Below are 288358 nucleotides of genomic sequence, written 5' to 3' on the forward strand. Positions count from 1 at the left end.
AGTACTCAGTCCTGTGTGTAATTTTGTTTGCTATGGAAAGGTAAAGTTCTTTGTCCTAACATTGTGTGCTTCACAGGATTTCTTGCAGGGCTGCTTGTGCTAAGCTTTGATTTCTGCCCCTTTTGTTTTGAAACAGCGTGAAAACACAGTATTCTGTGTGTCTTTCAATTTCAAAGCTCATGAAAGAGAAACAGACGAGGCCAATGTTTTCATCAGCTTTGTGTGCGTCTCATTCTACTTTTGACTTTAAAATATTTTGTAAATTAAATTTATTTACAGAAAACGCCCCATCTCGGTTTTGCCTGGTTCGTTAGTGTGTTTTCCAGCGCGAGGTGGGGAGCTGTTGGTCACGGCAGTCGTTCCACGCCGCTGTTTTGTTTTCCGGTGTCGAACAGCTCGGGCTGTTTAAAGGAAGCGCCGGGCGCTGATTGGCGGGCGGGCGAGGGGGCGGGTTGGGACGGGCGCGAGCCGCGGTGGGATTGGCTGAGGAGCGAGGGGGCGGGGCCGGAGGGCGCGGCCCGCGCGGGGATTGGCGGAGCCGTGGATTTGAACGCGCGAGCGGCGGTTGGCGCGGCGCTGTCCGTGCGAGGCCGTTGCCGCGCTCCTGCCCGGCCATGGCCGCGGGCTCTGTCGTCGCGGCGGCGCGGGGCGACCGCAGCCCCGCCAGCAAACCCGCCCGGCGGCGCTGGGCCCTGCGGGGCGGCGAGGAGGACGCGGATGAGGAACCCGCCGTGCTGGTCCTGAGCTACTTCTCCCGGCCGCCCTTCCTCAGCTTTGGCCGCCTGCTGGTGGGCGCCTCCCGCACGCGTCTGCTGGGTATCGACAACCCCAATGAGGATGATGCCGAGGTGGTCATCGACCGCTTTGCGGCCGCTGCCAGGGGCTTCAGCATCGAGCACCGCCGCTTCTTTGTGGAGGTACGGGCCGGGGGCAGGGCGGGAGGGAGCTCCGGGGGGCGAGGGAGGGGCGGCGTGGCTCTGGCGGGGCCCCCGCGGGTCCCTCGGGCTGTGAGACGGCCCCGGCCCCGCTGGGGCGGCCCGTGTGCGGGGCCGTGTCCCGGGCCCCCCGGGCTGGGGGGGCTGTCAGCGCTGCCTCTACAGACACGGGTTTGCGGGGAGGAGAGAGAAATAAAACGGAGTTAACTGTTCTTTGGGAATGTTGTTTTAAAAACAGGCCTGTCAGAAAGTTTCAGGGCATGTTTAGGAAAAAGGCTGAGGGGAAGGAGGTGCCGGTTCACTGTTCTCTTCTGCGCGTTACTCAGTTGACACAACAAGAGAGCAAGGCGTCTTTAAAACAGAGTTAAACATTTAGGATACCTAAGGAAATGCAAACTGTGGGTAGTCCACTCAATGCCAGATTTAAAAGAACAGTTTAGATGAACTAATCTACAATTATCTAGACTGTCCAGAATGTCTGTGAGAGAGGAAGAAACGTTCTGAGCATCTCTTGCAACAATGGGCTTATACAACCAGGGTGAAGTCTCACTGCCAAGTGCTGGAATAATATGTTCCTCTAGGAATTAATGAATTGAAAGCTTCATGACTTCTCTGAAAATTTGGAGTATCTTACGTTTTTTTTCCAAAGAACTTACTTGTATGTCAAATTTGACTAAAAAATAGACATTTTTATTTAGGGTCAGCTGAAGGTACTTAGATCAATCAACCTCTGACTGTTTGTCTCACCATAATTCTCTCAAAATTACTCTAGAGGAATTATTTGGTTAATATAGGCAAAAATTATGTAATTTCTTCTGTTCACCTTAACTTAAACCTCCATATATGTGTTATATTTATTCTTTCTTGTTTTCCATTGTAGTTTGATTCAGAGGTATAGATCTTTTAGTAAGACAACGTTTTTTGATATGAGTTGCCTAAATTTACATGTCAAGGAGGGAAAACTGACATTTAAACATTTAACAATTTTTTATCCTTTCTTGTTGTCATAATATGTGTTACTTCTATATACTGCTCATTGTTGGGTTGATTACTTGATCTTCAATGTTACCTAAGTGTACATAAATGCTAGATACTAAATATTTCTTTTTCTCCGATAGTCAGGACAAAGAATATTCATTCCTGTCACATGGACACCATTAGAAGAAGGAAGAGTCAGAGAACTGGTGACTTTTGTTGTTAATGATGTTGTAAAACATCAAGCTGTGCTCCTTGGTGCTGCTGAGCAGCCCCCAAAGAAAAAGGTGAGTGTGTGTTTATCGTATATTAAGTATGTTGCTTTGGCATCTCTGATGCAAATACTGTTTCTGTTACTAGAAAATTCAATGAAGGAGGACTATAAAGTGATAAATGATGCCGTGGAAATGCCCATTGTCCTCAAGTTTTTTTAGCTGTGTTGGAAAGTAGGACTGATAGACTACAGCTTAAAGAATAAAACTGAAACATGACCAAATAAACAGTTTTCAAGCCTGAAAATAAGGGATTGTGAATATTTTATCAGGGATTCTTTTTATAGTCTTTCTAAACTTTGAATGGGTATGCTAGTAATGTTTAATTTTACATGTAGAACAACTTAGAAGGCAGCACACTAACTTTTATGTATGGATCTCTTTCAGAAGAGTCTTTGGGAGACATTGAAAAAGAAGAACTCTTCAGGAACATCTGCAATAAAAGTTAAGAAGAGTACTTCAGAAATTAAAAATGTTAATAAGACATTTCGAGTTTCTCAGAAGGTGGAGAGACTTAGAAGTCCCCTTCAGTCGTGTGAGAATCAGAACACAGAGCAGAGCAGTATATCCCAAGGAAATGACCCTCCTGCTGGCTCAGAAAATCATCTTCCTCCATCTCCTATTGCACCAGTGCCAGAAGAACACGTCAAGACTGTTCACACGCCACTTGCCCTGAGAAGGTCTACTACGTTTGGGGACATTGCTGCCTCTGCAAGTAGGGAGTTGTTGCCTGAATTAGACACCTGTAACATCAATAACTGTGCTGCTGAGCACGATCAATTGCAACATGAAAGTGTCTCCAGTTCTGCTGGGTTAACACAATTGCCAATTTCAATTGAAGGAGAAGTTCTTAATTTTACTCTCTCACCAGTTTCCACTCCGGAACACTCCGCCTCTGCCCCTGTTTTAAGTACAAGGAGAATTTTAAGTCCAGATGCTTTTGTAAATGACAATTATCAAGTGGATATAGGTGTAATAGAACAGCCTTTTCCAGTTCTGTCACCTGATCAATTTGTGAAGGACAGTTTGTCAGATAAACCATCAAAGACTCCTAAATCTGAAGGGCCTTTTCCAGTTCTGTCACCTGATCAATTTGTGAAGGACGGTTTGTCAGATAAACCATCAAAGACTCCTAAACCTGAAGCAGCATTAATAACGTCCACCACAGAGACTTATGTTGTTAAGAGATTTCTACCCTCAAAATGGAAAAAAGATGGAGGTGTAGAGACAGAAATACATGTTCACATAGAACATAGCTTAAATGAAGTCTTTGAGCTGCATAAGGTAAAATCACAGGCATTTGAATGTGATAAACCCAAGGAAGATCACTGCAATTTTCCTTCTGCACAGGAACATCAGACTGACAATCCTCAAAGAGAGCAAACAAAAAAGCGTCCAATTCTTTCTGCCACCGTCATAAAAAGTAAGGCTGGTGCTACTGAAGAAACAAGAACAGAAACCCGCCAGCCAAAGTCTAAGAAATGCCTTAATAAAGCAATAATGGGATGTGCTAATGTGGTGGCTGGACAGATGGAAGCAGAAACATCTAAACCTCTGCCATTTACAGCTCCCATTTCATCTGAAAATAAGTGTCACAATGACAAGGTAAATTCATCTCATACTGGATCCACTTCATGTCGTAAGAGGAAAAGTGAAACATTTGTAGGAAACAGCAGAGTTACAGCTCCAGTGCATGTGGAAGAAGTGGAAAGAAAAAGAGCTCTTACCTCTGACATGGACAATCAAACACAGATGGCCAGACGACCATCGGCCTTCAAACCCAGTGGAGAGAGAGTAGGGCAGAGGAAGAAAGCTGGTGAGCAGTCTCTCCTTCATTTACCGTTTCCTGAAAGATGCCTTTGATTAGGAAACATGTATAGCAAACTGAACTGTCTAGCAACAGTCAGCAATATTTCATATCTCTGAAATATGGACTTTAGCAATTTGTTGGGTATTGGTGTTTTAAAAAACTGAAAACTAGGTTAGAGTTTTGGTTTATGTAATTGGCTTCAAATTTACTTTATTCCTGTGTAAATTGGTTAATGACAGTGATAGGTAAAATATCTAAAAGCTCTTGAGCAGAGACCTTGTTATGTAAATCAAATTTTCTGGAAACTCACTGCACAAGATTTCTCACATGTACATTTACCATTGTGAATGTTTCTCTCCAATGCTGTTGTCACATATTTTCAAAAGTAGAATCATGAGGGTTGGAAAAGACCTCTTGGAACATTGAGTCCAACCATTGACTTGGCACCACCATATTCCCCACTAAACCATAACCCCAGGTGCCCCATCCACTCACCTTTTCAACACTTTTTGAAATGATGATTCCACCACTTTCCTGGGCAGCCTGTGATAATTCTGAACCACCCTTCCAGTGAAGAAGTTCCTAAGTCTTTTTCATTCTGCCTGCTTTTTACTGTGATTAATTTGTCGTCGGCCTTGTGTAGTTCTCTCTGCCTTATTGCTTGCTGACACTTTGTTGCTTGAAGATCAGAAAATGCTGATGGCTTGCATTTCAGTTTATTTTGGGTTTTCTAATCATTCTAACCCCAAATATGCTCTGGAATGTGAAAGGAATCAGGGTCTGGAACTTCAAGACACATTTAATTTGCAAAATTTACCTACCAGGAAAAATTCATCATGGTTTTCAGACCAAAATAGCACATGCTGCTTGCTTTCTTCAGTTAAGTGATCTATTCTGTGATCTGGATTTGATTTGGGGCTTTCAGTAATGTACTTCAATGTCAGGCTTTTTAAAACAATCTACATAAAGACAATGTGCTGAAAGTATTGATATGCAGCAGGAAAAGGTGTCTTATCTACCAGGTTATTTCTATTAATCCATTAGGATAAATCTAGATGGGCAGGACAAGGGCAGAGTAGAGGGGAACAATCTCCTCCCTTGACCTCTGGCCACCTCTCTTTTGATGCAGCCCAGGATTCAGTTGGCCTTTTGGGCTGTGACTAGACACTTTTGGCTCATGTGCAGCTTTTCATCCAGCAGAACCCGTAAGTCCTCCTCTGCAGGACTGCTCTCTCTGAGTACTTTTCCCAGTCTGTGTCACCTGCACAGCTCAGCTTCATGTCACCTGCAGATGTGCCAAGGGTGTGCTCGATCTCTGTCTCTGTGTCATTGATAAAGTATTAAAGTGCACCAGTCCCAAGGCAGATCCCTGAGGGACAGCATCACCAGCCTTCACTTGGGCCACGGACCACAACTCTGGTGCAATTCCTTATCCACCCAATGGTACACCCTCCAAATCCATATTTCTCCAATGTGGAGATGAGGATGCCATGTGGGTCTGTGTGGAAGCTTTACAGAACTCTAGGTAGATGAAATCAGTTGGTTTCCTGTGTTGACTCTGTTAGCCGCTCCACTACAGAAGGCCACCAGACAGGTCAGGGACAATTTGCCCTTGGTAAAGCCATGCTCACTGTCTTGAATCACCTCCTTGTCTTGTATGTGCTTTAGCATCACTTCCATGGGGATCTGTTCCATGATATTCCCAGGCACAGAAGTGGGGCTCACCAGTCTGTAGTTCCCTGCATCCACACCTTCCTTCTTCCTCTATTTAGATCAATATCTTTTGAATGGTTCATGGGGAATTACTCTAGTTCTGTACTTTAGAAATGATATGAACTTGAATACATTAACTCTCACTGACATTTGCTGTTGATATTTATGTGTTAATGCTTGTAGGTTCTTCACTTCAGAAGGTGTCTAAAGCTACCAAGAGAATTAGTAAACCTGTCCGTGGACTGGCCCAGTCACACCTGACATTTGTGAAACCACTGAAAACAGGTAGGCAGGCTCTTGGTGTTTGATAAAACACTGAACAGAATGTCACAGTTGTACTGCTGGTGTCAGGTAAGACCCGGTTAGAGCTGAGAGGAAATAGAAGATAGTACCTGAAATGAATCAATACCAAGTAGAACAATATATGTAACATTTTGTGATCTGTTTTGACCACTTATAAGAAAATTGGTTGCAACACGTGTGGTGGTTTTATGTTTGCTAAATTTTTTTGTTAACTAGGAGATAGGATTTTGGGAGAAAAAGGCAAAACAGGCTCAACTTAAAAATAAACAGTTTATTAACACACAGTAAGGAAAAGAAAAAATGAAACTTTTAAAATCCTTCTCTTCCCCCCACAAGTGTTCACTTTTTTACAAACAACATAGAGACAAAACTTGTAACATTCAGTCAGTTTCATTATTTAAATATAATCTTTTATCAATTCTTCAGGAGAGGAGTCTTTTGTTTATTGTGGAATTTTTTTTACTGATAACTTAGAAAAGTTTTTTTTGTGGGTTGGAACTTGCACAGAAACAACCACCTGGGGAAAACTTGCTTTTATGTGGTTTTCTTCTATTAGCAGTTTTCTGAGCTGCTTATGGGTTGTGGAACTCAGGTATCTGGGGTATCACTTTTTAAAGATAAGCAACTTCAAAGCAAAGGATTTCTCCTCTCAAGGAACAGAGATGTTTTTTCACTTCTTTCACTGGTGCAGGAGCTTCTAATTTCTTTTTCTCTGTTCAGGCATCTTATGAGACTGTACAATCTATCACAAACACTTGCTTAAAAATCCCCAAATCATTTTTTTAAATGCATTTTTTTTTTATGATTTAAAGGACAATTTACTAATAGAGTTTATTTTCATAGCTCAAACAAAAAAGTCCAGCCAGCAGGCAACTTTTTCATTTTTCTTCTACTTAATCTTTAATCTCATACAAAAGTAACACAACATGGTCAGCTAAAAGGAAATGCTAATTTTTATTCAGATTGACCAGTAAGTGTAAAAGCTACATTACAGTTCTGCTCCCAGCTTACTGATGGCTGTCAGTTAAAATGCCTCTTCCATATCCGATAACATTTTAAGGCAACATCAGAATACCTCAAAAGAGAAAATTTCCTCCCAACAAGATAAAAATTTTGCGGAGTTAGGAATAAGATGGTCTGATCAGAAAAATGCATCTATAAAATGGTTCTTCCTGAATGTAATCCAGTTCAGTTTGGGTTTGTCCCATTGCAAATGGCCTGAGTTCTAGGTATCTTGTCTTACTTCTAGGGCTATAATAACTCAAGCCATGTTTTGTGGCCGAAATTTATTTATTAGTCCCCAGTCTGCACGTCACTGAAGATTTTAACAATAGCTTTTTTGGCTATAGTGCTAAATGGAGTATCAAACACTAATTATTTCCACAATTAAATGTATAATGGCTATCAAACATTTTTGGTTTTTGTTTTGTTTTTTTTTAAAGTCATCCCTAGGCACCCCGTGCCTTTTGCTGCTAAAAACATGTTTTATGATGAACGTTGGAAGGAGAAGCAGCAACGAGGTTTCACCTGGTGGTTAAATTTTGTACTTACCCCAGATGACTTCAATGTAAAAACAAATACCTCACAAGGTAAGAGCATAATAATTTTGTCTTCTTGTTTCCTTAGGCTTTATGTAATATACTTGATTAATAGTAAGGAGTAGTAGAACTCATTTAACAATAAACCTTTTCAGAGTCATGTTGTCATATTTTCCCCCTTCTAGTTAGTGTAGGTGGCTCACTAGCTTATGGCAAGCACAGCACACCCCTGCATGGGGATGGTGCTCTGCAATGAGAATGCACTGGAATGTGTGGCTGTGGCACTCCTCAGTGGGCGGTGAGTGGGGAATCCCCACCTGCTGGAAAGTATTATAGCTGGCACTTTACTAAAAGGATAACCTACTTTTTGCTTTATCTTTAGCTTCATTTGAAAAATCTGAAGCCAAAACCATTAATCTTAAAACTGAATTCCCAGCACTGCTTGCTTATGAAATAAGTATTCTTGTACTTGACAACATATGTATAGTGCAACAGCTGACAAGCTTCCTTAAGGATAAATAATCAGTCAGAATAAAAATAACAAAATGTCAGCTTAAAGAGGGGAAAAAATAAACGAGATGTGGAAAGCTACCTTTATTTGAGATGTAAATGCATGTTTTTTTGTGCTTGTTTAAACAGTAAATGCAGCTGCTCTTATCTTGGGGGATGAGAACCATCACAAAAGGAGCCTTGCCAAGGCGCCCACGAAGGACGAGGCGTCTCTCCGAGCGTACACGGCGCACAGGAAGCTGAACCGGCTGCGGCGCGAGGCGTGCCGCCTCTTCACCTCCGACACCATGGTCAGAGCCATCCGGAGACTCGAGGTGGAGATCGAAACGCGGCGCCTGCTGGTCCGCAGGGACAGGCACCTCTGGAAGGACATAGGTAAGAGGGCTGAAACCTGGAATTCTCTCTTCTTGTAACTAGGAACAAGGGATATTCACACACTGAGTTTGTTTAAGCTAAAATTGGCTGATAGAAGTTTTTGCATTAATATGAAATGTTTGCTGGAGCTAATAAAAGATGCTCTCTTGCAGGAGAAAGGCAGAAAGTCCTTAATTGGCTTTTATCTTACAACCCTTTATGGCTGCGTATAGGTCTGGAGGTAAGTGCACTGTGTATAGTCTCTAGTCTATAATCTTAAGTTTAAAGGACATCTAATAATTTTTTTAGTAGAGGTGGTTTTGGGTTTCTATTTTCTGTCATACTAATTCAGGTAGAGTCAGTTCAATTTAGATGTAGCATGATGATTTTAGTTTGTTACAAAATACTTGCTTTAAAAAAGTGATTACTTTATTAAGAAGGAAAGCATTTAATCAAGGGTAGTGGAAGTTAATTCTGTAACCAATAACACAAAAGCATTTGCCTATCAGTTGCACTTTACTAAACTGGAGAAGAATGTGGTCATCTTAAAAAAGTTCCTGATTGATTTCTCAGACATAGATGATCATACATGTTTTTGAAATGAGATTAGATCATCTGAAATTTCCTTTAGCTTCACCTTTCAGGGACTCACTTGAAAACTTGTTTGATATTTAGAGACCAATTACCATTTATTATCTTAGAAATTCAATAATGTATATTGTTCAAAAAATCACATAGTATTTAAGGTAACTTTTAACACTTCTGCTTTTCCCCCTTCTTTCACATTAGACTGTTTTTGGAGAACTGATAGCTTTGGAGAGTAATAGTGATGTTATGGGTTTAGCAATATTTATCCTTAACCGCTTGCTTTGGAACCCTGACATTGCAGCTGAATACAGACATCCCGTCGTGCCCCACCTCTACCGGGAAGGTAATAACTTTCCAAAATAATTTATTTGTCGCAGTTAATTTTTAAACTTATTTAGAGCTTATTACATTACTTACTGACTTCTATCATTTTAGGTCATGAGGAAGCTTTGTCAAAGTTCACACTGAAAAAATTGCTGCTGTTGGTTTGCTTTCTGGATTGTGCCAAACAGTCCAGAATGATTGACCATGACCCCTGCCTCTTTTGTAAGGATGCAGAGTTCAAGGTGAGAGCTGTGATTTGTTGTCTCCCTCCAGTATTCTCCTAAGACTCAGTGTAGAATTTTTTTATTGTTTTTAATCTGACAAAAGTTCAAGGTATGTGACTTGCTAAAAATATTTTTTAAAAAACCCTGTAATTTTAAGAATTAGACAAGGAAATGTGAAATGTAATTTGGGAGGTACAAGGGATGAAAATTGTATTTTGATTGATAAATGTCAAAGTGTTAAGGTTTTTGTTTTGTTTTGTTTTGTTTTGTTTTTTTAACTTTAGGCTAGCAAAGACCTTTTGCTTGCATTTTCCCGGGACTTCCTGAGTGGTGAAGGTGACCTTTCCCGCCATCTGGGTTTCTTAGGACTACCTGTCAGTCACGTTCAAACTCCACTTGATGAATTCGATTTTGCTGTGACAAACCTGGCTCTGGACTTGCAATGTGGCATTCGTCTTGTGTGCGTTGATACAGAATTCTATTGAAATATTTCTTTTCTTTTGTATAATACTTAATGTGAGCTCATCAGAGGCATTGAATTGTGCAATTACCTTTGTTAGGAGAACACTGGAGCTTCTGACCAAAAACTGGAGCCTTTCAAAACAACTGAGAGTTCCTGCAATAAGTCGGCTACAGAAGATGCATAATGTTGATATTGTTCTCAACCTCCTTAAAGAGCGAGGAGTGCACTTGAAAGATGAAACTGGTAAGGCCTAGAAATCATGGTTATTCTGTGTATCAGATAGCTACCACACACTCTGATCCCTTGTTTTATTTGGTAGGTGCTTCAATTGACTCCAGGGATATTGTGGATAGACACAGGGAACGAACATTAGCACTGTTGTGGAAAATTGTCTTTGCCTTCCAGGTACTATTCAATTGTTTATTTTGTTGGTTTTTGCCAGTTATGAAGGAGTAATAATGAAAATGCCACTCTTTCGGGAATATTTGATGTTTGTGAAAGCCTCCACTAATCAAATTTTAGACTGAAATTATTTGCTTCGTACTTTCAAAGCTCCATGTAAACTTTACTAAACTGCTAATTGTTCCCTAACAATACAGCTTGGATAATGTTTTTACTGTGCTTTTTCTTATGCATTGATTCAAGTTTTTGGAAAAAAAAATGAACTTCTGTGTTTATGCTGTATAGTAGCAGAATTGATACTTAAAAGTAAAACAATGTTGATCTCAAACTGTAGGTAGACTCTTAATAACTGAAAAGGACATTTGGAGGTTACACTGATAGACAATTTTAGAGTGCATATAATTGTCTGAAGCTATAGCTCTTCTACTTCTTCTTCCTTTTATCTGAAACAGTTGATGAAACGTTCTTGAAATAAGAATGAAGATTTCTGACGCATTACTGCAATGCCTCAAAAGTTAGTAGAGGAAGTAAAAATAGTTTTCTTAATACTGTTAAGAGTTAACTTGAGTCAGAGGGTATTTTGAAAATAAGTGTCCAACTGACAAATCCAGTTGGAAGGAACTTAATGTAAGAAAGGCAAAATAAGATAAAAGTTGAGGTGGAATTTCATCATTAAGTGATGAGCCATGTAAGTGCAATTAAGTATATGTAAAGCAAGAATATTAAAGACTTTGGCCACAGAACTATCACTAAAATAGGACAATATAATAAAAATCAAATGTAATTATTTTCTTTCTTTGAATATTCTTACACTATTATATGGTTAACTTCCTTCAGTTAGTTCTTCTGATGCATGTGTCACAGTTGCATTGCTTTTCATTAGAGAAATAACTTGAGTGAGTAGCGGCTTTATCCAAGCCCTGTGGAAGTGCTTGTTCTCCAACCAGCTCAAGTCCTTTTGGAATCCCTTAAAAGAGTAGGATTGGTACATGGGATCAGTGGAACTGCAGGCAGAACTCTGAAATTGTTGATTACTCCTGAAAGCACATTGAAATTACACAGGGAATTTCCTTGTTTCTCCCAGCTATTAACTAATGCAGTAACCCTTTTACACAGAACATTGGAAGGTCACATTTAGGGGTTTTTATCTGCCATCTATGCTGGCAAGTCCTGATTATCTACTACTGATTTGTGTGGCATGTATTGCTAAGAAGTGAGTGTAGATTCTCTTTAAAATGCCATGTCTAAAGCTCTGCATCCAGCAACTGTAATGCAGGACGTGTCAGGCTGTTGACATTTTTTGGTTTTCTTCCTAACAGGTGGATGTTTTTCTGAATGTGGAACATTTAAAAGAAGAAATTGAGTTTTTGAAAAACACATACAAGAGAAAAGCACTATTGGGTGCTGTCAAGACTTTTCCAAATTATTTTAGAGTACAGGAAGACAATAGTAACTTCTCATCTCAGACTTACAGTGAAAATGTGCAACTGCTGATGGCATGGGTTAATGCTGTTTGTAGATTTTACAGTATCAAGGTAAGTAGTTTTGTGTACACTTTTGCAGGTACACCTTGCACTGTTGTAATTCTTTACAGAGCAGAGTTCTTCAAATATGTAGTAGAAGTCAATGGTAATTATTTGTAAATATTTTTCTGGACTTTGTTTAATCTGATTTGAAATAACCACTGTTCTGTTAGTTTAGCTGCACCTCTCTTTTTAAACAAATCTGAGCAAAAAGTTTCCCCTTCCAGGTAGTCTTGTGCATAAAAATGCTTTTTAAAAATTGAACATTTTTTGCTGGAATGGGAATTGTTTGTGGACTTATACAGAGCCTTCATTTTTAAAAGTGTTTGTGCATAGAATTTCCAGTGTTTATAAAAGCTGTGAGAATTAAACTAATGTTTAGGATAAGGTCATTTCATCTCCTCAGAGATGTTTGATTTGGAAGGGATATGTTCGCTCATTCCAAGAAGGGAAACCCTGGTCAGAGACCTGACTCTGGTCAGAATACAGTAGCAGCTGTTAGCCTTTCTGAAGGGTAAAACAGAGCTTTTAGGAGTGATGCAAATTCAGAACTTATTTCTGCATTGAAAACCTAGTGTAAAGGTATCTCTAGAAGTTTATTTGGGATCCTGCTCTAGATAGATTGGTTTCATAATTATTTCCCTTGTAGATTTACTCTATAATGACTGACACCTCTTTGGTTTTCTGGGCTCTCACAGCTTTATGTCACTGTACAGTAAATGTTCAAAGAAGGCACTAGCTACCTGAATTTTTTGTTAAAAAATACTTTGCACTTGGTCACGTTTAAAGGTACAAGAGAGGAAATTCTATATCCAGTTTATACCAATTGACTAGTAACAAAAATTCAAGGAATTTGTATTTTATTTAACAGGTGGAAAACTTCACAGTGTGTTTCTCAGATGGCAGAGTTTTATGTTATTTGATTCATCACTATCACCCCTGTTATGTGCCTTTGGAAGCTGTGTGCCAGCGAACAACTCAAACTGTAGAATGTTCAAGAACTGTTAGAGTGGGGCTAAACTCTTCCTCCTCATCTGAGTCTGACACGTCTCTAAATGTCATGGAAGAAACGTTTGATCAAAGTGAGTTATCTGATGTACAGAAGTTCATGTTAAATCTATTTCTTTGCACAATTTGATTTGACTAACATTTTGTCTTTACAAAGCTGTAGCTCCCTCAGTCCTATACAAGGAACTCTTGGACAATGAAAAGCAAAACTTCCAGCTGATCAATGCTGCAGTTTCTGACCTAGGGGGGATACCAGCAATGATTCATCCTGCAGACATGTCAAATACAATTCCTGATGAGAAGGTAAAATGCCTTTAGAGTTGATATAAACATGTTCTGCCCTCGTGTGAACATGTTCTGCTCTTTTGCACAGCCCTTACCCTGCTGTGTTCTGTGTTTCTGCAGGTTGTTATCACCTACCTGTCATTTCTGTGTTCACGGCTTCTCGATCTTCGCCAAGAAACTCGAGCTGCACGAGTAATTCAGGCTGCTTGGAGGAGCTACAGGCTGAAAAGGGAACTGAAACTCTCTCAGGTACTCTCTTTGCTTGTGCAATAATCATAGCTTCTACATTAAGAGAAAAAGAATATAAATTCAACAGAAAATACAAGTTTGTTGGACTAATATTGGCATTTAAACTAATTAGTGCTATTTCTATCATCAAAATATGTGACCTTGGTGGTGTAATCTACTAAACTCCACTTTTCTTTTAGACTTCTGAGGTAATTACAAGAGTTTAGAGGCTACTGTTTTTTTGTGTGTGCCACTCTTCTCCCAATATTTAATATTTAAACTCTTCTCCCAATATTTCAAATATAAAATAGTTGCACTGCTTCCTTAAAACTAAAGGAGTAGTTAATTCCTAATAATGTCAGTAAGACAAGAGGAGTAATTAAACTTCTGCATGGATTTACTGGTTTTGTTAAGGAGCTAAGCTTCACCAGTCTTTTGAATTGAATTTCATGAGTTCAGATATTCTGAATTTGATTTTCTGGTAGTTCTACCAGATTTAGTGAAGGTTTTAAAACTGTGGCATCTTAAGATTGATAAATGCCACCACTGTCTTGCTGGGTTACATATTGATGTGTTCAAGTGAAATATTCTAAGAATCTGTGGTGTAGAAAGGGACAGAGGTTCTGTTTAGGCTTTTTCATCTCCAGTTTCTTTACTGTATAAAATCTACACAACCTTAACAATGATGACAAAACATTCCCTTTACAACTCTTGAAATAAAGATGCTGGTGGAGGAGCAGGAATCAAAACCAAAACCCTTTAAACACTGTAGGCATTATTTTTATTAATTAATCTTACAGTGTGCGCAAGTGTACTGTAATTTTATGGAATTGCTGTAGATAGTTATTGAAATCAAAAATTTGAGTGAAAATTGTATAGCTGATGTTCAGTGGAAATTTACTCTTTGTAGGAAAGAGACAGAGCTGCTCGGATAATTCAAAAATATGTGATGAACTTCTTGGCTCGCCGACGTGTCCTGAGGAAAGAGAATGCAGCCATTTTCATCCAGAAGCATTGGAGAGGATACTTGGCCAGGATGACTCTCTTCAATCTGAAAAAGGCAAAGCTGGAAGAAGCCAGAAATAAATCTGCTACAGTCATTCAGGTAATACAATCTAAAGCAAGATTACACAGCAAGGAAAACCCCTGAAACTTCTAAGAGCGAGCCTCACTAAAGGTCCATTTGTGCTGCTTGCAGCAATTAATGCTTTCATGAAATGTAATACTTTTTAATTATTTTTCCCCCTCTGCATTTGAGAGGTTTAGTAAGTTTTTCTCTCCAGGGAATGATGGTAATGTGCCATTAAATTAACAATTATTCCTTTTTGGTGAACATTTTGGAGTACCATAAGCATTGGAGTACCATAAGTACCATAAAACACGGGGCCTTAAGCAGTTAATATAAGGACTGGAGAGATTGTGTTGGTTTTCTTCTTTGCAGCTGCTGAACATCACTTAAAAAAGCTTTAAAAAAAATTAAAATTATTCTTCTAGTGTTATGTCACCCGCAGTGGGCACATTCAGAGTGGCAGACATAGCAATGGTAGTTTTGCAGTTAATTCAGTTTTTTAAGATACTTTCACTACCATTACTCAAAGATAAATATTGCACTCCTAAGACTTTTTAGAATGGATATTAAAGAATTGATGATTTATCAGATCGTGTAAAAGGGAATCTGATGTTGCCAGGGCAAAATGGGGCTTTTCACAGAATTTAAAATGCTTAAAAACCATTTTGCTTTTTCTTTTTTTCTTTTTTTTAAATAGACTTCTGGATTTGACTTCCAATGGATTAAGACCCTGAGATGAGCTCAATTGGTTAGAGCATGGTGTCAAAAACACCAAAGTCATGGGTTTGATCCTGGTATGGGCCATGCAGTCAAGTGCAGGACTTGATTTTTGTGGGTCCCTTTAAACTCAGAATACTTTGTGTTCTGACAATTATAGGAATAAGAACTCTTATAAAAGTCTGAAGATGACAGTCCTCATTCGTGCTTAACTCAACATACTATGAAGAAAATACTAATTTTTTTTTTTTTTTTTTACCTGCAGGCTTATTGGAGGAGATACTCTGCAAGGAAAAGATACTTACAGCTGAGACATTGTGTTATTTTTGTACAAGCAAGGATAAGGATGGTGAAGTCTGTTGCTGCATATAAGAGAATTGTTTGGGCTACTGTTACAATTCAGAGACATCTGCGTGCAACTAAGTTGGCAAAAATAGATCAGAAAAGATACGAAATCCTAAAGTCTTCAGCACTTACTATTCAGTGTGCCTTTAGAAGATGGAGAAAATACAAAATTCAACGGAAAATTAAAGCAGCTTTGGTGATTCAGAGTTATTTCCGAAAATGGCAATCTTCAAAACTGGCTAAAAGGAGGAGGGCTGCCCTTGTCATACAGTCTTGGTACAGAATGCACAGAGACCTGAAGCAGTATCTATGTGTTAAGCAAAATGTTATCAAGATTCAGGCTTGGTACAGGTGTCAGCTGGCCAGACGTGTTTACCAGGAGTACAGGGCAAAAATAGTGACAATTCAGCAGTACTACAGAGCTTACAAACTGGGCAAAGCTGAGAGAGAGTCTTATTTGCAAAAGCGTGCTGCAGTAATAGTTCTCCAAGCTGCTTTCAGAGGCATGAAAGCACGAGAACTGTACAGACAAGCAAAAGCAGCACGTGTTATTCAGTCATTGTGGAGAATGAAACGAGAGAAACAAAGATTCCTGCAGTTAAAAAGATCTGTTACTACATTGCAGTCACACCTGAGAAAATACCAACAAGTAAAAAGATACAAAGAGATTAAAAATGCTGCCTGGGTAATTCAAACCCGCTATAGGGCACATGTGGCCACTAAAAAAGCAGCTGCTGCTTTCCAGAGAGTGCGCCTGGCCGCCGTTGTTCTCCAGTCTGCCTACAGGGGGATGCAAGCCAGGAGACAGGCTCGTATCCTGAGATCCGTGATCACAATTCAGTCCAGTTTTCGTGCTTATGTCGCCCGGAAGAGATTTAAAAACTTGAGAGATGCCACAGTGAAGATTCAAGCTTTTGCAAGGATGAGACAAGTCCGTAGGCATTACCGTGCACTCAGGGAAGCAACCACCTACATCCAGCGAAGGTATCGCTCTCGGAGATGTGCTCTTCAATTTAAAGAAGATTATAGGAAATTGAGGAGAGGTTGCCTAAGAATTCAGGCTCTAGTTCGAGGCTATCTTGTCAGGAAACAAATACAGAAGTGGAGGGAAGCTGTAATTTTACTTCAGGCCTGCTACAGAATGAAAAGGGACCGACAACGGTACTTAAGCATCTATAGTGCTGCCATTGTCATTCAACAACGTTATCGTGACTGCAAAAAGACCCAGTGTCACAGGCAGGAGTTCTTGCAAGTTAGAAAAGCAGCTGTGTGCTTACAGGCAGCCTACAGGGGTTATAGAACACGCAAAAAGCTCAAACTTGAATGCAGTGCTGCTATTAAAATTCAGGCTGCTTTTAGAGCTCATGCTGCACGAGTGAAACACAAGGCAATGGTTCAAGCCTCCATTGTGATTCAGAGGTGGTACAGAAATTTTAAGGGTGCTAAGAGGCAAAGACTGAACTTCTTGATGACAAGAGCAGCAGTGCTTTCTTTACAAGCAGCTTTCCGTGGCTGGAAGGTGCGAAAGCAGATTGGAAGACAGCATGTTGCTGCTACTAGGATACAGTCTACCTTCAGAAAATTCATGGCTGTGAAGGAATTCAGGCTTGTGAAGCATGCTGTGCTAACCATCCAAAGGCATTACAGAGCCAAGGTTCTAGGCCAGAGACAACGGCAAGAATACATTCAGCTGCAAAATGCTGCAGTGCGTCTTCAGGCACTATGGAGGGGGAAAGCTGTGAGAAAAATTATTCAGAAGAAACATCATCATGCAACAATTATTCAATCCTATTACAGAATGCATATAAATCAACTAAAATACAAGAAACTAAGGCAAGCCACTTTGGTGATTCAGAAATACTACAGAGCCTACTGTATGAAAAAAACCCAACGTGCAGTATATCTAAAAACCAAGGCAGCTGCGTTAGTCTTACAGTCTGCTTACCGTGGGATGACTGTGAGGCGACAACTGAACAAACTAAACAAAGCTGCTACGACCATACAAGCTGCCTTCAAATCTTACCTGGTCAAGAAGGAATATGAGAGACTTAGATCTGCAGCTATAGCCATTCAAAGGCACCAGAGAATGACTGACTTACAAACCGGGAGGAACATTATCCTTGTGCAGGCCACAGTCAGAGGATACATCCAAAGGAAGAGGTTTCACAGAATGAAAGAAAGTACAATTAAAATTCAGGTACTTCTGAATGAATAGTAGTGGGATTTGGACATTTTGTTTTGCATTTGTAGGTGTTTTGAGGATTTACTGCTCTTGAAAACCACAGTTTTAAAGCTAAAGTAGAATCAGTTTCTGAAGTGTATTACAGGGCAGATGTATAAAGCCTACTACCACAGTACACAGAATTAAGGCTCTTTAAGACAACTGAATTTCACCTCTAAATATTAGTGGCATAATGAATGTTTTCTTTGATGGGAATATGAATGAAAACTGGTGTACTGTATGAGAGGGCACTGGTAGTGGGTATAAAGTGACATAAATGGCAAAAATCACGATTCCTACGTTCTTAAGGACTCATGTTTAGGAAGGTGTGAGTAAATCAATCATGTTAGTCCTCCTAGGTTTACTAATTGGCCCTAGACTAATTGAAGTGCCTAACATTTTGAAGAGGAATTTAAGGAGGGAAATTCCCCCAAATCAAGGAAGAAAGGGAAATAAATAATCTCTCATAATAAATTGTGGCCCTGAAAATCCTGATCTAATGGGTATCCTTCCAACCCAAACCATTCTAGGATTCTTAGGTTGGTTTTACTCTCTTGTTGGAGACCACGTGCTCTGCTTAACCGATAGAAATCAGATGTGCTTTCCTCGCCTCCATGTTTTGGAGGGGTTGGGAGCTGCTTAGTTATTTCCTGAATATTTAACTTATACATTCTGAACAATATAGGGATGGTTACTTTCCTTAAAAGGTAGAAAAAAAGAATTATTTTTGACATTGGAAATACGTTTATTTATATTGTTGTTTTTATAACAAGCCAGAGAGTACAGCTGTACATAGAAGTATGCAAACTTTCCCAGCTGATATGACGCAAGTGGTGAAATATTCCAAGTTTGTCTTTTTCTTTGAAGGCCTCTTTCCGTGGATTTATTCAGAGAAAGAGATACCTTCTGTTCAAGTTTTCTGCTGTGTTAATACAGCAGCACTACAGAGCCCATCGGCTGCGAAATATTGATCAACGTAGATTTCATCAAATGAAAAAAGCTGCCATTACAATTCAGGTAATGATAAAAGTGTTTTTTATTGAGTGTTTGTTTTGGTTTTTTAATCTCTTGTATTTGTTTCTTCACAATATATAGTTATTTTTTGCAGTCTAATATTAAAGAGTGGCATTTGTGGTATTTCCCTGGATATGTTTCACTTGCTTTTGAAAACATCATCTAGTTGTGAAAAATTTAATATTTGTAATATTTTAGAGATAGAAATCCTAAAAATTGTTCTTGTTGATGTGATATTTTTAGTTTTGTTCATTCCATTAACAGTTCTGATTTTTTAATTATTTTTATTTCTCTAATAGGCAGCATACAGAGGTTATAAAGCCAGGCAGTGGGTTAGACAAGTGAGAGCAGCACAAGTCATCCAAGCCTGGTTCCGAGGTCACAAGGCACGAAAGGAATACATGTCTGTGCTCAGAGCTACCCTTGTTATCCAGAGTCACTGCAGAGCCAGACAGCTGCGGGCTCGGTAATACCAAATCTGAGATACATCATTCTACTTTTCGAAGCTTTTATTATGTAATTCTTTTGTGCTGCACTGCACTCTTTAGAACTCTTCAGGTTCTCAGGCTCTGCCCCTGCAGCATCCTTGTAACGTGCATGAGTATAACCTTACTGGTGCAGGTGGGGTTATTCGTTTGCACAAGATTTTCATTGCATTTAATTGTTTTCCTGGCATGGAAACTGTTTCACAAGGTTAAATTGAAGCTCTAGAAAGAGTAGGCCTTGATCTTTTTTTCACTCTTCTGTTTTGCAAGAAAAATATTCTGGATATTGTTAAAATTCCAGCATACAACTTGTAGGTTGAAAAACTGTTTCATTTTAATCCACAATGGAATAGTTTAAGTGGTTTATGTTTACTTTGCTATGAGATCAGCCTGACAGCACATCTCATTCTGAAATATGCCATGCCAATTAGCAGTAGGGGATGCTGTTCAGTGATACAAGGTCCTCCCTCAGCATCCCTGCTTTTTAAACATCTCTGCCTATTCCTGTTGTTATCCTTTTATGGACCCGTTTTATGTCATTCTGTCCGATTCCTTTCAAACTGCTGTGTCCCTCCCCAGCCTCCTTTGGCAGTAAGTTAGGGAAATACCTCCTATGGGAAACCAGAAAGTATCCTCTGTTTAAAATCAGTCTTTCTGCCAGTGTTGCTGGCGATTCCCATTTTCTAGTGTTCCAAGATCTGGTTGAGAACAGCTCTGCTTTCCCAACATTTATCTTAATGATTTCATAAACCATCGCTGTTTTCTTACTTAAAAACATTTCCATGATAGGTTTTTGAAAATGAAGTCCTGTGCCCTTACCATCCAAAGAGCCTGGAGAGCGACCCGTGCTGTGCGAATGCTTCGGCAGCAGTTTCTGGCAACCAGGAGTGCTGCAGTTAAGATTCAGTTGGCATACAGGCAGTACAGGGCCAGGAGACTTCTAAGAGAGGTATGTTTTCACTGGCACTCTGCTGTGCCATGGTTACTTTAAAAGTTTTCAATATGTTTGAGTGATTTTTGTCATCAATGTGCAGAAGCATAGAAAAGGTGGAATGGGAGCAAAAATTGTTCAAGTCAAAGATATTCAATCTTCAAAATATTAAATATCCTTTTTTGCTTTAAGCAACAGGGACAATTGTTGATTTTGAATGGTTCCAATTGTTGGATTACTCCTCTATATACTGATACCAAAATAAAATGCCAAATTTTCTGCTGGCTTTATTGCTTGCAAAAGTTTAAGCCCATATTTTGATCCCATTTAGGTAAGTGAAAAGACCTTCCAAACTGTGAAAGTGCATTTTATATAAACTGCTACTGTATGAGTTTACTTGTATTTCTTATTACATTTTTGTTCTTACGATGGAAAAAACCCCTAGAACTAAAAATAATTGTATATTGATCCTGACATGAATGAACAAAAGTTGACTTATCAGTGCATTCTTTAATACCTTTTTCAGAAGCACCAGGCTGCATGTCTGATCCAAAACGCGTATAGAGGTTTCAAGGCAAGAAGGAAATTTGTTCAACAAAAAGCTGCTGCTGTAATTATCCAAAAACATCTGCGGGCTTGGCAGGAAGGCAGGCTTCAATTTATGAAATACAATAAGACTAGAAGAGCTGTCATTAAACTGCAAGCATTTGTCCAGGGTTATTTAGTCAGGAAAAAGGTTGGTATAATTCAAATTAAAACTTTGCTTTGGATGTAAGCTATCTCTAGAGCTGTTTTACCATTAATTCTGACTGGCAAGGAGAGGAAAACTTGATTACTTGGTGTTAAAATCAAGTTCTTGTTGGCTGCTTTGAGGATTGGGCAGGTCAGAATAGATCAAACAGTCTGAGCCTTTTCTTACAATCCTTTAGAACTGAAGTAGATTTTCGCTGTTGGGTGTTGTTTTAGCTTCTGAGATCTTTGTGGCTTACTGATAATTCTGCACACATAGGCTTGCAATGGAATTGTTCTCTGTTATGTATTGATGATGTTTCTTACAATCACTTCTGTGTTATCATTTCGATTAGAGACCTAGTACTGCAGAGAGGTAGCTTACTTTAGTTCTGAGGTGATTTTCAGTATCTTGTTAGTATAATGTATTATATTAATATAAGATATTAATATAGTAGTATATTGCTGTGGACTATGTTTTTGTGTGGACATCCAGCTACCTCAGAGTATTAAAATTTATGATGTTCCCTGTTTTGTCTTCCTTCTACAGATTGCAGAACAGAAACAAAAGAGACTTCTTTATTTTACGGCAGCTGCACATCATCATATTTCTGCAATTAAAATTCAAAGGGCCTACAGGAGACACCTCACCTTAAAACTTGCACAAACCCAGATCTCTTCTGTTCTTATAATACAGGTTGGTCTGATAAAGGCTGAATGATTTGTGTAACAGTCTAACTTGTTTTCTATGAGCTAAACTGTAGCACTAAGATAATGTAGTTCCTTCACATGTGAAAATAAAGCTAAATTATGGAGACTATGATTTATTAAATAATGCTGCTTATACACAGCTAAGCAAGCTCTGGAGGTTTAAGGATTTTAAAGCTGAGGATGGATGGGAAAGTTTGTTTCCTTCAGACCCTCAAGCTAGCTAAAGAAATCCGAGTGCTGTCTTAGCCTATTTCTTTATATCCTACTGGAGGTAGAAAAGATCAGACACAACAAACTGTAAGATTTGTGAAATGTAGTGCATCTCCTTACATGAACAATCCTTGGGATACTGTGATTTATTTGGTTGGATGCTTCTGATCTGCCAGTGGTATCAGAGGTTAGGTTGCAGCATTTTAATAAAACCAGGTTTTACTTACCTAAAAATAACAAAATCAGGTCTGTATTGCAGCACTACCAGTTGTAAAAATGACTTTCAGCTCTCCAAACTGGCCATTAGCTTGGTTCCAGTATGGGAGACCAGCAGTGGATAAATGGAGAGGCTGAAATAGGATCTCTGAAATAGCTGTTTACTGATCAAGGATGTCATGGCAAATTTTGCCCTACTACTTCTCCATATACACAAATAGGGTATTTCTCCCCGTAAGTTCGATTCTCCCTTTAAGGCAAGAGAGAATGGATGGAAAAAAGGGGTTTTTTGCTCTGACTTGGCACACAGTACCCTGTCTCCCTTCTTTGTTCATAGAGGGGAAGAAACAGAGCTGGGAAATGAGAAGAGTGGAGTGGTGGTTCTCCTTAAAAGCCAGCCAAGAGAAAGAGAACTCCTGGGGCATAGTAATGCTGGACACAAGTATAAATTGGGAGAGTTACATATTTTATCTTTTGGTCAGCCTTGAAGTGGTCAGACAGTTGGTCTGGATGATCATTGTAGGTCCCTTCTAAGTGAAAGACGATTCTATCAGTCCCCTCTACCCTTCTCTCCTCAGAATACTTTCCTAGTGGCTCCTAGTTAAGATTTCATTCTGCAGTCTTGCATTTCAGCTACCCAAGGCCAATCAGAGTCATGGAGGTTACTTGTGACTGGTGATGATTATAGTGCTGAGCATGTGTGAAAACACTCAGTTTTTATCAGGGCTTATTTAGGGTGGGAAAAGGGAACCTAGGGGGAAGGATTTTAAATAAACAGAAAGGTACTTTAATTTTAAACAGAGATGGTTCAGAGGAAAAATGCAACGGAAGAGATTTTTAAGCACTTACCAAAGAGTGGTTTGGTTACAACGTGCGGTTCGGGGCTGGCTGAGCCACAGGAATGAGGCGGCAGCCGTAATCCAGAGAAACGTGCGGAGGTTCCTCGCCTGCAGGCGCAGGAGGAGATTTGCAGTGGGAATAATTAAATTTCAGGTAAACACTTCTTGTAAGAAAATAACAGGTTTGGGTTTGTTTATTTTTATTATCTGCTTTTTTTTCTCATGGGTTTTTGGGGAGAGGAAAGCTCTTTGCTTTGGTTGATGACTTTGTCAGTGAAATTGCAAGCCAAGTCAGCTTTGGTTTAGCCATGAAAGCTGAAGGCAAACAGATCATGAAGGAATACTAAGCAAATAATGATTGAGCTGACTTAGGTGAGAGTGTGTGTGGACCTGAATATGCATGGATTTTTTTGCCTTTTGTCTTGAAAGTCCAGTATTTGAAAGATAAACACTGAGTGTCAATGACTTAAAATTGAATACCTAAGGTCACTCAATACTTTGTCAGACGTGTGTAAAACTGATTTGGAATGGTGACGGAAGTTCTGTTGTCTTGTCTCTCTTTTACAACTTTCTCTCTTTGTGGAATTCCTTTTCTGTAGGCATTGTGGAGGGGATATTCTTGGAGAAAGATGACTGACACAGCAAAAACCAGAGCTTTAAGACGCAGTTTAGAAAAGGCCAATGAAAAGAGCAGAGAAGAAAATAAATTGGGCAACAGAACTGCAATTGCAATTGACTACCTTCTAAAATACAAACATTTCTCCTACATTCTTGCAGCACTAAAGCATCTTGGTCAGTATTTTGTTTTATTATAACTGATGAATTTTTAGAATGATAAGAACTGGATTTTTTCAGCTGAGGAGAGTTCATAATAGTATTTTGGCTTTCTGCATGACTATAAAATGTGAGTATTAGAGGGTATAATGGAGGGTTTTCCAGACTAAAATTAGATTGATTTAAGAACAGTACTTAAATGGTTATGGAGAGAAAGGAAATCCTGTATGATTCCTCTAATTTCCATTCAGTCCTAGTAGTGCTATATCTAATATAAGTTTGTTATCATTTTTACTATGTTCTCTGTGGATCATTTCATCTGCTTAATTTTAAGTCTGGAATACTAAAACTGTTGTTTTAGAAATGCTTACTTAAATCAATAATTGCAATTTTTACTTTGCACTTTTACTTAAAAATACAGAAAATACTGATTTGCAATTATTTTGCTTGTACTTCAGAGTTTTCCTTTTCTCTATTTGTTTTTCTTTAATTGTTTTAGAGGTGGCTACCAGGCTGTCCCCACAGTGTTGTGAAAATATGGCCCAGAGCAAAGCAATGTCCAGTATTTTTGTTCTGATTCGAAGCTGCAACCGGAGTGTTCCATGCATGGATGTGATCAGATACTCAGTTCAGGTTCTACTCAATGTTTCAAAGGTAGCTTGAATATTTTCTTTTGCAGGTTTACAAGCAGGAGGGAGAGCTACATATACATATTGTGAAGTAGTACACACTACTTCATTGTAGTACTTGTTTATCCACAAAATTTCTGAATAAATCTGGAACAACAGAAGTAGTAGTTTTGAATAAAAATAGGTTCTGATTTTTCACTGTTATTTTGAAACCAATTATTTATTTACCTTGTAATAGTTACATGGAGGTTATTGGTGAAAAAATTTTAATGGCCTTAAGGCATTGCGAGATATCACAAATGTTTTTAAATTTCTCTTAAATTATTCTAATTTATTTCTTTATTTTAAATATAAAATCAGTTTCCATGGGTTTGTAAACAAGGGAGGAAGCACAAAAGGCACCTTTTTATAATCTGTTACAATTGTGTAAATACAGAAGCGATTTGTATTGCTTGGATACCAGTTCAGCTACAAATTTACTCAAGGGGAGAATATGGGCATTGCTTTTTCCTCTAACCTCTAAATAGTAACCTGTAAATTAAGGATATTTTAAAGATCTGTCTGTCAAGAAGCTCTCTTTTCTCTTTCTTGTTTAACAGTATGAAAGAACTACTCAAGCAGTTTATGAAGCTGAAAATTCTGTAGATACTTTACTAGACCTACTGCAAATATACAGAAGTAAAGCTGGGGACAAAGTTTCAGAGAAAGGAGGAAGCATTTTCACAAAGACCTGTTGTTTGCTGGCCATCCTCTCAAAGGACTCAAAAAAAGCTTTGGTAAGACCTAAATGTTTTGACATAATTTAAACATTTGATCATTTAATTAAACATACTTTTCTTGCATGTTTTGGTGGTGGTATTTTTTTTCCTCTCCCGTACCTGTTATGGCTGTAATATTAATTTCAACTAAACTGGTTTTAAAAAAATGCATTTCCAAGAGGGTGAACACACTCATATTTTCTTGATTTAAGCTGCTTTTGAACTTGCAGTATTGACTGTGTGCTGTATTCACCTTTCCTCAGGAAATCCGAGGCATGCCAAGGACTGTTTCGTGCATCCAGAAAATCTATCAACTCACAGTTCGGAAACACAGGATGGATGCAGAGAGAATGCTCGTGAGGCAGAAAACAAACACTGCCTTAGGTGGGAGCTCCTCTGTTTCAGTAGTTCCTCGAAGAATAAAAACAGTTTCAAGGTAAGAGCTTAAAAATTAGTCTTCTATTTCTGCTGTGTCATTGAAATATTTTAATGCAAGCCACTGATCTTTTCAAAGGATTAAACCAGACTGGGTCTTGAGGAAAGATAACATGCAAGAAGTTGTGGATCCTCTGCAAGCACTTGTGATGCTGATGGACACACTTGATATTGCCTGCTACTGAAATGTAAATAATGTATAGGAAGATGTATTTGTACAGTATGTAGGTAGTAAATGGATAAATGATTTTGGAAAAAAACAAATAAGTGTTTAACTACCATTGGTAATGTTTGCTGTTAACATTTTGGTGACTTTTTGTACTGCATACAGTTTTAAAACCCTATTTTGTACTATTGTCAACAGCAATTGCACAATAAAATCAATTCACTGGATTATACTGGTGCAGTAATAAATATATTGTTGTGACACAGCTGGGAATATTACAAATAGCATGGGATTCTTCACTCTGATTAGATATTGTAGAGTTCTATTAAAAGCAGTTGTTCGTGGGGGAATAGTAATGTCTGATCTAAAGAAGTGTAGAAAGGGAGGCTTGGGCTGTGGATTTCAAAAACTGGCTGGTTTGGGGGAGCTTGAGTCTAGTTTAGTAATGTCTTGAGGGATCATGTATGGCAGCAAGAAAATATAATTTCCCTATTTTGTAAACATTGCAAGATTGTGATAAAACAACAGGATGTTGTAGGGGTGAATTAGAAATTCTGACCTGACATTTTAAGGGAGGTGATCTGTAAGTCTTTTCTTCCTATCAAGTGAGCAATGCATACAAGCATGCATCTCCTCTACCTGAATGGATTTTATTCATCACAGCATCACAGCATCCCCGTTCATTCTGTTCTCTTCTGCATTCTTAGAATTGCATTTTTTTGACAAAGGCCAAGAACATGCAAACTGTAAAATTATACCCTCTCATTTCCAAATTTAGGCATTATATCTGTAAGGATGCTAAATCAACTGATAGCTATTAGTCAGTGAGGTGACTGTAAATGAGGTGGTTTTTTTGTGGGTGGTGTTTTTTTTTGTTTTGTTTTATTTTTTTTATTTTTTTATTTTTTTTGGTTGGGGATTTTTTTGTTGTTTTTTTTTTGTTGAAGAAAAAACGTGGAATACGCTGTATTCAACACAACTCAGACAGGTAATAATTGTGGCTATGCTGTTCACATAAGAAACTCCAAAATCACAGTTATCAATAGCATTCAACTGCCTGATTTACACAGGGGCTCGTCTGGAGGATGGGGGAATTGTCTATTTCCTCTGATTTCAGCCAAGGTAAATAACAGAATGCCCTTTAAACTTGGGCCTCTGGAGGTTGTGAGGGGAACAGTGATCAGCAAGTTGAAATTGTTCCATAAGCTCATTGCTTGATTTCGCTGTAAAATGATAAATTACAGATGGCAAAGTGTGTCAGATGGAATTCTGACTGTCTAGTGGTAAGGTATTTGGAGAACTAATGTGAATGAAAATAGTGTTTTCAGTGAATTAACTTGTTACAAAATACCATAGACATTACGGCATTTGTTGAATACATTTGAAAATTCAGTTAATTATTTACAATGAAAATTCAGTTAATTATTTACAAAAGTAATACTTAAGAAGCTCTCACAGGTGGTGGAAACTGTAGATGGAGACAGTAATGAAGATGAGATTGAAAAACTGTTTTATCTTCCTGGTTACGGTGTGTTCAGGCAAACTCTTTGCAGAAGGTAAATACACTGAATTCTCTTGTACATTGAATTTAGACTATGCAGCCTTGGTAACTTAGGTGCAATGTCTTTCATCTCTTTACTGAGTAAACACTGCTTTTTAAATTTCAGTACAGTCCTGTTGTGACATGGCTGATGATCACAATTCAGCTGTCGCTGGTTCCTGTCTGAGCCTCCAAACTGTAATATTGAAACGTTCAGACTTCAGTTCAGAAGAAATTTTGTGAGAAATGTCTTTGAGCTGTTTTGAGGCACTTACACAAATTGAATTTTGTACTATTGAAGCACTGTATAATATTGAAGCATCTTGAGCCTTGAAATATTTTCACTTTGTTGCAAAGCAAAATATAGTGGAGGTTAAATGGGACTTGCAGAAGTTAATCTGGGATGGTCCTGCATTTTCTGTCCCTATTTTCAGCACTGATTCCTACTTTTGTTTTTTTTTGGCGGATTTTGCTTATTCTGGTTTTGTTATTTTGGGATTTCTTTAAGTAACCTAATGTCATATTCAGCACTACTCTTTAAAATTGTTTTCTCCTATTACTGGAGATTGGTAGGTTTGTTTTTTTTTTCATTTGGCTTGTGTTTTCTTTACTCTTTTCTTATTTCTTATCTCTTGACTGTTCTTAAATTCCTTTTCTTAAGCAAGTCTAACTCCTCTATTGCCTCCTAGCAGCTTGTCCCACTTTTCTGGTGACATTTTCTGAATCGAGGAGCTGAGGCACTGCTAATCCTGACACTTGTCCCTGAATTACACAGTAGGCTTTGGTGTTATTGTGCAGCAATGGGTTCTCATGCTTCTAGGCAAAATGGAGTAAAATAAAGGAGTCCTGCGTCAGTTTTGCCCAGTTCACCTTAGGAGGTTTTATTCTACAGCTGATATTTTACCCTGTGGGTAAAAGCTGATAAAATTGTAGTATGTCTTTGTTTCAGCAGATCTCAAAGACCCTTCATGCTTGTAAGTATTCAGAATTTTGTTCTTGCTTGAAAGCCTGAATCAGGCAGGCTGATATTAGATAAATACCTATAGGGTTCAATCAAGACGCTCTAGAGTGTCATCTCACTGTACAGTGAATGCAAACCTTTGGTCTCACAAATCGCCTCACGAGTCTGCTGAGAATATTGGCTGGATTTCTGTTGGTTGCAAATGGAATTTGAGGGAAGTAACACAGCTCTAGGCACTGACAGAGACCCCAGGAGCAGATTGTGATTGTTCCTGCACTCCTTACCATCTGCCAGGGTGTGCAGATTTTCTAGAAACTCCTGTTGACCCTGCCATCTCCTGAGAGTCCCAGGCAGTGTGTTCTGTTGCCATTGCCACACCTCACTGCTTTCCCCATGGTGAACTCCTGTGACCCACCTGAGGCAGGAAAGCTGTACCAAAATCAGAACAAAGCTAATTCCTTCCACTTCTGGTTGTACAGATGAACATCTTAACACCTGCCAAGGTGACCACAGCTGTGTCTCATTTCAGATGTGAGATGTGAACCTCCTCCAGAAATTGCTGGTGGTAGAATTAATGGTACTAAAAAGTCCTGGTATAACCCTGGGGAGAGTGCAAAGTATCAGTGCTGGAAAAAATTTCAGATGACTGGGGATTCCACTGTAGTCTGCCAGAATGGGACCTGGACACAGCTGCCAACATGCAAAGGTAATTTCTCCCTCTCTCCATCCTAAAGCTGCCTCCTTGTCATCTGGCACCTCAGAGTCCTCACAGAGCGCAGCTGCCATGGCTCTGGCACACTCAGGACAAGGCCATTTGCCCAGGCCTCTGTTCACATGGGCTGACTTCACCAAGCTGAGTGACCCAGGTGGCTTCACTCAAGAGGGCCAAGTGCCAGCCCTGAGGCAGGACAAGATGAAATCCTGCAGACACCTGCAAGCCCTGAAGCTGTGCTCTGATGGGGTGAGCTGGCACTTGTGAGCCTGAACATTGGAGAGATGAGAAACTCTTGCTCCTGCCACCTGTTTGGATTTCTCTGTGCTTTCCTGCACTTCTCTGAGTAGTGCCAGCATAGTGGGGGTGGTATTTCTGACCAGGCCTTCTCTGCAGTTGAACTTCCTCTCTGACTGGGAAATTTCTCTCAGGACAAGCTCAAACGTGTGGCACACCTCCAGCTATTCAAAGTGGAGAGCTTCTTGTCTTTCCCCTGCAAGAATACCAACATGGTGAGACCCTGGAATACAAATGCCCAAATTTCTACACCTTGAAAGGATCTCCAACAATCACCTGTCTCAATGGGCAGTGGACAAACCCTCCAGTTTGCCTGGGTAGGTTGAAGCATGTGCTGGCTGGCCAAAGGCTGTGTGACTGCTCCTCTTGTCTTCTTCTTCTCACACCCTGAGGGCAGCTCTGGCTGCTGGGGCCACAGTGCTGGCAGGGCACAATGGCACTGAGTCCTGCTTTTGTCCCGCCTGAGTTTTTTCTCCAATTGAGCTTGTGTAGTTCCCTCTGCTGCCAACAAGTCCACAAGGAGGGGAGTTGGCTGGACCCTCCCTGTGGGGGGATCTCCATCACTTGGGCTGAGCTCCTGAGTGCTCAGCCTGGGGCCACAGCTCCAGCCAGCAGGCTGTGAGCCAGGAGGATGGGTCTGCAGGAGGGGCAGTGCTGGGGAAAGCCAGGGCTGCCTCTGTGAAGAGAAGACACATTTAGAGAAGGACTGAGCACAAGGGAAGGAGGGATCCCAGGAAAGGTATGGCGAGGTTCAGTGGTGCCTGGTGTCTTCCCCACCTGTGCTTCATTCTTGCCCTGTGTGACAAGGCTTCTCCCAGGGCCTTTTTCTTCTCCCTGCTAGCTTGGATGTGAATGTGTTTTCTGTTGCAAGTAACAGAGGGACAGAGGACACACTTGGAAGCCTTTTATAAAATGACAAGATTTAGTAGGGTCTAGAGGCAAAACAGTTACGTGCCCTGTGTCTGTGTGAAGTGCTGACACTCTTCTCTTGCCTTTTTAAAGTGGCCTGTACAGCATCAGAAGAAGATATGGACAGAAATAATATTGAAATGAAATGGGTTGCAAAAAGCAAGGTGTATCTCTCATCGGGTGACTACATTGAATTCCGATGTAAACAGGGATATTCGGAAGACACCAGTGCCTCCAGCTTCAGAGTCCAGTGTGTGGAGGGGACATTGAATTACCCACGGTGCTCACTGGGAAGTAAGTCAGCCCCTCTTCAGCTTTGCTGCTCTGTTGTTGCACGTTTAGTGCTGAAGGGAAACAGAGAGCCCCTGCTTTTCCTGGCTGTGGGCCAGGGTGTGGGAGCCTCCTGGAGGCTGCAGGAATGGAGGGTGTTGTGGTTTGAAAGCAAAACGAGTGAGGGGCTCCAAGTCAGAAATACGATTTAATAGGAAAAAAACGTAGAAAGGTAAAAATAAAATAAAATAAATGCAATAACACAAAAGACCACTGACAGAGTCAGAATACAACCTGACCATCTGAGCAGGATGGTGGAAGCAGTCCAGGTGAGTTACTCTTCCTGAAGCAGTGATCCTGTAGAAAGGTCTGGTAGCTCTGGTCCTCTGGAAATCCAGTAGGTAAGGGCTGCTTGCGCTGTTCCAAATCCCAGATTATATCCAGGTGAGAATGCTTGGCTCCTCCCCCTGGGTGGAGCATCTCACAATGTGATGATGAGTGTGAAGTGGGTCCTTGATGGCCCATTAAACAGAGATAACTCCTGGAGGGAGTTACCTGTGAGTCGTGGGCCAGGCGTTGATGGGCCATGAGCAGAAGACAGCCCTACACTAGAGCACTGCCCCGCTTGGTTTCAGCAGTTCATGAAGATGGTGATAGAATAAATACTTTGTGTACATCCTACACTACAACCCAGGACAGAGGGGCAGTGCCCCCAAGAAAACAACAGAGGTTCTGTCCGTTTCTGAAAACACTCAGATGATGAAGCTGAATCTGAATTAATTGTGTCCTGAGCTTTTTGTCATGCATGTGTTGATATTGCTGCTCTTACATTCTCTTTCAAGGGAAACCGTGTGACTACCCAGCTATAGAAAATGGGAAGTTAAGTCTGTCAGAGGAGTACAGCAGAGACTATAACTTTCCAAAAAGATTTGGACAGAGTGTATATTACTACTGCCTCGATGGCTATTCAACCCCTACTGGACGTCCATGGATTCTAATCACCTGTACTGAAAGGGGCTGGTTTCCAGAGCCAAAATGCCACTATATATTCCATTCTGGTTTAATTATCAAAGGTCTGTGCAGCAGAACTTGTTCTGATGGGAAGCAAGACAAAACAGTCTCTGAAAGTCAGACTGCTTTACCTAACCCCTGGAACTGCACCCAGGCTGTCTCTTCCCATCTGCAGAGCACAACCTGTCAGCTGGCAGCACTCTGAAATGATGCTATTGGATTTTGAAGATTGTTTACTCCTGAAAATATTTAGTAGAGTAAGAAATATATAGTAAACCTTCCTCTTCTCTGCCTTCTGGGTAACATGCAAGCATATGCTTTCATCTGCTCCAGAGCTGCACACACAGTTTCTGCTCTATGGAAATAGATTCTCCCTTCTGTGGCTTGGGCACTTTGGCACTTAAGTCTTCATCCTCTCTGAGAAGCATTGCTTGGTCCCTTAGGAAACCTTTTAGAGCTGAAAAGGTGTCACACTTCTGTACTAAGCTGAAATTGATCATGGTCGTAGCAAGAGAACCAGATACACTGACTCAGATTAAAACTTAATTAGACTTAAAATTAATCTGAAGCAGCAAGATGAGGCCTCCTCTCACACATCCTCAGTCATGGCAAAGGTCCTACCTACTGGTAGGGCACAAAAGTGGATGACAAAAGGTTGCTCTTTTCCTTGCTGCCCTCAGTGCAGTGGTGCTCCCTGCAGGAAATGAGTGGAGCCCTGCCTGGAGGAAAGGAGCAGGCACTCAGATAACACAATAGAACATTCCTTCAGCCATCTGCCTGATGTCTGGGCTCTTGGGGACAGGAGGCCTTTGAGCCAGCGTGTTAAGCTGTTGCTAAAATCTCTAGAGCTGGTTTGAGAGGCTGCTCCACTTCCCCAGAGATGATACAATCTCCTGGAGGCAAAGGCTGGGCTTCACTCTGTGCATACCTCAACATTCTAGAGACATGCCAGACCAAACTGATGTGAGAAGCACTGAAGTGAGCCAAGCTGGCTTGTGAACAATCAATCAGAGATTTGTGGTTACTGGGCCACCTCGTATCACCTGATGTAGTGACTTTCCCCTCTGTTCCTGTGGTCCATTAATCACCAGGCTCTGAAACAAAGCACTTTCACTCAGGTTTGCACACGAGTGCCCTTTTGCCATACAAGGCTACAGAAAGGTGCTTGGAGGCCTGTTTGGTAGTAATGCTTCCTAAGGATTCATTTCCCTCACTTCTTGCTGAAAATTTTTCGCTGGTTAAATGTACTTTCCTTCCTTCTTTAGAAAAATGTCCCATCAGTGGGCTGGAAAATGGTTATTTCCTACGCCACAACCGAGAGGATTTTTACAAGGAAGGTGAAACAGTCAGATATGTCTGCCACAGTGACTACCAAGCTCAGCATGAAGAAGTCACGTGCACAGGGAATGGCTGGGCACCTCCTCCAAGATGTACCCGTAAAAGTGAGTGTGTTGGTATTTTGCTGAGGGTTCTATCTAGAACTATTTGTTGTAGCAGTAAAATAAAGGTGTCCTGCATTAGTTTTGCCCAGTTCACCTTAGGAGGTTTTATTTTACAGCTGATATTCTTGTGAACCCTATGGGGAAAAGCTGATAAAACTGTAGTATGTCATTCTTTCAGCAGATCTCAAAAGGCCTTTCATGCTTGTAAGTATTCAGAATTTTGTTCTTGCTTGAAAGCCTGAATCAGGCAGGCTGATATTAGATAAATACCTACAGGGATCAATCAAGACCCTCTAGAGTGTCATCTCACTGTACAGTGAATGCAAACCTTTGGTCTCACAAATCGCCTCACGAGTCTGCTGAGAATGTTGGCTGGATTGCTGTTATTTGCAAATGGAATTGAGGGAAGTAACACAGTTCTAGGCACTGACAGAGACCCCAGGGGCAGATTGTGATTGTTCCTGCACTCCTTACCATCTGCCAGGGTGTTCAGTTTTTCTAGAAACTCCTGTTGACCCTGCCATCTCCTGAGAGTCCCAGGCAGTGTGTTCTGTTGCCATTGCCACACCTCACTGCTTTCCCCATGGTGAACTCCCGTGACCCACCTGAGGCAGGAAAGCTGTACCAAAGTCAGAACAAGGCTAATTCCTTCCACTTCTGGTTGTACAGATGAACATCTTAACACCTGCCAAGGTGACCACAGCTGTGTCTCATTTCAGATGTGAGATGTGAACCTCCTCCAGAAATTGCTGGTGGTAGAATTAATGGTACTAAAAAGTCCTGGTATAACCCTGGGGAGAGTGCAAAGTATCAGTGCTGGAAAAAATTTCAGATGACTGGGGATTCCACTGTAGTCTGCCAGAATGGGACCTGGACACAGCTGCCAACATGCAAAGGTAATTTCTCCCTCTCTCCATCCTAAAGCTGCCTCCTTGTCATCTGGCACCTCAGAGTCCTCACAGAGCACAGCTGCCATGGCTCTGGCACACTCAGGACAAGGCCATTTGCCCAGGCCTCTGTTCACATGGGCTGACTTCACCAAGCTGAGTGACCCAGGTGGCTTCACTCAAGAGGGCCAAGTGCCAGCCCTGAGGCAGGACAAGATGAAATCCTGCAGACACCTGCAAGCCCTGAAGCTGTGCTCTGATGGGGTGAGCTGGCACTTGTGAGCCTGAACATTGGAGAGATGAGAAACTCTTGCTCCTGCCACCTGTTTGGATTTCTCTGTGCTTTCCTGCACTTCTCTGAGTAGTGCCAGCATAGTGGGGGTGGTATTTCTGACCAGGCCTTCTCTGCAGTTGAACTTCCTCTCTGACTGGGAAATTTCTCTCAGGACAAGCTCAAACGTGTGGCACACCTCCAGCTATTCAAAGTGGAGAGCTTCTTGTCTTTCCCCTGCAAGAATACCAACATGGTGAGACCCTGGAATACAAATGCCCAAATTTCTACACCTTGAAAGGATCTCCAACAATCACCTGTCTCAATGGGCAGTGGACAAACCCTCCAGTTTGCCTGGGTAGGTTGAAGCATGTGCTGGCTGGCCAAAGGCTGTGTGACTGCTCCTCTTGTCTTCTTCTTCTCACACCCTGAGGGCAGCTCTGGCTGCTGGGGCCACAGTGCTGGCAGGGCACAATGGCACTGAGTCCTGCTTTTGTCCCGCCTGAGTTTTTTCTCCAATTGAGCTTGTGTAGTTCCCTCTGCTGCCAACAAGTCCACAAGGAGGGGAGTTGGCTGGACCCTCCCTGTGGGGGGATCTCCATCACTTGGGCTGAGCTCCTGAGTGCTCAGCCTGGGGCCACAGCTCCAGCCAGCAGGCTGTGAGCCAGGAGGATGGGTCTGCAGGAGGGGCAGTGCTGGGGAAAGCCAGGGCTGCCTCTGTGAGGAGAAAACAAAATTAGAGAAGGACTGAGCACAAGGGCAGGAGAGATCCCAGGAAAGGTATGGGAGAGTTCAGTGGTGCCTGGTGTCTTCCCCACCTGTGCTTCATTCTTGCCCTGTGTGACAAGGCTTCTCCCAGGGCCTTTTTCTTCTCCCTGCTAGCTTGGATGTGAATGTGTTTTCTGTTGCAAGTAACAGAGGGACAGAGGACATGCTTGGAAGCCTTTTTTGAAATGACGACCTTCAGTAGGGTCTTGGGGCAAAACAGTTACATGCCCTGTGTCTGTGTGAAGTGCTGACACTCTTCTCTTGCCTTTTTAAAGTGGCCTGTACAGCATCAGAAGAAGATATGGACAGAAATAATATTGAACTGAAATGGGTTGCAGAAAGCAAGGTGTACATCTCATCGGGTGACTACATTGAATTCCGATGTAAACAGGGATATTTGGAAGACACCAGTGCCTCCAGCTTCAGAGTCCAGTGTGTGGAGGGGACATTGAATTACCCACGGTGCTCACTGGGAAGTAAGTCAGCCCCTCTTCAGCTTTGCTGCTCTGTTGTCGCACGCTTAGTGCTGAAGGGAAGCAGAGAGCCCCTGCTTTTCCTGGCTGTGGGCCAGGGTGTGGGAGCCTCCTGGAAGCTGCAGGAATGGAGGGGCAGTGCCCCCAAGAAGTCATTGCCCAGCACACCTGCACTGGGGAGATGCTGGGGAAAGGGCGCTCGGGGCACTCTCGGGGTGCCAACAGAGCATCACTTGTCCAGTGTGGGATCTGCAGGCAAATAACAGAAGGGTTTTTTGCAGGGAGCTGTGTCCTGGATAGGGACACCATGGAAAGGAACCATATTCAGTTGCAGTCCTCCAGGCAGTCGAGCCATCACTATGGCTCAGGGGACCCCGTTGTCTTTGAGTGCAAGCCTGGGTACCAACCGGGTGTCCATTTGGAGCAATTCGGAGCAGAGTGCCTGGATGGAGTGATTAAATATCCTAAGTGTGAAGGTAAGTGCTCCCTGCCATAGACATGAGGCAGGGCATGTAGGAGGCAGTTCTGCTGAAATTGCCTGTCCACTGCTCTGAGGAGCGCCTGGGGTCTCTCAGGATTGGTATTCATGCCTTCTCCCTTTTTTTCTCTTCACATAGCAAGGTCACCACTTTGGAACTTGCTTAAAGGAAGAATAGAACAGGCGTGAGGAAGAATGGAGAAGGTTTGAGGAAGCATTAGACAGGTTGGAGGAAGCATGGGACTGGTAGGAGGAATCACAGCTCTTGAAATGAAAGAGTCCACAACCAACCTGGTGATTTGAGCTCAGCTTTTCCTGGTGTTTTGCTGTGCTTTGTTTGCAGCTCAGCCAATGTTCTGTCTTGGAATTTGTTCTTGTTTTCGTGGGATGGGATGGCTGTTTGCATATTATCCACATTAAATCTAGGTTTGTAAATGTATTTACATTTTATGCAGCCAAAGGGTTGGGCTTGCATTTTATCCATGCTGTACTGATCTCTCTGTTATTTTATTAACAACTGTGGCCTGAAAACAGGCTGGCTTTGGTGGCATACTAAAGCAAGAAATAAAGCTGACAGCTAATTTGATTATCAGCACACAACGTGTCTTTGGCCTTGTCTATTCCTACCTTCTTCTTTGTCCACTTGCTTGGAAATGAGCCTGGGCTGAGTGTCCAGAGGGCCTGAGCAGAAAGAGCAAGTAAGTGACGTCTCCTCTGAGCAACTCAAGGAAATCTCTAGGCAGAACCAGCTCTTCTGGGGGTCTCGAGCCAGATCTTGCCTGCATAGGCAAGATGTTGGGGTGCAAGTAGCTGGGATTTCTAGGTGAAGGTGGGAACTAGTTTCTGGTCCAGGTCCTGCATGGGCCAGTCTGTGCCAGCCCCAGCCCCATCTGCCCTTCACAAACAAGGAGAGTCAGTGGCAGCCTGGCTGTGGTAGCCGTGTGCTAATGCACTCCCTGATTCAGAAGGCAGAGAAAAAAGCAAGTACCAGAGTAGAAATCATGCACCTTAGCAGAGCAGACATCAACTTCTTTAGGAAAACAGGAGATGGGACGGCTTGGGAGTTGTAGGAGTCCCAAAAAGCTTCTAGGTCTTGAAGCACAGAATCCTGCAAGTACAGGAGTCTTCAGTTCTCATCTTCAGGAAGAAAAACACATCTCCCTGCACTGGCCTAGCTTGTCAGAGACTTCCCAGAGATCTCTGGAGCCGAAAAGAAACCATGTCCAGGGGATTGAGGCAAACAACAGGCTCCAAGGTGAGCTGTCCATGGCATTGATGTATGGATAATGGTAGAGAAGCTGAAGCTCAGAGTGGCACTTCCAAGGGACAAAAAGGGTCACAGGAAGGTATTCTCTTGCTACACTAGGATGAAAACACTCAGTAAGAAACTTTGATATGTCACTCAACCAGGCAGGTGATTTAGTGGCAGCAGCCCCACATGAAGCTCAAGTATTTAATGCCTTCCTTGCCTCAAAGTTCATCAACAGGATGCTGCCTTCATGTCTGCAGTCCCCTCATCCTGTCCTGTGCTCACAGCCACACAGCCAGTGTTGTGTGTCCATCCAGAGGAAGTGATGGCAGTAAATGAGTTCTACTTCCAGCAGCTCTTCCAGCAAGGGCTTTTTAATCCCTTTCACTGCATTTCCCCCAGTTTGTGCTGGAAGAGGAAGGGTATTGCCGTTATGTAGAGTGTGTAAAGTAGTTCTCTCAACCTTTCTTTTCCACTTCTTGGTTGACTGGGTTTTAACTAAATAAACAGAATTTGTCTATTCCTGAAAGCTTTCATTTCTTCTCCTGTTTTGGTCATTCATGCAACTCTTGCAGAAGCTTTGGAAACCCATACAGAGCATCCTACATGCTATGATTTCACAGACAGTTGACTTTAGATAGAAAGACAGAAGGTACCCTCAGAGGGGCTTTTTTATTAAATCAGAACTAAAATGGATGCAAGGCAAACATTGTCTGTATTCCTGGATTTCTTCATAGCTGTAGTCACACTCGGTCTCAGGCAGAACTTTAGGGTATCAATATTTAAGTGTCTTAGGAAATCATACAAAAGACGTGGATTTTAATATTTTTAAAATAGTTTTAATATTAATAATTAACTTATGGGCAAATTTATATATTTTTAGCTTTTAAGTAGTTTTACAGACCCCTTAAAAACTCCTTTTTATACTTGCTGTTTTCTATTGCCCCTCCAGCTCCGTCCTTTCCAGGCTCCTTACCTGTGAAGGGAGACATGAGTGCTGTTAAGATGTACAGCTCCTTCCTCTGGCTTTTTCCATGTGGATACCTCTCTTGCATCCCTGTGCTGCACTGCTCATCCTCATCCCACAAAGGCCTTTCCCTTCCCTGCCCCTGCAGCTCAGACTCAGCTCTCCTTTCCCAAAGCTGAGTGCAGCCACCTGGAGAACACCAGGCCACCCTAATTCACCTGTTCATAAGAGATCAAGAACACCTACCTACCTTTCCTACAGCCTTTTCTCAAGTCCATACTTGCTTTCCTCTTTCAACACACCTTGGGTATGCCAGCTCTCCTCTCTTACACTGCACTTGAAATAAAGTTGTGCCAGATTCTGCTCCAAAATGGTTCTGTTTACAGTAAAAGCCAACATAATCCCCGTGGTAAAAGTGAACTTGGTTGGCATAGAATGCTTGCAGCAGCACATTGTTTTTCTCCATTTCAGTTTCTGACAAAGTACATGGCTCTAAAAAAAGAGAGATTGATCAGTAGTATTAATAAATTGATTCTTTTTTGCAACAGAGGATTTTGACCAGGCTACACTGAAACTGTAAATTATTTCCTATTGTCTTACTGTACTGCAGGCAAACCATAGTTAAGGAAATAAAAAAAAACCCCACACCAGATGAGCTTAACTTGCTTCTATTAAAACTTTCCTATGTCGCTGAAATTGAGATGTCAAGGTTCTACCTGACAATACTCAATTTATAAATTGTAAGTGTCTGATTTTAGAGAGAATTGGGGTTGTTCACCTGGCACAAAGAAGGGTGCAGGGAGACCTCATTGCACCCTTCCAGAACCTTAGAGGGGCTGATAAGAAAGATGAAGACAGACTTTGCAGTAGGGCCAGGAGCACAGGGGCTTATGGGTATGGTTTTAAACTGAGAGAGGGTAGATGCAGCCTAGACATAAGGAAGACATTACCAGCAGGGAGAGTGGTAAAACACTGCAAGAGTTTTCCCAGTTTTCCCTTTTCCCAGAAAGGCAGTGGTTGCCCCATTGCTGAGAAGATCCCAGGCCAGGCTGGACAGGGCTCTGAGCAGCCCTGCTCCTTGCAGGGGCTTGGACTAGATGGCCCTTACAGGGCCCTACCAGGCTGCTCCTTGAGGCTATGAATTACACAGAGAAAGAACTGCTTCTTTATCTTATTCATCACACCTACCTATACAAACTGGTGGCAAAGTCCATTGTCCTTCAGAGCAGTAGATTCTCTCAGGGCCTTGCAGAAAATGATAGTCAGGGCAAATGTACTGAACTGAAGAGCCACTGTCATACTGGGGCAGTGCTGGGACAGTAAGAGCTCCATTTGCAACAGAGGGTGGAGGGCCACATTTTTCTGTAGCAGCTGCAAGAACAAGAAGAACATTTAAGAATAACAAACAAACAAACTGTCAGCTTGATCATAAATTCAAGGAACATGAAGGTTTTCTTTTTACAGCTCTCTTCCTACAGAGCTTTCATTTTCCTGGGCTTGGAGAAGAGCTTCCCCTGCCTTCTCCAGCCTTGCCCAGCAAAGGAAGCTGTTGCACTTTTCCAAGCTTGGCCATATTCAACAATATTGTTGCCTTGTGCATCTGTATTGTTGAGGCTTAAGCATTGATTATTTACAACAGACTCCAGGTCCACACTAAAAGCAAAGCAAATAATTTCTAAAGATATCTAAGATTGATTAATAAAAAATGCAATAAAAAATATTGCATTACCTTGAATAACACATTTTGGTTATTTCAGTCTGCCATGGTGACACTGTGTCCTCCCAGGATATTGAATGGCAGTGTATTTCAGACACTATAAATCTTGACATGAAAAGCCTTTGTTAAGCAACTTTCCTTTGTTCAGAAGAAAAACCTTTCTTAAACAACTTCACTTTATTAAATTTAAGCATTATGTCTATAAGGATGCTAAATCAACTGATAGCTATTATTCAGGGAGGTGAGTGTAAATGCGGTTCTTTTTTATTTATGGTTTTATTTAAAAAAAGACTCGGAAAAGGCTTGCTGTATTCAACAGAACTCAGACAGGTAATAATTGTGGCTATGCTGTTCACATAAGAAACTCCAAAATCACAGTTATCAATAGCATTCAACTGCCTGATTTACACAGGGGCTCATCTGGAGGATGGGGGAATTGTCTATTTCCTCTGATTTCAGCCAAGGTAAATAATCTGATAACAGAATGCCCTTTAAACTTGGGCCTCTGGAGGTTGTGAGGGGAACAGTGATCAGCAAGTTGAAATTGTTCCATAAGCTCATTGCTTGATTTCGCTGTAAAATGATAAATTACAGATGGCAAAGTGTGTCAAATGGAATCCTGCCTGTCTAGTGGTAAGGTATTTGAAGAACTAATGTAAATGAAAATAGTGTTTTCAGTGAATTAACTTGTTACAAAATACCATCGATATTAAGGCATTTGTTGAATACATCTGAAAATTCAGTTAATTATTTACAAAAGTAATACTTAGGGAGCTCTCACAGGTGGCGGAAACTGTAGATGGAGACAATAATGAAGATGAGATTGAAAAGCTGTTTTATCTTCCTGGTTACGGTGTGTTCAGGCAAACTCTTTGCAGAAGGTAAATACACTGAATTCTCTTGTACATTGAATTTAGACTATGCAGCCTTGGTAACTTAGGTGCAATGTCTTTCATCTCTTTACTGAGTAAACACTGCTTTTTAAATTTCAGTACAGTCCTGTTGTGACATGGCTGATGATCACAATTCAGCTGTCGCTGGTTCCTGTCTGAGCCTCCAAACTGTAATATTGAAATGTTCAGACTTCAGTTCAGAAGAAATTTTGTGAGAAATGTCTTTGAGCTGTTTTGAGGCACTTACACAAATTGAATTTTGTACTATTGAAGCATTGTATATATTGAAGCATCTTGGGCCTTGAAATATTTTCACTTTGTTACAAAGCAAAATAGTGGAGGTTAAATGGGACTTGCAGAAGTTAATCTGGGATGGTCCTGCATTTTCTGTCCCTATTTTCAGCACTGATTCCTACTTTTGGTTTTTGTTTTTCGGTTTTTTGCTTATTCTGGTTTTGTTATTTTGGGGTTTCTTTAAGTAACCTAATGTCATATTCAGCACTACTCTTTAAAAATGTTTTCTCCTATTACTGGGGATTTTTTTGGTTTTGGGGTTTTTTTCATTCGGCTTGTTTTTTCTTTAATCTTCATTTCTTATTTCTTATTTCTTTTCTCTTGACTATTCTTAATTTCCTTTTCTTAAGCAAGTCTAACTCCTCTATTGCCTCCTAGCAGCTTGTCCCACTTTTCTGGTGACATTTTCTGAATCGAGGAGCTGAGGCACTGCTAATCCTGACACTTGTCCCTGAATTACACAGTAGGCTTTGGTGTCTTTGTGCAGCAATGGGTTCTCATGCTTCTAGGCAAAATGGAGTAAAAAAAGGAGTCCTGCATCAGTTTTGCCCAGTTCACCTTTAGAGGTTTTATTCTACAGCTGGTATTCTTGTGAACCCTATGGGCAAAAGCTGATAAAATTGTAGTATGTCATTGTTTCAGCAGGTCTCAAAAGGCCCTTCATGCTTGTAAGTATTCAGAATTTTGTTCTTGGTTGAAAGCCTGAATCAGTCAAGCTGACATTAGATAAAATAATGCAAAAACATTCATATCTGGGCCGGAATTTTTAGTGGGAAATATATTGATCTTTTTTTGCAGATATGCCTTGTGTTTTGCCACAGATAGAGAATGGAAACATTGCCCTGTACTATTACAGTTTCAAAAGTCACTATTTCCCTATGTCTAAAGGAAAAAAGCTGTCCTATTCTTGTATTGTTGGTTACACAACTGAAAGCGGGACTCAAGAGGGAAGAATAACTTGTACAGAAAAAGGATGGTCTCCAGTGCCACAGTGCTACAGTGAGTCAGCTTTATTCATCTCCTCATTGCTTCCAACTGGAACATTTCTGGGCTAGTTTTCCTGGGATATCTAGAAAAAGAAGTTTGCATAACACTAAGGATAAAATCTACAGGGTGCAATCATTTATTTCCAGACTACATTGGTTTATATATGGAATAATTTTGCAATAATACATATTTTAAGGGTATTTACCCATTTATATATTTTTATAAATATATAAAGTTTTCCAGTTTTCATAGTCTGAGAAACCTATTAGTTTTCCCTCAGATGTATGATTTCTTGAGTTTCTCTACCTCTAGATTCCTTGGCTGTATTCCATGTGGTTACTGGTGGTTTGATGCATTGTTTGATGACTGGAGCAGAATTTCTTCAATAGCTTGAGAAAATCAGATTAGATCAGTTGGCTCCAACCCCCTTTTTTTGCTTGCAGGAGAGCAAAAATATTCCATTCTTTCTGACCAAGCTGTCTTCTTTCCTTCAGGAAAATGCACCAAGCCTCTCTTGGAAAATGGCTCTTTTTACAGTACAGAGATGGACTTCAAAATCCATGAGGAATTGCAATACAAATGTAATCCAGGCTACCACACCCCAAGTGGTGCTACTGAAGATACAGTGCAGTGTCAGCCACAAGGATGGTCCTTCCAGCCAAGCTGTACTAAAAAACTCGGTAGTACTCTGCATTTTTCTCCTTTCTAATCTATTGCAGATGTATACAATCCCAGTGTCCTTGCTGCACCTGTAGGGCCAAACTGCCTGTGACAGGCTGTCACTTGAGCACTCCTAAAGCAAGTTCTCAGCTCTGCCTCTGGGGAAAAACTTGTCAGGTTTCACATGCCGCTGGCTTTGTGCGTTTGTAAAGGTATGTAAAACGATACATGTAAAATGACACGTGTAAAATGAATCGGTAGAGGTGAAATCACATTCAAATCAATACACTGCCACACAAACTCGCTGGTCCAAACGACGAGTGAAAAACTCGTCCCAAAACCGCGTTTGTAGTCACTCGTTATTTACCACTACTTTCCCTGGGATATGGCCACTTTTAAGGTGTATCTGAGGGAAACTCTGGCACAGCCGCTGCAGAAGGAGCCGCTGCCATCAGGCCTGTGCTTTATTCCCCGGAGAGCGCCGCCGCCGCGCGCTGCCTCGCCCACGGCCCGGACCGCGCCCCCAGCTGCACCAGTACGTCCTCCCCCCCCTCGGAACTCACCCCTCCTGCGCATAAAAATGGGCAAAGAGCTTTCTTTGGCCGGCCGGTGGAGGGAGCCTTCCCCGGTCGGTTTTCAGCGCTGTGTTCTCTCCCCAGGAATAGCTTGCTCCGCCTTGAGCGAGGTAGCTCACGGAGGTTTCTATCCTGTGAAGAAAAGCTATGAAGAAGGAGATGTAGTTCACTTTTTCTGTGACAAACATTATTCCGTCACCGGGTTTGACTCAGTTCAATGCTATAATTTTGGGTGGTATCCAGACCCTCCAGTGTGTGAAGGTACCTTGTTTTTATAGTTTTACTGTGTCGAATTCTCAGAGAAAAGCTCGCAGCTTCTTTTGAGAAATGCTTTATGAATACAAAATAAAAATACAGGGTTTGCACCAGTTTGTAGACTAAATGTAAATCAAGTGTTAGTCAAAGGGCAGAGAGCCAAGGTAGCAGGAAGGGAGGCAATAGTAATTGGAACTACGTTTCAGTGAACTCTAATTAGATCAGACTAATTAGTCAGTATCAGACTGACACTGTCTCTAACTGTTGCTTCTCCAAGTTGTATCTCAGAGAAGCAGGAACCAACAGTCGCAGGGAAGTTTTTAGACCCTGAATCTCAATAAACTCTGTTCAGAATACATGAAGGTTTAAGCAGGCCTGTTTAATCCTGCCTTGTGGGATGGGGATGTGCCTCTTGAGAGGCGTTAAAAATTAAAGCATCAAAAATAAAATCTGTAACAAGGTCCTCCTTAGCATGTGGTACTTTTTAGAGTTGTACAGCCTCCCCAAACTTTGTTTTGAACAGAATTAATTAATTTGAACAGAATCAATTGTCCTGAGGACAGAAACACATCTTTAGCAATTGCTATCACTTCCCCCATCACTGGGGGATAATAGAGTGTCTCAGTAAAGAAAGTTCCAGAAGAATGAAAGGTGAACCAGTTGAGGTAAAGAACAAAGCAGAAAGCAGCACGAAACAAGCTTTAATACAGCTTAGACTCCAGACCTGTGTTTATTCTCATGAGACAGCAGGAACTTTTCTTGAGTGAGTGCAGAGAACGTGGAGATGCTCAGGAGGATGAAAACAAGGCCTAAATCCACTTTTGAGGATACAGTAATCACAAACTTAATTTAGAGATAGGAAATGGGCTATGATTATTGCTTCTTCTGTAGCATTAGAATTAATAAATGATCTGCTTTAAATATTATATGAATGGAGGGTATGGGAAATCTCTATTTCCTGCAGTCCTATAAAGAACATTTTATTAGGTCTCTGTGGAGAAATTAAAAATTTGTTTATGGCAGTACAATGACATAGTACTTTTATTTTATATTTGTGGAATGCAAAATCACTCGTTTGTTCAGGTCTCCCATTGTATTAAGAAAATTAAGATAATTTTATTAAGGAATTACTTTGGCTTAGCCAAAAAAGCCTTTTGAGTGATAGGCTTGCATTGCATATGGTGAGCTTAATTGTGTATGTGGTTTTGGTAAGAAAGAAAACAATGTGCAGTTTTTTATTTTCAGATGTAAAAAATAAATGTCCTCTACCACCACTCCCTCCTGGCCATATCAGCACAGCCAGAAGAACATACCACAATGGAGACAAAGTTAGTGTACAGTGTACCTTGGGCGGGAGAGGATCTGAGGAAATCCGGTGTGAAGGAGGAAGATGGACATCACCCTCTAACTGTATTGGTGAGTACTTCTGTGAAGGCTGACAATGGAACTGAAATGATTCTTCAACCCATGCCTTAATTTTCTGGAGAGTCTCAGTTTCTGTATTTGCAAAACTGTTATTCTTCCTGTGTTAAAAGGCTTGAGAGACAAAGTGCTGCATATTTTGCAGGCAATCGTGGCTCCCAGATAAAAAAACCAAAAGGATGAGCTAGGGGAATTCAGCTGTGATATCCTCCCTGGAAAACCAGGATTATTATATTTTACAGTGCATCATGTCTGTCTGCTTTAGTACTTTAAAATGAGCTGTTTCTGTGAAAACTGGTTCTGAGTCTCTGCTATGGTTACAGGAACTGTGGATAAACAGGAATCTGGGGCACCACCACCACTCGAGGCAGATGCAGAAATAAGGGCAAGCCAAACACATCACAGTGAAGTTACGAGTATGTGAACATTGCTCTTCTATTTAAAAGGGACTCTCCAATCCAATTCTAGGCATTTTATGACTACTTTTATTCCTTTGCTATAGGACAGTTCCTTAATCTTGAAAATGCTTGTATGGGCTACAGATGTCAATGTGGCCAATAAGTAAAGGGCCATTGTTGCTTATTTCTAAATTACACCAATAAGCCTGCTCTGTATTTGTAATTTTATTTCATACAGATTCATACTTTCAGTCATTTTGTACCCTTTAATAAACATGCAAATTCATGAGTATTTTGTTGTTCCTTTGATTAATACTTCCAATGTGGGTTCCTTTTTTTTTTTTTTTTTTTTTTTTTTTTTTTTTTTTTTAACTACACATAGGTGAAACATTTCAAGTAACAAACAAGACTGTCTATGTCACATAAGAAAACCCTGATCTGTAACTGATCTTGTGTGTAAACCAGCAAGAGTCAAAAGTAGGCACAGATGTAAAGTGTAGAGGGAAATAAAATGCATGTCTGCAATTCAGAAAGGCAAGTGTAGAGTTTCTGAAAATAAAATTTGGAAAAGGAATTATATTGGTTTAGATTCTACTTGTTAGCAATTTTTTTTGCTTAAGTCTAGTATTGGTCTAATACTGTCACCAGTGTTAACAATGTTGTAATCTAATCAAGATCTAACTGCCTCTCTCTCTATCCCATAGCAGAAATGCAGCATGACTGTGCCTCTCCACCTGTGATTAAAAATGGTGGTGTCCTGGGCCCATTATTGGCAAATTACAAAAATGGTTCCTGGGTAGAATATGCTTGTCAGCATTACCACTTTTTGGATGGGCCCAGTACTGTTTACTGTGACCACGGAAACTGGACAGAACAACCCACCTGCTTAGGTGAGTCTTGGAAGTAAAAACAAGGTTTGTCATATCTAATATAAAAAGGGAAGATGGGAAGGAACCTCTAAGTAATCTTTTCATTACCATCTTTTCTCTTTTATGGGAGTTAATAAAGATTCCAGAAATATGAGGATGAACCAAAATTAAATTTTTAGCAGGCTCCTCCTGCTGGGCATCTTCTGGCCTGTTCTTAAAACCACCCAATTAAATAGATTCCTCTGTTTCCTGAGTGAGCTATTCTAGCATACAGTTATTCCTGTTTCCTGGGAGAGTTCTCCAATTTCTTTCCTCCATATTGTCCATTTTGTTAATTTCTTCCTGTCTTTCAATAGATGATTAGAAGGAATGGTGTGGCCATTCCCAAAATGGCTTTTAGATACAATTAACAAAGAATTAGCAATAACTTCTTGGATTTTTGTTTTTAAATTTTAAGGCTTTTCTTTTTTTTAAATTATGTGTCTTTATATCTGTTGTTTCATTCTAGCCTGGACTTTTAAATTTTTCTGTGCTGCTTTTATGTATGCTGCTTAAAACAATGTATTGAACTCCCACTAGAAAATTATCAGGGCAAACAGGAATACAAACAAGAGTTGTTTGTTTATCTTTCCTTCCTTCCTCTAATAAAATAATTCAATTTTGCTAACATCTTTTGTTAAATTGGCTCACCTTTCAGTTTGTAATCTACCATGAAAATGAAAATACACAACCAGTTCAGTTTTAATTGCGTAATTCTAAATGAAGAGAATTTACCTCATCCAGACTGAAAGGTCAGCATTTTTGGATCTGAAAATTCAAATTTAACAAATCCTGTGAAATGATGAAATCTCATTTCCTGTGAGCATTATTTGTCTTGTCAGCATCCAAATAAGCCCATCATTCTTTGCATGTTTTCTGAGATTTCTTTTCAAAGCCTCTTGCATTACAGGCATTGCCACAGTGAGCTGTTCTACAGTTGATGCAGCAACTAAGACATCATCCATATACTTACTGTACTGAGTCCCAAGACACTATAAGTTACTTTTTCACCATTCAGTGTTCCCTAGCTCTGCATTAGTTTTAAGGCTATGTATACAAATATGCATATGTCAAAGTCAGGGAAAGACAAATATAGTAAAATGCACTGTACCACACTGTCCTATCAAGAGGTAATCATACACCAAGTTCTAATTTTGTTCTGATTTTGTTTAACTGCAGTAAATGTTACAATCTACTTGTGTTACTGATTTTCCTTTTGAGGAGGCTGCCTACTAAGTGAGTAAACTGCATATGAAATACCATATGCTCAACCAAAAAGGCAATACAAGGTGCACAAAACAGCAGTTTTGCAACTGTGGATGACTAAAAAACCTAATTTCTGTATGCTCAATGGGAGAAAGCTAAGCTTAAATCAAATTAGTTTATTATCGTATAAAATTTCAAACAGTTAAATATGGGCAACCTGCTATACCTCAACTCACAAGTATCCCATTTATTATTAGTCAAAGGAGAATTCTTTCTTTACTCAGCCTAGTAATACTGTAGGAGGGAGCAAGTCAAGAGGAAGAAAAGCCCTGTCACTTGCTGCTCTTGGAGGCAACCCCATTTGACTCAGATCATGGCCAGCAGTCCTGTCCTTCCTTTTGTGCTTTTCCTTGTCTGTGATGGAGGGCAATGCCAGATCCTGCCCTGCCCCAGGTTCTGCCATACATTTTACACTGTTGGTACCCAGAGCCTTCACATCATGCAGAGCTTTAATTGCCTCCCATTCCTCCCTGCACATAGAGACATCTGCAATGTTTGTCTCTGGAATGTATTAGTGGGGAATAGATTAAGTAAATAAATAAATAGATAAAATAGATCAGTATTACAAAGAAAATTGCTGACTATATAGAATGCCTTGACATAACCTTTTCCAAGTAACCTCGTTGTGCCATACCCCACTCTGTCTTAGCACATATTTATTAATTTGCAATGTAGGTCTCAGCGCTTTGAAGAAGACACAAGTGACCTGTAACAGCTTTCTCAATGAGATCATCCTCTGCAAGATCTAGCACTCTATTCCTTTTCCTTTTTCTAATTCCAAGTTATCAGTTCTAGAGGCTCTCTGCCTGGCTCAGTTGGGCTGGGCTCCCCCATGTTACTGCTCTTAGGTCCGCAGCTGTCTGCCCAAATCACCTCAGGGTCATGCCAGGGTCACCAGAGGACAGAGGAGGTGGGGCTGACACCGAAGAAGGCTTCAAGCATCACTAGTTTTTTACTCTTCAGTACAGCCTTTGATAACCTTTATCTTACAAGCATTCCACTTGTGCACCCTATCTGCCTTTCTGTGATTGTTCAGGTACACCTCAGCATTCCATGTTTCGTTGCCTTCAATACTGTTCACCTTTCCTACACAGTTGTAGCCTACTAGGGCTGAGGCTCGGCCACAGCCCCATTCCCAATCACCACAAACTGTGTGCCTACACCAGTCAGAAAGCATCCATTCCTTTTGCATGGGTTTGGTTTTTGTTTTCACTTTAGACCATATCTTTGCATTTTTTATGCATTGATAGTACTTTGTCTTGCCTGATTCAGACACATTTTAGAACTATTGACTTGAGGTTCTCTTTATTCACTCCTACAAAAGGGAGCTAAGAAATCCATTAAGGTGGCTTTTCATTAAAATACACTTGTATTTCCTAGAACCATGTACTCTTAATGTAACTGATATGGACAGCAACAAGATAACATTGAAATGGAGACGGGAAGAATTAATTTTCCTACATGGCGATCTCATAGAGTTTGAATGTAAACAGGGATATGGTTTTCTTCATACTGCTATTCCATCTCCTGGGAGGACACAGTGTCACCATGGCAGACTGAAATATCCAAAATGTGTTATTCAAGGTAATGCAATATTTTTTTTATTGCATTTTTTATTAATCAATCTTAGTTCTCTTTGGAAATTATTTGCTTTGCTTTTAGTGTGGGCCTGGAGTCTGTTGTAAATAATCAATGCTTAAGCCTCAACAATACAGATGCACAAGGCAACAATATTGTTGAATATGGCCAAGCTTGGAAAAGTGCTACAGCTTCCTTTGCTGGGCAAGGCTGGAGAAGGCAGGGGAAACTCTTCTCCAAGCCCAGGAAAATGAAAGCTCTGTAGGAAGAGAGGTGTAAAAAGAAAACCTTCATGTTCCTTGAATTTATGATCAAGCTGACAGTTTGTTTGTTTGTTATTCTTAAATGTTCTTCTTGTTCTTGCAGCTGCTACAGAAAAATGTGGCCCTCCACCCTCTGTTGCAAATGGAGCTCTTACTCTCCCAGCACTGCCCCAGTATGACAGTGGCTCTTCAGTTCAGTACATTTGCTCTGACTATCATTTTCTGCAAGGCCCTGAGAGAATCTACTGCTCTGAAGGACAATGGACTTTGCCACCAGTTTGTATAGGTAGGTGTGATGAATAAGATAAAGAAGCAGTTCTTTCTCTGTATAATTCATAGCCTCAAGGAGCAGCCTGGTAGGGCCCTGTAAGGGCCATCTAGTCCAAGCCCCTGCAAGGAGCAGGGCTGCTCAGAGCCCTGTCCAGCCTGGCCTGGGATCTTCCCAGCAATGGGGCAACCACTGCCTTTCTGGGAAAAGGGAAAACTGGGAAAACTCTTGCAGTGTTTTACCACTCTCCCTGCTGGTAATGTCTTCCTTATGTCTAGGCTGCATCTACCCTCTCTCAGTTTAAAACCATACCCATAAGCCCCTGTGCTCCTGGCCCTACTGCAAAGTCTGTCTTCATCTTTCTTATCAGCCCCTCTAAGGTTCTGGAAGGGTGCAATGAGGTCTCCCTGCACCCTTCTTTGTGCCAGGTGAACAACCTCAATTCTCTCTAAAATCAGACACAATTGATAAAGTGAGTATTGTCAGGTAGAACCTTGACATCTCAATTTCAGTGACATGGGAAAGTTTTAATAGAAGCAAGTTAAGCTCATCTGGAGTGTTTTTTTTATTTCCTTAACTATGGTTTGCCTGCAGTACAGTAAGACAACAGGAAATAATTTACAGTTTCAGTGTAGCCTGGTCAAAATCCTCTGTTGCAAAAAGAATCAATTTATTAATACTACTGATCAATCTCTCTTTTTTTAGAGCCATGTACTTTGTCAGAAACTGAAATGGAGAAAAACAATGTGCTGCTGCAAGCATTCTATGCCAACCAAGTTCACTTTTACCACGGGGATTATGTTGGCTTTTACTGTAAACAGAACCATTTTGGAGCAGAATCTGGCACAACTTTATTTCAAGTGCAGTGTAAGAGAGGAGAGCTGGCATACCCAAGGTGTGTTGAAAGAGGAAAGCAAGTATGGACTTGAGGAAAGGCTGTAGGAAAGGTAGGTAGGTGTTCTTGATCTCTTATGAACAGGTGAATTAGGGTGGCCTGGTGTTCTCCAGGTGACTGCACTCAGCTTTGGGAAAGGAGAGCTGAGTCTGAGCTGCAGGGGCAGGGAAGGGAAAGGCCTTTGTGGGATGAGGATGAGCAGTGCAGCACAGGGATGCAAGAGGGGCATCCACATGGAAAAAGCCGGAGGAAGGAGCTGTACATCTTAACAGCACTCATGTCTCCCTTCACAGGTAAGGAGCCTGGAAAGGACGGAGCTGGAGGAGCAATAGAAAACAGCAAGTATAAAAAAGAGTTTTTAAGGGATCTGTAAAACTACTTAAAAGCTAAATGTATACAAATTTGCTGAGAAGTTAATTATTATTATTCAAACTATTTTTAAAATATTAAAATCCACATCCTTTGTATGATTTCCTAAGACACTTAAATATTGAAACTCTTAAGGTTCTGCTTGAGAAAAAGTGTGACTATAATATGATGAAATCCGGGAATACAGACAATGTTTGCCTTGCCTCCATTTTAGTTCTGATTTAATAAAAAAGCGCCTCTGAGGGTACCTTCTGTCTTTCTATCTAAAGTCATCTGTCTGTGAAATCATAGCATGTAGGATGCTCTGTACGGGTTTCCAAGGCTTCTGCAAGAGTTGCATGAATGACCAAAACAGGAGAAGAAATGAAAGCTTTCAGGAATAGACAAATTCTGTTTATTTAGTTAAAACCCAGTCAACCAAGAAGTGGAAAAGAAAGGTTGAGAGAAATACTTTACACACTCTACATAACAGCAATACCCTTCTTATTCCAGCACAAACTGGGGGAAATGCAGTGAAAGGGATTAAAAAGCCCTTGCTGGAAGAGCTGCTGGAAGTAGAACTCATTTACTGCCATCACTTCCTCTGGATGGACACACAACACTGGCTGTGTGGCTGTGAGCACAGGACAGGATGATTGAACTGCAGACATGAAGGCAGCATCCTGTTGATGAACTTTGAGGCAAGGAAGGCATTAAATACTTGAGCTTCATGTGGGGCTGCTGCCACTAAATCACCTGCCTGGTTGAGTGACATATCAAAGTGTCTTACTGAGTGTTTTCATCCTAGTGTAGCAAGAGAATACCTTCCTGTGACCCTTTCTGTCCCATGGAAGTGCCACTCTGAGCTTCAGCTTCTCTACCATTATCCATACATCAATGCCATGGACAGCTCACCTTGGAGCCTGTAGTTTGCCTCAGTCCCCTGGACATGGTTTCTTTTCTGCTCCAGAGATCTCTGGGAAGTCTCTGACAAGCTAGGCCAGTGCAGGGAGATGTGTTTTTCTTCCTGAAGATGAGAACTGAAGACTCTTGTGCTTGCAGGATTCTGTGCTTCAAGACCTAGAAGCTTTTTGGGACTCCTACGACTCCCAAGCCGTCCCATCTCCTGTTTTCCTAAAAAAGTTGATGTCTGCTCTGCTAAGGTGCATGATTTCTACTCTGGTACTTGCTTTTTTCTCTGCCTTCTGAATCAGGGAGTGCATTAGCACACGGCTACCACAGCCAGGCTGCCACTGACTCTCCTTGTTTGTGAAGGGCAGGTGGGGCTGGGACTGGCACAGACTGGCCCATGCAGGACCTGGACCAGGAACTAGTTCCCACCTTCACCTAGAAATCCCAGCTACTTGCACGCCAACATCTTGCCTATGTAGGCAAGATCTGGCTCAAGTCCCCCAGAAGAGCTGGTTCTGCCTAGAGATTTCCTTGAGTTGCTCAGAGGAGACTTCACTTACTTGCTCTTTCTGCTCAGGCCCTCTGGACACTCAGCCCAGGCTCATTTCCAAGCAAGTGGACAAAGAAGAAGGTAGGAATAGACAAGGCCAAAGACACGTTGTGTGCTGATAATCAAATTAGCTGTCAGCTTTATTTCTTGTCTCAGCATGCCACCAAAGCCAGCCTGCTTTCAGGCCACAGTTGTTAATAAAATAACAGAGAGATCAGTACAGCATGGATAAAATGCAAGCCCAACCCTTTGGCTGCATAAAATGTAAATACATTTACAAACCTAGATTTAATGTGGATAATATGCAAACAGCCATCCCATCCCACGAAAACAAGAACAAATTCCAAGACAGAACATTGGCTAAGCTGCAAACAAAGCACAGCAAAACACCAGGAAAAGCTGATCTCAAATCACCAGGTTGGTTGCGGACTCTCATTTCCACAGCTGGGCTCCCTCATGCCATTTCAATTTATCCAAACCAAGATGATTCTGTGTAAAGACGAAAAAAAAAAAAAAGGGAGAAGGCATGAATACCAATCCTGACAGACCCCAGTGGCTCCTCAGAGCAGTGGACAGGCAATTTCATCAGAACTGCCTCCTACATGCCCTGCCTCATGTCTATGGCAGGGAGCACTTACCTTCACACTTAGGATATTTAATCACTCCATCCAGGCACTCTGCTCCGAATTGCTCCAAATGGACACCTGGTTGGTACCCAGGCTTGCACTCAAAGACAACGGGGTCCCCTGAGCCATAGTGATGGCTCGACTGCCTGGAGGACTGCAACTGAATATGGTTCCTTTCCATGGTGTCCCTATCCAGGACACAGCTCCCTGCAAAAAACCCTTCTGTTATTTGCCTGCAGATCCCACACTGGACAAGTGATGCTCTGTTGGCACCCCGAGAGTGCCCCGAGTGCCCTTTCCCCAGCATCTCCCCAGTGCAGGTGTGCTGGGCAATGACTTCTTGGGGGCACTGCCCCTCCATTCCTGCAGCTTCCAGGAGGCTCCCACACCCTGGCCCACAGCCAGGAAAAGCAGGGGCTCTCTGCTTCCCTTCAGCACTAAACGTGCAACAACAGAGCAGCAAAGCTGAAGAGGGGCTGACTTACTTCCCAGTGAGCACCGTGGGTAATTCAATGTCCCCTCCACACACTGGACTCTGAAGCTGGAGGCACTGGTGTCTTCCAAATATCCCCGTTTACATCGGAATTCAATGTAGTCACCCGATGTGGAGTACAGCTTGCTTTTTGCAACCCATTTCAGTTCAATATTATTTCTGGCCATATCTTCTTCTGATGCTGTACAGGCCACTTTAAAAAGGCAAGAGAAGAGTGTCAGCACTTCACACAGACACAGGGCATGTAACTGTTTTACCCCTAGAGCTACTGAAGCTCATCATATTAAAAAAGTCTTCCAAGTGTGTTCTCTGTCCCTCTGTTACTTGCAACAGAAAACACATTCACATCCAAGCTAACAGGAAAAAAAAGCCCTGGGAGATGCCTTTGTCACACTGACTGTCATACAGGGCAAGAATGAAGCACAGGTGAGAAAGACACTAGTCACCACTGAACCTCATCATACCTTTCCTGGGATCTCTCCCTCCCTTGTGCTCAGTCCTTCTCTAAATGTGTCTTCTCCTCACAGAGGCAGCCCTGGCTTTCCCCAGCACTGCCCCTCCTGCAGACCCATCCTCCTGGCTCACAGCCTGCTGGCTGGAGCTGTGGCCCCAGGCTGAGCACTCAGGAGCTCAGCCCAAGTGATGGAGATCCCCCCACAGGGAGGGTCCAGCCAACTCCCCTCCTTGTGGACCTGTGGCAGCAGAGGGAACTACACGAGCTGAATTGAGGAAGAAACTCAGGTGGGACAAAAGCAGGACTCAGTGCCATTGTGCCCTGCCAGCCCTGTGGCCCCAGCAGCCAGAGCTGCCCTCCGGGTGTGAGAAGAAGACAAGAGGAGCAGTCACACAGCCTTTGGCCAGCCAGCACATGCTTCAACCTACCCAGGCAAACTGGAGGGTTTGTCCACTGCCCATTGAGACAGGTGATTGTTGGAGATCCTTTCAAGGTGTAGAAATTTGGGCATTTGTATTCCAGGGTCTCACCATGTTGGTATTCTTGCAGGGGAAAGACAAGAAGCTCTCCACTTTGAATAACTGGAGGTGTGCCACATGTTCGAGCTCGGCCTGAGAGAAATTTCCCAGTCAGAGAGGAAGTTCAACTGCAGAGAAGGCCTGGTCAGAAATACCACCCCTACTATGTTGGCACTACTCAGAGAAGTGCAGGAAAGCATAGAGAAATCCAAACAGGTGGCAGGAGCAAGAGTTTCTCATTTCTCCAATGTTCAGGCTCACAAGTGCCAGCTCACCCCATCAGAGCACAGCTTCAGGGCATGCAGGTGTCTGCAGGATTTCATCTTGTCCTGCCTCAGGGCTGGCACTTGTCCCTGTTGAGTGAAGCCACCTGGGTCACTCAGCTTGGTGAAGTCAGCCCATGTGAACAGAGGCCTGGGCAAATGGCCTTGTCCTGAGTGTGCCAGAGCCATGGCAGCTGTGCTCTGTGAGGACACTGAGGTGCCAGATGACAAGGAGGCAGCTTTAGGATGCTCTCACTGACAGGACGATGGATGGAGAGAGGGAGAAATTACCTTTGCATGTTGGCAGCTGTGTCCAGGTCCCATTCTGGCAGACTACAGTGGAATCCCCAGTCATCTGAAATTTTTTCCAGCACTGATACTTTGCACTCTCCCCAGGGTTATACCAGGACTTTTTAGTACCATTAATTCTACCACCAGCAATTTCTGGAGGAGGTTCACATCTCACATCTGAAAAGAGACACAGCTATGGTCACCTTGGCAGGTGTTAAGATGTTCACCTGTACAACCAGAAGTGGAAGGAATTAGCCTTGTTCTGACTTTGGTACAGCTTTCCTGCCTCAGGTGGGTCACAGGAGTTCACCATGGGGAAAGCAGTGAGGTGTGGCAATGGCAACAGAACACACTGCCTGGGACTCTCAGGAGATGGCAGGGTCAATAGGAGTTTCTAGAAAAAGCCGGTGTTTGTGTACTTATGCACAAGAACCACACCAGCCTTGTCTCTCCCTGGAGGACCCTGGCCTTCCTGGAAACCACAGGGGTAGCAGCCAGACTGATTCCCTGCTGAAGTGCAGAGCTCTGGAGGGCTGGCCATGCTGGAAGAGCTTGACAGGCTGTGCTGCTCAGGGCTGGGTAAGCACAGCCAGCCCCATGGGGCTGTGCTCACCCTGCAGCCACAGACTGGGATAGGGGACTCTGGAGCACACAGCTCCTGAATGTTCCTGCCACTTCCATGGCCCCTGCAGGTCTCACATGGTTTAGATCTGGGTCTCCTCTGGGCTCTGCATTGGTTAGAGTGCAGCACTGCAGAAGAAGAGCTGCTTCTCTGTCCTACTGCTGCTTCCATTCAGCTTTGAACACAAGAGAGAAGCCTTTATGTGTCTGTTCACACAGAGTCACTGAAGTGGTGGACACTGGGGAAATACCAACAGCATACAGGATTAAAACAGAGCAGCGCATTTCAGGCCCTGCTGCTTCAAGAACACTTTTGCTATGGATGGAAATATTCCCGGTATTTCTAGAAGCATCAAGTTTAATTCAAGTGCTGTGCAAGGAAGCAATAGCACGTTCTAATTTGGAGTAGCCAAAGGAAAGAAATAAAAAGGGCAAAGTTTTCAGAGTATTCAGGTAGAGAACTGGTTGCCTCTATGCTAACAGGTTAGGGGAAAGCACAGATTCCTACCTCTGCAAACTGGTGCTTTTGACCATTGACCATTTGAACAGAAGACATAATTTGCACCTGTCATCTGAAAATTGCTTTCACACTGATAGTGCACTCTGGCATCAGGCAGATACCTCTCCTGAGGAGTTCCTGCAATGTGTGCATTGGGGATTTCAGGTGCAGCTCCACAGCTGACATCTGGAAAGAGAGAAGTGTGGAGTGAGCGACAGAAGAGTCACACAATATGGCATTCCAAATCTCCTGGGGAGCAAAAGCACTTGAGTAATGCACGTCATTTTCTACAGGTAGAAGAGAAAGTTTTATTCTGATGTATTATATGGTTTATTCTGCAATGCTTCAGCACCCAGGATTGTTTGCCTAAAGTTACTAAAAAGAGAGAAGTCACAGAGATCAGCCAGCTGTGCTGCACAGCATCGTGTGCCATTGGTTTGGAGAGTGGCATGATTTATTTTCTATTTGAAGGTGCCTGACAGCAACTGACATACTTAGTGATGTGAAAAAAAGATCCACCACCCTGCAGTTATCTGCCCCTATGCAGCCAGCATGCATTCCTCCATATTGTCTGCCTGCTTGATTTCAACAGAGCACCAGGATTCAGCTACCAGCTCCAGCCCACAGGGAGATGATTGCTTTGCTGATCTGCCCTGCTTGTTGTTTTCCAGAAGCCAGAAAAATAGGTGTGGTAGCAGCCCATTCAAACTCACCTGTTGGCTCTATTGGCCTGCATGCCCAAGTAAAAATTATCTTAATTCACAACATGAAATGCTCAGAAGGATCATGGATTACTTAGAAGTAGAACCTATACCTTCACACGAGGGTGGTGCTGTCCAATTTCCCTTTCTGCAGACAATTTCAGGGGAACCAACAATCTGGAACCCTGAATTACACTGGTAGTGAATTGTTTCACCAGGCTCATAAGAATTCCTCTTTCTGCCTTCAAATTGAGCATTGGCAACTTTTGGAGCACTTCCACATGGCATTTCTGAAAAGATAACAGAAATCTGATGCTTGTACTGCTGTGATACACATTGAAGAAGTGTACTTTTTCCATCAAGCAGGTGCTTTGGAGAGCTATTTCTAACATCAGCATCGTCATCTGCTGACAGTGGATTATATAATTATAGTTAGTTAATAATTGGATAAAAAGCAGAAGATTAAATAAGTCATTCCCCCAAATATAGAGACTTCAGCGACTGAAATACTTCAAATCTACTTCTAAACTTGTCAGAAAGTTTTATCCAAAGCTTTTGTCCCTTGCTACACTGCTGTGATTTCCATCCCTGAGGCACCACAGCAACTTTTAGTCACCAGTAGACTGTCCTTGGATCAGGAGGATATGCCTGGGACTCGCCTGGCAGAGATATGAACTGAACAAAGACTGCAAGAATATGAAGGAATATTTAAAAACTAAGCTGCATTCAGAAAGTCAGTTTTGCATCCAATCAGGATTGTTCTGAAGACATCCATGATGGAAGACAAGATTCCACAGCAAAATAGGGAGTGGAAAAAGAGGCTAAATTTCATTTCATTGCTATATGCACTTCAAAAAAAGTGATTTTTGCTATTACCCAAGCATGTCGGAGCTGGAGACCATTTTCCCATAGAGCAATTTCTCTCTGTTGGTCCATCTAACATGTATCCAGAATGAGAAACATACTTAAATCTAGCACCAGCCAGATAAATTATTTCCCCTTCTCTTTCAATTTTAAAGTTTGGATTTTCCAGCCTGGGAGCATCAGCACATTCTACAGATGGTGGTGGAAAAACACATGGTGTTTCTGAAAAACACAGACAACACAGATAAACAATAATGCAGGACAGAATCATTAGGTTGGAAGAGACCTCCAAGATCATCAAGTCCAACCCAACCCTAACCTCAACCATAGCCCCAAGTGCCACATCTAGTTTTTTCTTAAACACATCCAGAGATGGTGAATCCACCACCTCCCCAGGTAGACCATTCCAACACTTTTATTACCCTTTTTGTAAAAACCTTTTTCCTAATATCTAGTCTATATTTCCCTTGGCACAGCTTAAGACCATGTCCTCTCATTCTGTCAGTTGCTGCCTGGAGAAAGAGACCAACCCCTACCTGGCTACAGTCATCTTTCAGGGAGTTGTAGTGAGTGACAAGGTCACCTCTGAGTCTCCTTTTCTCCAGGCTAAACAACCCCAGGTCCCTCAGTGGTTCTTCACAGGGTTTGTGTTCCCAGCCCCTCACCAGCCTCGTGGCCTCCTCTGGACGTGCTCAAGGGTCTAAATGTCCTTCCTAAACTGAGGGGCCAGAGCTGGACACAGCACTCAATGTCCATCCTAAACTGAGGGGCCAGAGCTGGACACAGCACTCAATGTCCATCCTAAACTGAGGGGCCAGAGCTGGACACAGCACTCAATGTCCATCCTAAACTGAGGGGCCAGAGCTGGACACAGCACTCAATGTCCATCCTAAACTGAGGGGCCAGAGCTGGACACAGCACTCAAGCACTCAGCCTCACTAGTGCCGAGTACAGGGGAAGAATGACCTCCCTGCTCCTGCTGGCCACACCATTCCTGATCCAGGCCAGGTTCCATCGGCCTTCTGGCCACCAGGGCACACTACTGGCTCATGTTCAGTTGGTAATTGACCAGAACCCCCAGGCCCATTTCTGCCTGGCCACTGTCCAGCCACTCAGTCCCCAGCCTGTAGCACTGAAAGGGGTTATTGTGGCCAAAGTGCAGGACCTGGCATTTGGACTTGGTAAACTTCAACCTACTGGATTCTGCCCATCCATCCAATCCCTCCAGGTCTCTCTGCAGATCCCTCCTACCTTCCAAATTCGTCTGCAGTTGCGCTGCGCATTTTGGGTTCCAAAGCTCTGTTATTCAATTTATAATGATTTGTCCCTACACTCCCATCCCTAAATCCCCTGTAGTTTTACCCTGGTAGTGGGTCTTGTCAATCACCCTGTAGCCCTGCCTAAAAGCCTGGCAAATTCTGGTGGAGATGCTCAGTGATTTGGCAAAGTTCTCAGGCTCCCTCCTTCTTTCATTATTCTGTTAAGTGTCCCTGTTCTGGGTCACGCCCCTCCCACTTGTATTGGTTCTGGATTCTTCCTTACTTGGGAGATGCCTCTGGTACTTAATGGGTAACCTGAAGCCCAGACCTCACTCTTCAGGTGGGTCTCCAGGTAGAATAAAGCCTAGTGAAACCCACGTGAGAGTCCTCCTTCTTCCACGCCATTTACCACATTTCAGCCAGAGGTTCAGACCCACCAAACATAAAAGGTACAGGACTGTACTCCTTGTATGCTGACCACTGAGCAAGCTAGCCAGTAAAGCAGCTCAGGACACCAGCACAGTCTGAAAATTTACTAATTAGAGACTCAATATCCTCATCCATGTCCTCAATAAAAATATTAAAACTAGCCCCAACACAGACCCCTGAGGGACACCACTGGTGACTGCCCCCAGCTGGATGCAGCACTGTTCACCACCAATCTCTGGGCTCAGCCATCCAGCCAGTTCCTAACCCAGCAAAGAGTGCTCCTGTCCAAGCCATGGGCTGCCAGCTTTTCCAGGAATGTGCTGTGGGAGACAGTGTCAAAGGCCTTGCTGGAGTCCAAACAGACAACATCCAATCAATATTACAACTGTAACTAGGTAATAATTAATTTACAGAATACAGGACACTATTTACAGAATACAGGACACTATTGTCTGACACTATGGTCAGACAAAACTGAGACTCCCTTATGCAATATACTAAACAAGAAAATAAGCACACAGCTCTTGAGGGACTACCTGAAAATTGCATACACCATCCCAGATAAGTCTGTGTAAATGAAAAGACTGCAATTGTTTGCACCCTTTTCAGCAGCGTATGTTCTACTGCTTTCCCGCAGTTCCCCATTCATGATAATCTTATGTAAATAACAGCAGCCTCCTGCTCATGATGACTGCAAATTAGTAAGACAGATATTCATAACAAAATGTTGGAAAAGAAACATGCCAGTACTGACCCACACAGTGAGGTGGTGATTGCCATTTCCCTTCTGTACAGGTTATTTCCTTTGTACCGTCAAGATGGAAACCGTCAGGACATGAAAAAGCTGCTTTACTCCCATCCCTGTAGTTCCTTCCTACTGTTGTCTGCTGAGTACCAGGCACCTGGGGTGGAGGTGGGCACACACTCTCCTCAGCTAAGGACACACATTCATGTTACAATAGAACAAAGAAAAAGTGAAGCAGTTCAGCAGAGATTACCACACAAACAACCAAGACAACACTGGTGCTGAATAACTCCAACAGCTATCTCAACCTTCAATCAATACTGGGATTATTTTGTTCTGCTTCAGAGACAGCAGAGCTGCCTTCAGGTGCTCATATGCTTTCAGAGTCACAGAAAAGACAGCTCCAGTTGTCTACACCAAGCTAAGATGGAGTTTCTTGTAGCCCCTCCTTCCTTTCTCATACAGCTGCACAGAAAAAGGGAGAGAACGAGGTAGATCCAGGACAGAGATCTGAGGAGTCTTCCAGAGCTTGATTTCTTGCTTCTAGTGGTTCCAGAAAACTAAGGTAGGGACAGTACTTGCCATACTTCTCCCACCCCCAGGGGAGCACCATTTCCCATAAATCTGGTACGAGTAAAGCGAGGAGTGAGGCAATGGTCATTTCATAACCACATTTTCTACAGACAACATTCTGCTCTGCCATGCATAAAGGCAGCCCTGAAGACATTGACCTGTGGTGTGTGTTACATCTGGGCAGCCTCCTCTGGGTCTGGGCTTTTTCACTGGCCAACTCAGCTTATTCTCATCGTTTTACTAGGAAGCAATTGGAAAGATGGAGGAAAAAAACAGAATAGGAAAATTATGAAGCTTTAGAGGAAATAAAGGAACTTTGACTGGAGCTTGAGCTGTGTGCTCTCTGTTTTGCATCAGGGTAAAGCCCATTTGAAGAACTGTGCTTAAATTAATCATTGCATTTTTCTCACTTCAGAAGAGCCAGTGACAACCATTCCAGTTGTCAGAGCAGAGAGCATGAAGTCTGCCTTACTAAAGTGGTGAATCTCTAAAACTAATTTACTGCTCAAATGATGGCCACAACTACCCTTTAGCATATGATCAAGTAAGCATTTCTATTTCAGCCTAGTGATACAGCAATGCTAAGAATCCTTAACAATGAGCATTTATCGTGGCTACATCAAAAGAAATGGTGCAAATATAAAACCACACCTGGACATGCAATCTCTGGTGTCCATCTCCCAGACACACAAGTTGCCTGTTTAACATTTCTATCAGTTGATGTACATATGTAATTTATAACTTTAGGGAACCCAGTCGTCCTCTTTGCCATGGGATACTGGCCAGAGTGTACCGGCACAACATCCTGTGGAATTACACATTGAGGGAATGCATCTGAAAGAGAATAAAAAGAGCTTAAAAACAGATTTAAATCTGACAATATGCCCTGATGAAGATGTCATCAGTTGTACAGAAGTTCCACATGAATTTGAGGAAGAACTTTCCTGGGTGGGTGCTTGAGCAGGGAGGTTGGACCAGATGACCCACTGTGGTCCCTTCCAACCTCACTCATTCTGTGACTCTGTGAGAAGGCCTAATCCACATAAAAGTGGTTAGGGTGGGATAAGCCTAACACATTGTGGCACAATTAATTACCTAATTAACTAATTGTGACACAATTTATTACTAACTTAATTCCTTTTAAGAATTGACTTTAACCACTGGGCAAGTGTCTATTTCCTTCCCTTTTCAAAGCTGTAGGTGCAGAGTCTTTCCAGAACATGCTTCCATTTAAAAGGAGTAAATTAAACCCACTTGGTTTTGATGCATGGAACTATAGCACCTCTGGTTACATCTGATGGCTGAAGTGCTTCAAATTTTCTATACGACTGTGTTACCCTCACATCTGAAATTTTATGGAAACAGATTACCAGCACAAACAGGTAAAGGCTTCCATTCGCCATGCAGACATTTTATTTTCATCTCCTCAGTATTGTCAGAGCCTGGTTTACATCCACAAGTGACTTCATCCCCATGGGAATACTGGCTCTGCTCTGCCTGATGCAGAACCACATTCGGGATAGAGGAAGGTGATTCACATGGCATTCTGTCTTCTGTTGAAAAGAGCAGAAGTATTCCACAATAATACAGGAATTCCATATCAATTGCTGAAAAAACTTAAATAAAAACAACTCTATTTGCATTTGGTGAATCAAACCTACCCCCACTACTTGCAGCAACTAAATTTCAACCCAGCTGGAGTATGTACTCTTTTTGTCAGTTTGCTAAACTGCTCTCCTCTCTTTTCCTTTCTTTTTCCAAGACTGGTGTCATCCACAGTAGTTTCAGTGGACAGCACTTTCCCAAACGGTTGGTACATAAACCATAAAGAGTAAGGAAATCTTCAATTCGTTCAAGTCACTTAAGTCATTGATTCTCATCAGTCAAAATTATAATTGATCATATAATTGATCATACACCTGCACATTTGTAATGTGCCCTTCAGTTGGAATTATTACAAGAACTGAAACCCATTGTAAGGTCTCATAGAGGACTGCAGAGCTGTCACCTCTCTGTGACAACTGCAGTTCCTGCTTTGGGCCGGCACTGTTGCAGCAGTAGTGCCAGCACAAGGTACTGGCTTGTCATGCAATTTCATCTTTTTATTTTATTACTTTGAACACAGCATTACATCTGCAAATACGTCATTTTACTTGTGAAAATATCTATGAAGCAATAGCCTGCAGGGAATTACAGACTTCTGAGAAGTAAGTAAGAGCTGTGTAGATTACCAGTGCAGGAGGGAGGAGGTGACCACTTTCCATCAATACATTCTATTTCCTTTGATCCAACCAACTTCAATTCACCATTACATTCATACTGCTTTCTGTCCCCATGCTGATACTGTTCCACAGAGCCATCAACAATACTTCCATTGGTAATTTCAGGGGGAGGTCCACAGCCTCTGACATTCACTGAAATAAAGAGACCAAATCTATGCTCTGAATTCAGTACTTTCTCCACAGTTATATGTTAAGTACAACATAAACCAAACTGAATGTATCATTTAAAGTGAAGAAAAATCAGTGGAATGGGTTAAACAGGTCATTGACTTATGCCTTTGAATATCTGGATTTGTGCTGGGCTGGACATCACAAACAGATTCAGGTGACCCAAGGTCACTTTTGTCTCCCACTACCATGCACTGTCAATGCCTGCTCTGAGAAAAGTGGTTGATAAAACCAACCCAGTTTTAAGGGAAAAAAAAAAAAAAAAAAAAGTGTTACAAGAATGGCAACTTCAGTATTCTTAAAAGGAAATTGACAATTCTGCAAGGAATAACCTATGTTCTAAAAATCACCCAGAATAATAATTAAAAAAAGTATATATATATATATATATATATATATATACACACACACACACATACACACACACAAACAGTATATTAAAGGAATTCACTTTTGATGCAGTGAGTGGAACACCTATTAAGGGAACTTTAAATGTTCCTGAGCTAAAGAGCCAAATATATGAAATAGACTTGCTTTTAAATGCAAAAGAAGGTGACCAAAAAGAAGTATGACAGAGTAAGAGTCACCATAGAAGCTGATTGAGTGGGAACAAAGGGAGGGGCCTTTCTTCTTTCAAGCTTTGTGAAAGCTTATGCACCTCTTGACAGGGTTCAGCACAAGAAGCTCTTCTCAGATGCCAGGAACTTGTGTTCTAAGTTAAAAAGAATGCTAAGTACAGAGGTACATATTTTTCTTTCTGCATGAATGTGCTCATCCTACTACATGAAACTAAGAATTTTACAGGAAAATCCTTCACTGAGGTTCTTTTGCTTGGGTCCAGCTCTGTGTCATCTCCAAATCTGTTTTTTCCATTCAATTTTGTGTGATCAGAAAAAAGGAGCACAGGATGCAATATCTGATGCCTATCAATATTAGGCAGTGGCAAAACCTTTGGAATATAGTAAGAGAGGACACTAGTCAAATTCATCATTGCCATACTGCACATTATTTTGAACAATAAAACTTTTTCAAACACAAAAGTAAATAACCTGATTAATATTTTGTGCAAGCCATTTACCAGCTCAGTTTCAGTACTGCAGAAGAATTACCTTGGCACACTGGTGGTGATGGAAACCATCCAAAGTGGTAGCACTGAGCAGAGGCAGATCCCACCCTTATGTAGTTTTTTGCACAGGTAAATTTCACAACAGCTCCACTGTGGTATTTGCCCTCCTTAGGAGAGAAATCTCCATTCCTCAATGACGGCAGCACACATTCGATTTCTATGGAGAAAAAGTATTTTAATGTAGAGTGGACAACCTACAGAAAGTACATGAAATGCTCCTGGTTAGAATAAAACCAAAGGAAGGCTTAAAGAAAAAAGGTTCACAGGGTGAACACAGAGTGACACTGATTAGCAAACACAAAAATATTCACCATGACACTGGGGTGCTGGACTCCATTCTCCATTTTTGCCACACATGGTGGTATCAGTTGGCATGTTATTTGTAGTTTTATACCCCTCCAAACATGAATACTCAATTGTATCTTCAGGCATGAACACGGTTTTGTTTGTGTAGTGAATCAAAATGTCCCCTGGTGGTTTACACGATTCTGTAGAATAAAACAAAGTCAGAAACACTGCCCTTTGCAAGCATCATTCCTGTAGATATATTTCAAACATCACTAATCTGCATTGTCAGAATATTATTGTAGAATATGCAGCATAGTCACATATTATCTATTGCATTCATCTTCCAAAACTTGCCTAGAAGTAATATTTTGGATAAATATTTCTTCCCTAGATCCAATTATTTTCTTCTGCTACATATTATTATCATTATTGTTAATTTAGGTGTCACAGCAAATGGTTTATACTGGTGTTCCCATGGTAAGTGGCGAGTCAGAAAAAAACTACAAGATCCTAGATAAAGGCAACCTAAAAACTGAAAGGAGAAGATAAAAGAGCAGCTAAAGTTGGTCATTATTATGCCCAATATATAACAAGACAAGATTAAGTCACTTACTGTACTACACCTGTGTTCAGGGGAGAAAGGAACTTTGAAATAATGAATCCTATTTGTCTCTAGTTTAGTCACATTTCAATAAAGTTCTTGGCAGAATGCCTCAGTTCAGGGATGCTGCCTCATAAATCGGGAGTAAATTTGGGCAAATGTACCTTGTGTCAGCTAAGAACCACTGAAGAGGTCAGTGATTACCAGTTACTCAGTGCTGAAAAGATCCTTTACATTTTCTATTTCTTGGAGCCTGAGAAGGGTTAATCTCTGGAGGATCTGCCCTCGCAGTCTCCCTCTGCCCAGTAAGAAATCTCGACAAATCAAGGTGACAAATCTCTGAGACCACAGGACACCATGTCCACAGGATACACTGGTGACAGTGACAGGCAGCTCTGAAACCTTCAGCCACTCACTGATGCACTTTGGAGGTGGAGTCCAGCCACTCTGCTGGCACTGTGTGTGTCCTCTCTCTTGTCCTTCTGGAGTCACAAAGCCAGAGAGACACTCATATGAGATCGTATCTCCTAAATCAAATGTTCTCTTTGCTGAGTTCAAAAAGCCATTGTCAAAAACAGTACCCTGGCATTTTCCTGAAAGAGAGAGACAAGAGTCCTTGCAAGTAAAGCACTGCTAAACTACAAGCATAAAAATCACAGCAGAAGGATGACAACAGAGGCAGCAGTGGGATTTCGAAAATTGTTTAACACATGGTCAGCTGAATACTTTTTTAATTTCATACAATGTTAATACATAACGTTCCATTTAAATGGATGGAAGTCTTGGTTGGATGTTTCAGTCTTATATTCTGAGAGAAAACTTTTGTAGTATGTTAAATTCTTTACTGCTAAATCATTCTGTGAAAGAGAGTTTTCTGGCAGGAATTTCTGAAAATGAATAAACGGTTCAGATAGAACCCTCAGCAAAATACCAACACACTCACTTTTACGGGTACATCTTGGAGGAGGTGCCCAGCCATTCCCTGTGCACGTGACTTCTTCATGCTGAGCTTGGTAGTCACTGTGGCAGACATATCTGACTGTTTCACCTTCCTTGTAAAAATCCTCCCAGTAGTAATGTAGGAAATAACCATTTTCCAGCCCACGGAAGAAACATTTTTCTAAAGAAGGAAGGAAAGTACATTTAACCAGAGAAAAATTTTCAGCAAGAAGTGAGGGAAATGACTCCTTAGGAAGCATTACTACCAAACAGGCCTCCAAGCACCTTTCTGTAGCCTTGTATGGCAAAAGGGCACTCGTGTGCAAACCTGAGTGAAAGTGCTTTGTTTCAGAGCCTGGTGATTAATGGACCACAGGAACAGAGGGGAAAGTCACTACATCAGGTGATACGAGGTGGCCCAGTAACCACAAATCTCTGATTGATTGTTCACAAGCCAGCTTGGCTCACTTCAGTGCTTCTCACATCAGTTTGGTCTGGCATGTCTCTAGAATGTTGAGGTATGCACAGAGTGAAGCCCAGCCTTTGCCTCCAGGAGATTCTATCATCTCTGGGGAAGTGGAGCAGCCTCTCAAACCAGCTCTAGAGATTTTAGCAACAGCTTAACACGCTGGCTCAAAGGCCTCCTGTCCCCAAGAGCCCAGACATCAGGCAGATGGCTGAAGGAATGTTCTATTGTGTTATCTGAGTGCCTGCTCCTTTCCTCCAGGCAGGGCTCCACTCATTTCCTGCAGGGAGCACCACTGCACTGAGGGCAGCAAGGAAAAGAGCAACCTTTTGTCATCCACTTTTGTGCCCTACCAGTAGGTAGGACCTTTGCCATGACTGAGGATGTGTGAGAGGAGGCCTCATCTTGCTGCTTTAGATTAATTTTAAGTCTAATTAAGTTTTAATCTGAGTCAGTGTATCTGGTTCTCTTGCTACGACCATGATCAATTTCAGCTTAGTACAGAAGTGTGACACCTTTTCAGCTCTAAAAGGTTTCCTAAGGGACCAAGCAATGCTTCTCAGAGAGGATGAAGACTTAAGTGCCAAAGTGCCCAAGCCACAGAAGGGAGAATCTATTTCCATAGAGCAGAAACTGTAGTGCAGCTCTGGAGCAGATGAAAGCATATGCCTGCATGTTACCCAGAAGGCAGAGAAGAGGAAGGTTTACTATGTATTTCTTACTCTAATAAATATTTTCAGGAGTAAACAATCTTCAAAATCCAATAGCATAATTTCAGAGTGCTGCCAGCTGACAGGTTGTGCTCTGCAGATGGGAAGAGACAGCCTGGGTGCAGTTCCAGGGGTTAGGTAAAGCAGTCTGACTTTCAGAAACTGTATTGTCTTGCTTCCCATCAGAACAAGTTCTGCTGCACAGACCTTTGATAATTAAACCAGAATGGAGTATATAGTGGAAATGTACTTACTCAGGCATTTTGGCTCTGGAAACCAGCCCCTTTCAGTACAGGTGATTAGAACCCATGGACGTCCAGTAGGGGTTAAATAGCCATCGAGGCAAGCGTAATATACACTCTGTCCAAATAGTTTTGGAAAGTTATATTCTCTGTTGTACTCCTCTGACCGACTTAACCTGCCATTTTCTATAGCTGGGTAGTCACACGGTTTCCCTTGAAAGAGAATGTAAGAGCAGCAATATCAACACATGCATGACAAAAAGCTCAGGACACAATTAATTCAGATTCAGCTTCATCATCTGAGTGTTTTCAGAAATGGACAGAACCAGGAGTGCAGGAACAATCACAATCTGCTCCTGGGGTCTCTGTCAGTGCCTAGAGCTGTGTTACTTCCCTCAATTCCATTTGTAACCAACAGAAATCCAGCCAACATTCTCAGCAGGCTCCTGAGGGGGATTTTTTAGACCAAAGGTTTGTATTCATTGTACAGTGAGATGATACTGTAGAGGGTCTTGATTAAATTTCTTATTCTGACCATAAAGGGATCCCAGTCATCTGGCTCAGATATAGAAACTGAACTGTGAACTCTTAAAATTGAGATGACTCCTGCCACCTCCATTTACAACTTTTAGGATCCTGCACCAAAATCTCTTTCTGACTCATCTCATTTTTATTTTAAAGCTGCAGCATTTTAATTTTCTTTTCTTGTTTCCACAGATGAACTGACCCTTTCCAGGGCCCAGTCCAAGATAAAAGGAGAAGAATCTCAGAAGCTTCCATTCAACTTTACCCAGGTTCCTCCCAAAATGTTCTGACCCAGAGCCTACATGCCATGGCAGAGCAGATCACCCACTGAATAGACCATTCAGTAATGAGTGAAGTGGGCTCAGAATGACACCTGAATTTTAGAGCCCAACTGATATAGAGTAAACCTTATCTCAGATACTAAAAGAGCACGTTTCAGAAATAGGTCAAATCATCTTATCCAAAGGTTCCTTTACAAGACTGATTTCATCAGGGTTTCTCTCACATTTTAAGGGTTTTTCAGTGAGCAAAAATCAAAGAGTGTTAAATTATGAAACTACCTGCTAATTTATATATTTAGTTTTTTATACTGTGCCTGCTGGGCAAAACTATCATTGCAGTTATGGGAAGTTTAACCCGAGAAAGAACTCGTCCACCATCAAGAATACCTTGCTTTGTTACCCGACAAGTTATAAAACAGATAAAATCCTGTGACTGTCCACACCACCAAATTACAATGCCAAGTAAAAATCTAGAGCTGTGATACTACAAGGAAATACTACAAGGTATCTTCCAATCACTTATCTGTTGTTTGGCTACTTTAAACTCCCCATGTCCTCTAATCCTGACTGGGATGCTATTCCTCAGGTGGAGCACAAACCTTCCTGACAGTGAGCTGACTATAGCACATTTTAACAGATTTGCAAATACAGTAAGAGGTAATACATGTGTTAATACAATTAAATCTGGATTATACTAGATCGTTTTTATAAGTGATTTTTCTAAACCATCAAATTAAGCTTCACAGTACAAAGAAAAAAATAAGCACCTATTCCATATCTAAGGTTCCTCAAGTTCTGATCTTAACTTCTTTTCTTTGAGACACTTCCAACAATTCTACATTGTACCTTCATTCATGAGAGCTACTTACGGACGCAGGCTGGCTCAGGCACCCAGCCATTCTTGGTGCATTCAGCTGTTTCAGTGTTTCTGCCAGTCGTCACTTTAAAATGAAACCCATCATCACACTTTACTGTGATTGTATGACCCACTGTGTACTTGTCTTTTTGAGGGCTAAAGTTCCCAGAGGAAATTACTGGAGGAGAGCATACAATTTCTAAATAAAAACAGGGGGAAAAAAAAAGAAGAATATGTTTAAATTTATTGCTTAAGTTCTTGTTTTCATAGTATATTGGCCATAACTGCATAAAATTGTTAAAGAGATGTTTCTTAGAGCAAAGAAAAGGTTACATTTCTTCCTCACTCTTAGAAATGTATGGTTCTGTAAGAGAAGAGTGACAGCTCTTACTGATGTTATGTTAATTAGAAGATTATAACTTAATCGCAAAGAGAATGGTTGGAGAAAGAACTGGAAGCCATCAAGCTGAACCTGACTAATTTTTTCCCGTAGATAATTCTGCAGCTGGGTTTTGCTGGGCTCGTTTATGGACACTGTCCCAAAGGAGAGCAGTTTCACTGGTAGGTCCTAAATGCAGAAATAATTATACTTGACTAGGAACTGATCATTCAAAGTGTGATTAAGATTAGTGTCCTTCACTGACACTGGAAGTATTTCAACAACTGAAAAAGGTCAAGAATCTTATTCTAAAAAACTCAAGATACCTTTATGCCCAGAGAAATCAGGCAAACGTATTTATAAACCAGAGCCTGTCTTTTGGGGCTTTTTTGTGTCTTCTTCCAGTTCAGAAAACATCACCAATGCCCTGAGGGCTCGGAGGGGATGACTGTAAGGTAACTCCAGGTTGGTGCTGCTGCAGAGTGAGGGTGGGTGAATCAGTTTTCATGCATGCCCTGCTGAATCCTCTAGGTCCAGTGCTAAGCCCAGTAGGATTCAGAACCACTATCAGAGCATACCCCAAGTACCAGAGCCCAGCATATCACTGTCTAGAAAAAAAGTTTTGCTTGGCACTACTCAAAAGCAGTATGTTGTGAAACTGAAAGCAATGCATGTTAATTAGTATCATTACTAATCTTGATTCAGAAAGGTCAAAAACTGAGTGGGCCCTAAGACTGACAACAAGTCTTAATTTCTAAAGGAGTCTTTCTGGAAGAAGTCCCAGGAAAGTGGGTGGTGCATAAAATCCTAAAATGTTGCCCTGTTGCCAACATTTTTTTCCCAGTTTCAAGGTTTTTGGCAACTTCTTGAAGGAAATTCAAGGCACTGATAAATTCCCCAAAATTTCATCAAACTGTTTCAGTTGGGATTTGCCATGCATATTTGGAGATTTAAATACAGCCTTCAAGTGCTGTAGTTGAATGAAATTAAAGTAAAATCCATAACCCAGACGGCTGATATCAAACAGGACTAGCCTCAGGAATTATGGATTTGTCACACGAACTGCTTAGAAGGTATTTGAGAGTTTAAAAGCAATAGGGAGCTTTAGCATTGTAAATATATTGATTTGTAGAGATTCACAAGATTCTGGTTTTGCTACTGCTCTTCATGGAAACTCTTATCCAGCTTTGGTCCTCTCAGCACTTAATCCTTCCAGTCTTCATGGATGGATTTATTCTGTTATGACTGAACTTATTAATCTCAAGAATTACTTCCAAACCCAACTAAAGTGCAAAAGCACTTTAGGCAAGACTGACCAGTGCAAGAAGGAAGTGGATTCCATCCTGATTCAGTACACATGGTATCTGCTCTGTTACTATATTTGTATCCTTCTTCACAGAAAAACTGCATTAGTTCATTTTCCTTGTAAGTCTTCTTTTTAGTACGAACATATCCATGCGGAATTTTTGGGATGTCACAGATAATTTCTGAAATTCAAACAGACAAAAATCCAGGTATTTTAATTTGTATTTGCTAAGAATAAATGTCTATGACAATAAAAAATAGCAGTTTTTTGTTTTGGTTTGTGTTGGGTTTTTTGGAGGGGGGGGGGGGGGGGGGGGCGGTGGTTAATCCGAATTCAGAAAAACTTTTGCGTTTGGAAGCTCTTTGGAACTTATTTGAGCACTTACTCAATTCTGGGTTCCAGGTGGAAAATGTGGTGTAGCACAGCTTCAATTGCAAATTGGTTCATAAGACAGATTTCAGGGCTTTGCTTTGAACTTTAATGGATTCACAATCAAGAGATAAGGCAGAAGACATTCCAAAATAAGACACTAGGTTAGGTGAAGTTTTAGAATTTTATAGTTTTCAGATAATCTCTTTGTAATTTCCAACGAGTGTGCTCTCAGAGCCAGTAGGTTATGAGTTAAATTATAACATCAAAAGGAGAAAATAATTAAAGTATCTGAAAAAATTGACACTTAGAATGCTTAATATCTATAAAAGAACATCACTGTTCCCAGTTCCTTGCCAAACCAAATAAAACCACCAAGATCTTGCAGTTTCCTAAAAATGCATTCATAAAACCAGAAGATATTCAATATTTTGCTTCCTAGGTCACAGAACAGGACACCAAAGAGTTCTCTTGGATTTTTTTACTGAATTTATGTTTAGAATGAAATATAGCTCATGGAAACTGCCACTGTTTAATGAAATTCACTATATTCTGCAAATGTTACAAGCATAAATGTTTAATTCCACTTCATGCTGTACAAACTATAATAAATGAGGGTTTCAAAGCAGCAAAGTGCAGCCCTGGAATTGTGAACAAAACATAAATGTGTTTGCCATCCTGACATGCATATTCTGCTCTTCTAAACACATACTTCATGATCAAATAACAAAGAAATAATCCAAGAAACTTGATGTTCTGAATATTTAGGTGTTTGTTACTATTGTCTTCCTGGAATTCCTTCCCATACCCTGACAACTCAATCTCATCCATTCTTTGTTCAGAAACTGGGAGGAATAATCCCATCCACCAGTAGCAGCTGCAGGCAGGGCAGTGTGGGATTGACTGTCTGAAAAGCAATTTTGCAGAAAATAAGTTGGTGGTCCTGATGGACAAGTTGTACAGAGGCCAGCAATTGTCCTTTGCAGCAAAGAAAACACCCTGGATTCCACTGGGAAAAGTGCTGCCAGTAGACCAAAAGAGGTGATCCTGCCCCTCTACATCTCTCCAGATTGGAACTCCTAGTAGAGAAAAGACAGGGACATACTGGAGAAGATCCAGTAAGGGACAGGAAGATAATTCAGGACTTTGAAAAACTGACAGACAGAGAGAGGTTTAAAAGAGTCTGGAGTAAAGAAGGCTTGGGGGAGGAAGGACAGGCCTTTTTACATGTGTAAATTCCTGGCTCCAGTGGGGCAGGCAGAAGTAAAGAGGATGGACCTTCCTCACCAGCCACACAGTGAGAAGCAATGGGCATGAGTTGAAATACAGGAAATGCCACTTCAAAGGTTTAACTAATGAGAGTTCAACCACTGCAATGGGTCACCCAGAAAAGCTGTGGATCTCCATCCTTGGAGGTATCAAAGCTGACTGGACATTCTTGAGCAACTTGGCCCAGCTTTGAAGGACCTTCAGAAGTCCCACACCACCTCACTGATTCTGGGGTTCTGTAAAAACTAAACAGGAACCTTCCATATTTTCCAAACACATTAGTGTGAGGAAAGAAAAATCTAACTACTTCATTATTATTATTATATATACCCTAAGAATTAAATCCTCCTTGTTTACTAAGCTTGGTTCACAGAGATTCAAAGTTGTTTCTGATTATTTTTGTTAAATCAACACTGAAGTGGTTGACTCTTGTGCAGACATATCAAAGAGTCTGACTGCAGCCTGGCAAAACATACAGCTTGTAGGAAAAATGTGGAACAAACAGATGGTCTATTATCATTATATTAGTATCCAATACTAACTATTATATTTCTCTATCTTATCCTATTTTTTCATAAATGTGGTGGAGATTGCTCACAGACAAACAACATTCAATTGCTGTGAAATAAAGTGAAAACTTTGTGGCTTCCCATATGGCAAGCACGATTTAGGAGTCTGTGAGAACAAAGCTTCTTAGTGACATACAGTAAATAGTGTCCTTTTTACCTTTACACTCAGGCACATCATTGCTCCATTTTCCATTAGCAGAGCAAACGATTTCTTCAGCTCCAACAAGCTTGTGTTTTGCATTACATTGAAAATTTACAACCTGGCCAAAGGAATATTCTTGGCCTAGCTCAAATGCACCAGTCATAATTATCTTTCCATTTTCAGGTTCTTGTACAGGTAAACACTTTATCACTGGAAAAAACAAAAGAAGGAAAGGGGAAAAAAGGTAATTTTGAGGTCTAGCCTGTAAAATAAGCTGACACACAAAAAAGTTAAAATACAGAAAAATCACTGTAATTTCCTTACACATGTAAAAAATATACATGCTAGCTATGTATTCAGATAGCATTTGCAGAAAGTGTAACATAAAGCCCTAAGCAAAAAGACAGAGTAACATACAAAGAAGCTTTTAGACCCTCTCTCATCATCCTCTTCTCTGCCCTTTAAGGCTAAAGACAGAGCACCCAGTGAATTACATGACCTCACCCAATCTAAATTACCCTAGGATCCCACATTCTATGGATGGTTAGATGAGCCTTGACTGACACCAATAAAATTTGCCCAAATCAATTGACTTTGTTTAGAGTTGTTCCAAACTGAGTTTGCTTTGGATGGACATCTGGAACAGTGCTGCATTACACACTGCCTACAACAGTTCAGTTATTAACTAAAATTCTAATTAAGGATGTCAAAGCAATTGTATTACTAAAGTAAATACAGTGGTAGACATTAATTAGAGCTCTTGTACTTCCCAATTTTGTACCTGCAGAAAAAAAAATTAACTTATGTCATCAGATATGTCTTATTAAGGGAGGAAATGACTATCAAAGCTCATTCTTTGATGCTCATATGGATATCACAGAGCAGGTACAAGTGGCTTCTGTTTTGTCTACCAAAGATACTTCTCTCTGACATTTGCCATCTTAAAAGTCACCTGCCTTTTCCATGAGCTCATATTCTGTCTCTTGGGTTCTTCACATTTAGGACATTCTACAAATTCTTTCTTTCACAGGCAATCATATTTCAGTGAAAACTCAAACATGACAGAAATAACTTAGGAGGATTTGAAACTGAAGTATCTTGTTGAGACATGACAAAAATGTTGGAAACCCTTGCTCTATATGGTGCAGATAGACCTCAATACCAAAGTGTGAAGGTCCTCAAAATCCAGTAAACTAAATGCAAACTATCTAAATGCAAGGAAATATCAAATCACAGACAACAAGCTCTAGTCAAGATATCTACTTTCATTTGTTCTTAGAGATCTTTTCCTGATATCAGATGCTTAACCCCAAAGAAAAATGTCACTGCTGTCCACACATGTTAAAACAAAGCAGTTAAAAATTATCTCTCTGAACAGGAACCTTATTTTCATGATCATTCAGGTCTGAAACTGGTGAAAAGGTTTCTAGAACCATCATCTGAGCAATCCAGTCCATTAAGTCTTTATGTCTGTGTCCCCCTTGCTCTCAACTCTTGCTTACTGAATGTCTTCCACAGTATGCTAATAGGGAGACCTTAACAAAGTCTAACTGTTTAGCATGTTCACAAGGATGGAGGAGAAAAGTAGCTAAAAACACACACAGTGCCTTCACACTGGTTTGAAACTCATCATCCCAAATGTCATTGGAAACCATGTCTTGCAGACAGCTACCCTATCAGGGCTTTTAGGTGAGCCACAGCTTTAAGCCAGTCTAGAAGTGACAGGACTCGACTGTGTGAAGTGTTTTTAACAGAAGCTCATTGGACTAAAAGAGCCGAGCAGTCACTCTAAGAGCTTCACTCCTCCCTAACTTGAATTCAAACATAGGTGATTCAATACTTGTAAAGCAGTCACAGATTATTTTAGATAGTATCAGACAGATAAAAAGACAATCTGATAGAGAATTAAATGTCAAACTCCATTTACCTTCACAGTGAGGGATGTCATTGCTCCATCCATCTGCCTGACACTCACGGTAATTCCTTTGGCTGAGCATCTGGTATCTTACCAAATAAAAAGTAAAAAACCCTCTAAAATAGAGTTTCATTATGTGAGAGAAACAACTGTGCTGCTGTTTTTGAAGCAAAGGAAGACAGCTTCAGGTGTTCCAGCATAGAATAACCAAAGTGTGACAGCACTGAGTAGTTTTTTTACCTGCATTTTCCCTACTTGTTTTCTTTTATTTGCATATGGGAAAGTATAAAATCAAATCAGAGAGTAGGAAGGAATAAGGAAGAAAGCTTCTTCATTACAGAGACAGCAAGCTTTGGCTACATAACAAATGCACTCAGAGGAAGGACAAATACTCTAAAATGACAGTGAGGAATTGAAGGGATTAAAGAGAATATTGATTTTAGAACTCTCTTTGTGGAACACAGGCTAGATTCCAGTAACATAACAACTGCAAAAGCATGGCTAAAGCACTGTACCAAAGCTGATTTTCTTTTAAGAGGAAAATACACACAGGCACAATACCATGTATTTGACTTAATGCAGTTTTCTCTGGAGAACGTGGATAGAGAATTTTTCAAGCATTCAGTGAAGACATGTTAGTGAGTCTGCCAGAAATGTCTTCCTTCAAAGAGGAAGCAAGCAAGCATTACAATTAAGTAATGCTTAATAAGCATAAGCAAGCATTAAATATTAGTGAGCTGTACTACAGATAACAAATCTATAACTGACAGTATTATTAACAACTTATGTTAATTCACATACATTGAAATAAATGAGTATTACCCATCATTACATCTGTATTCAACTCTGGCACCAAACACAAATTCACTTCCAGTGGTAAGTTCAAAGAAACCAAACTCAGTGTCTCCAGGATGTCCACAGGGCTTATCTGGTTGGGAAAAAAAAAAAAAAAAAAAAAAAAAAGCGCCTTACTTACACCATACATAGGAAGGTGAAAATGAGAAAGACAGCATTTTTCCATGATTAGTAGTGAGTTTGGGTTTTTGGGGACTTTCAAAAATTCTGAAATGTTCAGCATAAGTTTGAATAACCTCTCCTTTTTATCACTATTTTCATAGTTTTCAATAATAACACACTGGAGGTATGCTTATTTAAAAAAAAAAAAACCAAAAAACAAAACCAACCTACCTACAACAAACCCCCAAAACCAATTCAACATGTTTTATTCCTTTAAAGAGGCTGGACTCATATTCAGTTTTATGCCAAATGTATGGCAATTTTCATACAATTTGTGACATAATCTGGTCCAAAGCCTCCATTAGAGAATCCACCCATGATCAGAAATTAAATTTCCTCCATCTGCTGGGGATTGTGCTGAGTGAAGTAGGGTGATCTAAAGCTACAGGAGTTATTTTAGTCTTTAGTGCTTGCTGCTCAAAGTTCCTCACAGGACTTTCCTTATGGCCTGGCCCTAACTCTTTGCTTTAGATTCCCAAAAGAGTGGCAAAGATGAACACACCCTCCCTCTCTCTTATCCCCTTCTGATCTCATAATATAGACTGCAAAATAAACTGCATAGGTGAAGCCTATTACCTCTCCTCAGCAGAAGGGGTAATATTTATATAATTTATAATATATGAATAACTTATAATATATAAAATAATAATTTCCTGATTCTTGTCAAGCAAGGTAATTTAATTCCTGGAGACTATCAACTCCCTCTGTTTTTACCCAGTAAGATGTGTTTGAGTAGGCCCTAAACCTGCTCCAGTGGGATTCAGAGAGAATGGAAACTCCTGATCGATGTTTCTGTCTCTGTCCTGCCAGGGGACCGTGTTCCCCCAGCCTGTGGCACAGCATCCCCTCCTCTCTCCCATGCATTCCTTGCCGGTGGCAGCAGCTGCTCACTGGGTGGCAGTATTTGCTAAAACATGCTACAAACCACACCATATTTTGCATAGCCCCCTGTTCACTGACTAGTTACACAATGAAATCCAAACACTGAGACAGAGACTAAGTAAAAAATGTAAAAAAAGCTATTAGTAACTTATTAATTCTTACTCATGGTGTGCATCAATCTCTGTTTGAACAACACCCAGAACTTAAATTTAAATTCTCAGATCAAGTATTTATATTGTATTAGTAAAATTTTTGTATGTTAGATACACAGGCATAACTCCTTGTTTCTAAAACTCCTTTGTGTTTAAAGCTCATTTATTACAGAAAAGACGTATCTACTGACTAATGATAACAAACTTCAATTTCTTCAGTAATGAATTCTGTATGAGGGTGTGAGATAATTGAAAACTCTCAGCACAGTATGCTAGAGATAATAAATAGCACCTCTCATCCTAATTGTGAATTACAGCTTAAAAGAAAAGGCAGGGAAAAATAATTTCCCACTTGTAAGAAATTATATCTTTCACAGAACTAGTTGAATAAACTGTCTCTTGACTTACATTCAGAAGCTAGTTTTGTGCTTTTACCTGCTTAGACTAAAAAATTTTGAAAGCAAGCTTCTAAGAACTTAATAACTGATTTTAATAATCTAAATTGGATTAATAAGGCTGGTCTAGAATAAGATCTTCTGTAAAGAAATAAAAATAAATCCTTTGATCTGGAGAAAAGAAACTTAAAATTCCCTTATGCACACATTCTTTTTAGGGTGATATTTAAAAGAGCGCAGAAACAAGTAATTTACAAGCAAAGGTACAATTTCTCATTGACATGACTGGGAAGGAATGTGGTCAGCCAGATCAAATGTCTGCAGATATTTTTACATAAATACTTACTTTTGCATTCCATCTTTGGGTCCAGCGGTTCCCATACTCCATCAATGCATCGTAAGGCAACTCTTCCAACTTTCACATATCCAGGCCGACAATTGTATGTTGCTTGAGTCCCATGTGGATAGGGAGGGTTGTCCCATCTTCTAGCAGGTATTTCTTTCATCCTCCTAGGAGGGGGTGCTTCACAAGCTAAAAATTTTAAATAAAAACATTTGTGACTGAAGTACATGCTACAAATGCCAAAACAATCTTGCAATAGGAAATAAAGCAAGAAATCCTGAGGCTGTTTGTGACCAAACCAACGTGTTTTCCACTGAATCAGCACAAAATAGGAAACTGACAAGGGTCCACATTTGGCAGGAATGTGAAAAGACATTTAGAAGGACACAGGAATAGCCGGGTGCCAAGGAACCACCCAGCACAGTGATGGTTCATGAAACAGATTTTAGTTACAAAGCCTAAGAGGAGATCAGTGCCCTGGTTCTAACCTGGTTCCATCTGCAGGAGCTGCTCCAGGCCTGTCCTTCCACTGCCATGAGAATAACTCTGTGCACTCCAGAGTTTCCTTTCAAACTATTTTCTTCTCCAGCCACCACTACCTTCACTGACATTACTTCACTTGTCATTTGATTAAGTTCTGCCAAACCTCTCACCTTTACATTGCCTAAATTTTCTCTCCAGGCTCAGACCACCTGATATTCCAAAACTCACTTTCTCTTGTTCCTTACTTACAAGTTCCTTATTACACGATATAATTAATTCGGGGTTTTCACTGTGACCTTTAGCTTCCAAACATTTTGGCTCAGTTTGGGGAGTGGATGATAGTGTCTGGTATTTCTTATTACCTCAATATTATACAGCCCTTGCCCAAAAGCTCCTTTCTGGGCCTTCTTCAGTGCACATGAAAAGTACAGCCAAGTCCATACGAACGACAACAAATTGATCTGAATTAATTTTATTAAGAAGTTCCTCAGCAGCTTGAGAATCAGAAAAGTCAGACTAAATGGGAAAGAAGCAAATGTTGGGAAACTGTTAATGAAAGACCAAATGATTTTGTCAAGAAAGAATTGCCCTAATTTCAGTGACTAATTTTCAGTGATAGGGTGACTGAAATGTACACATTTTAGAAAGTGAAGCTTCACCCAGAGTAACAGAGTCTGAACAGCCTAGCTAATCAAATGCAATGAACTCGGTTTTCCCTCTGAACATGAAAGGTGAGCATTCATCAGGAATAAACAGAACAAGCCCTGAGAAATAAAGCCTCGGAAAAGGAATGAAATCTCTGTATAGAAAATAAATGTCCACCAGGGAAGGAAATCCCTTGGTGAGTAGATTCATTACTCAGCAGACATGGCACAGATGTCCTCCCCCAGTTTAGCTCTAAGACCACGGGTTTGAGAAAGCAGCAGCATTCTCACTGAAATCTTCCTATGGGCTGCCCAGGTGCTGCCTGGAAATAGGACTGTGGGGAAAATCTTTGGGATCTTTCCTCATGTGAGTGATGTGGAGTTAAAGCTCACTGAACTGCACTGCAGAGATCACACCACACATTATGGAGCTGATGTGGAAGAAGGTGTATTTTATCTGCTTATTTTGTGTTAGAAATCCCAAAGTGTGGAAAGTGAATTTTACTTGAGTTTACAAAGACTCTTGAGAACTAACTTGTATTTCAGTCAGGGGAGTACCGACCAAATTAGAGGAATAATTTTATAAAATTGTTTTAAAAACAGGAAAAAAAGATTTGTTGCAAGAAAAAGCCTGTATAATTTTAAGTGTTCTGTATGGCATTTTGAAAATAAAAAGAAAATAATGTTAATTGTGAGCCTTAATAATGTTAATTTGGCTGTTTTAAGAAGCGAGAAGAATTAGACAAGCTTCAGCAATACTGCTGATGTGCCAAAGGAAGAATGTACCCACGCATTCACATTATTTCCAATTACATGGATAAGTATTCTCCCTCCTATGAATGATTACATCTGAATAAAAATTATTGTTTCTGTGCACTAGAGGGTACTAGGCTACTCTAAAAAAACATAGGAGAGACATTTTTAGCAAGAAAAGACAGATTCAAATTCTAACAATATTTTCTGTAAAATGTAGGAATAAGCAAAATGAACAGGAATCCTCTAGCTGGTACTTGAAAATGTGTTAAAAATTGTTAGTTTACCCCAAAAGTTCTTTGTAATGATGAGAAAAAGAATGCTTCTAATTCCACATATTTTTAATTAGACCTTATCTGAATTAGCACTTTCAGTTTGCAAGCTGTGAGCACACACTAAAATCTGTAATTTAAAAATAAGGTTTTTGAGTACAGGGAGAGCTTCTTTATTCCTTCCTCTGAATTGTATCATATTTGTATCATCTGTTGTGCAGAATGCAGCCCCTTTACTCTTCCTTGTTTACATTAAGCTTCCCATCCAAAATGAAAGAGAATCTCCTTAGTCTCTTCACCATTAATAAGATGTACTGGGTCTTGATGGGCTTTATCTCAACTCTTCCCCTCTCCTGCCCTGATGTTAAACAATGTGTTACCATCAAGTGTCAGAGTGCACACATATGTGTGTGTGTGTGTGTGTGTGTGTGTGTGTGTGTGTGTGTATGTATGCAGTTCCTCAGTGGTCTGAGATGAAGAAATCTGCTGGCAGCTTGTATTTCAAAACTCCATTAATTCCATGATGCACTCACCATATGTACTCATCAATACTGGAGGGTTTTATTTCTATATTAAAAAGCATGCACTGAATGGATACCTTCAAATCCCTTACTGACAGACCAGGAGAGCAGGAATTACTCATTCAGTATTTACATGTGACTTGACCTCAGTTAGAAATAGCTCAAGCTTCTTTTTTGCCAACAATATGTTGGTAGCAGCTTCTACAAAGTACAAGCACAGTTATAAATCCAGATACAAGTGGTTTTCAGTCCTTGTGCAAAACCCAGCCCTCAGAACAACTCTCACGGATTTTCAGCAAAAAGCTTAAACAAGAATCCCGCACGACCCATGGTAACAGTTGTCCTAGATAAATAAAATTTTGCTACATTCACATTTCTTTCCAATCTCTCTGACCTAAAAAAAGCACTGTGGAAACAAAGTGCAAATTCAAGCAAACTTTAGTTTCAAATTCCAGAACTTTTATGCGCTTCTTTGAAATAAATGAAACTATTAGTTGCTTAGAGGCAGTATTTCTTTATATATAATTAAGATAGGACACTCATTTACTTTCCTGATTTTTCAGTTTTTCAAAGTAAAATCCATTGGATCTTTTTGATTAATATGGTCTTCATAATTTTCAACTAAAATTAAAACCATTCTGAACCAAGCAAAAACATACCAGCTCAAAACCACACAGCACCCTCTGTACAACACTCTGTAAAGAAACTCAGATATAAAGCAAAAAAATTAAATAACTAAGGATACACTAAATAATATAAACACAAACCAAGAAAAATACATTGAACAGAGAAACAGACAACATCAGAGGTTTCTGAAAAGATACATAGAATACTAGCTACCTGTTTAAACATGAAAAAAAGCATACCTGTATATATTTATCTCCTTTCCTAGACTAAAACCAGTCAATAGATATATTAGAAGCTTTTCAGTCAATGAAGTAATCATTCATCTTCCTCAGATCACCTCACAGGTTATTCCAGATAGAAACAAAATATTCCATAAATGTGCATTTCTATTTTAATCTACCAGTTGCTTCCCGGTTTCAGATATTAGAATAATTAGCAAACATAATTAATAGAAAATTATTTATCTGGCTCCACTTTATAGTGATATCAATCATTAAAAAAGTTGGGCAACAGATAAATAACCGCAGTAGTTATGCAAAGAAATAGTAATAGTGAAAGTAATCCTATGACAGGACACTAAATACTAAAGGTGCTAAATGCTGCCAGAAGAAATGTCAATGTCAGAAGTTCATGAAAAAACCTACAATGCCTTTGCATATTGCTTCAGTTACCCTCTTCGCATACACTGTAAGACAGGAGTTAAGTCTTACCTCTCTGTGCAGCACAATGCATCCAACACAAGAGCAGAGCTGCATAGCCCAGGAACGACATTCTAGAGATTCAAAAACTCAGCAAACACATCCAGTATTGTAGCCTACTTTTTTTTTTTACTACTTGGAGTTACTTTCACTCCTTTTTACTTAACTGATCCATGGACTGACCTTGCAAAACATTTATACTCTGATTTCAGCAGTCACTTCCCCTAAACCTCTTGCAACACACAAGTGTTTCTTTTTTTTTAAATCCCCTCTCTAAACCTTGCTAAATGAATAAATAAACAAATGCCTTGCAATTTAGGTCAACACATTTTTTTCCCTGTGGTCTGCTTGTTTTTACATCATTTTTTTTTTTCATATTTATCCCTTCCACGATCATATAAGGTTAAGTCTTTTAATGACAAAAGTTGTACAAATAAATTATTTTGCAATTCCTTGTGTAGTGTATGCTTAGTTAGAAAACAAATTCATGTTGATTGGGTGTAAAAACGAACCTCTCTAGGCATATAATTCAAAATATATGTTGCAAACAACCAAAATAAAATGCAAGCAAAAGTGCAGGGTGACTTAGGGTCACTCAGTGGTTCTTACAGAAGATCACCAACTACCCATAGCAAAGTAAATGTATTTGATCATATTCCTCATGATGCTGAAGCACTTTAGTATCACATGAGAAATGATAAGATGGAGAAGATTTGAATGGATCGTAAGACAAAAAATGAACTTTCCAAAGAAAACTATAAAACTATGCAAAAATAACTACGTGCCTAACAAAGGAACTTCCCATGGGTTTATATAAGCAACCATCTTATCAACAGTTTCATGAAATGTCTTGGCTTTACAAGTGTTCTCCAGTGGAAATGTAGATCATATGAAGAGAATTATTTGAGACTGAGAATTAGGAGGGAAAAAAAAAAGTAATAACACGAAGTGCACACAGGAGATGGACACAAAACAGCTACAGGCCAAATACCCCACAGTGGGTGATGTCTGAATAGATGAAGTACACACAGATCCATCTTGTATATGTTCCCAAAAACCCACAAAACATATCCTTAAAAATCACTAGCTTTGTTAGTGTGCTGCTACAAGTGTCTACAGAGCAGATCTCAAATCAAGCCTCAATTCCACAGCATTTACAGCAGTTAAAACTTTTTCTCTTCTTAAAATGCAGATGGGATTTTTTTTAACTTTGGGCTGTGTTTTCAGTCACCAGTTCTAAGAAATGGTCTTAGCAAAACTGGCATTCATCTGTTTCTCCTACAGCAATGACTTCAGAGAGGAAAATGCCTCTTCCTTTCCCTTCCCCTTGACAAATGGCTCTTGTGGAGAATGAACTTACACTGTGCTACACTGGGATGACAGATCTGCATCCAGTTTGCAGTTACTGGTGCACACCTTATCAGTAAATGGATATTTCATGCACCTGTTGAAGTTCCAATGTTTCCAGTTTTAAGTACTAAATAGTCTGATGTCATGAATCTCAAACTAGTTCAGGTTTTGTCAAACTGCTTTGGGGTCATTAAGCCACTTGTCAAATAATTATGGGTTTGAAACACAAAGATACCTTCAGGTACAACTGAACTAGAACTGGAATTGAAACAGTACCATTAATTTCCTGACTGCTCTCTACAAATGCAGGCATTGTTATAACTATTTAAGCTAAAAGATAACATCAGCCACATAAAAACAGGTATAAAATGTTCATGAATAAATTTAAGCTGAAGATTAGAAGACTCAGGTGGTAAAGGTTTGAAGCAATATTTGTATACATAACCTGGGCCTATACAAAGAAACCATCTTCAATCACAAAGCAAGGGACCAGACTCAGTCCTTTCCAGTCCTGGGTTTGTGATCTTCTTAGGTCATTTATTAAACTTACTCTGGGCAAATGAAAATAGAATCAGGAGCTTAAACTTTCTTTCCTTCCTCACCTTTTCCATGAGCTATCAGTTCAAAATCTATTGTCTTTAACTGGGTCTCACTTTGTTTAGCCACCTCCAGTCTCTACCAAAACAAAGCACACAGACAAACCATGCCTCAGGACCTCTAAGGCAAGGAAAAAAACCCTCATCTTTAGAGTTTACCTCCTACTCATGAGAAAGGCAGGAACATCTAAGTAGTTATGCAACCAAAGACAGCTGGATTTTATCTAAGGAAACAGAGCTAGTGCTTTGAGAACTGGTGTGACTGCACTCAAAATACTGCTGTGGACACAGCCAGACAGCCACAATATCACCACATCCTCCCTGTACAAGCAAAACTGCATGTCAAGGTGTGAGATCATAGGAAAGTAGAGGTTGGAAGTTATCTTGCCCAAAACTTCTCCATAAAGCAAGAGTCAGTGTGAGGTCAGAATAAGTTACTCAGGTTTTTATTAGTTCCTTACTCAACATGGAGGCTTAACATCAAAGCTCAGTGTTTGTTCAAACTGGAATAATTTTGAGAACAGTGTTTGGAAGCCATTTTGTATTAAAAAAATAGATCTGAGGAAGTCAATGTATTCCATAGGGGACTAATGATAACTAGCAACAGGAGCTTAATTAGCCACAGCTGAAATAACATCTCTGGCCAGTATAATTTCCCCACCTTCTAACAGCATGCTTGCTGTCACACTTGAGTTTAATGACCTCATTAGAGCACACAGAATTCTAGCATCAGCCACTGCTTTGCCCAACAATTGTCATGAAAATGTCCTATCCCACTGTATTAATAGTGAGATTGTCTTTGCAACCTCAACATTTGTATCTCCTCCCACTGGCACACAACTTCTGTGACTCATAATTACATTAACACATCACATAACAGCTACAACCACAACCTAAGGCTGTGACTGAGAAAAATGACTCAGTTTACTTCATTTAAACCAAATCATAATCAAACTGGTTTATTGATTTATTAACAGAACACAATTAACTGGCAATCAGTGGAATGTCTTTCAGGTTCAGTATGGGCAATAAAATGTTAAACAAAATATTAATAAACACCTAAAAAGTAAAGAATCTTTCTTCACTAATCCCCCAAAGTTCTAATCTTGCACACAAAGCTCTGCACCCACTTACCCATGCCTATACAGACAGTTTCCCTCTCTCAGGTACCCTGTAGGAGGTGTGGGTACTTACTGTGTACTTTGCTGCTCCTTCCCACCTGCCAATGTACACAGCAGGAGTAAGCACCCTAGCCCCAGTCCCTACCTGTCACACCTGCCCAGTCACTCCTGAAGCTGGACCAAGATTGCCTACAAGTCCACACACAATTTTTGATGCCAGGAGACGAACAACTAACAGTGTCTAACCCACCGCTTCTGTTTTTGACCAGCTGCACCATTCCCACTGTTTTCCCTCCTGCTACAATTTCATTTGTCCCACACATTTCTTTCCAAATTGGCTCTTCCCTTATTTCAGAACTCTGCTGCTAACTCCCTAGCAGTTTGTCTTCCCCTTTAACAGGATAAGCTGTGGCATAGGCACTCTCAGACAGGTTTGGATGCTTGAACTTGAATTCCTGTCTGAACAGCTGTTGCTGTTCAGGCTATTTTACCAAGAATGGGTCATGGGGGCACCCTTGCAAAGGGAAACACAGTATTAGGAATTCTTTAGGAATATTCCTTCACCTTCTTCTAAGGTAAATTAGATAACAGCACGTGCTTAGACAGGAGATATATCATGGCCAATTTTAAAAGTAATATAAACCCACTTCTGATTACTTGTGTTTAAGTACCACCTCATTCTCTTGCCTTGGTGCTTGCTCTATACTCAAAAGTGAAGTGAAAATTACTTGAAAAGGTGTTCTTTGCAAAAAAAGATGTTCTCCTCCTATATAAAAGCAGCTGTCAGTAACCCTACTTTTAAATGAAGTAAGTCCTCCTACTCGCAGCCAAGTGAAGATTTACTGGAAGGCAATTCCCAGGTTATCACCATTTCCCAGCAGCTCACTCTCCTGTGACGCAGGGCTGCTGTTCTCCTGCTCCTACAGCTCCTTTCCACGTCACCACAGATGCCACAGGGCTGGGGTGCACTGTCCCCTTCAGATCTGTCTTAGCACAGAGGAATAAAAGGATCAGGTCATACTGGATACCCTGTGTCTGAAACAACTTCCTAAAGATCGTGCTTGCAGTGGAGTCCTGCTCACTGGGCTGTGGAAAACACGCCTTCTACCTACCAACACTGCAGTTTTATTAGATACAGGAAAGTACCCTTTTTTTTTTTTTTTTTTTTTTTTCCTCCTAATGCTTTCAGAGGAATTATCAAATTTGAAATCCCTCATTTTGCTTTCTGCCCTAGCTTCAGAATTTCACAGTGACCTTAAAACTCTGTTCTCACTTTGGGCTATTTCAGTCTGTTACTGTTTCTGAATCACTATCAAACCTTTCATGCCAGCAGAACAGTCTGCTACTGCACAACCATTTAAAAAAACAGGCACCACGTGGAAAGATAGGAGGACTCCAAGAACATTTTTTCCTCTGAAGTTTAAACAATTCTAAACATTGCAGCATTGCACTCTGGAAGGTGTATCAAACAATTAAAAAAAGAGATATGCAAAATAGACAATAAAAAGTAAATAGGATAAATAATGATTTAAAGGTATATAAGAATAGCAAGCTTTGCTTAGAAATAGTAATTTTAGAAAAGACAAAACAGCATGGAGCAGTCTAGAGCTTGTAAAAAAATATGATTTTGGGTTTTTTCCAAAGTTTTATTGTGTATCACTAGTATTCCCCCAATGGCTGCACTTTCCTAAAGGACAATTAAAGTTATCATCAACTCCCTCTGTTGCTAGTCCAGCATATGTCCCAGCTACCTAGCAAGGAGGTGACACAAACATTTCTTTCTGCAGAAACTTACTGGGCTACACGGTCATTTTTATGCTCAGACCCCACCCCCAGACCATATTGTAAAATTGAGAATAAACCAAACATAGGCCTTATCTCCAAAAGCCAAGAATTCAGTAAGTTGTCACAAAAGTAAACTTAAACTAACAAACAAAAAAAGGAACAAACTCAATAAGCTCATGTTGTCCTAACCTTTTAGTAAGTCCTTTTAAAGAAAGGAATGTGAAAGAGATGAGTGGGATTGCAGTGACAATTCCTTTGCAGCAAGGGAAGTAAGAAAATTATGGTGCTTTCTCATTATAATGCATGTGATCAGAAGCTGTTAGGGAAAGATGCAAGACAAGTAATCATCTGAATAGAAAATGACACAAAAGAATAAGGCAGAGTCCATGCAGTTGTTGGGAGTTGAAATGGAAATAAACAGTTGCTCCTTGTTCTAGCAGACTTAGTGTTATGGTCACAAAAATGGAGAAGATAAAACAGGCTGCCCTTACCCAACAGTAATTGACACACAAAATGGGCCGAAGAAATTGTATTTTAGATAACACGAAGAAAATGTGCAAGAAGGAGATAGTGTGGAGATAAGGATCTAAAAGTACAATCTCAAAGTGCTGTGGGCTCTACAAATGTTGCACTGCTCAGCAACATCCCTTTGCTTTCCATCAGCCTCAAGAAACACAAATACTGGGTAAAGGCAAACCAAAGGCTCTAGAACTTTCAGGTCCTTTTGCCCTCCTCCAACTCAATGCCCCCTCTGGCATCCTGGCCAAGGTCCATTATGAAGGATTCAGTGTGCAGTAGTTTTAAAAATTCAAAATTGCAGTCAATGAGTTTGAATCCATTCAGACATTCACTGATGTAATCTTTAGTCCTACACTCCACATCACTAAATAACAGTCCTGTACCAAGGTAGGCAAACAGGGAGTGTCCTCAAAACACACCTCTCACCAGTTTTTGCTCCTGATTTGATCTAACCTCTCAAATCCATTCAGATTCCAGGATGCTGAGACTCAGTCTAGCACACCTAATTTTAGTCCAATAAGGCACCTGTACTTCAGATTTGAGATTGCTTTTGGAGTTAATAGTCTGAAAGCCCCAGGGGGAGAAAAAAAAAAAGAAAAAAAAGGTGGTTACAAATTTCTTAAAAAAGTAAAAACTGTTGTTTTATAACTGAGAGGTATACCTTACTTAATGCAGAAATTCAGATTTCTGATGTAACGAATATTTATCAGCAAGGACTCTTCAGACTTCAATCTAGGTACATTTAAAAGATACAGTCATGATGATTTTTCTACAGACTATTTTGGAAGTGAAACTGCAGCCAAAGTAAATATAAGATTATTGAAGTACAGTTTACTAATCTAAATCCCAGATAATTTTTGAACTCTGAATGCTGAGTCCCTAAACATTCTATTCAGCTGCCAAAGGTACAGAACTGCTCCATGGACTGCCAGCACTGTCAGTACTTTAGTTCCCTGTTCTAGCCTTAAACCCAAAGCCACACAGACATAACTTGAGTGATAACTGATTACCCAGCAGAATGTGAGAGTTCAAAAGTTCCCAATAGCAACACAAACATCCAGATGCTTAATTATGGGGAAGAAAAATAAAAATGAAGAAAAAGAGACTTGGGAAAAAAACCTCAAAAAGAGCTTGATTTATTTTTTTTAGCCAGTTTTTCAGCCTGCCTTTTAGTAACCCTTTAGTAACAGTAACAGACAAAAAATAAACACACAAACTCTGTAGAGAGGTTATTTCCACTGTCCATTTTTCCCTACAGCCCAGACTACACCTTACAGTAAGTGTCTTGTGCATGTCTGCTGAGTTACCCAAAATGCCATCCAGACAATACCAGCCTAGTTTCCTTGAAAGGACAAGTCACCCATGTTAGAGAACTCCTTAAAAGGATTACTGTTTATTTGCTTCATAAATACCTCATCCTTTTTGACCCTTTTTTTTTTTTAAATTATATTTACTGGTGCTCTTTCTTCCCCCAACCTCACAGTATTATTTAGGAGAATAAAAACTGGGTTGGGATGATAAGCTTATCAGCAGGGGATGACAAGTCCCTGAGCCATGGTAGACTTTTGAAAAGCAATGGAAGGGACAGGGCAGGACTATTTCAGCACCTTAATGCTGAGGACCAGCAACACATTCAGAGGTTGAAATAGAGCAGTTTATCATGGCTAAGATGCTCCTCTAATTCCCTTCAATAATGTTTGGCTTTGTTTTGCCTGAATAATTTTAGGTATTAATATTATCACTAAAGAATACCCCAGTAAGTGTCAATAATTAAACTGATTAATTATAAAGGGAACCTTGCAAGTGTTTTGAGAAAAATATCAAAACATAACACAATAATCTGATTTACTTTATTACAATAAATTGCATAATTCAGATTTAGATAGAAAGGCAGAACATCTTGAACTAAGAACAGCATTAATAACCTGTTTCCCTCTATTTACACTGCAATTGTTGAAAAAGTCCAGAAACCATTTGCATTGCTTCAATCTGTTTTACCTACATGCCATTGAAAATATGGTAACCTAGAAAAAAAAACCCAAATACCATTTTTTGTTGTTTCTATACCTGAGTGTGCTCCAGGATGTAAATTCAATCATGAACAGCAAACTCAACTACACAGTTCTTAAACACTCTCTTTCTCAGACTTCAGAGTCAACTACTGAGAGCTACCCATCTGTACCTACCCACTTTGATAAACAGAAAAAAAAAATAGATTGATTAAAGTTTATTTTCAGTCCCCAAGTCAGGGTCACAGATGCTTCTGACATTTCTCAGGGCCAGAACCATCCCAAAAGTACAAACCTACGTTTGTTCCTGAGTGTGGCTCACAGCTTTTCTTTAACACAAACACCCAACAAGGAACACCTGGCTTGAGCACAGTGACCCAGTATAATGGCTCATAACCAGCACCTGTCTCCAAGCAGATGACTCAGTGTCTTCTCTGCTTGAAGGCAAAACTTTCCCAAGTGTTCTGAGTTACTAATCATAATACGGGATTTGGCCAACTAAAATCCCCTTTCTATCCAATTTTATACACTTAGAGGGATCAGGCATCATACTGCCAGCCATGTAAAAACACATTTTACATTGCAAAGAGTTTCTATTACTTGGGAGCACAGAATTAAGCATCTGTATAAATTGCATGACTATAGTCTCAGTAATGAGTTTGTTTTCTATTAGCTTTGCTCAACTGCTCACCAGGTTGCTCATTTCCCAGTCAGCTATTACCTGTCTGAAGTACATTTCCATGGTAGAAAAAGAGCAAAAGCTTCTCCTGCTACTTAGCTCCTCAAGTATGAAAACACATGTTAAATTAATCAATTCAGGCGGAAAAATTAATGAGGCTGCTAGAAGATAGAGTAGAAACACCATTAATTTCCCAGCCAGTCTAGGATTCATACACTTCAGGAAAGGACTATAGTCAGCCAAACTGCTTTGCTTTTATAACAAAAAATTATAGCATACAGGCTTCACCCCACCTCAACTTTGGTAGGATGACAAATACCCAGGCAGAGAAATGAAACAATGTTTTCTTACAAGAGCCCCTTTAACTGGAGCAGCAGCTATAAAAGAATAAACAGGGCAGCACATAACAAATATTCTAAAGAACCATCCTGGACTTTTTATTTTTTTATTATACTTTTAGAGACCTCTGACCTCAGAATACAACATGGTAAAACTGGCAAGAACATGGATACAGAATAATTCACTATTTTATTTATTTTTCATATAAGCCAAAGCAAAGAGCCAGTTACCTTTGAACTCTTGCCACATACGGGCATCTGTTTTGCTTCACCTAACAAGGCTTTCTGAGAAGCACATTGTAAATGCTGAGTGCAGCAAGCTGTGAAAAAGGGTAAGCATCATACTCCAGTGATCCCAGCATTTTATACGGCCTGGGACTCTACACTGCAGCTCTCTAACAGCAATCACTGAAGCTGTGCATAAGAGCTCTGTGCTAAAGAAGCAAGGAAAAATGCAATGACTGTAACAACAGCAGAGATAGTCTGGGTTCTGAATTGAGCTACCTGTTGGTTACCTGAGGAAATCTTTGCATCACAGCATGGAGCTCAGAGCTGGATTCTCAGCAGGGCACAGTGCTACATGATGCACCACTCCAGGCTGCCATACTTGAGCTGATCCTGATGTCCAGCTTTTAACTAGCTTACCTTCCACACAGGAATCCAGCTGAATGGAAAATACAAGGTTCAAACTTCAATACGCCTATTGAATCTATGCAAGCCCCTTATTAAATATATGGTGTTTAAACCACACTTAGGAAATAAATTCTTGTTTATCACTTAGCTCCTGATCCAGCAAAATATAAATCTGAATCTAAAACTTGACCAGTGTTAAGATTAAGCACGACTTAATCCTAGGAAACAACTACTGAATAGCTTCGGTGAAGAGCTGATCAAGGAAAGCAAATTATGACAGGCTGCAGAAATTGCAGTAATGTCAGTGTTTACTATAATTGTTTTTTTAGAAGTGTTTAGTAAAACATTAGATGATTGGCATGACAGTCTAGATTAAAGTAACCCTTTAAGGCAAATCTAAAAACATTATTTGCTTAGTGACAGCGCATTCAATCACATCACCATATTGGTACTTTGTGCCTCATCAGTCAAGCATGGAATTAAAATACTTTTAGTGCACCTCACACCTTCAGGCATTACCTGCAAATATCAACCATGAGAGTAGTTCAACTTGTCTGTGATTTTTAAAATTTTTTTCCAGGGCCTGCACCACCTGCTAGTCCAAGAGCAATTCCGCCGCTCCCAACTAAGCGGACAGAAACTGACCGAAGCCTACTCGGCCCGCTCACACCCGGGGTTTTAGAGGGGCTGGCACTGCCCAGGTGTGCCGGGTTAACTAACACGGGCCGGCGGACCAGGCTGTGCCAGCCCCAGCCGTGCCCAGATGGCCCCACCGTCACAACACATGGGGCTGTGAGGCCCCTACCCACGGTAAAACACCCGCTCCCCACGTTTCGGGGCCTACAGAAAGGCACCCCTGCGGTACCCCGGGCGGAGGGGAGGAGGCAGGGGGCTGCTCGGGGGGGCGAGGCGGCGGCCCGGCCCGGCCCCGGCAGGGCCCTTTGTTGTGGGCCGCGGCGGCGCTCGCCGCCCGCTGTCAGGGTGGGCGTGGGCGGGGGGCGGTGGCGCCGAGGCCGCCGCCAGCCGGCACCTGCCTCCCCCCGGGGCGGGACTTGGCTCCCGGGGCCGAGAGGCTCCCTCCGAGCCGCCGGGGATCGCGGGGACAGCCCCGCCGCGCCTTTGTGCGGGGCTGGCCAGCTCCGCGCTGCCGCCGCGCCGGGCTCTGCCCGCCACACGCCCGGGCGGCTCCGGCCGCTCCTCGGGCAGCGCGTCGGGGCTTCCCTTTCTCTGCTGACCGGCCCCCCGCCTCCCTCTCCGGCAGCATGGTGGACCTGGACAGCGAGGTGCCGCCGCTGCCGCCGCGGTACCGCTTTCGGGACTTGCTGCTGGGCGACCAGGGCTGGCAGAGCGACGACAGGTGAGCGCGGGGCGCGGTGTCCCCGGCGGGGCCGGGCGGCGCTCCCTGAGGGCACCTCCGCCCGCGGCAGCGCAGCCCCGGGGGAAACTTTGCCGGGAACGGGGTGCGAGGGCCGCCGGGGGGCTGCGGTGCCGCGCCCCGCCCGCAGCGGGAGAGAGCCGGGCCGGTCCCCCGGAGAGAGCGCGGGGCATCCCGCCGGCCCCGGAGCGCTCCCGGCAGGAGCCCTGCCCTGTCCTGCCCTGCCCTGCCCTGCCCTGTCCTGCCCTGCCCTGCCCTGTCCTCCCTGCCCTGTCCTGCCCTGCCCTGCCCTGTCCTCCCTGCCCTGTCCTGCCCTGTCCTGCCCTCCCTGCCCTGCCCTGTCCTGCCCTGTCCTGCCCTGTCCTGCCCTGTCCTGCCCTGTCCTGCCCTGTCCTGCCCTGTCCTGCCCTGCCCTGCCCTGCCCTGCCCTGCCCTGCCCTGTCCTGCCCTGTCCTGCCCTGCCCTCCCTGCCCTGTCCTGCCCTGTCCTGCCCTGCCCTGCCCTGTCCTGCCCTCCCTGTCCTGCCCTGTCCTGCCCTGCCCTCCCTGCCCTGTCCTGCCCTGTCCTGCCCTGCCCTCCCTGCCCTGTCCTGCCCTGTCCTGCCCTGCCCTGTCCTGCCCTGCCCTGCCCTGCCCTGCCCTGCCCCGCCGCACGGCAGGAGCTGGAGCAGCACAGGTGAGGGATCCTCTCCCTGCCATAGCGTTCACAGAGGGAACTTCCCGAACAAAACGTGCATTTCCCGTTTGTCCAAAGGCTAATTGCAGTGTGCTTTCGCTGTCCTGTACCCAGGCTTCTTCACATGCAGTTTCTTTCCGTGCTGGGATCCTAGGTGTGGATGCAACTACCATGATTTTATTCCTTTATGAATTCTTGCAAGTCTGTCAGCATCTCTGGTCACACCCGATAGAAAAAGATTTGTTTGTTTCAAGTCAAATGTTGTCCTTGAAAATAATAAACAAAGAACCCTTTACATTAGAAGAAACGAGCAAACCAGGAATGTGTGTTCAGTTTCAAAATGTTGAATGAACAGCATTCGTGAACAGCACCAGCATCATTCCACTCTGCTGGACCAGACAACCTTGTGTCTCAATAGACTATTACATGGTTGCATCTTGCAAAATTATGTGTCATATCCACTTTGTACTAACACTCTCTTGGAGTCAAATGTCAGAAAAGCCAAATTGGCAACTTATTGGAGAGATTTTAATTCAATATATTTGCACTGTCAGAGTATGTCTTTAACTTGGCAGTCAGAAACTTTGATTTTAATGCTGTTCTACATTTTTCAGATTTTCACTACTTTCCCAAGGAAATATGGATCCTTATTGATTGATAATCACAAAATCATGCAAATATATAACTAAATATTACATTTGTTTAGGAGAACATTGAAGAAGTTAAACAAATGGTGTTTATTCAGACAGCTATGAAATAGTTAATGACATGTTGATATATAGTCACAAAAATGAATGCTGTTGGTTGGAAATGACAGCACTGTAACTGCAAAATGGAGAGTCAAATAGTATGTTTATCAAAGGATGGTTTTACTGGTTAAAAAATTTCAAGTATATTGTAATGTAGTCATGACTTCTGATTCTTTGAGATTTTAGAAAATGTAATCATAGCATCTTATACCTGCATCTTATTTCCTACTGGAATAGGAAAAAAACTCCACAACTTGTCTTATTTTAAAAACTTTATTTATTTGTTTTGGGGTTTGATGGCTAAAATTTACAAAACGTGCTTTGTATACCTTTTGCATTACTCTGTGGCTTAACACTTTTTTCACCTCTAGTTTAAACTTCTGCCAGACACTTCTCTGATGCCAGTTGTTTGACTTGCACTTCATGAAGTTAGCTGCTACAGAAGAAGCATGATTTGGTGTCAAATAGCAAACAGTGTAACTGCACAACCCAGAGCATCCTTTTAGCTATTGTCTATTTCAGGTCTATGTGCACTTAACAAAATCAAAGTAGATAATCCTTAAAACAATCTTGATAGCAGAATTACAGCACAAAAGTCTTCTGGAGCATGCTTACCATCTGAAAACTGCAGCAAAGAACTGGTGAAAAATTAATAGTCAATTTTATTATTTCATTATTATTCCAACAAGCATTAGAAGAAAGATCTCTGGCACAATTTGAAATATAAAAATGTAAATGGCTTTTTAGATCTTTATGCACTGTCCTGTGCTGAGGCTGGGCACAGCTGCACAGTGGTAGGAAGGTGTGCAGGGGATTCCCCACAATGCAGGCAAGATTGTGTTTTGCATGAGGCTGTGATAGCAGCACTCTCTCCTCCAGCTCTGCAAGTTACCATAGCAGTATTTTTGGATACCAGCTTTCCAGTAACTGAACAAGAGCCATTCTTACAAAGATCTTGAGTATTATCTGTTGTTTGTCTGTCCAGATTCTTACTTTTCTGAACCGGAGGTTATCATGTGTAATACTGAAATACTTATTCCTTCCTGGGTTGCTGGAATATTGCTGCTATCCATTATAGAAAAAGCATGCATGCTCTGCATAGAAATAGTGTCAAGTGGAATATTTAGACTATTAGACATCCAGGAAACACTGAATGAGCAAGCCTGCAGACCTATGGGGAGCCTGAGATCAGCTGCTTATTAGTTTGCAATGATTGGTTTATTAAAATTAATTTGCTTATTATTTTTGTCTGCTTTATTGTCTTGTCTTTGCACTCTTAGGTAAATGGTTATTGGTTGGTTTTGGTGAAGCACATCCTTTGTATTGTGTTCTAAGCAGTGTGCACTATAGTTACTGCTGGAGGTGTTGTTTGTAACCCCTTCACTTGAATGGATGTTAACTATGAATGGAATATCTGAATATGGAAACACAGTTAGAGCAGCCTTACAGGATGGCTGCACATGATCAAGATAGTTCATTTTGGATTTTTGGACTTTGGCTGAGATGCTGCAAATATTTTTCTGCCTATTTCCACTTCACTGCAACTTTTTAATTCCACTTGCTCTCAACTCTGGCAGTGTGACGTAGGCTAAGGGTTTTCCATCTGTGAACTTCAGGTCTGTTACTAGCCAAACTCTGTGTCTTAGTTCCATTCTCTTTTTTATCTTCCCAGTCTGATCATCCTTGGGGGATCTCTTTTCTCCTTCCCTTATGCCCTTTCTGGAACAATGTTGGTCTTTTGCTGATAGGATCCATCTCCTGGTTTTCAGATGCATGTTGGTTTTATAGAGTGGAGAGGAGATGGAATTACTCCTCTCATCTGCCACAACCCACCCAGCATTCTTTGTCTCCAAATCAGTTTTTATAGCTTAGTTTGCCATTATATGTCATATAGTAGTATTTAATAATAAATATGATTGAAATTATATGATCTCTCCTCTTTTTGTTGAAATATATATATCTGACATAATCATAATTCAGTTTTGAAACCATAATGATAATGTTTCTTTAGGGTGAGAGTTTGATCACCTATTTCTTTTAAATGTTCCTGTTAATTTATAAAATGCACGTGTGCTAAAATGCTTAGCTGATTGTAACAGGACTCTCATTCAGGAATTTTGTTCTTAAATCTCTACTTGTTTGAGGTCAGATTTCTGTTTTTTTTTTCTTGGGGACTTCTGTAGTGGAGCCTCACTCAGACTTTTCTTCTGTTTTTGTTACCTACTTCATGATCCTTTCCTTACCTGTATTTCTTCAATACAGTAACATCCATCTCACTGCTTTTGCATTTCATTCCCTTCCCCTCAAAAATTCTGCTTTCATTGCTTAGATTCACAGCCAGCCTTGCAGTTGGCTTCAGTAACAGATGGGTTCTGGGCTGTCATCTTCCACAAACCGCCAAACTGGATTGTATATTATTTTTCATGAAAGAACTTGCTGTGTACAGAGGAATATGCTGAATCTTTGACAAATGATTTTGTTCAGTAAGAAAGCTACTTAAAAAAAAAAAAAAAACAAACTATTGGCATTCTTGAATTTGCTGAGTGTTTTTTGTTTGTTTGTTTGTTTTGTTTTTTTCCCCCCACAAAAGGGATATTAAAACCAGTTTTGGTTTTTGCAAAGCTAGATTTCCAAGGGAACCTGGTTCCCTTTGAGAACTGGAGATGAAGCTTGATGCTTACACTACACTCATTTTATATGGAGAGCACTTCTACAAGGCAGCATGTAGAAGATCAGCCCAGCTAGAGCATGTGTGTGTGTGTCAGGTGGGTAAATTCTGTGGCAGATAGGGCAGTGGATCAGGTTTCCTCTGGCCATGGAAATATCCCAGGCACTGGGTTGAGGGTAAAGAGAAGATTGGATCCTCGACTTTTTCATTTGTTCTATAAATATCGCTAATATCCCTTTGTGAATCTTACATTTTGCTTTCATTATTGAAAGTATCTGAAAATGAAACAGACTGTTTTGATTTGCTGGATATTCTGAGATGTGTAATGACCATCATAATGCAATTTACCTTTCAGTTTGGCTGCTGGGAAGTGAGCAGAAATAAAGGGGGAACTTGGTGATTAGTACAATAATTCACCTGTTAATTCAGCCAGATTTCACTAAAATGTGATTGCAGTAGTAAACTATGTAATGAAATGTTTCATAACCCTACTGATCATCAGTCCTTATTCTTACCAGCTGTGTTGAAAAGCTACACAAAAATTAGAAAACACCCTACCTGGTGAAGAGGTGACATGGTCAAAGTTGATAAATAATTTGTTGCAGAAGAGAGGAGAAAAGATGTTTATTTTAGGTTTCCCATGTAAGTTTGGGAAAGCTACAATGAAGAGGTTTTTGTGTACATAAATAGTTACCATGTGCTTCAAAACAGCCAAACCACAGCATGGAAGAGGTGTAAAGAAAGAATTCCAAGTTAAAAATTAAAAGCATTTACATTCTGTCCATATCACTGCCTTTTTATTAAGGCCTTTAGTATCTTGCAGAGCAGTTTACCTCACATTTTTAAAATCATTTATGTCCCGTCATTTAATCCTTTCTTTAGAAGCTTTTGAAGATAGAAAAACTGCATTTGGTTTAGTGAATTCTAGCAAGACAGGAATGTTTCCCACCATTGAAGCAGGACTGCTTATTCTGATGAACTGTTCAAATTCCCCTCTGCCTGCTCTGACAAAAATGTCTTGAGCTGTGCAGGAATGGTTCAGCACCTGGAGTGTCCAAGGAAACAATACGAACAGATAACTTGTGGGTAGTCCAACCCCCACTTTCAAAGCATCAGATTTCATAACTTTTCTATATGCTGCTGCAAAGATATTTTTACAATTTCAGTCATGGAACAAAAATTTACATTTTCCAATTCTGTAGGTTTTTTTTTTTTTTTTCTATTCTGTACAGATATAACAAGAACATTAACTGGTACTGGAAATTCATTTCAAATCCTGCTTCTGTATTGAGATTAAAATTTGAGTCATTTTGCTACAGTATATACTTTAATTTTAAAACTACAGAGCTAAATTTTACCTTTGTGAAAGAACTGTTCTTACACTGAGTACTTACAGGATTAAATTCAAATCAACCCTCCATTCCGGTGTGCTTTCTGCATAAATGCACATTACCACCTATCTGGAAAGGAAGGAGATTCACATAATACAGAACACCTCCACACATCACTTGGACAATTGTATCCTGCTGGCTGTCATGTTGACTGGTGACTTTCAAGGAACAGCTCCCCACTGCAAATCTCAGAAGGCACTTTAACAGTCATTTGTCACGGTGTGAATTAGTGAGTAAAGCCCTCCCTTTGCCTTTCCTTTTGGAAATCACCTGAGATTGTTAAACTAAAAGGGGATAAAAAGGCAGCATGTTTCTGATTCAAGTGATTTAAAATAACTGAGTCTAGATTCAACTTGTATAAAAATTCTATTATAATTTCCTCAAAAGAAAATTCTATTACAGTTTCCTCAATGTAATCCTCCTCTTTCCTTCAAGAAATACTTTAGTCAATTTGGCCTCATTTTAGAAAACATGTTAACTTACAGGAATTCTTTCATTTAACAGAGGCTACAAATAAAAGGACTTGAGCAGATATTGTCAAATTTATCTTGATTTGCCCTTGTAATGAAATTTTCAAAAACCATAAAGAGTTTTAGAAGCCTAAACTCTAATGTAAAGGCTTGATGTGGATTGAAATTGCTCAAGACCTTAACAGTCCAATTCTCTAGGAGAACAAGTGTTTTCATGTCTTGCAGTGGGACTCTGCATAGTAGTAGTTAAAAAGTTTGAGTTGCCCTAAACCCTGAAAAACTTGCTGTATGTAAAAACGTAGCCCTTTCTCACTGCTAAAAAAAAACACCAAAAAAACCCCAAAAAAACCCCCCCCAAAAAAAAAAAAAAAAAAAAAAAAAAAACCCAAAAAAAAAAAAAAAAAAAAAAAAAAAAGAAAAAAACAAAACAAAAAAAAAAAACAAACCACCTGACATTTGTAGAACTGCTGCATGTACCACAGCAAGAGGGCCGAATTTACACTCTTGTGGCAAGTTTAGGAGCACAGTCTCAGGAAAGTAAATGTTAATGTAGTTCCATACTCACCCTCCTTCTAAATTTATCTTGGCTGGGTCCCTATTACAGATAAAACACCTGTGTGTGAGGGAGAGGAAGTAATGCTTTGTAGCAGACAGTGCCATTAGCCTCATTCTGTGTTTTACTGTATTTCTTGCAACAACAACAGAAGCCAAAATGCATTGTTTCTGTGTTTCTGTATTCCACTTAAACTAGCACACAGTGTGGAATTGGGAAAAGACATGGAAAGCAAAGAGTAATTTCAGTGCTGCTATGGCTGGATCAATGCTGAAGAAGGCATTGGTAGCACATCCCAGCAGAAGTTTTATACTGCACAAACTATTTAAATGTCTCATCTTGAAAACTCTCACAGACCCTAGGGAAAACCCTAGTTTTCCTCTTCTGGGACAACATGATGCACAGTTTGTAAATGTGCTTGGTACTTCAGTCATTACTTAATTATAGATTTATTGCTAAAGCTCTTATTTTTCCATCTACAACTTGACACATACTACTTTACATCTGGCAGACTCTATAATACTCCATGGGGAGTTAAAGCAGTTCTTTCCCTCCTAATTTTATGATTATTATTCTATCACATCCAATGATTAAGACTATTTATTTTATAATAGTAAGCTCTGTGCTGCACTCTGCCTTTCTTTCATAATAACTCTCCTATAACAAATGGTAGCATATTTCATATCATCTTCCCTTTATCCTGTAACAAAGAAATAGATGACTTGAAGCATCAGAAATGTCTGCAGTTCCTTTTATAGAAATAATAAAGTTGTAAAACCTGCTAACTATTTCTGCACTATACATTCAGTTTCCAGACTTTATGATCAAAGGTGATCTTTATCTTATCTGAGTTCTGACACAGTGTGCCCAAATGCTTATACTAATCCACTAAACACTTTTAGTGTGGATTCTTCACCTTTTTTTCTGAGTAAATGAACAAGTTAAGTCCTTCCTGGAGACCTCCACTCCATGGTCCCATAATCTGTATCATTGGAGAGAATGCCATTCAAGAGCATTCAAGTGTTGTGCAGCATAGATTTGGTGCAGAATGCCTTAAAACAGCTGTTAAAGACTTCAGCCTCCCCCATGCAATCATCTGCTAATTATGTTAGCAGTCAACTTCCTGGTGGGAAGTAGCAATAAAACAGAAACAGTCATTAAGAGACAAAACCCAGTGTTTATCCTCACAGATAAAAACAGTGTTAATATTATTTACTCAGGACTATCCTGAGGGACAAATCCTGTCTCCACTTAGGGAGATACCTGGTGGGAGGCGCCATATTTTTGTGGTGGAAAGCAGGTTGCCAAGTCTGTCATCTTTGTCCCTGCCTTGCCAAACACCAAGCTATGGAAGATAGGGAGGCATTAGGTTAAGATCAGTGCAAGTTACCTACTGAGGCAGCAAAAAAGAGAAGGCTGCCTGTTGCAGCAGCCCTCTTATTAGAGGGTAAAAATGAGCTGAGGCACAGACTTCTTGTTAAACACAACGTAAAAAGGGTCTTGGTTTATTCCTCTTCCTGGCTTAGTCCTCTTAACTCCAACTATTCACTGACCCTGGCTGCAGCAAGCTGCTCCTGTAGGTTTCCCTTATGGCCTCTGACTGCAGGTTTTTATGTGCCTAGACTGTGACTGCAGGTTTCAACAACAGGCTCTGACTGCACACCCAGACTCACCCTGCAGTAGTCATTCTCTTCTTCATATTCCTCAAGGGTCCTCCTCCATGATGATCCTCCCCTTAGAGCTCACCCCCTCTTTTACTCTCTCATTCTTATTGGATGTAGCTGTTACCCATCAAGGACAAGGCTGTATTGGTTAATTAACACAACTGTTACTTATCAGGGCTGAGGTCACCTGGATTCTCTTCTACACTGCCTACCCCTGTTGCCTGGGTGTGACAAGTCTCCTGCCAGATTTAGCCATTAATAACTGTATCGCCAACAGCCACCAGCACAGGGGTCATGTGCCTGGCAGGGACAATGACACTGTTTGGGTGACAGTCCTCACTATGTGTTAGTTCTGCCAGGAAAATCTGGCCTTCCCTCCTAGATTCTGTACCCAGAGTCACACCCCTTTGGTATTTTGTAAAGAAAAGAGTTTTGCCTTTCAGCTTTCTATGATGTTAAAGTTAATGGCATTTGCTGTATTTGTACCTTAAAGTTACAGACCTTCTTCACAGGATAGTGATTGTTGAAATATGTAGTAAGGAGTAAACATTATAAAATAGCCTCGCTTATTTATTGTTCCAAATAACCAAAAATGTTTTTCTCGCTTTGTTTTCTCTTCCCCTCGTGGCTCAAGAAAACTGCAGTATAGACAAGACCAGGGTTACCAAACCTAATCTGAAACAAATGCCAATGGGAAAAAACCCAACCAGCTCCAGTGCAAATGGAAAACTGTGATTATGTTTGTCGCTTATGAGTAACACCTGTTGATACACAACATTCCCTGACCCTGGAATGAGATTTAGTTTCTCATCTTCACACCAAATTCAAAAGAAGCTGAGGGCACTGGTCACTTATCACTGTTGCCCTGTAGTTCTCACCATGGAGCAGAGACAGCTCTAACAGAAGGACTAAAGGCTAAGCTCTATATTTAGCTGAATGTACCCTTTTGAGAAGTGAGCAAGCCATGTTTTCACCGTGTACAGCCATCTAGAATTTGATCATTGTTCTAAAGGGTTTCAGTTCAACAAATATCTTTTGAAAAGCCATTTTTGTAGATAATGTCCAGTCTTTAATTACTGTTTTGCTCTCTCAGTAGTAATTCAAAGAACATAATACAAACACAAAAAGTGGAGCAAACTAATCTGTAATGTGCAGATGTTGATTAGTCGACCTGGTTTTACAAAGACCATCAGAATCTAAGTAGATTTTTCACCCACCTAAAACTACTATAAAAGAGAAGCTAATCTCACAAGAGCTGTTTGCAGATATTGTGTCTCATTGACACTGGGGACTGCATCCAAGCAGTGACCCACATGATCATTTATTTTTGTACTGGCACTGACCGCAGATTGCATGAAAATTACAATTTAGCTAAAATGTTACAAACAACATTCAAAATGCACTGGATTAATTTTAAAGTCTTGATTAGCATTTCCTTCATTTTCTTCTATTTTTTGGCAGTTCACAGATCACAGTTTGAGTTCAGAAAAGAACAACAAAGTGAGTTAAATTCATGCTGACATTATGAATCCATTTAAGGCAATTAATTGTGGCAGTCACTGTGACCAGCTCAACTGGTGATTCAGAATGTTGGGATTTCAGTGTGTTGTTGGCAGAGCATTTCATATAGGAAGAACAAGGCTGGCTCCTGGGAATGTTTCAGATTATGGAGGAAGTACCTCTGAGCGTGTAGGAGAGAGAATTTCAGGAACCTCTAAAAGGCAGTCTGCTGGGATATAGCATGGGCTAGTATGAGACTGTTGTGGAAGACTTCAGGTTTTGCTCCTAATTTCAGATAAGAACAAGCTGTTAGAAGATCACTGTTATCAAGATTAAGAGGTGGATGTCTTCTAGGGCAGACGAGTGGGGACTTAGAGTCATGGAGCACCCCGCTGCTACTGGACTTCAGGCTAAGCTGAACTGAGCATTTAGAAATTCCTTTCCTTTCTAAGATGGCAGAGCCACTTTACAGTGATAAAAGTGGCCAGATGGAGAGAGCTGGGAATACTGGGAATATTACTATGCTTTCTTGTATCACCCTAGAAATTGGAGAATTGGCTATCAGACCTCCTGGCATCCATACAACTGGCTCTGTCCCTGAACACAGACCTCTCCTCATTGCGTTCATATATCCCATCTAAATCTGATCAGTGCTAAGGTCTATGTCAGATTTGAAAACAAGATGACAGAACAGCACCTGGCCTGACCCACCTCCCTGATACAGTTAGCTAAAGAGATTTTAAATAACTTGACTGTCAAAAAAGCCATCAAAAGCTGAAATTTGTGCATTCGTTTTGGAAGTTATATTTAAGGGAGAAGAAACATTGTGTTTACATTGACTAGGCCAGTATTCTGAAGGCACTTGCTAAATGTTTTTCTAAACACACACGAGGCACATTTTGAAAGTTTGATGTCATTACTCTGAAAAATTAAATACTGGGCAAACTATTCTGCCTGCCATAAAACTGATGAGCAGCATTTTACTTCAGAGAGTACTAAGTGTTATTTAATATGAATAAAGATGACAGAATTAAACTTCTAAAATATTGTGAAACTTGATATTTTAAATTTTTCTTAAAGTAATGAAGAGGTAATTAAAACCATGTCTTATGATTAATCAGGAAGTGTAATAGCTCATTCTGAGTAGTGAGACTGAGATTTATATGAAGTCAGTAATTATATGTACCCTGTTAGCTGTGGAGGGAACAGTATCAGACAGGTGACATTTTAGAGATAATAATGACTTTTAAAGCACTTGTTCAATTACGCGTTCAGAGTTCTTGAATCATTGCCACTCCTTAATGAGACATTTATAATTTATATGAAAATTTAGTAAATTTTTTTCTGTGTAAAACAATAATCATATCTGTGCATCAGGCTGCATTTGAAAGGAAGGAATCAATTCCAATCTACTGTTAGATATATTGCACTGTATATGTATGTTAAACTGCAACTATTACTTCAGAAATCTTACGTATTTTATCCTCCACCTGGATGTCATCACTGGAGCCAAATCAGCTTTAAATACTAGAGAATGAAGACAGGTATGTATCAAAGTGCAGTTCTTTTGGAAGGAGTCATCACCAGGAAATTTCATCAGCACTCTTCTCCTGATGATTTGGTAGAGGAAATGGAGTCTCCTCAACTGTTCCTCTGTGGGAAAGCGGCAGGAGAGACACCTCCTGTCAAATGCTGGGCTTTTGGTTTGTCTTTTCCTGAGTCTTTGCCTGGATGCTCCTCTTTGTATTTACTTGTTAAATACTCACCTTTTGTGTAGCTGGTAAATGCATGCTTGTGGGAGAGTGTACACAGCTCCCATCATTGCAGGAAGATCACTATACTCTGATATTCAGCCCTGTGTTACTTCTCAGGGTTGTTGGCATACTTTGGGGCGTTGTCTAAGTGTTTCCAGATTGCATATGTGGACTGTCTCAATATGTAACTTTAAAAAGACACTCCTTTTTATAAAGTTACCCTGCTCCTGGGCATGTGTAAAAAGCATATGTGGTATATTTTTTTTTTCCTTTTTCACTTTTTAACACTTCAGCTATAAATGGAGTCTCAGAAAAGTTCTTTCTAGGCTTGTTAAGGTGTCTGTGGGAAGTTCCTGACAAATTTCATTTGACTTCTTTTGACTTTTTCCTTTCCAGATCAGGCATGGTTCCCATAATTTCCTGCCCTGTAATAAACAAATATTGTTAATCTAGGTAAACCTGTGGACATGTGGGGAATTGAGCAGAGTACTGAAGAAAAAGACTTTAGCTTTTAATTGAACTTTAACTTTTTTTACCTTCAACTTTTTTTTGCCTTTGATGTCATTGTCTTGCATCCTACCTAATCCTTTCCAACTAGAAGGAAAAATGTAGCTTGGGGAAGAAACAAACACACAAGAAAAATTTAAGTGATCTGATGTAAAGTTATTCCATGCTCCTGTGTGTTTTGTGACAATGGTCAGTACATAATTTTGGAACATGAGTCAAAAGATAATGGTGTAATATTTTTAGTTACTAAGAACTCTAAAAATAGTAAAAACATAATATCATTATCTTTAAGAGCGGTATTACTAACTAGTGATATTTCTCCTTTGGGAATACTGCTGGCTATGACTAGAATCAAGAAAGAGCTATAAAAATTAAACTTCATTGTGTATTGTTTTGGGTGTTTTTCCTTACAGATAAATAAAAAACCCAAATAGCAGCTCTGTTCCTTATTTGCCATGGTCTCCTCTTTTTCTAGTCATTCCACCTCTAGCAGATTTATAGTTGAAACTATACTGTGAAAGCCAAAGACCAGTGTTTTATCTTTGAGATTGCCGTGCCACCTAAAGTGCATTTGTATGAATTCTCCATCACTAGTATACATTATTGTTTTGGCCAGAGTTGTATTCCCTACATGTCATTTAAATACTGTACACCTACTAAATCTACATGAAGAAAGCCAGAAAGTGTCCTGACAGTTATGGAGGATTGGGGCACATATAAACTTCTTTTTAACTAATTTGCAAATTTTCATCTTTTCATGTTGAGTACCACCTTCTTCTAAAGAGGAATTCATTTCATGGGTCTCAGTCTTAGTAAAGGTTTCTTTCCATTGAAGTACCAGGCAATACAATATCATGATTTCTAATCAACTTCATTTATTGCACCTTGATCTAGTATAAGGCAGCAGATATAACTGCAGAGATTTTCCAATATATGGAAAACTCAAAGCTAGCTTCAATTGCCCTCATCACTAGAATAAATATAGGTATAATAGGTAAAATAGAAAAACAATAAAAACAAAAGTCCAGTAAATTCCGTGCTGAATTTTTCACTATCAAATGTGAAATAATAGTTTATTACTCCAAGTCTGAGTTTGATAAATGAGTCATGATAAATGCATGAGTACATTTTCAGCCACTGCAGAGTTGGGATGTATGCATAACTAGTAATTATTGGAAACCATCCTGTGCTACCCTGTATTGAGGTTCATGGAGCATTCTGCCAGTGTACCCCTCTTATTTTATATATTTTAAATGGCAATGCATACTGTCAGTTCCTAAATAGAATATTTCAGGTGACAGCTTAGCAACCAGTGTTTGACAATCTAAAAATATTCTAGGAGATGGAGAGGTTCACAGATAAGACATGTATCAGTCAAAATGTTGAAAAGAATATGCTAATTTGTTGTTATTCAGTATTTTAAGGATGGAGATGCTTCTGTAAATACAGCTTCTCTACAAGTCCAATGCTAAACAACAAGCAGACCCAAAAATGACAATGGTGTATTGCTGCACTTGGTTTTCTTGTAAAACCTTACCACCAGGTCCCATTTCAAGTATTATTTCAAGAGGCTAATTTGGAGGATCAGGAGTCTGAGAAACTAATTGTATTAAGAACCAAAGCATGACCGGAATTTCTTTTAATTTCATTTATTTTAATTTGGAATGTTCCCCAGGCTGAAGTTTACAGTGCCAAATAATAAACTGAAATATCCTTTCTTTTGTGTGTAAAGCTTTACTTTAAAATGTAGTTTATCATCAGAGATAAACTGAAAGTAGGTGGCATTTAGGTAGCCAAGAGGAAGTTCAGCTCTCATTAACCTTACAAGGAAGTCTCTCATAAATTACTACATAGCTCTCTAACCATAGACAGAAGACCTGAATCGTACTCTGAAGTCTGGCTGAGATTTTGATAAGACGTTACAAAGATAAGCATAAAAACTAAAATTACATGTCAAGTTGATCTTCAGAATAGAAAAAAATGTGGTCATATGTGTTTAAACTAAATCCAGTAGCTTCATTGAAAATTTGGTGATTTTTAAAGGCATGATAGAGAGAAGGCAGAGTGGTATAGAAAATTTCACATTGGTATTTGATCATCTCACCCATTATATGGCAGCATAAGTGGGATTGCTGGATAAATGCTGAAATACTGGCATAAATAGTCTCCATAAATACAGTAGGAATGCTATTTAACAGTATATTTGAATATATCTGAGACACACTTTTCCATTTCCAGAGGAGAAATAGTTCCATACAGTCAACTGGAATAAAATTATTTTATTGATAAATTATGCTAATTTCCTTTCCAACTGTGCAGAGTTGAAAAATAAAAAAAGATTCTGAGGAAAACAAAACGAAAACTCCAGGTAGACTAATTTATTTAATCTCTGAGTCTAGACTGAATTGGCTTCAGCTTTATCATCAAATTCCCCCAAGTCAGCCATTATTGCACGGCTTCATTAGTGATAAGAATCTGGAGCATTTTGAAGACAAGGCGTTTTACACTCCGTCATTTTAACTGAGGTTGTTTCATTCCCATTTTACTGATTATGATGTACATTTCACAGCACTCTGAGGTATGAGAGCATGATTTTATAACTTTTATCTATTTGCAGTTTTTGTGGAAACCTTTTAGAGGTGAAGAGTAGAGTGCTGAAATAAGCAAGTGACCACAGACAATGCGAGAAGCCAGGCTACAGCAGGGATTTGAATCAAAGACATACAGGAGAAGGGCATGTTTGCTCTTAGTACCTATGATAAAATGAGTGGATTAGATGTGTAAAATGTAGATAGCAACATAACCATTGTCTGCCTGCTCTTTCAGTGAATTTGGTAAACTACAAGTCCTGAGGTTTGCATTGCCTTTTAGGTAATTTTTCAGACTTCCAGCTGTAACAATGCAATTGCAGACCCTTAGTTCAGTCACAGAGATACCAGGAGGGAAAGATGGATAGATCTATTGGAAAGGGAAGAAAAATTATTAAAGGCTTTGGAACTGTTTGATTTTCCAAGTTGCACAGTCCTGGAAATTGTTTATTGTTCTTTTCCCTTTCCTTGTTAAAAATATATACCCTCCACTTGCATTACAAGATAAAATCCTAGGAAAGGGTGCATGCAGTAGAATGAATAGCAGGAAACCTGAGCTTGAAAAGTTACTGAAGTAGATTAATTTCTATATAACAAAGGGATGAAGGTTGAAAAGTGAGCACAAATCAACATTTTTATCTCTGCTCCTGCTTTACGAGGTATGAAGATCAATTCCTAGCCTGTGGTGAGGCAAACAGCAAAAGTCTTATTTAATGGGGCAGGATATATGTCTGCTTAGGGGGGAAATGTGTATGGGTCTTTTTAGCATCTCTGTGACCAGATGTACAGAGGTCAGAGTCTGGTTAATAAATATTGATGAACACATTTTTACCTAAACAATTAATGTATCCACACAGTAGAAAGAGAGTAAAGTGGATTTATATGTATATAGATTTATAGTTCCTTTGAGTTCAACTAAGTAGATGTATACAATTTGAAAAATATTTATTGAATGCTGTTGGTTTAGTGTTCTTATTATCTGGTTTCAAAACAAATAAAGATTAATTTTGCTCTGCTTTATTTCTGCTTTATAGGCGCAAACAGCCTCTGCTTTGCTCTGTCAGTAAGAAGTTATCTGTTTTATTCTGTTAGAAGGTTTTCTGTTCTATCTGTACATTCCTTTATGAAGCAGGAGTTTGTGCTATTTTTTTTTTCAAGTTCTTACCTTCTTGTTCCATAGGTTCTTTTCCTCTGTGACTTTTAAGCTGATTTATTATATTAAAAATACAAAAAAATGGCACGTTTCTACAGTTTCTACAGTATTTTTATTGAGGGTAGGCACTCACTTTATATCATAACGTGTTTATTTTACTTTTTTGTGTTGTTTACTTCTTTTCCTTTGTATGAGCATGTGATTTTTTACCTTCAGTATCAATCTCTAGAGAACCTTTTGAAATGCCTTATAAAAATTTTAGTACATGATGTTCACTTTAGACTTCCCCCTTATCTATCTCTTCCAATTATCTCATAATGGAGCAGAGTGCTACAGCTCATCGTCTATTTATATCTGTCATTTGCTTCATTCTTAGTTTGTTCCCAGGCTAATCCAACTTGTAGATCTTGGCATGGGTGCCATTTATTCCTTTTTCATCTCTTGTTGACATGCTAACTAGTACTTATATTTTTGTCATTCTTGAGGCACATTATGAGAATATTTTGGTTCGCTTTTTGCTGTGGATTTATTTACCTGCTATTTTTAACTTTACTCTTATCTGTAATACTGTGGTTACAAAATATGTCAACTCAGTGTCTGGCATTGGAGCCTAGTCACTGTAGAGAAACAGAGCAGCACAGGATTCCCCTCTCCAAAAGAGTGGGGCAGAAGTCAAGCAATGTGCAGCAAGTAGATGGGGCACAGGACCAGGATGTACAGATCAAATATGAATTGAACAATGAAAAATTCAGGGTACTGAACTACCCTTAATCTGGAAGATATATGACACTTGAGAGACACTGTTAGAGTGTTTTGAGGTTGGCTTGGTTTTTGAAAGACATTTGAAGTCAACAAACATGAAAATGGAAGAATAAATGTAGGAAAAATGGCCAAGATTTCAGCAATAAATGGAACACAGCTTTCCTCTGGGCAGAACAGTGGCTCAATAGCCTTCAGGTGTAGATTGGTGTTTGTGCAGCAGCATGGGACAGGGGATTTAGCTATTGACTCTGGGTAACTGCAGCTTCTCCAGAATCAGTTTAGCACAAAAATATGACCTGTAAAAGCCTCCTTTTGGGAATACTGTGTTTGTGCATCTTCTCACTTGTATGTCTGGCTTGCACTTCTATGCCTATAAAAGGATCAATTTTGATTTTATAAACACTACAAGTAGAAATAGGGAATTACAGAATGCTTTATTTTAGTAAGCTAGCAGTGTATAATGCTGTTTCAGTTGATGGTGTAAATTTACACAGCTGAAATTTAATATTCTAAGTTTTCTAAATGTCATTGTTAAAGGCTGAAAGCTCTTAATATATATATATATATATTGGCTAGCCATATTTGTCTTTGCTCAGTTAGGTTTCTTTTAAAATTGAAGAGTGTATGCATAAAGGCAGATATAGTCTGTTATGTAACATAATGAACTGGTCTGTTTGGTCATTTATTTAGCAGACAGTGGTAAGTGATAAGAGCAAATAATGTAAGAGCAGAGCAAGTAGCACGCTGTTGCTTATTTTAATATGGTCTCATTCTGCTATACTCTCTCTTTGAACATTTCCCTCCATCAATACTTACTCCATTTCCACATATTCCCATTTTATTTTAATTTTATTCTTACCATCGATATTGTTATTACTGAAACACGTAATCAACATTTTCCCAGTGACACCCAAGTGGTCCAGATGCTGTGTTCTGAAGTGCTAAAATGTGTTCTGGAGCTTTTCTATTAGTTAACATTTACAGGCAGTGTCATTAAGGAAAGGTTACAGAGAAGCATCTGTAGCATCTTAGACAGCAGTAACTTGTGTTTATGAAAAGGGCTTTGAATGGATGATTATTAGCACGGTCAAGTAACAAGGTGATGTGTTCTGCATAAATGACCTCTATGATCACAGTTAGGAATGAACGTCACCCTGTACAATCGTAGAGCAGAGCTTTTGGTTGTTGTCTCCCCACCCATCCTTTCTTCCCATTATTTTGTTTACTTGCCTATCTAAGAATTGGTCCATTAACTTGTGGCAGCTAATTTCTGCTGTCTTTTACACCAATACAGAGAGATTGCCATCACTGTAAGTCAAACACTGCAAATACTGGCCTGCCTTCGCCACTGTCCCAGAGTGCCTCCTGCTGTACCTTTGCATTAGGTGTAAGAATCACAGTGATGAAGAGAAGTCTGATCAACAAACAGATCTGACTGAAAATCTCCAAAAGAAAGAATAAAGACAACAATTACAGCAAAGTCCCAGTCAGACTAATTTAGAAATCACCCGTTTGTAGGGATGTGAGCAGAGACTCTCCCTCACTTGTACAGATGGCAGCTTCTTCCACTGGTCATAAAACAACATCCTAAATTGACAATGAGCCTACTATTCTTTGCCAACAATCAGCACAACCTGATTTGGAGTTTATATCTGGTTTGTATGCAAATCTATACTGGCGGTTTAAGTGGTAATGAGCAAATCAAGTGTTGGTTGGTCAGTACTGATAGATTTAGTGATAGCTGGCAAGCAATTGCATTGTTGAGAGCAGTGAACTATGTGTTCATAAATAAACAACTCTCTAGTTCCAAATGTAAATCAAACAGCTACTGCCTCTGTAAACTAAAAACTGCCTAGATGACTGTCCTGAAACCTGATAAGCATCAAACAGATGATGAAATAAAGGCATGCAGCTGACTATTCCTTAATGATTTTGCTGCTTCTGCAGAGGTCCTAAATCTACACTTATGAAAGAGTCCATGCTGAACACACACACACACACACACACACACACACACACACACACGCACACACACACACATTTCCCAAGTTGTGTATACCCTTGCCTGCAAGTTTATCAGTCATACACCTCATGTTCACCCCATAAACCCCTCTGCATTGCCAGACTCTGGCAACAGCTTTCTAATCGTGAGCTCAGACTAAAGCCCAAGGCTTGGCCCTGTCCTCCTTTCAGGGCTGCTCTTTGCTGCTCTGCAGGCTACAAGAGAAAGGGAACCTTGTGCCCCTCTGTTCCAGCAGCCTGAGCCCGATGACACTGTGTATTTGTTACTACAGACTCTGAAATCCCGGGCAGCTGCTTTTATTTGCCACATCATAAGGCTTTGCTACAGCTTCCACCAACCTGTGCTTAAGCCTTTTTGTGGTGGCTGCTCACTGTGACTCCTTTCTAACAGTTTTTTCTCATGCTTTTATGTTTCTGTTTGTTTATCTTCTAGTTGTGGGCTTTTTTTAAAGACACAACTGGTGAAATAATAAGTGCTATTATTTTGGCCTTTGTGGATTACTGCTGCAATAGTGATTTGGACCGTCAGACCTTTATTTACACTCTGTTTCACTGCAAGTCACCTGTCAAGCCCAGTTTTCAGGCAATTTCTGTGGAAGTACAATAATCTTGTCAGTCCTATATAAATAAAAACGTTTACATTGTGACATAGATATGTACAAGGATTTACCTTCCACACAGCACATCTCAGCCAGCCTTGTTTGTGCTGTGTGAGCTGCTCTGAGAGACTCTGCTGCAGAGGGCCCTGGAGAGCAGCTTTGGCACTTATTCCACACTCTTCATATCCCTCTCCGGAGGGGATGAGGAGGTGACAAAGCAAATCATGCTGACAGCCAGGGGGTGGCAAGAGGAAGTTGTGAGGATTAGGGATTGGGAGGAAAGGAGTATGTGGCAAATGTGATAACAGGGAGTGAAATTGAGCACTTTTCTTCCTTCGCATCTCCTGAGCTGAAGGAAACAGCCAAGAGGTCAAATAATTGGAATCAAAGATGTGTGTATCACAGGTGTGGGGATGCACACAAAAACTACAGATGAGAGCACTGAAGACTAAAACTTCAATCTGCTTAAGTCAAGTCTAAATATGTGAGGATTATTGTGTCTTAGGAATTTCACTGCTTACTTTCCTGTGACTTGGCAGTAAGTCCACTGGTTTCTGAAAATGTAGTTCATACCTGGATTGAAGTTGCAGAAGGGGCATGGGTGAGTTGTAGACCAAGTACCAAACTTTCACTGGAGATTAATTTTACCTGCAAGATTTTTTCTGCAGCACAGTGAATAGTTTTTGAGGGAATTATTGAGTCAGATTTTGAGGCAACATGTTATTATCACTTCACAGGAAATATAGAAGGCATATTATGTTTTAATTGGGTCAAAAATCCTAGGTAGTATGAAATTGAAATTAAAATCAAACTTTGGTTGATGAATGCATTTTACTTTTTAGACATGGAAAAATGGAGTCTATTTTCTACTAAAAGAACAGTAAAGAAAATATAAAATATAATTACCTCATTGAACAAAACAGTTTTCAGAGGGGCGAATAAAGGACATGTTTTTGACATGACATGTTGACATTTCTATCTTTGAACATTGCATTTCTGAAACTTCTCTCCTTATGAAATGTTAATCAGTGGGTAAGCCTCCATATAAGATCATGTAAGTTCACACTGAATACTGTAGTTAAGACCATTTTTTATAAAGTTCCATTTCCTTTTGGGAAGGGTGCAGCTAATACTCCTCTATAATTTACTATGTCATTGGTAAAAATAAAGATTGACTTACTAAATCCCAATATTTGAGTTTGGAAAAAAAAACCCAAAACCTTTGAAATTTGTTTTTCTGACTTGATATAATTATACTGTGCATTTGTTTCAGGAAACACTGAATAAATTGTTGTCTATAATTGAAGACTGCCAAGTATAACTACCATAATACAGTAAAAAAGAACAAAAGAAAAACAGCTAGCAAACAGAAGTAATAATAGAACAAGATGGTGACAATAAAAAGCTGTGGAATTATTTTAGAGTCAATATATAGATATGCTCTATTGAATCTCACATTGACCTCCCAGTTTTTTGTAAAATACATTGTACAGTTGACAGTGAAAGAAATTCACCTTTATTTTTTGAGAAAAATACTAATTAAATGCTTAAAGCAATAGGGAAATATCTAGTTTGAATATTTCTACTGTTTGATTATTTTACTCAGCTTTAAGTGAATAGAATATTCCATTAATCTCAGTTTTCTTTGGATGAAATCTCCTAGGAAGAGGGTTTTGATTTCAGGTAACATTAAACAGCCATATTTAAAATTATATTTTACACTTGGTCATGTGATACTTAAAAAATGACAGATTGGGATTCACCCACAATATTTTTTTGTTGCTTTTTTTGATTTTTTCTATCCATCTGCTATTTTACTTCTTCCTTCTGCTGCAATTTCAGGAAATTAAATCTCTTAATTTCAAAGTAAAAATAAAGCTGGGATTAGCCATCTAATCTGTGAGGATACCAAAGCTCTCAGCCTTGTTCTACTTGCTGTTTTTGAAAAGATGAAATCCTGAAAAATGAAAAGTAATGGCTAATGTACAGAAGAGAAGTAACAGGACAGTCAGAGACTTGGAGATGAGAAGTAGGGTTTAAGTAAATAGTGATTTGAATTGCTGTGGTAATCAGGAGCTAACTCCAGTCACTTGCAAGAGACCAAAGTGAGAAGAGTGTGCTCAGCATTTCCTTAAGGTCAAAACACGGGCTTTTCTATTCTCTCGTTAATGGGAGACCAAACTTCACACAGTGTTTTTTGCTGGTTTCAGCTCTGGACTATTACACCTACACCAAAAAACCCCCCAAACCAACCAAACCAGAGATCAAGCAAAGATGCCACATTTCATTCACGGATATTTCTTTTTATGTAAGAAAGGTAAACTTCCATATCTAAAGTAAGCAACGAGTCTCTAAGATTTTTATTCATGTAATTCTTTAGACATAACAAAATCTACCAGAACAGTTTAAGGCTGTTATTTCTCTGAACACCTGTTTCTATCTTTATCTGGATAATCTCCATGACAATGTCCCTCATCCTGTTTACTGCTTGCTTTTTAAGAGAAAAGTGTTAGATGGGAGCAAATTGAATCAAAATTTTTTAAAATAAAATCTACAGAGAAATAACATCACGTCTTAAGTGTTTGGGTAGGAGTGACTCAACTCCATCACTACCATCCATTTTGGACATAGAGTGGATACTTTCACAAGTGGTCACCATTAAGTTTCTGTTGGGCTTGGGGAAGAAGGATTTTTAAGGCACATAGCACCAAAACTCAGATGCCCTTGTGGCTTTTAGGCAGTGCTGCAAAGTTTATTTATTAAGGCCTTCATATTTGTTGGCTACCCTACTGTTCAGTAGTGGAAGTAGACTGGAAGTTGATGGACTGATTCAAGAGGAGAGAAAAGGTAAACATCTCAAAAGACAGGTTTTTCAAAGTCATGAAATGATAACTTTAGGAGTAGTAAAGTCCAGAGCCTGAGTTACAATTCGAGATGATGAGAGTGTAAAGAAGAAAAGTATGTTGAAAGCAAAGGTCTGCGTAGGGAATTAGAGCAGAGAAAAAACCCCATGGCTGGGACAGTGTGCCGTTTCCTCAGTGTTTCCAAATCAAATAGTGAAACTGTGCATTCCACAGAGGAAGAAAGAAAGAAAGGGTGAAATATGCAAGGAACTAGAGAAAAGGAACTGTTAAAGAAGGGACTGGAAGTTTTCTTAAAATTTGGGCGGAAGAACAGGAAGAAGGAGAAGGTGAATGAGAGGACTCTGGACAGTAAATTGTGGACACTGAGCGTGGGTGAAGTAGCAGGGAAAAGGTTTCAGAGGACCAAAGAGAGAGACCTGTGGCAAGAAGGCATATAAATGGAGGGCTACCAAATTCCTAAAACTACCCTTGAACCTGCAGACTGTCTTCAGGCTAGACACAGGAGTGTCTACTTGGGAAAATAGCTAAGGGTTTGGTTTTTTTGAGAGAATCAGTGTCTTACTGAGGTAACAATTAATTGGCAACATTACAACATACAGACGTTTGGTAAGCAAAAATAAATAGCTTCAAATGAAAGGTGTGCAGTGCTTAGCATTAAAATCCTGTAGTAGAAAGTACTGTTAAATTTTAAATCAACAACTTGAGATGTGTTGTTAGTCTAAGAACAGTAATTTCTGTGTGTGGAGATGCTCATGCAAACGGTCTGACCCTGTGTGTGCCTCACCTATCATGGAGGGGACAGATGTGCTGGAGTTGCAGGGGGAGGATCTTTGTTTTAGAAGATCAACAACTGATAAGGGATGAGCAGTTGTGATGCAGAGAAATAGAGTACAAAGAAATAGCTTGCAATGGGTTAGTTTGTATTTTGATCCTAATGCTCTAACACAGAGTTTAACCCAGGCTGACAGAAAGGAGATATTGCAGAATGCTTGATTTCAACAAGTTCCTTTCAAATCTCTTTTTGACAAGTAGTTGCCACTTTTACAAAAGGAAAAGAAAGCAACAAATTAACCTTCCTGCTCTTCAGGTCTGGTTAATTGGCACTACTTCGTAAAACTGAATAGTGCCTGGAATCAAACTCATGGATTATATCCCATTACTCAGACTTACCCAGTAACAAAGCCTTGCATAATGGATTTTCATTGCAGCAGCTCTGTGCTGTATATATCCTACATGTGAAGTATTTTTGCCCAGAAGTTAAAAAGAGCTATTTTTGCATGCAATAAAAACATTTTAAAATATCCATTTCCTCACCTTGTATGGGAAAGAAAGAAGTTTTTTTAAAAAATCTACTAAATTTATCGTGTCTTCCTTCAGTGGTTTTCTTTCAAACTTTAGCTTCAAAATGCACTGTTTCTTAATGCATCATTCACATTTGTTTTATTAACCTTCTCACCTTAGCTAATAGACTTGCAACAGAAAAGTATATTTGCAGTAAAAATTCAAGTGTGTGAGGGAAACTACTTAGAGATTTATTTCTCCAATAGTAAAGCATCACAGTATTTTCTCTTTAAGAAGATTTCTAATGACAATTAATACAGTTACAAATTTTTATTACTGCAGCATTTCTAGAATGGTGAATTCTTGATGGATTTTCATGAGTGCAGGAATAAGAGAATAATTTCCTTCTTGAATGTGCAAGTCTGTGAATAAGAGATTAAAAAAAAAAAAGTATTATTAATTGATTGAAAAACATGCATACTACCTGCTGCTGAGTCTCATCTCTTGCTATTAGTCTTCCCTTAAAAATCTTTCCCTCGAAGGAATGAAAAAGATGGGGATTTTTTTGCACAGAAATTTTTGCTAATGTCATTTCCTCTCTCTGTTGCTGTAATATTAAATTGCTGCCATAGACCTGTATCGGTTTCACAAAGACAGTTTTACGTAACTGAGGCCAGCTGATTGCAAAAAGGAGCATGAAGCTGGCTACAATCAGATTTTAAGATACATTTCTATTTATATCCATAAAAATATAGACACATATACTATTTAAATTATAAAGAAGATAATTTTAATTATGGGCTGAATTTTTTAGCATTTTGATGTTTAAACAGTTCAGCAAAGGAAAAGTTTGCCTTGACATAGCTGGTATTTTTTTGTGGTTGCAGATACAAATTTTTACTTTGTGTAACCTGAAAAATGTGGCTTGGCCAGTTTTTTGATGCTGTCTTAGTTTTGTTTCCATCAAAGCAGCACTTATGGAAAGGAGGCACTAAAAAGAATTTGAGCACAAGATAAAGTTCTAATCTGTAAGATTATTTATGCATCGTTTATCTTTTATTTTATTGCTTGTTATTTACTCAGCTTATGCTGTTTCTGTTTCATTAATGCAGAGAATTATCTACAGTGACACTGGTAACACCTGGTATCTATAAATCTATTAGTTATGTGAACATCCAATTACATAATCAAGTGAATAAAGGTATGACTGGAGAAACATCACTAAAGGGTTTAACTCAGATTCAGTGATCTGAAAGGGAGCTTCTGAGTAAAAAATCCCTGTGGAACCTGTGTTCTGTCATGTACTTTACCAGTGTGAGATATCATAAAGTATCTACAAGACAGTATTACACAAACACTGTTCTGCAGAGTTCTTGAAAATATTTATCAGTTTGTTCCTGCTAAACTGATAAAAATTCATAGGTTTGTTCCTCCTAAACTGATAAATATTAGAAAATTACCTCATACCTGTCAGTTTTTAGTACTCTGCACTTGTTAGAATCATGTTTGAGAAAGTGCAGGACCATATTGCAAAAGTTGGATTTCATCAGCACAGTGCACGGCAAACACCTTCAGTAAATGTGCTTACTGTGCTTTTAAAACAGAGTTCTGAGTGTTTCAGAACGTGCAAAACTTCAAATAGAAATGTTACCCATGACAGTCATCCTTAAAATATACTTATCCTTTTAATGAAAGCTATAAGGAAAAAAAAAAAAGCCTATTTCCTTTTTTATTGCAGTAAAATAAGATCTGATAATAGCAGTTCACTTCAGCAGTTTAGGTGCTTCATTTTAAGCACCTGTCTACACCCCACATAATAAGCTTTCAGATCTGAAATCTAACAGGATTTCACATATGTTGAATTGGCAAATCCCAATAAAAACCCCTCATATTCTTTTTCTACTACAAGGCTTTCTTTGTAGGAAAAACATGAGATGTCCTTTTCTAAAACGATAGATTTAAATAAATGTAAGTATTTTTCTTCAGATTGGCTCTGTTTGTACACTTAATACCTTTTCTTGATTCCAACATCAATAAATAGTCAGCATAAACATTCACAGCTCTTGGCATGCACGTAGTGAGAAATCCAGCTCATACTTTCATTTGTGAAGTGATTATTTCTGCCAAATGTGCTTTTTTAACATGAAAGAAAGACAATTTGTAGCTTTGAGGGTGCAAGATAATACTGTTACTATAGTAAAATGTGGCTACGGGGTTAGAATGACATTGTAAATAGTAGTGGAAAAATGCAAGAAAAGTGAGTTAAGTAGCCAGAGTGCAGACAGATTGGTCCCAGTGTTTTACAGTTACCAGCAGTGTTCTGCATTAGTGTCCTTGACAGGAATTAGGATTTTCCTGCTGTACTTTGTATTACATTAAAATGTACTTCTCAAATTGCATCTTAACTGAATTATAACAATGCAGTGTACTTGAACTTGGGGTACTTCAAGATGATTCTTAACAGTTTGAAAGATTTGAAATTATGTCAGTGACATCACTGTTCTTTGGGTTTAAACTAGTGAAGACCACTACCAATGGTATTGAGTTTTAACACACCACACTGTGTTTTCAGGACAATAGTATAACTTCAGCAGTTATGCTGCTACAGGAACATCAGCTATATGTGCATGTTCAACACAGCTGAAGTAAGAGTCAGTAAAGCATAAGACCTGTTCTTTTCACTTCCAAAAGCAGCTTTTCCTGGAATATTCAATGCCAACACATGCACTGAAAAATTCTGAAGCTATTAACTGACTGCAAAAACAAAATCCTTACATTCATCAGCTGTTTCTCTCTCTGTATCCACCCTCAAGGAATAGCATTTTAATTCTTCAGCCTGACTTCCTACTGGTTAGGGTGGATTGTCTTTTACAGGAAGATAAACATGGAGTACAAATCGTTGAAACAACACTTTCAAGTTACACTATACATACAAAAGAAAGTCAAATCTATTTTGTAGGCCAGGTGATCTGCATCTACATGTACTATCACCCTGATCTGCCTGGCTCCTGATGGTGGGCCATTTTGTCAAAACCATTTGCTTGGAATCAAATTTCAAATATCCTGCAACAGAGTAATCAAGTTTTATGTAAGTGTGTCACAAGGATTTCACTCCCTCACTTGAAACATCCTTAATAATTTGTACCAATTTAGCCCAGAAAAGTCTTCTTCAAGCCCTTTACCACTATTGCTACAAAGTGTTCTCAGTATTTCAGTGGGGGAATCAGAATTTATTTTTTGTAGGTTCTCAAAAACAACCTTTTTCAGGCTATACTTCATAGTGGGAAAAATACAGAAAAGAGCAAATACTTGAGGTAAAATATTAACCATTAAAAGACTGTAAGAAATATTCAAGTAGAATGAGTGTTCTTAGAAATAAAAAGCAGTCTTAGGAAAGAGCAGTTTCTAGTAATTTCTGTCCTTGCCAAGGGCTCCTTCAGCCAGTCATACTTTACTTTGTAAATAGCAACCTTCAAGAAACAAAGTGAAATATTCTCTGGTAGCCAGAGTATCAGGAAAGTACATTGATTATAGATGTGTGATAATGTATTTTTTCAAATGTAGAAGGCCACTACAGTTTTTACTAAAGTTTAAAAAAGTCAGGGGAAGGAGAAAGAGCCACGGAAGTGGCATTAGCAGCGTTCGTAATCCATTTTGCCATGGAAACTGCTGCACTGTGGAATCCCAGTCTGCTGTGAGCACAGGTTTCTAAGAAAAGCCAAGTAGACAGCTGTTAGAAGGCTATCAGAGCAATTCATAATGCTGGTGATCAGAGGGTGATTAGCTCCCACATCCCCTTTCCCCTTTATCAGTAAATCATGGCCCACTGTTAACATGTTGCTTTTTCACAGTAAACGATTACTGAAATTTTCTTACTAAAACTCTGATAAATTAATTCAGAATGTATTAAAGAAACACCAATGAAACACCATGCATCTTTTCAATAACATCCCTTACTTCAATAGCTTGTGCCACGTTGTTTACCTCCTGAAATACATCCTTGAAGATTAAGTATATACACTTAGCATTTGGCAGCTGCCAAATCATGGGAGATGTTTCCCACTAAAACTGTCACTGCATTAATGACAGTAAGTACTTTGCAAAATAGATTCTTAAAAATAAGGTTGTGTTTGTGCTTCCTCTGAATAGGAAGTAGTGTAATTACCCATCCTACAAGAAACACTACAATAAAACACACCAAAGGCAGTGACTAGTTAAAATTAACTGACTTCACTGAGTGAATCACACAGCCTTCTTTTTATGATCCTGTCCTAAAAAGTGATATGCCTAAACTTTTAATAATAAGCAGGCATGAAAAGCCACATTGCCTGAGATGCCACCCATTCTAAGCCCATAAGTAAATAACCCTCCAATTCTGTAAGTGTCTGGAAATAATCTGGTATAGACAACTATTTGAGAGACACTGCAGATAACAGTATATTGTACAAAAACTGTTTCAGCAAAAGGCTTCACCTGCAAGAAGGGAAAAACTGAAGTCAGGATTCTGCTAGAAAATTATGACTACGTATAAAACCAAGTAGTTGAAGTACAGTTGTTTGATGAAAGACTGCTGAGAAGAAATGCTGAAATAAAGTTCAAGCCTGCTTATGAACAGAAAAAGTATATGCAGCTGTGCAAAACATGGTGATCTACAGAGAAAGGGAGAGGTGGGGAAGTAACTCACTTTTGTAGTGTTACTTCATTCTTTAGGAATAATAGATTGTAGCCCTCGTTTCATGCCTGAGATGTTTTGGTTTTCTCAAATTCTTTTCCCAGGGAATTTTCTGTAAACAAGAGAAGTGTTTTTTAAACTGTACTTTTTTTCTTACTCCTTTTCCTAGGAGGGAGTTCATCTTGATGTCCCTCTGATGTGACCAATGTGATTGAATAAGTTTGCCTTTTTGTCACCAATCAGATTGGTCTGTGTAAAATAGTATGTAAAGGAGACACATCCCAAAAATAAAGGAGTCATTTTCAGCTCTCTGAAGTTCGAAGTCTGTGTCGTTGTGAAGTAAAACAGCATCAATAGATCTTCTCCAGCTGAGCTCTAACTTCTCAGGAAGGCACAGATGTGCTGGGAAAGAGATTCATTCCTTGGGGAGAACTGGCTTGGAGAGGGAGATTCAGTAAGTTGGGTAGAGCAGGGACTTCAGTGGGAATGAGACTAATACTCCTGCAAGGACTGGAGCTCCATGACTCTGAAGAGCCCCGATTTTTCTGCAGAACTAATACACCCCTTCTTCCTTGGCCAGTCCCTTGCAACAGTTCTCTCTTCTAGACTGTATTCCATGAGGGGTACTCAGGCTGAGCTGAGGGACAGAAAGATGAAACAGATCCAGGCAGATCTGAGGGAATGGAGGAAAGACATCCCTGTTGCTTTAATATAATAATGAGGAGAGTTGTTTTCTTTATAATATTGTGTGATTGCAACATAATTTTGCTTTCAGCTCTCAGTATTTCATAGTGACAAAAGCAAGTTCAGAGAGGGTGGTTTTGTTTGGTACATGAGTGTACTCACATAGGTGAGTACAAACAAGTGGACTGAGACATGAACATTTAACAGAAATGTGAACAAGACAGAAAAAAGGAGGGTCATTCAAATGTCACTTTTACAGGAGGGGAGTTAAAATGAGATGGGAGGCTTAACCTGGACATCAAGGAAATCTTCCCTACTAACAGGCAAATAGGAGAATGGTCATCCAATGGCAATCCCAAAAGCATAGAGCCTTCTGATTTACAGTGTAGACTGTCCAAGTAATGTGAAAATGATTCTACATGTAAAGGGGATAAATGAAAGGTCCTTTGCTTGGTAGTGGTGGGGTTCTTTTTATTTATTTGGTTTGGGTTTTTTAAAAACTTTCAATATTAGTCATTCAAAGGCAAGTGAGCTTTTGGCTGAGCACTCATTATAAGGCCCTCCACTTTTTAATCAGGAAGAGATCATTAGAGAAACAAATTGTTTTGAAATATTGATTTATTATCTTTCAGAGCCAATCCTAATACTTTCCTTTTTACTATTTCAGGGTGCAAGTTGAATTCTATATGAATGAAAATACATTTAAAGAGAGACTAAAGCTCTTCTTCATCAAAAACCAAAGATCAAGTAAGCAGTTGGGTTAATTTCTGTTAAGCATTTGTGATACTTTAAGTAAAATCAAATTCAGTTGAAGGCAACAGTGAAGTTATTATTAATTTTCTTCTGAGTTAAAATATTTAAACTTGAAAATAGCTTGTTCAGGATCAAACATTTAGTGACATGGCAAATTGTTAAATATAATAATTTTATTTCTGTGTCGTGATCAAGTTGACTAATTTGCACTGATCTGGCAGCAATGCTCATTGACAAGTCATGACCTTGTGACAAGGAAAGCACAGACACTTAAGATGGTAAAGGAAAAAAGTTGCAAAAGTACTTAGCTTTTTGAAGTATTTTATTAAGTATTCCTAAAATTTCAAACTTTATCTGCACTGAAAAAAAAAATGGAGACTATTGGGGATGTGGTACTCTAGAAATGTAGTCCTTGTCATTAGCCTATAGTCTAACTTAACTTAGAGTCTTAACCGTATAGTCTAACCTAAATATGTCTTCATTGACATATGTGCCTAAAGTCATCAGCCATCCATCATGGAAGAGAATAATGTGAAGGAACTAAGATACTGATCTTTTTAAATACATTCATGCAGCTGGTCCACTAAAATTACAATAACTTTATACATAAAGCTTTTAGACTACAAATAATACATTTTGTCCTTTGTACAGTTGAAATTGTTTCATGTTTATGTATCCAGAAAATGACAGAAAAAAGAAAATAAAGAATTTTTTTTGTGTCCCCAGTCTGAAAATACCCAGACAAGACAAACAAAATTAGGGAGAATAGATCAAGCTTTTAAAAATAAGACACCAAAAAATATTCTATTTGTAAGAGCTAGCAATAAATAAATACTAGCTTTACATCACAGAACTTGATATTTTTATTGGCTAAGCTTCATTTACCTTTCAAGTGTGGGAAGAAAATATTCCTCTAAAAGAAAAGCAAAAAGAAAAAAGGTATGGCTTTGGAATTAATTGTTGGTTTTTAGCTAGAGAATCAAGTTTAACAAAGCTTCTGGAGGTTCATCCATGGGGAATGCATTACTTACTACACTTACCTAGACACAGGGGGAAATTCATCTTAATTCAGGTGCCTAAACAGCATAGAAATTACGTGGATAGCCATCAGAGCACTGAATTAAACAAGAAAAATCCCAAAGCCAAAGTAGTCAGTAAGTTCAAACAGTCCTTCTGCTTATGCAGATCTTGGTTCTTGTACAAATAGTCAGAACCAGAATCTTCCCAAAGAAAGTCTCCAAAAAGCTGCTGCTGATGCAGTAACCTGCCTCTCAGTCCCTGTCCTCATCCAGTCCTCCATTGAAACAGAAGGAGACTCTTGCCGAGAGGTACCGGGGAACTGATAAACAAAGATAATATGTTTTAGGCAGTGTTCAGTGAGAGCACTAAAAACCTTCCTTTGTGTATTGAAGATGGACTTGCTGTCATTGAGAAAAAAATTGTCAGTAGGATCAGCAAATTTTTTTGATTGTGTAACTAAATCAAACCTGTTCACCAAAGGGTTTTTGATAATATCACATGGTTTTGCCAACCAGAGCAGTCAGGTCTAGAATTTATAAGTATTTTCCATAGAGTACTATTCTGATATGAACCAGGAACTTGAAATATCAAGTGTTTTATTAATTATTATCCTTTTTTAAACTGATAAACCCATAAAACACGTGTTCATCTATGTCTCATGTCAATCTAGTTTTCACTCAATCTTCTGCAAGCAAATGTCTAATCAATCCAAACAATGTATAAAAAAATATCTTACAAAGGTGTCACTCAGCACCCTCCCCCAAAAAAAAGGAAATAAAAGGGAGAAAGAGAAAATAACGTAGTCATACAAGCATGACTTGCTTGTACTTGCCATGACCAAACACTGCATTATCACAGCCAACAATAAGTCTCAAAGGGAAAAAATAAGTGAAGTTTCAAGTCAGTGAAGAGGGAATAAACGACATCTATCACTAGGATATGAATTATTAAGAATATATTTTGGTCCAGCTCCTAAAGCGAGCTGCCACTGAAATGGTTTTGCTGAAAATCAACAATATATTAATGACTTATGGGAAAGGAATAATGGGAGGTTATTCTAAAATCCTCACCTGGTATCTGTCACTCTGTTTAGACCAACTCTCTAAATCTGACATTTAATCTACAAAAATGCTTGCAAGGAGAGCATCAAGAATTCATAATAGAAGTGAAAGGCACAGTCAGAAGTGGTAAAACGTAATGTATCACTTTATACTTAAAAATGCCTGCAAAAATAGCAAATATTTGTTTAAACTGAGAAGAAAATGTTAAGATTTGACATAGTTAAATTTAGTTCACAAAACAAATAGATTTTGAAATGTTATTATCAATTCTTCTTTTAAATAAAAGAAGAGTATATAACAAGTTTGTTACATAGACACAGTGAAATTGCATTCCCATTAAAAAATACATAACTGCATAACAGTGCATGATGAGTGGAGCTGAATACAAGTTTCAGGCACCACTCATATTCAAAACATAGAGATACTCTATGCTGGTGACCTTGCTACTTAAGCAATCTGGCTCTGAATGAAGAAAAAGAAATTAAGTCAAGCAGACCATGTTGATCCATTGACAGCATGTGAAATACAGAACAAAAATAGACAGGAAGCAAACAAATATGAAATGCTTCGTTTGTACCAGAATAATAATTGAAAACCTGTTTTAAATGCCTTCTGTAGTGTTCACACCCCTCCTTCCCACATTTGAAATCCTGCATCTCCATGATAGTGCATGCATTGCTTCCAGCTCACACATGAATCCCCAGCTAGGAGGCTGCAGAATCTTTCTACCAGGAAAAAAAAAATGCATCAGTTAGGCTGCATTAATTATCCAGACAAGGGTGGCTGCTTATGTTACTAGCGGCTGAGGCACACAGAGCAAGGAGAGGTGACCCAGGATAGACTTGGAGCCTGTTCTTCCATATTTAATTCTAATAACTGACCCAATCGCCTACGCTACAGAACCTGTACTTTGCAGTGCTTTGCAAACAACCCCAGCCATGAAATGCACTCTCTGGAGAGGCTGACTGGAACCCTAAGATGAAAGCATGGCTGATTTGAAAATCTTGCCTCCCATTCTCTGGGAAACAGCCATTCCTATGGAGATATCCAGAGCCTGAGTTCCAGATCTATCAGAGCTAAGATTTGAGAGTTAAGGATTTAGGGCAGCAGGCTGGAGCATCAGTTTGCTGTATTGATGTAGCTTGTAATCAGAAAAGAACCATTTTCTTTTGACATTTAAGCCAACATATAATTTCAAAGGACGATTAGAAACTAGGCCATTATCAATGCAGAAAACAAGTGTTTCACACCAAGAGTAACATTTACAAAGCTAAAAAGCACAAGAAAAACAACAGACTTTTGTACTTGCCCAAGAAAGTTAGACAATACAAAATCGGTAAGCCTTTTTTTGTTTGTTTAGGATTAGGGGTTTTTTTAAACATTATCTGCTTTTCTAGTTGTAATAGCCTGGTTGTTAGGGCAACCATTCATATTCCAGCAGACTTCTACAAAAGCTTAGGACAAACAAATAATTCATGTTTTCTTCAGCAACAGTTTAAAAAAGCTGCAAATGAGGATCACAGAATTGACCAAGTCAAATAATAAGATAACCCTCCCTTCCTTCCTTCCTTCCTTCCTTCCTTCCTTCCTTCCTTCCTTCCTTCCTTCCTTCCTTCCTTCCTTCCTTCCTTCCTTCCTTCCTTCCTTCCTTCCTTCCTTCCCCATTCACTCATGTTGGGGAATAAATTGTCTGGCTAATTACTCTTGATAGGGGAGTAGGAATCCTTGGGTTAATGTTCTCAAACCCAATTGCCAGTAACAACTGTAGGACTTCTCATGGACCACAGAATATTTACCCTTAGTTCACAGAAACAAGGTGCTGTAAAAGTCCATCCAGTTCTTATTTGATAACTGCAACTTCACAGTTAAAAGTAATAAGCATTTTTATGTAATAAACTTAAAGATTTCACTCAGAAATTGCATGGTAAAATATTTAAGGATCCATTTTACATTCTTCTGTGTTTGTAGTAGGTGAGGTTTTAATGGGAAAGGAACTAGAAGACATAAAAACCGATTTATCAGTTTTATCTGTAAGGTGCTGATTTTGAACTTAGAATGAAGTTTAAAAAAAAAAAAAAAAAAGTAGTATTACCATAAAATGATTGTGATTCTCTCCTCAGAAGAAAATGTATGCACACAGCTTTGGGTATGCATTATTTGGGTAGTTCTTAAACCACAGAAGTAATTACATTGAGTTCAGCAGACCTGCTGAAGTATTTGCAACGCAACAATAAAGCACAGTGTCCTTGCTGTGACTGGGGCAAGGCAAGTCACATTTGGGTAAGACTCAGAGTATTCTGCTTTGTATAGAAGGGCTCAGCCACGCAGAACTGGACTCTCAGTTTGCAAGACTAAAAAAATTACTACTGAAGTGACCTCTAGTCACTTAATATCAGTCAACTGATAGTTTTAACTTAATTAGTAAATGAATATTTACATCTAAGAGTCAAAAGCAAATATTCACACTAGCAAAAAAAGTACTGAAAATTTAAACCTTAATCCTTTAATGACTGCAAAATCACATAAAAATACAGAAAAGTTCCACTTCAGTAGATAATGGCTCCAGTTGGCAGTGAAATAAATTGCCCATGTGATAGAAGTAAGTGTCCATTCAGATCCCTTTGAAGGAATCTTGCCTTTGTGTATTAAACCTATGTTTTTGGGAAATAGTGTAATATTTCCTGATAGTATTTGTAGCATATTTATTCAGCTAGAATATCTCAGTATTTGCACAGTCTGTAAAACAAGTTGTTGATTCACTTCAGTTCTGCATTCAGCATGCCTTTTAGGTGCCCTGATTCTTGAATGTGTAGTTATTCAACTTCAGCATTAAATAACTCCAGATTAGCATTTTACAAGTTGGGATAGAGGTAATATATTCTGTATGTGAAACTACTGCATGAAGACTTTTTTTAGGTATTAATATTTAAATGCTTGCCACTGCATTATGGTTGAAAGTATGTCCTTTCTTGTTGCTGTGTCCTGTATCTCAAAAAGCATTGCTTAGTTTTGGTTCCGCTCCCAAGAAAGTGGATTTTTCAAACTACCAAAGACCCAAAGAATGGCATCAATAAGGATTAACAGCATAGAATAGCTTTCAAACAAATGTCTGCATAGTTCTTTACGTTAAAACAGGCTGAGTCTTAACCCAGACTAGTTATATAGACATTTGCTTTTCACTACAGAACTATTCTAGTTCCTTTTAGTTTTACCTTGAAGGTTAGTGAAACTTCAAAACCCCTGAACTTATTTCAATATTTTCTTTTCTTTTCAAACTAGGTCTGAGAATACGATTGTTCAATTTCTCTCTCAAGCTACTAAGCTGTTTCCTATACATAGTTCGTGTGCTCCTGGATGATCCTGCACAAGGACTTGGATGGTAACCTTTGGGGTTTTTTCCTCATTTCTGCTCTCAAAGCATTTTTTAAGTTATAAGAAACAAATTAAGGAATACATGAAGGATTCATTTTATGTCTTCCAGATATTTTGAAAGAATTACAAAGCTGGTCTTACAATGTGAATGGAAATAAGAACTTAAATAACAATATTATTTTTTTCCCTTTACCACTGAAATAATCCTGACTCTCTCCTTAGATATTGTGCATCAGGTATAATTGTGCAGACATATATTTTAGATGTATTATTACATAACATTTCTATGTAAAATTGCTAATGTCTGATTCCCAGTTTATGCAACAATTCTTTTCAGATTCTTCTTAAATAATATCACTTAAAACCCCAGATCCTGGAAATGGACAAATATATGAAACTGAGCTTTCATGAAGATGATATTGATGATCCTTTTCTAGCCTTCTGCTTTCTTTAAACACTTCAGAAGAGTGAGATCAAAAGTACATTATATACTCACAATGATTTATGGATAAAATATGTGATTTAGCACACCCTGAATTGCCAGTATGGTATCCTATATGACCCTTTTTTTAAAAATGTGTTACACAATCACCAGATGTAGAAGAAATTATAATTTATTTAATCCTGTACTTCTGTTGTATTTGTATCCTGGGAATATTGAATCTCCTCAATTTTTAATGGTAATTAGCACGTTTTATTGATGTACTTCCTTTCACTTGATTTGATTCTTTTGTCCTTAAAGGCTGAAAGAAACATAGCACATAAAATACTAAGCTTAGGATGATAGAACCAGCAGTCTTCACATGATGTTAGGCAAGGGACAGAGTTTGATTTCTAATTTTAATATTTGGATATCAGTTAAATCTAGTAAGGGTAAAATCAGAAAAAGCTGGTGTACAGGAGAAATACTCTACAAGAATGGAATCCAAAGCAAAGAGAAGTAAAGAGTATTTGTTTTATTCAGCAGTGCTTGAGAGAAGGATAAGTGAATAGGAAATACAGAAGATGCATTTGAGATTTTTTTTGGTCAAAATTTATCATGAGAAATTGTAAGATATGAAAAAGGGCCGTGAAGAAATTTCCCCAAGAATGTGACCCGTAAAAAATTACTTTTGACTCTACATATACCTTAGAATGTCTCTTCAATAAGAGGAAACAAGCAGTAAAGTTTTCATAAAAAGTTGTGGAGAAGAGGATGGATATTAGAAATTTAGGTGTATTAGCAACTCAGGGATTTAACATTTTCCATCTAGTCATGGTTTCTGTCATGCAGCAATTCTTTCATTATGAGACCTCTGGTGAGCCCAAATGAGTATATTGTACTGCATGGTTCTGTCTGGGTGTGCAGGACAGGTTAGAATATCAGATCTTGTGCCAAATATATGTCTATATTTTATATGCAAAGATACATATTCATATACATCTGCAGACTGCTGAATGCCTCACACCTTTCCTGGCATGTCCTTCAATCCAAGTGTTTTACAATTCACCAGAGAGTGTATTTATATTTTCTATACATGTTATGCCCTTACATGGTGGTGTGGTACATCTAAGAGAGTAGTTGGTGTGTTCTGTCTCTCTGAACATTTGTCTGCCTGAGAAGATTCAGGTAAGTCCTTCTGCCTGCTCACTAAGGCCCTAATCTTATAAGCTGTGCCAGACAAACGGCACCCCAGTAATGCCCTAGAGATCCTGAGGGCTTGATACCAAAACTCCTGCTTGAATGCACTCATAAAGATAAGGTGATATGAAAGAAAAAATAATTTCTAGGTTCTGTGTCACAGCCTGATGAAAGAAACCACTCAGCATGCTGAGAGCATGGCCACAGAAGATGTTTTCACCTGGTTGGTTTTACAGTGGCAAATCTGGGAGGAATTCTTTTCATCAGATTTATTTCCTGTTTTTCAGAAATGCCTCCACAAGCTGGTGTCTTTCATTTACTCCTTCAGGCACAGCGGGTGTACAGGAAAGAGCTTAAGACATAAAGCATCCTTATTAATGGGTACAATTTAGCACTGTCCCGCTCACAGTTGGTACAAATACAGTTGTTGCCAATCTGTGAGCTGCAGATCCCTTTATTTTCTGCTGACCTTGCTTGCCAAGGATGAGCAAGGATATTTGTCATCATTTACAGATTATATATTCCCACATCCTTATATGACCATTTAAAAGGAAGACTTGTGCCAGCAATTAAAGGCAAGATAAAATCATGTGTATAATGGCCAGTATTTTTACTTGGCTATCACCAGTTTTGTACTTGAAATATTGCTGCATGCATCTCCAGCCCTCCTGACATCCTCAAAAGAGGTGATCAAGTGTAGTTTGCTGCAGTCTGTCCTGTTGAGAATGTGCTCTTTGAATCACAGCCTATCCATGGGATAGGATTTCTAGGGTCTCTTGATCTTCCATATATATTCTGTACTTAGTTCAACTTTACAGAGTAACATTTCAATTGTCTTGTTTTTAAATTTGAAAAGAAATCTTTAAAAAATATAACCTGGAATGCTTCATAGTCCTTTGTCTATAGATGTGGAACACATACAGCAGTACTTTCTGAAAGTTACTTTACTTTTAAAAATGTCTGTATTGATTGCCATTGGGTTTCAAACTATTGCATGCATTTCATGGACCACTTAATGATGTAATTAATATCCCTTTCCTCTCATATGTTTTTATGACTGTATTCCCATACACATTTGCTAATGGAAATGGACTTTGCATGGATGGTGTGACAACTATCAGTAAGGAATTAAACCGGAGTTGTTCCAGTCAAAACTACACACCTGGAACAATTGATTGGTGAGTTCCTAAATTAAAACAAAAGTCCACAGAATGGTGGGAAGGGAACACAGGATGACAAATCCATTTCCATCTGGAATGGTGGCATTTTGACATATAGTAGGGATGTTTCTATAAATCTCTAGCCATTACTTATATTTCTGAATGTTCAAACTGCATTTAATATTTTAATTCTTTCTTAATTGCAAAGTGAACTCCTGGACTGGATGCTGCTGTAAAATCTGGGTTCCATCAATGCTGATAACTTGCAGAAATAAAAAAGGATGCCCTTAATTTAAAAAAACCTAATTCTGAGTAGCAGTAAATGATTAACAGGAAATTATTGTGCCATTGAGAGTGTCCCATTCAAGTGGTGCTGTATCAAGTGCCTATTAGCATTGATAGGATTCTTCCAAGATATGACAGCCCCTAAGAGTTAGATACCATTTATATCATTATACAGATAGCAAAATGTTCACACAAGAGGATTGTCAGTTTCCCACAGGAACCTAATGATTTGCTGAAATACAAGACATGTCAATACTCAGTAGATAACTACTGATTTAAAGTTTTTATTACTGAGGATTTTCAGTAAGTCTGCTCTAATTTCCATTCACATGTACAACTTTTTTGTTGTTGTTGTTTGAAACACCAGATTATGATTAATTTCATATTTATTTCCTTACTGTAATGAACAGGTCTCCCATTATTTGGGTGAATCGAAGTTTACCTTTATGGGGATTACAGGTAATATGCAAATATACAATTCAATTATTTCCATGTAACAACTGCAGATGATACTGACTTACAGAATTTTAGCAATGCTAAAGAATACTTGGAAGTGTTGGTGTCAGCAAGGAAATCTTGAACACCAAGTACAGCAAAAGCATAAGGATCAGCTGATTCGTACTGATTCTCTCTGTGAAATGTGTTTTTTTACTAAGAATAAAACTTACTATTTAAGTTTCCAAATTGGTTATACCATTATGTACTCTCATCATGACTGCTGCAATGCTAATGCAATAACTGTAACTTCTACATAATCCACGGTTTTCTAAGGGAAGAAGCCCTTGAAAATACCTTTAGAAAATGCACAGTTTGAATAATTTTTGACCTAGCATTCAGATTACCTTATTAAAGTTAATTTTTAAATACTGATATATTTATTTGCCTATGGATACAGTTCTTTTCTAATAGGTCTGTTTGGTAATGGTTGGAATTTATTTGGAAATAAAGCCTGAGTTTATCTAAAAATAGTAATTATGTGGATAAGCTGATATATTTTGATTGCCTTTTAAAATAATTTTGTGTATTTTAATAATTTCCCAATTCGTAGCATCTTTTTTATTTCTAGGTAAAGACACTGTGCACCCTTCAGATTTTTCAGCTGTAGGGAGCATTAAATTAAAATCCTGAGGATTGACTTCAGGCTCCAGCCTGATAGAATCCATCTTGATGGAATATTCCCATGATACATATTAAAATACAAATACTTTCTATGCAAAGAACTTACGTAAATACCTATATGGATTTAAGTATTTTGTTTTACTATTTTGATATTTGACTATTTAGATATGTTAAACTATTTAATACATACACTAACTACATATAATCTAATTGGAGGATGGTAAATGGAGCTCAGCTGCATTTAAATCTTAAAATCAATAAGTATTTATCTGTATCTTTTTTTGCGGCTTTCAACTTTCTGCATTATACACAGTAAGAAAAACATTTGCTTTTCCACACACACTCATAGCATCTTCACAAGAAAGTAAAGAGCTGACTGACTTGACTTATTTACAGCTTCCTTCTCTCTCTCTGTGTGATGTGGGAAGATTTTGGTACTGTTTAGGAATAAATGAAACTCAGAAAAATAACAATATCTAAGCTTCGAGCAAAATGCTCTTCGATGAGATGGTTTCAGAGGATTCATATAAAATCTGTTTTTTAAAATCTTTTCTTTTCATTGTAATGTTAATATCTATTCTCTAGAAGCTGGTATTAATACCTGTATTTTTTCACTTCACTTAAGGTATCTGTGGCGGTAATAAGTCTCTTTGAAACACTGCTGCTAAGTTATCTAAGCTACAAGGTAAGTATTCTTTGTTACTTTTAGGCAGAATTCATTAAAAAGTAATGAGATAAATGTTTCAATATAAAGTTTATGTACCCTTGCCCAGGCTGGTGTACAAGCTGGGAGTTGAGAAAAACACACTTTTAGAGGATGGTGTATTGTCACACAGACAGCCCTGTGTTCCAAATTTAAGTGCAAACTCTAGTATCTAAAGAGTGGAAGTCAGCAATTAAATTCTCATTATTTTTCATTGTCCACGGGCACTGTAATTTGAAAACACATTCTCAAAAGTCACCTTGATTTTTTGACACTGATTTTTCAGTTGTGCGATTTTATTTGTCTGTGCATAATGTATTGGACACAATTGTCATTGATGTCAAAGCTGCAGCTACTCAAGACATATAATTCAAGATTCAGCCCTCTAAAACTGTGCACAGAAAAACTAGGCCAAGACACTACTTAAAAAACAACAACAAAAAAGGATATCTACATACTTGTGCTATCCATCTGTGTGATGCTATTGGAATATCTTTTCAAAATGTCTTGAAATCATTTGATGCGAGTACAATATATTTTCATATTTGCATTCTCCTTTAAAAGTTTTTTTTTTCTAATAAAATTATTCCTTTTTCTTCATTCCATTTTTGTTCTGCTCTCTCTCTGCATTTTTAGTATCTGTAGGAGAAAAATACGAAAAGCATTTGAAATCATTTACCAAAGAAAATATGAAAAATTTGGTTTCTGAAGCTGAAAATAGCTTGGGGATTTTTTTTTTTTTTTTTTTTTTTTTTTTTTTTTTTTTTTTTTTTTTTTTTTTTATTACTGACATTCAGTAATTCTCAGAGCCACTGCTGAATTTAGAGACTTGTATTTCAGTGTGCTTATGAAGTGATTAGGCATAAATGTTTTCCTTAGTGCCCAATAATACTAAGAGGCTTGCAGTTGTCTGCTGTCTAAAAATTATTCTTCTTAATCCTTGGAGCATATATTGTTTAAGGATTGGGGGTTACAAGTGCAAATCAATTATGAGTAGAAACAGTCCAGAATTTATATCCTGGTGGCAAAACAGCAAAAGGCAATCACAGTTTGTGCTGTTCCTGAGTTTATTGGGCATTTTATCCTCATCCATTCTGCTTGTGATTTGCATCAATTTCAGTGGGTACAAAAGATGAATTCTTGGCAAATCAGCTTCCATGAGAAGTTACTCATTAGTGTGTGATGGATGGAAAGCTCCACTACCCTGATTTGCTGCATACACTTGTCACAGAGGTTGAGGCAATTTTGTGATTCCATTCCCTATTAGAAAAAGAACTAAAGGACTTATCTAAGGAGCAAAAAAATTTGTCACTCACATCAGTCCACTTGATGCAAACACCTCCTTCTCTCTGGTACTGTTTTCCTAGTTTTACACCATTCTCTTGAAGCTAAGAATGGTGTTATTTCAACTGCTGTAAGGCTTCTCTGCACAGCCAAGGTGACCAAAGGTGCCTCGGTTCATGTAAATCTGTGACAGATTACTGATTTTATGGAAACATTTTCAAAACTCTCACAATTTAGGTAACTAACTTGTACAAGTCAGAGAATTAGTGAGCAAGGAAACAAGAATAAGATGATTGTTTTTGCATTGCAGTGCACATTACTAGGATTTCACAAATAACCTGTAAAATGAATAATGCAGTCACTTAAGAGAATACTCCAAGAGGTTGATCTTTCTGATACCTGGTTCATGACATATGAGAAATGATTCAACATGCAGAATAGTGAGGACAGAGTAGCATATCATGCTACTATGATACAGTGGATTTGCATTTTTTTAGAGCTTTTAAATGGAGAGGAATGCAAAGGATGTAGCACTGTGTTGTGATGCTGATCACTTGGATCCAGGAATGGAAGGTTTACAATCTGCATTCTCACAGCCTAAAGTAATACATGAGGGTTTGTCCTTGGCCAGAATTCTGAAAGATGTCTACATCAAAAATCTCCATTGTCAAAACTTGCCACAGACATCTGGCAATCCTGCATATGCCTGGTGCTCAGGCACTCTCAGGGCTTTGAGCAGTACCATACATTCTCACTGCAGAAGGCAGTTCTGCAGAACTCATGATGCATTTCCATGTGGAAGCCAGAATCCTACAGCTGCACACATCCCTAATTACCTGGAGCTCATCCATACCGGCATTTTGCCTGCACAACTAAATTATGTGACATTTCTTCTCTATAATGCAGAGGAGGAAATTCCTAACATTAAAAATGAGGAAATTTATGAAATTACGAAATGGTTTGGTTTGAAAACTAAGATTTGATTTTGATTTTCCTCTTCATACAAAACCCCCTCAGTTTACAGCCTCATAATTTCACTTGTATGTCTGACTCCCACCAGCTGTAATTACACAGAAGACAATAATCCCTGTCCCTGAGGTATAGTGGCTTCCAGATGTGAGGATTTAAAAATGGAGAAAGAATTTTATATGATATGGGGCTTGTATTTAATTTTCAGTGGCTGTAGCAGGTGGTTATTTTTTCAGGGCAGATGAACATGTCATTGCAACTGAAAATATAACACTCTACTGCAAATTCTTGTAATACTGCCATGGTATGTGCTACACTATTATTGCATTACCTATGATGGAGTCCTGATACACAGCATTAGTAAAGCTGTAAGTCACTGAAGTTCAACTACCTTCCTTTTTTAATATGTGGATTTTCATCTGAACATTTAATCATTGACAGTCGCTGCGCAGATTTGGAGAAAAAGTAGAATTATCCCCATCCCCTTGCTAGCAGTAAGCAAATTAAAAGATCAATACCACTTCACTGAAGTATGTGGGAAGACCTCTCATTTCATGGAAGGAAGATCAAGTTCCATAAAGCCCTGAAGTGTTCTGAAGTGTTGGTGGCAGAGATAGAGAACTGTACTATACTGATACTGTATCCTAACTCAAGTATTAAACACTTGATTTCTTACTTCTCTCTCCAAAACAGTTGGGAAGAAAAAATACAAAGAAAAGATAAAAGATAAATGCAAAGGATGAAAGGAAAGAGATTTAGAGTGTGTATCTTTTACTTGGGAAGTACATTATGATAAACTGTAAGAAAAAGGATCCAGAGTGATCTGTATTCTATAGTCACATTTGTCATGTGTTTAAATCTGAGAAGAATGATATTCCTGAATTTCAGGTATGGGAGAGACTCCCTGTGTTTCACTGGAATATCACATGTATTTCTTATCAGAACTGTTTGTAAGCTGACTGTGACATTGTGGGGTTTTTTTCCATTTCTTTGAAGGGAAATATCTGGGAACAAATTCTGAGAATACCTTTTCTCCTGGAAGTAATTAATGCTGTCCCTTTCATCATCACGGTAAACATATTTGAATTAATACATTTTCACATTGCACTTTTATAGCTGCACAGATACTCTTACTTTTTTAAAGTAAATTTTATTCTTATGTGGATGATGAGTTTGTGCCTATGGGAACAGAAATTTGCCAACAATAAGACAATAGTTTTCTACTGGAGTGGAATCATACAGGTAGCTTTCCACTTCCTCTTCCATGGGCACAAACAAAACCAAAACCCTCCAACTCTAACTAAAGCACAATCAATAAAATAAACCAGCTGGTTATAAAAATGTAAGAATCATTCATGTCTGCAGTGAAAACTGACTGTGTTCCTATTTTATCTAATTATCTTGCATGTGGTTAATCACAAAGGAAGACAAAAATGTTATTTAAATCCAAATCTCACGCTAGAAACACATTAATAGTAAGTGTTTTTCCCCAAGTGTTTCAATGCTGCTTGAATAGTAAAGCTCTATTCCTCATCAGAAAAACTTCTAATGAATTTGTTAATTTTTCTTTCAGATTTTCTGGCCAGTCCTAAGAAACCTGTTTATTCCTGTATTTTTAAATTGCTGGCTGGCAAAGCATGCTTTAGAAAATATGATTGTAAGTATGCAAAGGAAATAAATATTCTAGAGTTGTATTTTTTAGTATATTGTCTTCAGTGGGATTTTGGCAGTACAGTCCAACCCTATTAGGAAGCTAACCAGATCTGTATTTAGATTATACAAATGGTCAAGCATTACTAAACTGCTTTCTGCATGAAAATTAGGAAAAAGTAAGACATGAATTGAAATCTCAATTAGTGTAAATTGTTACTGTGCCAGTAAAGGAAATGGCAGTGGATGGTTCTTTTGCTACTCTGCCATTCATACACAATTGCAGGGAACTCAACTGTTAGGCCATAATTGGGCCTTGCAGCCTGTAATTTGTAAGCTAGACATGAGCAGACCTCAAGGCAGCTTGCATTAGGATCAGAATTGTGCTGGGATGAACAAAGAACTACTTAAATAATCACAGATTCACAGCTGGCGCTTCTGCACCTTCCATATTATCAGCAAACTTGTAAGTGCATTTGAGTGACTGCATTGCTATCAGGGCACTGATAATTCCTCTACAGAATCAGATCCTGAATTATTGGTTCAACCCCAAAATAACACCTCTTTTCCATTGATACAGAATGATCTTCACCGAGCCATCCAACGCACACAGTCTGCAATGTTTAACCAAGTCCTTATTTTAATATCTACCTTATTATGTCTCATCTTCACTTGGTAAGTGCCCAGATCCCCTCTGTTTTTATTATACATGTTGGCTTCTCTTTCTCTTCTATATGGTGATAAAATAGGCATTTGGAAACTATGCAGTGAAATAGGAAGGGTGAAACACTTCAGTGGAAGTGTTAACTAGCACCTGGGGTCTGGATGCACTGGGTTTGGAAACTGAATTTGCATGCATAGGAAAAGGAATCCTTCTCACTCTAAGGAGGGAAATACAGATGATGCAAAAACACAGGATATAGTAGGGGGAACTTTTAATGTACCAAGAGTGCAACCTCAGCAGAGAAATCACTCACATGTGAAGAGTACCAACAGAAGTATATTGACTCACACCAAGGTCACCTTCCTCTGGACTGCTGGGACAGAGAAGAATGTGCAATATCTTAGCCTTAAGACTTCGACCAAGTCAGGTTCCCCTAAGGATTACAGGGGATAGCTGTTAATAATACAGATAACAGACGGTGTAGAATGTGTTAATCTAAAGTCCTGACGGTACTGGATGGTAGGATCAAACAACCAAAATGTATTACTCTGAAGAATGTTTTGCTGCAGGACCTGAGAAACTTAAATTTGCATCCAGAGGAAACACCACTGGATAGCCCTGTGTTTATATTGTGCCAGAGCAATATGGTTTTAGCCAGGGCTGGAGGCAGATAAAGGATTAGTCTGGCTATACAATAGCTCTGTAGCTTGCTTAACAGACAGAATTTTCTCATCAGTAATGCCTGAAAATTGAGAATCATACTCAGGGGGAATACAGAACCATGTACAGTGTGATACAAGCTGGTGTACAAGAGGACAGTGAAGAGAGAACATGGTTCTGTGTGGAAAGGCTAAATCACCTGTATTTATTTTACCAGACAAGATGCGTTTAGGTCAGCACATAAAGTTTGGTGTGTCATTTTGGAGACAGTAATTAGATTTTCTCTTACTTTATTTGTCTAGCTTGCTTTTCTGATGGTCACTAGTATGAGTGACTATAGATAGTCAGTGTTATGTGCTGCCTAACCCTTTTGGTAATAAGTGTAACATAGGACATGGCTTTTTAGAAGAGGAGTTTGCTCTAGCCAGTGGCTAAATGAATGGTCCAATTTTACCCTTTGTCTTAGGGCCGCACACCTGCCTAATGACAAACGCTGCCTGTTCCAGACAGTAATGAATTTTTGTGATATTTAATCTCCTATTGAACATTATGTAATTTTATATGCATAAGGACTTGAACATTTTTAATTTTGCTTCTTAGTTTTTTACAATACAAGGTGCTATTGAGTAAATATCCTTCACCAGTTTTATCTACCTACTTCAATATTCTACTGAAATGCTGCACAAATTATGTATCCTGCTCACCAGCAGACATTTTCATAACTGACAGTAAAACATGCAGGAAGTGGCAAGCTCACCTGTAATTATGGCTGGGCTCAACAGCTGCAGATACTACTTCATTATAGTTTGTTATTTACTGACCTAGGACTGACCCTGCTAGACTTGCAAATAAGCTAAATGAGATGAAGACACCCAGTAATGCAGTAACTAAGTAAATAAAAAGCACTTTTTGACTGAGAATAGTAGTTCCAACATCTGCAGCTTCTCTAAGACTGGAGTTGTGTTCAAGTGATTGTTACTCTTGTCTATGTGAACACACATTATGGCATTTTTACACATTCTTTCTTTATACTACTGCTTATATATTTGAAATACCCCGAAAAACCTCTATAAGCAGTCCAAATCAATTAACTTAGTGTCTTTGATTATGTTACATCTCTGGTGAATTCAAGAGAGCATTTAATTTTACAGACATCATTTAGAGTTTATGTGAGTTCCTTCCTGCTGAAGGAGGACCCAAGTCCATTCTAAGCTGGAATCTGTCCTCTTAAGGGTACCTTTTACCAGACTGATCATTCATGTTTTCTGCAAAGGCAAGCAGTACACAGGTCAATACCCCCAAAAACTTTTGGGAGCCAGCACTTGCACAGCACACGAAACTTTTCAGGTATCACCAGTCTCTCTTCATAAGCATGTTTTGGTTCCATGTAGAAACACTGCCCTGCTCCATGTAGGGCCATGGCTTCAGTAAAGCAAAATTACTAAGCCTGTATTAGTAGCTTGAGTGCAGTGCCTTCAGTTGCAGAGCACCTTCCCCTAGAGGGTGGAAGGCGTGCTCATGGTGTGCTTTTGGCACCACTGACCTGCCCTCATCGAGCCTCCCTGCTGACACTCAGACTCTCTGTGGATTCAGCTGAAACTCCACAGTGCCCTTGGCTCCAGGCTTCTGCCATCTGCTGCAAGAGTAACACCAGCACTTGTGAAGCTAGTATAGCTTTAAAACACAGGGTTTTCTGTTCAAAGCCACCTTTTTTTGGCAGACACATAGGCAGAGATGGAATGGAGCTTTATATGGGAATTACACAATGTTGTAAGAAGTCCAAGATGGTATGAAGCCCAGAAAGATTCCTCACTGGCTTTGTTCCTGTCTGCATATAATAAGTATTTTCAAAATAACTTTACCATAACTAGCAGGAAACCCACAGAAAATGAATTTTACCTCGTGCATCATCTGTAAAGCCATCATTTACATCTCCACATCAGAATTTTATAAGTGGTGGTTACACAAATAGGCACAATCCAGTTTATGTCTTACAACTCAGGTGGAAGCTTTCCAATGAAAAGTGAAAAAATAAATGATCACAGGTTACAACTGATGGGCTAATCTCACAGTTGCTAGATACCATTATTCAGGCTGTCCTTTGCACTGACAGTATAGTAGAAAAGGGCTCTCTCTGTGTTTTTGCATACAGCTGACAATTTTCAATGTTATTGCAGAACAAACAGTTATCATAACAAAATGTATGCTCTACTCCACTCTTTGCTCTTTGGTGATAATTGTTTATGGATCTAGGGGTGGAACTCATTTGCAGGTCAGTAAATCTATAAGATCATTTCATGTATCATTCATGTAATTTATAGATTACACACAAGGATTTTTTTTCTCCTTTTTTTCTGACTTCAAAGACAGATTAGGCTGTCCAATGATTTTTTCTTTCTTTAAACATCTCAATGGCCTTGTAACCAGAGCAATTTTACATCTACTAAAACATGTGTGCTCCAATATGACAGACTGTTCAGCAGTTACTGTTGAGAGAGTTCTAGCGAGAGTTAGAGACCTAGTCATAATATGTGTTGTCATTAAGCTAATGGATGTTTGCACTTGTTTGTCAAATGGAATACTAATTATTTCTGTAAACTGTACAAGAAGACAAATAACAGTGAATGAGTATTTCAGGCATCTTTCTGTGACACAGTGAATCAGCTATTAAAAGTTATTTTGAATTTTAAAGCAGTGTTAGTCATATATCAGCAATGTAGAGTGACTAGCTTGTGAAGGAGGTGGCTACAAATTCTTTGAGATGGACAATTATTTTTTTCATACTCAAACCTGCCCATACTTTGCTTACACTTTCATGGAAAGCTCGCTGAGGTCAACCTTAACATTTTTTACACTCCAGTGCTTTCAGCATCAGAAAATAAGAATGTTTCCACACAGTACATGACAAAATACCTGTAGAATGCCAGTACTGTAGCCTCAATGGCAATTACCTACTCAGAGTTCTCATCCAGAGGAAGCAGTAGGAGTAAGCTGCTTGAAAGGATGAAGACAAATCCCAAAATTGATCTAGTCCAAACAAAACAAATCAAGACCTTATGATTTGGAACAATGTGTCAGAGGAAAAAACCACCCAACCAAGAAAGGATTAATCACAGAAAATTTTAGAGAGAAAAAGGTATCTCAGTACTCCAGTTCCCTTTATTATCAATAGCTAGATGTAAACACCTCAGAAGGTGATCTGAAGGGAACTAAATCACCCCATGGAGGTCTCAACTTTACCTTTCTTTGTTGATTTTGACAGGAGCCTACAATGTCAGTTATCCAAGAAAGATGCCTAGCCTTAAGTAGGATAAAAAGTGTTGGTGGATTACGTAATGTAAAACAAAATGTGGATTTTTGGGTCTGCAGTTCTTTCTGTGATGTTTGTTGTACAGCAGTCTCAGTGTTCAGCACCAGTCTCAGTTTGATTTAGAGAGATTTTCTGCATACTAGGACAGCACAAGACTATGCTTCTGTCTTTTGGAATCCAATTATTCTAGAGTAGTGAAGCATGAGAAGTTTCAGGAGCTAACAGAAGAAACAAGAGTTGCAGAATTCAAATGCCAGAATTATTATGCAACAATAATTGAAAGTTCTAAGTAACTGTAAATAATACAAAATAAATTATTCAGCTATTACAAGAATCCCACAAAGCACTGAAGTAATAGCAGCGGTACTTTCCTTTCTCTGAAACAAAGCAGATCTGTCAGGAACCTGCTTGTTTCAAACACGTGATCTCATTTTTCTGGTTTGAAGTATTCCTGTGCAGGGCTCTCCAAACATCAGCAAGTAGACCTAGAAGTAGGCCAGTAGCACATGCAGTACCTTCCGCATCCATTGTGCCAACTCACACCCTCCCCTTGTCCTGCTCCTCAGTTCCTGGAACCAGGGCAGCGTGGTTGGGTGCTTTCTCTGTGCATGTGTGCAATGAAAATTGAGGTCGAGTTCAGACACTGCTTTAACACTTCCTTAAGTGAGGGACGATGAAAAGGCTGTGCAGCTCCTGGGAGGTCAACAGCAAAGCATTTCCTAAAATATCCACTTGTTATTTGCGAACAAATAATCTATAAATTCAACTACAGTTTATGTGAAATACTATCTTCTGGGAAAAGCTGTGTGCATGAACTCAAGGCCAACATTCTCGTGAGCTTTGGTAGGAGAAACACGTATTGAATACAGAGTTTATCTTTTGTAGGTACAGAAATTTCTAAGGTGGCTTTGGTGAAATCTCCTGTATGACACATGTTTAAACACTGTTGCCAAAAATAGTTGCCAATTTAGATTATTTAAATGAAACAACTTCAAATAAAACTCTCAGAGTTTCTTTTAGAACGCAGATTTATGGGATAGCCACACTTCTTTCACCTTTGCTAGCACTGGGATCCATTTGCTTACATGCCTTTGATTAGTACTTAAATGGCCAAGGCTTTTCAAAAGGTGAGCAAATGTAATGGAAAATTAGCATGGAAAAATATAATAAACCCCACAATTGTTTCTTTGATTAATGCCTTTTCATATTTTTGTGCAACTATTGATTTGTGACAACACAGAAATACTACCATATACAATTTTCTTTTTTGATAGCTCAGTATTTGTAATAATACACTTTAAAAATATTTTTGCATATTTAAATTCAAGAGTTCAGATCTGAAAGAAGCATGTGGGTGATTAGTGCTGTTGAGGAGTGCTGCTTAAAGACTGTAAGATAAGGATGTGTGCTGGTTGGTTGTTGTGAAAGGCAGATCAGAAATCTGTATTATAGGGAGAGCAGAAGTATTGAAGCTCAATCAGAAGTCTTTTTGGCTACCCATCAAAGACAGTTTCTATGGAAACCTAGATAATTATACAGTGATTTTCATGCTATTTTAGTTATTAATTTGGTAGTGACATAATATTTCCTTTGTTAATCTTTTTAGATGCTTCTACATAGTTATTTCTAAAATAATTAGGTCAGCATCTTTCCCATGGCTCATGCAGGGAATTCTCTGTGCCACTGATGTAATGGAATATTTAAAACTAGACACAGACACCAGCGAAATTAAAAACAATTTGAATAGTCTATTTACTGTGGTCTGTGGAAAAAAGTAATAAAGGTTAGAAGGTTCAATCTCAATTATGTTCTTAGTGTGGGAGATACATTTGTAGTCATCTTGTTTGCTTAAAATAAAAAACAACCAGACTAAATGATAGCTGCCTTCACAAAGCCTCTCTAAAATGGAGTGTCAACAACAGTATTTATAAGCCAATTCTCCTATTTGGAATATATATAGAAATATTGAATTAAACAATAAACAGTGTGATTGAGTGATTTTTTGTTCTTTTATTTCACCCTGGAAAATGATTCAGCTTCATGAACTTTTGATCTTTGCAAGTTACAAACTTTGCTAATTTTCTAGCACAGGTTACAGGTCATTTATTAATCTGAAAATCTGTAGTTCCAAACTGGATGTAGATAAAGGTGGGCAAAATTAAGTTTGTATAAATTTGAAAGACAAACTTAACTTATCCACATTTTTTTGTCTCTGTTGCAGCACACAATATCTCAGTATTTCAGTACAATACAGTGTGTACCTCTACATTATAGGTCAGGTAAATCATCCTTTGATGATTAATGTGATTGCAATTTAACAGTCTAGTACTATATTCTGTAAATCAGTATTTTAAATTGACACTGGGAAGAATTTTAAGCCTGTGTTGCAAGGCCTTTACTCTTGGTGGGACTTTGACTTTACCATTCTGGAAGTTCCAGCCTCTATCCTCTGAAACAATTCTATCTGTCTCTTCTAAAAAATTTTTAATGCCATGTGAAGGTACTGAAACTTCGGTAATCAGAATAGGCATATTCAAGGACAGTGAAAATCATACATTCAAAACCGAACCCCTGCCCAAGAAGGAGATAAAATGTCCCTCAGATTCTTTCTCAGTATTATCTCAAATAACTTCCATGGGATGTAAAAATGTCTCTCCAATACCAAGTGCTGCTAGTATTTTCATCAATAATCTCAACAACTTTTCATTAAAGATGCATTGAGAATATTAGGGAGTCACAATATTTTGGAAAACATTATGCACTCTGAAAATGCCACTGGGAGAATTTCAGCTTTTATTATCATGACATCTTGCAATAGAGTAATAATATTACCAGATACCATGACAAGCAGAGCTTGTTCTGGCAGCAGAGACCAATTACCATTACAAATGGAGGAAAAAAACAAATGATTTTGAGTCATATAACATTTGGACTGTTAGAAATACAATTCTAAGACTGCATCTCCGTGGTGTCCTTTCTCCAGCAATTGCATTTTGAATTTTGCTAGAGATAATAAAATGAAGCTTATTGCTAATAATAACTAATTATGGCTTGCCAACAAATGTAAAGCAACATATGAAATTCCTCAAAGTTGGTCTAAATGCATTCCTGTCCTTGTTCCATTGTAGGAACAAAGCACAAAATAGAGTGACTATGAGGAATATGTAATGTCTCTGTAAAATTAAAAAATTAAATTAGCAAAGTGTTTTTTCTGTGTCATAAAATGGGGTTTGGAGAAAATCTAGAAGTGATTGTCCAAAGAGCAAGGACAAACAAGAAAAAAAAAAAAAAATAGAATGCCATATTCCACAAAAAACCCTCAAACAATTACTCTATTTTAGTATGTGCACTATGCATCTTAGATGTGCATGTCTTCAAAATTATGAACCCTTGACAAAGATTCACAGGAAAAATGCAGTCAGATAAAAGGATTTGACATAGGGAGCCAGGGCAATGAACTGAGCAACCATGCAGATGTAGGTTTTGTAGTAAGCTTTCCATTGGTTTATAAACACACAGGCTTGTAAGTGATCCCTTGTGTGAAAATATAAATGTTACATATGCAAAAGATGCTTGTTACCTTCAGAACAAGGGTGACAAGAATAACTTCAGGAAAATAAAATGCTGGAATGAAAGCTGATCTGGAGTGGAACCAAAGCCTGCAGGATGTGAAATACTGTATGATCATACTGACAAAATAAACCTTAGGTTTTGGTTTGGTTTTGGGAAGACTTGAATAAAACCAAGGGTGTAAAGTTTCCCTTAAAGGGTCAATTTGATATACAAAATAAGTGTTAGAACCCTCAGTCTTCCATCTCTTTCCTTAGAGGAAGGCATTACATTTCACAAGCTTCATTTTGTCTTTGCAGTAGAAAGAAAAACCTGATACTCACCTTCTCTCTTTGAAAACATTCTATCATTTTAGACAGTAGCAAATAGAATACAAGTGTAACAATGGTGAGTAACTATGTTGAAAATGTTACTTCACCAGTCAGTAGCTGGCATCAAACCATCATCACTCACAATTCCCGGCTCAAAAATGAAGTTGTCATTAGCATGCAGACTTAAAAAATAAATATATCTTTCATTGGCTGATTTATTAGGCTGACAAACCAATTATTTTACTTTATAAAGATTTGGTGTGTTGTGGTGGCTTATGCTAACACATTTAACCGTATTATCCAATGCCATCAGTTATTCAGGTTCTCCAGTGAGCAGTAACTCATGAGAGTGATTTGGGATCAGAATTAACTCTTCAGTGCTTTGTTCACTTTTGTTGTCTTATTCACATTTCAACTGTATTTTAAGGGTGTGAAGTTTAGCAAAGTTCATATTTCTCAAATTAGAAAGTCAAGAGTTAAAAAAGTTGTTTGGTACAATGTTGGCCATACAAACAGAACTTGACACCAGCCTCCAGGAACTATTCACTCACTCCTTGTCTGTGTTAAACGTAACTTTTTGGCATGTTGAAAGCACATCTCAGAGGCTTTGGCAGATATCAGGTTGTGATACGAGATAATCTAAAAAGAAATATTTTAATACACCTATAATGGTTTTTAAAATAAAAAAAAAATCACATCTCTAAAATGCATTTTTTCAAAAAAAATCTATATAGTTGGTATTCTGTTAGAAATTACTATAATGTTTAGACAGATGTTTTTCAAAAAGTGAAGAGTAGAGCCACAGTCAGCCATAGAGTGTCACCCTTGGGTGATACACACAAAAACCTTTAGTCTGTAGATATAGACCCTTTAGGGTATAATCCAAATAAACAGCACTCTGATTAGTGAGTTCTGTACTTCCATTGGTAATTAAAACCTTCTAAAAAAAGTTAAAAGTAATAAATTGGTTCTGTTATCTCAACCTCAGTAAAACAGCTAACTGTGTACTTAAAAAGGAGCTTGAATATATCCCTAAAGCTGAACATATGCTCCCATTCTTTGCACAAACACAGCTGTATTTTTTTTCTCATTTCTGGAAGTTGTGCATTTCTCCCATACATAAGTGTATATTATGTATACAGAGTGGAAGTGCCTGAGTCAGAACAAAATGCTTTGTGGCATTCCATTTCATTTTCTTTTTAATATTTTAGGTGATTATTACCAATATTATATATACAAAGCAGAAGTGCCTGAGTCAGAACAAAACTCTTTGTGGCATTCCATTTCAGTTACTTTTTTTAAATATTTTGGGTGATTATTGCCATTGGGTTTCATACGTGACAAGCCTTATTCAACTGCTGAGAATGAGCACTTAATCTGCTTTTTGGTTTAAATACAGTCCTATATTTTGCAAGTTTCTTTTAATTAGAGATGAGCAGAGGAAAAACAAGTAAATGCAAATATCTTATGCAAAGAAGTTAAAAATAAAGTTACTGATGAGAGGGCACAGCTACATATGGGCATGTACTTGCATTTACTAAAATTGGATAAATCACTGAATATTTCAAGTTGGAAGGAACTTGTCATTGAGTCTAACTCCCTGCTCCTAACAGATTTACCTAAAACTAAATCATATGACTAAGGGCTTTGTCCATATGGTCCTTGAACTCTGACAGGCTTGGTGCCAGGACCACTTCCTGGGGGAGCCTGTTGCACTGCCCAAACACCCTTTCAGTAAAGAAATTTACTTCTGTTTTAACTTTCCCTGTGGCAAAAAGGGTGATTGTGGGTCATCTTTTAACAGTACTCCTTCACTTGATCTCTTTTTGTTCACTTCTCTAATACTCTAAAACTATAAAAGAAAAAAAAATGCGCAAAATATTCTGCCAACTTTAAGGCAAATATGAAATGCTTCCTCTTGAATATTCAGAGTGAAAATCTAATTTTAATGAGTTGTAGTGCATGTGTAGTAAGAATAAAATCTTACTGAATATTCTCCATGGGCTAAGCAATCAAGGGGAAAACATGCCAGACAAAACATAGCAGAGATTACAGAATATGCTGTCAGTCCTGGTAGGCACAGTGATCTTCCTCCTTCTTCCTCCCTGCCTTCATCTCTCTAGTGTTGTGATCATTGATCCCATTTTCCTGGGTGCTTGAGGAAGTTCCCCTTTTCACTCACGTGTCCCCTGGTTTTTAGCCATTATGACACTACCTGTGCTCTTGCTTTAGATGATGTGTATTAATCATGCACACTGGGTTTTTATCCTAAAAATGCTTGTGTTTGTTACACAGTCAAACCTCACATTTCAAGAGTCCTGCGAGGTTCTGAATTTCAATGATTTTTAAAAAGAGTAATATGTATAGATCCATTTGAATTCCAGCCGATTAAATTATTAGACATGAAAGTTTTTATTCAAGCAAGCACATTGTCAGAACAGGTGGCCTAAAGAAAATTTCTCTGACTTTCAGAAAACTTTTTAAGTATTACAAGTTCAGGATTTTTCACTCAACTAAAACATTTCATTGAAATCACCAGATTTCAATAGAATCCTGTGTTAACAGTAGTGAGGAGCAGGAGAAAAATGATGATGAAATCCCAGAGCTTGCTGATCAACCCAAACAATACACAGAGAGTTCAAGGTATCCAAGCCCTCTGGCTCGTAGCTGAAAGAATTGCTGGGTTTCCAAGCAGGAACTCAAACCATAAAGGAGTCTGCCCTGTAATGCATGATGGAGTATATTGCTTTTATCTCCTCACAGATTACCTCCTGTAATTTTCACCCCATTACACAAACTCTATTTAACACTTTCCCCCTTCCTGGTGTTTTAGCAAACCTAAGCATTACGTCTGGTGCTTTATTATATCCTTTTCACAAGCCAGTTGTTTCCTTGGTCACTGTCCAAAAGGTTGTCTCTAGCTAAGACTGTGGGTCAACAAAGAGGTGACTCTGAAGTAAAAATACCTTTCCAGAAAGAACATAAACAAGGAAAATTTATGTGGCACACATTTTGTGCTCTTGTTTTTTTAATAAAAAATTGTTATGAAATGAAAGAGTCAAAGCACAAGTATTTTAAAAAGCCCCAGGCTGTATTTTAGGTCACATTGCAGTTTCCATACACTCCTTTCTATCTTGCACTCTGCAGTGAACTTTCTGCTCATCATCAATCTACAGAGGGTGTTTTGAATAGACAGACTGGATGTATCAGTGCACTTTTCTTGGGTCTGCCCAAGAAAACAGCCACCCCTTTAAGCAGCTGTGTGGATGCTCCCCTTGTAAAGCAGCAGCACAGCAAATGCTTCCATGTAGCTCATGCCTGTTGGAACTGTCTTTGCCTTGACTATCATGGAATGGAGCAGCCACATTGAGGACAAACTAAACACACATGCAGAAGGTTTACTTTTGTAGCCCAGATCCAGCAAACCTTGCTGGCAAGCTGCAGAGCTCTCTCTGTAATTATTGGCCAGATTTTCTGTTTCTAATGTTGACAGGGAGGTTACTCATCTGACAGTAGCTGGTGGCCTTTGTTCTTTCCTGTTCAGGTGACCTCATGGACAGAGGTACCAATACTTAAAACACCTATGCATATGAAAGAAGCTTAAATGATGCCAAATTGTGCAAATGTGCACATAACAGCCAAAATATTGAAAGGAAACACTCACCATGAGAACAAAGACCATTGATGAGATAGTGTTTTCACAGGGCAGCTTGAAATGCAAGAAATGTACACTGCTGTCCTCATGTGATCTGACTACAGCCTTTTATCTTAAACACTCTCTCTATATTTACATTTTTCAGAAGGGAGGACAATAGAAAGTTTCCCATTACCCAAAGTCTGTGGAAATTTAAGCTGGAAAAGAAAATACCACATGTGAGCTTTCCGTAGGGTTGCACACCTCATGGCTGCCGTTAAAGGGGATAAGACAAGAGGCATTTGATTTGAGTCACTGCAAGTTTTAGACCACTCCAGCCTGTATTTGTTACTGCTTTGAGTTTCACAGCAGAATAAGCAGTACAAGGAAGTCCATTCTTCCTGAATATTACTTATCTGTTATTTTCCAAGAAATTCTTTTTTTTTTTATGGTGTTAGCAACCATAAAATGTTGCAGGTGGAGTAAGGTGACTTGGCTTGGCCTGAAGCAGTTGTTTCAATAGCAGCAATGAGAGCAGCAAAAAGAAGATGCACTCAATGTGCAGACAGATGAAAGGCTGTCAGGGAGATGTAAAAATAGATGTAAGTGTAAGGAAGATCCATGAATATCTTTAAAAATCAAATGAAAATGCAAAATCTGATAAGGAGAGAATTTTGACTTAACAATAAAATTAAATCCATTTGTCATTAAAATATGCCATGACTTGAGTTAGGTTAAAAATTAACAAAAGGTTTCTGTCAGTAGCTAATAGAATATTCTGCACGCTGGGTTAGCTTTTTCTTATGCACATTTAACAAATATTCAGATAATGAATCTTTCAATTGTTAGTTCAGTTTGATTGAGGGAGTGTGGGTGGTTTGCATAACAACTGTTACACCCTAAGAGTGTTTTAAAACTATTGCAAGAAACATTAAACATTATGTTCTAAAGCATAACATATCAGTGTATTAAATTAGAGGTTTGCATTTGAATTTCCCAGCACAACACATATAATTTTCAAATATTATCTATAGATTACTTAATTATTCTTCCCAAGGAAGGACAGGTATAGAGTGTCACCTAATTCTGTAGCACCCTGCAGGTGAGGAGTATCTGGTGGTTAAGTAGTGACTGTATGATTCTGTTTCCTGAGTAGCTCCTGACTCCTTGTCTGAACAGTCCAAAACCTCAGGCTCCAGCAGGCTCTTGGGTGCCACAGTGTTGACACACTGGAGCTGGACTGCCAAAATTTACTTTGTTTACCATCAAAGCTCTGGGGCAGACTGAAAGCACACACAATACAGGTGGTCCTTTGGGCTTAGAGGCTGAAGTGTGGACAGAGCTGCCTGTGGAAACACACTGAGCTGTAGGCTGCCCACAGAGGGGCCCTTCTTGTGCAGTTTCAGTGACTACAGCTCTTTAATTGCAGCTCCACTTCTTATCCCACTAAAGGCAGCAGCAGTAGAAAGGTTCTCACTCAGATTCAACAAATATTTATATACACTTGGTCATTTCATAATACCCTATTCTGCTTAACAAGATGTTCTGCAGTTGCTGGAAGTCACATGAGTTCCTATGGGAAGAGTTTATTTTTATAAGTTGAGCTTTTGCAACCATATAAATATGGTGGTTTTTTTATTTATATGTAAAAATGTTCTTTTGCTGCATATAAATGTTCTGATATTTGAGGAAGGAAAAGGCTTATAAAGGACACCATGGGTAAGTAATAATGAAATCATCAAACACCATCATTTGGAATAAAGATAAAATTGGAATACAAACAAAAATTACCTTGCCGTATGAAGAGAAAGTCCAGATTAATTTCTGACATGGTGGCATTGTTGTGTAGTGAAAGTAAATTCATCACCCTTAGCTCAGCTTGTGTTCAAAGTCCCACAGAACTGAAAAGTTTGATTCAAGGCCTGTTGAATTAATCCAAGTCTTCCCCTTCCCTATTGTGATTCTGAAAAAAACCCAAAATCAACACAGTGTTGTACAAAAATGAATGCTGGTCTGAAAAAAATCCATCTGGAAAAATAGAAAGATTTGCGTTGAACTGTCTGATGAAGTGGCATTAGAGTTGCAAAAATGTCTGAGATTGTTACAACTTTTGTCCTTTAATATTAAGAAACCACAATGTCAAGTATCTGTTTTATCCAGTCAGTGAATACCTTGCAGCTGGTGTACTGCATTTTAGATCAGTTGTTGCCAACTAAGAACAGCAAGGGTATTTATTTCTCTACCAAAGTACTTTAAAGGCAACATGACAACCTTCATCTTTCCAGTCAGCAGTTCTCCCTCATTTCTTTCACTGTCTTGTATGCAATTAATATTTTTTATGTCCTGAAATGGAATTCAGTAATTCCTACAGCTTAAAGCCTTTTATGTGGAATGAAAGGTGAAAATAGCCTCTTCTTATTATAACGCTTAAATTTGGTATATTTTACATGATATATATCAGATTCTGTCATATTAACTTCATGAAAATTGTACATTTACTTAAACTAGTGGGGTTTTTTCCTGTTTTAATATTGTTTGTGTAAAATTGCTTTCATAAAATAAATCAGAAAAAATCCACTGATTTTAGAAAAGACCTGAGAAAAGGCACAAGGCTTGGAAAAAAATTGAAGCATTTGGTTTTTAGCAAGTTAAAAGCTCATCTTCAGGGCTTTTGGATGGGATTTACATTTTATTGTTGGTCAGAGTATTTTGTGATTGTTGCTTCACTCTTTTACTTGCAGCAGTTTCTGCTCATCCATTGTTCTTTTTGTTTGCCTCTTCATTATTTACATAAGAGTCAGGGTTTCTGTCAGAAAGCATCAGGTTTTTAGGTCACATGTAGGGTGATTACCAACACCTTCACATTCTGCATGTATTGTCTCTCAGAAGTCAACAGACAATATTTCCATTTGCATCTGATACAGGGAATAAAAAAGAAATGCATTTAATGTCACTCCAGTTATATTAGTATTCAACCCAGAGCTTTTGAAAATTGCATGTTTAATGATTATATGAATACTAATTCTCCATACTGAGAATTGCTGTTCCATAATGTCTAATTTTAAAATATGGGACAAAACTGCATCTGGTTCTGCATGATGTTCTAGAGAAGACTGAACACCCCACAGAGACAATTTCTATGAAAAGCTGTTTTTCTCTGTAAGAAGCAGGGCATTCTCCAAATACAGCATTAATCCCAACACCACGTTAATTTCAAGGCCTTAAGACTGGCACCAGCTTAATATTAACATCTTTGGCAAGTAGTGAGCACCTTTTGACAATTTGAAACAAGACCTCTATACATTTATCAGGGTTTTATAAGATATTACATCTTCTAGAATGAGACTGAAGAATGAACTGTTCTGTAGGTACATTTTATTTTGGTGTAGAGATTGAGGAAGTTTTCTTAAGCAGTTACAGTCACTATGGTGGTAAAATATGTCTCAGATGCTTGTCTGTATTTCCCAGAAAGTCAACATGCTCCCTTTCTTTAGTATTTCACTGTATTTGTACTTAACCCATGAGTATTTGCTACATCAACAATTGGTGCTCTATTAACAATTTTGTTGGCTGATAGTTCATTCCAATTATTCTCATAAAGAAAAAAATAAATCTGTGGTAGTAGGCTCAGAAATTGTTAAAATGAACAGCAATTGGCAGTATAGGACAATCAAATAATGAGAGTTTAATTTCTAATTTGTTCTAGCATCACTATTCTCTGGTAGGATATGGGGAAATTGTAAAGAGTTTTAGATGTGGGAAACTATTGAGGACATTTGCTTAAGCAGAATTCCTGTGCTTGTGAGTTAGTTCAGGTGTGACCTCTGTAATACAGAAGCACTGAGCCTTTGCCACAGAATCCCACTGAATCTGATAAAATTAATCCAGGCTGATTTCAACACATTCATTAGCTAGTCCATTCAGCCAGCTACTGTGAATGTGGTAAAGTGATTACACAAGGTGGAACTCAAAGTTACAAGTCCAAAGAGAACAGTGCTGGTAATTGCTCCCTATTGCTCAGCATACTGAAGCAATTCTGACTTTTGGCTCAGCCTCTGGTACATTATATTAGACCTCAAGAGGTTGTATGTGTAAACAATAATTTTCTCTAGAAGTGAAAATGGAGAAATCAGATTAATTTGTCAACACTGACAAATTAAAATATAAACTAATATCAAATAGACTCTAAACAATTGGTTATAAATAAGGATAGTTAATGTACAGTATTTGCAAAATACTATCCAAATGGTTCTTGTTACATCCATTTCTGTGACATGCTTCTACAGCATGATAAAAAATGGAATCTCAGGGATTATTTTATTCTGCAGTATTTATTTCTGTAGTGCATGTAGAGACAGTTTATTTACAAACAGGAGTTAGTTTTGGCACATAAGATACTCAAGCAAACAAAGATTCCTGGAACTCGAAAGACAGCTTCCAGTAAAACAGAGACTGAACTCTCAAAAGTTCAAATAATACCCAAACTAAACATTACCAGTCTTCAGAGATTACATGTTATTCTCTTTACTTTTTGTTTTTCAAGTGCACTGGTAGCAGAGTGTTTGGAATCATACTTCTGTCCTCTGGATGTTTGTAATACATTTTCTAGTACTACTTTTACTTCAGCAGACACTTAGTTTGGCTTTCTGTGGGGTTTTTTAGAAATACTAAATCCCCTTTGCTCTGAGGCAATTTTGTTTTGTTGTAACTGCCTCCCTTAGATCCACTGTGAAAAGACTTCCTGAATTCACAGGACTCCTGAAATTGGCATAGGAGGTGCTGAATTGGCCTTAGGTTTAACTAGGGACTCTCTGTGTACTGATTATTCCAATAGTTTATTTTCTCCACAAAATCCAGTAGGTGTTAGCATTGCTTCTACTGTACATTCCTTTCCTGCTTGAAATAATTTTGTTTATCCAAGGATGACTAAATAAATTACTTATGTTCAGGAGATGAAAGAGGAAGAGGAAGCAAACAAAGATAAAAATATCACCAAAAATATCAAAACAAGCAAAATATGAAGCATGAATTACTGCACATTTCATTATGTCAGGAAACATAAAAAAGCAGACAAGAACATGTGTATTTTTACATGCAGAATTTATGCTAAAAATAATGATTAACACTTCATTTCTGAAAAAAACCCGCTGATACTACTGTTCATCTAAGGAATTGGGATGTATTCAAAGATGTCAGTGATGTGGGGAATGGCATAACTAATCCATCTGGACTTTTTTTGGTTTCTTGGGCATCCACTGATGTTCCAGTCACTCCCTCTGCAGTGTAATCAGGTAATTCCCAGATGAATGGGAACACGCTATCAATGCTGAGTAACATTTCTCTAAAGGCATCGTTGCTGAGCTGAAAGTGTAATATTTTTAGGGGAGTAGTCACAGAGGTAATATTTTATTTTGTAATTAGACTCCCATAAAGCTGTCTCTTTGAAAAATCAGTTTTTTTCTGCAGTTTGGTGCTCTCTGGCTCCAGTAAAGACAAACAGCAGAGCACCAAAACACCCAGTCTTGGTAACCTGGTTTTGGATTTATCATTCCCTTGTGTGCAGGTGAGAGCTTCAAGTACAGTTTGATAGAACTGCAAATGAAGTGCAAATAATTTTGAGGAAAGAAATGAATTTGGTCAACAAGTTGTTAGAAGGGCTGAATTTCTTCTTCAGCAAAGAAGCAGCTCCCTTGTCTTACTGACTTTAATATTGTTAACTGAATGTGGGAAGCTCTGGCTCATGCCCACTAAATTCAATGAGAAACATCTCAAATCCACAACATTTTGGATCAGGCACATTATTTTGATGGCTTAAAGGAATAGGAATACATAGAACTGTAAGAGAGTAGAGCTGATAAAATGAAATCTTGATCTCACTAAATTCAATGGGAATTCTACTTTTCACTTAGAAAAGGCTGAAATGGTTCATGGTATATTACCTTACTGCAATTCAGCTAAAGTATGATTGGGTTGGCCAGCTATGGAAATCTCAATAACAACAACAGCAACAATAATTCAAGACCTGAGTTTTCCTACCATCAAGCTATTAAAGAATGCTAAGGTTTTGCAAAAAGAGCAAGAAATAAACAGTTCTAACTCCTTGAAATTGAGAAAAAAACCAGCCTGACAGTACCAAATTTTTTGTTCCATCCTGTCAGATACAAGGAGTAAAACTGACCCTTTTGCATTTACAAACACCAAGCAATTCGCAGGCATGAGCACCAGAAAAATTACATTTCTATCAATGATAGACTCATACATTATGGTCCAATACAACCTCATCTGCAGAAATTTAATCCACTAAGGGCAATGGTGTAACAGTCCTGTTACAGGGGAACCATATCCCTGGCTCAGTGTAACTGTTGCTTTCCTGGCCCCTAAGAGCTTAATTCCTTAAGTCAAAGTTATGTGTTTCTGGGATATATCCACAAAAGGCAACTAGAGAGAAGAAAATGAACACTGGTGATTAGGAATAATAAAGAATGAAAAATCCATCTCCATTCTGCATTTAAAATGATATGTAACTTATGTGAATATTGATATTAAAATAGCTTCTTTTTCCATGTTTCAGTGCCTTTACAATATCCTCCATTATTTCATATTAAAACTAGAAAAGGCTTTAGCTGAGAAACTTCCTTGTCTGAGACCAAAAGAAAGCTTCATTAGCATAGTTACTTACAGTCCTTCTGTTAGTATTTTCAGGGACAAGAATATAATTATCTTTATACTAAAAAAAAAAAAAAAAAAAAAAAAAAAAGGGAAAAAAACCCCAGCAAAACTGTGAACATAGTGAAATAATGGAAGATCTGGATTACAACTCCAGTGAAAAATGTGGGATGAACTGGATGGGAATATAAATATCAGTTCTGACTGAAGCATGAAACTTAGGCAAACAACAGGGAAAAAACCCCACCCTTTTTAGAACATTTTGAGATGTGTGAAAACTACAAATGCTAGAACTGTGAAAAGGAAACTGGGAATTTGATCCATATGTTCTGGAAATGCCACTGCCCACAGCTAAATTATATTTGGAGAACAGAACAGAGAGCAGAAGAACAACTGCTAACACTGTTATAAACACAGGGTCTCCCTGGTGATGCAAAGGTCTTCCCGTGGCAGATATTAACGAGGGACTCTTACCATCTGGATACCATACATGAAGAAATAATATTTAGTATGTTCTAGAATAATTACTGAAGAATACTGTATGATTTATTAATTATTTGTTTAATCTTCTGAGGAGGAATCATCCTGATAGCTCCAAGGGGGAGAAAGTGCTGTTCAGGGTGGTTCACACATTGGGGCTTTTTTTATATAGGTGGATATAATTTAAAAGCCTAAACTGATGTAAGTAATTTCACTGTATCAGAGAAGATCACATTTTAAGCTTGGGAAGCTCTCTGCCTTGGTATATATTTACAAAGTGAAGTATTTTTGAAATCTGCAATGTTTGAAATAGCAGGATGACCTGTGGAGACATTCTGTTACAGCTTCTCAAAACCAAAAGCGCATCATGCTGATTCCAAGAATAATAATTACCAGTTAACTTGGGCTGCTGTTTACTTCTTCTCAGCAATGTGTGACAGGAAGGGGTGAACTCCACTAGCTCTGCTATTACAGAGCCAGCCAAGCCCTGTATTTCTACTGTGCACTTTTAGTGAGCAGAACCTCACCAATTTCCACCTTCTACTCTCTCCCTGAAAGCTGACCCTGGGTGCTCTTTCCTCTGATAATTCAGCAATCTGCAGTTCTCACATTCAGCTTATTGCAGACAGTCAGTACCCATTTGTACCAACAGCAACTTCCCAATATGCAACAAGTGCTCTCATAACTGGTTTGCATCAGAAGCTTTCTCCACAGAAAGGGCCAGAGACCAACATAAAGAGACACAGATTTAAAGGAAGCTGTATGTGCAGTTTTCTTGGCCACGGCAGCAAACCCTCCCTGAAAAAGTTGAAACAGATCTATAAAAAATGTTGAATGGTGGCAGCTCTATACCATCTGTTTTGTTCTGGTTTAGAAAGGAATTGCATCAATCCATGATGTTCTATATACCACCTCTCCTTCACAACAGCCACTAAGTAAAACCTAGCAACAGTTGTGCCTATCATATTAGAATAATCAAAAATGTGTTTCTTTTATTACAAATGACATTTGAAAAATTGTAACAATATAGCACTTCTGGTTTGATACTCATTTTTACTTTTCTTTTAAAAAAATGTTTTTGCTAAGCAATTTATGCATTCTGAAAATAGTTCTCTGCACATATAATCATCAAGCTTGAACAGTTTTTATTTTTCATGTCTTTATTCATTCTTTTCTACGTAGTATTTGTGGAATTCAGCATCTGGAACGAGCAGGAAACAGGTTGACTCTCTTTGACTCCCTTTATTTCTGCATAGTGACATTTTCCACTGTGGGCTTTGGGGATGTTACACCCAAGATATGGCCTTCAAAGCTGCTTGTTGTCATTATGATCTGTGTTGCTCTTGTGGTGTTGCCCATACAGGTAAATGTGGATTTTCTTTTCTCTTTAGAATTGTTTTTGAAATGAAGAAACAATAACTGAAATAATTTATTGTTACTATTATTATTGCACAGAAAATGTCAGAAAAAAAGAAACGTCTAGTTCTCTCCTATTGTGTCTTTTTTCCTTTTTCCTGTATGCTCTCCTATACTCTAGATTTATACTAAAAAACAGGGCACTGATAACAGTTTTCAAGTGCTGATGAAAGTTTTCTGCACCAGTCATGTACTGCAGAGGACTTCCTTTATCCCAGGATACGGGTTTGTTATTAATGGAGCAATTACAAAAAAACCCCACAACAGTAGCCAGCACTTTCTTTATGAATACAGCTTTTCCTCTGCAGGCTCTCCCTGTTTCTAATCTTGGTTCTCTCCACTTCCTCTCTTACTCTTACAGCTCAGTGCTAACTTGAAAAAAATCTCATTAAATCTGCAACTCAAGCAAATTGGGTTCACAGCTGTGTATGGAACACATGCACACAGAGCCAGCAGCACAGTTAGGAATCTTTCATGCCTGCCTAAGTTTAGGACTTCTAACAGTTTCAACAGAAAAAGAGCAATTTATGAAAATCCAAGTATTTCAGGGAGTCAGTTAGCTTTATTAAAGTTGTACCAAGCCTTTTCCAGCTCATTAGGTGAGGCTGGATGACAGAAACCCCGAGGTTACTTGGGAAACCCTGCCAAGATGTTCAGTGTTCCACACGAGCTGATCACCCAGCCCTTGTTCCAGAAAAAGAGGATGTGGGGAGACATTCTGCATTTTTATCAAAGCTTGCAGTACACCTGCTAGACCATGGAGCTCCAAAGTTTCTCACACAGCCATAGTTTCCAGACTCTGCTTCTTTGGCAGAGAAATAAAGCTCAGTGTGGGCAGACAACACACAAGCCCTGGGAGGGTGGAAGCTCAAGCTTTCAGCATTAATTTTCTTTAAGTGATGTAACACTCTAATTAAATATTGAATGTTTGTATTCATAGCCATATGCACTAACACCATTATATTCTCACTCAGTGAAAAATTAATAAAATACATATTCTATTGAAAATTAAAACATGCTCTGTTTAAGAAATTTGGAATTTCCAAGGAAACAGAAATTTCATCCTTAAGGTAGTTCTTATACATCAGGCCCGAGAGCTCCACAGGAGCAGTAAATAACCCTAGAATCTACTGGGATTTCACATACATTTACCTATTATTAGCTACTTTATTTTATACCTTTGTAGTGATAATGGGGCTTCATATAGTTTTCCATACACATAATGGAGTGGGAGGTGTTCTCTTCTGAGCTTTTGCTCTGCAATGAAATGAAATTATTATCAGTTATTATTCATGATCCAGCCTCTCCGTCAGTGAATGTGGATGAGAAAAAGATACTACCACACAGCCATACAGTTAAATTGAGCTCAGCGTTAAACATCTGTTACTTACAAGAACTTTGAATTGGTATTTGTATGTTTCTTTACAGACTGCTACAGTATTCTAGTAGGTCTGGAGGATTCAGGATAGTAATGTTTGCTGTTAAACTGCATATATTGTTCAGTTGACAAAGGCAAACTTGCTGTATTAGCAGCAGCTGTGTATTTGTGTCTAAAATTATAAGGCAGATAAGAGAGTTTACAGAACATCACCTTCAGAGCATTATAAAATCTCTGTGAAGAGTTACTGCCCAATCTAAGAAAAAATGGTGCCTCTCTTCAAGTATATTCAGTTTGTGTGTGAAAACTTAACCTTTCATGTGAGGGAAGTAATTATGTCATAATACTAGAAAAAGAGAGCTCAGAAGCATAAAATACTTAAAGAAATAAGGCACCAGCCTTCATTCTTTTCTAAACTCCTGTGATTTAGTGTATTCTCATGATATTTTAATGAATTCTCACCGTTGTTTGTGTGTGTTAGATTCTGGCACTATTGCCGTGGTTTGTGATCGCCTAATTAGAGAACATTTTACAAAGAAAAAGATACTGTGAGCTAAGGGCAGCTTTTCATAGGGGCATGAGATAGAACATTGCTAAGTCATTATAGAGTTGTGGCACTCACCTACTAGTCTCTATTTCACTCACATCTCTTGCAGTTTGAACAGCTGGCATATTTGTGGATGGAGAGGCAAAAGTCTGGAGGAAACTACAGTCGATACAGAGCTCAGACGGAAAAACACGTTGTGCTGTGTGTGAGCTCTCTGAAGATTGACCTACTCATGGATTTCTTAAATGAATTTTATGCCCACCCCAGACTGCAGGTACAGAGAATGAAAAAAAACCAAAACAAACAAAAAAACCCCCCAAAAACCCCAACCAAACAAAAAACCCTACTCGAAACACTGCTTGTTTCTTGGTTTATTTTTGTTGGGTTTTTTTTAAGAAAAGTTTCTGAAATGGTTTCTAATTTGTAAAACTGATTTTGGGAAGAGATAGGTGAATTGGGAATCTATACTGGCAATAAGAAGCTGAGATACAGAGTTTAGAGGCATTTTAAACTGAAGTATTGAGGTGAATAGACTAAATAGGTTGAATTAGTGTCTTGTTGAATTTTGCTAGTCTTTTTAGAAACAGGTATTTCCAGGCAAATTCCTTTGATTCTACCTTAAAATAGAAAATAAACAAAAGCTACTCAATTTATTTTTTCTCATTGTTTTGGGACTGGATCCAAAACTCCTCACAAGTAAAAACGTCCTTTGGTTTTCACATTTTGCTTTGTTTTTTACCAGTGTTAGGTATCACAGAATGGGTCAGATTGGAAGGGAACACTGGAGGTCATCTGGTCCAACCTCCCTGCTCAGGCAGGATCATCCTAGAGCACGTTGCACAGGATTGCAAAGATTAGATCCTCCTGGAATTGTGGAAATTAAGAAATAAATACATGTACTTTAAAGGACAAAGACCTTGACAGAATACACCGATTTTGTTAGTGTACACGTATTCCCTAGGTAATGCAAACTTGTCATATGGCTTATTCGGAACATCTAGAAGCTTATTTCCATGAGATATCAATTTGAATTTATTACCATTGCCTTTGCAATTTAGTAAACCTTCTCTATGTCTTTTACTAAGTTACCTGTGGTATTACCTTCATTACCTACTGCAAGAACCAGGCAAATACAACCAACCCTCAAATGGCTGAGCAGCAATTTGCCAAATCCCAAATCCAAAATATTCCTCAAAACAATTAGCTGGTAAGAGGCATAAGCAACTGCACAAAGAAACCCAGTTCTTTATAGATAAAAACACAAATTGAAACACAACATTTAGTTAACTAAGCTGAAGAATGAGTCAGACTCTGTGATACACTGGAGACAAAGAAGAAAAGCCCTGATAGTACACAGGTAACTTATACATTCCCTTCACAGCTGAAATTGAGTTGGACTCAATGATCTTGAAGATCTTTTCCAACCTTAATGATCCTGTGCACTGAGAAGCTGAATGGTACAATTGGTGCAATGCATCCAATTCCATTTTGCTGTCTGCAAAACTCTATATTGCAGAAAGGAAGATTTCTATGACCAGCTTGGTCTAAGCTCTCATTCTCCTCTTCCGTGTTCCATTTATCCCTCCTTTTCAGTTGTGCACTTATGGATCCTTTAAATCATCCTTCCTTTTCCAAGTAGCACAGGAAGCAGTTTGGATTGGCCCATTAGTGTGAAGGAAAAAAAATTGAGGAAATGAACTCTGTCTGTCAGCATCTTATCTGAGACATTTTTGACATCTCAAGTCACTGTTGACTCATTCTCCAGTAACAATAACCATAACTATTTCCTTTTTGTTTGTTTTTTTTTTTTTCTTTTTCCACAGGACTATTATGTGGTTATTTTGTGTCCTACGGAGATGGATGCTCAGGTCCGAAGGGTGTTACAAATCCCCATGTGGTCCCAAAGAGTTATCTACCTGCAAGGCTCCGCCCTAAAAGATCAAGACCTGTTGAGAGCAAAGTAGGCAAATATTGACCATTCTTTTTTACTTTTTTTCCCACTCATACTTATTTTGATAAATAAGTTTAACAAGCAATAAAAGCTGTGCTAAAAGGAAAGTCATGTTTATTTAGAAGGCGAAGCAAAGCTCTTTGATATTATTTGGGTTTTTTAATATCTGAAAATCTGAACGCACTGTAGAGTTTTGTTTTCCTAGGTTCAGCCTGGTAACATTAAGCAGTGATTCTGCTTTACGTATGTGAACTCTTCAGGCCCCTCCTCTTACCAGATACTTCCACCACTTCTAGGAGATGCTTTCAGACAATTAATAGTGAATGACATTTATCAAAACACATCAGTCAAGCACAGTTCCTCACACACACCTCCCCCCAGTGCTCAATCAGTTGAGCTGCAGAGGAATTCACAGTGGAATTAATGTAGAAGGATCATCTCTTTAAACTCTCCAAAGAGACGGAAAGGTGATTCTTAGCAAATAACTGATTTAACTCATCTGCATTGCTCTGTGTTGTAGATAACTAAAATTAAGCCAATACCTGTCTGGATATTTGTGTCATTCTTTACCTGAGGGGAGTTATTTCCAAGAGTCTCATCTGTGAGAAGCTTCATGAGCAGCGTTATCTTCTCAGACTTCTGCCATGAAAAAACAACCAATTCTATAGCTGTTTAAAATTAGACAAGAGAAGAAATCTTTTTTCAGGATTAGAAATTTTCTTTTGGAGAGATCCTTTCTTCTTCTTTTTTTTTTTTTCTTTCTGTGTTCTTACTGATTTCAAGAAGGAATTCATGTGTGGATTCAGCTTGACATTTGTTCTACACATTACAAGAATTAAAACTAGGCTGTTCCCTAAATATAATCTTGAAGTTCACTTATAATAACCTGGAGGTAGTCAGCTGTGGAACTGTGCTTTTTCCTGCAGAACATGTAATTGAATGTACCTGTCACAGAATAATTTTCAAACTCTCCTGAGGGAAGAAGCATAGTGGGAATTTAATAGAACATTTGATATGAAATAAAATCCAGTACCCAAGATGTTTGGTGTATTTCTTTTTAATGAGAACATAATGTACGCAGGAGACAATAAGGCACATGATAAAATTCTTCCAATAAATAAAATAATGGTTACCCACCACCCACAAAATAATCAAGAAGGGTCTCATCAAAATTTATCTATATATTATATGTGAACCCAATGTCAAAAAAACATGATAAAGGTCACACCAAAAAGTAAAGTAATGTCAAATTTGGGTGACTGCATCAGTAGTGAATAGCCAGTTAACAAAAGACTGCATTTTTAAAAAAATCTCATGTAATTTAACCGACTTTTCTTTTCTATAACTTTGGTAAAGACCCTGTCTTCCCTGTACTGTTCCCATGCTTAGCTGAAATTACTCATAGAGCTCCCATGATTTCTTCCTAATCAAAGACACCATGAACTGGAAATAGTTCATTTAATGCATATATACACAGAAATGTCTGTTATTAATCCCAAACACATTATTCTTGCACATCTACCCAACTTTCTGCTCTCACTAGGCAAGACAAGTCTATTATCTGCCCCCTCTTGTTCATTCTTACCAGTAATAACTTGTGCATATTGCACTCTTAACCCCAGGCAGACTGATGCTATTTATTCACTTTCCATACTTATGGCAGATAAATACTTGGTAAATTAAGTTTGAGGCCACTCTGCTTTTACTACTTTGGCACAGCTTTTACCAGGGTAGGAAATGAGAACAGATTTAACTTTGTCTCTGTTCTGTGTTCTGTTTCTGACTGCGAGACACGAATCCAGTGAGTACCTGCTTGGGGTGTGACAGGTTTTCTCCTCTCTTCCAGGATGGACAATGCTGAAGCCTGTTTCATCCTGAGCAGCCGCTGTGAGGTGGACAGGACAGCAGCTGTAAGTTGGGGAGGGAGAAACAAGAGGATGTACAGGTTTTACTGCCCTTACTCCCTCTCAGTTCTATTTTATGCAACAAGGGCAGAATAGCATAGAAGTATTCTTGTAGTACCTTATTACATTGATAATTGGTCATTAATCACTTCCAAGAATGGTATTTTATCAACATTCAGAGTACCTGAACTCCTCTAGATATTCAGTTTAATCACTTGTCTTTATTAAATCAGAAAAGAGACCGGTATCAACTAACTGGTATATTCAGAACTAATGAAGTAACTGAATTCAGCTTTATAAATAAATGTGTGACTCATACAAGTAACCAATATATATGAGACTATTTGACCATTTTTCATATTGGCCAATTTTAAAAATTAAAAATGGCGAGATTCTTTAAATAAGTTTCTATGTGTTTGCCCATGCTGTTATTTTCAGTCAGGTAAGTTACTGTCCACAAAAGAACACTGCTAATACAAACCTCTGTGCAGGGCATCTGCAATAAAAAGAATAAAACTGTATGAACTAGAACTCTTCCAGCTAGTGAAATTATCTACTGATCACAAAGATATAGTAAAAAATGGGAAATGAGAGCTTTGCATTCTATCTGTAGCGTTACTTTATATATTCTCTATCACTTATTACTTCATCTGCCATTCACAACTTAGTTAAAAGATCTGAGCTAAAGATCCTGTTCTGGACCCATCCCTTTCAGAAAGTCACTGAGCTCCCTGAGAGCTCTGTTCCTACTATAACATTTAAACTTACTGAGCTAAGGACTTTGAATTTGATTCATCAGCAATAGACTCCTGAAAATACAGCAGTGAAAGCCACTGAACTGGCAGTAAGTTACCCCAGAGTAGTCAAGCAAGGCAGACCTACTGCTTAGAAGTGACAGAGGGTCTGGATATTTAAAAGCAAGAACAGGCAAGAGTTCTTGCAAATACCTGGAAAATTACCTGTAACTTCTAGGAGACTGAAAAATTCTAAAATAGCCCAAGTGTCTTATATAAATCAGTCATGAATTCAGAATATATCAGCTACATCTCATTTCACATAATGTACTTGAGAGTTGCACAATGGTAACAAATGAGAATTCCCATAAAATCAGAGTGTGTGATTTACACTGCACTGGGAAGGTTTATGCAGCATTAAAGACAGCAACACCACCAGTCAGCTGTTCATCTCTGCTCGTAACTGCTTCAGAATTTATGCCAAGAAAAGACAATTTTCAGCTCTGCTGGACTGTGCTGTAGGGCAGGCACTGGACTCTGCATGGAGCTCCCCTCCAGTGTGGCCAGCACAGGGCAGGTTTGGCTCTGGAGCTGTGGCCCACTGCAGCTCTTCCTTTGTGCACTCAGGAAACATCAAAATAGTAGCTGGCTCACTTTAGCTGCAGACTTTTATCTAATCTCATTTATCAAATCTCATTTCTCTTTGTACTTGGAGCACACAAACAGGCACATCTCACCAAAGACACTCTCCTGGTGCCTTCCCCTGGGCCACAATGATATCTCAGGGTCAGTGGGATCTGAAGCTTTTAAACAAGGTGTTTAAAACCTCTCTGCCTGGTTTTCTCTTTTTGTCAGATTACCTTTTCACAGGGAATGCAATTATTTATACTGCAAGTTAAAAATTCTTAATTTTTAAAAAAACTATTTTGTCTTACTGCCCCCTAGAGCTGTGAAATGAAATGTATTGAATTTCCTACACTGCTCCAGCCTCATGTCAGTATACAGAAGGTTTGTTTGTCACTGGGCTGAAGAAAGTTCAGCTGTCATCCCAGTATCAATCTTTACAAGTACCACTGATTTTCCACCCTGCTGTTGTTGAGAAGCTGACAAACTGCTAAAAGAGCCTTGGATCCTCTCCTATGCATGACAGCTGTCAAAATAAAAGGAGGAGATTCCTGACCAGAACAGCTGTTGTTACTCAAGTGATTTTTTGAAGCCCATGAGTGTTTTTATCCCCCCAGTTACAATCCTCAAGCAGAGGAATTACTCCTTTGCCACGGATGCCCCTGGCTTTTCATTGCTTGCTATTTTGTTAGTTAATAACTGTTAGTGACAGCAGTTCTGCTGTTGCTGTCAGCTTTGTTCTGAAGCTTTCTGAAAATTCAGAGACGGTCCAATTCAAGCTTGCACCTTTTTTTTTTTCATCTTTCATTAATCAAATTGTGTGACTCTGCTCTACTGGTAATTTGAATTACACTGCCTTAATGGCATCACAATATGGATGCAAACATAGCAGCATTTAACTAATTATCAAGTTATGTGTGGCAAGAAAGAGATTCAATTAACGGAACTATTTTAAAATACATATTAAATGCATTTCCTTGAGTTCTTATGATTTAAATACACCCACTTTCAAACTTCCAGCTTTTCATACATGAACTTAAATATCACCTCTGTATTAATCACCATTTGTATCTGTGGTAATTTTTTGATGACTGACTGCAGTTCATTTGTGTAGATCACATGGAAGAGAATGTATTTTTTCACTCAATTTTCACAAAAACATATATTTAATAATGGGAACAGAAGCTTAATTTTGTTACCTCTGTTTGCTGTGTGTACATATATACCATATATTGGGAGAAAGATGAACATTTTTAAAACGACTGCAATATAGCATAGAAATTGCTACATTTTTAAAACGGAGAGCCACAATAGTGTATGAAGAGACTGAATCTAAGAAATCACTTAAGATGCCTACCTGTGGTTTTTCTTTCTCTCCCCTGGAGTGCTTCTTCAGAGGGGAATTTGGAACTGAGCAAAAAACTTGGGAACAAAATAACGAGCTTTTGTACACAAACACATGAATATACCAAGTGGAGAGAGAAAAAAAGAAACAATAATGCATATGTTATTAGATTAGCAGTGCATACCACTAACTTGACCTTATGAAGCTATTTAGGACATTTAAGTACCCATTTTATATATATATATTGCATATTTGTGGACTGCTGTTTCAAAGGAGAACTAGAAAATGGAAAGTGAAGTGTATTTTGCAGTGTTAAAACTGCCAATGTGCCAAATAATCATCAAGAGATTTTAATTTCAAAGAGTCCTTTTTCTATAAAATAATATTAAAAATATTTCATGTTGAGATACATACTTTTAGTTTTAGAACTCTCACTTCTATGGGTTTAGGTTTGTTTGAGTTTTTAACAAAAAAAAGTGTAATTTGAATAATTTTATAACTAAATCATCATTCTTATATTTAACAATTATTGCACATTCTGATAAAACCAAGCTTTTTAGACAAAATAATAATTAAAAAAATCCAAGAAAATATTTAATATTGAGATAACTGTATTTCTAGGCATGTAACATATCTGTGTGATGGCCATCTAGCACATTACCCAGTCATTGGCTGCTTCTAAGCTATGTTGGCATGCCATTACCTTAAGACAAAAGAGCAAAAAACCCAACACCACATACACACAAAAAATCCTGAGTAGGGTGATTTGCCATATGTCATAGAAAAGTTAAAAAAATGTGGCTGCATACAAGGAAAACCAACAGCAGTTTACACTCAAGGTCTTAAGTCTCCTGACTGGGCACAGCAATCCTACATCTATAAAATTACTGATAAGAAAAATGTGAAATAAGATACTGTGCCGTCCTCTCTCGACTCTATTCTAGTTTTTCTAGTAGAAAAAGTACTTGCTAACATCTCAATTGATAATAAAATATTATGGTTTGGAAATGTCAATTACACTCTGTTCCAGGCAGAGATTTTCCCTTGTGTTCACGAGTCTGAAACCTTTTCTTAGTGCTGATGCTGCAAACGTAATGAATCATTCTTTATATTTGATCTTTAAATACCTCCAATTTTATGACTAGGCAAGGCATTTCAATGCAGGGATGGCTTCCTAGATAGACCTCTGAAATGTTTCTTTTTGTTTAGAAATAAATAAAAACTGATGGATGATACACTGGAATTAGTCTTGCTTCACAAAATTTAAAATATGAATGCATTTTCACATAGATGACTTTTATGGATAGCAGTATTCACCCTGCAGTTAACTCATTCTTGCGATGTGGTAACAAGGAAAAAACAAATAACAGCCAGAAAAATCTCTTGGAATCTTTGGTTAATAGCTGGCTAAATCCTGGCATCACTTGTGCAAATGTTTTAGTTCCACAAAAATTCAGATCTGCTTTTAATTAAACTGATATTTTTAGAATTACCCACAATTTTAAACTCTTAGTTCCTGAAGTCATCATTTAATGCTATTTTAATTATGAGTCTCTTTGGAAGGACATCTATGCTACTTAATTCTTGATTAATTAGACATGACTAATCACTGCCATTTTAAGTGTTCACACAATCTTTCCACATCTAAATACTGCCCCTTTCCAAATGGCACAATCATTAGCATTTGCAGAGAAAAGATAGGAGAGGTTCAGAATATCTTATTAGTGGAAGATTTCTGGAAATTAGTAAGTAATAGTAATTCTATAACTTGCACATAAGCAGGTGCCACATGGTCTTACAAAAGTTTTCTTCAATGGAGCAAGTCTGATAATAGATTCTTTCTCTAATCTGACATGATATTTATTTATATTTCATTGGCATCCTCTCGTATTCTTTCTTCTAGGATCACCAAACCATTTTAAGAGCATGGGCAGTTAAAGACTTTGCTCCAAATTGTCCTTTGTATGTTCAGATACTGAAGCCTGAGAATAAATTCCACATCAAGTTTGCAGGTAAGTGGAAGATTGCAGAAATTTGAAGCACTCGTTAGTGTTTGACAGTTTGTTTCACGAACACAAGCAAAGTGAGACTCCCTAGGCATATTTACTACTTGCAACTGATTAAATGTGCAGTTCTGTGAAATAAAACACATCCTAGCAATGGTAAAGACTTACTTACAAGCACTTTTAAGAATTAATAGTCTTATGCTACATAATATAGAGAGTAGAATTATTTGATGTATAACTACTTAATTACGGGTCCAGGTAGGTCTCCAACTTACTGTACCCATGTCTGTAAGTCATTTCAGTCTACTAAAACATAGTTACTTAGGGGTGTATAAGAACATCTCTTCAGATTTAATCCAACAAAAATGACTGAGGGAAAAGTCTTTTCACTGGACTGTTTTTTACCAGGTGGTATGGACAACATTATTTTAATTACCTGCAAATATTTTGGAAAGAGACATATAATTTATCTATATCCAGTAAAATGCGTGCCTTAGAAAAATGGTGATAAGAAATCTGAATAAAAAATACACTCCTGTAAGAAGAGATTATCATCTTTTATTTGCAAAACAATTTCTCTGCATTATATGCTTCTCTTTCTGTCTATATCCAAGCAGTCACATATGTAAATACACATATGAGGTTTTTGCTCATGTGCAAAAACACACAAATACTTTTGCAGAAGTAGAAGTTTACCTTTTCAGCTGCAATTTTAAAAATGCAATTTTCTTGAATGATATTCCAAGGAAGAAAAGATTGCTGATTCATGCAAAAAATAAAAACAACTCTATGGAAAAATATTAGTCTCCTCCATCATCCCAGAATGTGATGAAAAAATAAATTTCAGCAGAACAGCTCCAGAGCAGCAGTTAAAGCTGTAATTTTAAAAGCTATGGAATTTACCACTGGCTTAGAAAGAAGAAAAACTCTATCAGTAGCAGTTCTGAAGTTATAAATGTGTAATCTCAAGCTGAGATGGCACAGAGGGGAATAAGACTCATGCTGTGATGAGAACGATGGTACTTTTTCATCTCCCCCTTAAAACCACCCAGCACAATCATAATCCCTGCTCCCTTAGCCATGGCTGCTTTTCTTTGTCAGTAACTGTGTTAATTTGTTGTTCCAAATGGTGCTTTTAAGAGAGTTTCATTATTCCTAATGGCTTGTCTCTGTAGGAGCTTATATATAACTAGACTTGTAAAACAGAGACAATTTTTCATGTCTGTTTGAAGTGTTTGAGAATTCAGACCAATTTTTTTTAAAAAAAAAGCCCCAAAAAATGACAACGAAAAAACCCAGAAAACCTCTTTTGGTAAAATTTCCTTCAAGTGAACTTCAGCATCACCTCTGGATGCTCACCTGCTGTAAATGCTAGGCACTACTGGAGCCATCAGAACAGTATTTGTTGGTATACATTTTCCTAAGATGATCCCCCTTTGGTATTAATATCATCCAACACTTCATCATCCTGAAACATGTACCCAGTGAGGGCTGAAGACTACAGACCTGTCCAGAGTGTTTACAAGTGAAATTTGTCACAACCATCTGGAACATTTTTCTAAGTGCTTTCCCTATTATGATTTAGGGCTGCTTTATTACTGCCTTAATGTAAAAGCTTCTTTTAAATCTGATCTTCCTTGAAAAAATTACTCTTTTCTTCTAGAGGTTTCCCAAAACGATACTGGGCATTTTTATGAACCTGAAATATTCAGTAATAGGATTTCTTCTTCTTCCTTTGATTTTTTTTTCTTTACACACAGGTTTAGAGACTACAGCTGTCAAAAATGAAGTTTTTGAATTTAAAAGAAATACAACCAAATAGTCCTCCTAAATAAAGTTTAACTTTTTAACTACATTGAAAATGTATAAAGCACTAGAAGCCCAGTTTCTCAGCAGCTTGTATTAGGTTGATCAGTCCTCCTAGATTGCATGAGGCAGTCCTGAAATTCAGACACTGCATGTTCTTGTAGAAGGGAAAAGCCTGGTTTTCTGCCTGGAGGCTTTCTGCCTCCTGGAGGCTTTCTGCCTCAGGCAGAAACAGTGTATGAGAAAAATAATTGTTATCATGTATTCCCATCGAGTAAACAAGACTTAAGCATCCTTCCTGTCTTTAATGAGAGAATGGGAACTTATTTTTGTCCTCAAAGCAAGAGAATGGAGGCAGCTTGGCCAGACTGATGTGACCTGTCAGAAAGTCAGGTTTCCTGACTTTCCACCTGATGCCACTCACACATCCTTGCACTCTGTGCCTTCTGATAGTTTTTTACAGTGGGTTTTAACTGCCTTGTTTAAAATATTAACCTACTTGCTACAGTGGCATTAATGTTTGTCCCAGCAAAGCCCTTTGCAGGTTTAAGGTGTGAACACTTTAAATACAGAGCCACTCTTCACATCACAGTGATCAGATGGGCAGCTGTCTTAGCTCTTATGCTGAAATACTTTGATTTCTCCCTAGTAATTTCCAATATGAAAATACCTTGACATGCCCCATTTTTCTTTCAGTAATGCTGGCAGTTACATTCTTAATCTTCGCACTTTTCTTTCATACGCACAAGGCTACAAAAGGCCATGTACCCTTGGTGCAAGCTCCTGGCCTTGCATTTCAGCACAAATGGGAAATAAAGTGATGATTTTCCACAGCAGAGCAATATATTTATGCAGTTCAAAGACTACTATATTCAATATTTTCTGAGCTGAACTTAAAACTTTTATAATTTTTATGTATGTGTGTGTATGTGTATGTGTGTATATATATATATATATATTCTTTACTTTGAGTATTTGGAAATTATATATAATTGCAATTCCAGGAAATGGGGATACATTTTGACATTCTCTATTATTCAAAATGCACCCATGAATTAGCACAGATTGTTGAGGTCTGACATCAAAGCTTCAGTAGTTTGTTTTAAAGAAACATAGTCCAGATTCACCAAAATGGATATTGAATGCAGCAGATGATTAATCTGTCCAATTACAGATGAAAATAGTCTAGAGGTAATGGATGGGCATTTTTCTCTATCAGATCTGGCAATGGTCATGTTAACTTATCAAATTGACAAAAGTAAGGTTTCTCAGAATCATTGTGCCAGGTCTAGGTCATTCTTACCACATGGCTGCTGCTGCAGGCATAAATCAGTATTTCGAGTTTGTTTTATCCTCAGTAACATCACAGAAACCATAACTCACCCCATTGCATTACTACATCCATTTGAGACAGACTTAGCAACAAAACCTCTGCCAAAATACATTTTCAACAGAAACAGCAACTCACGGAAATTCTAAATGTAGCATTTCTTTAGTATAAACTCAGTCAAAATACTTCTTTTTCTGGGAGGCTGATTTGACATATTTAATATTCACTTCAAGATAAACTGCAGTTTCCTGGGCTGCTTTGCTGTCACACTGAATGAGTAATTTGCTGATTCTGGTACCTGCTGTCAGGGGACATGACTGATGTCCCAGACCTGAGGAGTGGGAGAGCTGTCATCCAGCTTCCTCCCTGCTCATTTCAGAAAGAAAGCAGCAGATGAAGTTCTGTGTGATCCTCCACAGTACAAGTCCTGAGCCTACAGAGAAAACACAGTAACATTATAGGAAAGCTATAAACTGTCAAATAATTGGAGAAATAAGCATGGCATTTTTGACCTGGTCTGTGTCTAATACAGGAACTTAACTGCAGAAGGTCAAAGTCTCTAACAGGTACAAAAATAGTCCACAAGTCCAGCTCCAAGGCTCCTGATGTAAAAACATTTGACACCACCCAGTGAATCTCTTAAATATAAGACGTGATTAAGAGGCTGTTGTAGGGCAGCAGCCTCTGTTTGCTGTGTGCTATATGCTTTGGTAACATTTTACATAAACATCTGCCAAGAAAGTTCACCATATATGTCAGAGAGTAGAGTGCATCTGGAGGATTTAAGCTACAGTTTTCATCTGCATTGTGCCATCCATGATTCATTAATTTCCATTTGTATATATTTAGGCCAGCCTGTACTGTTGGGTTAAAGTACAAGATCTGAAATACCAGATGATGAAGTAATTACCCTGTGTATTTTTTTCTTTCTCATATTTTTTAAAATGTTTAGCTATAATATGACAACATTTCAAACAAAAAATAAGGGAATTATTATTATAATAATAATTATTTTGCAAAATCCTATACAAATTAAAAACTAGAGAGAATTCTCTTTCTTTGAAATTCAGCTGGTATTCACTTCCATAAATCTTTTCCATCTGACCAGTGGCAATGGACTGCATATATTCCATTCAAGCCACTATGCCTTACCCTCTCAAAATCCCTGGTTTGAAATTCAAGTAGGTTTATTAATGGCATATGGTCAACTAAAAGAACATATTTCTATCTGAAATATTTTCTGCAGGAAATATTTAATTGCAATAGCTGAAATATATTTACAGGAAGAAAAATCTCATTTTGTCCTACATTTGACAGTGTCTTTATATAACTAAATTTATCCTTTCCCTATGACATTTAAATAGGCTCTGATCTTCAGAAAATGGGAGAATTAATTAATTCAGTAGTAAATGATTCTGTTACTGAAAAGCCTCTAGATATTTCAAAATAAAAGGAACAGAGAAGGCACACAAAATATGCCTTCACTTTTATTTTCAGTAAGTGTCATGATTATAGCTGTGCTATAAATTCTGTCAAGAAGGCAGCTTAGAGAGGCAAGGTGGTTCTAAGGATTTCAGCGACATGTTGGTGAAACCAGAAGCAGATGCACATAGTTCAGGTCTGGGTGGGGAGGTTATTTTCCTACCTTTACTCATCAGTTTTCATGTACCTGTGTTTTGACCATCAGCTGTACTACTTGTAATACCTTTTCTGATTAGAAGCAAATTCTGGTCCCATTGAAAGAACCAAACACTAAAATCAGATGGGAAAAAACTGACTTAGTGTTAAATGCCTTCATGATTTAAAAAAACTCTCTGACTTTTATGTTTCTACACTGACAAGCAGTTACAAGTTTTTTGCTTGCCCCTTTTCATAGCCATTTCAATACTGTCACAGGTATATGGGAATTACATCAAAGAATAATTTCTATTTATTTTTCATTCCATCAGCCAGCACTGGAGAGCATTTAACGTGGTCTGGATATAAAACAGTACCAACCCATGTTAGATAGCATAGATAGGGAAAATCATACACAGCTGATTTCCAAGGTTCAAGCAGAAGATGAAGATCTTGGACCAACTTTTAATTGATCCATCTTCACCATTTTCCTAGACAAGGAAGTGATAATTTTGTTCAATTGAAAGTATTTTTTTAAAACAATTTGTATCCTTTTTTTTGCCTACAGATCATGTTGTATGTGAAGAGGAATTCAAATATGCTATGCTAGCTCTAAATTGCATATGTCCAGCTACTTCTACATTAATCACTCTGCTGGTTCATACATCTAGGGGACAGTAAGTATATTCTATCATAAGAAAACCTCAAACAACTTGGAAAAGTCATAGCTGATATTTTTTGGCAAACAGCTTACCCTGAATTCCCACACAGCTAAAATTTTTAAAAAGAAAATGGAACTAATGCAATAAAAGCATCAAAATACCTTACTTGAAGAGAACTTGAAGAGAATACTCTTACTTGAAGAGAACACTCCCTCCCCCCAGTATTTAATAGTTTGTTGCATGCTGTTGTGCTACTTCCACAATATAAAATACAAAAAAAATTGTATTTCTAGTTTAGTAGATTGAAGTGTCTCTATCTGTCACAAAGTTCTACTTACAAGCACTCAAAAGTCCTAAGAACACCTCTTCTAATAGGTTAATTTGAAGGTCTATTTCAATGAATTAAAACAGTTTTTTTTAATGACATATGGTATTTGCTCTTCTGTGCCTGTACGTTAAGAGGCAAACAAACCTACATAATTTTTAACATGACCACACTGCTGGAAGGGGTGCAGAATTTTGGTGTCTCTGCAGACTGCATAGTCACAGTAGAATTTTCTGAATTCACTAAAATAATTCTACCACATCTGGTAGAGATACACCACATCTGGTGTATCTCTTTTATGCTGTATTCTTGGAATAATTAGGTGTTCCTGATCGAAACGTTGTGGGCCCATAGATGCAATAAAGAGTGAATCTCTAAATATATTTGTAGAAATGGAATAGCTGCATATACACTACTACACTAGGCCTTGTAACATTCTTTTTCAAGTAACCATGAACCAAGTATATATATATATATATATATAAAAGCAGAGTTATTTAACTTCCTATATGACATATCTAGTATTCCCCTTTGCTCAGAATGGGGAAAACAAATTCTTCCTGGAACTATTACTATTGAGAACAACAAATGTCAAGATTTTAATGGCACTATCTGCACTAGAGTCTCCTAGTCGGAAGACAACAAAACACTGTTTTGATACCTGCTGAGCACCATGGTGAAATACATTCTTTATACATTTTTTACCTGCCTACCTTTCATTCTGTGACATGCACAGAATCCAGAGCCTTTTCCAGTTACTTCATATTACATGCACGTAAAAGAAGAGCAGTGTTCCTAACAGCTGTCAGGATTTTTCCATCAGCACAAAACCAAATACACAAAAGGGAAATATTTTCTGCTGTACTGAGGAACTTCAGCATTTCATTGTTTAACACAGTCACATTGATCATTTACAGATTCACAGCTGTGATGCAAAGTAACTGTCACAGAATTGATAAAAGTGCTTAAGATTTCTTTTGCAATGAGAATTAATAGATGAAACCAGCATAATAAAAGTAACTGTTTTCTAGTCTGGTCATTATATACTAGGAACAAAAAGAAAAGTTTCTTGCACAAATAGTTGTTGCATTACTTTGAATTCAGAAGGATTAAACGAATGTGTGTTTCTGTAAGAATGTACCATGTATGTTACTGTAAGAATGTGCTTCAGTATTTACACAGAAAGACTGAAAAAGTGAAAATGTCTAGTTACTTATTACTGTAGTCAGCACTCTTCAGAGCATTTATTCTCAGAGAGACTCCAAAATAAGGGCATTTTTCATTGTACTGCAGACACAAAACTGCTTTGGATCTGACCAATTTATAGTTCAGAGGGGTTTTTTTACTTTTCGAGATGTTTTCTGTTGTTGAACAAGAGGTAAATTAACTGCTAGTTGTTAAAATAGGTGAAGTTACCTTTATTTATGCATATGAAAGAAGAAGTCAGATAGCAGTTGAGTTTGGCTAAGTAAAAATATTAGGTGAAAGCAGATTAATATTTAAACTACAAATAAAAAAATTATATACATGTATTTATAAACCAAACACTAAATTAGATCTACATAATGAAAATAATTTGTTAAATAGACTTCCAATGTTAAGAGTGAACTTCTTTTACATTAGTTCCTGTTTAATTATCCTTTTATTAACATGGTTCTATTAACACGTGCATTAAACCTTATGTAGGACTCAAGTTTTAAATACCTGTTAAGGAGGTGTAAATAATCCTATTGTCTTCTCAACTGCTTATTGAATTCAAAACTTTAGTCTCTGAGACACCAAAATTCTGCCTCGAATCTTATTTATAATCTCATTATCAATCTGAATAAATAATCTTAACGTTTATCTTTAACTGTTGTCTGATTATCTAAACCAGCTATACAACTCTATTAGGGTTTGTTAGATGATACAAAATACTGGAAGAACCTTTCTGACTGGAAGTTAATGTGATCTTTACAGTACAGCCCCATGGGAAGCTTTCAGACAACTCACTGGAACCAAGCAGACATTAAACAGGTGACCGTTTTATTCTAGGGGGAAAAGTGAAATAAGGGAAAATGTTGTGAAATGACATTGCTAGTTCTGCTGTTCTGTACCTAGCACACTGTTTATAGTGTTGCAACAAAAATGGTTTACTTCTTTTCATCTTGAAACAAAATGCCTTTATGATGAGAGAGAAGAAACATGGGAAATGGAAGAAACATGGTAAATTGAAGAAAAATAGAAATTGTGTTGAGGTATTGAAAATGTGTAAATGAGCATAAAAGGAGCATGTCCCAGTATATTGAGATCTTCACTTCAATAGTGAAAATCTCCAGACACAGAACACACTTTTCCGTTTCATGACCTAACTGCACATATCTGTATATATGCATGAGTTACCTCCAGTGAAAATCATGCAGGCAGAACCTTGTTTCCACATGAAACTCAATCAAGAAGTTCCCAGGAGCTTCAGGGCTACAAGTGTTGGGGCTGGTGAGGTTTGGAACATTTCCACTAAACTGTTTACATTAAGGGCAGCAGCTGCATAGAGTAAAGGATGATCTGTTTGCCGTTCATTTTCTTGCACTAGAGAAAAGAGGCTGTGGACTTGTAGTAGTCTACAAGACACAGGAAGCAAAAATACCAGAGGATGAAGATCACTGATAAGTAAATGCAGAAGAATCTCTCTTACAGACCAAATGAACAAAGACAAATGACTCTTTCCTACATAAGTTGTTATTAATGATATTCAGACAGGAACCAGAGAGTCTGCCACAAAGCATGTGCAGAAACTGTCTTTATGAATATAATGAGAATGCTGCTGATTTTACCTGTCATCTTCAAATTGCCATGGATCTACTTATTATAGTGTGATTTTAAAGTAATTGAGCCACCTCTCTCCTGATATTAAAGTACATACATTCTCTTATAGGTCTATTACTTAGCAGAAAATGCTCTTTAATACATTAAAATAATCTCTGTACTTAAAATATTACCAAGATTTAATCTCAAATACCTCTTTCAGATGAGCCTGTTGGACCTTTTCAGTACACATTTGTACTTTCTATTGACATGAAATACCATTCTGATTAATAAGAATCTTGCACTAAGTGTTAAATTATTCTCTTTATGTTTCAGGGAGAGTCAGCAATCACCAGAACAATGGCAGAAAATGTATGGCAGATGCTCTGGTAATGAAGTGTATCACATTAACCTGGAAGAAAGTACTTTTTTTGCAGAGTATGAGGGGAAGAGCTTCACATATGCTTCCTTCCATGCACATAAAAAGTATGTTTATTTTTCTTATCAACCATCAAAAGGTCAAAGAAATAATTACTTGTTTTGCCTGCAACGTAGCTCTGCACTACAGGCACAGGGCTGCACATTAATCCGTTCCCGGGTTTAAGTATCTGGCCACTAATATGGATATATTTCTGTGAGTTGGAGCATGTTCATTCTGTACAGTCCATCTCAGTCTAAGAGAATAGAATATGAAAGATCTAAAGGATAAGCTGAACAATCAGAAAAAAAAAAAAAAGAAAAAAAAAAAAAAAAGAAAAAAAAAAAAAAAAAAAGGCCCCTTTTGGAGGTTTTTCAAGAACACCAATCCTTTTCCAAGTCCAAACCAATCTGGAAATGGATGGGTGGGAGGGTGTGTGGTTTTTTTTTTATTATTTATTTAGGTCTCAGCTGGAAGTCTGGCTTCCTTTGTGGCATATTCATATTATGGAAAATGTTCAATTTAAAGGTGTCACATGGTACATTCTGGTGATTGTTCAAACATAAAACTCTTCCTTCTGTTAGATGATAACATACCTAACTTTAAGATCCAGATGATGCATCATTTATCCAGTGCTGCTCTGTGAGATGAACATGCAAAATAAAAACAAATAATGTATGTTTGTATATATTTGATAAAATAAGCATTTATCAAACCCTTAATGCTGGATTTATTCTCATGTTTAATCAAGGAGAGAAAGAGAGATTTTTGCTGTAATCCCTTATTTTCTATCACTAATCAAATACAGTTTTAAGAGTGAATTGCAGAAATAAATTATGAAAATGGTTTCCATTACTTACAAATAATGGAACAATTTAACATGATTAATAATTTTTCATATCATGTATCCACTTTTCTGCCAATATTTTCCCAAAAAGGACTATTCATCTGACAGAAAAAATCAACTAGAACAACATTAGGAGAATATTATGGGCATTACGAAAAAACACTGAACTGCTTAGGAATTCATGAGCTCATAAAATCTGCTTGATTTGATGTGGCCTATTTAGCAGAACACATTTTTCAAACATCTTTGTCATCCAGAAAGCTGCAAATGTTCATAATGTGCGAAGAATAAAAATATACCTGAGGTTCATTTTTGACAATGGAAATTCTGGTGTTTGCAGGACTATGCAAAATGAACCATGCCTTTCCTTTTCTAATTAAGGTTTGGAGTCTGTCTGATTGGTGTTAGAAAGGAAGATAACAAAAACATTTTGCTGAATCCAGGTCCTCGATATATCATGAGTTCTACTGATATATGCTTTTATATAAATATCACCAAAGAAGAGAATTCTGCTTTTAAGAAGCAAGAAAAGCATAGAAAAAATCATGAATCAAAATTATCTTATCATGGAGCTTCTAGGTTACCAGTACACAGTATAATAGCCAGCATGGGTAAGTAAAAAAAAAAAAAAAATTACATTACAACATTTTCTTATTAAATGAGTAGAACATTTTAAAGCATCCTACTAAACTTTAAGAAACTATAATTATGAATGGAAAGAATTATTATAAAATGTCAAACATTTGTCCTCGTATTTAAAAAGAAACCCACAGACAAACAACAAAAACCAAACCAAAGAAAAACCCAGACAAAGACAAACAAGCAGACAAACCAAAACCCCCAAACGAACAAATGGAATTTGATTCTTTTACTTGACCATGAGGAATTAAACTGCTTCAGACTTTGGTATAAAAAAGTGACAATGAAGTGTATGCAAAGTGAAACAAGTGGGTAAATCATAGGAGTACTTGTTTGTCATTCATACCTGATTGTTTGTAAGAAGCTTTCATGAGCTTCTTAATTTAAAAAAAAAACACCATAAGTAAAATCTGCAGGTTGTTGATGCATATAAATACAGATTGATTATATGATTATATGATTTTAAAGAGGTAGTTACCAAGAATACATAGAGTAATTGTCAGGAATGTTACTTTCCTTGAGTACAGTTTTGTTTTATTTTAATGGAATAAGCACAATCAGCATAGGGTTGCTGCCAGTCTTTTACCATGCACTCCCCACTAAACCCAGGAATCTCATTGTGAGCAGCACTGAGGAGATGTTTTCCTGCCCCCAGGGACGGTGGCCATCGATTTGCAGGACACGGGCTGCCGCAGTGGGGCCACCCTGGCCCTCCCCACCGAGGGCACCAAGGAGGGCAGGCGGCCCAGCATCGCCCCGGTGCTGGAGGTGGCGGACTCCTCCTCCCTGCACACCTGTGACCTGCTCAGCGACCAGTCCGAGGATGAAACCACCCCCTCGGATGATGAAGTCTCTGCGGGCTTAGAGTACGTATAGCAAATGTAAAATGAAGTGAAGAGTTAGCACTGTATAAAAAGCACCGATAATCTTTTTTGAAATGCAGATCGGTCTGAGGACTTCTAGGAAGCAAGTCCCATGAAGCCCAGTTATGGAATTACTGCCATTGAGGAAATGCTAGGAGAATGCCATAAGCCTACTTTGAAATACAAAACCACCCAACAGATTAACCCTTCTATTTCCTGGAGATTTTCTCTTTGCAGTTATAAAAGTCACATATTGCAATACATTCATAGCATATTTCAGGATTTTTTTTTAACTTTCTATAATTACTAAGCAAGCACTCAACAAATTTGTAAACAGATAAGTATTCCTGTCATGAAAATGCAGTGATAATCAGGTCATCCTACAGGCTTTTGAATGCTGGGGCTGGGTGTGTGACTTCAAAATGCAGGAATGACAAAAAAAGCAGTATGGGGCAAATTATCATTATTTAATTCAAAATGCTGTTAGTGTGTTACTAAAAGTAATGATGAATTACTCAGAAAAACCCAGAAGGTTCAATCCTGCTGTGCAGATGAGCAATTAGGTTTCTTGGGATTGCTGATAGGGGCGTTAAAACTGAAATACACAATTAAGCCAGTGCCTCAACCAGCAGAGTTTCCCATCTCCACCAGTGGCAAGCGTGAGAACCCCCAGGGAAGATTATCAAGCTCCAGAAAAAAAATTAGTAAGACGAGTCATCTTAAATGTGCAGACTGAAACACCAGGATTTAAAAGGCCTCTTGTAAAAAACCACTAAGGCAAATTAGATATTTCACCTCATCGGGAAGAGGATTTTCCATTTAGAATTTATTTCAGCCATTTTGAAAGTACATTATTAAAGCTAAAAGGTAATGACTTCACTCATTCTTGGTAAATGTTTGAAAAAACGTTGGAAAAGGAAGAGCCACAGTACAGTTATTTCTGTTTTCTTTCCTTCCCTTTTTAACTTACAAGTTTCTAATTCAAAACCCTGTGACAGCACACTATGATACAACAGACTATTTTCAAAAACCCAAGCAAAACTCCTTCAGTCCCCAAAGGCATGGCACCTTTCACTAAGTTCTATTGAACTGCAAAATACATTATTTTGATCTCTGTTAAACAGTTCATTTTGTGGACTTGACTCTAAAACTTGGACATATGTATAAACATCCCATAAAGCACTTGTGTAGGCAGCTGTATTTTGGTAATTTGCTATACTGAAGAATGTTTTTTTCTATTTTAGGTATGCCAAAGGCTATCCTCCATACTCTCCTTATATTGGAAGTTCTCCCACCTTTTGTCATCTTCTGCACGAAAAAGTACCCTTCTGTTGTCTAAGACTAGATAAGGTAAAGGGGGTTTCTGCTGCTGGATAACCCTGCATTCTCATTTGTCCCTTGCATCTGAGCAGAGCTCAATTCTGATTTCTCCTTAGAGATGAAATTTGTGCAGTGTTTGCTATAATACTATATTTCCTCCTCCTTTTCATCACCAAGTGTTTATGTCTAACCAGGTCTCTATTGGGTCATCTGATACAATATTTATATCCACTGAACTCGTTTCTTACTTTGATTTTAGGGATGCCAGCATAACTACTATGAAGATGCCAAAGCCTATGGATTCAAAAACAAATTGATTATAGTTGCAGCAGAAACTGCTGGAAATGGCTTATATAACTTTATTGTCCCACTCAGAGCTTATTACCGACCAAAGAAAGAACTAAACCCCATTGTGTTACTGCTGGATAACCCGTAAGGAGACTTTTTTTCCCTCCTTTTCATAAGTTTTGGACTCATTTTACCATTACTTCAATAGATGACCCCTTTTCATGTGGCCAGCTGAAAATCAAAAATATTATGGCACACTTATCTTTGAGAAAAGTTAGTGACAAAAATGACACTCCACGTTCACTGTCATATATAAAATTGACCTTTTATTGACTCTTAACAGCCATAGTAAATTTAAATGTTCTTATTCTTCATGGCCAATGTTTCAGCTAAGTTTTTCTTAAAATTATCCCCAAAAATGTGAATGTTACTGCTAAAATTAAATAGCTTAATAAACACTGTAAAAAGCAAGCTGTGTTACAGTTTCACAGCTACATGACAGCACTAACCTACTTAACACAATGCACTTATTGCCCTGGACCAGTTAGGTATATTTTTAATAACTCTACACTCAAAGATAAACAGTTCTTTAAACCAAAAGGACACCCAAAGACACACTTTATCTAAAATTATTTAAAGGCATGGATGGAAATTAAAACCTGGAGTATTGTTGTTACTTTTATATCTCTCTGGTGACTGCTGGAATTTTTTGCATTTCTTTCTCTTAATGTTTCAGACAAATTTGCCTATGCCAAGACTGATTCATTTATACTCTGATAATGAATTAGTTTTTTGAGGGTTTTTTTGCAACACTTTAGTACAGCTCACCTACTTAAAATCACAGCTTGAAAGACACAGAAATGGAGGTTAGCTGTACACAGAAAAGTAGAGCAAGATAAGAAGGCAAAAATGTCTTGTAGGTTGTGATTCCAGGGCTGACACTTCCCTTTGCGTAGATCTGTTGCACTTCAAGTGATTTTTTTTTTCTACAAAGGCCTGCTGTGAAGTGTCCCACTTTACCTCAGGCAGCTCCTTAGTCAGCTGTGTTTGCAAAACAGCAGGTTTTTGTGTAGGTACTATGGCATACAGTGAATTAACACTAATTGAGAAGCCTAAATGAGGTTAAATCACTTCCACTGGCAGGATGAGAGCAAAGCAGTGGGCACAGGGGGCCCTCTAGTGCCAGCTCCTTTTGCCAGCACAGTGCCCAACTTCACACACGTCAGTGCTGCTCTGACACTTCAGCGCTAAACCCACTTTTGATTGATTAATGTGAAGAAAAAGCTCTGCTTGCTAATTAAACCAACACCCTTAGTGTTGTCTCTAGGCAGTGTTTGCAGTGACTCCTCTGAAGGGGAGTAGGTTGAAAGCAGTAGGTGTGACAAAACCCAAATGATGATTTGATTTCCACTTCACATTCTAATTAAGAATTGTTGATGCTTATTTTAAGTCTTCCTAAGACATAGATTGGAGCATAACTTGGTAGTGTGTCTTTGACATCACTCATTTGTTCTTATATTTGGAATTGTCCTGTGCCATAACAGTTCTGATTTTAAAGGTGCATTTATTAATAGAAGCATGTTAATTCTGATCATTCTTTATGATCACAGCAAAATGTTGATTCACAGCTTTCTATTTCCCGCTTAAACTGACATTATAATGCCAAAGTTTAAGAAAGTTATTTCTTTAAACAACCCCAAACTACCAGTTGATTGAAATATTTTCAAAGAGATGCTGCTGTTGTGATACTGTGTTTCATTTTGTAATTCCATCTGCTGCTTAGGCCAGATATGCATTTTCTGGATGCAATCTGTTGGTTTCCAATGGTTTACTACATGGTGGGCTCTATCGACAAGTAGGTGAAATAACTGTTAGAAAACTTACCTTTGTAGTCTCAGTGGTTTGTTGTGTGTATTGTCATTGCATGTTCTAGTGTGTGTGTGTTGTAGTTGGAGATGAGCTTTTTGCATGCATAGTCTGTGTCTGTGTGCTGTAATTTGGGATTTTGAATTTCTGATTTGTAAAGGAGCTCATTAGTGAAAAGCATGAGAGGCAGCACAAGTTAATATCTTCAAAAACATAAGATTAACACTTACTTAGGTGATTTTGTACGTTTCTACAAATGAACGGATTATAGCCCTGATTCTAGTGTCAGTCTGTACTGAGTTGTTGGAATTCATTGACTCAGGTTTTGTAAAGATAGCTACAGAATGTAAACAGTCTTGAATGTGTCCAAAAGTCTTCATCTTCCACTACTTAAATTATCACTTACTCCTACATTTCTGTCTTCACCTCTGCTAATATATGTTTATGGATATAGGTTTAGCAACAGAACTTCAGTGTGAAAATCAGGCAGAAACAAGAGAAGAGCAAGGACTCATGAATATTTTAGTAAACTCCTCTGTGTAGATTGTAAATTTAAACTAAACGGTTTGCTTCACTAGATAGTGAATACTGAATTGGGGCTACAAGCCCATAGTATTAATTCCCCCTGTAGAAATCAAAAAACTTATTTCCTGCTTATAATAGTGATACAGTTACAGATTTACCCTGGTGATACCAAATCCTTGCAAGGTTTACAAAGAGACCACTTGTTGTGTACTTTACATTTTTTCCTATAAATCAAGAAAGGGTCATAGGTTATTAATATCTACTACTTTCTTAACTCTTAATTACATAATAGTTATAAAAAGAAGTAATAATGTAAGAAGTAAGAATAATTTAAATTGTTGCCTTTTTCCCAACCTGGAAATGAAACTCGAGATAATTTCAGTAAGCAGGTAATATAAAAGGGGATCTTTATTTGAAGGCCTTCAGAGGCAAAAGCCTGCTCCTCCAGGGGTGAATAGAATGGTATAGGTTTTAGAAAATCAGCATAATTGATTAAAAGCACCAATTAGGAGGTAAAGTGGTGATGCAATTTCCCCCCAGGTCAAGCCCCTTCTCCCCCCTCAGCACTGGCTGTACTTTGTCCATGAGAATGTATCTCAAAGGGTTCTCAGCCTTGATTCCCAGGAAGAACCAAGATAGCTCCTGGGGCTTGGAGCTCTGGAATTTGTCTTTCTGCCTAGGGAAAGGCCATGGAAAATTACTGGGAAAACTAATTACTAATACAATAGGCTACAGAGCTACAAATACATGTATGAAGAATACAGATAAAAGGAAAAAGGCAAAACCCAAATGGCATCAACATGTATACTCAAGAAGGAATACTCAAAGTATTCAAAATAATTAATAACTCAGATGTTAACCTGTTTTACGAACATAGAAAAATTAATCTTTGTTTACATTTACTGAGTTTATTCCAAAACGGAAATTGCCAAATCCCTCCCTCATGGTGTCTTGTTCTTTCAGAATTAAATGCATTTTTAAATAAATGAAGCATGTAGTCTTTGGAATAAGTGATTATTCAGAATTCAGATGGTCACAGTAATACCAGCATGAACTTCTGCATCTTTTCTGACACTAAAATAACTCTAATTCCTGGTGCAATAAGCAACTAGATTTTGTAGAGGGTTTTTTTTACATCTGTTATCATCAATAAGAATGCTTTTAAAAATATAGTTCATATATATTCCCTGTGTTTTTCTCACCATGTTTTTAAATCATGTACAACTAATAGATCTGATCATCTGTAGATAAGAAATATATTGTAAAATACGTGAATTTTCCTTTCTTATTTAAGGGGTATAAAATACGTTCTCAAAGTACCACCTACTATCTATAAGTATCTAAAATATTTACCATTTGTTCATCATCAATGAAGTATTACTATCTCAGAGAGAAAACCACCAAAAGAATTACTTGCATTTAACATTCCTTTTTTTGTTAGAAGTAGATGGCTCACAGAAAAACAGTTTTACCAAAATATGTCAAGTAGGTACCTGTCCCCCAGTCCTTGGGTAGGACTTGAGATCTGTAAATGAACAGATTTCACACTTGTGTAGAAATCTAGTCAATCTTGAGAAACCTTTAGTTAAAGGTACCTGAGAACTAGAATTATAATACTTCCACATTAGCATTTTTCAAATTCTCCACAAGTCAGCTGAATGTAACTGCTAATATAAGAATAGCTGTTGAGCTTATGAAACATTGAAATACAGAAAATCTGGGTATTTCAGAATATGCTGCTATTTTCAGGTATCAACTGAAAGTCTGAAAAAGCAGAAATACAAGTTACTCAGAAAAAAAAGTATGGACTTCTACTTGTGCACTCCAAGTTGTTCATAAATCACATAAAATCAGATTGTTGTAGTCTACCATCAGTAATATTGCACAGTTTCAAAAATAATGGTGTATCTTCTTCCAAAATAACTTGTTAAAAAAACCTACCACACTTGTCAAAAAGTGCTTAGGATCTGTGGAAACTGTTGCTATTAAAACAGCTGAAACATGCTTAATTTTGGAGACAAAGCTACAAGGCATGATGAGAACTGTAACTCAGCTGTCTGAGTGTTTTTTGTGGCTGGGCTTCACATATTGTCCAGCTGTGCACAAAGTTCTGCTCTGCAGCTGCTCCTAAAAGCATCCTGAGAACACTCCAACTGATTTATTAACATTTTGAAACCAAAGTAAAACTATGGGAAAGAGCAATCTGGACCATTTATTTGGGTTTTTCTATTGTCAGAAGTAACTGCAATGGAGCAAGTTGTTGCAGTGGATAAGGCCAGAGTCTTCCCAAGTAATTGTTAAAGACTTATTTAAAATAAAAATTGAAAAAAAAATTATCATTAACACAAGAGAGGGACTGCAACAACCTACTGAAGTAGATTCGATATTCTATTTTACCAATTAATTGAGATGTTATCCTAGATTATATTAGAAGTGGTTATGTAGCTGATCTGCAGATGCCAAGCACGGCTAATCTTTCAGGTGTTCCATATTTAAGTTGCTTGTTTCTTTCTCCCTCTTTCTCTTCACAAAAGCCTAGATGACTTACTAAGGTGTGGGGTCACCTTTGCAGCTAATATGGTGGTGGTGGACAAAGAGAGCACAATGAGTGCTGAGGAAGACTACATGGCAGATGCCAAGACTATTGTGAATGTTCAAACCCTCTTCAGGTAAGACATTTTTGCAATCTATCTACACATCCTCATTAATTCTGAAATACTCGATGCCTCTCGTGCCAAGAATTTGTTCTTTTTTTTATTTTGCTTAGGTTTTCTCCTGCATGAATTTGTGTCCTACATGGGCAAACTTTTTCCCACCATGCTTTAGCAATTCACTTAGGATCCTGAGGTATTCTCCTGAAAGCTCAAATGAAAGCTTTGCATCCCCAAACTAGATAATCATTTAAAAAAGTAGCTGTCAGGTTTATAGGAAAGAAAATAAAGTTACTCTTGAAGACTTAAGATGAAAGATCTTTGAGAAAAGAAAATTCACTCTAATGCTAAAGTCCATATGAAAAACAGATCCTTCTAATGCTGAAAGGTAAGCAGTGCATCACTATGAAGTTAGTAATAAGTGTTCACATTTTGAATATCCAGTTTTGAACAAACGTTAGATTTTTAGGCACATACATACAACATTAACTATTACAGCAACATGCTAAGAGTCATGAGAGTATAATATGATCAGTCTAGGGAAGAGGCTGAGGAGGCTGTGATGAAAAGCAAAACACTGAGATTTGCTGTTCCTTTTGAGAACTCTCCTCATTAAAGCCTTTGTGTTCAATATCTTGGTTCAATAAGTGTAAAAAAATGTGTCATTTTGAGCTAAGAAAAATATTATTTGCTTAATAAAAACACCCAAAAAATCTCACACAAAACAAAACACACTACACAGTCAGCTATGAAATGCCTCCCTTATTTGGGGCTTAAGCCTAGCACTTCCTGGTATTCATTCTAATAAGACCTGGAAGAAAATTGAGTATGATTCAATGTTGTTTTTATTGCAATTACCTGTTTTCCATGTCATACCTTCCACGAAAGACCGGAGAGAGATGCATAGTAAGTGCTTTTGAATTCTTCAGTGGTTTAGAAAACTGAGTTCATTAAAATAAAATGGAGCTTTTTTTTTTTTTTTCTTTTGGTAAATGCAGCTCTGTAAGAGTGCAGTTAAATGCTCTTTGCATTTCTGTATGTGCTCAAAGGAAGTAAAATCTGCATTGCAGAAGAAACGTTAATTCTGTCTTTTTCCAACATTTCAGTTTCTGAATTGGTGCCTGATACTCGCACAGGTGTGTGTTTTATACTCACACCTATGAAATTTGGGTTGAAACTTTGAGCTTTAGCTGTGCATCACTCAGATCTACTCCTGGCCATACAGTGCTTGGGCATCTCACCGATTTTACATACATCAGTTTTTTAGAAGTACAGTTTACCCCCAGAAGGAAAAAGGATTTGTATCAAAAGAAAAACTTGCAAAGTCCCAATTTGTTTTTCCCCTGTGTTCTACTTCATAAAAGAGAAACTACATACGATAGGTATGCCCTTAGATGTTACTGTACACTCCTTCAGTTGTCTTGCTCATTGTTGGCAGCTAGATGGCAGCTTTAACTCAGGTACGAATTCTGTATCTTGTTCGGTATTGTTTTAACACTACATATTTACAATCAAAGTAAATTAAAATTAAATACTTTGGTGTAAGAGTTGACAACACTTTTTCATAAAACTTCATAAACTTTCACAAGTAGCATATTGTATAAATTAGTTTTCTTTTCTTTTTTCCCTAGAACACATATAATAATTTCATTGCCTTTTTATATTATATGAAAGTTGTAGAAATCAGTAAGCTTTGGGAAGAGGCATAAGGTAGTGGCATTTACCTGTTCTACAGAACAAACTACATTCATTGCACTAAGGTTAATAGTTTTGTAAATGGCCTTTAAAAATATATTGAAAGCTTTTTTATTACTTATGAATAGCTAATAATACCAGAAAGTAATGAAGAAAAGACTGGACATGGTAGAGAGCAACAGCACTCGACACCAACTGTAGCGTTAAAGAGGGATTTTAAACCACTGGATTTAATATGCTGTTTTCAATGCTATCACATCACTGACGAAGATTCCACTTCAGTCGCACCAGGTGAAGCCATTCAGAGGATGCAGGCTGATGTAAACACCCCTGATGTGAGTTACTCAGACCTGAAAAAGCCTTGTGAGAGTGCTGCAGTAGCGTTCAGCTGAGGCTGGCAGTTCACATATACCAGTTGTGTCATTACTCCCCGATTTACATAAATTAGCAACTCTGCTTTGCCTGGAGAGTGTGCTCCCCACCCTGGAAGGCAGATGCATTGCTTATAACAGAGTTGTTAGCACCTTTAGGGCTAGAAGCTGTGCCATCCCAATTAAAACTGTGACACAGCACTGACTTACCTGACTTAGAAGGAGTACACAAGTGTGACTCAAATGGGCACACTGACTAAGAACTAGTTATCAGAGCTTAAAAATAAAAGGAGAAATTAACAGTCTTGGTCTATACCTTAAGATACTTTTCACTTTTTAAAATTAAATAGGAAGCCAACCACTGAATCCCTTTAGACAGGTGTGAGCCACCTCAGAAAAGCAGCGTGTTTCCTCAGGCAGTAAGTCTGTACTACTATAAAGTTTTATTAGTTAACCTCTTAAAGGCTGGGTTTCACATCCTGCAGGAAGCCTATGTAACAGGTCATTATTTTGGCTGGTATCTTGCTGTCAGCACCAATTTAGATAAAAACCAAATGAGGTGCTATGATGGCATTGCAGCATTTTCTGGGTTTATCATTGTGGTTTGGGAAAGAACTACACGTCTCTCTTGCTTGTCTGATTTTTCAAATACAGTTCAACAGCAAGCCATGCCTTCCATCAGGCTGGTGGGGTTTTCTCTTCCCTATCTAGTCCTTTCTTAGAATGGGGTAGAAGAGAGGGATCTTTGCCTAGAAGGAGCCTGCTCCAGTGCTAAAACAGTCAGTGTGTAAGGCAGGCAGAGTGCCTTACACCCAGGGCAAGGTGCAATCTGTCCCTGACTACCTGGAGAGTCATTTCCCCTAATTCAGCTAAAAGGCAGTTCTAAGTAAAATACCAATACCAATTTTTAAACTGATTTCCTAATATAAATCAGTTTTCATATCTTGGTGACAAACTAAACCATCTTTGAGAGAAACACAGCAGCCTGCATTTTTTCCTGCTGTGTATATTTTATCATGAGATCAGCTTTAATTTCCTATGACTCTAATTCTGAATTCTGTAGTGTTAGTTTTCAAATACAATATGGGATTAACACATATTGGCAGACAGTCCGGATATACATTTCCCCACATTTAGTCTCTGCTTGAATTGCCATTTCAGTGACATTTCTCCCTGCAAAAGTGAGGGAAAAGAACAAGACTTGCAAAAAGGTGCATTGAATTCTGTTTGATGCTAACTTACCAAATCCTGCTTCCATGAAAACTGAGACAGAAGCCACATCAATGATGTAATTAGTACAACAATTGCCTATTAAGTGTAAATAAGTAGCCTCAGGATCGAAAGAGGCTACAAATGTACTTTTATTTTCTGACATGAATCTGTGGAGGAAAGATTTAAATAATAATATGCATTCTATTCTGACTTGTTTAGTATTTGAATAGTGTAAACTATGATTTTCTTTCTGTTTCTTGGAGCCCTGAGTGCTAAGGAGGGGCTCTTTAGTCTGCTGCTTGAAAATCTGTGTAATTCAGCCAGTTCACAGTTGAGCTCTCTTCACTGCTTTTAGTTACTGGAAGCCTGAATTGGTGTTAAGTCATAAATATTTTGTATATGTAAATATTTCAAAGTGAGAACATAAGTATACATAAACATACATTTTCTCAGCAACTCCCACAAGTGTCACTTTTCATCTATATTGCTCAGACTGTAGTCACAGCATGCAAACAGACCTCAAGAAAGAAAAACCCAACTGGAAAGGGTACATAAATCAGTAGTGCTTTACATGCAACCAGGTACTAAGTGCAAGCTTTAAATTTTTGCATTTTTTGCTGTTTCCTACAGATTTGTGATATTGTACCAATCATTAAATAAAACCTCTGATAATGACATTAAGATATTTCTTTCTAGCTTTTAAGTGTGTGCTTCTTTGTGAATTCTACAGAGAATGTGTTTTAATTCCTTCTGCTATTGGACCAGCATTTCATTGGGCCCACAGCCACCACAGCTTTCAGGACTTCATTAAAAGCATGGACACAAGCACAGGCTGTAGCTTTATGCAGAGCCTTACAATTGTGAATTGTTCAAATTAGAAGTATAACCGCCACATTCTTTTAAAATGCAGGTTGTTCTCCAGCCTAAGCATTATCACAGAACTAACTCACCCAGCCAACATGAGATTCATGCAGTTCAGAGCCAAGGACTGCTATTCTCTTGCTCTGTCCAAATTGGAAAAGGTAAGGAGATTTGCCTCTCCCCACCCTCAACTGAAATGTTATATTTTTATTTCTCCGATTTTGTAACAATAATTTCAAAACAAGGGGAAAAAGTGAAATGATTTATGGTTGTGAGTGACCATAAAAGATTTTTTTCCAAAATTCTACCCTCTTTTAAGAGTAAAGTTTGATTTGATTTAATCAATTACAATATAATATTAATCAACCAACTCTCTGGTGGAATTTGCTCAAGGAAAATGAAATTTCTTGGATAATTAAATATTTAGAGCTAATGTAGTTGTCCAAGAGGCTGACACAGGCAATTAACATGGAACATCGTTTAACTGACTAAATGCTTAAAACATACAGCTTTCATTATAATGTATTCTTTAATTCCACTTCATTTTAAAGGCACTATAATCATGCCTTCTGTACACATTTCTGTGTATCTGTTAGAGATAATGGCATTACTGGGATGGTTTGAGAATAGCAATTGTTTTCTGTCAGAATGATGAGAGGGACAGCAACTCTACTTAAATGTTATATAAAACCTTCATATTCTGTGTGCATATTTGGCATTTTCAAACTGTGGAACTGTGGCTGTATGGAAATAAATTTAATCTGCTTCTTCAAAATCCTGTTACTTAAAACAGGTGGAGCATAGGAAGTAATATTGTGCATCTGTTTAGCTCTCTAAACTCAAGGACAAGCTGCCTCCCCTCGAATCTTCACTGGTGATCTGACCTACCCACCTCTGCACTCCCACAATTTTACAGTATTAGTATTATCTTCATGATCTTTCAGGCCATATTCTGAGTTTGTGAGAGACAATATCACTGGGACAGTCTTCAAGAGCAGAAATCCTTTACTACATTCTTTCCCTTCTCCATACAAGTCTGTCAGTTGGTATGACTGCTGGCTTTTCTTGTGTACCCTCCCAGTTAGTGCACCTCAAATATCTAACAGATCTTGGTGAATTTGAATTCATGCCAAAATCATTACCATTATACAGATTTAACACATAATTTCCATTTCCTACTTGTACCGTAAATTTCCTAGATTTTGGGGATTTCAGAGTTCACTATTTACTGTATAATATTCAGGTAGGTAATTTTAATATATACTTAATGGAAAAGAGCCTTTTCATAGAAACTTACCTTCCCAGTCTGGTTTCTTACAGAGGAATTGAATGCTGCAAAAATTCAGCCTGTATGGATGAGACAGGATAAGGATGAGAAGTAAATCTTTTACTTGGTTGAATATGACACTTACATGTTGACCACAAGATGGAAATACTTGAGTGGTCTTTAGTGACTTGTTATCTTTGCCTGTAGTAGCATGAAGGCTTGATCTTGTGTTTAGGTGATGGTTCTGATAAAGACAAAACGTAGAGAGCCGTGAGGAAGCCAGACAAAAGTTGTTGCAGAAAGAGAGGAGCTGTTTCCAGCAGGAGGCTCAGCTTTGCTGGGATAATGCCACCATCCCACACTACCCATTAAGGTTTGCACCTGTGGCTTCTCCTTTGTAGCACTTCTCCCTGCCTGGTAAATCCATGAAGGATAAGCTAAAACTGGCTGGAATCTGCTTTGCCAGTTCTTTCAGGGCAACGAGGGCCAAGAGCTGGCTGGGGCCTTCAACACTGTGTTTCAGCCTAACAATGTCTTGGTGTACTATGACTGATAGGGTTTCTGAAATTATTTGTTAATGTATTCCCTTAATCCAATTCCACTTGGATTCTGGAATTCTCTGTGAGCTGTCTACTTCTCTGCAGTGAAACCAGGATTTTTATTTCAGTTCTTTCTTTATTTACATATGCTCCTTAATTTTTCAACCAAATACTCTAGAAATATTTTAAAATATTTTAACTTCTTAACTGTCTCTATTACTCTATTGTGCAAAAGTTGTAAAGATAGGTTGAAAGCTGAGCATTTAATGAACTCCTATCCAAACTATGCTCTGCTGGAACAGAGATAAGATAAAGAAATCTTATCTTAAAGAAAGAACATTTTCTTCGTTGCTCTTGCAGTTGCCTGCAGTTGATATTTCCCAGTCACTTCATCTTAACATTTGCAGGGGGAACTTCACAGGTGGTGCCGTAGTTCATTTGATGTTTCAGAACTCCCTCATGCAAAATGAAAGGCAATTAAAAACTCCAGTAAAAATTACCTAAAGCAGTCAAACATACAGTTGCTTGTTATTTCTGCATTAAGCACCTCATTTTCAGAAAGACTGAGAATGTCAGGCAAGTTGCCTTGAGGTAGCAGTGAAACACACTTTCCAAATTGGCTTTTCAGCCTAATGGGCTGCAGAAGACAGATACACAAATCAGATGTCCATCTGCTGTTGCAGCTGCAACTTTTCTCATTTTAGAGATAAATAAATCTGACAGTAAACTCGGCACTGACATAGGAGAAAGAAGTAGCCTTTATACAGAGAAAAGGAAAAACAAAACACCCACACTCTAAACTTGAAATCTGTGTTCTCCATTTGTCTTGCATAAGAAAACAAATGAGGTAACCACTCCCTCTTTCTTGAAAGAACAGGTTTGTAATGCTTTGGATAGGATTCAGACTTCAGTTTGTTATGGTTTTTTCCAAGTAAATATTGCAGGTGTTACTGATAAAAATTCTAAAGCTGTAAGTGATCATTTTGAAGTAAGTACAAGTCTCTATATCTTTTAATCAAACCCAATCTTGTGGGTTTGTATCTCGCACAGGGATAAGCACACAGATGTTAGGTGGGCAGAAATCTTATATGGGATGGCCCAGTATATTTGCAGTGATTTACAGAGAGCCAGGCTGCTTTTTTAACCTTCAGAGAATGGAGCATCCTATTTCCTGTCTCCATTTCTTTTCCTTTAATATAATTTAGGTGTTAACCAGATTTGAATTAGCATTAAGTAATAAAAAACAATAGTGACATATAACTTATAAAAAGAGATTGGTACTTTTTATTACTGGTATCTTATTTTACATAGATCTCTAACAATTTACATAAATTCTAAAATTGTACAAGCAATTAGCACACAACTTTGGCTGTTGAACTGACAGGTTTTTAGGAAGTTTGTTCCAGATCAACACCAGAAAATTAATTCATTCTTGCAAAGAAAGTAGGATTATATTTCTCACAAATCTCTTTGAAGCAAGAATAAAGGAAAAACAAGGCTGTAGAAGAGATGGAAGGAAACTAAACCAGCCTGGTCCAGTCGTATGAGGGTGTCGTGGTTTGAAAGTAAAACGAGTGAGAGACTCCAAGTCAGAAATATAATTTAATAAGAAGAAAGGTAAAAAGGTAAAAATAAAATAAAATAAATGCAATAACACAAAGGACCACTGACAGAGTCAGAATACAACCTGAGCAGGATGGTGGAAGCAGTCCAGGTGAGGTGCTCTTCCTGAAGCAGTGATCCTGTAGAGAGGTCTGGTAGCTTTGCTCCTCTGGGAATCCAGTGGATAAGTGCCCTTGCACTGTCCCACATACCAGCTTATATCCAAGTGAGAATGCTTGGCTCCTCCCCCTCGGCAGAGCATCTCACAATGGGATGATGAGTGTGAAGTGGGTCCTTGATGGCCCATTACACAGAGATAACTCCTGGAGGGAGTTACCTGTGACTCATGGGCCAGGCGTTGATGGGCCGTTAGCAGTAGACAGCCCAAAGGCAGGGGAACACTAGAGCACTGCCCCAGTTGTTTTAACAGTTCATGAAGATGGTGATAGAATAAATACTTTGTGTACATCCTACACTGCAACCCAGGACATAGGGTCAGCAAGGCCAAGGGTCGGGTCCTGCCCTTGGGTCACAATCACCTACTGCAACACTACAGGATGGGGCAGAGAGGCTGGAAAGCTGCTCTAGGATGGGGTGCTGGTTGGTGAGGCATTGAAGACTGTAGTCAAAATAGATAGTGCTGAGATAATGTAGCTAGGACTTCCCTTTTGCTAACAGAAGCCAGACTGAAAGAACTGATAAGGAACTGATAAATCATGAGAACTGTCAAACTAGGGCTTCTGCATCCTGAATAATCAGTAGGCCCTATGAACACAATACAATCATAAATCAAACAGTCCTGGGAAAAACAGGATTTAGCTGTCACGAACACTAAAGGTTAAAAAGTCAGAGCTGAGGAAGACAATCTTACTTCATCATTTTGGGACCCCACCCCATTAAAAAGACCACCAACCCATTTCAAAGAACAAACTACGCATGCTTGATGGCTTTTTGGGCTAATTACCATACGAAGCGGGGAATGGGAGGTATCAGAGCTATGAATATGCATTTGTAGTTTGTGTATTCAATACTTCTGTAGATAAAAGACCCTGTGATGATCTGTAAATTGCGCGTGTGTTTCTGGGAGCTATCCCTCACGCTGCCCAGCGTCGTAATAACATACACTTTCTAACTTTAAACTGTTAGAGAGTCTTTGTCCGTCATAGTTGGATATTGGTATTAGATCAATGTCCATAGTTTTTTTAATAAATCATTGGCAGCCTCAGCCAGTGTGTGGTGCCAGGTGGCCACAAGGCAACTGGCATCCTGGTCGGTACCAGAAAGCGTGGCCAGCAGCACCAGGGCACTGATTGACCCCTGCGCCATTTCTTCCCTTGTGGACCAGACTGTGTTCATGTTTCCTGTTCCTAGGATAACAGTCCACTGCCAGCACCTAGGGACTAGAGCAGGTTAACAGGAGCTAAGCAGAGTTGATATCCCTCCATCTTTTTAAAATTGATCTAGTGAAAAACACCCATGCTGTTTGGGATGTGATGACTGAAACAACATATACATTGGTCAATGTCTTTCAACCTGAAAAACTGCTGAACAAAGATGCTCCATACTTGTAGGAAGAAACTATGTTGAGAGTAAAGGAGTTTTACTCTTTTTACTTCTTTCAAGATAATATCTATTTCATGCTTTTGTTACAGTTTGTCCAAAACCAGCATTAAAAATGTTTTCTGTTTTTTAATTCCTTAACAGAAAGAGCGGGAGAAGGGATCTAATCTGGCATTTATGTTTCGCCTGCCCTTTGCTGCTGGCAGGGTTTTCAGCATCAGCATGTTGGACACACTGCTTTATCAGGTACTGTGAACAGTAATGTGACTTAACACAAATATTGGCACTCATTTTATTGTGCTTAATTGCTGGATGACCCTATTTTCTGACATAGGATCCATTAAAGTGCATCTATACTGGGACTAATCAATGGCAAAAGATAATGGAGCATGCTACATGTGTTAATTCAGTTATCAATCCCAAAATCACCCTGTGACTGCACAAAATCTGATGTTACATAATGTAATACTGTGTATGTACCTCTCCACAGTCAAATAATTTCAATAAGGCCTACATAAATTACAGATCATACAGCATAATAATGCTTGTACTCTGCAACAAAAAGGGCAGTGCCCATTCCCACAGCATCATGTCCCCAACAGAAAGGAACAGAATTACTTTAATATGTAATTTATTAGTCTCCTGCATTTGCTGATAAAGGCCTCAATTACTTCATAGTGTCCTCTCCTCTTACTCATTTTGACTAGACCTGCAAAGGCCCAATCATTACATTGTAAATTAAGCTGTGCTTGCCCTTGCAAGGAATGCATTCAGTGCTTACAAAGAGACAGCAAGGGAAGAAAAGGCAGCAATTCCACCTTGTGGCTCAGAATCCAGGAAGTAGTGATGACAGTAGTGAGAATCAGGGAAGAGCACAGCTTCAGAGAGTTGAAGAAAAAATACCAGAAAATACAGTCAGGGCAAATGGAGGCAGTAGTTGCTGGTTTCAGGGTAGAAAATAGGCCAATATTGCTCACTCTTCAGCAATACTCATGTTTCTGCACACTCTGACACACCAGGATGCCCAAGGAGCAGCTCCCAGTGCCACCCTTCCAAGGATCAAGGCACACAGCACAAGCACGAACACCACCATGGCTCACATCATCTGCTCATCTGAGCAGCCTCCTGCTTTGCCTCTACCCAGGGATAGCCTGTGGATGCTTTAGTACTCAGGTGGAAAGCATCCTTGCAGGGAAATTAATTTACTTGGTAATTTGGTGCATGAAAGGTGTTCTTTCATCGCAATTCTACTTCCAAATAAATCTCCTGAAGGCAAATCCAACATCAATAGAAAAATTCCTGGAGCTAAACTTTTCTCAAGAAGTCATTAATATATAAACCAGTCATGTATATGAACATATATATTTTATAGTTCTAGAAATAAATGTATTTCTATATAAAACATCTTCATAATCATGCCCCAGAATATGAGTATCACATACCACAATATTAAAAAAGTAAAAATACCGAAGACATATATATAAACAAATCTGTCAATCAACAGCTCCTGCCAGCACATAGGTAACTTCAATATTTTATATTTGCTCCTAGACATGAATAATCATGCTATGAGTTGACAGAGTAACACCATTCACCAGAAAGTGTTTAAAACAAGAAGCCTTAAATGCTCGTTCTCACTTTAATTCCATGTGTCCTTCCTTCGAACTGCTACTGCTCATAGGTGTCGTTTTTCGAGAATTACCTTTCTTACTCCAAGTCAGAAATTCTGTAACAGCAGCTCTTTGTTCTTTTTCATGGTCCTATTTTCTGTCTTCTGCAAGAAACAGCAAATACATGGGGAACATCGGGGTTCAGCTGATGCTTCCCATTATAGGCTGAAAAAAAGCATTTGAATTATCTTTAGGACTGTGACTGAAAAATGAAAATTTGGTCTTGCAAATCCTGCTGAATAAACCTGTTAATCTAATGAAAATTCTATGGCAGAAATGATGCAGCCAAGATAACAAATGGGTTTAATTTGCAAACAAATTTTATTCAAGATGCTCCTTGGTGTTTAGCCCATCACAACTGGAAGACTACCAGTACAAAAATTAAAGTAGTTGAATCACCAATATATCAAATGAAATCCATCTAGCTTCTGAGTTTGAACAAATCCAGATTCTATAGCTCTAAAGGATTTCTGTAATACTTTTGTGAGATACTTCTTTGTTAGCTGTGCATTTGCATGAAGCAGCAGAGCTACGGTGTGTGCTGTGTTCCAAGGAATGGAACAGTGCTTCACTGCTACACCTGAGTACAGGTGGCAAAGAACAGCTAGAAGAGCACCCACACGGCCCTCTCATTCCAGCAGCCCAACCCAGGAGGAGAAATATTTGTGACTTTAGCTGATGCAATTTTAGTCTGTTCCTGACCTTAGTCTATGCTAAACTTAATTTCTACCTTTTAAGCAATAGCAAGACACTGTTTAGCAGAGCAACAAGGCATATCAACCCTTAAAAACCCTTCAGATTACTAATTTGAATAAAATAATAGCAGTTTCACCTCAGAGGGACCCACTGAGGACTGCAGACCCATCTAACATATGCCATATGTTTCTTTTGCACAGCAGAGTTCATTATAATTTCACACCTTGTAGGACTGACACCTCCCTTCCACTGACAGATCCATCTTTGCTTTTACTGTGCCTTGTTATGCCTTAGTCTCAAATCTTGTATGTACATTGCATGCACATGCAGAGCCAGTTTAGAAAAACCTTACTTTATATAAGTAAATTCAGGAAAAAAAAAAAAGGGATAGGTGTTCCTACAGTGATTTAAGATACTTAACGATGATGATACTTAAGATACTTAAATACAGATGTATAATTTCTTTGAAATTCACACATGGTGCTAATGGTTGCCTACTCATCTGTTCATTAAAGCTTTTTTCTTTCTTTTTTGTCTCTCCTGTTAAAAAATCTTGCAGTCATTTGTGAAAGATTATATGATTTCTATCACAAGACTTCTGCTGGGACTTGACACCACACCAGGATCTGGGTTTCTTTGTTCTGTAAGTTATTTAAAATAAAAAAAAATAAAAAAAATCAGCACAGACTACCAAAGAAGATTCTGTTCTTTCTGCAAAATACTTCAGCTTTCTTTGTATGGCATTTCCTTTTGTGAAAGTTCAAGGAAGGCCATCTGTTTCCTTTTTCATCAGGGAGAAGACAAGGAAATAAAACAGAAAACATACCCACTTTTAGTTATATAGCAAAAAAATATCTCCCCAAGAAAACACAATGCATTCTATTCAGTAGAAAATTGGAAAGTCAAGAAAACACAGGAATAGTGCATTTTATATGAAATACCAATGGCAGTTCAGCAACCAATTTAAAAAATAAGTATACAAAACCCAGGAGGCATTACTTGCATTGTGCAGCCTGGCCAGGACTATCTCCCAATCCTCATTCCTGTGGGCAATAAAGAGCATAAGTAGTTTTTATATAAAGATCAGATGTATTAAATTACTAGCAGTTGGAGTTAAAAAATCGTCTTGTTATTATTGTCAATATTCTTGTTATAATCATCTTCTTTTGTATGTCAGTATTCCCCAGTGCAATTTAACTGTGTATCTATACACATAAAACATTGAACAACTGAAGTAATTTTTACTAAAATAAACTCTACCTTTTTGTTTTCTCCCACACCCATCATACCCTGGGTAGCAAACAGATCAATACAAGTTGAGTTATTAAAAGTTGCTTTGTGGAGAGCTACAAAGAACAGCAGTGAGGTATCAATGATGGTTTAAAAAAGGTGTTTAAATATAAATTATGTATTTCTTGGTCAATCATTAAGCTTCATTACAGTGAATGTAAGAACGCTTGAAAGTACAATTGAATCTCTAAAAAGGAACTCATACATCTCGAAATAAAGCTAGTAATGAAATAAGTGAGCTTCATGTAAGACTTCTTTTGCCACTTATGATTAGTGTATTACTTCCTCCCAAGTCCCTTGTTCCCACATATTCAGCCTGCAGTCTGGTGGACAAATTCAAATTCAAAATACTCATGCACTTCAGTCTGTCCACACCAGCTTCTAACTACTAACAATATTTAGTTTATTCATTTATATTTTAGTCAAATATAGACACTGGGTGAAGGCTGCCATATAAATTTTAAGTAATCTTAAACCAAGACCAGAAGTTCATAGTGCTAAACTGCTTCCTCTGCAATGTCTTCTAAACAGAGAGAAAGCAAAAGAAACAGTCTGACGAATTCAACAGAAGTTGCAGGTTTGTTGTGGACTCCACAACAAAGGTGCAGCAGTACAAAGGGATAATTATAAGCTAGTGTTTAGTTTTGGGTTTTTTTCATGAGTAGCATAGGGAACAAGTGATAAACCCTTAGGAGTTAAAAGTCCTCCCTCCTATCATTATTTGCTCAGATGAAAATCACAGAAGAGGATCTGTGGATCAGGACATATGCCAGACTGTATCAGAAGCTTTGTTCCTCTACAGGAGACATTCCAATTGGAGTCTACAGGACGGAATCCCAGAAGCTCACAACATCTGAGGTGGGTCAGCTCACCTTGCTTTCCTGTGGGTTTGACTGCGGGGAGTGGCCTCTGCTGACACGTGGATGGTCCCACTAACCCAGGCTGAGCCCCTGGACACGTATGGATTGCTGTGCTGGCCTGCAGGGAATGGATGGATGGGAAATGAGGGGCACCTGGGCACAGCCAGCACCGGCAGGAGAGTGAGCTCTGCTCCCACCTGGCTGTGCTCACTAAGGGCAGTGTTTGTAACAAACCCTGTAACCAGGCCCTCTGGCACTTGTCTCTAAACAGGCAGCATTTTTGACCTTCTAATTCATTCTCTTGTTGCTTATTTCTTGTTAGTGTTATTCAAACTGTTGTGGGATCTTTCTAAATTTAGCTGCTGAACTGTGGCAAAATATTTTATATATGTATTTCTGTGTTTGCCACATAAATGTGTACATTTCTCCATCTCTCTGTTTATAAAAAATGGTGAAAATGTTTTTTTCTGAGTATTTAACATACCTTTTTGTTTGGGCAGCTTTAATTTCTGTCATGTGTTATCCATTTGTTTACATGGCCATTAATACTACCATCTCATTAAACCATAGCTTTAAACTGCAAAAATGAGCAAAAACTCTCTCCTTTCTTCTGAAATACTCAGACATCGTTTACACTAACATCCAAGATAGGTAATTTATATTTTCTTTTCCATATTTCAGAAAAATATTAGAAAACCTTTGGGCATATAGTGCTTAAAGGCAAGATTTGCTCTTGAGGAAGCACATTCAGCTGAAGTTAATTTTTAAAAAAGGGTGACAAAAAGCTGTGCAAGATTCCACCCAGTTCATGGGTGTATCTCTTTGTGGACCACTGCTATCTCTGCAGGTGGCTTTTACAGTATTGCCAGTGGAGTCTGTCACTGCAGTAATGTCTTTTCAACTGTAGCAGCCTTAACATAATCCATCAAAATCATTCCTTGGAGAAGAATGTTAGTCAGCCTCACTGCTAATATGAAAAAAGGTCTGTCACAGCTTTCCACAAAAGTGAGGACATACCGGATTTTAAGAATTCATTAAATAAGGATAAGGTAAAATTCATGGCAATGCTTTATTCTCACATTCAGGGCTGGCTATTTAACTTCAGGTCCAAAATAAGAGAATGTGGAGTTCTGTTACTAATTCTTAGCAACTTTCACAGGTAATCTCACAAAGAATTTGAGTTAAATCAGGTAGAGGATTAAGGAAGGGAGGTTGGAGAAACCTCCTAGTTAAATTTTCAAATTGTCAGGTGTTGGACAAATGTGGAAGAATGGCACTCGTCCTTCATTAATTGCAGAAAAAGCAGTTGTTGATCTTTTTAAGCTGAAGGCTCTGAATGCAGTCCCCTAGTGGTATTTTCACACAAATACTTGTGCAGTTTCTTGTTTAGTGAATCACAATTTGTACAAGCTTTCCCCTCTAGAGAGGGACAGTGAAATATCCCCTCTGTGTCTGTGGCCTTTATGGATAGAGACCTACAAACACAGAGATGTTCAAAGCTCTAATCTTTCTGCAAATGTTTATTTTGAAGTTAAATGAATTTTTTACTTATTTCACTAATGAAATATTAGCATGGGTTATCATTTTAGCTTTTCAATACATTAAACCAGAAGAATGTCCTTGGGTAAGATTTTACAATGGAAATAAGATAAGAGAAAAGAAGTTCACTCTTTTTACTCAGGAACTATGAACTTCTAACCAAAATTTGAAGGTTTATAACTCAGAGAACCTTCAACATGATTATCAATTTGAGTTTAAACAAAGTAAATTTGTATTGCACCTACCTGGGTGCTGTCAGGTAATAACATGGATAACTTGAGCCATGAGGACAAAATATGCCAATATTATTATTATTTAATGTGTGCAGTTTATCCTTTGGCACTCCCTTTTTCGCTATCTGAATGAGAAGCCCTCATTTCACTGACAGATACTCATAATTTCTTTAAAAATAAAGTAAGTTTTCAGTGACCCAAGTGCATCTAGCCTGCCTCCCAATGACTATCACACTTATGACCCAAACTAGTTCCATTACATTCAAAAAACATAAAAAAGAGATATGAAATCTTTTTTCATTACCTGTGTGGCTGCTTTTCTGTGGCTCCTGTTTAATAGTCCATATTTGTTTCTTTAGATTCACTTCTGTTTAAATTGTCTTTTTGTTTTCTTTTTCCCTTTCTTTGTCAGTCCCGAGAAACGGCTTCACAAGTAAGTATTTGCTCCCTGTCTGCCTGTTCCTGGGTGTTCTGTTTGAAGCAAGCCCCACACAGTTGCTGCCTTGCTTGCTCCCCCCAAGGTGGGATGGGGAGAAAACTGAGGCTGAAAGGGAGAAATCTCTTGGGCTCAGGTAAAGGCAGTTTGATAACTTAGGCAAAAGCTGTATGTGAAAGCAAAGCAAAGAGTTTGCTCATTCTTCTGATGGGCAGGGGGTGTTTGGCCATCTCCAGGAAAGCAGGGCTCCATCAAGTACAGCTAGAAGACAAATGCCTTCCTGCAGCTCTTCCTGCGGAGCACAGCACCATGGATAAGGGATATCACTTTGGTCAGTTGGGATCAGGTGCCCTGGCTGTGTCCCCTCCCCCCTTCTTGTGCTCTCCTCCAGCCCACTTGCTGCTGGGGTGGATGTAAAGCAGAAAATGCCTTGGCTCAGTGTCATCACCACTCAGCAGTAATGAAAACATCCCTGTTATTAACACATTATCATCACAAATCTGAAACATAGTCCCATAGAGGGTGCTATGAAGAAATGTAACTCAATCCCAGGCAGAAACTGTATGTAAGGTTCAACTGTGGGAGTAAAATCTCACAGAAAATGGAACTAGGCAATGGATCATCCTCGAGTAAATGGATTTTAAAGCCACATTGTTCTGGACATAAGCAGCTTGCTAAAAATCTGAAAGCTGACAGACTGTGAATTTCAAAGAAGCCCAGTGGAATTCTGGTTCCTTTTGGGTGTGCTCCTGTTGAATTCTGAAGGTAACAGATCATCTTCACAGTGGAAAGATCTGGTGAAAGCCTTAAGCTTAAATGCATTAGATGCTAGTTGAGTAAAATCCCCGAGTTTATCATAAAAGGAAAATGTGGCTGTACTTAGCAATGGTTTAGACACCTTTTGGAGCAGAAAAGCATTTCTAGAACCCTGGATGCAAGTAACATTCGTGGTAGGCAGAGCAGGAAAATTTAGTATAGAACTTGCAGTAAGGTAAAAATAAGGCACTGCTTCAGAATGGAACAGATGAAACTACTCCTTCAAACTATTTCACATTTTACTCACAGCTCCCAGGGAGCAGCAAGGCAAGGGAGCAAAAATCTAAAGATCATCGATGTTTGGTGTTATCACCACAGATATCTCAGTCACCATCATCTCAAATATGCACACTGGTGTGTCCATGACTACATTTGCATTCCTGCCATGTGTTGACCAGCCTAATGGTAGATCTTAGGGCATGAAGCATTCTATTAGAATACCATGCCTGAGAGGGTCACAGCTATCTGGCAGCAGAAGTGAGCAATCACACCCTTCAGGGCACACAGTGGGACACGTGAGACAGGAACCTGCCTTTAAAAAACAAAAAGCAAACTAAACCAAAGATTTAAAGGCAAATGTTTCTTCACTATGTGGCACAGGAGTGACACTAGGTCATCAGTCATGCTTCTCAGGCAACAGATTTACCTCCTGTGGAACTAGGTAGAAAGTGAAATTCAATGAAAACAATCAAACCTCAAACTAATGATAGTTACGAAAGTATTTTTAAATCAAGTTCAAGACTGGTTAAAACAGAGAGGGACACACAGAAGTACTTTGCACAGGAATTTTATCTTCTGTGTGTTTAACAGCTTGCCACTGGCAGACACACTTTGCTGATTTTGAGAGTTTGCGCTTTGATTTTGCTTTGTCTTTAAAGTTGAATTTTTTCCTGTTGCATACAGCAAAGGGCCATTCTTGCACAGCTTTCTCAACAGGCACAATAAAAACTTCATCATTGCTGTAGTAAATATTTTAGCTTTATCACCTTTCTTTATACTTTCAGCTCACCTATGAAGTTCTTTAAAACTTCAAGATAAGGATTTACAGATTGACAGAAACAAAAACTTGTTCTTTCACTTGGCTTCTCCCATTTAGTCTCTGGCTTGAAAAGTGACAAACTCTTCTATAGTGATAATGATTGGTCTCTGCCTTTGCACTACTTCTGTCAGCAAGTCTCGTTATTTGTTTTGTCAAGAGCTCGACAAGGAAAGCTGCCAATGCAGGCAGAAAGAAAGGCAAAACAAGACCATCCTCTACACTCAGTTTGTATCAGATTTGTTCATAACAAAGAGCTCCTTCCTACCCATAAATAGCACCTTTTCCTATGGAATGTACTCTGCCTACTTCAGTCCTTGCTTAAAATGCACACAAACCCAAAATGACAGTCTAACAAACAACAAAGTCAAATTGCATTCCTGTTCAAACAGATCCAGGTTCTCTCTTCTGCCCTAACATCCATGGAGTCAGTAACAAAAATTAAAAAAATCAGGTTGTTTAAAAAAAACCCCTCACAAAATCCCTTTTCTATTGCAGAGTAAGCTGAAGAGCCTCAGTAAATTAGCTGGTCTTTACTTGAGACTTATTGCAAGATCCTAGTCTAGAATATTAAAAATGTGATTTTACTTGGAAGTGCTACAGCATAAATATCTGTAGTGTTCTTTTTAATTATGAACTTTGATTGTTTTGCTGTTTGATTGGGTTTGTTGCTTTTATCTTTTACACAGATAAAATCTAATTTCTGCAAAAGTGAAAAATATAAGTATCTTTGACAATGTATCCAGCTTACTCATATCAAATATTATTTTATGGACTCCAGAAACCTCACAGATTCTGCGGTGAACCCCTTAAAGAAAGATGCTGATGAGGTCAACAGAATCTTGATTTCAGATTTCATGTTAGTGGGAAAAGACATTCAGTAGCTCCTCCCTTAAATTTTCTTTATTTAAATTTGCTGATTATTGCCAGCACAGTCAGTTCAAGGGGATTCACACGAACTCAGCCTGTTCATTCACATCATCTTTGTTTTATACTTAATGTATTTATTTTAAACACTCACCACACTGAAATCTGTGACCAGTCACTTGATGATGTGCTTGTACTGACACCAGCAAGGACTTTGTTATTTCAACGTCAATAAAGGATGTTCAAACAGCACAAGAACAACTCAGGATTGTTAAGGAAGTGGTTTTGGAACTAGAAATTAAAACTACTCATTAAATCTAAAATACACATTGAAACAATTTATCTTAACAAAGTTATCTTTTGGAATGTTTCCTCGTATATTCTCTAGGAACTTTTGTATGTTAGAAATGCACCTGTAGTCCATCCACCTGTGTTCAGTATTTGTACACGCACATAGCACTGGTCTTATTTGGGTGGCATAAGGAAAACACAGCAACAGAGCAACAGATTTTGGCTCTTAATTATGGGGGAGGCTTGTCACTATATGAGTAACATCACTATTCTTTAAGGTAGGAATCAATTACCACTTTCATAGGAGGTGCCCTGGATCACAATGAAGGTTACTACGTCCTCATTTCATATGTGCTGCAAAGTTAAGAAGACCTGGAAATTTGAGATACAATTAATAGGCATGTTCTACCTGTGGTCTTAAGAGAGTATTGAAAACAGTGCAGCCAAAGTCAAACCATCACTTAATGAATCCACAACACACATGTAAAAAACAGTTACACAGCTTAGATTTCTGAAAATACACGACTAGGAGGAAAGTGGAGAAGTCATTCAGAACTGATTCCTAGATTTGGGAAGGGCAATAACAGAAGGCTAAATTTGCTCTTCTCAGAATCCCAGTGCAGTTGGGCACAAAATAACACTTACCTGCTTTTGCACTTGATAAAAGTATTGATATTATAAATGAGCTTTTTACATGAAAAGTCCAAGTCTAGTAAAGGGTGCCCAGTTCAGGAACACTTGCTAAATACAAAGCTTAGCAATCCCCTCAGCTCCATTGCAGCCAAACCCCATGTCCAACTGCACTGTTGGCAAGCGGAGAGAACATCTTCATCTGCTTCCTTTTTAATACAGCCCTTCATCTTCCTTGTCACTTTTCTTTCAAGTCTCAAATCTCCATCAGCGTGGAGGAGTGGGAGGACACCAAAGACACCAAAGAGCAGTTCGGCTGCCGTGGAAACCACCGGAACTCCACTTCCAGTGACCAGTCCGACCACCCGCTGCTGCGCAGGAAGAGCATGCAGTGGGCACGGCGCCTCAGCAGGAGGGCCCCCAGGCACTCTGCTAAAACTGCTGAGAAGATCAACCAGCAGAGAATGAACCTCTACAGGAGGTCAGAAAGGCAGGAGCTCGCTGAACTCGTGAAGAACAGAATGAAGCACCTGGGCCTTTCTCCAGCAGGATATGGTACCACTATTACAGTACTTCAGTAGCAACATTAGCATGGTGTGAGGTGAACTTATTTGTAAGAAATGATGGAGCCAAAACCAAAATACTAAGTTTATGATAATGCTTTTTGTTTTGTTGGTTTAGGTTTGGGATGTTTGGGTTTGTTTTTTTCATTTACCAAGAGTAACTTGGAGTGTTTTTAATGCATTCCATTATCATCCATTCCTATGCTGATATGGAAGGGCTCATAAGGCAGCATATCAGTCACATTTATATTTAGTAGATGAAATGTGTCTGCTGAATTTATAAACATTCCCCAGTCATTAAACAGCTGCACCATATTTCTATAAACCTCTTGAAATAAAGATGAAGACAGGGCTGTTGTGAAGTTCACTCGTATGTCAAGGCAGGGAGTTGTTTATATGTGAAGGATGTTGCCTTTTCCCTGCAATTTTCAAAAATAATGCCAAAGTATCATGTGAGAGTCATTTTTAGAAAGCATGTTTCACTAGGTCTTTAGCTGCCATTTTTATCCATCAAATCATTCTCCAGCAAGGCTGATGTCAAGTTGCCTTTTAGTTTGTAGGATTGTTTAGGGGTTTTTAAGCTAAGGATAAGAGCTCAGTAACACTTTCTAACACATGCAGCACAGCCGGTTAGGTTGCCTTTCTCTGGCCTTGGCCTTGTAGCATGTTGAGTGGAAACCCCAGGACTATGGGTTCTAAATTCCTAGAAACACCAGGAATTTCTAGATATGTAAATACAGGCTCTTTATTCCACACCCCATCTGGATAATTTCTGTGCCTTCATTCTTAGATTTTTCTATGAAACTCTCTGCAGAAAGATTCAGGGTTAAATGTTTTCCAGGAGTTTTCACAAGTCACAATAACATTGGATCAAACACAAAAATGTTTTAATTTAATTTTATTCATATTTATATTAGTATCAAGAAAACTTTGTTGTGTTTCTGCTTTTCAAATCCTAGCTAAAAGCCAAAAGTAAATATTCATCTCATTACTCAAATTTAGGACTAGAAGGTACCATCTACAAGGCAGCAAAATCTTGATAGTTAAATGCTTTACCTGATTACATTTATCTAAATCTGAGTTAGACATTTTCCTAAAAAGCTAAAGAGGATTTAACACAGAAGCACTGCCTTTCCTTTTGCCTCTCCTCTTTAGTCTGATAAGATTAAAACCAGTCTCACTGCAGCAGCCCAAGGAGTGTGCCAAGAGAAAATGATACAAAATATACTGCAATGGCAGCTACAAAAGTGTAGCTGAAACCTTAAAACTAAAAATTACCAGCCTTCATTTCAACCCATCATTAGGAGAACCATTAAAAATGCAAGAGATATACCAATTTCCATTTATACAGTTTTCACATTTCAAGCCCTTGGCACAGGTGATAAAAGGCAAGTGCTTCCTAGATAAATAGAAAAAGGCAAAAAAAAAAGGTTTATGTTGACCAAATCTGGAAATGGATGAGAATGCCATACACCTGTATTTAACCTTGGTCATCATTTGAACTTGATGCTAGCCATGCACAGGAGTCCCTGTTCACCACAAACTTACCTAACCTGCAGGACAGATTGGTAAATCCACTGAAACTGGGTTACATTCAAATTGCTATGACTGAAAAAAAAACCCAGAAGATTTTAAAATCATTAGAAAATAGGATGTTTTTAGAGCTGATAACTCAAAAGATAATAATGTCAGATATTTTTAATATGACTACAGTTGAAAAGAAATTGCTAAACTAACTTGAAATCACTCTGACACCAGACACTTTTTTACAGCTCTATGAACTTTCATCAAATTAATATGTCAGAAGTAATCCTTCTCACAATTTGTAAATGTAATTTATTTGGTACTTTTTTTTTCCCTGTCCTCTAGATGAAATGAATGATCATCAGAACACCCTTTCCTACATCCTGATCAACCCTTCTCCAGATACAAGATTAGAGCTGAATGATATAGTGTAAGTTAAAGCACACACATAAAAAAAAAATCACAAGATCTGCAAGAAAATAAAATATGGAGACTTCTATTTAAAGATATGCAATTATACTATATATATAGACTTAAAATATACATAAATACATAATACATATATTTGTAATATTATAAACTTGTCATCCTCTTCTTACTCTGTATTTTAAATTGAACAAAACCTAACCAATACAACCATAGGAACTAAACCAAGCACCTTCAAAGTCTTTAAGTCTTGCTTAGGGCTTTTCAGCGTTACAACTCTATGCACTTACCCTGGCTTGCAGCATGTTGTTTTAGTGACAGCTGTTATTTCTTTTTGTAGCTACTTGATCCGACCTGATCCATTGACTTATGTTCCAAATGCTGGACCCAGCCGAAAGAACAGCTTCTGCAATACAGTGGGACAGGACACCAGGGAGGAGACACAACTTTGATATGGAACTCACCACAAAATTCAGAGATGTTTTTATAAACTTGTTGTTTCCACTAACCATTTTGCAAACTGAGGGGTACATTTTATTCAGATTTTGGAAACAAATGACAGTGGGTAAGTGACCAAATGCAGAAATGTGGTGCCTAGAAACTCTGATTTCAGGGATTGTCAGTTTGTGGCCTGTTCAGTATGGCAGTTGAACTTTGTCAGCCTAACAGAATGATGACACCTGTTGCTATTTAACCTGTATGAACAAATGTCAGATTCCACCAGGTTTTGCTTAGATGCTCCTAAGCATATTTATGCAGCTGGCAGCATGTCAGTGACTGCGCTTCTGACATCAGATTATCTGATGCCCATAGAGAGACAATGCCTGATTTGTAGTAGCAAATATGTTAATACCTAAAGCTGACAACAAGGCTTTGCATGTCAAGAATTCAGTCTTTGGAATCATTTTCAGTCTCAGCCTGTCATTTTTATTAGTACAGATTAGTTTTAGTCCCATTTTAGCCTCCAGGACCCAGGTTTTTGTTTCTTGGGTTTGCACAGATCAGCTTGAATGACACAGCCTTGTCACACCGCAGAGGTTGAGACTGAGACATGTCAATGAAAGAAAAGCCCAGATGCAGGAAAGTCCCTCTCATTTCACACAGGCAGCCCATCCATATAGCAGAAAACTGGGAGGTTACTGTGTGCAGCTGCATACAGTGATAGCTCAGGTGAGACACAACCCTTTGAACCTTGGTGAGTTTGTCTGTAAAAGCCTGAGTAGATTATAACACAAAAGTGAAAGCATCCCTCTAGGGAATGATTCCTACAAGAAGCCCTTAATATTTTCACGAATATGCCAGAAGTACAGCTGTCCAAAGCATTTTTTGCCTAGTCATCCAGATTACCCAAAAGTGATACATTTTCTCATGAAATTATGTATCTCATTGGAAATTAAGGAAATTCATAAAGCCATTCCACAAAATGAATGTAATTCCACACAGTGTGAAAAAGCATTATGGATCTAAAATCTTTGCTTTGGCATGATGTACACAAGAAAGCATCTGCTCATGTAAGAAGCAGTTACAGTTGGTCAAACTTTCTGCAGAATTAAGCAGGTCTGTCCATGATCTTCCAAGATCACTGTCACAAATGGGAACGAACATACTCAAGGTTTTAAACGCTCTTCTGTTACAAGTATCTACATGGAATGAATACAAGTAATTTTGTAGTCTAATATGGAAAAATTGATAGTTCTCTGAACTCCCTTGATGTCTTACTTGTACAAAAAAATCAGTCAAAACTGTTTATATTCTCTTCTATATTAATTGGTAGAAGTACATTCTATTTCTGAAACAGAAAACACAACCAAGTTGCCCAGTAGGCAACTCAGGGTGGGAGTGTGTTTCTCAGCATTATAGGGATATTGAAATCAAGTCAGGTTCCTATTTGTAATGACAGCAAATCTACTTTTACTTCCTGCCTTCCTCTTAATGATGCCAAGGTTTAACAATTCAGTGGTTCTGCTTAAAGTCCATTATTGCTCAGTGCTTTTCCACACTTTAGTCATTCATGAGTTTATTCACAGGTAAAGTATTTCAAATGGGCACTATGGGAAACAAAGGAACAATCGAAGCAGCTGCACAGACTGAAGTCTACATTTTTTCAAGAGACAGTATATGGCACAGGATCTTATCCAAGACCTGTCATAGAAGTTACCCAGAAGAGTTTGCATGTGCAGTGTGAATAACTTTTCTATTTTTAATACCTTCAGGGAGAAGACTATTCCAGTTGAATATTTTTTTTTTAAATACAAGTTTCTTAAAAATATTCATTCCAAAATACTAGGAGGATCTGTTGTTTCATACTGAAAGCTTCTCTAATGTAGTCTCAAGGAGGCAGAGAAGCTTCCAGAACCATGGCTATCCTCCTGCAGGAAAGCTGGATACTCTGATTTTAGTGTGAGTCACAGTTCACAGGAATTCCCTGTGTGTGCAAGTAGCACACACCACTGATTTAAAGACTCTCTGGCAAAAGGATCCATAGCAAGGGTTTGAGTCCTCACATTTAACAGCCCATAAAGCAGCAGAAACAAGCAGTCAGGTGTGTCCATTTGCCCACTTAACTCAGCAGAATTGCTGCTTAGCTAGATTGGAATAGTAGCATCTAATGTGACCTGGTATTTCTCCAGGCTTAATGAATTTCTAATTGCTCATTAGCCCCAGAAGATTTGCTAAAACAAACACAAAGACAGCTGGAGACACTTGGAGTCCCTAAAATGAATGCAAGGCAATCTTTGTGAACAAAACACTTAGTTCTCTTCCAAATCTGCTGGAAGACAAGCAAGGTAGTAAAAACTAATAAAAGCTTCTGATGAAGTAGAAGTTCTAATAACCCATGAATAATGTACCACAAAGTTCAGCTATTCAGAATAATACTGTCTTTCATGTTGAAAGCAGAAAGGTTTGCTTCCTCTGGAATATCTTCACATACAGACTGCCTTCTAGTGGGATTTTGATCTTCTGAGACCAGGCTAAGCACCACTAATGTTAACCCTGAATGAGACAGTATGCACAGTCCCTCAGTGGCCAGGGAGGTGATCCTTTAATGGTCATCCTACAGGCAATCTTAGGTTCACATGCTTTTTTTCTCATCATGACCATCAGAAATGTAGCACAAGCCTAACTGGGCTGGAGACCAGACTGAGGAACAGGACTCTCAAGGCTCAGTGCTGGAGAAGAGATGATGAAGTTCTAGAATGAACAGGGTCAAATGACTGTTGAACAGAGGAGTTTGAGCAGGCAACAGTTCACTCAGTAGAGAGAGAAACGTGGGGCTGTGAAAAAAAAAAGATTATTTCTATCTGTGCTTAACTATATGTATTTTTCCTCCCGGCTCACTTCTATCAACAACCCAAAGATCCCCTCTTGCCCAACACTGCCTTAGCACAGCCCAAGCAGTTTGGTACCCAGAGTCACAGACCCAGAGAGGGAAGTGCTAGCTGATAATAATTGCTTCATTCTCAAGGAAATGTCCAGCAAAGCCAGACCTACATATGAAAATGTGTTACCTAATCTGCAATAAAAAAGTCACAAGAACTCTTTCAATGGCATGCAGTGTGTTTCCTTAACTGTTTCTCTCCAATTCCACAACACACATGAATTCATATACAAAGTAAAAAGCATAAAGTTCTTGAGTTTTTAAAACCTGCAGTGAAATGGATTAGTGAAGTTTTTGTCTCAGAAATTAAAAGAGCAGTTATTTCCCAGCATAGATATTTTCTCTCTAATACCTTTATACAACAACTACACTTTAACAATTTCAAGTATACAAATGCATATTACTGACTATTACACATCTTTATTTACCAATGCACCCCAAAAAAAGCTCAAGAACAAATAAATTTTAGGCTTCAGCAGTGAAGGAAAACTGAAATGACATCAAATTCAGCAGAGGTGACATGCAGTTCTCTAGTTTCTAGAGAATTAGGGCTGAGAGCAACCATTCTGTAATTTTGGAATGCTGACATGAGATGTTGCAACTTTGAATTCTGCTTGATATCCTATGGAAGCCAGCCACTAAAATCTGGAAATGAATTAATAACATGAAGCAGCTCTATGGATGTACATCAATTTGCACATCAAGGTTATAAAAATACTTCTTCAAGGCATTTATAAATGTAGAATTTATAAAACAAAGCAATATGCATAAAATATGGTTGCATATTCTTGATATTCTATTTGAAGCAACCCTACCCATCTTGAAACAGATGTACAATGAATAAATGTCTGAAGAGCAGCACTTCAAAATTTCAGCCACTCTTCCTTGTGCTTGGTACAGAGTATGCACTGCAGGGATACAAGAAAAGAGATAATAATTAATATTAAGTTATGAGAGATGACCCAGACTTTGCTTCTTGAGCCTAATTGAAAATATTAAGGATAATGTTGTTATACACTTAATTATTGTCTCCACTGGCAATGCAAGGATGTCAGCAATGGTAATTCAACATAAGTATGAACTCCCAAGAAGCTTAAAAAGGCAAATATTTCTACCTCAATAAGTTAAAAACAAGCATTTGACATTCCTGTGAACTAAATTTTCTACAAAATCTAGACTTTAAACTGTTATGATTTGGAACTGGCCCATGTCAACCAGGAGAGAGACTGGGAGGCAAAGTAGGGAAATGAAAGAGTAAATACTACTTCATGTGCATGAGGTGTCTCAGACACATTAATGCAGACAGACGTTGAGATGGAGTGCCCCCTGCCAGCAGCTACCTGCCAGCAGCTACCTCTGTAAAGAACGCTTGAAGCAACTGTCTTCATCTAGATCCATACATTTCAACAGGCTTCAGCTGAAGGATCCCATCCTCCCAGACTGCAGACAGGTAAAGTATAAATACTGGAACTGTGCACATATTGTAGCTTTGGGTAGTTCTTTGTGATTTCCCTCGTAGTCAGTTTCAAATTTTAGCTTTCTTCAATGAAACATTTCAATAGAGAAATTTAAGCCTTGGAGATTCTCCACAGTTTGCAGGGAGGAGAAGATAATTACATGTATCATCCCACCATGAATTGGTAACACCCAAGAATGCCACCTGGAGAAAAGGGCAAGTTAACCACGTTAAAGTGCTCTTCTGGTCTCTGAAGGGTTCTTTACATGTATTTGAAAGGGAGGTGCAAAAGTAAATAGTAAATCAGATTTTTTTTCAGATTTTTTAATGCCAAAACACTATTTAACAGATGCAATGTGTAGCTCACAATCAAGCAGCAAAATTAGACACTTCTTACTATCATCTTTGAAACCATAGACTGATCCCAATCATACTAGCATAGTATTTTTTGGTAGATTCTTTACTAGTTTCTTGCTGCTCCACAAAGAAATGACAGATTTAGGAGGAGTGAAATAATCAGGAATCCTACCTCTGTTCCATGGAGAATCTGAGGACCTGCTCCCATGTCCTTGACTTTCTGTTTTAAGTCTTTTCCACAGGAATTGTGTATTAACCCAAAGGCAAGTGCAGCAGGACATTCAGCTATCTGATAAGGTAAAAATACTCTGTCACTTGTAGCAATGAAGAAACAGTCTACAAAAAGTGATTTGATTTAATAATTTTAGAATGTGCAATAGAAATACACACTAAGAAATTAATTTATGCTCAACTGTAATTCAATCTGGATAAAATAGATATTGTATAATCTAAATGCAAATGCATGGTGGACAACCCTTGGCCAGCATCCAAACACTCACCCACATGCTCACCCCACTTCCCCTCTCCTCAGGAGGACAAGGGGAGAAAATAGGATGAAAAAATTCATGTGTCAAGGTAGACAGGAATACCACTTACTGGATAGAAGTGATCTTCCTGTCCTTTACCTTGATACATGAACTCTTCCATCCTGTTTTCTGATCCATTAAGACCGAACAAAGCTGGCCAAGATGAATTTAAATGTATTGCTATTTAAAATGCATTTGGATAGTGAGAAACAGAAAAATAAAACCCAATAGCTCCTCCCCGTCTTTTCCTGCATTCAACTCAACTTCTTTTCCTGCCCCTTCAGCATCAGAAGGGGGTTGGGGATTAAAGTCCCTCCCTATTCCTCCTCCTGTTCAAACAAATCTGCTTCAGTGAGAGCTCTCCAAGGGTCACAGTACCTGCAGGGAATGTCCAGCTGCTGGAGGTTGAGAGAAAAAGGGCATAAGGATATTGTGTGATAAACTGATCAGTAGTTTAATGCAGCTCACACCTATAAAAGATTAAGAACACAGCAAGTAATAGTTTAGCTCTAGCACTCTTCCTTCTTATGTTTTTAGCTCTTTAGAAACTGTATATTTTGGCATTATAACATATCCAGGATCCAAAAAACAAAATAACTTAAGAAAGAACATGGTCACTGTGACATCAGAAGTTGAGAGGCATTTCTGTATCCATTAACTGCTTTACTCTTATTTGAAATACAGGGACTTCAGCACATGAAAAATAACAGAAAGTAATTTTGAATGGTCTAAGTGTACTTCTGTACTGCAGTTTTCTTGATGAAGCTAAAAATATTTTGTCAAAGTTTTTGACTTCTGTTAGTTTTGACAGTGCAATTCCATTAGATGAAATCCTGGTTCCACAGTGAAAAGAGCAGAGACTTCTAAGAAAGGCAGCTAGAATATTTATTGTTTCAATTTGATTGAGTTATTACAAGATTAGTAGAAAATTCTTGCTGCTTAAGAGCAAAGAGTACCTATGTCTTCAAAAATAATTATAGTTTATCTTGCTTGTGACTTTTTAAAATGCCAAGAAGCTTTCAAAATACAATACTCCTTTTCTATTAAATTTTTTCACAGAAAAAAGAAAAAGAGTTTAGAAATAAATGTTCTACCCACAATAATTACCCATACCATTAAACCAAAACAATTGCAATTATGAAAATTATTTTTCTAAAGCCAACGGTGTAGCAAAATGCAGTGTATATTAGGTTGCCTTGGGATACACTGATTATTCAGATGCACATGCATTTAACTACATTCAGATTTTAAAATTACTTCATATGTGCTAAACTCCCCCCCATAATTAGGCCTTATTAAAATAATAAAAAGGAAGAAAATTACTACAAAGGAGTAGAGAAAAGCAGGAAAGGAATTAGAAAAATGGTAAAATTAATATGGCACTCTAAACTTTATGTTATCCTTTCCTTATTTATTAGAAAAAGTCAGATTTGAGATCTCATGAGTGAAAATCCACCTCACCGTGTTCTAATTCTACCCTATCCCATCATGGATTGTGGAAGGATATAAAACTTAGAAAACCAACCCCTCACATTGTAACAGTGCTTTGATACTTCCCCATGTTTTTGAAGTAATGAGTTTTGAAGTGCAGGCCATTGAGGGTGCTCCCACAAATGGCCAATTTCTACGTAATCTTTTGAGGAAATGCTAGGTGTGTTTGAAGGCTGCCAGACAGCACGAGGTAGGGCTGATTTCATCCCAAACTGCCTGCTGGCCAACAGATCACGGTGTCTCTGCTACTTAGCCTTGGCTTAGTTAGACCAGCTTTTGGGCAGATTGGCTGAACGTAGAAGGATGAGCTGGGAAGCGAGGGAAAAGCAGGAGATGCACCAACCTGGACTGAAGGCAGTGTCTCCTGGAGAGAAGCTCTGTCAGGGCTCTGTCCTGCAGCCCTGCTGACTCAGCACAGACTCACCAGTCCCTTGGGAAGAGCTGTGCCATCTCCCAGCCCCATCTCCTGCTGGCTCTGAAGGAGCTCCCAGGGATGGCCCAGGAGTCAGTGACGTGAACCAAAAACTGTTCCACCCCTCTTTTTGAAGCTTCTATTGAATTTCAGTCTCACGTACCACACTATTTGGAGGATGAACTTGGGCATCTCAGTGATATTTGCTCTCCTGGATGTAAAGAGAAGCAGAGATACTGCAATTTCTGTCTGTACTAGTTTGTTACTGGGTTACAGGTGAACAAAAGCTGTCTTAAAACCACACAAGGAGCAGAGAGCTGTTTGTCCTCCCTCTTACATGCACCACTTGGCAACCTTTCTGTGGAAACTCATCTAAACATTACTGCTGAGGTGTGATGTGGATCAGTGCTGGAGAGAAGAGAGTGAGGAAATAAAATTATCTTGGTACATACTGTTGGAAAGATCTACATTCAGGTTTTCAAAACTTGGAATAACATTCTTTTATGAGTAAAAGACATGGTATGTGATCCTTAAAACCAATGTCTGTCACAATGATTATAGCAATTTGAACAGCAAAGGGCTTAATTAACTGTGAAGAGAATCAAGCACTTTGCATAAAGCACTGAAGAAGTATATTAATAACAATTACACATATTTAAGGAGCATATGGAATTAATTCAAGAAATGTATAAAGTATTTATCTGCTAGTATAGTGTAAAATCTTTGTATATGTCCTATTTTGATTTAAATTACGTCTAGACTGAGCTAATCTCATCAAAATGATAATTCTACACAGGAATAGTATTTTTTGTTTGTCTTTTCCACTGGAGTATTTATCATTTATTTTTTAAAAACCCAGAAATATGTGAAAATTTGAAGAAGAATTTTAGGGGTTTTTTTTCCTTTACATAAGTGCACTTTGGATTTAAAAATAGTGTCCAAAGAGAAATGAACAGCAACAACTATCCTAGAATTTGCTTGTCTCTAGTTAGCTGCTATATAAATTTTTCCTTAAAGTACATACAGAAATATACCTGCCAAATAATTAATCACATATAAATAGCACAATTCCCTCTGTTTTTATGGAAGTGCAATAAAATTTATCATGGGACAAAAAAGGAGCACACTGTCTGCAAGGAGCCAAGAATTTCTTGTTAGTCTAATGAAGGTGTCCTATCAGAAAATATCTACTAGTTTAATTTGCTATCAGCAAAAAGGGGAGTGAAGAAGGGAAAACAGTTCTACACACAGTCCCTGGTATCTCCCTCTCTTCTCTCATGTCACATTCACCTTCTTTAATGCACCTCTGGTGGGGTCCTACAAGTCAGTGGCACCAGCTTTTCTCAAGAGGAAGATGGATAGGGAGAGGAGTTTATGGCAAATTGTCAGTGCCCCACAGTCTCTACCAGAAGGAATATCCTGATATTGATGACAGTGTCTTTGCTAAGAACCCAGCAGTGCTAATTTCCATGTGTTTTGCAAGACAACACTTTCCTCTTTCTTTCTGGGTTCCCAGTTGCATGTGAAGCCTGATTTTATTACATGTGCTCACTCTGGGTATTTCCTCCTTGTGTTCTTTGACTGAATGACTATGACTGAATCCAGCTTTATCCAGCTTCCAACAGTACATTCTCATAGCAATAAGTAATTAGTTACTGGTCACACTTTTCCTCGATTATTATCCCATATCTGCATTTCTCTATATTTTATTTCAGGGCTATAAAAACATACTCAACAAAGAATAGCTATTTACTGCAGAAATAAAGACAAATAACTAGCAGATGCTGAGCCACATGGTTGTGGAAAACCAAAGTAATCTAGTAACAGGAACTAATTCACTACACGATTTGCTGATCCAGCTTTAAAGAGCTAGAACAAAGCTCCAGTTCCTGTCCTGTTAACTGACCTGATCACACAGTATCTGTGTGAACAAGGGTGTGCTTGGGAGCACAGTACAGAGAACAATCTAATAATGCTACAGCAATTTGCTGTCTCATGTCTAGGTTTGTGTTTATTTTGGTTTGCATCTAAGGGTTCACATGGGAATTTAGGAAAGGTGCCAGGTGACCAGTCTGCCTTAGAAAATGCCATTCTGATAATGCCATTCTAGTGGCACTAGAATGACACTGGTTCTTACCAGCAAAGATACTGAGCATTGTAGAGCAGTAATTCTGAGGGAAAATGTCCTCCACAGTTTTGGGTTCTCCGGCAGATGTATATATAGAATATAAGGGGACATCTAGATAAACAAAGTGTGAGGCTGAGAATGAAAGTTCATTGAACTGTCTACAGATGTCTATAGAGAAGTACATAGAGACCTTAGCATGGCTTTTAGGCCACAAGTCTCCCCAAAACAGTATCAGTTTTACCCATGTCATTTCTGACAAATGTCTGCATGTACTTTCTAATCTGTATTTAAATAATTTAAGCCCTATGTAACTTTCCAAAACATCTATTTAATGTAATGCCTCATTACTCTATTTCCTGAATCCCAACTGATATTCCATGCATCTTGAATTCATTCCCTCTTGAAGCACAGTTTTCTCTGTGATAACTTTTCCCTTGTCCCTTCTCAGACTTCACTTGACATGTTTGCTGAACTTCCAACCACTCTCATTCCTCCTCCTCAGGTCTCTCCAGTGGATTCTAATCTCCCTGAAATGACAAAAGGGTCTCCCTTACCTCAGGTGAAGCCTTTCTTGGAGGAGGAGAATGGAAGGAGAATAGAGGGATTACTTTCTGTCTCCTCCAGGCATTCTTCCTGTTTGTAAACTTTGAGGGACCTTTTTTTTTTTTTTTTTTTTTTTTTTTTTTTTTTTTTTTTTTTTTAACTATTAGATATTAATCCACCTGATGTGCTGTGTCAGTAACAGGTAGAGCTCATGACCTGCTCCTTGCACACTTCCACATGGCTGGTCAGCTTAGCCAACAGGCTACTTCTGTTTCTCATTGTCTCGGGCAATTTCCTTTTTCCCTGCCCATTCACCACCTCATTTCCTTAGTGCGTGATTCCAAGCTCCTTGGGAAGCCCTGGTCAGTATAGAATTCCATATTCATAGGAAACCACTGCCAGGCAGCCTCTGGATCTGGCTTTCAGATATTTATACCATCCCCTCATGGCAGTTTCATCCACACTGTGGCTCCTTAGCCAGTGATTCTGCCCCACTGTGACAAAAGCCCTGTCATCAGATCCCTGCCTACTTGTCCAAAAATGTCAGCACTGTTATGTTGATCCCCTTATTTCTGGCAAAGCAATAAGCATCTTCAGTGAGCTTACACTGCTTTTTTGTAGATTTTGGAATTGTTGTACCTTCCATTACAATCAGTTCAGCCCGTCCTGAGTTTGGCTTTGGAAAGCTGTGATTGCTATGTCAGCCATTATCACTGCAGACAGAGCTCTCACCACCCTCTTGAATTATTTCTTTCTTTCTATATACTACAGCACTGAAAATATTTGACTCTTTAAAGATATTCAGAAGAGTATTATTTAAATAATAATGTAATAATTTAATTGTTTAATTAAATGATTTGCATGTAATAATTTAAAGGCAAAAAGAGGTGCTTGCATTCTAAGCTATAAATTCTCTTCTATATCTGAGCAAAGGCAACACAGATAAAACTTTCCTACATAAAGAAGTGTGGGGTTTTGATGAGAAGGGTTTTGTAGTGATGCCATCTTGTGATCATCAAAATGATGCTGTATACAGATAGAGCAATGTTTTATTTTAGCTCCTTTGGTCTCAGGCAGTGAGTGAACACACAATGGCAGCACACCAAACTGATGGCATCAGGTACCAGCCTATGTCCCATTTCTTTGTTTGACCCAAAACTGTTTCCCCATCATTTTCATCACTTGGATCTTCAACAGATAATCCAAACAGACGGTGCCAAACACTTCTCGAAACAAAACAAGTTTAAACAAAACAAGTTTATGAGTATTAAAACCCCCACAAACTCAGGGGTTGCTGCATATATGGAACTGGCTCTAGAATTTTCTTTGAAAATGATACCTCATACAGAACCTTCTATCCAGATTTATTTAGGAACTTAAACATACCATTTTAACAGAAAAAGTGGGTCTTTACAAGGATACTACTTCACTACACATAGGCACATTCTGCATTTTACTATAATTAACATGTAGATGGGGCAGTGTGAAAAATTCAGTTTAAGATCTGGAATCAGCAAGGAGAGAATTCATATTTTAACACAAAAGAAAGGTGGCTTAGACAAAGGTTGGAAACATGAGATTCAATATTTGTTTGCCACAGCTGTGTCTAGATTCTTAACTAAATTTATCATGGGCACAAGAACCAGGACTGCATCACTTTTCTTTATTAACTTCAGTACTTGGCTAGGTTTTTATTGGAATTGGAATAAATTAGAACAGCTATTTGTATTAGAGATGTTTGGCTACTTTATATTTTATAATTAAAAGTTCTGACAATAAGGAGTTACTTAGATCAGTTACAACAAAAATTAACATAAATTTAATTATGGGTGTTTATGTCTGGGTAGTTCATAAACAACTAGTCTGCAGGATTAGTGTCTCCTAATGCCTTATGTGGAGTCCTATAAAAGCTGCAGGATGCTGAAGTCTTTCTTGCCTCATCTCTTGGTTAATCATGAACTTGTGTAATTTAATTCAGTTAAAAATGACATTTATAAAGCTTCATTATTTTCTGGAACATGAGCTCCTAGTTTTGTCTCCACAGGGGATATGCACATGGATAGTCCTGAGTGTTTCTGTTCATCTGCCACTGGCAATAATTCCATGGGCTCCTTCACTGCAGGACCAGGAATGTTCCTTCACCACTGGAACCATGTGGGTCTCATGTTCTTACTTGCAGGGACTCACCACAGGAAGTCAAAACAGAGAGGAAAGCCAGAACCCTCCTGGCTGGGAAAGGCACAGAACCAGCTCTCTCCCCTCCTGGGCAGAGTGCTACCTCCATCTCCCTGTGGCTGCCACGTATTTTAATGTCACTCTTACACATCAGGCATGAGCAATGAATGCCCCTCAGATCTCTAGGAGTTGAAATCCAAATGTCACCTCGTTTGACTATTCTGACTCCGAGGTGAGTTTAGGGGGACAAGGGGAGAGCCTGGCAGCCTTTCCCACGCAGTTACTGCTGTGAGTATGTGCAGAGGCTCTACACAGAGACCCTGAGAAATGCCCCCAGGGAAATCACAGGCACCAGGGGATTTTTGGGTGCAGTAGGGATAGATTGGAGTTTAGTTGAGACTTTCAGTTTTAACTGCATACATCTGAATTCCAGTCCATGTGCTATTGTATTTGGTAAATAATTTCACTATCTAAAGCTCCACTGTATTTCAAGGAGACCCAAGGTGAGGCTGACCACTGGAGCTCCCAGGGCTGTTGAGAGCTACCTGATCCAGGCACAGGTTTCACCATTTGTATTTTTAGCTTTGGGGTTCTTTTCTAAACCTTTAAAGATGAACTGCCATAAATGAGGTTGGGAAATCATCTTCATTCAGGGCTTTTAAAGAAAAATATATAAATAATTATATCTTACCAAGTAAAGTATGCCATGAATTCCAGACAGATTGAATCCTCATTTTCAGACAATTCCAAAGAAATACCAGCACAGTGATCTACTTACCTCTCATCATCTAACTTGGCCAAAATCCAGATGTGAAGGTGCCTGGTCCTCTGGCATAACTGTTACAAAACGACTTTTCATTTCTAAAATAATGAGAAGATTCAAAGAGCAGGGTTAAGTAAGATTTAAAATTGCCTTTACTTTCCTGAGTGAGAATATCTAAAAATATACCCTTTCTGACAAACTGCTCACCTTTCTGCTAGACCCTCAGGGATTTACTCTCAGTCCTGAAGATCAAGAAAGATTCATTAAGGAGATGTTCAGCAAGTTGTCATGTATTTGCTAGTGTGAGGCAGTTGCACTGTCTTGTTTGGACGGCTTTCCAGCAAAATGGGCTGTAAAAAAGGGCAAAATCTTGGTATGCAAAAGATACTTCAAAACAGGAACTTCTTACAAGTGTTGTTAAATCCCAAATACCTTCTGAGCTGATTTAAGAAATTCTGGGAAGGAAGATTTTCCTCATATTTTGTCTTTACATTACATGGGGAAATAAGGTTTTGTACTATGTCTTAAATCCTCCATTAGGCTAAAAATAAGCATGCACTGAAATGATCATATGGACTGAAGGATGAGTATAAACAGGACTCACTTTTCTGGCACTCATGCAAATCTTCAGGTTACACAGTAGCAGGAAGAGTTTTCACTGGGATGAAATGCTCTACGAGCTGTACCTTGGTTATACATAACTAAAGTATTTGTATGCATTAGTTCAAAGAGGAACTAATAATTATTCTGTGGGTGTAACAAGTATTCCTTTATCGTGGCTTAGTCTTAGCTGGGCCTGTAGATGGTGCTGGAACATCACTGATAATAGTAGTGGACTGTGAGGATATTCACTTTTGTCACTGGCCAATACCCAGCTCACATTACAGAGCAGTCATAAAATCCATGTTATCAGTCTCCATAAAACCAGCTGGTAGTACCAGTTCAGGTTTTATTGGAAAACTGTCTGGTTTACAGCATCTGAGTTTGCCTTCTCATTGTCCACAACTGCCAAATGATTATTTCCTAGAACAGATTGCTCTGAAAATACTCCACTGTAATAAAATGAGAGATTTTTATATTCCTGTAAAAAAAAAAAAATTGTCATTTTAGTCCAGTATCTAAGCAAACATTACTTTCATGTCAGCCATCTTTAAAAAAGTAGCCTTGTGGCTCCAAATTCTTAGAATGTATCATGCAGTCTTTACAGTACATACTTTTGTGGTACTTTAAACATCAAAAGCAGAACAAGAAAGTAAATTTGGAGTATTTACCAATAAACTTCATCAGTTCAGAATGAATTTATGCGTAAACTGTGCCAAGAAAAATGCACATATCTTCTATATTAAACAATGGGTTGTGATGACTGGGCTGACTGCATTGAAATGATTTAATGGGTATTTCTGATTCAAAAGAAATTTCACTTCCTGTGGACGGAGTTCCTGGGTTAGAAAACTCAATTTTTAAAATCACTTCTACAAAGCTTGAAGAAAGTGTTACTTTCCTGGTCATTAAGGAGAGCACAGGAACAGACTGAGCCTTTATCAAGACCCTGCACTAAGTCCATTGTATTTGACATAAGATATTTTTCAGTTCTTTGATCACCTTTCAGACTGGATTCTGACATGAAGGATAAGATCCCTTTTTCCTAATGTCATGGTATTTACAATGGAGCAGGTTCCTAGCACAGTTTTTTGGGATTCTCTTGACTGGATTGGAATTCACATCACAGGAATTGTGTGAACTTGTTTATACAAGCATAGTTAGTTCACATCATTTGTCAACAATGGAGAGGATTTAATCTACAGTTTTCTCAAACACTGCAAAAACAGGTCAGATAAGCCACTAAAAACATTTAGCTTTCAAACATGAAGTTAAACTGTTACTTCCTTGTTAAAGTCTCAGAACCTTTTCATCACAGTTCTGGATTATACTGCTATGTTTTAAAGACAAGATTATGATGGCTACCAGGAAATTATGTGAGTAACAGAATTAGAAGTTATGAAAAATTTATTACGGCATATTTGATCCATATGGCTGACCCAGGAAAGCAATGATGTCTGCAATGTTCTAAAATTAGTATCCTAAGTGGTAAAAACCTATGACTTTTTTGATGACTTGCAGTCTTCTTCAGTTATGCTCTCCCTATTTCTCTTAGTGGTTTCTGCTACACCAAATAGTGTAGTAGCTGAAAAAAAATGTAGTTAAAAATTGCCTCAAGGCAAGTACAGAAAGAAGTATTTAATGCATAGGAATGAAACATGCATTTTTTTTTTTTTTTACTGAGTTCTAATGTTCTTACATTTTCTACCACACCTTAGCTCCTGTATTTTGTTTACATGGTCTATAAACCAGTTTTGTACTGCAGATCACTGTCATATATAATGAGAACCATCATTTTAAAATGTAGGAGTTATTTATCATAGCATGGAAAGAGCAGAGGAAGGGAAGCTACACTCAGCAGAGAAAGCAGTGGAAAGTAAAATTAGTGATGCTGCACAGAGACTTTCCCAGTTCTCAGAGTAGCACTTCATTGGGTATTTCTCTCATAATAAAAAGTTCCCAAAGGAAGAAAGAGCAACTGCTCTCTGCTATCCTCAGAGGATCAAGTTATCTAAAAAGCAAAGGCTCCAACTCTAGAACTCCATGACCACTTGCAAATTTCTTCCTAACTGTGAAAGCAATGAGATATTTTCAGCCTTTTTCAGCCTTTGCATGACTATCTGAAATACAACATAGTGTGCTACTAGGAAGGGGAACAGAGAATTGAGAGCTGTAACAACACTAATGTGGGCTAAATTTAGAGGTAAGCAGGTCATTATAAACAAAGGAGCAAGACCTTTGGAAAATCTGACAATGATTTAATATAAACTTGCTTATTCTTTATGATTAGGATTGAGGTAAAGAAAATTTTATAGAAGTAATCAAGTATTCTGTTTTTTTATCAAAGGCAAAAATAATAATCAATTGGAATTTTCTAAATTTTGATGAATAAAGCATGTCCTTTTTACAAGCTGGCTGTTCACTTTGCTTGTGCATGTAGGAGAATCCTTTCATTCGCCTGTCTTGGTGCTGTCTCCATGGTCTTAGGAAAGAACTTTTCCCTTCAAACCAAACTGACCAGTGAAATGAACCCAGGTTTCACACATCCCAAGATATTGCTTCACTTACTGAACCAATTCACACACACCTACTTTTTTTTTCTCCTTTTTATCTTCTATTTAAGAGCTGCAGAGGGGAAAACTATCAAATTTCAAATACATTTTAAAAGTTTTGATTCTTTATTAGTGCAGTTGAAACATTCTGAGTATAGGAAAAGTTTTTAGGAAACTGTCAGCATTAGAAAAATACTTGAGGTGTGTTCATGAAATCCTGTTAAGCTAAATTTCCTTCCTCTAAGAGCATGGTGTGAAGAAATGTCCCTCCTTTCTTTCATATCTTGTTCATGAAGTGTGAGAAATAATGAAATTCCCCTAATTTCTTACACACAACTATGCAAATACCACAATTTAAAAGTGCTTACAATTTCCTTCATTACAGAAGCTGCCACAGTCACTTTATTTCCTTACAGAAACAGTTACATCCTAATTTATTTATTCCCTTTTTTGTAAATAATAGTAAATGGTTCTTCTGCTAGACAATTCAGATTATTGCTCACAAGGGCCATCAAGTTATGGATGCACTAAAGTGCAGCAGGAACAAAATATCTGCCATCTTGGAGTTTATGGTGTGTCCAAAAATCTTGCAAATTTTAGTAAACTGTGATATATTTCACCACTGGAAGTGACTTTCACAACTCCGTGTGCAACAAATGATTTAACCATTGCCAGTCTGTTCTTGGGAATCAAAGGCATTAATTAAAATGCGCTTTCTTGATATTTACAATATCATCCTCCCATAAGTAGAAACACATGGAGAAGAAATCCATCTTCAGTGTGAACTTCAGCAAGCAGGGTGAGAACCAGTTTGAGAAGCTTTTGAAATAGCCCCAAAAAACCATCACAGAAGCATTACTTCAGCTTTGAGTGATGCCTCTGTGTGTCTGAAGATATAAGGTAGGCTGTGGAACTATGAAGCTGTTATTTAAGTCAACTACTATTTTATTTTCCTCATGCTTCTGTTTCCAGCTTTCCTCTTCTTCATCTAGTTTTAATTTAACCTTTATGACTTGTCTAAGAACATTTATGTGAAACTGAAACCCTGGCCTCTGTTAAGAGGCTACATCCTGATCCAAACCCAATATTCTTAGCAGTTTTAAATTTGGTATGGAACAAAAACAACCCCAAAGGATCTCTTCTGTGCACATACAATAAAATGTGGAAACCACTCTATAAAATAATACATAAACTTTATTTCCTACCTGTCTAACTGCACTGCGACATGATATACTTTACATTAGCTATTATTTCTGCAAATTCTCATTTTCTCTGTCAAATGATGCATGAAAGTGAGAATCACTACAGCTTAATGGAATAAGCCTCTTATCAGTGCTATATATCAAAAGCATCCCTCTCTGAACACCTAAGGACAGAGGGATCAGACAGTCTAAAACAATTTCACTTGAATTCACAATGGGTCGCTGGGTTTGAGGTTTTGCTGCTGCTGTTTAGTTTTCCCTTGCTGTGGGGACAGTGGTCAGTGCTATGCTGTTATTTGCACTTTACAGGCTTAAGTGTGCTGGAGGTCAGCAGGAGGTTACAGATAAGAAATGATGAAAGAAGCACTAAATTCATCTCTATTGCTCAAGTTTGGAAAAGAAAAAAGCATGTTTGAAATAATTTACAAAATAATATCAATGACTGGTGTAACAGCATCGACATAATATAAATAATATAATAATTAATAATTGATGAAGTAGCCAAAAGGAGGCTGAAAATAGTATTTTATATCCAAGGCTGTTGTCACATAGGCCAAAGAACAGCAACACAGGTTTGGGATAAGCTACAAGGAGTGATGAGGCAGGAGAGGGGAGAGAAAGAGAATTCAGGTCCATGGCTACCTTGACCTGGGCTGATCTCCTCTGCATCTCTTCTGAGCCTGTGGTAACAGTATTTTGTATCTGCAAGGCAGACAGCATGGTTCAGGTACCATCCTGGAAGAGAGACAAACAAGTATATGAGAGGCTGTGCCTTTCATTAATGAAAATCATAAAAAGATATTCCAAATTTACCTTTGTAGAGGGCAGAGGGAAGTCCAAGACTGTGTATAAGCTTTCAAACAGTACAGTAAAAATAATTAAGAAAACTTCATACATGTCCTCTTTTTGCACATTGTTGAAAGCCAAGCTTCAGCTGTCATTTTCTTAAATCATACTAAAACATAGGAGAAAGTGAGTCTGACTCAAAGTGTTCAGCTGGCTGCTTGCTATTACTTCCCATTCAAAGTCTCACCTTCATTAAAAAGCTGCATCTTAGCTAGATCGTCTAGCTCTGTGGAGTCTTAGCTTATACAAACTCTGCTTCATCTTCTGAGTTACACCCTCTTTTGGATTCAGTCAAGTGATATTTGATTCTTTTTTCATGGGAAGATGTTTCATATTATTCATATTTTATAGGATGTATTTCTTGTCTTGAGAAAAGGGCTGTGCCCACAACACAATCTATGCTCCAGAACTTTTGACTTCAATCTAATTTTTATTTTTTTTTTGTAATTTCCTGGTCATTCTGTGACACTGCATTTATCTGGGATGATTTTCTCTATCTTAGCAAATTCCAGCAGCATCCAGATGAATCAAAGAAAGAGTGGATTATTTCAGTGACACTTGACAAAGTTTGAAAACAGCTAATAAATGTTTGCATATTTTTAAGAAGCTGGACAAACAGATTTCAAAAAGTTTCTGCCTTTGCAGCAGAATAGTTCTTTAATACTGTGCTCATGAGTATTCAGCTCACAGGTGGAGCAGTGTGAGCAAGAATGGGACACAGATGGAAAAGTGCTGACAGAGGCAGCTGTACAACTTCCTAGGTATGAAGGGACAGTACAGCTGGAGGCACAGAACTGATATTAATTCATTTTTTTCTTTGTGAGGCCATGAAGGTTTTATTTTTCTAACCCTTTATTCTCAGTTCAAAGAACACTTGACAAGGGCTGACTCGGTGAACCAATCTTTTTAGTGTGATTTATAGAATCAAGTAATGAATCTTTAAACCTGGTGATATAAATCGTCTCTTCAAAGTGTCATGAATTGCTGAATATTGTATTATTTTCTAGTTTAAAAAGTCCTGAAGCAGAGAGCAAAACCAGCACTATATGATGAATGCTATCAATTACACACCACAAAATCAGCCACTGATCCTATAGGTTACATGTGACTTAGGGTCCAAAATAAAAAGCATCTGTAAATTGCAAATTCATGAATAGTGCAACCAGATTAATAAAAAAGGCTGAGTGTAATCACAGATATTAGTAATAAATACTGAAATATTTCCATCATGTTTAGTGACCATACTTTGTCTATTTCAAACACTTCTGAAGTTTGCTATTGCATTGAAAATGATGAGTTATTTCCTCCCCTATACACATCTACTTATATAAAGAAATGGCTGACAATCAACTCTCCTTTCAAAAACCACATCATCTCTACAGGACCTGCTTCCTCTGCAGGTAAAGTTGCCTTACCAATTCAAGAATAACAAGTGACAATGCTGGAATGAGTAAAAGAACCACTCCACTTAGCAGAAACCATGGGAGACTGGTCAAAAACACCAGTCAGTCCACTGCATTAAACAAGGAAAAATAGATATATTTGGGAAAAGGTGCAAACCTTCTCTATCCTCATCAGTACCTTAGCAAAATCCCTGCTTGCCTCAATACCTCATTACAATATCATCATAGCAGAGAGAGCATAACTCTATAATCTACCCAATTGTTCAAAGCAAATACTGCCCACACCCCATTTCCTTACTTGTTCAACTCTAACTCCAAGGATTTTGCTCTTATAATGAAATCAGAGTCTCACTTCCTGAAAAAAAAAACAAAAAACCAAAAACCAACAAAGGGATGAAAACCATAAAATGCAGTTTAAGGGGCACCAAATTGCAGCCACAAATCTGTTGAATTAGCAAAGGGTGTAGAAAATGAAGCCCATGTTTCATGGAGAATATTTAGCTGCCTTTCACTGTCAGAGTGTTTTATTCTGGTCTTTTCAGGAACCACACACATGGATCAGCTTCTCAATGCAAGTTATCAATATTAGCTGGCAAACAGAATAATGAACACATTTTAAAAAGACAAAGAACATCCTAGTTTAGATCCCAATTTCAGAAAAAGTAAATCTCTTCCATGTTTCTTGCCATTGACAATAAAAGGAGTCAAGAGAACAAGTCTGAAAAAATGTATCTATGATATTATCTGAAATAGATCCCATCCCTTCCCAGCCCTCTCTTCACTGATGATTTACTCATGCTCCTTCCTCTCATTATGGTCAGCATTATTTTCCATTGTGATCACATAATTAAACCTTATTATTTGTACTGTAACACAAAGTCTGCAGTTAGCTATAAACATAAATGCTCTAAAATGTTGAAATCCATTTTTCCACCTTTTATTTAATGTCAAATAGTAGTTTAATTCCATATAACATAGTGATACCTGCCCAGAAATAATCAAGAATGTCCACACAGATGTTAATTTGCATTAATATAACTAAAGTATCAGTTACATTGCTGTGTATAAGGCACAGGTCTGATTTTAACTGAAAATAGATAAGTTACAGAGGAGCTTTGTTTTGCTTTGTTTATCAATATGATAATTTTTGGGGGAGGGGGAGACCAGAAGGAACCTACACATATATTTTGCATAATAAACATATGTGATCAGAAAAATTCTTTGGAATTCAAGTAACAAACCACTCATCAAAAACTTCACAGGAGGATGAGCCTAAGGTCTGGGGTGGTTTTTTTTTTTTTTTTTTTTTTTTTTTTTTTTTTTTTTTCCTAGTTATTATTAGTTTTAACTTGAATGGTAGATGACAAAAGAATCCTATGTATTAAACAAAATATTTGTTTGAAAATGCATCACAAGCCCTTGGGATTTTCAACTAGTTAGATATCCCCCTGTCCACCAAAAGCCCCTGTGCCAATGGGACTCCAGATGCTCCAGCCAGCCTAATCCTGGTGGTTTGTTTGAATTCCACCTCTGCCAGCTGAATCATTATCAGACAGTGGCCACATATGCCCTGTAGGATACCTGTAACTCCCTATTTTCACTTTTTCTACCTTTCAATTTACTTCCCCATCCCTACTGTCAGCTGCCTTTTTGTCTCCTTTCCACCTTTTTATCTAGTCGGTCTCCTAATTTCTAATCAGCTTCTGCCTTTGGTAAAGGCCACCAGAAACTCTTGATTCTCAATTAGATTACAAACCTCTTTCCAAAATTTCAATCAGATCCCCCAGGCCTGTGTCTCCTCCTGCCTGGCATGAAATGCACCTGAGGGAAGGCGTGTACCTGCTCTCACAGGGGGGCTGCCAGATTTCACTTGTAACTCCAACAGAAAAACATGAAAATCAATAGTTTCAAGGAGATGTAAATCTTTCTGTCAGGAGCTTCCCCTCAGCTGTGCCCAGGTCTCTGCCTAGTTCTAAACAAAGCCTTTTATCCTCCTGCCTTGCTCCAGGCATGCGCACAGTGCCTCTATCCAAAATCCAGAAATAAGGAGTACAGCTACAGAGCTGCTGTTCCTTTCCCTGAGCCGCTGCAGTGACTAAACACTGATTATAAAAATCTTTAAAATATAGAAATTTTCTTTTTCTCTATCCCTCTGATTGCAGCAGGTATTTATCAGGTGTTAGAGGATGTGCAACAAAGCATTAGCCTAAATTAACCAGGTTGAAGTAGGAAAACCAGTTACAGGCTTGTCACCTGAGCTGATCCCAATCTTGCTGTAAATCAAAAACAAACAGATAATAAATACAACTGAAGACAGGGATTTCCATTGCTTTACACTGGTGGTTTTGGTCTCAAGCACTCAGTACCTCAGTGGTATCAGAGTGTGATCACTTCACACCTATAGAGACAGGTATAGAGATCAGCAAACACGAGAGTTTTGTTTCACCTCACAGAAATTGGCATTTGGGATGGAGGGTCAATGTCACAGTGAGGGTGTCTGTGACAAACCTTTGGGTCCCCTGACTTCAGGGCAGAGGGTGGCAAGAAAATAATTAGGAGTGGGAATGACAGTTGGCACCAGAAAAATAACACTTTAATAAGGGATAAAAGAAAATAGGGATGGTGCCCCAAAACTGTGGACAATATCCAGGAAAACTGCATGGGGGTAACCACCCAGAGATCAGCACAGTGGAGGGTACAGCAACATCCATAATCTTAGGGAAGGAACATTCTGGGAACAGAACCATATAAGGAACACAACTAGCCAATAGGGGAACAGAACTTAGACTAATTAACATAAAAACCTCAAGGTCTTATGGGTAGAGGTTTCTAACTTGACCTAACTTAAAGGAAGGATACCCATGGCCCTGAATTTATTCCTGACTCACTGGAAGCAAGAGCTGGCTGGCCTTTGGCCCCCAGTGGCTCAGCTCCCACAGGCCAAGGAGCAATAAAGCTGAAGGGGCAGCAAGGTGAGGGAACCAGAACAACTGATGACAGCAGGAAAAAGAGAAAGCAGCTCACTGCAGTCAGGGGTGCTGCTCACTCGTGCCCCTCTGCTGTCTCTTTTTTATCATCTCACAGACTGTCTCCTGCTATCTTCATTATTTGCATCTATGACTATTATTCTTTTACCCCAAAATAATCTCTGCCGTACTTTTCTCCCAATGAGTTTACCTGAGTGTGGATCACCCCTGGCTGGATTAGAGAGTGGAATGTACAGTTAGTTCTGACAGGAGAGGGCTTTCTGTGGTCACTGAAAACAGCACAAGCACTCTATTAAATAAAGTATGATATGACTTAATATTTATTCCTAAGTGTACCAACATGAATGTCTGGCAAGCCAGGATAGTAATTAATAATATCTGTAAACAATATTATTTGTTTTGATTACATTCATAACTCTAAACCACTACCAATGGAATTGCCAAAGTAAACAAGTTTTTATTTTTTTACTCTTCCTCCATGTTCATACAGCCCTGATTTCTTCAGCTGCTGACATTTTATAAATGTCATAGTTTATGAGGAAATAATAAAACCCCAGGTAACACCACACAACACCATGACCTTTAGCTGAGGGATTGCTCTAAATTCTTTAGTAAGCTCAGTAAAGAAATTTGGAGGTGAAAATTCAGGTTCCAGGAAGTAATTGAAGACTTCAAAGGTCACAAATTTTCTGTCAGTGAGTCAGACTCAGAAATATCATTCCTTTTCTAACCTGATGCTTGGGATTTGATTCTGCTAATGATCTACTTTAGCAACAAATAATAAACAGCTTAAACTGAAACTGTGGAAATTTTCATTATTATGTAGAACTGAATTTGTTTATAGTTGACCAGTCTAGTCAAACCTAAAGGCATTCCCACTTAGAGGGTTTTTTCCTAGGAAGTCGATTTTGTGAATATTTCCACAACAGTATTTCCAGTAGCTCCTCTTAACAGGTACATATCGGCATTTAATGAACCATTCCCAAAACACAGCTAAAGAAAAATGGATTTTTCTGATATTTAAAAAAGATTATCAGAATCACTTTAAAGACATTTGAATTCTATCATAACTTCAATAGGTGTTTTGACATTTGAAGGTGTTATCATAACTTACCTGTCATGAAATTTGAGGAAGAATTCTCCTCCTCTTCCCATGAGCCTATGCATGTGTATCCCAGCAGAATTATACAGATTTTTAATCCCCAGACTTCAAGAATTGACGAGAGTGCACCAGTTTAGTTTATGCTGCCTAGAAAATGGAATTGGACACAGAATGTCAAGCTCTTTAGATTTGCTAATAGGACAGACATTAAACCACTTCTCACCACTGAAAAAGTTCCATCTAAAGCTGCATGAAACGTGAAGCTACAATGACCAAAAGCAGTAGAATTAAAAAACCAGCTAAATAATTATTACTTAGCCAACAAATCACTATGGGTAGAAAAAAGAGAAACAAAAATTAGTGCACTGTATGTAGGCACTTTATAAAGTCAAGGCAGTGCAGGCTTAACAGCAGTGATAGTGCCACAAAGGCAAGAATAATCACAATTTTTCTGTGTGCTGCTGATGCCTTAACTTGTAACTTTCACGTTTTCCACATTCTGTGCTGCCAGGGGTGCAGTTCTGAGCCTCATATTAAGTGCTGGTAAGCTCTTCACAGAGTAGGGAGACAAAACAAATCCTTTTCCTGCTGGACACAAAGGACAACAGGTACAAGTTTCAGAAGCACAAACAAAGGTGGACCGAAGAAGGAAAACAAGAAGGATGATACTTTGCAACCCAAAACTGTAATTGGACAATTAAACCCCAATATGCAAATGGACCAAAACTTATAAAAGTGTAAGACCTCATGACCAGTCATCCATTTTGTGACCATTTTAATTCCATATTGGGTGCAGCCTTGTTCAGGCTCTTGTCCTGCCTAAGGTGCACCCTAAAGGCCTTTCAATAAATATCTATTTTATTCTCTAGCTCTGTCCAGTATCTATTCCAGGTCAGCTGTCCCAAGGCATCAGTTTCTGGCACCCCAGAAATTTAAAACAAAAGCTGGAAGAGCCAGTCATCCCCTGGGAAGCTGTGGGAATGGAAACTTTGCTATAGGTAGCACAAGAGACATCAGACAACTTCTTCCAGAATGAGGCATTACTAATCCCAGGAAAGGCAGAGAACATATCCAATGTAAATGAGACACATTTGTTGCAATGACATAAAATTTCATAGAGATTGGTGACACTGGAAAAAATAAATGTCACTGCCACAGGACAATTTTAATTTTGTTCAAATTATCTTAAATCCACAACTTGTGCTTTAATACTCCTGGGATGAGAAAACATAAATTACATCTTTGGGATAGAATAGGAAGTCTGAAATACACTCAGAACTTGTCCTGGAGAATCACTTCAGTGTCAGCTCATGTGAGAGTTGTGGTTTAAGTCACCGAGTTTCTGCAAAAACATATAAAAGATATTTTCTTGCCTGGATGCACAGCTCCTTCCTACTCCAATCATGACTTTCAATAGGTTAATTCCTCACTTTCAGAAAAAAGTGGCAATAGAGAACATGGAAAAAGAAAGCAACTCACACTTGCCTCAGCCTAAGGTTCAAATGACTTCGCTCAGCTCCTAAAGCATCTTGATCACAATTCAAAAAATCCCAACAATTGACAAGTGGTGAAATGAGTTGTCTGATCAAAGCCTGAAGTCAGCACTTTGTTGCAGAGTCTGCCATCTGTTCATTACCGTCCTGCAAGGAACACACCAGCTTGCTGCTGGAATAGTGTGAATTGTGACACTACTGGCACACACACTTAGGAGCACTAGTGTAATATTGATAATTTTGTAAGAGAAAACAAAGTCTGTGAGCAGTTTGCTATTTATAGCTCCAATGAGCTATAAATGTTAATGGTGGTGTGAGCACTGGAGGTCCCTGAACTCTCAAAGTCGTGCTGCATTTAGGTAAGAACTGTGAAGTCAGTTCTAAAATAAATATTAAAAAAACTCAAAAGTATTTTCAGCACATGGAGAAACATCTCAGTAGTAGGCCACTTGGCAATTCCACAGAGAAATTTTAGTGCTTTGGTGAATTAATGCATCCTATAAATACTACAAAAAATACAACCATTGCTTCACTATAGCTGTCTCTGAATTGAAGTGCTACCATTTCATAACATTTCTCACAAAATATCACAAAGCCATCAAACTTACCAGCTTCTCATATCATACACTATAATCTCCTAATGCCTGAACTGTAGAAAGAAATTTCTGTAAAATCTCTCACCATGCTAGAAATTCCTCTTCCAAGTCCTCCATTCACATTTTATGAGCGTCACTTTTTTGCAGCTCACACTTTCAAATTTATTAAGTCTAGTATCATTTTTTTTTTGTCCAAAGCCACAGCTTGTGCTTAGAAGGCATGTCATAGTTGCTTAGATCTCAGGAAAATGATCTATCACTACATCTCAGACCTCCACTACCTACATAGATAATGGATTTTAGAATAAAAGATTCATCAGAAAAAGAGTAGATGAAATCATAGATTTGCCTGTTAATAAGGGATCTCTTGCACTCACATAGAATAATTTAAGGGAAAAGCCTATTTTATACCCAGATATAACTACCTCTTCCTTAAATCTTGAAAAAGAAATTTGCTATTATACTTGTCTACTTTTAGAAGTAAAATCCACACAAAATTATGATTATGATTATACAATAAACACCATTACTACTGATAAATACAGATTTTGGCAATGTAAAAAACACATTTTTTTAACTCAACGTGCAGTGATTTATGAAAGACAGCATGAGATTTTTCTCTACAGATTTTGCAGCGTGACTCATTCATAATAACCTTTAATACTCTCCAACAAAAATCTGCTAAAAATTATTCTGTCATAGAAAAGAATATTTTAAATACGCTTTGCATGTCTAACACCAATTTATAAACTCATTTTTTCTAGAGTCGTGTTTTGCACTTGTATTGCACACCTTAAAAAAAAAACAAAAAACAAAAAACAAAAAAAAAAAAAAAAAAAAAAAACAAAACAAACAAAAAAAAAAAAAAAAAAAAAAAAAAAAAAAAAAAAAAACAAATTTGGAGTGACCTCACAGACACCACCAACGTGAAGATGGGGTCACAGTTGTGACTGAATACAAGAATTGCTGGGTATTGGAGAGGAATAAGACAGCAGATTCCTTATGTAGAGCAGCATCTGGAAAGTGTTAATTAGAAGTTATTAGGAACCTAATCTGAGGGTCATTTAGGAAAGGTCAGGTGAAACAATTTCAAAGAGGAAACAGAATATGAATTCCTCTCTGCTTCCCTCTTCCATCATTAAGCACTCATTAGGAGATGTGATTAAGCAAAGTGTTTGAAATCCTGCAATGAGTTCCCTCAGTCTGTGCAACAGCTGGTTAAAGCTCGTTCTGCAGTAGATTGAGCCATCTGATGAGATGGTCTAATAAAGATTTCAAGCAGAAGGAATTGTGTTCTTCACAAAATCCTCAGACACTGAATTTCTGTGTTTGGATTTTTTTTTTTTTTTTTTTTTTTTTTTTTTTTTTTTTTTTTTTTTTTTGTGAAGAGAGAAAATGATGAATTCCTATACAAACCCTGAAGGAAATTAGCTTTGGAAGGGACAGGGGTCAGGCTACTGGAATTCTCTATTTGAGATTCACTAGTAGGAGAATCTGTTCAAGGTATTTCATCATAGCTGTGGCAAGAACAAGGGGGAAAATATACCTTGGTCTCATTCTTGAGGAATTCTTGCAAAGATTTGCTGCAACAACAAAGCAGTGCTCTGCAGCAGCATCAGGGAGACCTGACTTTTTCCTGTGAGCCATTGAGAGATCTTAAGGTGGGGAGATGGAGGTCTGATACCACAGCTCCTATTAGGGCTGCTCTTTCAGGAGGCTGTGGATGGAAGTGGAAATCTCTGCTTATCTCCTCGCTGATCCATTAAACCCTTCACTGGTTCACTGATCATCTTTGAGAGGAATTTCAAAAAGCTACTGTGGTTTGTAGGAGTTAATGGTTTGATTCCCCAGTGCATTAGAGCTTTGGGGGTTTTATTGCAAACAAGGCAGAAGGCAGCTGCTGTGGGATCCAGCAGGGGGAATATCCCCTGGAATTCACTTCAGTGACACTTCTGGCTGCAGCAACTTCTAGCTGGAGCTGTAAGAAAGACAACCAAGAAAGAAGGAAGGCACTTTGGACTCCTTCCTCAAGAAGTCCTTTAAAAAAAGGATGTCCTCTGTGGCCTGCGACAGGACTATAAAATAATCCTACTTGGCTGATGGTGACCCCTGGTTCCCTTTCACCGAGCCTGGGGAAAAGGCGTCACTCCACAAAGGCCACGTTCTTGATGGCTCCAGTCACAATCTGACACATTAAAGCCTCCTCGGGGCTGGTGCTGCCTTTCCTCTCCAAATCTACTCTGTCCTTTCACCAAATCGCAGATTTAAATCAGCTCCTATAATCTCATGGTGTAGATGTAATTAAGTTACTTCTCTTGGAAGTTACTAATTACTGCACAAGATACGTAACTATTTAGAAGAGTAGTCCTAAGAAGGGAAACCGTTTGTCCTGTCCAGGTGCAAGGGAATGTTTGCAATCAAGTTATTTTTATTTTCTATTTTTTGCTACATTAAACAATCTGAAGCAGTTCAGATTGGCTTCCACTTGCTACCAGGTACTTGTTCAGACATAAAATTGAAGGAAACTAAAAAACAACCTCTTAAACTACCTGCTCAAAATAAAGTTTCTTTTTGTCATATTGTAAGGTTTTCAAACCACTTTATTATAAAAATATCATAAGCAACTGACATTAAAAGTTTCATTTAAAAAAATGAAAAGTTTTAAAAGATGAAAAAAGCTATTTTGCATTTCTTCCCATTTTCCTCCAACTAGAACAAAAATAGCTGTGTGTTCAGCTCCATAAACTCATCAATAGAAACCTATGGAAAAATGGTTATGCAAGGAGCAGACATTCTCCTGGCACATAACTTCATCCTCAGCTTACTCATAATTTATGAAGAAAAGAGCTTTCACTGTCTCCCAAATGCAGCAGCCACTTCAGTACACATCATTTTGTCTGAAACAGTGAAATTACTCAGTCTCAGATGCACCACTGAAACAGCCATTACTGCTAAACGTTTGCAACAATTATTTCTTGAATGATATTCAGAGATAAACCAAAAAAGAATAAAAGTCCAAATCAATATAAAGATTTTTTTAAAAGCCTCAGATTTTGGTTAAGAGTTTTCAATTGTGGGCAGCAGCAAACTTTTTTTTCCTGGAGAAGCAACTTTGTCTTTCTCACGATTACCTTAAGAGCTGTATCCCATCTTCCTCTCCAAATAATAATTCATATTTCCAGATTTTTTCTCAGAGCTGTTTGCATAACAAGAGTTCAAGTTGACTAAGACTCTGAGAATTTAAATTATGGTTTTGCTCTGATTCTAAAAGAAAACACTGTAAACTCCATAAAGGAAATACATTTAGCCAAAGACAATTTGTTTTGCTCAAGTAGATGATTTTCAAACTTTCTATTTGGTATTATAACAACAAATATATCCTACATAAAATTATACTATATAATATATAGGAAATACATATTTTGGTATTATAAGCTAAAAAAAAAATCAAAACTTGTTCTAAAAAATGTTATACTGTTTGTAACATGTTTTAACATAGAATAATGAAGGTTTGCAGGCCCTTTTCCTATTTTCAGATGTTTATTTTTTCTTGAAACACATTTCTAGGAGTAAACCACTGCTTTTAATTGAGGATTTTGATTTAATTTGAGCCTCACAGAAATAATAGTGGTGCATTTCCTACCTGCTTGAGTGAGGAACTCTTGCTACTGTGGGCTTAGTACAGTGAAGGGTCCAGTTTAGGGTGTCCTGTACAGACACAGCCACACCAGAGCTGTCCCCTGCCACACTGGGCTGATTTCCAGATTTCCTATGGGAAACCTGGGTGTACCGTTAAATATCCCATTCTCTGGTGGCTAAACTCTGGCTGAATTCAGATGTCCTGCAAGAATTCCCAGGTATGGGATCCCTGGAGAGGATTTCACTTAGAGCAAGTCACAGAACCAGCCTGACAAGCTTCACATGGACAAAGTTACTGTTAGTTCTTTCCAGTGATTCTTAAATATTCTGGAGGTATCATTGTGTGAATGTCAAAATAAAGTGCAACAAGAAAAATGTTTGCTTATTCCACACAATGCTGTTATTACATTGATTTTTTTTTCTCCCAATTTCCTCTGTTTTGTAAATCACCTGAAGTCCTTCATCTTTCAAACATTACACCCCACGCTCTGAGTGACAAGCCCATATCCCTCACAAAGTTCTTTGTTTGACTTTATACAAAAGCATATCCAGCACCAAGATATTGATAGTGGAAATGGATTTTCAATAAGATATCTTAATGCATTTAAAGCAATTTTAATGGTTTGTTATCAATATTTATGTATAAACTAGATATTTTAAAAATATCTATACTTACCCTTTCAAAAAGCATTTGGATTCTTTGACTATTATGATTCAGGGAGCATCAGGCACTGATGTATATACACTTATATTTACTGTGCTCCATCACCACTGCATTCAGGTATGATACACTTTTTATTTATTTGCAAACTTTGTGCAAACTCAGTAATCCAGAATAAAGGGCTGTATGAAACAGAGCTTGGTTCTGTGCAAAAGCACCAGCTCAGGCTCTTATCCAACAATAAAATAAAATGCATGTTCTGTGCAATCACACACTCATCTGTTTGCCTTAGAGAAGAGTATCCTGAAAAGTTACACATTTGGAATAAAACAACGATAACCCCCCCCTTTTTTTTTCCCCTCCAAATGATGATTAAGCATTCTCCTTCTTCCAGGAGCTGCTCACTAAATATGCAACCTGCCCATGGGAATATTCCAAAGATCACAGCTCTCTCAATGCCGTACACCAAATCTTACACAGTGCAGCAGTAACCTATGAGTCCTCCTTCAGCTCTATCTAAAGCTGGCCATGCATGGAGTGCCAACAGGAAATCCAGCTTAATTTTTTTATTGCTTTGGTTTTTCTCAAGCCATTGGAACTTTACTAGTGTCCATTTTTCTGCCTCTCAGGGCAAAATCTTTACACCAAGAGAGGATAAGATCCATCCTCAAAACACTAAATACTTGGAGATCCTACCATAAATCAGGAAAACCTTTCTTTCCTTCATTACCCTTCCCCATAAAGTAAAAATTTATAATGGGCCACTAAAGAGAGTGCAAAGAGAGTCCATAAAGGTACAGTTCCTCATGGGAGCTTTAAATGTTTATTTCTCTATCCACAACAACCTGGAGACAGAGGATATGTTTCCATGTACAGACAAAGACAAACATTTTAATCCAAGGTCACATTCTCTACTTCCACTGTTCTCCCAAGACAATTTTCTTTCATTAAAATCCATATTTCTACTTAGTGCACTTCCACCTGTCCGTATAATTTTCTTCACATGCCTGTCCGCCCCTTCTCCAAAAAGGCAAGCTACTTTTTCATTTGGCTGCTGTACTGCACTTTGGGAATGGTCTTCCATTCTGCCCCAAATGTCTCGGATTTTGCAAAGTGTTCCGTCATGCCATGAGGACACACCTTGCTACCATAGTGCTGTCCCAAAGCAAACAGTTAGAGCCCTTTGAAACAGGTCTGTCTGTGTGGCATCCTCATGTCTGTCACAAAACAGAAGCCATTTGCTGGGTAGAAGATACAACCATCTGTACTAGGAATGATTTGTTCCACCAGGTTTCACGATGTGACGACTCTAATCACAGTGAGGATCATTTTCAGTTATCAAGGTAACACCTATAATCTGGATAGTGATTAAGCACTCCAAAGAGAATGGCTTATCAGCTACATCCTTCAAGCTAGAAGCTAATTCAGAATGGTTTTAAAAAGGTCCAGTTTTCCACTACTTGGGAGAAGTTCCCTCTATTTCAGAAGGACAATGAGTGCACTCCATGACCACTCATCTTAATTATGAGAGGCATTCATTGCTTCAAAACCCCGAGAATCTTATTTCTCCACAGAAAACAAGGCAAGGGTTCTATTAGCCTCAGAAATTATAATCCTGTCATTAATGTTTTTATCTACAGAGCTTAGGCTGCTTTGTTTTATTACACATAAACCAACACATCACAGTTTTGACAGTGGTTGTATTGAGCAGACAGACACACATCTTCTTTTAGACAGATTAATGGGAGGTTTTATGAAGGAGAGAGCTCATTTAGGAATTATGTCTGAGGCTGTATTGCAAACTCTTGTCTCTATGAGTACATTAAAGGTGATAAAATATTTAGAACTACTTTAATGAATCTATTCTTATCTCTAAAAGAAAAAGAGAGGGGGGCAATTCATGCAGTTGGTGCTTAATGGAAGAGGTTTGTGTTTTGATCTGTACTGTTTTGTTAACCTCCCTCTAGTTAATTCATTACCTATTACTGAAAAGGCCACTCACAAGATATGGTAAGAGATTTTCTCCTGTAAGCCAGGCCCAATAGTTAACAGAGCAAGTTGCCCTGGGTTGATACTACCACCAGTATCAGCCATACTTCTCTGTCATCTACTCAAGATCTTACAGGCGCAGCCATTTGTCAACTCTTCCTCTTACAGAAAAGCAAAGAAAAAGTGGGAAAGGCACAGAAAGTAGTGCAAACACTGTGCAAAAACCGCAGATAAAATAAGAGAGCACTCTGACTTAAATAAGAGGGTTTTTCATTAGCTCTGGTAAAAATATGAGGGGTTTTTCATTAGCTTTAGTGGCAGTGCTTTTATTCTAAAGCAGATTTTACTGGAAGAACTTCTGCCAAATTCACTTGCATTTTAACTGAGAAAGACTGGAAAAAGCAGTTCCTTTTCCTCTCATTTGGCTCACTCTCTCCCAATGATATGTTTTCTGGTGTTTAAAAGTCATGCTTTTTAAAATTTACACTGTATTTATTCCCTATTTGTATTAATTTTCACCAATGAAGCATGATACACTGGATTTTCTATCCAAATATTGCTGGAGTCTCTTCTATGAAGAGAACTGCTGGATTCTTTTCTATGTGACAGAAATGTCTTAATGGCAATGAAAACCATATTTTTTCACATTAGAGCAAAGCATGCTGTATCATTAAAGCAGGGGACTGAGAGTTAAATGATCAGGGTCACTGAGCAGCTGTGGGCAAATCATTTAGAACAGCTTTCCCCAAGTCATTAAATCAGCCAGCCAATTTAGATTTCACATATACAACATCCATGAAAATCAGGTCAGTCATCTGCAGTGCCCCTATCCCAGTTTATCATACCATGCTTTGTGAGATAATGGTAATCTCTGTGACAGAATTTCTCCCTATCTGAGATTAAAAATGTTTTGGGCCTTTCACAAACGTATCTAATGTGGGTTAACTAATTAAGTTAATGCACAACTATTACTAAGTTATTAAACCTCTTAAAGATCCACAGATGAAAGCTGCTGTGAAACTCTGTCCTAAAGAAGCTGATGCTAAGAAATGTGCAGTTGTGGGAAGCAGTTCTAATAAGGTTCTAATGAGGTTCCAACATACATCCCTCACTTCTCACTGGCTATAATAATCCATCTGGATTGGAAAAAGAATGGTAACAGGTATTTCTTCTTTCATGATTACAAGCAAAAAGGGTGTTCATCCTATTGCTGCAAATTGTGACACTGAATGGCTGACAACTGTATTTCTGTGTGAAAGAAGGCATTAAAGGTTTAGAAAGATTAGAGAAGAAGCTGATTTAGAATGTAACATTATCCTTTGACCTACTACCTTTAATGAGTAATGTGTTCTAAAATTAGAGAGCATGTCCAGGCAGGATGTGGAAAGGTTATGTCTGAATGATGCAACATTATTAATTGCTGACTATTCGAGGCAGATTCCAACAGAAAGACACTTCCTGTATCTTTTGAGCTCTTTGACTCCCACTTTCTACAAATATGCAGCTACAGAGAAAAATATTTTTTACCACTCTGTTGAAGAGTCAAGGGACTTTAACTACCTTTTAAAAAATAGCTGAAACTAACTGCTGTCACAAAAAGTTTGGATTTTGAAAGTTTAAATTCGAAGATGAATACTGTAGGTCCCCCTTTTATCTGCAGTACTCCTCATTTAGTGGAGTGGAGACCTTATCTGCGCCCTACAGATCAATTTGGCCTCAAGCAGGCTGTGCTCAGGAGTTATCAGTGCAATCATGACTAATTATTTCATATTAGACATGACAAGTGCCTAAAATCTGAATATCCTGGTTAAATCATATCAAAGATAATGACCTTGACCAGAACTTCAGAATTTCACCTCACACTGGAAAGCCTTTGATGCACAGGCTGAAGGAGACTCTAGTTCACTTTGTTCCCCAGCTGAACTGTCTTTGCTGAGCCAAGGCAGCAGAGAAGCCATTCCTCACTTCTATTATCAAACAAGAAAAACATTAGGCTTGAAAACAAATGAAACAGTTGCAGCAGCTTCTTAGAAGTATTTTTTGAACACTAACCAGCGCCTAACATCACAACACATTAAATGAGATCTCTCAATTTCCACTTATACCACATACAGGAGCGGACTTTGAAATTCTGTAAACTCTCATTTCACTTTGAAATCAAACCCCAAAACTTTCTGTCAAACAAAATCACAAAAAGACTCTCCACAGCTAAAAGCTGTGTGATATATTTAGCACATCATGAGGGCATGGTGTTAATTCTTTATAGCAGTGGAGATGATCTTGCTGTTTCCTTTCCTGATCAGCACCTCCACAAAGAATTCACAATGGCTATTGCATTATGTACAGCTGTGTCCAATAAAGCCTTTTAAATGTTTTTTTCTTACTATACCTTGGACATAGCTAATGTGAAATCTGCAAATTAGTGCAAAATCCCTAGTTATGTTTTCATGTAATTCATGATTCAAATATCATATAAAATCAGAAACTATAGAAGTTATAGTTCTGAACCAGAAAATCATTCTTCCTGGTTGAGGTAGGTCAGCTCTGTCTCAGCTGAGCCATCTTAACTCTTCTGAGATGCAGAATCTTCCATGAGAACTGTTACAACATATAAGGATTTTCTCCCCATACTGGATCATGCAGTATTTAGTTATTATTTCTGTAATTTACCATGTTATATAATGCAGTACTGGAAACCACCAATGAGATAGACAAGGGAAAATATGCTACTCTTTCATGAGCCTTTAGCTGACATGGTGGACTGGGTTCTCTGATGATTAACTGTGTGAACTTGTTTGAAAAGACACTTGAATGGAAAACTGGTTTTTTCCATACCCTGAAAAAAACATCCATAGAAAAAAAAAAACAACAAAACACAAAAACCAAAACAACAACAACAAACCCCCCCCACAAACAAACAAAAAAACCCAAAAAACCAAAAACAAACAAACAAAAAAAAAAACAAAACCAAAAAAAAACATGCAGCTGAGAAAGAAACACCATAAAGTACCAACTTACATCTCCAAGTCAAAGGCATCACTAAGACTTCAGCATCTCAACAAGCAAGAGCTTCAGAACCTACTGTCCTCTTCAAATCCTAACAAGTAAGAGACTGAAGTACTTTTGTACATTAGAACAAATAGAGCTTTAAAAAATTAACAGAAAAGTTTGTAATGCAGAGAAGTGCCTACTAGCCTTGGGAAGCACAGAGGATAAATTACAGCAATATGATGACTTTGGTTTTTAGTAATATAATTTGGCACGTAGTAGTATCTGAGTTAGGTTTAGATTTTCTTTTTTCCTCTAAACTGAGTGTGGGGTGAACGTGTTTTTTCCATGTAGCATCATTCACTACCAGGAGCACTGGAAAACATATTATCAACTAAAACATGTACTTTTTCAGACACAGTGTGAACAGACATAAAACACAATAAAAGAATCCTGTCAACAGTTCATGATCTGAGCTTCCAAGGCATGAACCCCCTTTGTTTACCAGACAGGGACTTTTTTTCATTATTAATATTCCAGCATACAAAGCAGCAAGATTTAGTTCTGCTTGGAATATTCAGGTTTGTGCAAGGGTTTGCACAAGATGAGTCACTGCCATAAAACTCCTCCCATGCAAATTTCAGTCAAAATAGAGAAAGGAGCTGAACTGAAAGCCCAGGAAGGGAAACCCACACGTGCAGCATGGGCACACCACCCTGGTGGAGATTCCCACTGTTTTTTTACAGGAGTATTTTACAGGGTAGTGCTGCCTTTGAGGACAAGCACTCAATCTAATCTAAGCATAGCTGCAGCAGAGGAGTGCACCCCACTCTCCCCAGCATGAGGAACCTCTGCCAGTGAGGGAGGGAATAAACCAAGCACCACCATTCCAAATGGGAGAGAGCAGGAAACAGTGAATTGCTGAAAGCTGGAAAAAGGAGTCCCATGCAACAACTGTCCTTGTCTCAGACCAAGCCCCAGCACTGCCATCAGCTGGTTTTATACAGAGCAATGCTGATATTCACTTTTTATTAAGATATAGCACACTTACAAGAAATTACAACCAATATAGGACAAGGAGTGACAACTTGCCTGTCCCCAAACATTAAAGCAAAACTCCAAATCTTTGCCTACAAAAGGAACTGCATAGCCGTTTTTAAAATAAGTGAATTAGTGTTGGATGTTTTTCAGTAAGGGCCAGCTGCCTCTGCCCATGACTTCATGGGATAGGTTCCTAACCCCCACTGACACCCTACAGGGATATAAACAGAGCTACATCAGTGTGGGAAGGGATTTACTAAGTGGAGACCAGAGTATATAAGGTGGTGACACCACCCAAACCTGTGCTCCTGATGGGCCAAGCCTGGCACTGACAGCCCGTTTCTCCAGTGACTTGGTGAATAACTGGCTTCAAATCATATTTAGTCAGCTTAACACCAAAATACTTTGTGACAATTCCACAAATGCTGTATTCCTCAGCATCCAAACACTGGTTAATTGCAATATCTGACAACCCTGAGATGAAACTACTGGTTTCACACAATCACAACTGCATCTTTGGATTGCTTTATAAACAAACAAACAACCAACAAAAACTCCACAAAAAGCCCAGAGGGGGAGGAAAATACCCCAAAACAAAAATCCAAACCAACCAACAAGCCAAATTCACAAAACAAACAAACACACCAAACAGCTCCAAAAGAAACCTGTCAGACACAACAGAAAGACTGATGGTAATCCTAAAAATTCTGTGATAAGGGAGTGCCGTAAAGTAGGAATTGTTATTTTCATTCTGGAGTGCAAACAAACTTTAGATTGCATGTCATTGAATATTGGGGTTTTAGACCCATGGCCACACTGTGTACTTGCAGACTTACAAAACCCCAGGTGAAATAAAACAAGAGCAGTTTCTTTTGATCTTTCACAATCCATTGAGGATTCTTCATGCTATGCCACAAAATTTAAGGTTGAAAGAACATGAGATCCATGTAAGAAGAAATTTATTAGTATTAAACAACAAAAACCTTAATTATCATATCTTTATCTAAAGAATGTTTTAAAATAGTGACAGAAAATCCAAACTCCATAAATCTGGATTCAGAACAATAAATCTCCTAGCAATGATCTACAGATAATTGAAAAAAAATTCTCATCAGTTTCAACAAACTGTAAATCAGGCTCGAGTATATTTGTGGATATATAAACTCCTTTACATGCATTTCCATAGATATGCATCTTTTTTAGCTGTAGTTTTTATATATTCAGAAGATGAAAGAGGTGGGAAATGCTACTTTCTGGATTTTTTTCCTATTCATTTTCTCTCTCTTGCTAATCAGTTCCCAGTGATCTGACTGTGAAAATATCATCTTATTTTTCACCAATGAGATTTTATTCCTGAATACAGCATCACAGATCTGGAGTGGCTAGGGAAAACTAACTGAATCACCAGTTCTGAATGCAAAAGAATTCTCAGACATGCCAGGTCCTAATAAAGACCCCCAGTCTAAACAGGAACGGAGGATTCTTTTGCCTTTCACAAATTCTTTCATTAATTAAACACCCAACCTAATAGGTCACACAACCCCAGAGATGACTTTTTCAGCTCTACTCCCTGTTTTACATGCAAAAACCACAGAAAACGGTATTTTTGCTTATGAGTTCATAAAGCTCCTGGCATAATGGGAATACAAAAGCAAAATGTGTGCTCCTTTCCTGAGCACTTGGGTTTGCATAATGTGTTTTACATATTAAGCAATACTGACAAAGTGATATTTTTAATCTCCCCACAAAACACAGGCTGGTGTTCCCAGCTGCGCAATGAGCAGCCTTTCTCTGAGCAGATCTAGTGGCATTATTGGAATTCTACATGCATAGGTGGCTATAACTCATCAGCTGGTTAGAGTCTGTTTTTCTGGGTGCTGGCATGAAATCCTCCCAATAAAAAAAAATTTAAAAGTTCTACCTTGAAAACCTGAAAGATTAGGTCCAGCTAGGCAATAAAATCCTAATTGAGCAAGAATTGAGAAAGATAAAGGATACCATGAAAATCAGTTTGCATCTTCTTTTTAATGTAGAAATTCTGCTCTACTTTGATCAGGCATTCAAACAGCTCTGATGGCTGCCTGACATTTCTAAACTAACTGGAAAAATAGAAAAAATGGGAGCAATATGATTGTAGTTTAAAGCATAACTTCTAAAATCCACCTCATGCAGTTAATTCTTAGTTTTTTGTTTTAACTTGGGTTTTTGTTTTTTTTCTGTAAGAAATATTTTATGAATAGAATTGATTTCTTTAGAAATATGCCACTAATAGCGTTTTAATAATATTTATAATAAAGAACAAGACTAATTAAAGATGGCAAAAAATTGATTTTTACCAGTGCTGTCTTTATACAGCAATAGATAACTGCAACTTCACCAATATGTAATTTTAATTTCCTACTGTACAGTATATCAAAAGCACAGTATAATTTTGTGAGATGTGATTTCCATTGCAATTTCTGCTGTGTACAATAAACCTGTTTTCACTGAACTGCATGCAGGCTCACAAATTGGAAGACACATAAATCTTTGCATTTTGCCAAATTTATTTTGCAACTTTATTAGTGGCATGTAAAGTAATTTTGCCTGTGTCACTGCATCCAGCCCAACCAAACCCACGGTCTGAGCACAGCATTTTCAATGAATGCTTTCTTTTCAAATACTTGCCATGAACTCCATCTCATCTGATTTAGAGAAAGGGAAGACTTTTCAGCAGTCCACTTGAAATTGGAGGAGCGTGGAAATTGGCTATCAGCAGGAAAATCAAGTGGTTTCTGGGTTTTCTCTGTGTACAATGAGATGAAGCAGCACATCTGTTATGTTAAAAACAAAGTAAGGCAAAGATCCAACTCATCAGCACACACAGCAGCCTTGCTATAATAGGGGGGTGAGGCTGTTATTGATGAAGCAATTTATTTCTAAGGATACATGTGAGTTTGCATTTCATAGAGAGCAGGATTTAATAACAACAGTATCTCCCACAAGTAATTGAACAGAATTCTGTCATTTTTATCAACAGGAGTGTAATATTGTCATGTTCCAGTTCTAAAGAATATAACATTAACTTATTATTACCAAATAGTCTACATCAAGTTAATTAGATCTAATAGCTGAGTTAAGTGATAGCATTTAGTATTTATGGCATCATACACTTATACTCGAGTTCTGCAGGCTCTTAATTTGCCTGTAAATGCTTTGTTTAGGATACTCTGGGATTTTCTACTTTACTGCTAAGAGGTGAATCACAGTTTCCTCAGGCCTCAATGAGCTTAGTCAGTTTTAAGGAAGCTTTTTGCCCTCTCTCACACGGCCTACTGTTGTTAAAGGACAGGATCTGTAAGATGACAGCCTTTGCCATTCCTGAGCTCTTTAACCCCTCTCCAGCACGCTGTTAATCCATCACTTTCCAAGGGATCATTTGAGGCTCTCCAGTCAGACACTCCCAGCAGTACAGCCAAAATACCCCTGTAGGAAATCAGGCTTTTCTGCATAGTACAAAGGACACAGAATGAAAGCAGCAGCTTTTCCTTTAGCATTTGTCACCTCTAAGGACTTAAGCCAATGCTGTGGCTGGACATGGTTTAGGAAGGTTTTGCTTAGAAACTAGGCAGAATTTAGAAGAAATGTAATGAAAGAAATTCAGCTAACCGAGTCTGGTATTGCCTGTTCTCACCAGCTTATTATTATTAGAATAATAATTATTCAAATTATTATTTATTTTTTTTAAGGGAAGAAAATAAAGCTCAATACAATAAGAGGACATAGAATTGGAGAACAGCTGAGGTTGGAAGAATCCCCTGCTCACCAGGGTCACCTGGAGCAGGTTTCATGTTGAATCTAACATGCTTTACAGATGACAAAACCTCAATCCTCCAAGCCTCTACACTTGTAAGCCTGCTGAAGGCTCCAGGAGGATCTTTGCAGCAGATTTCACCTAAGCTCATCTCACCCAACTGTTTCCCGAGTGAGATAATTTTATAACTCAGGCAAACCCTAGAAGTAATTCTGAGAACAACACGCTAAAAGCAAACCCATACATTGCTTTACCAGGATGAGCAAGAACCAGTTAATTACACAGCTCCCAAATGTCATCCTTCTGGTATTTTAGCTTGCTTTGTAAGAATTTTGGCTTTTTCTATCTGACTAGAGGTGAAGGGTCAGGCTTTGCTATGCTCCATATACTCATCAAAGAATAAAATGTTAAAGTATAAAGACATTTGTCATCATCACTGTGCACTTGGGGGCTCCAGAAGATGTAAGTCAGCATTAATGGCTGCTGTGATGGGGAAAATGAACCCCACCTAAAATTCAACATTACAAACTTTTGCCCCTAGCTGCAACCAAGGACTGACGTAAGGACAGTGTTATGCAGTCAGGCCTAACAACTTACACACTGGGCATGTCGAAACCTCAGAGGAGCAGCAGCCAAAGGCTCAGGTGTTGTAGAAAACCTCCTCTTAACATCTCACTTCCAAAATGTGAAACGAAGTAGTTTCCTGCAAATGGTGGAGAGGTAAACCATGTCTGCTGTTCTAAGGGCACAGCAACATTTTGCAGTTATTATGTAGCCATAGGGTTATGAAAAATAAGTGTCTTCATTTACATTTGCTACAGTGAATATTCCCACAGGTCTGAGTAAGGAAAAATCATTAGGATAATGCATTTCATTGCAGGTATCCTCCATTTCCAAGGGTAGGGTCTTATCACATGTTTCAGAAATCCTCATCTGCATGTCCATGAAATACCCAAGTCAGAGCTATATACAACAGTTAAGCAACATAAAGACAAAATTGAATATTTAAGTCTCAATAAACAACCAGATGTATTTGGAACTTCCACTTAAATTTTCTTGTCACATGGTCTCCAAAAATCACAATGAAAAGAACAAAACCGGAACAAAGCCTGAAATGCCAGATTGATTTAATCTGGAAAAGTGAGGATTTCTGCCTTTGAACTTTGATGTAGTCCCCCAGTTATACCTAACTGACATCTACTTTCACAGAATAAAAAAAGTTACCTCAGAGTAATGTGTCTATGGAGATTTCAGACACAAGGTGCTTATTTAGGACAATAGACATTTCTAAAACCTGTAAAAGTAACAGGAAACAGAGTAACCTTCCATTTAAAAGTTTAGATTAAAACTCAGAAAAAAACCCTTATACAAATGGGTAGGAAATTTGTTTTTGAAAGAAGTGAGGATTTAATGTTTAAAAAATACATTATGTTTATATCAAAATACTTTTGGCATGGCTCTCTGAACTTCAACAGTGATGTACATACATCAAAACAGAAATCCACATCTCTTCTTAACAGCTTGCCACTCACCCACTTGGCGCTGCAGATGGTACCAGAATGTTTTCCTAAATATCTAAGCTCCTCTAAGACAGAAGAGATGAAACAGCCTTTCTTCACCAGGAATCAACCTAAGTTTAGCTTTCAATTGTGACCTTCTGTATTTTCAACAACTGAGGAATAGGGAAAACTTGTGTTTCATCTCTTTGCTTTTTCATCTCCATTTTCCTTTTGAAGTATAAAGACAATTTCCAGTCAGTGTAGTATGTTAATGGCTCAATTCATCTCCAGGCTAGGAAATGCTGCAGCTCCAGCTTCACAGCATTATATGGGGCTGCTGGTTCCCAAATTAATGGAAAGATTTTGATGTGGAATCCTGTAATGTTGACTTTGCTGTTCACCAAGTGAAAGCTGTGTTGTTGTCTCTAGAGTGATACTCACTCAGACTATCACAGAAACGGTTTGCTCAGAAAAGAAGTTTAAGACCATTGAGGCCAATCATTACCCAAGCACTGCCCTGTCCACCACCAAACCCTGTCCATCCCTCAGTGCCACAGCTGCACCTCTTTCCAACTCCCCCAGGATGGTGACTCCAGCACTTCCCTGGGCAGTCTGCTCCAGTGCTTGCCACCCTTTGTTGTACAAATCTGGGAGAAGACACCAACCCATGAGGTTGTTGTGCCTCAGGGGCAGGACCAGGCACTTGGCCTTGTTGAACTTGGTAGAGCTGACCTTGGCCCACGTTCCCAGCCTGTCCTGGTACAAACCAGCCTGTCCTGGTACAAACCAGCCCCTCAGGATGAAACAGCTGTTGTTTGCCACCTGCTCAAACACACTTTGGAGTGCTCCAAAGAACTTTAGAAGCATTAGCAGAATTCCTTGCCTGAGCCAAGCAAATATGAACGGGAAGGGGGGAATTCGCTGTGATATCTGTGAATATCTGAGAAAAAGTAAATCCCTTCAACATTTCCATCTGAAGGAGCAAGAACACTGACCAGCTTTAGAAGTTTGCCAGTTGACATTCAAACACAGGTGACAAAACACAGGATGACGCTAAAACTTGTTTTGTATAAGGAAGCTGGGACTGGTGAGAGTATTTTGAATGTAAAATGTTTAGTTCACTGATTAAAATTCATAGGGAAAAACATTACATTCATGCAGGGGCTCTTTGATGGACTGTGTGAGATGAATAGGTGTTAGCTATTGATTTATGATGGAAAACAGACAGTTCTCCCTGTTAAATATCACAACCTGGTTACCACTTGCCCTGATTTTTAACAGAATTGACACAGGTTTAAAGAGATTTAAACTTGAAAGAAAAAGAATAAATTTATATGTATAACCATGTGCAATAGTGTGATTTATGACCTGAAAATGCAACAGAAATTGTAAAATAAGAACTCCTAGCTTCTATATGCAGTAGTGAAACAAAATATACTACACAGCATTCACCAAAAAAAATCTGTTAACAATTGCGACTATCAACCATTAGCCTCAAGTTGTAGAAAAAGCATTCTGTAATGAAAGCAAAACTATTGTGATCTACTTTTATTTCTGCCTAGTCACAAGGTCCATCGAAAGTAGAAGTGCTATGAAATAAATTAATTTCTGATTTAATGGCTCTTAGAGACTGTATTTTCCATCTCTCTAGAAGGAATGAAAAACAAATAGTGTTGCAACAGAAATGGCATTACCAAGTACTACAGCAGAACAGCCACTGCTCTATCAGACATTAAGGACAAACAGCAAAACAGGGAATCAAACTTTATCCTAACTTTGGGCTTAGTTTAATCATGTGGTCATCTATGATGAGAATTGCTCCAGCATGGCCATTCTTACATGGCAGGAGAGGATAACCAAGACAAAAAGCACAAATAGGATAAGCTATGCCATGAATAAAACCTGAATACTCAATGGAGAAAATTATAAAATGATAACAAGGTAGTCTGTCAGTCCAGAAGCCTCAGAGAGCCACACACAAGAAATGTATGAAAATGTCTGCTTTCTGGCAGAACAGTCATTCATAGCTGAAGTTACAGTCCTCAAAATACCTAACCACCTTCTATTTAATACTAGAATCTAGGTGAGGTATCTAAAAATCCATCAAATTGCTTTCTCTCAACAAGCACCAAAAATTTTCCCTCTAGGCTTGAAAAAATATGCACTATGTTGTTACAGATAAGCAGCTTCAAGGAAAATCAGCATTCAAAATAAAACTTAGGCAAATTTAAGCCATTTGGGTTTTTTAAATAGCTAAATTAGTCCCAGATATTTTAAAGATATTAGGAATCTTTCCAAATTAGAGGGGACAATAATATTTTGACACAAATAGCCCTGAGATGTATGCTTCCTCAAAATGTTTTAGAAGAAAGACAAATTGCTTATGGCTTTAATTGCGTGAAGAGTGTGGGGAAATCATTAAAGCATATACAGGTAATTATCTGGAGTATGGATGAGAAGACATTTAAATGTCAGCAATTTCATTAATTTTCTAAGGAAAGATTGAGAGCTGGCAGAGCAGGGGGTAACAAAGCATGAATGGCTGTCATTAGGGGCTAAGAGAGTGTTAGGGTGGTTCTGGTCCTGTAAAATTCTGCAAAACTGCCTGGTTTTGAGGTACACACAGAAACACTGCAGTGTGTGTGTGTGTACAAGTTATCAACATCCACAAATCATCCCAGTCAGGCCCACTGTAGAAAATGATTCATGATATTGTGATTATTGACTCTGCTGCCTGAACTCTGTGGTTTATGGATAGGACACAAGATTTATCATGACAATGCAAGCACCTTGTGTTTTTAGTAAGACTTTAATCCCAAGTCTACTTTAGAAAATAAGAATGCTCTGTTTGTGCAAACCCTAAAAGGGAAGCATGGGGTGCACTTCGAGGCATTAAAAGGATGAGTCAAAAATTCACAATAGTGCTACAGTAAAGCAGAAATATGGAAAAGTTAGGGTCAACTACAGTAAAGCAATGGAAAAGTTAGGGTCAATTGGAAGACAAACTAATTCATTAACTTTAGATATGAATAATTCAGACACAAAATTCCTATCAGTAGTCCAAACTTTCCATCTTCCCTTAACCCCACCTTCTCCATGTGACGTAGTCAGTCTGCCCATAAAAAATGGTGTCAGAAAAACAGTGACATGTGCTTGTTCATATTTTTCTTTCTCAAGATGGGTATTTTGGTCATTATTTTCTGAGGACATTGGACTCCAGTAGGTAGATTCTATGGAGATCAGTCTTAAAGGATACAGAAGTCACAGTCATTCTTCCTACAAGAAAATATTCCCTCCCCCATGCAATGGGGCAGCTTAAAGTGATCAAGGGACATTTAACTGTTCCCTCTTGCTAGAGCAGAAATAGTAAGACTGGCAACCATAATTCTGTGGCACAAATTGCACTCCACATTCTATGACATCCAAAATTTAGTTTATGTTCCCTCATAGTAGTACTTATATACCAGTTGGTTACTATAAATGTGATTAATACATTTTTATGCAGATTGGCTGTTCTAGTTGTTTTTAAAGCACTTAAGTTTATTAAATAAAAAGACAAAAAAATAAAATGTGTAAAGAATGGGTTTTGTTGGATTTCTTGAAGGAAAAACATGGCATACCCACCTAGACAAGAGGTTTTTTTTGGGAAACAATACTGCAGGTGCAGTAAACACAAAGTAAATTAGATTTTGATCAACATCCTGAACAGTTTTTCAAGAAACATTAAGACAAATCAGTAGTCTACCCACAATGACAATACTCAGGCATTTTTATCCACTCTATCTATAAATACAAACAATAAGAATGACAAGCAAAAAATGAAATAATAAAAAATCTAGATTTAGTTCCACTGAAAACAAAAGCCTTGAGTCCTAGTCCTTGAGACTGGGGTTTTAGACACCCCAGAAAGGTGCTGTTTGTTTTTATTATTTATTTGTCCCTGTTATTCAGTTCCTGGAAAATTAGAACAGAGTTTTCATCCACTGTCTCGCAAAATATTGTGTGGAAAGCTAATGATGGCACCCCCCAAACATCATTAGGTTACTTGATGGAGAACATGATTTAGTATGTTATGGAAACATTTACTCCAGGGATCTTTTTCAAGTCAGCAAGAACAAAATTTTGTTCTTTGATAAACAGAAATGTAATGACAGGCTATTACTTTGGGGTGGTTGATGTTTGATTTCCTGCAGTTACAAAGATAGCCTGCTTATTTTTTCTAATAGCATAATATATTTCTGTGGTGGAAATAATTAATGACTGTGCCAACTTTGGCCAGCACTGCACTGGCAAACACTGTTCAGTTGTACTCTTACACCTAGCTAAGTGTTAGAGTAAGTCAAATTCAGCCTACATTTTCAGAAAGTAGCAAAGAAAACAATTTTCAATCCCTGCATATTCACAGGCTTTATACCTGGGCAGAAAAAAAAAGGTTTTATTTTTCAGATCTATTGAAAAATTAGGTTCAGTTACATCTTTAGTCATAAAGAAGCACAGCCAGAGAAGTATTTAATTTCTGAGAAAAGATGAAGGTAGAGAAGTCACAGTTCCTGCTGCAGAACTGTGCCATCAGCTACTGAGCTGAACAGCACCCTGTGAAGGAGATTAACTGGATGAAGATGTTCTTAAGAAAAACCAACCAACCAACCAACCAACCAACAAAAAAACAAACAAACAACAAAACAACAACAAAAAAAAAAAAAAAAAAAAAAAAAAAAAAAAAAAAAAAAAAAAAAAAAAAAAAACCAAAAACACCAAAACGAGAGAGAGAGAGAGAGAATACAATGATCAAAGGTTTGGAGGTTTTTTTCCTCCTTCTTCCCTCCTTCATTCTCCCCTCTCCACCAGCAGCAGCATCATTTGCTCCACTAAAGCCTTAAATCTCAAGTATGAAGTATCAATCCAGGCTTCTAACTTTTCCAACTTCTTAACAAGTGAAATACTTCAACTGATAATCACAGAAAAATACCCATACCACTTGCAGATAAAAAAAATGCTTGGGAGTTTCACATAAACTAAGCTTGGGACACACAAGTAAAAGACAAATCAGCTCCAAGGTGCAGTTTACAAATTCATACAATCCACGGGAAGGCAGCCTCTTCCTTTTGACTCAGGATAATCAAAGAATTGAAAATTTGCTTGTTAACAGAAAATATTGAAAATTTTAGGCTCTAGAGATGCAGAGAACATACACAGAGTCCTTACCAACTGTGAACTGAATACAGGTTAAAGACACTTGCTCCTTAACTCCCCACTATGGAAGTTATCTGATACAAGGAAAAGTGCAAAGTTTTAATGTGCTATTTTCTCCTACTAGATCATGTGAACACTGCTAGAACTGCCTGCCTCACCACATCAGCTATGAACCACCCTTCTCATTTTTTATGACCCTGGAGGTTTTTCCCTCTCCCTTGTCAGGCCACCACAAATTTGCCAGTCTGAGTGATGTGAGGAGTTTCTAGCACAGAAAGTGTCACTGTCAGCACTTGAGGCTACATTGGTATGACAAGCAGAGGAATATTAACCACAGCAAAGTATCCAAGATATGTAAAGCTCAGCAAAAAGGCTGAAGTATTTAAAGCTGTCCCATAGATTCCTCCTATCCTCTTCATCTTCTGACCACAATGTATCAAAATTCTTTGGCTTGCTTAAAATTCTCAGTGAAATATGCCTTTATATATAATAACAAGTGAATGCTTGCAGAAGGCATCTGCAAAATTAAAAAAATTAAACAATACTGGGCTTAAAACATTTTCTTTACAAACCAGCACTGAATCTGTAGAACAAAATTCAGGTATATTTGCATTTGTTCATTTTACACCTTCATCAAACTGAAGTTAATAGAAGTAACCTTAGGGTATGAAGGAAATGAAATTGCTGAAAGTATCCACAAGCAAGCTTCAAGCTACTTGGGAAATCAGGTGCAGCTCTGCAGACTTTTATTGTGAAGTAATTATAATAATTTACATTCTGGGTTGTTACAGGTACACATAGCCAAATGCTTCTAATCCCTTGGGTCCAATTACCTCATGATAATCATGCCAGTTGGTGCCATATTTAGTTTTATTCAAAATACAATGCTCAAAGTTTAAACTGACACTTCCTGAATCTAGAGAAACTTGCAAACTTCTTTTTCCTAGTGGGAACATAAGAAAAACCTAGTGTGTTACTATGTGAGATGTGAAGTCCTTAATCAACAGCCTGTCAGCTGTGAACTTCTTTCCAGAGGTCAAAAACTCTGAGTATTAGTTTAAACTACTTTTTTTAAAAAAACCCTAAACTTATTCCTTCAAAAGAAAAATCACTCCAAAGCTGGTAACTACAAATGGTCATAAGGCAGGTGACAAGAAACTTGATAGCACCAACCTTTACAAAAGATGAGGAATCACTCTTGACCATTAGCATATTTTCTTATTACATGTGTGTCTTGGTTTAGGGCAAATTTGGCAGGAAACTTCCAAAGGGGTCTCTTTAGAAAGCAGATTCAAGTAGCCCCTCTCTCAAACTGGAAAAGACTTCCCTGGAGAAAAGTGGAAAAAACCTGTTTATCTAACAAGAAAAGTATTCACAAGCATAAAAAACGGATAACATTAAACAATGGAACCTCTCACTGTTCTGAAGAGATGGCAAATTCAGACAGTCCTTGTCAAACAGGAAGTTCAGCAACTCACGAACTCATTGTAATTATGTTGCACCTGGCACTTCTTTAAAACACTTTTTAAGCGGAAATTAAATTTTACCCTTTTCAAAGCTTAGTCTCCTCCATTTCTGGGAGAGAGATCCCATCCATATCTCCTCTTCCACCCACCACTTCCTCAGCCTGATCATTGCTCAAAGCTTTGGAGCAGGCACCTTCTTAAACACTATCAACTGAACCATGCCTTCATTTCTTAGAGGTCTTTACTCTTAAAACACCAAAAATGTTTAATTAGATTTCACTTTGCCCCTTAATCTTGTAATCTCAGACTTAACTAATACCTGACATCTCAATGTGGTGCTCCTTATGTCCTCATAAAAAGATTCCTTCTTGCACCTTGAAAATGCTGCATATACTAATCATTACCTCAGATCTGGACTGAACTGTGAAAATCCCTCTACTGAACTAATGTAGAATTTCAGAAAACACAAGAGAAACTTGTTACTGAAGGTTTTTAGTATCTCATCAACCAATGTAGTGGTATATGGCCTAGAAACCAGCCTGAAACCCATTCCTCACTTGCTGAGAGACAGACAAAGAATAACTTAGCAGCACACAATTCTTACTGCTCTGACATTATTTATTGGGAACTATAATTCACGTGGTGGCAAGCAGAGGCTTTCTGTTATTTAGAAAAATGAGAGCTCTTGTAGTGCATAGTTCTAATATATAAAAATGTTAAATTAGAAATTAGCATTCTAATATATACACTTTTAAAACTCAGTATTTTAGGTAGCAGGACTTCATTATGAATACAAACTCTACTTCAAAATCAGCAGAGTAGTAATAAAATTCTTTTTTTTTTTCCTTTGTCCTAAGTATTTATGGTGGTTTACCACTGCATTAAAATAGAATAATTATATTTTAGAAATATTTTAGAAGTTTCTATTGAAACTGAAAATTAATCATTATTATTGGGTACTCCCATGCTGAAACATTATGCAAAATACATTTGTTGTTCAACTCCCATTATGAACTGAGAGACAATCCTGGAGATAAAATATGCCAAATATTGAACCTAAGTTCAGTTACTTTGGGTAAAGCAAGAGTTTACTTTCATGGAAGGATAGAAAGAAAATCTAGGCTTTTGAGAAGCCTTGCACTTTTCTGCTTTCTCCTGATAAATAAAAAGAATAAATATAAACTAAAAATACCTGCCCACCACATTTCAGTCAGCTTTGGAGCAAATCCTGAGTCTTTCTAGTCAAACACCTCAGAAACTCTCCCATGTACCTAAAGCATTTTATTTATTGAGACCTGCGGCAATAGAGAACACATGGCCAAGGTTTATAGTTTGGAGCTTAGAAAGCCTGACCTGAGCAGCATTCAAAATTATATTTTCATTAAAAAGTTAGCCTAGATTGCAGTGCTGTGAAGAAAATAAAATAAAAAAAAAAATTAACTGGGAACAATTATGTTTTCATTCATCTGATGGAGTACAGTCACAGTTACTCTGTGGATAGGAGGACAAAAGGCTAACAGCCATTTTATCACTTCCTCTGATGTGATCTCAGCAGTTTCAACATATTCTGAAATGATTTCTCTATGGCTACTTTGAAAAGTTACAATCACCAAAAGAAATTAGTAACAAATTATAAGAAATATTGAATCCTGTTAAAAACAAATAGCTTTTCCCCAGAGAGTAATGTAAAAGTTCTCAGGTTTACTTTGAACATTTTTGGAAAAATCTAAAAATGTTGGATAAGAGAGAATGTAATGGAAGGAGAAGCAACAAAGTGAATGTGCTATTCCTTTACTTTTTATCCTTCTCCAGAATTCATCAGAAGCAATTTTCAACAGTTCAATCTCCTGCTGTTCTGACTTGCTATAAGGAAAGTCAGAAGAAAGATGGTATTTATACATTCCGAAGCTAAGCTGATCTTTCTGTGGGCAATGTGTGCCTCCCTTTCCGTCTGCCAGCACAAGGTGAGTTCTCAAAAAGAGATCCTGAACTGCCGCAAAGATCTGGAGCTGAGGATTGTGACCTGTGCGCTTCAGGCTGGATCATCCAGTGGAAAAGGAGGAGAAATAGTTTGTATTATAATGTACTTGGAGACTTAGTGAACTCCAGGATATAACTGTTTTTAAAAAATAGTCTTTAAAAATGAAAATATTGTTCATAATTACAATAATGTCCTTTCAAATTTGAGTTGCACAAATTGAAACTGTGTAAATACAAAGGCTTTGAGAACAGGTAACGAGCTTCCATTCAATATCAATTAACTTGATGTAGTTCCAGCAATTTAGCCTGTAGCCTGCACTGAACTACAAAGTGAATTTGTCTAAACACTATTTAAATGTATTTGGCATAATTTTTATTCTGAATTTTAAAGGAGAAAAAAGATGAATTTAATTTTGTTCTTACATCAGGAGATAATTTCAAAATGGAGCACAGAAGTTTTTTGCAGACAATATGCTTTTTGACCTTCAAATCCAATGCTTTTCTACCAGTTATTTTAATTATTAATGATGACCTATAATTTTAATGGGGTTGAAATTAAATATGGCACCTGACACACATTCCAATCAGTGCATGTAATTGGTTTTAAGTAACATTTTAGCCCAAAGAGGAATTTGAGGTGGTCTGTTGTACTACCTGAGAGCACACATTTTCATAAAAAACTATCGGACAGGCAACAAGATTTTCTAAGTTCCAGATAATAGTTTCATTTCTTTTTGAAAATAGTTATGCTATGAACAGAAAAGCACATATTGGTGTCAAACACAGGTAACTATTGCAGAGATATGTGCCAAACTGAAGATTTCCTCTTGCTATTATCTTCTTTGGGATAAACAAACTCAGTTCCTTCCCTATTGCGAGCAAAGTAGACAAAAAAAATCCTGAGATTCACTTTAATTAATTCCATTTAATTACTTGTATTTTCACCAATAAATACAAAAACCATAAAGGAAAAAGTATGGGCTTCTGTAAATTTTTCATAGAACTTTAATCAAGGAATATTTAAACAGTAATCCCTCTTTTGCTGCAAATAGGACAAAATATTCACCTCTGCAAATTGGGAGCCATTTCAAAGGCAGAGTATTTTTTAATACTAAACATTTCCTTTGTCACCAATTTCTTCCCTCACTCATGACTAAACGAATGATATGGTTTTACTCATTGCCAAGAGGAGGGAGCAGAAAAACCCCAGCTGTGGGAAGGTTTTGTGCGTTCTCTGGGCACCACAGGCCTGTGTTCTAAAAATGCTTCTGCAGATTGCAAAGGGCTGTTTGCTAATGGAGCCCTGTGATGCCCCATGACTCTGCACAGGAGCCAGGACACTCAGAAGACATGGGGGATTCATGCTGCTGTCAAATAGTCTGGAAACAAACTTCACATGGAAGTTTGAGGTCACTAGGAAAGACTACAGCAGAGCTGAAAGCTGCCTGTGACAGAATAAAGCATACCAGGACTACAAAGCTACTGCTCCAAACCTTCATGGATCTCATTACATACCCAAAGTCTGAATAGATTCACTGATTCTTTTCAAACTTTGAGTATTTCTCCACAGAAGATTTGATCTATTTGTTTCAAGTTCCTACTCACACTGTGCTACTGACCGAGGCACCAAAATACTCTCTTTACTTTTCTTGAGCTGACCAAGGAAACATTCCCCCTTTTGTCAAGGTCAAAAGATGCTTATCCCTGTTAGTAACCACTGAGACATTGCCTGCAAGTATTTGCTCTCAAAACCTCTTACGAGCTGCAACTAAACTTGTAAATATGGTTTTCCTCATAAACTCCTCAGACCTGAACAGTTTGTGCAACAACAACTCTGCAGGAGCAGGTCAGGAGGTACAAGGAGTAGTGACCCTCCTCACAGCAACAGCACAGACCAGTCATGCTGTCACAGCTACTCTGAGAAAGAGCAAAGCAACTCAAGACCTTTTCTTCTATTTTCTCTGTCCTAATCCCAAACTTCAGCAACCTTCCTCCCACAACTTGCCATCACTTTTACAGTCTTTGCCCCTTTCCTACAAACTTTTCTTAAAAGATGAGTTTCAAGCCAGTGGCACACTGAGCTCCAGCACTACTGCAGAAAACACCCAGAGCGGCAGCAATTCAATCCTTCCACTGAAGTAAACCATGGCTTGGGTGACAGCAGCCAGGCAGGAATATTCATGTCTCAAAACTATTAATCTTTATTTTATGCAATGAACTACCATACAGATTTCTAGCATTGGTCTGGAAATACTGTTCCCTCTTAGCCAGAATCTAAATTTCTAGAAAAAGCAGCTGGGCTGAGTAATTTTCCAGCACCTCTGTTTGAGGCAACAAGTGTGATTTAACAGCAGGCGAACAAAGAGGGATATTATTCTAAAACATAAGTTATTGTTATGATGATGCAAACCCATCATCAAAAGCTGAGCTGGTTGTCACCTGTTAAAGATTGGTTTGAATGTGCCTGAAAAGAACTGGATTTTTCCTACAAGATATCAATGCAGAGGCTAATTACAATAAGATGGGCCAGTGAGAGAAGAAGAGCTCAAGAAGCTTGAAGAAAATGGGTTAATTTGTACAGATTAAAGCAGTATCATCCACAATTCCACAATTGTATGTGGATGGTATTGTTTGTGTTTTCACTTTTTCATGGGGGCCCATAAAAACCCAAAATCACATAATGCTTTCATTTGCATTTACATTATTTAACAGGATTTTTTAAAAATGGAAATTTTACTATGAACTGAACACTTCAACTGAAAAACCATAGCAGTCCTTTCTCATTCCCCTAATGGGTTTGGCTTGCTGAGACACAGAACTTTGCTCCAGCTGTGGAACTGCATCCTGGAATGCCAGAGCTTGGCCTGAAAGGGTGCATGATCCAGGTGCAGATCATTAAAGACAAATGCTGATTTGCCCTCTGCTCTTTTTTCCCCTGTAGCCCCCTAGAATATGTGGATGCTCCCCTTCTCTCTCTGTGTATATAGGCTTTTAAAATTAATGATTTCCAGTGTCAGAAGACATGTAATGAGAGCAATCATCCTTTTATGATGGCAACTTTGTCAGGCAAGTTATGAAACCACAGCCTTCAGTGCATCACAGAGAGAGAGGCAGGCACATCACTGCTGCCATCCTCTAAGCACGGACACACACCCATCAAAATCACAAGCAGCTGCACTTTTAAGAGAGATTTGTGCATTACTAAGCAACACATTGTAATAAAGAAAAATATATTGTGCTGCAGCAAGGATTATGAAATACCTAAGAGAGCCATAAAACATAATTAACAGGATATTGCAGATTTATAAAGCTGTAATGACAAATTTGCTATTCATAATTTAAACTGAACAGTTGTGTGTGCTCTTTCACAGGTACTGTGAAGACAGGTGAGCTCTTTCAAAACCAATCTTTTTCTGAATATAACTAATACATGAGTGACTCAGAAGAAATCTTTTATATTTGCATTTTATGGAACCATCTTAACTGTACAGAGACGAAAGACAAATCTATAAGTCAGGTTGGTAAAGAACACTATTTATCCCAAAATGTTTAGCAACAGAGTCCAGTAGTTTGATGTCTCTTTTCAAACTGAGGTAAGTTCCTTCAAAAGAACATAAAAATTGGGACTTGTCCATAGCGGACAGCCCATGACAAGCCAGGCTGTGGATTAGGAACACACTGACTAATTTCACTTGTGCAGACAGCTGCAGCACAGGAATGCACTCCTGGTGAAAACTCTAAATCTCTCCTAGAGACCACTGGGGAGCACACAGTGAATACTAAACTCACAGTTCACTCTGTACAGCCAACTGTAGAGTTCATAACCAACTCCTCACTAGATCTAGAGTTCCAAAGTTACTCTCATTACTCAGAAAGCTTCTCTCTGAGTTGGTGCATTAGAAAACAAAGACATCACCTCATGGTCTGCAGCACGTCCTAGCAAGAACATGTCGGAATTTGAAAAACATAACGAAAACTGTACTCTAAATTAAGATCCTTTTTTATTGCAACCGAGTGTATCCATCTAGCATGGATGTATTTTCCTGCCTATCACCAAAACACTGTGTTTCAAGTCCAGGGCTTTCCACAAATTTGGGTAATGAGACACCTACAGTCAACTTGTGCTGACCTGTGCCAATTCACACAGAATCTCCCTTGTCACCTCTTTATCTGTCACTATCATTTCTCAGTCATATGAAGACCATTTTAATGCTTTTTGTTTAGTAAGTACTTTACCTATTTTAAGGGAGGGTTTGCATGTGTTAAACGCATTTAAGATAAACTATTCAATTGAAATTACCCATTTGATTAGATTCAGCGTGAAAGGTTTTTAATTTTGTCAGGATTTGAGGAGAACAGATAGCTCTCACTGAGAGAGCTTTCCATGCCTCTTAAACTACAGATACTTTAATTTATAAATGACACAAAGGGAAAGGAAGTACCGAAACCCAGTTTAATCTTTCCTGTATGGTGCAAAAAATTACTAAAAGATGATTGGTCAATAATTTTCCAGTATTTTTATTTTACAAATTTTAGAAGGATAAGTATATCTTATCCAAGTAGTTTAAAATTCCAGAACCCCTTTCTTTCTTACCGAATATTCAGGGTCTTCTGCACTTTCCCTTGTGAGATTCTCCAGAAGCTGAGCAAAACCAGAGAATGTTCTTGACATGAATGTCTTCCATTATAATTTTAAATTTTTAGTAGGTGAAGTAGTTTTGACTCACTAAAATTGACTGTCAGGTAATTCCAAATGATCAAAAAGGAAAAAAGACAGGTGGCCAAATTCTGAACCAACAGAACATGAGAATCAAGGATCTCCAAGATACAGCCCCAGTAGTCCAGAAAACAGACATTGATTCAGTTTGAAATTATGATATTTTTCAAAGACAGGACTAACAAGGCAAAACAGTCATGTGGAACCATGGCAATGGAATAACTTAAAGTCACGATCAGCCTGGGTGGGAAAAGAACAATAGGCACTACACCCACCAGGTAAGAAAAATAGCTTGGGAAGGAAACACGGAAAACTCTAAACAAAGAAACAAACAAAACCCAAACAAATAAACTAACCCTCCCTAAATCCCCTAATATCAGTTTCCAAGAAAAAGGGTAAATCACCTCAAATCTCTCCTTCTGGAATCACCACAAATGCCATACGATAGGCTAGAAATGAACTTCAGCTACTCTTCTCGGGATTTAATCTGGTTGTTTCTCACCCGAGATTCCAAAGCTGGCTGGTGGTTTGTGTGGGCACAAATGGAGTGATTTTCCCTCTTGACCTCTGAAGGATTTAGGGTTTGCTGTCTGACTCTGTGTCTCTGTGTTCTGTGCTGAGCTCAGTGCTCAGCGCAAGAATGATGAGGAGTCTCAAGGTCTTTGTTTTCTTGTTTCTCGCGTTGTTTATTAGTTCTTATCTTACAATTCTGTGTGTCCAGACAAGATGTTCACAGCAGCTTGGACATGAGGTGACTCCCCCTGTGATGGGAGGTCGCTACCTCTTATACAGATAACTACGTACCCATTATTTACAATTCTGTGCCAATGTCTATCACCTGCACTAACAGGGTCATGTCTACTTTGATCCAATCCACTGAAACTACTTTGTGCCCACATCACTACAGAAGATGGATGCCAAGGGAGAAGAAGAAGAACCCAGGGCACCGCCCCCTAAAATCACTATCTTGTCCCTTTGCATCTACATTCTAAAAACCCCAAACTACAAAATCTTCTGCACGGTGATAACTACACTACTCTCAGTAACACCTTTGTGACTTGCAATTCTTCTCTCTGTTAGATGTTTTTCTCATGGACCAAAATCAAAGACTGTGTCTTCCTGGGCTCTGTACCAGGCAAACCCCCCTGCACAGACCCCTGACCCTCTTTCTTGGGTCCCAGGCCTCTCTACCGATGCCTGTGACTTCCCAGGGTGCCCAGAGGGATACCCTGGACTCCAACAACTCTAAATTTACAGTGAATTATTAAAATTACCTCACTGGAATTATGCCAGTTACATATATGTTGCAGCAGCCCTCTTGTTAGAGGGTAGAAATGAGCTGAGACACAGAATTCTTGTTTACCACAGCAGGAAAAGGGTCCAGGTTTATTCCTCTTTACAGCTCAGCCATCCTGACTCCAACCATTCACTGACTCTGCCTGCAGCAGCTCCTACTGCAGGTTTCCCTTGCAGCCTCTGACTGCTGGTTATTTCCTGCTGAACTCTGACTGCAGGATCAGTTTGCAGACTGTGACTGCAGCTTTTACCTGGCCAGACTGTGACTGCAGGTTCCAACAACAGGCTCTGACTGCACACCCACACTGACCTCACAGCAGAGATTCTCTCTCCTCAAGATCCTTTTTCTTCATGATCCTCTCTTTTCCTCTTCCTCAAGGTTGTTCCTCCTCCATGATCCCCCTCCCCAGCCAACCCACTCCCTTTTATCTCACTCATCCTTATTGGATCCAGCTGTGACTCATCAGGGGTGAGGCTGCATTTGGTAATTAACACAGCTGGTACTTATCAGGGGCCAGGTCACCTGGATTCCCTTCGCCTACAATTTACATATTCTAAGTGTTAAGGAACAGATTAACTAAAATGAGAAAAATATTTAAAAAATAAATCTAGAAGAGTTTTAGTCAAGTAGTCTAAGTTGAGGTATTTGGTCATAGAAGAAATTTGAGGGTTTATTATTACCAGTATAGAAGTAAATTGATGTTTATTTGGGATCTCTGAGTTTTCAAAATGTTTTTTTTTTTTTTTCAGCTCATCTTCAAAAACATTTTGGATCCTGTGATACAATCCAGAGAAACTTCTGTGGGGAATTTATATAGATTTGAGTCAGATAAAATCAAATCATTTGTGTGCAGTTTTGGAATTACAAGGTTGGTTTTGAAACATGTCTCTTATCACTGCTTCTGCTGTGACCCAAATGAAAGAAAATGCTAGTTCTGGGCTCCCAGAGGATGAAAAGCAAAACACAGAAACAGTGGGATTCCTAGTCTCTGTGGCTGAACAAATGAGGATAAATCTCAGGGAAAAGGTTCATAAGTTTTATGGAAATATGAAACAATATCTGCATGTATAATTAAAGCAAAGAATGTACAATGTTACAATCTAAAATCTTGGGAAAATGCTGATGATCAGCCAACTGTGAAGCAAAATGTAACATATAAACAAACAGGTTGCAGAGCAATTTAGAAATTCAAGAAGTGATGTAATTCTCATTATCATTCATGTATCACAGGCAACTAATAATGGTACCATGAGGCATGACTTTTTTATTAGCATAATTCTCTTCTTGATGCTGCCATTATGGTTGTCTTAGGTTGACAAATGACTGCTGCCCATTTCTACATCTGCTCCAGTCTCCCTTAGAGAAATTATTTTATGTTTCTATCCTACCTAAAACAAAAAAAACACACCCCTCCCCAACAACCCTTTTTATTTTGTTTGTCTAATTAATTAGTTTTCTATATTAATTTATGCCATGTTTTTTCATGGTTACAGGTAGTTGAATTACACTATTGGATGTTGATGATCAGGAAAAATTTCATAAGTGTAACCTTTGAGAAATATTAGTTCTGCTTCTTCCTAATCATTATGGATATATATTCTACTGCAACTGTGTTTTGGTTGGTACTGAGTGTATTCTGAATTATAATTGTTGTATGGGGAAACAATCTTCGGATTAAACAATTACAATAAAATGTTCTTGTATTATATTGCTCAAAGTTCCATGCAGTTGTTAAATTAATGCGATTTATCTGCTCTACAGCAGAGTTACAATATCCAGAAACTGTGAAGATGGTGTTTAAAGCACAGAGCTATTATTATAGGTCAGATAGATTTTCTAATAGTCTGGACCCGACAAAATTAATTTGAATACAGCAAATCCTGACGCATCCTGAGCCAGGATTGTGAACAGCTTCCTCCAGTCTTTGAAGAGCTCCCTTCGTTTTCAGTAATGCCACCTATTGAGGTACTGTCTATGGAAAACAAAGGAATACAACAGTTCTTTTCATTAGAAGCTTTTTGGCAGTGTGTTAAAAACCCTTAAAACCTGTAACACTCTGTTCTTTCTGAGGAAAATTTATAATTTCTGGCAACAGATCATTAAAAATATATGATATAGCACAATGCCTGCATATTCTTAGTATTTATGAAAAATATTTCTACTGAATTCATTAGCTGGCTTTTTAAGGATTCACTAATTTGTTATTATCTAAAGATATTTAGCTGGTGACAAAAAAAACCTCCATTCAACTATTAATAGCAGTGGCAAAAAATTATGTTGAAAATTTATTTTTCTACTTTTACTTGCAAGAAGAAAGCAAACTCACAGAAAGAGACAAGAAAATGAAAAATAGTTTACCCTTTATCCTCCCAAATCAATAAGTTAATCAAAAGAATCTTAAATTACATGACATTGGAATGCCCTACAGAAATGAGCCACTCTAAGATCTATACTATCTTCACCAAGGACAAGATAACTTTAAATTGGGCATTCCATGTACAAAATTGATTGGTTTTGTTTAAATAAAGTGTTTTTAGGTTAAATGAATACAAAAACTATCACAAAATAGAAAGTAAACTATGGTTTTTGCTCTACTAAAAAAAAAAATTGCTTAAGCATTGAAGTTAATGAACACAAATTTGATGTAACACTTTTAAAATATTTGACAATGTCATCATACTAAATTAAAAACCAAACCAAAAAAATAAGAAAAGTTTCTTAAATCTCAATAAGAAGCTCTCCCTCCAAAAACAGCATTGAAAAGCCATCAATGGTTTTGCTATTCTGTGGTAGGAAATAAGGGATTAATGAGTGCTGGAAACTCCTCTGGAGCTGACATTTATGCATCCTGCTGCTGCCAGACAGTGTCAGTGTGTTTCTGTACTCTACAGCAAAAGAGTTGCATAAAGAATTTCAAACCAGTGGAGAGTCACTGGTTTCTGGCTCAGATCCAGTAGGTGTGTGTGTATATGTATTATTTTCATGGCAAAGCTCATGTCATGCCAATGCATTCTGCTCTGCCACGAATTCTCCAGGCTGTTCAGACACTCAGCTGGGCAATGCAGAGCTGTTTTCAGTCATTTAGACACGAGTCACAAGCTATCTAAAGCAGGCAGAGTGTTTTGTCAGCCAACTCCTGGTGCTGCAGGGGTCAGGGTCCAGCAGCTGCAGCACGAGCAGGGAGCTCTGCCTTGGGGCTCATGGACATGACAAGAACATGCCCTTGTGCAGCAGGAGCCAGGGCAGCCCAGCACAGCTGAAATGGCACTGGATGCTTCTGACAGGCCACTGCACCATTCCCAGAGCACAGATAAGGTTTTGCAGGCTAAGTATTAAAGAGTTTCAAAGCAGTTTGGGTCTTGCTGCCAATGCAGATGCAGCCCAGAGTGGCAGGAGCAGGGATGGGATAAGCTATGTTAGATGTAACACACATGAGACAGGCTAAATCAGCAGCACACAAGAGCAGGAAGTTGAAGGCCCATGCAAAGTGAGACCTTGATATCCACTCTCAAGTCCATTTCCTGCTGTTTCAGCAGCAAAACAAGAGATTTGCCATTGTATCAGCCTGGCCACGGAACTGCCCCTCGCAGAGCACAGCTCTACAAGGTTCTCATTAGAAACAGCAAAGGGAACCAAACATGGTGTATCCAGCTTCTATCAGCACACCTATCAGCATTTGCTACTCAAGACTGTGCAATAGCCAGTTCTAAACCAGAGGAATTTCTGGCAGAAATCTAGATAGTACAGTACTGAAGAGCAATGCCCTTATCAGGAACTAATGCACTATCACAGCCAGGAACTGCTTCTAACACACAACTTTTCCATAAAATGAAACATTATTGCACCACAGAAAGTACAACTGTTGAAGGCATTTAAAACTAGTCAGCACAATCAGTGTTTATTCAGCTTTTTCATTTTGTCCCCTGCAGGTTTCTTCTGATGGTAGACAAGCAAACATATTGCTATACCACAGATGTGAAATAATGAGCTCACCACAAATGTTAATTTAGTACTATAAAACAGCAGCACATTAACTATCATTACTTTATGTTCAGTATAATATTATGCTACAAATCCTAAAAAGCAATGTATAGATATTGATACTTTATTAATGCCAATTTTTTCTTGCTATTTAGTTTGAATTTATATACTTTTCATAAATTTCAATACTTCAAATTACTTTCCAAGTTTTCTGGCATCAGGCAGTAAGATGAGAGCACAACATTTTTCTGAAGGGATTAGAACACTGAAAAACTTACTTTTAATTATTTGTGTGTGTGTGCGCATTAAGGAAGACTGGCAGAGCTAGTGACTAAAAGTAAAATTAGTATCTGACCATAATTATCAATATTCCCCCATCAACGGCAAAACCAAAACTCAGGTTCTAGGAGATGAGCAATGGGGGAGCAATAGTCACTTGGCTAAAAATAGATTTAGGTTGAATTTTGAGGGGGTTTTTTTACCTTTTTCGAGGTCTAAAGATGGTAACACTTTTGTTTCAGTGTGATCTACCTTCCTCAAGTTCTAAGAATTGCACAGATTGATTCTAACTTTAACTGTCTCAGAGAAACAAAAATTGACTTTCAGCTTCAAAATCTGAGATCTAATAGCCTATAGATTCTGGCACATCTGTCATTCTAACAATGATAAAACTGCCTACTCTCAGATCAGATCTCATTTTCCTAGAAACTCAGGCAGCTGTTATCTTAAAAGATACAAAAATTGAGATCTTAGATGCCTTTCAGCCAAAGGACTCTTGTTACTCTAATGACTGCTCATCACTCCATCCTCCTCAATTTTAAAAACTAAATTATACATTTAACAAATTTTAAAAAATCAAACAAACAAAAACCTGTGTGAAGAGGCTGGGGAAGCCAGCTCTTTCTTCCTTTGTCAGTAGCTTCATAAAGAGCTTAACAGACATTTCATATGTTCCTGCAGGGAAATGGAAGGATCAAAGCATGCAGGATTTTCAAGATTATGGAAACAAAGACCCACAGCATCACAGCATCCCACACTGTAGAAAGTGAAAGGGTTTAAAAACATGAGTGCTTGAAAATGCTTTTGCATGGAAACACCATGTGAAGAAAAGCTCAGAAGGAGAAAAATGAATAACTGAAAACATCAACAAGTAAAAAAATAAATCACAGTTAAAGTTTGCTTCCAAAATTAGGTAAGGTCATGGGATCTAAAAGTGGGCAGGCAAAAGCCAAAATGCACTGCTGTTCTCTACAGAACTGGATCTCAAAGGCTCAGCATTTCTGCAAAAGGGGAGCATTGCTCACTTTTACCTCCTATTCTCCCCTTTGCCAAAACCAGGAATTAAAAATAATGGATAGTGTAATTCGATTTTCTGTTTAAAGCCCTGCAGACATAGAAATCACAACCAAATCACATTCTTATTCCAAAATTATCACCCCAATAGCAACCAGCACCAGTATTTTAAATCACAAGCACCTGCATCCTCACAGAAACTCTACAGCCAGTCAAGACACTCTCCAAAAAAGTTTGTTACTGAATGAAAAGCAAAACACCAGCAGTCACAAAAAAAGGAGAGAGCTTCAGGGAGACTCTCCAACAAAATTCTTTGTACAAAGTAGAGAGACTCTGTACAGCTGCCCAGTGGTCCTGCTTCCTTCCCTAATGCAGGTGAATCCCCTCTTGTGGAAGCATTTCCTGGCCAGGCACACCAGGACCTGCCTTGGCTGGAACTCCTTGTCTGTGTAACAGGGAGAGCTGGGACAAATACAACAGCTGAACATTAAAAATTGCCTTCTGTTTTTTTCCTATTGGACTTCTCAAATAAATTACATCTCTGGGAGCTGTGTCTCAGGATAAGTGGTTTATAACAGTGATTCTACCATTTACACAGCAGCTTATGTCAACCTGCAATCAAAGTGCCAGGTGAATAACTTGACCATCACTGCTGCTGCAATAAATAAGAATTTAGTTAAGTGTTTACATCTGAAGAAGTCAGCTCCTAATGATGCTCAATGTCTACAGTTCAGTTTCTGGTTTCACAGCATCTCTTATAAACCTGAAAAGAGTTTAACTCCTGTTCACGTCACGTGAAAAGCTCCAGGCATTTTTTTTCCCTCATTGCAGTTTAAATTTCCTTGATCCACTTACAAAGAAGATGGAAAAGTGGAAAACACATCTTGTCAGACTTTCTTTATTGCGTTCTTGTAAACAGGCCAAAATCCCACTCACTTCTTACAGAGACTAAACACTTGGTTGGCAAAGATCAAAACATAACCTGAAAGAAAAGCCTTAAAGTATCACTTGGAACAGCAGGCAGCATTACAGCACATCAGAGAGAACTGACTCCATCCCACCAAATGAGAGGGCAGGAGAGACTCTGCTAAAGTCTTCTCAAAATAAACTTCTAATTTAAAACTGGGAGAATTCCCCCCAGAATTTCACAATCTTCACAGGCTCAGACACACCAAAGGAATGAGAGGCAAGGAGAAAGTTTGCTTGGTGATCTAATATTGTTACAGATTGAGAACTTACAGGTTTAGAGAATAAGGACCATGTTAGCAGGCAACAAGGATTTCCAGCTGTACTTTCCATCTTCCAGTTTTCTTTTTTAAAAGGCACGTTAAATGGAATTATCTTATGTTTGCTTCTTTCTTCATTGCATTCACAAGGCCTGTCAAGGGAAGCTGCATCTCAAGGATTGTGCAAATATTATCATGTTCTACTGGGCAGATGAGCTTCCACTGCACATCTTAAGAAGAAATTCACAGTTATTTCAGGTGGTGAGGATTTTCTAAATTCTTCATACAGCAAGTGGAGAATTTGCCTCCATTTTCATATACAAGAAATCTTTACAGGCCCGGCAGTTAAAAAAAAAAATCTGACTCAAACTGCACTGATTTTTTCTGGAACCATTCCAAACATCAGAAAGAAAATCGTCACTGTTTACAAGTTACTTACTGGGTAAATCCACAAGCATGTTAAAGATGGCTTTCAAAGCCTCCCTTAAAACAACCATCAAATACTGTAACCTTCCAATAAAGTAAAATATTCTAGGCCACTACCTAAAGTAAAAAAGAGCATTTTACAAGTGCAATGCCAAATGAAATTGAGCACGATAATATTTTAAATTAAATGGCAGTATCTAAAATCATTCTCACCATTGAGACGATGTACAAAACATTCACAGAGATGAAAGTTACATGAAAAGGAGGAAAAAATAACTAAAAACTATTTCACATGTATGAAAGATGTATAAAGGGAATGACTGCACTTATAAAAATGACCTCAGAAGCCCAAGCAGCTTCAGAATTCCAGCACTATTGTGACACCTTTTATTCTGCCTTCTCCCCATGACAGGTTAATAAGAATTTTAATAGTAGCTTTTAAATGAAAATACAAACTTCAGATAGGAACCCATATTGCTCCAACTTTTTGAAAACTACAATAAATGGAGAATATTCAAAGACACATATATTAGATATACTTTCGCAGTATCCTGAACATTGCAGATCTCATGCATTATTGTTTATGAAAATAATGAATTGGAAAAGCCTGTGCAATTTCTATGGTCAAGTGCTATAACTATTCATATTTTTATGACATTTTATGACATGAATTAGTTAATTTTCTTCCTTAAATGAGTCTGATAGATACAGGAAGGTAAGAAGTTAAAGGAAACCTTAATAGGTTTTTCCTTTCTTTTTTTCTCTGTTCATATTGTTCTAAAGACAAATACTAGGAGAGCCAGTTATGCCTGCAGATTATTCCATTTTTTCATTTTTATTCTATTTTTCTGCTTTTAAATTGCTAACATGAATTTCATTAGTTTAAGCTTTTCAAGTCCTGACTACTATGGAATTGGACATGACTGAATGAGCACAAAAATTTTGCTCTGGTTTCAAAAGGACACTCTTCATAATTTAGCATAAGCCCTGCTGGGAATGGGTTCAGCCTAAAGAGAAGTTTTGCTGGTAGGTTAAGGTTAAATGAATGGCTTTTGTTGCATTTAATGGAATCCCAGGTTATAACTTTAATTGCAGTTGTAAGCATAATGTGTTTTAACAATTTCTAAAACTGAGTTCCAATCTTGAGGTTTGCACTAACATTTCCACCTCTTCAACAAATGCAAACAAAAGTGTGAAAGGTCGAGGCTGTAAGTTGCTTATATAAAATAATATTGAAAATAACCTTTGGAAAAAAAAAAAAAAAAAAACAAAACCACCAGTGAGATCTAGAACAGAAACTAATCATCTGCTTCTCCACAGCTGATGAAACAACTTTTGCTGTATTTGATCCAGTAAAGCATTAAAGTTTAATTGTACTGGGACAGGGAATGCTGTCCAACAGAGCCCTCAGCAGTCAATTGATGCAAATGCTTCAGGTCATAAATGATGGTAAAAACAGCTACTGAGGCCTATGGTCTTTATAACTGAGCATGCACAAACTGCATGCAGTGAAAGGTAATTATTAGTTCAATGTTGCTACTGATATTAATGAGAAGAAAGTTGCACTTAAGCACAAAAATACAGTCGTATGTACTTTCAAAAGAAAGCATACCACAGTTTCTCAGTATTTTATTGCCCATATCTTTTTTATTTTGGTGGTGGTGATATTGCAGTTATGTACAGTTTATGTACCCAGTGAATTCACACAGATGAACCAAGAGAAGCTTCTCCAACTAAAAAAAAATCTTGACAAAACAGGAACTCCATAAACAAAGAATTTCTTGTTCCAAAGCTAGAGCGGGAGTACAGACAACTAAACTCAGTGAGAGCTCATAACCACATAACATGGTTCGAGCTGGAATCTCTTATACACCACCAGAGAGTCATGGTGCACATAATAACCTGCACAATACTGAAATGCCTGCCAAGACAAGAAACACTGACATTGGGCAGGGTGAAAAAGGTGAGAAAAAGCACTGTTTCAGGGGGGTTTAGCTCCAGAAGCTACAGAAAGCCAGTAATTATTAGGAAAAAACAAAAGGAAAATGCCCTAGGTTTCAGATAACTATTTTTCTTTGTAACTGATATGTGTGCATTTGTTACTTTTATCCTTATTCTCCTGCAGGTGATGTTACTAAGCCTGGTACAAGTACTCATGGGAATAGCATTTAAATCATTGTCCCCTCACAATTTTCTGTGCTTGACTCTCATGGTAAACCCTTTAAAGCTTAAAAGCCCATAAGCTCTAAACAACTGCCTTTTCAACCAGATATTTTAACACTTTCGTTTTTATCCCTCCACACCTGTTGTGGTTTTCTTTCAAATTTATACTTTCCTGGTATCTTTAATTTTACATCTTAACTCTTGGTCTTACCTTGCTAATAGCTAAAATTTGGGTGCACTTCAACTCTCACCCTCAGCATCCTGACAGGATGGAAACTGCAGCTGTGGCAGGCAGTGCTGTAAGCCTCAGCTGCAGAGAATCCTGGTTGGATTGCTGTGACTCATGGCCGTGTTTGACTAATGGTAAAACTGGGAATAATCCAAGGCACATACGTGAGCCCCATTTGTTTTACACTCCTGCAGTGCCACCAACTCCGGCGTCACAGTTACTCCTGATTTACACTGCTATAAATCAAACTGCAATCACAGCCTGAGAGTGCCTCAGCGAGCCAAAAACTGGCATTTACACGTAATTAATGTTCCAAATAGTTAATGAACTACTTATTTTTCAGAATTCTTTACATTGTAGTTTTCATCTCCGCTGATTTAGCGGCATAATTACTTTTCAGGGGTGGCAACAGAGAACATGCCTTCTCCTTGCTATCAAGGCAGTACTTGTTCTATCTCTGCGACAGAGAGCAACCACCAGGGCTCAAAAAACAAAACAAAACAAAAAAAAAGAGGGGGTAAGAAACAGGACAAATAGTGCAAACAATTCACTTCAAGAAAAGCAGTTTTTGTAAATTTTTTGTCCTCCCAAAAATGGCATCATAGCAGTAAAATATATATATATATCAAGTTTCACATATCAAGTGAAACAAATAGTAAAAATAATTAAAGGAACTGTTTCATAATCATAATAACTTAAAGAAGTTTGGGAGTGGAGAAAGCAGAAGAAGAAGTCAGGGTATTCTTACTACAAGTAATTGCCAAAGCCATTTATGCGCCAGCTACTGAAATGACACTGCTGAGCCTCAAAACTCCCAGAGATGGCCCAGAACTGAACAGTGCACACTCAAAGCATTTTGGGGGAGAGTCTTTTAAAATGCATTTTTCAAGAAATTCAAGTTAGTCTGTGCTAGATATTATCAGTGGGACTGAGGCAAACCACAGAGAAGCTTTAACTGAAAGCACATTTTCAATTATTTACTTCAGGCACTGACAATAAACTGGTCAGAGCAACATGAAACTCATTATGAGCTAATTTATATTGCTGTGCTCTGTGCTGCTGCAGTTAGCCTGATACAGTCACCCTCAGCTGAGAATTTGTACATTACACTGTATCTCCTAACGGGCAGTTTATGTTTTAGGATTACCAGTCTAATCCTATCAAATTCAATGCTGCCAATATGTAATCCTGATTAATGTTAGTGTTTTCTAAGAATGGCACCAGATCAAAAGTAATCAGCAGAAGTCAAATGAAAAACCCCCTTCCTGGATTTTAAATCATACACACTGAATATAAATTTCTGTATTATCAAGATTTCTGCTTCCACAAATGGAACACATTTTGGGGGGGGGGGGGGGGGGGGGGCGGGGAAGGCCCATAAAAATGAAGCAAATTATTTTTTCTACTAGAGCAAGAAACCAATAGTTTCCAGCTCAAGGACAAATCATCCAACCAGTAGAATGGGATACAGTCATTATTGCTTTACTACTTTTACAGTTAATGCACAAATGTAAGAACTAGACATTATAGAAGCCCTTATCTAGATATTCTGCTAAAAGCAATAATGGGATTTTAGCACTTAAAAAGGGAATCTGAACTCTTAAATACAAAATTGCAAGTTCCTGCTTAAGCCATAGAGATACCTAAATTAGTTAGCTGAGAAATGTGCCTGAAATATCTGCTGGTACCTGAAATTCTTCTTCTCAGTATTTTTTGGAAACCTTTAAATGTTGACATGGACAAGTAACTCAGTGCTTAAGATGAGTCAGGGTCCTATCAACCTGTCATAGTGAACTGCTCTAGAATTGCTTAATTGCTCAAACATTTTCTCTTATGCCCAGACCTTTCTCAGAATTAAACAGTGTGGGGATAGGAAGGAAAGATAAAAAAAACCAGGCAAAAGCTGTTTGTTTCACACATCTGCTCTATAAAAATAAACAGGACTCAAAGTACCTTTAATTCATGCATATGAAGAACGCAGAAGTGTAGAAAAATACTTATCTCCAAGGGTAGGACTGAGGGTATCCTAAATACTCTCTGTTTTCTGTCAGCTTCAGCAGCAGGAGTGACAGCAGGTGAGTATCAACACTCAGGACTCTTTTGCATCAGCAGGGTGAGCTCCCACCTTTGGAAGAGGACATTGTGTTTTGGTTCCTCTGGTGGCAATTTTTCCACTGTATTTCACATCAGACAATCACTAAATGAAACATCCAATAAGGTGAGGTAGGGACAGAGCCCTGCAGCTTCTCAGGGGACAGTTTTAAACACAAGGCTCTGGATTTAAACGTGTGACTGTACATTTCCTTCCTTTCCATCTCAAAGAAGGGGATTTTTTCCCTTTTCAAAGGTGTGCAGCCATAAGAGATGAAAACTGCAGTTCAATTGATCTCCAAAACTTCATAGGGAAGTTTCAAACACTTTGCTTAAGAGAGTAACTTTTCTGCAGTCCCTTCAAAGAACAAACTTGCTTTTAGGTGTCAGCTTCAGGTGACACTGCATGTCTCTGAAAATTTGGCTGGAAACAGATGCCATCCTGCTGTTTTTAGAGTGCATTTCAGAATGAAAGTACAAAATTATGAAGACTTCCTCAGTGGTTTTCTGATCAGTACAAAGTGTGGGTTTTATTCCAGTTTCACTCTGAAGGGACAAACTTTCAAAGCATTGCTTAAAAGCAAATACCTAACACCAAAACTCTACATGATTCTAGACAATGGTTTTTTTGAGGGCAGAATTCTGCTTTTGGAGATGAAAAAAGGATTTTAAAATTATACCTATCATTTGGAAAGCTCATACTTTCAGCCACTTTCAAGACAAGATTTTTACACTGCAATATTTCATCTTCCAAACATTTAATCACACACCTGAGTACTCTACACATTAGAAATTAAAAGCTTGCTCTTCAAAGCCCTACTGATTTTAATAAGAACATTTATGTAAAAAGCATGAGTAAATTCAGTTTTTGAAATAGGAAAACTACAGAGCAATTAAATTGATAGTGCTAAACAATAATAGCAATAATCAAAAATACCTCACAGATGAATTTGAGATGGTCTTTAAAATCAGAAAACTTTTTTTTTTGTAGAGGACATCTGTCACAGACTAATACTGAGATGTACTGAACACATTCACACACGATTATTCACAAAGCATTGAACACGTCCAGCAACTATTTGTGGAGACTATACTGAATCACATCACTGAAATGGGGAAAGTATATGCACAAAACCTTTAAAATTATTGTGCCTGTGCTTTTTTCCTCCATCAAGGTGTGAAAAGCATTGAACAATGAGCATATAAATAGTTTATGATGCATTTTAGTGTTGGTGTATGTAGGGGGAGGAGTATATCTGTAATCAAGGGAAGACATACTTTTAAGAGAGACCTTTCACACATGACATGAAAACAAGAATCTTAAAAAGTTTCATCTACTATGTAATTTAAAGTTTTTAAGTCCTGAAAATGCAAAGCAGCTGCCAATTAAAAGGTTAAACTGAAAATTATTACAGAGGTATGAGAAAAACCCAAATAGAAACAAAATATCTAGTTAAAGGACAAATTGAGCACAATAATACAGTGGCATCTGAGTTTCTACAAACTGATCAACACATCATCTGTCTTAAATAAGGTCTTCTTGCTGAAGGAGAACACTTTATTTATTGTTATGGCTTATTAAGCCCTATCACTGCTGTTTCCAAGCTGCAGACACCTCTCTCCTGAGAATGCACTGAGACCAGCCTGCAGAGTCTGGTCACGAAGCAAATAAAGCTCCATATGTTCAAAGGGCTTCATGAATGAGCCCTGGCTCATAATCCCTCACAACATCATCCTCAGTGTGGAACTTCATCATGACAGAGTCACTGTGAAGCAGAGAGATGGGAGTGAGGTAAAATGACACAGTGAGAAAAATGGTGCCAAGGATAAGGAATGGATAACTTGGAACTGTTCTTCTCAAGTGTGATGACCAGTCTTTTGGTTGATCAGGAAAATGCATGCATTGCTTTTCCCCACAGAATTTGTTGTATATTCTAGAATAATGAATATCAGTTCACCATTCTGAAGAATCTTTCAGATTTGTGTATCTAATACAGTTTTAAGTGTGTTTTTCTTCTACCCTGAAAACAAAAACTTGTAGCTTTAACTTTTTTTTTTATTTTCAATTTTGTTAATAGAGATAAATACAGAATCTCCTCACCATAGAAGTGCTTGAAAATTTTCATTTATTTTCAAGAGCTAAGCAAGTATTACAGCATCATCTTTTCTTATCAGCCTAAATCCTCCTCTCATGGGAACAGCCCACAGATACTGATAAGGGCCAGGGAAGAAAAAGGTGATCAACATAGAATACACACTTCTGCATCATGAAAAAATGCATCACAGTCTAAAATCTCAAGGTCTTAATCAGCATGAAAAGAGCTTCTGAGGGAAAAGATTGGAAAAAATGATACAGATTTTTTCCCCACTGTGAAAAAATAAGATAAGGTTTGTTGGCATAAGCAAAGAGAAAAATAATACTGTTATTTGTGAGGGTAAGAGTTTATAAGGATTCATTGGGGAGGACTGCATTTCAGTGAGCATACATAAATTTGTTATTAAAAAAATTAAGATGAACTAAACTACCGAAACAGACTGAGGAACATGGGTTAAGGAGATAAGTATTGCACTACAACAGCACTAGCAATAACTACCACAAAAAAAACACCAAACCAAACCCAACAAAACAAAAGCACCCAACAAAATTAAAAAGTCTGGGAATTTGCCCTGAAGAAGAGCTGATTCTACCCTGAACTCTACACTGTCTCCACAGCTGATGTTGCACATGAACAGCAGCTCCACATAAGGCTGCTCCTGTTCCATTTAAAGTCATTTTTAGAACATTTTGCTTTTGCTCCATGTTGTTGTCCTGCAAGGATGGACAATTCATGGATGAGACTTTTCAAAGTGCAGAGTCCTAACACAAACCCTCAGTCCCCCTGGGGAGTTACAGTAACCAGGGTGTGATGACAAACTAAAAAGATCCCATTCATATCCTACCAGTCAGTGGGGCTTCAACATTAGGGGCTGTAATAAAGCAGGGACCCACAGCAGGCCAAACAGGGCTGCTCTCTGCTCAGATTTCCCCTTTGGCCTCTGCCAAAGTTCTTGGGAATTTACACACTAGGAACACCTACACACACTTCAGGGAAGGAACCTTGATGTCCAGATACAATGAACATCCAAGCTTCTATCCATATATGCAACAGAAAATCAGGCTATGTTTATTTAGTTCTTCATGGTGACTTTTATTGCTGCTTTAATGAGTTTAAAATGTATTCCAACAACCTTATTCAAACCTGGCTTTCTGACTGTGGAAAAAAATATAGAAAAGTTGCAGCAGGAAATACCTATAACTGTAACACCTTCAAACTTTAGCCCAAAGCATCCCAAAGTCTTAAATAATTTCCTGGATTATCATTCAAGAATCATTGCTTTCTTCCAGGGAGTATTTCTAGGTTTTTGTAGGATACATCGTGTGATTTACAGGATAACAATCTATTATTTAGCTTATGAATAATCCTTAAACCATCTACTTTAATTATAACATTTCTTACTTTTTCGGTTTAATCTTATCACTAGGACCACTCACTTACCGTTCCTGTCCTTTTTTTTCTTAAACAGTAGAATGTAATTATTTTTGTAACAATAAGATATTCTACAACTGCACATAGGAACCTAATATATTCTCTAGTTGCCCAGCATGGTCATGCAAAGTATTAGATATGATCTAATAGGACTAAATTTAAATGTATGAATTAATACTTTTGTGCAGTGTTCAGAATAGGCTTTTGTGACATATCCAGTATTTTTGCAAATTTGCTCTTGCAAGCTGATGAAAATCCTGAACATTTGTTTTTCAAACTCTGCCAATTAATTTGAATTTTCCTGTATTGTGAAGATAAGATTTTGGGAATTGTGAAACTCCACGGTACAAGGTGTAAATGTATCTATCACCTCAGACCATTTGCTTCTCCTAAAAAATACCTTTGGTTCATCCTCAAGCTCCATTTCCATGTTAAAAAATGTAACTGAAGGTAGGCAGGAAGCCTGCTTGTGCTTTTAAAAAAAATCACCTTTTAAACAGAGGCAGCTTCATTTTTTAATGCAGCAGATTCTAAATGAATATTTAAATCCCATATTGTCACTTTTAATATTAGACTGTGTCCTATGTGAGACATAGGACATATATATGTAAAAAACATGAAGATGTCCTGGGATTTCAGTCTCTAAAATTGTACTCTCAATACTTCATAGAAATATATCTTAAGGAGTTAGCTTTTTCAATTAACTTTAAAGATTTTTGGTACCAATGGTACCATGAGAAATGCTAAGCAGTGACTACAAAATATATTTACTGAATCAACATCATTATTTTTTTTCTGTTTCTTAAAGAAAAACTTGCAACTTTCCAATCCCATGGTTTAAAAACAAGCAATAACTGGTACATGAGGTAAGAACAGCTCTCTTTATTTCAAATTCAATTTTTTATTGCTGATCAGAATATTAGTCCATGCTAATATTTTACTTCACATTAGGAAGTGATTATTGGTCAGTGTAACCCCCCCTGCCTCTCACAGTTCTGTACATTAGAATGGGGACAGGCACTGATCACCCTTCATCTGAAGGGAGGAATGGCCTCAGTAATTGCCCTTTTCCCTTTCATTCCTAAAGAAGGCACAGAGTGAAGCCATGAGAACACGACCTGTGCACTATCACAAACCAGAACAAGAAAATCAAGGTTCCTGACTACCAAACTTAGAAGGCTCAAATGCTCAAAGCAGTTTTAGGCCCTTTCCAAACTGTGTTGACATTGTTCCATTTCCCCACCCATGTCCAGGTTAACGAGAACAAGACCCCCAGCAGTTCATTTTTGCACCTTGGTGTGTCTGTCAGCAGCTTCCTTCCCACTGTCACACTGCACCAGCCTCATAGAGCAGCCAGCGTGCACAGAAAAATCCACTTGTCTGTGGGAATGCACAGAAATGGATAATTCTGTAAACTCAATTTTTCCAAGCAGAATATTATTTCACAGACTATTAAACCTCTTAACAAAGTGATGTTGGAACAGCACTGAGTGCATATCACAATGGAGCTTCTGATTGTTGCTGTGGCTTTATAGAAACAAGTAACATGCAATGCTGCTGAACAGATATTTTTAGCATTTTTTAATTTAAATACTACTAAGCTGAGGGCATGTACAAGACATTTTCACAACTGAATAAATCTCTACAAGAGGTTTTCTAATGAAAACATTAACACAAAATTTAGCAATCACACTATTATGAAAACTGTTATCTTCTTTTTCACAGTGATTGATGCTATGGTGTTTTAGGCTTTTCTTACTGAGAAGAGGAGTCCAAAACTCCCACAGAACTATTTAGGATATTCTTCCCCATCCTATGTCTGTGAAGCTGATGAACTCATCCAAGTGAGTTAGCCTTCATTTGTCATTACTGAATTTCTTATAAGTTACTCATATAGATTTGGGAACTTTTTTGTTGTTGTGGGGCTTTTTGTTTTGTTTGTTTGTTTTTTGTTGTAGTTGGTTTGTTTTGTTTTAAGATCTTTCAAGCATCCATCAGAGGATAAAATATCTTCTAACATAAGAAGGTTTATGAGGCTCATTAGGACAATACATCTTTCTAAGCCAGGTACTGTAAAAAAAAATCCATGTTTATTTAGTCATAATGAACAATAGAAGTCACTCTGAGAAAGTATTGCATCTAAAAGAAAAAAATTATGAAGCTAATTTAAAAGGAAAAAAATTGTATACATAAAATATTCACTGGCCTCCTAATTAGTATTCATTTTTGTTTTCTCTTAAGTGACAAAGGAACATGGCAAATGGGAAAAAAGTTACAAAACCAGCAATATTTAAAATATAAATGTCACTTAGCTCACCAGACTCATTATTTGCTGTTTTGGTTCTCAGGCTATAAACAGCATGCCAAGGAAAACAGTTTCTGTGTGTGGTCATTTCTATGCATTAATATATTTTACAATTTTCTGAGGAACTATTTCAATTCAGTGCAAAAAATGCTGGAGGCAACTGTGGACTATTTGACTTTTTTCCAGCTGAATGGGAGTAGTAAAGTACTATGTGATTCCAATAACTGTCAGTTTTATCAAATAGCAGAATTTTCCATTTACTAAATTCTGCTTATTTCATTAATTTAAGACACGCTCTGGACCACCCGTTAGTGTTTCAGTTTGTCTGTACCCCACAGATCATTCGAGGACATCCAACAGAAAACAGCAAACCAAACTTACTCCACTATTCACTAAGTGTGTGACCCACTGAATCCATTAATTACTTCATGGAGGCATTTCAAATGGTTCACATTTGATTGAAATCAGGTTACTAAGACCCTTGGAGTAATTTTACCAAGATTTGTTCAGGAGCGGAGTCCTATCTCCTGTTACCCTCTGTCTACAGGCCTTTGCATCCTGAGATGAGTCTTCTCAATACTACAGCATTTTTCTCTGGGATAAACACAACACCAAAAAAGAATGCAGCTCAGAAATATGTCAAAAATCACTGCTAAAATGTACTGGCAGTTTGAACATAATCAGAGCACCACCATTTGAAGAAATTTGATCTACATGTTTTGCCGTCACAGAATGACTTTAGGTTTTCAGTATGTCCATGCTTCAATCAATTGCAAGTGTCTGTAGCCCCAAATTCAGTTGGTGTCAGAGTTGTCCAGTGAAGAATCAGGACACATTTTAGGGTAACATTTACCACATGGATACAATCCTGCTATTTCTGCAGCCTACCTTGCCTATATTCTTGGCCATGTTTATATCTATCCATAGATGCTGGGTTACAGACCATGTTCCATGCCTAGATGAACAAGGAATTGACAATTAGGTTGCTGCAGTTCTTTCAGGAAAAGTCATATTGGTGACACAAACTACTCAAGCCCAGAAGGAGTTCAGAATGTACTTCTTAGTACAAGGGGTACAATAGATGCATCCTTGCTAGGAGTACTTTCCCCAATCTAGTGCATCTGCAAAATACCAAGCTTGATTTCTTTTGCCTCCATGTGCATTTGCGTCTGCAGAAATGTGAGCACAGAAAATTCAAGTCTGATAAGAATAAAGGAACTGTAGGTGTGTTCAGAGGTTAGAATGATCTGCTTCACAGGAAAGCTATATATAAATGGTGAGGAAAAAATAAAAGAAAACACAATCAAAGGGTATACATCCATTCATTTAAAATATTTAGCTACTGGTTAGGATTATTAATTATTAAGTGCAAGGTGAAGTAGAGATAATGACATCATCACTGACAGAAATTTGATTTATTAATCAAAGCAGTTGAGAATCAGACCTGTTAATAGTTAAGTACAGATTTGAGAAAGGAATTATGTGTGTAACTATGAATACAAATGAAAAGCTAAAGGGTAAGGCCATTCCTGAATACAGCTGTATAGTGGATGTGATGATCCTTGACTGGGATAGTTTTCAGTCCTGAACTTATGTAAGGCCCCCTAGCCAGGAGGAGAGGCTCCTGAGAGGGACAGGAGGAACAAAAGAACATGGAAACAAAAAACAAAAACAAAAACAAAAACAAAAAAAACCCAAACAAACAAAAAAACAAACAAACAAACAAAATTGAGATCTTGTAGCCATTAATACATATAATGTATGTGTGTGTACACATCCACATCAAAGCACATCCTCCTTGTCTGCCACATAACAAACCATTGTCCTGTGTGCTCACAGCCTCCCTCCCTGCTCCTCCTTCCTTTTTCAGTAACTCGTTGCAGGCACTGTGCAATCTCTCACTTGCACTCACAAGCTTAAGCCTGTACAACACATGCCATTAGGTGGAGAGAAATCTTTATTAGTGATTCTGAGAGCACTCACTTTTTTGGAAGACTTTGACAGATCTTTTCACATTAAAGGCAAAAGGGAACTAGTATAAAAATCATTCAAAGCAGGGGATGTCTCAGGCTGGCTGTCAAATGGTTTGGAGAAAGCATAAAGACAACCAGTTTTAATTGGAAAAGCAAGGTTATCCACACAGGTTTGGACAATGCCTCTCTCTTCAGAGGAGAGGGGAAAAATGCTTGCTTGTAAAACTGCCCATTATACAAGTGTGGGATGGCAACAACACCAGAATATTTCCAGAGACTTCATTCAGTCTGGCTTTGATTTAGCTAATCTCCTCAGAGACCTGCAAGGCCAACCACACAAGCTACAAAAATTACTAAAAAAATCTCACACAGCGCTGACACTCTCAATCAGCATCTGTTTTGTCCAGTTGACCAACAATCCCAATTTTTGCTGTCAAAACCAAGGAGATCACATCTGATAATATTTAATTCTATTTCAACCTCTAAAATGCTACAGCCTTTCAGGCTTACATAAAGTAAACTTGACTTTTCCCTGTGGTGTGGCATGCCTCAGAATATGTGTACACAGATATACAGCCCAGTACATAATGAGAGCCTCTCATTCAACAACACCCTCGGTTTTCATGGTCTTACATATTTTTAATGATGTTCACAGATGCAGGAGATGAAATAAATATTTACCAATTTCAGACATTAGTTATTGTTGAAAACTAATGACTTCTTGAAAACTATTGACTTGTAAATTATAACAGTAATTAATGCTGAAAGTACTAGGTACCGTTTGATGTTTCAAATTCAGGGTATTCACTTAGTAAAAGGATTGCTGGCTAAAGAATTACTTTTTTTAAACTGTGATAATCCATCATTCCATGCATGACACTTTCCACACAATAAAAAGAGAGCTCAAATGTTTAATGAAGTTGGCTTAGTTGAGACTAAGCAAATTAGAATGGGTAGGCAGAGGCAGTCCTTGATTTTTTCCACAGTCTTTCAGATCCAAACCACGAGTGCCTAAGGAGGTAGCATCTGACTTAATTAATGGTCTGAAATGACAGAACAAGCTGCTTTCCTACCAGCTAAAATTACACAAACTGTCAGACCTTTCTCTCTATTAATTTCCCTTTAATCCTCAGGTGCATAAATCCCTGAATTATGAGACTGATCCACTACACCAGTAAAAGAGTATTGCAGAGATTGAAGAAAGTTTTCATTTGCAACGCACACTAACAAGTAACAAGCAAAGACCAAGAAAATCCCACGGGTGCAAGTAACATGAAATAATGGTCTCTATATGAGGAATTCTTCATGTCTACACAGTAACCAAAATGCCTCACAGATCACAAGTAGTCCTCAAATAAAAATCAGGGAAAGTTAAAAGAGACTCCCCAAATAGTTCTATTGGTGGCTTACTCAGGTCAGCTCAGAACAAAATTGTCTATGCAAAATAAATAGAATAAAGCCCCTGCTTTCAGAAATCCATTTTTAGGAAGTCTTTAAATGTGGACTGACACTGGGACAATCCTTGAACCTAAGTTCTCACACTAATTTCTACCTGTGGTTCCACAATCAACTCAATTTCTCTGCACACTCTGGTTGATTTTCTAGGGAACTTTAAATTATGAATGCCAAACCCATGGATGTGCATCCATGAAGCCATGGGACCTCATTTTCCAGATCTATTTTATGCACTGGTCAAGATGCCACCTTTCCCTCCTCCACCTGTGCTTTGCACACTCTCCACCTGCTCAGAGTGGGACTCTCACTGCTTGCATTGTTTCTCATTGCTGAGAGACCAATTTTAACCTGCCACCAGCCAAGAAAAATCTGTCAGAATTCATCATGCTCTGCATGTTGTGCTCACTCATTTACAAGCTCTCCCGTTCTCCTGGAGAGCTAGAGAGATATCACTGCAACTGAGCTAAGTGAACACAGCAGAGTGGATCATAAGCCAGCACCAGAATGCTCATGGCTCATTTCCATAACTTTCAACAAGAGAGTCATACATTGCCCAGTTATTTTCTCAATTTTCATTACTTTTTGGAATACCTTAGAAAAACCTTAGTGTCACAAACCGAAATATTAAAAGTGCATGGAAGAGACACAGTCTCACAAATTTGCTGCAAGCAAGCAGGGTTATCTATAATCTTCCTCACCAAAATGAAATCTTAAATAACCACATGACTGGTCAGCTTTAACGCTGATCGACAAAGGTGCATAAATGAGAAAAATACACTTTGGGAAGCATGTAAGAGAGCTCAGATCATTAGCTATCCAGATGGTGCACTTACTGTTGCTTAGCTTTGAATCATGAATTAGGCAGTACATAAAATTCTTGATAATTTGCATTTTTAAAAGAGTGAGCCTTTTCCAGATGATTCAAATACTAAAAAAGAGTGGATAAAGATATATTCCTTTGAACTTGTTTTATATATATATATATATATATATATATATATATATATATATTTTAGTGAACCCTTGCTTCTTCAAACTCAGACTTCAATCTTTGTTTTCAGGTTGTCCTACGTGCAGAAATGATGATCTGTTTATACAGCTGCTGTGCTGGTGGCAATTCATAAGAAAAGGAATACTTGCTGAATTTTTCTCTCTAGCTCTTCCAAGCTCTTCAGAGCACACAGCTGTGTGAGAGCCACAGCCATCACAAGCAAACAGGGCAGGTGAACAAATATGAACCACCTGTGGTCACACAGGCTGCAGAGAGCTTGTACCAATACCAGTGTCCACAGTCCAGCCAAAACTGCAGGATTTCACATTTTTAAATAGAATATATTTTGAGAGAACTCACAGAGGGCAAGCTTTGGAACAGAAAGCTACTAGAAAATGGGGATAGATTCACTCTTTGAAAAAATCAGTCTATCAGTAAAAAAAACTAAAAAGGAATAAACCTATTTTTAAGGTGCTAAAGTACTGCATCCATCACTCAAAATCCTCTAAAGGATTCCAGAAATAACAGTCCAAGAAAGAAGTTCAGTCCCATATAAACACTCTACAGCCACACTGGGTTTTATGCCCATTTGAGTCTTTTTTTCTAAATTCATGTACGACTACATCTCACAATTATTTTAATGTTCCATCTGTTTAGGCACACTCAGTAACTATTCTGCCTGATTATGCTGACACACAGATAGTGCAGCCAGCAAAATGTTGAGACTCATCATAAACACTACTATTTTTCATGAATAAAATAGCAGCAAATTGAATGATGATGAACACAGGTTTGCTTTAGAGTGAAAAAGAACCCTGCACCATGATGGAGTCCAAGATATTTTGTCATTTTTTTCCTGGTCTGCTGTCTGTCTTTATACTACTGATTTCAATACCAAATATATAAAAATTTATTCAAATTTCACCACTAAAAAAATCCCCTGTTCTTTAAGAGAAGCCTACTGGAAACCTTTCTTCCATTCCCATCTTTGTGCAAGGTACTCTGTTTTGACTGTGCTTGTTACAATGCAAAATATTCTATTTTCAGCAAGACATCCTGCAAGTCCAACCTCGCTCCTGCCTCTGGCTTGAAAGAAAACTGGACTATCCACCATTATCCACTGCAGACGGATTCCACCTGAGTGATTGTGAAATAGCACTCACAGACAATTGCATAAAAAACTTGGCAACAGAAAGCAGTGAAAAACCTTTTAACCTTCCTCAGCTGATAGCAGAGATTGGTTGTAGGATATTTTTAAACTTTCGATGTTGTTAGTGAAAAGTAGCACAGAATTCTACCTATATCTTCAGTAAACATATCTGCATAACATTGTGAGAGCAGAGTATTTCCTCTAAAACTATTGTCTTGTCTTGTTCAGTAGCTGAAAATATTTTCCTACCTTAAATATTTTCAGCTATCCAAATGAATAACTTAATCTGGAAATTCTCTGCTAAATGTAATGCCTGGGCTTTTTTTCTTTCCCCCCAAAAAATGTAATCAGCCCTTTACTTGGCTTATATGGAGAATACCCCCTGTTTCAGTTGCCCAGTTTTGCATCACAGGTAACTGATGGCTGAGGAAAATGTTAACAGGTGTATTTTATACTGATGTTTGTCCAAATTGCCTCGTGAATTAATAGATTTATAGAAACCATGAGTAATAGACTGAATACTCATAGATTAAGAAAATATTAGTAAAATATTCACAGTACAATTAATAATTTAAAGAAAGATTATCTTAGAGATTCTTTGCTATCCTCATCTCTGGGTCACAGATGCTCTTTGTTTATTAAGATGTTGTAATTTGCTTCTCAGGAACATCCTGGAATTTTAAAATCATGAGGAAAGTAAAGAATTTACAATACAGTAAAATCATAAAACCCACTTTCCATTACCGTACCAGATCTACATAGAAACTGTCCAAGAAATTAGTTATTTATTATTATTTTCAAAGGAGAAAAAAACCCTCCAAACCCTAATTCCAACTCCTTTTTTGTTCCTGATCATTTGAAGAATATTTCTTTAACAGAGATTTATGAACCAAACCTAAGTACAGTACCTTTCTTCTTTAAGGATCAAATGCCCTGAAAGTTGCCTTTCTGAAATCCAGAAAAATTAAATAAGGCCAAAAGAACCCCAAGAATATTAAACGGGTAAATTACAAACTTGGTTTTCAGATATTAAAAGCAAATACACACTTCTCATTTTTTTTCCCTTGCAGTTAAAACTGCCACTTTTCACATCAATATCCTTTTATTTGCCATGCTCACTTCCTCCTGAGGCATTCAGTTGAGACCATCTGTGGAACATCACCCGATTTCAAATCAGCTACAAAATGGGAGTACCTGTCAGGAATATATTTACTTTGAATATTACATAATTTGAAACCACAAGAAAAATGAAATTTTAGCAGTCTCTTTTTGGAATAGAATGACCAAACGTGTCTGAAGACAGATTAGAAAAGGGGTGACATGAAATTGTTGCCTAAGATACAAGGAATGACCACTGAGCAACACGGGAATTTTCTTCCAGTTTTCAATTTCAAAGCAAATCAACTAAAATCCCCATCACCTGCTGATTATCCAAAGCCCCCAGAACATATTTTTTCTTCTGTCCTGACTCTAAAAATACTCTTGTTTTTCTGCTTTATCCTGACAAAGGATCTCTCTCATCCTACTTTCAACACAATCTTCTATGCATCTCTTGTTCCTCTTCTATTTTTTACTGTTAGTTCAATTGTAAAGCATTCATTCTCTATTTAATCCTTTATTACTCCTCACATCTTAGTTCTCTTTCATTGCTTTTTAGGCTTCAAATCAATTTTCAATTGCCCTCTTTCCTGGACCACATCCTTGGTAGGTTCCCAGTGTCAACAGACTCTCTAAAGTTTCCCTTCACACAGCATAGCTGTAGTGACCTTGATGCAAAGACAATCTTTATGCCTCCATGGTTCTTCTTTAAGAACTGCACTGAGAGTGCTTCAAAAATAATGATACTTTTGTGTTTTGCATTTCACATAAAATATTTCCCACCACAGCAAATGCTGTGGATCACAAATGCATTTCAACAACTGGCTCACAAAACTAAAGTGCAAGAAAAAAAAAGTTACTTTTTCTGCTTTCATATTTGTTAAAGTTTGCTTCTATTAAAAAAAAGAGCTTATTCAAACCACATCTACAAACAAAATATAAAAACTGATTAGGTATAACCTCCCTGAGCTTTACATCAGAGATAAAAGTTTTCAAGATACAATATTATCTCATATTTCCTCTAAATATATATGACAGAAAAGGTACAACTGACACCAAAGAAGGCTTCAAACATCAGCACTTAGTTATCTGCAAGTCTCTCATACCTTTTCTATGTAGCCTCCCGTGGGCAGCTCTGGCTCTTTCTCCCTGTCTTCTCTCATCCTTCTGCAGTTCCAGCTCACTCCTTCCTGTCCCCAGCACAGCCACATAACCCTGTCTGCCCCTTGTGCAACATCTAACCCTTTCTGTCCCTCTCACAGCCTCCTGTCCCTTCCTCCTCACAGCACAGCCAGCAGACTCCAGCTGACCCCCCACCACCTCACTCACTCTTTTATCACACCCAGAGCTGTGAGGGCAAGGCTGTTCCTGCTCTTTGGTAATTAATACAGCTGCAATATATCAGGGG

General features: G+C 38.4%; 5 protein-coding genes across 8 annotated transcripts; 4 read left to right on the forward strand and 1 right to left on the reverse strand.

The window, feature by feature from the left end:
* Nucleotides 1-593: 593 nt before the first annotated feature.
* Nucleotides 594-25874, forward strand: ASPM (assembly factor for spindle microtubules). The gene is made up of 29 exons (XM_083867067.1): nt 594-917; nt 2054-2197; nt 2570-3998; nt 5889-5990; nt 7451-7597; nt 8186-8431; nt 8584-8651; nt 9200-9341; nt 9434-9564; nt 9831-10006; nt 10107-10252; nt 10329-10414; nt 11731-11946; nt 12806-13016; nt 13100-13245; nt 13348-13476; nt 14366-14560; nt 15507-17783; nt 18675-18824; nt 19121-19287; nt 20096-20255; nt 20764-20973; nt 21517-21663; nt 22905-23096; nt 23542-23734; nt 24216-24370; nt 24945-25121; nt 25367-25539; nt 25618-25874. Exons 1-29 carry the CDS (start codon nt 615-617, stop codon nt 25721-25723), a joined length of 8124 nt encoding a protein of 2707 aa, XP_083723193.1. The 5' UTR covers nt 594-614; the 3' UTR covers nt 25724-25874.
* Nucleotides 25875-27155: 1281 nt separating this feature from the next.
* Nucleotides 27156-36282, forward strand: LOC310912705 (complement factor H-related protein 1-like). The gene is made up of 10 exons (XM_083867476.1): nt 27156-27260; nt 28735-28911; nt 29349-29531; nt 30217-30417; nt 32670-32846; nt 33566-33742; nt 34180-34362; nt 35048-35248; nt 35527-35721; nt 35863-36282. Exons 1-10 carry the CDS (start codon nt 27179-27181, stop codon nt 35910-35912), a joined length of 1626 nt encoding a protein of 541 aa, XP_083723602.1. The 5' UTR covers nt 27156-27178; the 3' UTR covers nt 35913-36282.
* A 4161-nt stretch (nt 36283-40443) lies between these two features.
* Nucleotides 40444-50680, forward strand: LOC310912882 (coagulation factor XIII B chain-like). Of its 4 annotated transcripts, none has more exons than XM_083867846.1 (11): nt 40444-40537; nt 41642-41842; nt 42325-42510; nt 43150-43326; nt 44566-44736; nt 45066-45158; nt 45845-46030; nt 48695-48898; nt 49259-49441; nt 50129-50370; nt 50612-50680. In XM_083867846.1, exons 1-10 carry the CDS (start codon nt 40456-40458, stop codon nt 50350-50352), a joined length of 1707 nt encoding a protein of 568 aa, XP_083723972.1. In that variant the 5' UTR covers nt 40444-40455; the 3' UTR covers nt 50353-50370; nt 50612-50680. The 4 variants fall into 4 exon arrangements, with proteins under 4 accessions (XP_083723972.1, XP_083723973.1, XP_083723974.1 ...); XM_083867847.1 differs by having other exon boundaries at nt 45848-46030; XM_083867848.1 differs by lacking the exon at nt 45066-45158.
* Nucleotides 50681-52222: 1542 nt separating this feature from the next.
* CFH (complement factor H) lies at nt 52223-82103 on the reverse strand. The gene is made up of 24 exons (XM_083867190.1): nt 81697-82103; nt 77690-77875; nt 75720-75825; nt 74910-74986; nt 72998-73192; nt 70644-70814; nt 68962-69147; nt 67299-67499; nt 65873-66049; nt 65346-65522; nt 64352-64528; nt 64024-64197; nt 62696-62878; nt 61835-62017; nt 61116-61298; nt 59901-60080; nt 57471-57680; nt 56708-56884; nt 55903-56079; nt 54774-54950; nt 54130-54312; nt 53240-53440; nt 52767-52961; nt 52223-52617 (listed from the first exon to the last, which is right to left on the reverse strand). The coding sequence occupies exons 1-24, from the start codon at nt 81755-81757 to the stop codon at nt 52598-52600; spliced, it is 3957 nt and encodes a 1318-aa protein (XP_083723316.1). The 5' UTR covers nt 81758-82103; the 3' UTR covers nt 52223-52597.
* Nucleotides 82104-91905: 9802 nt separating this feature from the next.
* Nucleotides 91906-210198, forward strand: KCNT2 (potassium sodium-activated channel subfamily T member 2). Its single transcript, XM_083867396.1, has 30 exons — nt 91906-92071; nt 121313-121392; nt 126759-126858; nt 129594-129650; nt 130328-130376; nt 131662-131721; nt 134989-135063; nt 135566-135649; nt 136223-136317; nt 156120-156300; nt 158388-158552; nt 160102-160238; nt 162076-162139; nt 166740-166848; nt 172164-172272; nt 174542-174598; nt 175703-175852; nt 177013-177242; nt 177926-178136; nt 179378-179483; nt 179713-179885; nt 181525-181596; nt 184667-184801; nt 188972-189083; nt 194035-194136; nt 196816-196899; nt 198276-198404; nt 204509-204809; nt 206687-206771; nt 207108-210198. The coding sequence occupies exons 1-30, from the start codon at nt 91977-91979 to the stop codon at nt 207217-207219; spliced, it is 3519 nt and encodes a 1172-aa protein (XP_083723522.1). The 5' UTR covers nt 91906-91976; the 3' UTR covers nt 207220-210198.
* The last annotated feature ends 78160 nt before the right edge of the window (nt 210199-288358 follow it).

This window comes from Zosterops lateralis (assembly GCF_965231275.1).
Source record: "Zosterops lateralis genome assembly, chromosome: 9".
Lineage (NCBI taxonomy): Eukaryota > Metazoa > Chordata > Aves > Passeriformes > Zosteropidae > Zosterops > Zosterops lateralis.

Bases quoted from the DNA above. Each gene is read 5' to 3' on its own strand.
- ASPM (XM_083867067.1), top strand. From the start codon at position 615: ATGGCCGCGGGCTCTGTCGTCGCGGCGGCGCGGGGCGACCGCAGCCCC. The intron at 3,999-5,888 runs GTGAGCAGTCTC...TAATGCTTGTAG, and splicing joins AGGGCAGAGGAAGAAAGCTG to GTTCTTCACTTCAGAAGGTG. The intron at 23,735-24,215 runs GTCAGTATTTTG...TAATTGTTTTAG, and splicing joins TGCAGCACTAAAGCATCTTG to AGGTGGCTACCAGGCTGTCC.
- LOC310912705 (XM_083867476.1), top strand. From the start codon at position 27,179: ATGGAGACAGTAATGAAGATGAGATTGAAAAACTGTTTTATCTTCCTG. The intron at 27,261-28,734 runs GTAAATACACTG...GTCTCATTTCAG, and splicing joins AGGCAAACTCTTTGCAGAAG to ATGTGAGATGTGAACCTCCT. The intron at 35,249-35,526 runs GTAAGTCAGCCC...GGTTTTTTGCAG, and splicing joins CCCACGGTGCTCACTGGGAA to GGAGCTGTGTCCTGGATAGG.
- CFH (XM_083867190.1), bottom strand. From the start codon at position 81,757: ATGTCGTTCCTGGGCTATGCAGCTCTGCTCTTGTGTTGGATGCATTGT. The intron at 75,826-77,689 runs GTAAGTATTTAT...TTTCCCAACCAG, and splicing joins CCCAAAGATGGAATGCAAAA to ATAAGCCCTGTGGACATCCT. The intron at 66,050-67,298 runs GTAAGTACATTT...TTCCTTCTTTAG, and splicing joins TCCAGAGCCAAAATGCCTGA to AAAAATGTTTCTTCCGTGGG.
- LOC310912882 (XM_083867846.1), top strand. From the start codon at position 40,456: ATGGAGACAATAATGAAGATGAGATTGAAAAGCTGTTTTATCTTCCTG. The intron at 42,511-43,149 runs GTAGTACTCTGC...TTCTCTCCCCAG, and splicing joins AAGCTGTACTAAAAAACTCG to GAATAGCTTGCTCCGCCTTG. The intron at 46,031-48,694 runs GTGAGTCTTGGA...TGTATTTCCTAG, and splicing joins AGAACAACCCACCTGCTTAG to AACCATGTACTCTTAATGTA.
- KCNT2 (XM_083867396.1), top strand. From the start codon at position 91,977: ATGGTGGACCTGGACAGCGAGGTGCCGCCGCTGCCGCCGCGGTACCGC. The intron at 130,377-131,661 runs GTAATATGCAAA...ACTTCACTTAAG, and splicing joins TACCTTTATGGGGATTACAG to GTATCTGTGGCGGTAATAAG. The intron at 179,484-179,712 runs GTAAAGGGGGTT...CTTTGATTTTAG, and splicing joins GTTGTCTAAGACTAGATAAG to GGATGCCAGCATAACTACTA.